The sequence below is a fragment of the Gnatocerus cornutus genome, unplaced genomic scaffold (genome assembly GCF_029298725.1).
Source record: "Gnatocerus cornutus isolate USDA-ARS CGAHR unplaced genomic scaffold, icGnaCorn1.1 ctg00000052.1, whole genome shotgun sequence".
Taxonomy (NCBI): domain Eukaryota; kingdom Metazoa; phylum Arthropoda; class Insecta; order Coleoptera; family Tenebrionidae; genus Gnatocerus; species Gnatocerus cornutus.
The window spans coordinates 947997-1236354 of NW_028275397.1; the positions used below are offsets into that span (position 1 = coordinate 947997).

The 288358-nt window shown below is 37.0% G+C and overlaps 1 protein-coding gene across 1 annotated transcript; it reads left to right on the top strand.

Moving 5' to 3' along the window:
- The first annotated feature begins 32784 nt into the window (after positions 1–32784).
- Positions 32785–34432, top strand: LOC148165987 (uncharacterized). The gene is made up of 4 exons (XM_088049533.1): positions 32785–33348; positions 33400–33714; positions 33770–33914; positions 34304–34432. The coding sequence occupies exons 1-4, from the start codon at positions 32935–32937 to the stop codon at positions 34399–34401; spliced, it is 972 nt and encodes a 323-aa protein (XP_087905659.1). The 5' UTR covers positions 32785–32934; the 3' UTR covers positions 34402–34432.
- The last annotated feature ends 253926 nt before the right edge of the window (positions 34433–288358 follow it).

The window sequence follows — 288358 nt, forward strand, 5'->3', positions numbered from 1 at the left end:
TTTCGTGCTCTTCTTTGCAAATTCATGCCAGAAAACAACGAAAATCGCCGAGAAATCGTCGTTTTGCATCGAAATATGCGGTTTTCTGTAAGAATTTTGATGATTTCGTGCAGAATTCTGCTGTTTTCTTGCAATTCAGCTGTTGAATCTTGGTAAAAAGTCATGATTTTGTAGATTTCGTGCTCTTCTTTGCGAATTCAAGCCAGAAAACAACGAAAATCGGCGAGAAATCGTCGTTTTGCATCGAAATATGCGGTTTTCTCTAAGAATTTTGACGATTTCGTGCAGAATTCTGCTGTTTACTTGCAATTCAGCCGTTGAATCTTGGTAAAAAGTCATGATTTTGTAGATTTTGTGCTCTTCTTTGCGAATTCAAGATAGAAAACAACGAAAATCAGCGAGAAATCGTCGTTATGCATCGAAATATGCGGTTTTCTCTAAGAATTTTGATGTTTTCGTGCAGAATTCTGCTGTTTTCTTGCAATTCAGCCGTTGAATCTTGGTAAAAAGTCATGATTTTGTAGATTTCGTGCTCTTCTTTGCGAATTCAAGCCAGAAAACAACGAAAATCGGCGAGGAATCGTCGTTTTGCATCGAAATATGCGGTTTTCTGTAAGAATTTTGATAATTTCGTGCAGAATTCCGCTGTTTTCTTGCAATTCAGCTGTTGAATCTTGGTAAAAAGTCATGATTTTGTAGATTTCGTGCTCTTCTTTGCGAATTCAAGCCAGAAAACAACGAAAATCGGCGAGAAATCGTCGTTATGCATCGAAATATGCGGTTTTCTGTAAGAATTTTGATGATTTCGTGCAGAATTCTGCTGTTTTCTTCCAATTCAGCCGTTGAATCTAGGTAAAAAGTCATGATTTTGTAGATTTCGTGCTCTTCTTGGCGAATTCAAGATAGAAAACAAAGAAAATCGGCGAGAAATCGTTGTTTTGCATCGAAATATGCAGTTTTCTCTAAGAATTTTGATGATTTCGTGCAGAATTCTGCTGTTTTCTTGCAATTCAGCCGTTGAATTTTGGTAAAAAGTCATGATTTTGTAGATTTCGTGCTCTTCTTTGCGAATGCAAGCCAGAAAACAACGAAAATCGGCGAGAAATCGTCGTTTTGCATCGAAATATGCGGTTTTCCTTAAGAATTTTGACGATTTCGTGCAGAATTCTGCTGTTTACTTGCAATTCAGCCGTTGAATCTTGGTAAAAAGTCATGATTTTGTAGATTTTGTGCTCTTCTTTGCGAATTCAAGATAGAAAACAACGAAAATCAGCGAGAAATCGTCGTTATGCATCGAAATATGCGGTTTTCTCTAAGAATTTTGATGATTTCGTGCAGAATTCTGCTGTTTTCTTGCAATTCAGCCGTTGAATCTTGGTAAAAAGTCATGATTTTGTAGATTTCGTGCTCTTCTTTGCGAATTCAAGCCAGAAAACAACGAAAATCGGCGAGGAATCGTCGTTTTGCATCGAAATATGCGGTTTTCTGTAAGAATTTTGATAATTTCGTGCAGAATTCCGCTGTTTTCTTGCAATTCAGCTGTTGAATCTTGGTAAAAAGTCATGATTTTGTAGATTTCGTGCTCTTCTTTGCGAATTCAAGCCAGAAAACAACGAAAATCGGCGAGAAATCGTCGTTATGCATCGAAATATGCGGTTTTCTGTAAGAATTTTGATGATTTCGTGCAGAATTCTGCTGTTTTCTTCCAATTCAGCCGTTGAATCTAGGTAAAAAGTCATGATTTTGTAGATTTCGTGCTCTTCTTGGCGAATTCAAGATAGAAAACAAAGAAAATCGGCGAGAAATCGTTGTTTTGCATCGAAATATGCAGTTTTCTCTAAGAATTTTGATGATTTCGTGCAGAATTCTGCTGTTTTCTTGCAATTCAGCCGTTGAATTTTGGTAAAAAGTCATGATTTTGTAGATTTCGTGCTCTTCTTTGCGAATGCAAGCCAGAAAACAACGAAAATCGGCGAGAAATCGTCGTTTTGCATCGAAATATGCGGTTTTCCTTAAGAATTTTGACGATTTCGTGCAGAATTCTGCTGTTTACTTGCAATTCAGCCGTTGAATCTTGGTAAAAAGTCATGATTTTGTAGATTTCGTGCTCTTCTTTGCGAATTTAAGACAGAAAACAACGAAAATCAGCGAGAAATCATTGTTTTGCATCGAAATATGCGGTTTTTTCTAAGAATTTTGATGATTTCGTGCAGAATTCTGCTGTTTTCTTGCAATTCAGCAGTTGAATCTTGGTAAAAAGTCATGATTTTGTAGATTTCGTGCTCTTCTTTGCGAATTTATGCCAGAAAACAACGAAAATCGCCGAGAAATCGTCGTTTTGCATCGAAATCTGCGGTTTTCTGTAAGAATTTTGATGATTTCGTGCAGAATTCTGCTGTTTTCTTGCAATTCAGCGGTTGAATCTTGGTAAAAAGTCATGATTTTGTAGATTTCGTGCTCTTCTTTGCGAATTCAAGCCAGAAAACAACGAAAATCGGAGAGAAATCGTCGATTTGCATCGAAAAATGCGGTTTTCTGTAAGAATTTTGATGATTTCGTGCAGAATTCTGCGGTTTTCCTGCAATTCAGCCGTTGAATCTTGGTAAAAAGTCATGATTTTGTAGATTTCGTGCTCTTCTTTGCGATTTCAAGCCAGAAAACAACGAAAATCGGCGAGAAATAATCGTTTTGCATCGAAATATGCGGTTTTCTGTAAGAATTTTGATGATTTCGTGCAAAATTCTGCTGTTTTCTTGCAATTCAGCCGTTGACTCTTGGAAAAAAGTAATGATTTTGTAGATTTCGTGCTCTTCTTTGCGAATTCAAGCCAGAAAACCACGAAAATCGGCGAGAAATCGTCGTTTTGCATCGAAATATGCGGTTTTCTCTAAGAATTTTGATGATTTCGTGCAGAATTCTGCTGTTTTCTTGCAATTCAGCCGTTGAATCTTGGTAAAAAGTGATGATTTTGTAGATTTCGTGCTCTTCTTTGCGAATTCAAGCCAGAAAACAACGAAAATCGGCGAGAAATCGTCGTTTTGCATCGAAATATGCGGTTTTCTCTAAGAATTTTGACGATTTCGTGCAGAATTCTGCTGTTTTCTTGCAATTCAGCCGTTGAATCTTGGTAAAAAGTCATGATTTTGTAGATTTCGTGCTCTTCTTGGCGAATTCAAGATAGAAAACAACGAAAATCGGCGAGAAATCGTTGTTTTGCATCAAAATATGCAGTTTTCTCTAAGAATTTTTATGATTTCGTGCAGTATTCTGCTGTTTTCTTGCAATTCAGCCGTTGAATCTTAGTAAAAAGTCATGATTTTGTAGATTTCGTGCTCTTCTTTGCGAATTCAAGCCAGAAAACAACGAAAATCGGCGAGAAATAATCGTTTTGCATCGAAATATGCGGTTTTCTGTAAGAATTTTGATGATTTCGTGCAGAATTTTGCTGTTTTCTTGCAATTCAGCCGTTGAATCTTGGTAAAAAGTCATGATTTTGTAGATTTCGTGCTCTATTTTGCGAATTCAAGCCAAAAAACCACAAAAATCGGCGAGAAATCGTCGTTTTGCATCGAAATATGCGGTTTTCTCTGAGAATTTTGATGATTTCGTGCAGAATTCTGCTGTTTTCTTGCAATTCAGCCGTTGAATCTTGGTAAAAAGTGATGATTTTGTAGATTTCGTGCTCTTCTTTGCGAATTCAAGCCAGAAAACAACGAAAATCGGCGAGAAATCGTCGTTTTGCATCGAAATATGCGGTTTTCTGTAAGAATTTTGATGATTTCGTGCAGAATTCTGCTGTTTTCTTGCAATTCAGCCGTAGAATCTTGGTAGAAAGTGATGATTTTGTAGATTTCGTGCTCTTCTTTGCGAATTCAAGCCAGAAAACAACGAAAATCGGCGAGAAATCGTCGTTTTGCATCGAAATATGCGGTTTTCTCTAAGAATTTTGACGATTTCGTGCAGAATTCTGCTGTTTACTTGCAATTCAGCCGTTGAATCTTGGTAAAAAGTCATGATTTTGTAGATTTCGTGCTCTTCTTTGCGAATTCAAGATAGAAAACAACGAAAATCAGCGAGAAATCGTCGTTATGCATCGAAATATGCGGTTTTCTCTAAGAATTTTGATGATTTCGTGCAGAATTCTGCTGTTTTCTTGCAATTCAGCCGTTGAATCTTGGTAAAAAGTCATGATTTTGTAGATTTCGTGCTCTTCTTTGCGAATTCAAGCCAGAAAACAACGAAAATCGGCGAGGAATCGTCGTTTTGCATCGAAATATGCGGTTTTCTGTAAGAATTTTGATAATTTCGTGCAGAATTCCGCTGTTTTCTTGCAATTCAGCTGTTAAATCTTGGTAAAAAGTCATGATTTTGTAGATTTCGTGCTCTTTTTTGCGAATTCAAGCCAGAAAACAACGAAAATCGGCGAGAAATCGTCGTTATGCATCGAAATATGCGGTTTTCTGTAAGAATTTTGATGATTTCGTGCAGAATTCTGCTGTTTTCTTCCAATTCAGCCGTTGAATCTAGGTAAAAAGTCATGATTTTGTAGATTTCGTGCTCTTCTTGGCGAATTCAAGATAGAAAACAAAGAAAATCGGCGAGAAATCGTTGTTTTGCATCGAAATATGCAGTTTTCTCTAAGAATTTTGATGATTTCGTGCAGAATTCTGCTGTTTTCTTGCAATTCAGCCGTTGAATTTTGGTAAAAAGTCATGATTTTGTAGATTTCGTGCTCTTCTTTGCGAATGCAAGCCAGAAAACAACGAAAATCGGCGAGAAATCGTCGTTTTGCATTGAAACATGCGGTTTTCCTTAAGAATTTTGACGATTTCGTGCAAAATTCTGCTGTTTACTTGCAATTCAGCCGTTGAATCTTGGTAAAAAGTCATGATTTTGTAGATTTCGTGCTCTTCTTTGCGAATTTAAGACAGAAAACAACGAAAATCAGCGAGAAATCATTGTTTTGCATCGAAATATGCGGTTTTCTCTAAGAATTTTGATGATTTCGTGCAGAATTCTGCTGCTTTTGCAATTCAGCAGTTGAATCTTGGTAAAAAGTCATGATTTTGTAGATTTCGTGCTCTTCTTTGCAAATTCATGCCAGAAAACAACGAAAATCGCCGAGAAATCGTCGTTTTGCATCGAAATATGCGGTTTTCTGTAAGAATTTTGATGATTTCGTGCAGAATTCTGCTGTTTTCTTGCAATTCAGCGGTTGAATCTTGGTAAAAAGTCATGATTTTGTAGATTTCGTGCTCTTCTTTGCGAATTCAAGCCAGAAAACAACGAAAATCGGAGAGAAATCGTCGATTTGCATCGAAAAATGCGGTTTTCTGTAAGAATTTTGATGATTTCGTGCAGAATTCTGCGGTTTTCCTGCAATTCAGCCGTTGAATCTTGGTAAAAAGTCATGATTTTGTAGATTTCGTGCTCTTCTTTGCGAATTCAAGCCAGAAAACAACGAAAATCAGCGAGAAATAATCGTTTTGCATCGAAATATGCGGTTTTCTGTAAGAATTTTGATGATTTCGTGCAAAATTCTGCTGTTTTCTTGCAATTCAGCCGTTGACTCTTGGAAAAAAGTCATGATTTTGTAGATTTCGTGCTCTTCTTTGCGAATTCAAGCCAGAAAACCACGAAAATCGGCGAGAAATCGTCGTTTTGCATCGAAATATGCGGTTTTCTCTAAGAATTTTGATGATTTCGTGCAGAATTCTGCTGTTTTCTTGCAATTCAGCCGTTGAATCTTGGTAAAAAGTGATGATTTTGTAGATTTCGTGCTCTTCTTTGCGAATTCAAGCCAGAAAACAACGAAAATCGGCGAGAAATCGTCGTTTTGCATCGAAATATGCGGTTTTCTCTAAGAATTTTGACGATTTCGTGCAGAATTCTGCTGTTTTCTTGCAATTCAGCCGTTGAATCTTGGTAAAAAGTCATGATTTTGTAGATTTCGTGCTCTTCTTGGCGAATTCAAGATAGAAAACAACGAAAATCGGCGAGAAATCGTTGTTTTGCATCGAAATATGCAGTTTTCTCTAAGAATTTTTATGATTTCGTGCAGAATTCTGCTGTTTTCTTGCAATTCAGCCGTTGAATCTTAGTAAAAAGTCATGATTTTGTAGATTTCGTGCTCTTCTTTGCGAATTCAAGCCAGAAAACAACGAAAATCGGCGAGAAATAATCGTTTTGCATCGAAATATGCGGTTTTCTGTAAGAATTTTGATGATTTCGTGCAGAATTTTGCTGTTTTCTTGCAATTCAGCCGTTGAATCTTGGTAAAAAGTCATGATTTTGTAGATTTCGTGCTCTATTTTGCGAATTCAAGCCAAAAAACCACAAAAATCGGCGAGAAATCGTCGTTTTGCATCGAAATATGCGGTTTTCTCTGAGAATTTTGATGATTTCGTGCAGAATTCTGCTGTTTTCTTGCAATTCAGCCGTTGAATCTTGGTAAATAGTGATGATTTTGTAGATTTCGTGCTCTTCTTTGCGAATTCAAGCCAGAAAACAACGAAAATCGGCGAGAAATCGTCGTTTTGCATCGAAATATGCGGTTTTCTGTAAGAATTTTGATGATTTCGTGCAGAATTCTGCTGTTTTCTTGCAATTCAGCCGTAGAATCTTGGTAGAAAGTGATGATTTTGTAGATTTCGTGCTCTTCTTTACGAATTCAAGCCAGAAAACAACGAAAATCGGCGAGAAATAATCGTTTTGCATCGAAATATGCGGTTTTCTGTAAGAATTTTGATGATTTCGTGCAGAATTTTGCTGTTTTCTTGCAATTCAGCCGTTGAATCTTGGTAAAAAGTCATGATTTTGTAGATTTCGTGCTCTATTTTGCGAATTCAAGCCAAAAAACGACAAAAATCGGCGAGAAATCGTCGTTTTGCATCGAAATATGCGGTTTTCTCTGAGAATTTTGATGATTTCGTGCAGAATTCTGCTGTTTTCTTGCAATTCAGCCGTTGAATCTTGGTAAAAAGTGATGATTTTGTAGATTTCGTGCTCTTCTTTGCGAATTCAAGCCAGAAAACAACGAAAATCGGCGAGAAATCGTCGTTTTGCATCGAAATATGCGGTTTTCTCTAAGAATTTTAACGACTTCGTGCAGAATTCTGCTGTTTTCTTGCAATTCAGCCGTTGAATCTTGGTAAAAAGTCATGATTTTGTAGATTTCGTGCTTTTCTTGGCGAATTCAAGATAGAAAACAACGAAAATCGGCGAGAAATCGTTGTTTTGCATCGAAATATGCAGTTTTCTCTAAGAATTTTGATGATTTCGTGCAGAATTCTGCTGTTTTCTTGCAATTCAGCCGCAGAATCTTGGTAAAAAGTGATGATTTTGTAGATTTCGTGCTCTTCTTTGCGAATTCAAGCCAGAAAACAACGAAAATCGGCGAGAAATCGTCGTTTTGCATCGAAATATGCGGTTTTCTGTAAGAATTTTGATGATTTCGTGCAGAATTCTGCTGTTTTCTTGCAATTCAGCCGTAGAATCTTGGTAGAAAGTGATGATTTTGTAGATTTCGTGCTCTTCTTTACGAATTCAAGCCAGAAAACAACGAAAATCGGCGAAAAATCGTTGTTTTGCATCGAAATATGCGGTTTTCTGTAAGAATTTTGATGATTTCGTGCAGAATTCTGCTGTTTTCTTGCAATTCAGCCGTAGAATCTTGGTAAAAAGTGATGATTTTGTTTATTTCGTGCTCTTCTTTGCGAATTCAAGCCAGATAACAACGAAAATCGGCGAGAAATCGTCGTTTTGCATCGAAATATGCGGTTTTCTGTAAGAATTTTGATGATTTCGTGCAGAATTCTGCTGTTTTCTTGCAATTCAGCCGTTAAATCTTGGTAAAAAGTCATGATTTTGTAGATTTCGTGCTCTATTTTGCGAATTCAAGCCAGAAAACCACAAAAATCGGCGAGAAATCGTCGTTTTGCATCGAAATATGCGGTTTTCTCTGAGAATTTTGATGATTTCGTGCAGAATTCTGCTGTTTTCTTGCAATTCAGCCGTTGAATCTTGGTAAAAAGTGATGATTTTGTAGATTTCGTGCGCTTCTTTGCGAATTCAAGCCAGAAAACAACGAAAATCGGCGAGAAATCGTCGTTTTGCATCGAAATATGCGGTTTTCTCCAAGAATTTTGACGATTTCGTGCAGAATTCTGCTGTTTTCTTGCAATTCAGCCGTTGAATCTTGGTAAAAAGTCATGATTTTGTAGATTTCGTGCTTTTCTTGGCGAATTCAAGATAGAAAACAACGAAAATCGGCGAGAAATCGTTGTTTTGCATCGAAATATGCAGTTTTCTCTAAGAATTTTGATGATTTCGTGCAGAATTCTGCTGTTTTCTTGCAATTCAGCCGTAGAATCTTGGTAAAATGTGATGATTTTGTAGATTTCGTGCTCTTCTTTGCGAATTCAAGCCAGAAAACAACGAAAATCGGCGAGAAATCGTCGTTTTGCATCGAAATATGCGGTTTTCTGTAAGAATTTTGATGATTTCGTGCAGAATTCTGCTGTTTTCTTGCAATTCAGCCGTAGAATCTTGGTAGAAAGTGATGATTTTGTAGATTTCGTGCTCTTCTTTACGAATTCAAGCCAGAAAACAACGAAAATCGGCGAGAAATCGTTGTTTTGCATCGAAATATGCGGTTTTCTGTTTGAATTTTGATGATTTCGTGCAGAATTCTGCTGTTTTCTTGCAATTCAGCCGTAGAATCTTGGTAAAAAGTGATGATTTTGTATATTTCGTGCTCTTCTTTGCGAATTCAAGCCAGATAACAACGAAAATCGGCGAGAAATCGTCGTTTTGCATCGAAATATGCGGTTTTCTGTAAGAATTTTGATGATTTCGTGCAGAATTCTGCTGTTTTCTTGCAATTCAGCCGTTGAATCTTGGTAAAAAGTCATGATTTTGTAGATTTCGTGCTCTATTTTGCGAATTTAAGCCAGAAAACCACAAAAATCGGCGAGAAATCGTCGTTTTGCATCGAAATATGCGGTTTTCTCTGAGAATTTTGATGATTTCGTGCAGAATTCTGCTGTTTTCTTGCAATTCAGCCGTAGAATCTTGGTAAAAAGTGATGATTTTGTAGATTTCGTGCTCTTCTTTGCGAATTCAAGCCAGAAAACAACGAAAATCGGCGAGAAATCGTCGTTTTGCATCGAAATATGCGGTTTTCTGTAAGAATTTTGATGATTTCGTGCAGAATTCTGCTGTTTTCTTGCAATTCAGCCGTAGAATCTTGGTAGAAAGTGATGATTTTGTAGATTTCGTGCTCTTCTATGCGAATTCAAGCCAGAAAACAACGAAAATCGGCGAGAAATCGTCGTTTTGCATCGAAATATGCGGTTTTCTCTAAGAATTTTGACGATTTCGTGCAGAATTCTGCTGTTTTCTTGCAATTCAGCCGTTGAATCTTGGTAAAAAGTCATGATTTTGTAGATTTCGTGCTTTTCTTGGCGAATTCAAGATAGAAAACAACGAAAATCGGCGAGAAATCGTTGTTTTGCATCGAAATATGCAGTTTTCTCTAAGAATTTTGATGATTTCGTGCAGAATTCTGCTGTTTTCTTGCAATTCAGCCGTAGAATCTTGGTAAAAAGTGATGATTTTGTAGATTTCGTGCTCTTCTTTGCGAATTCAAGCCAGAAAACAACAAAAATCGGCGAGAAATCGTCGTTTTGCATCGAAATATGCGGTTTTCTGTAAGAATTTTGATGATTTCGTGCAGAATTCTGCTGTTTTCTTGCAATTCAGCCGTAGAATCTTGGTAGAAAGTGATGATTTTGTAGATTTCGTGCTCTTCTTTGCGAATTCAAGCCAGAAAACAACGAAAATCGGCGAGAAATCGTTGTTTTGCAACGAAATATGCGGTTTTCTGTAAGAATTTTGATGATTTCGTGCAGAATTCTGCTGTTTTCTTGCAATTCAGCCGTAGAATCTTGGTAAAAAGTGATGATTTTGTAGATTTCGTGCTCTTCTTTGCGAATTCAAGCCAGAAAACAACGAAAATCGGCGAGAAATCGTCGTTTTGCATCGAAATATGCGGTTTTCTGTAAGAATTTTGATGATTTCGTGCAGAATTCTGCTGTTTTCTTGCAATTCAGCCGTAGAATCTTGGTAGAATGTGATGATTTTGTAGATTTCGTGCTCTTCTATGCGAATTCAAGCCAGAAAACAACGAAAATCGGCGAGAAATCGTCGTTTTGCATCGAAATATGCGGTTTTCTCTAAGAATTTTGACGATTTCGTGCAGAATTCTGCTGTTTTCTTGCAATTCAGCCGTTGAATCTTGGTAAAAAGTCATGATTTTGTAGATTTCGTGCTTTTCTTGGCGAATTCAAGATAGAAAACAACGAAAATCGGCGAGAAATCGTTGTTTTGCATCGAAATATGCAGTTTTCTCTAAGAATTTTGATGATTTCGTGCAGAATTCTGCTGTTTTCTTGCAATTCAGCCGTAGAATTTTGGTAAAAAGTGATGATTTTGTAGATTTCGTGCTCTTCTTTGCGAATTCAAGCCAGAAAACAACGAAAATCGGCGAGAAATCGTCGTTTTGCATCGAAATATGCGGTTTTCTGTAAGAATTTTGATGATTTCGTGCAGAATTCTGCTGTTTTCTTGCAATTCAGCCGTAGAATCTTGGTAAAAAGTGATGATTTTGTAGATTTCGTGCTCTTCTTTGCGAATTCAAGCCAGAAAACAACGAAAATCGGCGAGAAATCGTCGTTTTGCATCGAAATATGCGGTTTTCTGTGAGAATTTTGATGATTTCGTGCAGAATTCTGCTGTTTTCTTGCAATTCAGCCGTTGAATCTTGGTAAAAATTGATGATTTTGTAGATTTCGTGCTCTTCTTTGCGAATTCAAGCCAGAAAACAACGAAAATCAGCGAGAAATCGTCGTTATGCATCGAAATATGCGGTTTTCTGTAGGAATTTTGATCATTTCGTGCAGAATTCTGCTGTTTTCTTGCAATTCAGCTGTTGAATCTTGGTAAAAATCATGATTTTGTAGATTCCGTGCTCTTCTTTGCGAATTCAAGATAGAAAACAACGAAAATCGAGAAATCGTCGTTTTGCATCGAAATATGCGGTTTTCTCTAAGAATTTTGATGATTTCGTGCAGAATTCTGCTGTTTTCTTGCAATTCAGCCGTTGAATCTTGGTAAAAAGTGATGATTTTGTATATTTCGTGCTCTTCTTTGCGAATTCAAGCCAGAAAACAACGAAAATCGGCAAGAAATCGTGGTTTTGCATCGAAATATGCGGTTTTCTTTAAGAATTTTGATGATTTCGTGCAGAATTCTGCTGTTTTCTTGCAATTCAGCCGTAGAATCTTGGTAAAAAGTGATGATTTTGTAGATTTCGTGCTCTTCTATGCGAATTCAAGCCAGAAAACAACGAAAATCGGCGAGAAATCGTCGTTTTGCATCGAAATATGCGGTTTTCTCTAAGAATTTTGACGATTTCGTGCAGAATTCTGCTGTTTTCTTGCAATTCAGCCGTTGAATCTTGGTAAAAAGTCATGATTTTGTAGATTTCGTGCTTTTCTTGGCGAATTCAAGATAGAAAACAACGAAAATCGGCGAGAAATCGTTGTTTTGCATCGAAATATGCAGTTTTCTCTAAGAATTTTGATGATTTCGTGCAGAATTCTGCTGTTTTCTTGCAATTCAGCCGTAGAATCTTGGTAAAAAGTGATGATTTTGTAGATTTCGTGCTCTTCTTTGCGAATTCAAGCCAGAAAACAACGAAAATCGGCGAGAAATCGTCGTTTTGCATCGAAATATGCGGTTTTCTGTAAGAATTTTGATGATTTCGTGCAGAATTCTGCTGTTTTCTTGCAATTCAGCCGTAGAATCTTGGTAGAAAGTGATGATTTTGTAGATTTCGTGCTCTTCTTTGCGAATTCAAACCAGAAAACAACGAAAATCGGCGAGAAATCGTTGTTTTGCAACGAAATATGCGGTTTTCTGTAAGAATTTTGATGATTTCGTGCAGAATTCTGCTGTTTTCTTGCAATTCAGCCGTAGAATCTTGGTAAAAAGTGATGATTTTGTAGATTTCGTGCTCTTCTTTGCGAATTCAAGCCAGAAAACAACGAAAATCGGCGAGAAATCGTCGTTTTGCATCGAAATATGCGGTTTTCTGTAAGAATTTTGATGATTTCGTGCAGAATTCTGCTGTTTTCTTGCAATTCAGCCGTAGAATCTTGGTAGAAAGTGATGATTTTGTAGATTTCGTGCTCTTCTATGCGAATTCAAGCCAGAAAACAACGAAAATCGGCGAGAAATCGTCGTTTTGCATCGAAATATGCGGTTTTCTCTAAGAATTTTGACGATTTCGTGCAGAATTCTGCTGTTTTCTTGCAATTCAGCCGTTGAATCTTGGTAAAAAGTCATGATTTTGTAGATTTCGTGCTTTTCTTGGCGAATTCAAGATAGAAAACAACGAAAATCGGCGAGAAATCGTTGTTTTGCATCGAAATATGCAGTTTTCTCTAAGAATTTTGATGATTTCGTGCAGAATTCTGCTGTTTTCTTGCAATTCAGCCGTAGAATCTTGGTAGAAAGTGATGATTTTGTAGATTTCGTGCTCTTCTTTGCGAATTCAAGCCAGAAAACAACGAAAATCGGCGAGAAATCGTTGTTTTGCAACGAAATATGCGGTTTTCTGTAAGAATTTTGATGATTTCGTGCAGAATTCTGCTGTTTTCTTGCAATTCAGCCGTAGAATCTTGGTAAAAAGTGATGATTTTGTAGATTTCGTGCTCTTCTTTGCGAATTCAAGCCAGAAAACAACGAAAATCGGCGAGAAATCGTCGTTTTGCATCGAAATATGCGGTTTTCTGTAAGAATTTTGATGATTTCGTGCAGAATTCTGCTGTTTTCTTGCAATTCAGCCGTTGAATCTTGGCAAAAAGTGATGATTTTGTAGATTTCGTGCTCTTCTTTGCGAATTCAAGCCAGAAAACAACGAAAATCAGCGAGAAATCGTCGTTTTGCATCGAAATATGCGGTTTTCTGTAGGAATTTTGATCATTTCGTGCAGAATTCTGCTGTTTTCTTGCAATTCAGCTGTTGAATCTTGGTAAAAATCATGATTTTGTAGATTCCGTGCTCTTCTTTGCGAATTCAAGATAGAAAACAACGAAAATCAGCGAGAAATCGTCGTTTTGCATCGAAATATGCGGTTTTCTCTAAGAATTTTGATGATTTCGTGCAGAATTCTGCTGTTTTCTTGCAATTCAGCCGTTGAATCTTGGTAAAAAGTGATGATTTTGTATATTTCGTGCTCTTTTTTGCGAATTCAAGCCAGAAAACAACGAAAATCGGCAAGAAATCGTGGTTTTGCATCGAAATATGCGGTTTTCTTTAAGAATTTTGATGATTTCGTGCAGAATTCTGCTGTTTTCTTGAAATTCAGCCGTTGAATCTTGGTAAAAAGTGATGATTTTGTAGATTTCATGCTCTTCTTTGCGAATTCAAGCCAGAAAACAACGAAAATCGGCGAGAAATCGTCGTTTTGCATCGAAATATGCGGTTTTCTCGGAATTTTGACGATTTCGTGCAGAATTCTGCTGTTTACTTGCAATTCAGCCGTTGAATCTTGGTAAAAAGTCATGATTTTGTAGATTTCGTGCTCTTCTTTGCGAATTCAAGATAGAAAACAACGAAAATCAGCGAGAAATCGTCGTTTTGCATCTAAATATGCGGTTTTCTCTAAGAATTTTGATGATTTCGTGCAGAATTCTGCTGTTTTCTTGCAATTCAGCCGTTGAGTCTTGGTAAAAAGTCATGATTTTGTAGATTTCGTGCTATTCTTTGCGAATTCAAGCCAGAAAACAACGAAAATCGGCGAGGAATCGTCGTTTTGCATCGAAATATGCGGTTTTCTGTAAGAATTTTGATGATTTCGTGCAGAATTCTGCTGTTTTCTTGCAATTCAGCTGTTGAATCTTGGTAAAAAGTCATGATTTTGTAGATTTCGTGCTCTTCTTGGCGAATTCAAGATAGAAAACAACGAAAATCGGCGAGAAATCGTTGTTTTGCATCGAAATATGCAGTTTTCTCTAAGAATTTTGATGATTTCGTGCAGAATTCTGCTGTTTTCTTGCAATTCAGCCGTTGAATCTTGGTAAAAAGTCATGATTTTGTAGATTTCGTGCTCTTCTTTGCGAATTCAAGCCAAAAAACAACGAAAATCGGCGAGAAATCGTCGTTTTGCATCGAAATATGCGGTTTTCTGTAAGAATTTTGATGATTTCGTGCAGAATTCTGCTGTTTTCTTGCAATTCTGCCGTTGAATCTTGGTAAAAAGTCATGATTTTGTAGATTTCGTGCTCTTCTTTGCGAATTCAAGCCAGAAAACAACGAAAATCGGCGAGAAATCGTCGTTTTGCATCGAAATATGCGGTTTTCCTTAAGAATTTTGACGATTTCGTGCAGAATTCTGCTGTTTACTTGCAATTCAGCCGTTGAATCTTGGTAAAAAGTCATGATTTTGTAGATTTCGTGCTCTTCTTTGCGAATTTAAGACAGAAAACAACGAAAATCAGCGAGAAATCATTGTTTTGCATCGAAATATGCGGTTTTCTCTAAGAATTTTGATGATTTCGTGCAGAATTCAGCTGTTTTCTTGCAATTCAGCAGTTGAATCTTGGTAAAAAGTCATGATTTTGTAGATTTCGTGCTCTTCTTTGCAAATTCATGCCAGAAAACAACGAAAATCGCCGAGAAATCGTCGTTTTGCATCGAAATATGCGGTTTTCTGTAAGAATTTTGATGATTTCGTGCAGAATTCTGCTGTTTTCTTGCAATTCAGCCGTTGAATCTTGGTAAAAAGTCATGATTTTGTAGATTTCGTGCTCTTCTTTGCGAATTTAAGACAGAAAACAACGAAAATCAGCGAGAAATCATTGTTTTGCATCGAAATATGCGGTTTTCTCTAAGAATTTTGATGATTTCGTGCAGAATTCTGCTGTTTTCTTGCAATTCAGCAGTTGAATCTTGGTAAAAAGTCATGATATTGTAGATTTCGTGCTCTTCTTTGCAAATTCATGCCAGAAAACAACGAAAATCGCCGAGAAATCGTCGTTTTGCATCGAAATATGCGGTTTTCTGTAAGAATTTTGATGATTTCGTGCAGAATTCTGCTGTTTTCTTGCAATTCAGCCGTTGAATCTTGGGAAAAAGTCATGATTTTGTAGATTTCGTGCTCTTCTTTGCGAATTCAAGCCAGAAAACAACGAAAATCGGCGAGAAATCGTCGTTTTGCATCGAAATATGCGGTTTTCTGCAAGAATTTTGATGATTTCGTGCAGAATTCTGCTGTTTTCTTGCAATTCAGCCGTTGAATCTTGGTAAAAAGTGATGATTTTGTAGATTTCGTGCTCTTCTTTGCGAATTCAAGCCAGAAAACAACGAAAATCGGCGAAAAATCGTCGTTTTGCATCGAAATATGCGGTTTTCTGTAGGAATTTTGATCATTTCGTGCAGAATTCTGCTGTTTTCTTGCAATTCAGCTGTTGAATCTTGGTAAAAATCATGATTTTGTAGATTCCGTGCTCATCTTTGCGAATTCAAGATAGAAAACAACGAAAATCAGCGAGAAATCGTCGTTTTGCATCGAAATATGCGGTTTTCTCTAAGAATTTTGATGATTTCGTGCAGAATTCTGCTGTTTTCTTGCAATTCAGCCGTTGAATCTTGGTAAAAAGTGATGATTTTGTATATTTCGTGCTCTTCTTTGCGAATTCAAGCCAGAAAACAACGAAAATCGGCAAGAAATCGTCATTTTGCATCGAAATATGCGGTTTTCTTTAAGAATTTTGATGATTTCGTGCAGAATTCTGCTGTTTTCTTGCAATTCAGCCGTTGAATCTTGGTAAAAAGTGATGATTTTGTAGATTTCGTGCTCTTCTTTGCGAATTCAAGCCAGAAAACAACGAAACTCGGCGAGAAATCGTCGTTTTGCATCGAAATATGCGGTTTTCTCTAAGAATTTTGACGATTTCGTGCAGAATTCTGCTGTTTACTTGCAATTCAGCCGTTGAATCTTGGTAAAAAGTCATGATTTTGTAGATTTCGTGCTCTTCTTTGCGAATTCAAGATAGAAAACAACGAAAATCAGCGAGAAATCGTCGTTTTGCATCGAAATATGCGGTTTTCTCTAAGAATTTTGATGATTTCGTGCAGAATTCTGCTGTTTTCTTGCAATTCAGCCGTTGAATCTTGGTAAAAAGTCATGATTTTGTAGATTTCGTGCTCTTCTTTGCGAATTCAAGCCAGAAAACAACGAAAATCGGCGAGGAATCGTCGTTTTGCATCGAAATATGCGGTTTTCTGTAAGAATTTTGATGATTTCGTGCAGAATTCTGCTGTTTTCTTGCAATTCAGCTGTTGAATCTTGGTAAAAAGTCATGATTTTGTAGATTTCGTGCTCTTCTTTGCGAATTCAAGCCAGAAAACAACGAAAATCGGCGAGAAATCGTCGTTATGCATCGAAATATGCGGTTTTCTGTAAGAATTTTGATGATTTCGTGCAGAATTCTGCTGTTTTCTTGCAATTCAGCCGTTGAATCTAGGTAAAAAGTCATGATTTTGTAGATTTTGTGCTCTTCTTGGCGAATTCAAGATAGAAAACAACGAAAATCGGCGAGAAATCGTTGTTTTGCATCGAAATATGCAGTTTTCTCTAAGAATTTTGATGATTTCGTGCAGAATTCTGCTGTTTTCTTGCAATTCAGCCGTTGAATCTTGGTAAAAAGTCATGATTTTGTAGATTTCGTGCTCTTCTTTGCGAATTCAAGCCAGAAAACAACGAAAATCGGCGAGGAATCGTCGTTTTGCATCGAAATATGCGGTTTTCTGTAAGAATTTTGATGATTTCGTGCAGAATTCTGCTGTTTTCTTGCAATTCAGCCGTAGAATCTTGGTAGAAAGTGATGATTTTGTAGATTTCGTGCTCTTCTATGCAAATTCAAGCCAGAAAACAACGAAAATCGGCGAGAAATCGTCGTTTTGCATCGAAATATGCGGTTTTCTCTAAGAATTTTGACGATTTCGTGCAGAATTCTGCTGTTTTCTTGCAATTCAGCCGTTGAATCTTGGTAAAAAGTCATGATTTTGTAGATTTCGTGCTTTTCTTGGCGAATTCAAGATAGAAAACAACGAAAATCGGCGAGAAATCGTTGTTTTGCATCGAAATATGCAGTTTTCTCTAAGAATTTTGATGATTTCGTGCTGAATTCTGCTGTTTTCTTGCAATTCAGCCGTAGAATCTTGGTAAAAAGTGATGATTTTGTAGATTTCGTGCTCTTCTTTGCGAATTCAAGCCAGAAAACAACGAAAATCGGCGAGAAATCGTCGTTTTGCATCGAAATATGCGGTTTTCTGTAAGAATTTTGATGATTTCGTGCAGAATTCTGCTGTTTTCTTGCAATTCAGCCGTAGAATCTTGGTAGAAAGTGATGATTTTGTAGATTTCGTGCTCTTCTTTGCGAATTCAAGCCAGAAAACAAGGAAAATCGGCGAGAAATCGTTGTTTTGCAACGAAATATGCGGTTTTCTGTAAGAATTTTGATGATTTCGTGCAGAATTCTGCTGTTTTCTTGCAATTCAGCCGTAGAATCTTGGTAAAAAGTGATGATTTTGTAGATTTCGTGCTCTTCTTTGCGAATTCAAGCCAGAAAACAACGAAAATCGGCGAGAAATCGTCGTTTTGCATCGAAATATGCGGTTTTCTGTAAGAATTTTGATGATTTCGTGCAGAATTCTGCTGTTTTCTTGCAATTCAGCCGTAGAATCTTGGTAGAAAGTGATGATTTTGTAGATTTCGTGCTCTTCTTTGCGAATTCAAGCCAGAAAACAAGGAAAATCGGCGAGAAATCGTTGTTTTGCAACGAAATATGCGGTTTTCTGTAAGAATTTTGATGATTTCGTGCAGAATTCTGCTGTTTTCTTGCAATTCAGCCGTAGAATCTTGGTAAAAAGTGATGATTTTGTAGATTTCGTGCTCTTCTTTGCGAATTCAAGCCAGAAAACAACGAAAATCGGCGAGAAATCGTCGTTTTGCATCGAAATATGCGGTTTTCTCTAAGAATTTTGATGATTTCGTGCAGAATTCTGCTGTTTTCTTGCAATTCAGCCGTTGAATCTTGGTAAAAAGTCATGATTTTGTAGATTTCGTGCTCTTCTTTGCGAATTCAAGCCAGAAAACAACGAAAATCGGCGAGGAATCGTCGTTTTGCATCGAAATATGCGGTTTTCTGTAAGAATTTTGATGATTTCGTGCAGAATTCTGCTGTTTTCTTGCCATTCAGCCGTTGAATCTTGGTAAAAAGTGATGATTTTGTAGATTTCGTGCTCTTCTTTGCGAATTCAAGTCAGAAAACAACGAAAATCAGCGAGAAATCGTCGTTTTGCATCGAAATATGCGGTTTTCTGTAGGAATTTTGATCATTTCGTGCAGAATTCTGCTGTTTTCTTGCAATTCAGCTGTTGAATCTTGGTAAAAATCATGATTTTGTAGATTCCGTGCTCTTCTTTGCGAATTCAAGATAGAAAACAACGAAAATCAGCGAGAAATCGTCGTTTTGCATCGAAATATGCGGTTTTCTCTAAGAATTTTGATGATTTCGTGCAGAATTCTGCTGTTTTCTTGCAATTCAGCCGTTGAATCTTGGTAAAAAGTGATGATTTTGTATATTTCGTGCTCTTCTTTGCGAATTCAAGCCAGAAAACAACGAAAATCGGCAAGAAATCGTGGTTTTGCATCGAAATATGCGGTTTTCTTTAAGAATTTTGATGATTTCGTGCAGAATTCTGCTGTTTTCTTGAAATTCAGCCGTTGAATCTTGGTAAAAACTGATGATTTTGTAGATTTCGTGCTCTTCTTTGCGAATTCAAGCCAGAAAACAACGAAAATCGGCGAGAAATCGTCGTTTTGCATCGAAATATGCGGTTTTCTCGGAATTTTGACGATTTCGTGCAGAATTCTGCTGTTTACTTGCAATTCAGCCGTTGAATCTTGGTAAAAAGTCATGATTTTGTAGATTTCGTGCTCTTCTTTGCGAATTCAAGATAGAAAACAACGAAAATCAGCGAGAAATCGTCGTTTTGCATCGAAATATGCGGTTTTCTCTAAGAATTTTGATGATTTCGTGCAGAATTCTGCTGTTTTCTTGCAATTCAGCCGTTGAGTCTTGGTAAAAAGTCATGATTTTGTAGATTTCGTGCTCTTCTTTGCGAATTCAAGCCAGAAAACAACGAAAATCGGCGAGGAATCGTCGTTTTGCATCGAAATATGCGGTTTTCTGTAAGAATTTTGATGATTTCGTGCAGAATTCAGCTGTTTTCTTGCAATTCAGCTGTTGAATCTTGGTAAAAAGTCATGATTTTGTAGATTTCGTGCTCTTCTTGGCGAATTCAAGATAGAAAACAACGAAAATCGGCGAGAAATCGTTGTTTTGCATCGAAATATGCAGTTTTCTCTAAGAATTTTGATGATTTCGTGCAGAATTCTGCTGTTTTCTTGCAATTCAGCCGTTGAATCTTGGTAAAAAGTCATGATTTTGTAGATTTCGTGCTCTTCTTTGCGAATTCAAGCCAAAAAACAACGAAAATCGGCGAGAAATCGTCGTTTTGCATCGAAATATGCGGTTTTCTGTAAGAATTTTGATGATTTCGTGCAGAATTCTGCTGTTTTCTTGCAATTCTGCCGTTGAATCTTGGTAAAAAGTCATGATTTTGTAGATTTCGTGCTCTTCTTTGCGAATTCAAGCCAGAAAACAACGAAAATCGGCGAGAAATCGTCGTTTTGCATCGAAATATGCGGTTTTCCTTAAGAATTTTGACGATTTCGTGCAGAATTCTGCTGTTTACTTGCAATTCAGCCGTTGAATCTTGGTAAAAAGTCATGATTTTGTAGATTTCGTGCTCTTCTTTGCGAATTCAAGACAGAAAACAACGAAAATCAGCGAGAAATCATTGTTTTGCATCGAAATATGCGGTTTTCTCTAAGAATTTTGATGATTTCGTGCAGAATTCTGCTGTTTTCTTGCAATTCAGCAGTTGAATCTTGGTAAAAAGTCATGATTTTGTAGATTTCGTGCTCTTCTTTGCAAATTCATGCCAGAAAACAACGAAAATCGCCGAGAAATCGTCGTTTTGCATCGAAATATGCGGTTTTCTGTAAGAATTTTGATGATTTCGTGCAGAATTCTGCTGTTTTCTTGCAATTCAGCCGTTGAATCTTGGTAAAAAGTCATGATTTTGTAGATTTCGTGCTCTTCTTTGCGAATTTAAGACAGAAAACAACGAAAATCAGCGAGAAATCATTGTTTTGCATCGAAATATGCGGTTTTCTCTAAGAATTTTGATGATTTCGTGCAGAATTCTGCTGTTTTCTTGCAATTCAGCAGTTGAATCTTGGTAAAAAGTCATGATTTTGTAGATTTCGTGCTCTTCTTTGCAAATTCATGCCAGAAAACAACGAAAATCGCCGAGAAATCGTCGTTTTGCATCGAAATATGCGGTTTTCTGTAAGAATTTTGATGATTTCGTGCAGAATTCTTCTGTTTTCTTGCAATTCAGCCGTTGAATCTTGGTAAAAAGTCATGATTTTGTAGATTTCGTGCTCTTCTTTGCGAATTCAAGCCAGAAAACAACGAAAATCGGCGAGAAATCGTCGTTTTGCATCGAAATATGCGGTTTTCTGCAAGAATTTTGATGATTTCGTGCAGAATTCTGCTGTTTTCTTGCAATTCAGCCGTTGAATCTTGGTAAAAAGTGATGATTTTGTAGATTTCGTGCTCTTCTTTGCGAATTCAAGCCAGAAAACAACGAAAATCGGCGAGGAATCGTCGTTTTGCATCGAAATATGCGGTTTTCTGTAAGAATTTTGATGATTTCGTGCAGAATTCTGCTGTTTTCTTGCAATTCAGCTGTTGAATCTTGGTAAAAAGTCATGATTTTGTAGATTTCGTGCTCTTCTTGGCGAATTCAAGATAGAAAACAACGAAAATCGGCGAGAAATCGTTGTTTTGCATCGAAATATGCAGTTTTCTCTAAGAATTTTGATGATTTCGTGCAGAATTCTGCTGTTTTCTTGCAATTCAGCCGTTGAATCTTGGTAAAAAGTCATGATTTTGTAGATTTCGTGCTCTTCTTTGCGAATTCAAGCCAAAAAACAACGAAAATCGGCGAGAAATCGTCGTTTTGCATCGAAATATGCGGTTTTCTGTAAGAATTTTGATGATTTCGTGCAGAATTCTGCTGTTTTCTTGCAATTCTGCCGTTGAATCTTGGTAAAAAGTCATGATTTTGTAGATTTCGTGCTCTTCTTTGCGAATTCAAGCCAGAAAACAACGAAAATCGGCGAGAAATCGTCGTTTTGCATCGAAATATGCGGTTTTCCTTAAGAATTTTGACGATTTCGTGCAGAATTCTGCTGTTTACTTGCAATTCAGCCGTTGAATCTTGGTAAAAAGTCATGATTTTGTAGATTTCGTGCTCTTCTTTGCGAATTTGAGACAGAAAACAACGAAAATCAGCGAGAAATCATTGTTTTGCATCGAAATATGCGGTTTTCTCTAAGAATTTTGATGATTTCGTGCAGAATTCTGCTGTTTTCTTGCAATTCAGCAGTTGAATCTTGGTAAAAAGTCATGATTTTGTAGATTTCGTGCTCTTCTTTGCAAATTCATGCCAGAAAACAACGAAAATCGCCGAGAAATCGTCGTTTTGCATCGAAATATGCGGTTTTCTGTAAGAATTTTGATGATTTCGTGCAGAATTCTGCTGTTTTCTTGCAATTCAGCCGTTGAATCTTGGTAAAAAGTCATGATTTTGTAGATTTCGTGCTCTTCTTTGCGAATTTAAGACAGAAAACAACGAAAATCAGCGAGAAATCATTGTTTTGCATCGAAATATGCGGTTTTCTCTAAGAATTTTGATGATTTCGTGCAGAATTCTGCTGTTTTCTTGCAATTCAGCAGTTGAATCTTGGTAAAAAGTCATGATTTTGTAGATTTCGTGCTCTTCTTTGCAAATTCATGCCAGAAAACAACGAAAATCGCCGAGAAATCGTCGTTTTGCATCGAAATATGCGGTTTTCTGTAAGAATTTTGATGATTTCGTGCAGAATTCTGCTGTTTTCTTGCAATTCAGATGTTGAATCTTGGTAAAAAGTGATGATTTTGTAGATTTCGTGCTCTTCTTTGCGAATTGAAGCCAGAAAACAACGAAAATCGGCGAGAAATCGTCGTTTTGCATCGAAATATGCGGTTTTCTCTAAGAATTTTGATGATTTCGTGCAGAATTCTGCTGTTTTCTTGCAATTCAGCCGTTGAATTTTGGTAAAAAGTCATGATTTTGTAGATTTCGTGCTCTTCTTTGCGAATTCAAGCCAGAAAACAACGAAAATCGGCGAGAAATCGTCGTTTTGCATCGAAATATGCGGTTTTCTCTAAGAATTTTGATGATTTCGTGCAGAATTCTGCTGTTTTCTAGCAATTCAGCCGTTGAATCTTGGTAAAAAGTGATGATTTTGTAGATTTCGTTCTCTTCAACAACGAAAATCGGCGAGAAATAATCGTTTTGCATCGAAATATGCGGTTTTCTGTAAGAATTTTGATGATTTCGTGCAGAATTCTGCTGTTTTCTTGCAATTCAGCCGTTGAATCTTGGTAAAAAGTCATGATTTTGTAGATTTCGTGCTCTTCTTTGCGAATTCAAGCCAGAAAACAACGAAAATCGGCGAGAAATCGTCGTTTTGCATCGAAATATGCGGTTTTCTGTAAGAATTTGTTTGATTTCGTGCAGAATTCTGCTGTTTTCTTGCAATTCAGCCGTTGAATCTTGGTAAAAATCATGATTTTGTAGATTCCGTGCTCTTCTTTGCGAATTCAAGATAGAAAACAACGAAAATCAGCGAGAAATTGTCGTTTTGCATCGAAATATGCGGTTTTCTCTAAGAATTTTGATGATTTCGTGCAGAATTCTGCTGTTTTCTTGCAATTCAGCCGTTGAATCTTGGTAAAAAGTGATGATTTTGTAGATTTCGTGCTCTTCTTTGCGAATTCAAGCCAGAAAACAACGAAAATCGGCGAGAAATCGTCGTTTTGCATCGAAATATGCGGTTTTCTTTAAGAATTTTGATGATTTCGTGCAGAATTCTACTGTTTTCTTGCAATTCAGCCGTTGAATCTTGGTAAAAAGTGATGATTTTGTAGATTTCGTGCTTTTCTTTGCGAATTCAAGCCAGATAACAACGAAAATCGGCGAGAAATCGTCGTTTTGCATCGAAATATGCGGTTTTCTCTAAGAATTTTGACGATTTCGTGCAGAATTCTGCTGTTTACTTGCAATTCAGCCGTTGAATCTTGGTAAAAAGTCATGATTTTGTAGATTTCGTGCTCTTCTTTGCGAATTCAAGATAGAAAACAACGAAAATCAGCGAGAAATCGTCGTTTTGCATCGAAATATGCGGTTTTCTCTAAGAATTTTGATGAGAATTTTGACGATTTTGTCCAGAATTCTGCTGTTTACTTGCAATTCAGCCAATGAATCTTGGTAAAAAGTCATGATTTTGTAGATTTCGTGCTCTTCTTTGCGAGTTCAAGATAGAAAACAACGAAAATCAGCGAGAAATCGTCGTTTTGCATCGAAATATGCGGTTTTCTCTAAGAATTTTGATGATTTCGTGCAGAATTCTGCTGTTTTCTTGCAATTCAGCCGTTGAATCTTGGTAAAAAGTCATGATTTTGTAGATTTCGTGAGTAGTGATACAAAGCCGGTTCTGCAGCGGAAGTCGTAATCTCGAGCGCCCGTCCGGTGATGTATTGCTGGTCATCTACCAATCAGGCGCACAGATGGTGTCGGCGGCTCTTCCGGCGTATTGCTGGTCATCTGCCAATCAGGTGGCGGGTGATTTAAAAATTTGACAGATGGCGGTGGGAATTTGACAGCTGGTGGCGGGAAATTGAAATGTGTAGCCGGTTGGAGGCGCCGCGAGCCGATAAACAGTTCAATTTGCGCGTGCGCGGCTAAACGGCGGGAAATTTAAAAATTTGACAGATGGCGGTGGAAATTTGACAGCTGGCGGCGGGAAATTTGAATTGACAGATGGCTGTAAATTTGACATTTGATCGTTCAAGATGGCGTCTTTAATTGTGACAGCTGGTAGAGGATCAAGATGGCGGTGACGGTTTGGGTGACAATCATAGAGTACGCTAGAGAGAGAGCAAAAAATTCAAAAAAATTTGATGCGGTTCTCGGAAAAAATTGCAATTTCTCGGAAAAAAATATTATAATTTCTCGGAAAAAACATGTAAAATAGTTCGTTATTTGGGTGTGGTCATTTGGTCTGATTTCCGCGTTTCTCGGAATAACCGCAAACATTGATAACAGACCAAACTAGATGTTTTCAAACAAGACAAAAATTTAAAATAGTTCGCAGGGTATAAACAAGGTGTTTGAGATTTTCAGTCGCTGCTTGTATTTTTTATGAGACTTTTGGTGGGTCGTATGTACGATTTTCTGTAGCGGGATATTTAAAAATGGTGGAGTGCACGCCATCTATCCATCGTGGTGTGGTAGAAATCTGTATTATCGATTAAAAAATTTTCTGGAAATATGTAAAAAGTGTATGGGCAATGACACTATTATAGCGACCGAGTACCTATATAATAATAAATTAATGAAAAAAAAAATTCTGCAGGTCGTCTAATGTATGCAGGAATCTGGAATCAGGAATCAACATTAGTAGATGTCATATTTTTAGCGCAAATTTTAAATTCGATAAGAGGTGTGTGAGTGGGTGGTGCGTGCAAATATAAATCCAATTGAACTTCCGTAATTTACAAGTATTCAAAATGAATACGCAAACAAGAGAAGAAGTCAAATCAATTATTAGAAACCGATGGCCCAATCGTAAATTTGTAAGTTTATGATCTTTATATAATATATTTATGTTTTATTTTAACCTATCTTTATCAGTTTGTCTTGGTGTCTCTTGGAAAACTCCCTGAAGATGCTGAAATTCTCAACATATCAGAGTGTGAACTAGGCAGTGTAGGTTGTATAAACAATACATGGGGCCTACATATTTACCATAAGGTGAGTTCCTTTTTTCATATGTTTTCAATTCAAGGAATTTATTTTTGAATATCTTCACAGTATCCTGAGACAATTCGAAGGCGTGGAAGACCACGGAAAAGGAAGCCTTCTTTTCAATTTATTGCTTTGTAAATATATTATATACAAATAAAATTAAATAAAAGTATAAAGTTTTATTTATTATTCAAAATAAAGGGCGTGCAATATAAGCAATAAAGAATTACTTAACTAATTACATATATGAAAAGCGTGTTTGGCGTTTTTAGGTAAGGAGTCGTCGTAAATAGCCTGTTCAGAATACGATTTTTCAACATTTCATAATTTGAATTTAAATTCGAATCTAACGAATAAATTGTGTTAAATCAATCTTTATGCGGTAAATGATGTTAATATAGATGTTAGTGTTAAAATCAAGACATTGATATTATTACCTCTATTTTTGTGCTTCAACTTCCTCGACTGTGGCATGTATGAATTTGATCCTGCTGATATTTTAACGAATTTGTCGATTGAGAGAGTTAGAAATAAAATTGAATCAAGTTGCCATCCACTTCCAGACGATTCAAAATTGCATGTCTGCGAATGAAAAAATCGGGTTCGAGAGACCTCAATTTACCCTCAGAAAGGTAAAAGATACTTCGGGAATGCTTTTCCAACAAAAATCTTCACAAAATCACAATGCCAGTTGGCTATAACAGATGTCAGATTAATTACGACGTAATTTAAAATTTGTTTAAGAAACAACAAAAAGGGGACCAGAGGGTTAAAGGAGCTCTATGATTTGAATTCCAAGGTACAGAGTAGTTGTAGTAATTTAAATATTATTTTTAAAGTGCAATCAACCAAGTTAGTGACTTTCGAATCGATTCTTAAGGTTGATATTGAAGCCGCAAGTGGTTTTCCTGCAGATACGAAAGCATATTGCATTCACCGCAAACGTTGATATTTCTAATTTTATCATTTTAATTATGAATTTGTATTAATTAAGCTTGTAGAAGGTGACAAAAGTGTTCGAAACACAAATTTTATTTCTTATAAATTTTATTATTACATATCCAATTATATAAATAATGTGCATTATTGGCGCTACAAATACATAGTTTTTTATTTCCTGAAGCATATTCATGATACATGCAGAACGGAATGGCCTTTGGAAATTTCTCGATGCATTGAATTGTGGTGTTGACGTCTTTTTCTATATTAATAATTTCAGGAGACCATGTAATGGTGTCGGTGTGATATTTGAAGTAGTCTTTTAAGAAAATTACATTCATTCTTCCTTTAACGTAGATCACATCGACCCGCTCACCATGTTCGGAATCGAAATGATATCCTAAAATGTTGTCGATTTCTTGGTATGGAATTATTCCTGAAGTGTATCGTATCATGTGATGCGATTTTTCTAAATAGTTGACTTGTCGACGCGATTCTGGATCAAGTGATTGGTACGGTGTTGGAGACTTGAAAAAGTAATGGCTGATCTGTTTTCCGTCGAACAGTGTAAGCTCTTTCGGAATAAATTCAGGAATACAAAATCCTTGGATGTCACACACGATAATCTTCATTATTAATTATTTCGTAGAGAGCTGAGGAAATCACCAACACATCAATATTATCAGCTAGCTAGCTAGCTAACAACTAACTTCTTTTTCTTCTAGATGACAAATAAAGTACCTATTGATAATGATTATGATTGGTCTAAATTTATTCCTACTACATACCTAATAAGATCTAATTTAATCACCATCATTCTTACGGGAGTCGTCGCAGTAAATTGATGGTCTTCTTTTTCTTTTTACATTTTTTGCATTTGGTTTTAAATCTCCATTTGATGGGGGGAATAATCACTTTTAGTTTATTATACAAAAGATGTATTTTTTTTATTTCACTCATTACACTATAAAATGAAATTTTTTTATCGATGTATCTGTTGCACGTAAGAATAAGATCGATATAAAATTTATAGATGACACTTTTCTCGATGTTGGTGTTGATGGTGTTGTTGTTGTTGTTGTTGTTGTTATTGATGATGATGATGTTATCATTATTTTTTTGAAGAAAATCGGAAAACGAACAATACGCATCATTCTCAATGTTACTTATTGAAATTTTGATTGCATCTTCACAACAAAATTGATCCATTTTCAGAAACACTCTTCGACACTTTATTCATTCTATACGTAGAAACACTGACTGATTTTTGTCTTAATATGATCTTTCATATAGTTTCCTCTTTCGACAATGCTCTATCTCTTTTTCGCATACGTAATGAGACTGACCCAAAATTTATGATGAAAAATAGTGTGACAGCTCATATATTTGAGAGTTGCAACCTTTGAAATAAGATCAAGATTTCTTTTGTACCAAAATTTTTATTCAAATACATATTGTATAATATTTATTGTCATCAAAAATGGTAAAAATAATAATCTTTATATGAAAACTGATAGTAAAAAAGAGGGAGAAATGTTATATAAATGATCTTCCATAAATCAAATTAAATCAAATTATTTGTGTGTGTGTTGCTATGAACAATAACAGTAGTGATACTAGCAGTAGTAGCAATAACGGTAGCAGCAGCAGCAGCAGCAGCAGCAGCAGCAGTAATCGTTGTAGTGAAGTGATTAGACAGAAAAAGTTATTACAAGAAATTTTGTATTTTGAAGAAACCAAAATTTATCTACTGGATAAAATTAAATTTCAATTGATTAATTTATCTTCGATTGATTTATTTCAAATTTACAACCAGTTACCAGCAATTTTTAAAGAAGATTCCGATATCAAAAATCATTTACCCTGTTTGGAACATTACTATTGTGACAACGACTACAACGAGAACGTCGATGTAATTGACGGACCACCACCCTCTTTAGAAAATTGCCCCAGGTGTATTGACATCAAACGAAACCATCATCATCATCATCATCATCATCATCATCAACAACATCATAAAACACAATAAGAAGATGATGAATATATATGTATTATTTGTTGTATTAATTAACAACATTCTACATGTACAACGTACTTCGGATATAATTGAATGTTATATCTCCATTAGTGATAATTTTAACGATACATGGCCTGATAATTGGATGATGATGAAAAATATGGGGCGAGATTTTCAACTTTCAATTTTTCAAGATGAAGAAAATAATTTCGATTACGATTCATCGATATCGGCAACCGAGACGACGACGACGATGCCACCAACAATAACGAGTATGATGACATCATCAAATCGAACAATATTTTATAAATTAAGATTTGTTTTTCAAAATCGATCTTATTTCGATTCTGATTGGATTAAATTATCAAATTCGTTATTTATTCCACCAACACAATTATCACAGTCAGCGGAAGTACCAATAACTACGTCTTCAATTTCAATAATAAAACCATCAGAACCGTCAATGAATTTTTCATCTGTATGGAATAATGTTGTAAATAATATTTTTAATGAATTTGATGAAAAAGTAAAATTAGCAAAATGCAAACATTACAATGATTTCTTGTTAGTTATATCGATTATTGAAATGTCTCTAATCGTACTACTTTCAGGCTTACTTACATTTACATACAATAAATTAAATAGAAATCAAATTGTACAATATGAATTGTAGTAATACATAGGTGCCTACAGCTTCTATTGTAATGATAAATATGTTTGTACTATGTAATTATAAATACATATGTATTTGATTTCAATATAGATATATAAAGACGTAACTACGATTTTTTTCTTAGTTAAACACTTCATCTTTACGAATAAATAATGATGAAAACGACTTTGTTATTAGTTTTGTGGTTATGTTTAATTAAATCGCATGATAATTTATGGGAATTATCTCAACAGTAATAGTGAAGATGAAAAGAAAATTGTAGTTCATTATTTGTATAAATATGGGTATCTTTTCGGTGATAGTACTGACGAATCATCATCATCATTATCATCATCAGACTCCTTATCATTATTAGAAAATAATAACGAAAAAATAAGATCTGCTTTATTTGAATTTCAAGAATTCTACAGCTTAAATTCGACTGGAGAGATTGATAACGAAACATTAAAATTTATCGAACGTCCTCGTTGTGGTATACCGGATACCTTATCGGATTTTAATGTAAAGAAAGATAAAATATGGCATCACATGAACCTCACGTGGCGTGCATATATGAGAGATGAAAAAATTAAAAAAATTATTCGTGAAGCATTTCAAATTTGGGAGCAAAATACCAATTTTAAGTTTATCGAAGAGAATTTCAGCAGATTTCCAAATATTTTTATTACATTCGCCAACGGTGTGCATTCTTATTTCATACATCGAAGACCCTGCTCTAGTAAATTAGATGGAGAAGGAGGAGTTTTAGCACATGCTGATTATCCTAATCATTCAAATGTATCGGAAGTGCATATTGATTCAGCGGAAAGATGGAATTTTTACGATAACCCAAACGAAAATGATTTAGATTTTTTGTCTGTTATTCTTCACGAAATCGGACATACCTTAGGATTACAACATTCATATATAAATTCATCTATTATGTATGCTTATTATCAACATGGTAAAAAATCTTTAGATACTGATGATATACGAGCAATTGAAAATTTATATGGAACATATTTGCCTACTACCAAAAGCATTAACCAGAAGAATGAAAATACTTTTCCAACTACTGCTACAACAACAACCACAACTACTACTACTACAGCTACCACTAGTATCAGCTCATCTTCATCGAGTTCAGGACAAAATGAAACATATCCGGATTTGTGTAAATTAAATAAAAAAATCAGTACGTTTTTAATTGTAAAAAACCATTTTTATATTTTTTTTGGCCTCATGAATTGTAAACGTCAAATTAACATTCAATTGACAGCTTCGGAAACACTAGATTTACAAGCGCCCTGGACGTTTACACACGCCGTGCTGTAAAAATTGCCCAAATCGTCTGCTCTTCACATGCGTTTATAAATTAAAATCACCTTACCATAATGAAGATTGATCACCACAGTGGAATCTATCTAAATTATTATCTCAATTAAGACAATATTTCTATTTTTAAAGTAATATTAAAACGTTTTTTATACAGCGCCATCTTGTGTACTTTTTGTGCACCAACTACAAAATTGACAGAATTGACAGATGATGAAATTTACAAATGTCAGATGTGACAGTTCCCATAAATTTTGAAAAATCCAATTATTTAAATTAAAATTTTTCGGCCAAAAAGTTTAATACAACTCTTGTGCGTTAACCATTTTACATCGCTCAATCATTAAAGCACTCCGGCTACGCCGTCGTGCTTCAAACTGATTTCGCGCTGTAAAATGTAAGTTACCACACGCGACTGTAAATAACTATTACAAAAAATGGGTATGGTTAATCGAAATTGGAAAAAATTCATATACGAAACCAATGTTAATTACTGATTGGTTGAAATTTCTTCCATTGGATTTTAAGGAAATTTCTGTAATATTTCAATTGCCTTCAAATAATGAAGAAAAAGTAATGATTATTGTAAAAAATCAAATTTATATCGTAAAATTACCTCAATTAACATTATCAAGTAAAAATAATAACCCGATAACTGTAGAAAAAATGTTTAACATTTCATCACCAATTCGTTCAGCATTAATGACTTATTCTGGTGATGTGATATTATTTCTGGATCATAATAAATTTGTAAACATTAATCCGTGTTCTAATAAAATAAATAGTGTCGGCTTGATATCGGAACGATTTCCAGGCGTTCCTGCACATAAATTATTAGGTGCAATACGATGTGTTAACGGAAAAATGTACTTTTTTAATAAAATGAATTTCTTTGAGTTCGATGAATTTTTAAATGCGGTCACACGATCCGCTATCAAAGATTTGTCGATATTCGGAATAAATTGCCCCAATGAAAACATTTTGATTCAAATTAAGAATTTACTATCTCGGCTTGTAACATTCGAAAATAAAGAAGAAGAAGGAGAAGAAATAGAAGATGATAATGAGTAAATTAAAAATTTTAATTATACTTATATTATATTTTTTATAAGTTTTATAAATAAAATGCTAATAAAACTACCGTTTTTTAACAAATTAGTTTAAAGGATTTTGTAAAAATACGAAGTTGTGGTAAAAGTGGTTTCCGTGTTTTATAAAAAACATTCTGTTAGTGGTAATGTTTCCGTCTTATCTGTAGAAAATATTACATCACCAACTCGATCAGTGTTAACGGTTTTTAATAATATGAATTTAATTGTGTTCACCCGATCGAATATTAAAGATTTGTCGATATTCGAAATAAATTGTTCTAATGAAAAACAATTTGATTTAAATTATCCCAATTTGTCAGAATGATGAGTAAATCAGTTTTTAACTTTATTACTGATTAATGAAATATTAAGGAAAACTACAGCTTTTTATCAAATTAGTTCATTGGTTAGGTTTTCCGTTCAATTACGTAATTTATGGTAATCGTGGTTTCCCAGATTTATTAAAAAACGTTCCCTCAGTGGTAAAGTTCAGTGTTTTATATTCTTATATTTCCAGTCGCATCAATTGCAATAAGTCGTGCTGTCGTTTGCTAATCAATCAATCAATTACAGTAAAAATGAGTGGTTCAGCTCCAAAATCGTTGCAAAACTTAACGTTTATACAAATAATAAAATCTTTTCCATTTGGAAATAGCATTGTTAATTTATACAATATTTTACCGACAATTTTATGGTACGATTTTCTCAAATTTTATTGGACTGAAAGACTTGAGAATGATATTATAATCTCCGTTGAAAATGCTGAAAGTGGTACCGAATTTGCTAATTGTCAATGTGAAAATTGTCTTAATCAAAATTATACGTGGGGTGAAAGAGTGAAGTGTGAAAACTTTATGAAATTACTGATATACCAAAACCCTTATTATAATGAATACGGACTACATATTCGAAATATTCAAAGATACAAGTACATTTGCATAAATTTCGATTTTTATGATGTTACGTTTGGTGATGATGAATACCTCTGTATGTTTGGAGTATGTTTTAAATGTGTGGACCACATAATTTCATTAAACGTTACATCTTATTCAGATTTTAGTATTAAACTAAAAAAAGTTGTTTTACATTATGTCATAAAATCTACTAAATTGTACCAATACGTAGGTGATTCTGGGTCTTGGTGTGGATGGTGCATCAACAAACCATTATTTTCAATACAGTCATTTAAAAGGTGTTGTATTAAATTACATTCGAAAAAATATACATTAGCAAGTACTGTACATATTTCATCGTCTTCTTCCTCTTCTTCGGTGGTTTCGACCGATGATGAAATATTTTAATTTTAGAACCAATCAAATTTACGCTTTTGCTTATCATTTTTGTGTGACGTAATAAATTATTTCATACAAGGAGATCTATTATTCATTTCAGTTTCAGACACTTCATTCTAGTTTTACTGTCCGCGTGCATTACTTAAATCATTAAAATGAATTCCAATCATCATAATACTCTTCAGTCATTAAATGACACCGCTTCATGCACATTGCCCAATCGTGTTCGGGCAAATGAAGACTTAGTAGTTGATCATTCGTATAAAATTATTAATATAAAGTGTATTAAAACAAAATTTGGAAATTCGGTTGTTTGTTCTTTTGATGGAAAAGGTGATCTCTTTTTACCAAAACGTTTGGCGCAAAACTTTTTGGATAATTCCGAGCTTCGAAATTATTTGTTGAGCGGTAAAGGATCAAGTATCATCTTCAGAGGGCAGAAAGACGTTGGTAAGGCAGAAAAGGCCAACGTTTTTGAATTTGAGAAACATGAATAAATCAACGAAACTATCATCATCGTCGTCGTCATCGTCATCATCAGCATCTTCATCAACATCATCTACTAGCATGGATGAACAAATCAAGAACATAGAAAACATGTTGAACAATATTTCTTTGGATTCGAAAGAAAATGTGACCGAAATCAATGAAGAAATTGCAAAGTCAACAAAAGAATGTAAAAACCTATTGTTGAGTTCATCAAAATCTGTCTGGGAAAAACGCAAAAATCAAACAAAATTTATTCAACTTCAATGTTTAAAACATTTACTAGACGAAAAACTACAAGCATTTTCCCATCATCATCATCATCAACCTCAAGGAAGTGGACTGCAGCAGCACCAGCACCAGCAATCAACATCATCATTAACATCAGCTCCACTACGAAGGTTATCTCTAATCAAAGTAAGTAGTCTTTATTTTAACTAAATTTTGGTATTAATTTCTCCTTTACAGCCATTATTGGCGTTCAAATCGCGCGTTGAGACCTACATTCTCTACAACCATAACCATGTGGAACTTTTCGAGTTGTTGGTTGATTCGATGAATATGATTAAAGATTTGTTACATAAAAAAATTAAACAATTGGGTGCTCTCAAATTTAATTTGGAATTATGTAGCAAATATGTGTTAAGGCTGGCGGATGACGATGATAAAGTCAACGGAGAAAATAAATACTTTACTACTGAAAATAAAATATTTTTGAAAACAACAACGAATGAGAAACTACACGATATTTTGACGCTTTTATTTCGAAATCTCATTGCCCAAGTAAGTACTTACATGTCTTATTATTATTAGTATTAATTTAATTTTTCATTCGCAGACATGTAATTTTGAATCGTCTGGAAGTGGATGGCAACTTGATTCAATTTTATTTCTAACTCTCTCAATCGACAAATTCGTTAAAATATCAGCAGGATCAAATTCATACATGCCACAGTCGAGAAAGTTGAAGCACAAAAATAGAGGTAATAATATCAATGTCTTGATTTTAACACTAACATCTATATTAACATCACTTACCGCATAAAGATTGATTTAACACAATTTATTCGTTAGATTCGAATTTAAATTCAAGTTATGAAATGTAGGTATTGTGAAAAATCGTATTCTGAACAGGCTATTTATCGCTTTATCGTTTATTTCAGCTTTAAAAATGGGTACGACAGAATACATTTAATTCAAATACATCACTTTGCACATTTAAAATTAATAAAAGCTTTATCACCTTTTGACAATAAACGATTTATTACTTTAAATAAAATTAATTCATTTTCGTGGGGATCATTATTCAATTTATTCTAATCATCACATTGATGATCATTCTTATGAAATATTGATAATATTTTTCTCACAGATCACTGCAACGATGAGGACGACGACGACGACGACTATAATAAGAAAAAATATAAGCTCCTTACCAAAAAACGCCAAACACGCTTTTCATATATGTAATTAGTTAAGTAATTCTTTATTGCTTATATTGCACGCCCTTTATTTTGAATAATAAATAAAACTTTATACTTTTATTTAATTTTATTTGTATATAATATATTTACAAAGCAATAAATTGAAAAGAAGGCTTCCTTTTCCGTGGTCTTCCACGCCTTCGAATTGTCTCAGGATACTGTGAAGATATTCAAAAATAAATTCCTTGAATTGAAAACATATGAAAAAAGGAACTCACCTTATGGTAAATATGTAGGCCCCATGTATTGTTTATACAACCTACACTGCCTAGTTCACACCCTGATATGTTGAGAATTTCAGCATCTTCAGGGAGTTTTTCAAGAGACACCAAGACAAACTGATAAAGATAGGTTAAAATAAAACATAAATATATTATATAAAGATCATAAACTTACAAATTTACGATTGGGCCATCGGTTTCTAATAATTGATTTGACTTCTTCTCTTGTTTGCGTATTCATTTTGAATACTTGTAAATTACGGAAGTTCAATTGGATTTATATTTGCACGCACCACCCACTCACACACCTCTTATCGAATTTAAAATTTGCGCTAAAAATATGACATCTACTAATGTTGATTCCTGATTCCAGATTCCTGCATACATTAGACGACCTGCAGAATTTTTTTTTTTCATTAATTTATTATTATATAGGTACTCGATCGCTATAATAGTGTCATTGCCCATACACTTTTTACATATTTCCAGAAAATTTTTTAATCGATAATACAGATTTCTACCACACCACGATGGATAGATGGCGTGCACTCCACCATTTTTAAATATCCCGCTACAGAAAATCGTACATACGACCCACCAAAAGTCTCATAAAAAATACAAGCAGCGACTGAAAATCTCAAACACCTTGTTTATACCCTGCGAACTATTTTAAATTTTTGTCTTGTTTGAAAACATCTAGTTTGGTCTGTTATCAATGTTTGCGGTTATTCCGAGAAACGCGGAAATCAGACCAAATGACCACACCCAAATAACGAACTATTTTACATGTTTTTTCCGAGAAATTATAATATTTTTTTCCGAGAAATTGCAATTTTTTCCGAGAACCGCATCAAATTTTTTTGAATTTTTTGCTCTCTCTCTAGCGCCCTCTATGATTGTCACCCAAACCGTCACCGCCATCTTGATCCTCTACCAGCTGTCACAATTAAAGACGCCATCTTGAACGATCAAATGTCAAATTTACAGCCATCTGTCAATTCAAATTTCCCGCCGCCAGCTGTCAAATTTCCACCGCCATCTGTCAAATTTTTAAATTTCCCGCCGTTTAGCCGCGCACGCGCAAATTGAACTGTTTATCGGCTCGCAGCGCCTCCAACCGGTTACACATTTCAATTTCCCGCCACCAGCTGTCAAATTCCCACCGCCATCTGTCAAATTTTTAAATCACCCGCCACCTGATTGGCAGATGACCAGCAATACGCCGGAAGAGCCGCCGACACCATCTGTGCGCCTGATTGGTAGATGACCAGCAATACATCACCGGACGGGCGCTCGAGATTACGACTTCCGCTGCAGAACCGGCTTTGTATCACTACTTTCGTGCTCTTCTTTGCAAATTCATGCCAGAAAACAACGAAAATCGGCGAGAAATCGTCGTTTTGCATCTAAATATGCGGTTTTCTGTAAGAATTTTGATGATTTCGTGCAGAATTCTGCTGTTTTCTCGCAATTCAGCCGTAGAATCTTGGTAAAAAGTGATGATTTTGTACATTTCGTGCTCTTCTTTGCCAATTCAAGCCAGAAAACAACGAAAATCGGCGAGAAATCGTTGTTTTGCATCGAAATATGCGGTTTTCTGTAAGAATTTTGATGATTTCGTGCAGAATTCTGCTGTTTTCTTGCAATTCAGCCGTTGAATCTTGGTAAAAAGTCATGATTTTGTAGATTTCGTGCTCTTCTTTGCGAATTCAAGCCAGAAAACAACGAAAATCGGTGAGAAATCGTCGATTTGCATCGAAAAATGCGGTTTTCTGTAAGAATTTTGTTGATTTCGTGCAGAATTCTGCTGTTTTCTTGCAATTCAGCCGTTGAATCTTGGTAAAAAGTGATGATTTTGTAGATTTCGTGCTCTTCTTTGCGAATTCAAGCCAGAAAACAACGAAAATCGGCAAGAAATCGTCGTTTTGCATCGAAATATGCGGTTTTCTCTAAGAATTTTGATAATTTCGTGCAGAATTCTGCTGTTTTCTTGCAATTCAGCCGTTGAATCTTGGTAAAAAGTGATGATTTTGTAGATTTCGTGCTCTTCTGTGCGAATTCAAGCCAGAAAACAACGAAAATCGGCGAGAAATCGTCGTTTTGCATCGAAATATGCGGTTTTCTCTAAGAATTTTGACGATTTCGTGCAGAATTCTGCTGTTTACTTGCAATTCAGCCGTTGAATCTTGGTAAAAAGTCATGATATTGTAGATTTCGGGCTCTTCTTTGCGAATTCAAGATAGAAAACAACGAAAATCAGCGAGAAATCGTCGTTTTGCATCGAAATATGCGGTTTTCTCTAAGAATTTTGATGATTTCGTGCAGAATTCTGCTGTTTTCTTGCAATTCAGCCGTTGAATCTTGGTAAAAAGTGATGATTTTGTAGATTTCGTGCTCTTCTTTGCGAATTCAAGCCAGAAAACAACGAAAATCGGCAAGAAATCGTCGTTTTGCATCGAAATATGCGGTTTTCTCTAAGAATTTTGATAATTTCGTGCAGAATTCTGCTGTTTTCTTGCAATTCAGCCGTTGAATCTTGGTAAAAAGTGATGATTTTGTAGATTTCGTGCTCTTCTGTGCGAATTCAAGCCAGAAAACAACGAAAATCGGCGAGAAATCGTCGTTTTGCATCGAAATATGCGGTTTTCTCTAAGAATTTTGACGATTTCGTGCAGAATTCTGCTGTTTTCTTGCAATTCAGCCGTTGAATCTTGGTAAAAAGTCATGATTTTGTAGATTTCGTGCTCTTCTTTGCGAATTCAAGCCAGAAAACAACGAAAATCGGTGAGAAATCGTCGATTTGCATCGAAAAATGCGGTTTTCTGTAAGAATTTTGTTGATTTCGTGCAGAATTCTGCTGTTTTCTTGCAATTCAGCCGTTGAATCTTGGTAAAAAGTGATGATTTTGTAGATTTCGTGCTCTTCTTTGCGAATTCAAGCCAGAAAACAACGAAAATCGGCAAGAAATCGTCGTTTTGCATCGAAATATGCGGTTTTCTCTAAGAATTTTGATAATTTCGTGCAGAATTCTGCTGTTTTCTTGCAATTCAGCCGTTGAATCTTGGTAAAAAGTGATGATTTTGTAGATTTCGTGCTCTTCTGTGCGAATTCAAGCCAGAAAACAACGAAAATCGGCGAGAAATCGTCGTTTTGCATCGAAATATGCGGTTTTCTCTAAGAATTTTGACGATTTCGTGCAGAATTCTGCTGTTTACTTGCAATTCAGCCGTTGAATCTTGGTAAAAAGTCATGATATTGTAGATTTCGGGCTCTTCTTTGCGAATTCAAGATAGAAAACAACGAAAATCAGCGAGAAATCGTCGTTTTGCATCGAAATATGCGGTTTTCTCTAAGAATTTTGATGATTTCGTGCAGAATTCTGCTGTTTTCTTGCAATTCAGCCGTTGAATCTTGGTAAAAAGTTATGATTTTGTAGATTTCGTGCTCTTTTTTGCAAATTCATGCCAGAAAACAACGAAAATCGGCGAGAAATCGTCGTTTTGCATCGAAATATGCGGTTTTCTGTAAGAATTTTGATGATTTCGTGCAGATTTCTGCTGTTTTCTTGCAATTCAGCCGTTGAATCTTGGTAAAAAGTCATGATTTTGTAGATTTCGTGCTCTTCTTTGCGAATTCAAGCGAGAAAACAACGAAAATCGGCGAGAAATCGTCGTTTTGCATCGAAATATGCGGTTTTCTGTAAGAATTTTGATGATTTCGTGCAGAATTCTGCTGTTTTCTTGCAATTCAGCCGTTGAATCTAGGTAAAAAGTCATGATTTTATAGATTTCGTGCTCTTCTTGGCGAATTCAAGATAGAAAACAACGAAAATCGGCGAGAAATCGTTGTTTTGCATCGAAATATGCAGTTTTCTCTAAGAATTTTGATGATTTCGGGCAGAATTCTGCTGTTTTCTTGCAATTCAGCCGTTGAATCTTGGTAAAAAGTCATGATTTTGTAGATTTCGTGCTCTTCTTTGCGAATTCAAGATAGAAAACAACGAAAATCAGCGAGAAATCGTCGTTTTGCATCGAAATATGCGGTTTTCTCTAAGAATTTTGATGAGAATTTTGACGATTTCGTGCAGAATTCTGCTGTTTACTTGCAATTCAGCCGTTGAATCTTGGTAAAAAGTCATGATTTTGTAGATTTCGTGCTCTTCTTTGCGAATTCAAGATAGAAAACAACGAAAATCAGCGAGAAATCGTCGTTTTGCATCGAAATATGCGGTTTTCTCTAAGAATTTTGATGATTTCGTGCAGAATTCTGCTGTTTTCTTGCAATTCAGCCGTTGAATCTTGGTAAAAAGTCATGATTTTGTAGATTTCGTCCTCTTCTTTGCAAATTCATGCCAGAAAACAACGAAAATCGGCGAGAAATCGTCGTTTTGCATCTAAATATGCGGTTTTCTGTAAGAATTTTGATGATTTCGTGCAGAATTCTGCTGTTTTCTCGCAATTCAGCCGTAGAATCTTGGTAAAAAGTGATGATTTTGTACATTTCGTGCTCTTCTTTGCGAATTCAAGCCAGAAAACAACGAAAATCGGCGAGAAATCGTTGTTTTGCATCGAAATATGCGGTTTTCTGTAAGAATTTTGATGATTTCGGGCAGAATTCTGCTGTTTTCTTGCAATTCAGCCGTTGAATCTTGGTAAAAAGTCATGATTTTGTAGATTTCGTGCTCTTCTTTGCGAATTCAAGATAGAAAACAACGAAAATCAGCGAGAAATCGTCGTTTTGCATCGAAATATGCGGTTTTCTCTAAGAATTTTGATGAGAATTTTGACGATTTCGTGCAGAATTCTGCTGTTTACTTGCAATTCAGCCGTTGAATCTTGGTAAAAAGTCATGATTTTGTAGATTTCGTGCCCTTCTTTGCGAATTCAAGATAGAAAACAACGAAAATCAGCGAGAAATCGTCGTTTTGCATCGAAATATGCGGTTTTCTCTAAGAATTTTGATGATTTCGTGCAGAATTCTGCTGTTTTCTTGCAATTCAGCCGTTGAATCTTGGTAAAAAGTCATGATTTTGTAGATTTCGTGCTCTTCTTTGCAAATTCATGCCAGAAAACAACGAAAATCGGCGAGAAATCGTCGTTTTGCATCTAAATATGCGGTTTTCTGTAAGAATTTTGATGATTTCGTGCAGAATTCTGCTGTTTTCTCGCAATTCAGCCGTAGAATCTTGGTAAAAAGTGATGATTTTGTACATTTCGTGCTCTTCTTTGCGAATTCAAGCCAGAAAACAACGAAAATCGGCGAGAAATCGTTGTTTTGCATCGAAATATGCGGTTTTCTGTAAGAATTTTGATGATTTCGTGCAGAATTCTGCTGTTTTCTTGCAATTCAGCCGTTGAATCTTGGTAAAAAGTCATGATTTTGTAGATTTCGTGCTCTTCTTTGCGAATTCAAGCCAGAAAACAACGAAAATCGGTGAGAAATCGTCGATTTGCATCGAAAAATGCGGTTTTCTGTAAGAATTTTGATGATTTCGTGCAGAATTCTGCTGTTTTCTTGCAATTCAGCCGTAGAATCTTGGTAAAAAGTGATGATTTTGTAGATTTCGTGCTCTTCTTTGCGAATTCAAGGCAGAAAACAACGAAAATCGGCGAGAAATCGTCGTTTTGCATCGAAATATGAGGTTTTCTGTAAGAATTTTGATGATTTCGTGCAGAATTCTGCTGTTTTCTTGCAATTCAGCCGTTGAATCTTGGTAAAAAGTCATGATTTTGTAGATTTCGTGCTCTTCTTTGCGAATTCAAGCAAGAAAACAACGAAAATCGGCGAGAAATCGTCGTTTTGCATCAAAATATGCGGTTTTCTCTAAGAATTTTGATGATTTCGTGCAGAATTCTGCTGTTTTCTTGCAATTCAGCCGTTGAATCTTGGTAAAAAGTGATGATTTTGTAGATTTCGTGCTCTTCTTTGCGAATTCAAGCCAGAAAACAACGAAAATCGGCAAGAAATCGTCGTTTTGCATCGAAATATGCGGTTTTCTCTAAGAATTTTGATGATTTCGTGCAGAATTCTGCTGTTTTCTTGCAATTCAGCCGTTGAATCTTGGTAAAAAGTGATGATTTTGTAGATTTCGTGCTCTTCTGTGCGAATTCAAGCCAGAAAACAACGAAAATCGGCGAGAAATCGTCGTTTTGCATCGAAATATGCGGTTTTCTCTAAGAATTTTGACGATTTCGTGCAGAATTCTGCTGTTTACTTGCAATTCAGCCGTTGAATCTTGGTAAAAAGTCATGATATTGTAGATTTCGTGCTCTTCTTTGCGAATTCAAGATAGAAAACAACGAAAATCAGCGAGAAATCGTCGTTTTGCATCGAAATATGCGGTTTTCTCTAAGAATTTTGATGATTTCGTGCAGAATTCTGCTGTTTTCTTGCAATTCAGCCGTTGAATCTTGGTAAAAAGTCATGATTTTGTAGATTTCGTGCTCTTCTTTGCAAATTCATGCCAGAAAACAACGAAAATCGGCGAGAAATCGTCGTTTTGCATCGAAATATGCGGTTTTCTGTAAGAATTTTGATGATTTCGTGCAGAATTCTGCTGTTTTCTTGCAATTCAGCCGTTGAATCTTGGTAAAAAGTCATGATTTTGTAGATTTCGTGCTCTTCTTTGCGAATTCAAGCGAGAAAACAACGAAAATCGGCGAGAAATCGTCGTTTTGCATCGAAATATGCGGTTTTCTGTAAGAATTTTGATGATTTCGTGCAGAATTCTGCTGTTTTCTTGCAATTCAGCCGTTGAATCTAGGTAAAAAGTCATGATTTTATAGATTTCGTGCTCTTCTTGGCGAATTCAAGATAGAAAACAACGAAAATCGGCGAGAAATCGTTGTTTTGCATCGAAATATGCAGTTTTCTCTAAGAATTTTGATGATTTCGGGCAGAATTCTGCTGTTTTCTTGCAATTCAGCCGTTGAATCTTGGTAAAAAGTCATGATTTTGTAGATTTCGTGCTCTTCTTTGCGAATTCAAGCCAGAAAACAACGAAAATCGGCGAGAAATCGTCGTTTTGCATCGAAATATGCGGTTTTCTGTAAGAATATTGATGATTTCGTGCAGAATTCTGCTGTTTTCTTGCAATTCAGCCGTTGAATCTTGGTAAAAAGTCATGATTTTGTAGATTTCGTGCTCTTCTTTGCGAATTCAAGCGAGAAAACAACGAAAATCGGCGAGAAATCGTCGTTTTGCATCGAAATATGCGGTTTTCTGTAAGAATATTGATGATTTCGTGCAGAATTCTGCTGTTTTCTTGCAATTCAGCCGTAGAATCTTGTTAAAAAGTGATGATTTTGTAGATTTCGTGCTCTTCTTTGCGAATTCAAGCCAGAAAACAACGAAAATCGGCGAGAAATCGTTCTTTTGCATCGAAATATGCGGTTTTCTGTAAGAATTTTGATGATTTCGTGCAGAATTCTGCTGTTTTCTTGCAATTCAGCCGTTGAATCTAGGTAAAAAGTCATGATTTTATAGATTTCGTGCTCTTCTTGGCGAATTCAAGATAGAAAACAACGAAAATCGGCGAGAAATCGTTGTTTTGCATCGAAATATGCAGTTTTCTCTAAGAATTTTGATGATTTCGGGCAGAATTCTGCTGTTTTCTTGCAATTCAGCCGTTGAATCTTGGTAAAAAGTCATGATTTTGTAGATTTCGTGCTCTTCTTTGCGAATTCAAGATAGAAAACAACGAAAATCAGCGAGAAATCGTCGTTTTGCATCGAAATATGCGGTTTTCTCTAAGAATTTTGATGAGAATTTTGACGATTTCGTGCAGAATTCTGCTGTTTACTTGCAATTCAGCCGTTGAATCTTGGTAAAAAGTCATGATTTTGTAGATTTCGTGCTCTTCTTTGCGAATTCAAGATAGAAAACAACTCGTGCAGAATTCTGCTGTTTTCTTGCAATTCAGCCGTTGAATCTTGGTAAAAAGTCATGATTTTGTAGATTTCGTGCTCTTCTTTGCGAATTCAAGCCAGAAAACAACGAAAATCGGTGAGAAATCGTCGATTTGCATCGAAAAATGCGGTTTTCTGTAAGAATTTTGATGATTTCGTGCAGAATTCTGCTGTTTTCTTGCAATTCAGCCGTAGAATCTTGGTAAAAAGTGATGATTTTGTAGATTTCGTGCTCTTCTTTGCGAATTCAAGGCAGAAAACAACGAAAATCGGCGAGAAATCGTCGTTTTGCATCGAAATATGAGGTTTTCTGTAAAAATTTTGATGATTTCGTGCAGAATTCTGCTGTTTTCTTGCAATTCAGCCGTTGAATCTTGGTAAAAAGTCATGATTTTGTAGATTTCGTGCTCTTCTTTGCGAATTCAAGCAAGAAAACAACGAAAATCGGCGAGAAATCGTCGTTTTGCATCGAAATATGCGGTTTTCTCTAAGAATTTTGATGATTTCGTGCAGAATTCTGCTGATTTCTTGCAATTCAGCCGTTGAATCTTGGTAAAAAGTGATGATTTTGTAGATTTCGTGCTCTTCTTTGCGAATTCAAGCCAGAAAACAACGAAAATCGGCAAGAAATCGTCGTTTTGCATCGAAATATGCGGTTTTCTCTAAGAATTTTGATGATTTCGTGCAGAATTCTGCTGTTTTCTTGCAATTCAGCCGTTGAATCTTGGTAAAAAGTGATGATTTTGTAGATTTCGTGCTCTTCTGTGCGAATTCAAGCCAGAAAACAACGAAAATCGGCGAGAAATCGTCGTTTTGCATCGAAATATGCGGTTTTCTCTAAGAATTTTGACGATTTCGTGCAGAATTCTGCTGTTTACTTGCAATTCAGCCGTTGAATCTTGGTAAAAAGTCATGATATTGTAGATTTAGATAGAAAACAGCAGAATTCTGCACGAAATCATCAAAATTCTTAGAGAAAACCGCATATTTCGATGCAAAACGACGATTTCTCGCCGATTTTCGTTGTTTTCTTGCTTGAATTCGCAAAGAAGAGCACGAAATCTACAAAATCATGACTTTTTACCAAGATTCAACGGCTGAATTGCAAGAAAACAGCAGAATTCTGCACGAAATCATCAAAATTCTTACAGAAAACCTCATATTTCGATGCAAAACGACGATTTCTCGCCGATTTTCGTTGTTTTCTGCCTTGAATTCGCAAAGAAGAGCACGAAATCTACAAAATCATCACTTTTTACCAAGATTCTACGGCTGAATTGCAAGAAAACAGCAGAATTCTGCACGAAATCATCAAAATTCTTACAGAAAACCGCATTTTTCGATGCAAATCGACGATTTCTCACCGATTTTCGTTGTTTTCTGGCTTGAATTCGCAAAGAAGAGCACGAAATCTACAAAATCATGACTTTTTACCAAGATTCAACGGCTGAATTGCAAGAAAACAGCAGAATTCTGCACGAAATCATCAAAATTCTTACAGAAAACCGCATATTTCGATGCAAAACAACGATTTCTCGCCGATTTTCGTTGTTTTCTGGCTTGAATTGGCAAAGAAGAGCACGAAATGTACAAAATCATCACTTTTTACCAAGATTCTACGGCTGAATTGCGAGAAAACAGCAGAATTCTGCACGAAATCATCAAAATTCTTACAGAAAACCGCATATTTAGATGCAAAACGACGATTTCTCGCCGATTTTCGTTGTTTTCTGGCATGAATTTGCAAAGAAGAGCACGAAATCTACAAAATCATGACTTTTTACCAAGATTCAACGGCTGAATTGCAAGAAAACAGCAGAATTCTGCACGAAATCATCAAAATTCTTAGAGAAAACCGCATATTTCGATGCAAAACGACGATTTCTCGCTGATTTTCGTTGTTTTCTATCTTGAACTCGCAAAGAAGAGCACGAAATCTACAAAATCATGACTTTTTACCAAGATTCAACGGCTGAATTGCAAGTAAACAGCAGAATTCTGCACGAAATCGTCAAAAATCTCATCAAAATTCTTAGAGAAAACCGCATATTTCGATGCAAAACGACGATTTCTCGCTGATTTTCGTTGTTTTCTATCTTGTATTCGCAAAGAAGAGCACGAAATCTACAAAATCATGACTTTTTACCAAGATTCAACGGCTGAATTGCAAGTAAACAGCAGAATTCTGCACGAAATCGTCAAAATTCTTAGAGAAAACCGCATATTTCGATGCAAAACGACGATTTCTCGCCGATTTTCGTTGTTTTCTGGCTTGAATTCGCAAAGAAAAGCACGAAATCTACAAAATCATCACTTTTTACCAAGATTCAACGGCTGAATTGCAAGAAAACAGTAGAATTCTGCACGAAATCATCAAAATTCTTAAAGAAAACCGCATATTTCGATGCAAAACGACGATTTCTCGCCGATTTTCGTTGTTTTCTGGCTTGAATTCGCAAAGAAGAGCACGAAATCTACAAAATCATCACTTTTTACCAAGATTCAACGGCTGAATTGCAAGAAAACAGCAGAATTCTGCACGAAATCATCAAAATTCTTAGAGAAAACCGCATATTTCGATGCAAAACGACAATTTCTCGCTGATTTTCGTTGTTTTCTATCTTGAATTCGCAAAGAAGAGCACGGAATCTACAAAATCATGATTTTTACCAAGATTCAACGGCTGAATTGCAAGAAAACAGCAGAATTCTGCACGAAATCAAACAAATTCTTACAGAAAACCGCATATTTCGATGCAAAACGACGATTTCTCGCCGATTTTCGTTGTTTTCTGGCTTGAATTCGCAAAGAAGAGCACGAAATCTACAAAATCATCACTTTTTACCAAGATTCAACGGCTGAATTGCAAGAAAACAGCAGAATTCTGCACGAAATCATCAAAATTCTTACAGAAAACCGCATATTTCGATGCAAAACGATTATTTCTCGCCGATTTTCGTTGTTTTCTGGCTTGAATTCGCAAAGAAGAGCACGAAATCTACAAAATCATGACTTTTTACCAAGCTTCAACGGCTGAATTGCAAGATAACAGCAGAATTCTGCACGAAATCATCAAAATTCTGACAGAAAACCGCATATTTCGATGCAAAACGACGATTTCTCGCCGATTTTCGTTGTTTTCTGGCTTGAATTCGCAAAGAAGAGCACGAAATCTACAAAATCATGACTTTTTACCAAGATTCAACAGCTGAATTGCAAGAAAACAGCAGAATTCTGCACGAAATCATCAAAATTCTTAGAGAAAACTGCATATTTCGATGCAAAACAACGATTTCTCGACGATTTTCGTTGTTTTCTATCTTGAATGCGCCAAGAAGAACACGAAATCTACAAAATCAAGACTTTTTACCAAGATTCAACGGCTGAATTGCAAGAAAACAGCAGAATTCTGCACGAAATCGTCAAAATTCTTAGAGAAAACCGCATATTTCGATGCAAAACGACGATTTCTCGCCGATTTTCGTTGTTTTCTGGCTTGAATTCGCAAAGAAGAGCACGAAATCTACAAAATCATGACTTTTTACCAAGATTCAACGGCTGAATTGCAAGAAAACAGCAAAATTCTGCACGCAATCATCAAAATTCTTACAGAAAACCGCATATTTCGATGCAAAACAACGATTTCTTGCCGATTTTCGTTGTTTTCTGGCTTGAATTCGCAAAGAAGAGCACGAAATCTACAAAATCATCACTTTTTACCAAGATTCTACGGCTGAATTGCAAGAAAACAGCAGAATTCTGCTCGAAATCATCAAAATTCTTACAGAAAACCGCATATTTCGATGCAAAACGACGATTTCTCGCCGATTTTCGTTGTTTTCTGGCTTGAATTCGCAAAGAAGAGCACGAAATCTACAAAATCATCACTTTTTACCAAGATTCTACGGCTGAATTGCAAGAAAACAGCAGAATTCTGCACGAAATCATCAAAATTCTTACAGAAAACCGCATATTTCGATGCAAAACAACGATTTCTCGCCGATTTTCGTTGTTTTCTGGTTTGAATTCGCAAAGAAGAGCACGAAATCTACATAATCATCACTTTTTACCAAGATTCTACGGCTGAATTGCAAGAAAACAGCAGAATTCTGCACGAAATCATCAAAATTCTTACAGAAAACCGCATATTTCGATGCAAAACGACGATTTCTCGCCGATTTTCGTTGTTTTCTGGCTTGAATTCGCAAAAAAGAGCACGAAATCTACAAAATCATGACTTTTTACCAAGATTCAACGGCTGAATTGCAAGAAAACAGCAGAATTCTGCACGAAATCATCAAAATTCTTAGAGAAAACTGCATATTTCGATGCAAAACAACGATTTCTCGCCGATTTTCGTTGTTTTCTATCTTGAATTCGCCAAGAAGAGCACGAAATCTACAAAATCATGACTTTTTACCAAGATTCAACGGCTGAATTGCAAGAAAACAGCAGAATTCTGCACGAAATCGTCAAAATTCTTAGAGAAAACCGCATATTTCGATGCAAATCGACGATTTCTCGCCGATTTTCGTTGTTTTCTGGCTTGAATTCGCAAAGAAGAGCACGAAATCTACAAAATCATCACTTTTTACCAAGATTCAACGGCTGAATTGCAAGAAAACAGCAGAATTCTGCACGAAATCATCAAAATTCTTACAGAAAACCGCATATTTCGATGCAAAACGATTATTTCTCGCCGATTTTCGTTGTTTTCTGGCTTGAATTCGCAAAGAAGAGCCCGAAATCTACAAAATCATGACTTTTTACCAAGCTTCAACGGCTGAATTGCAAGATAACAGCAAAATTCTGCACGAAATCATCAAAATTCTTACAGAAAACCGTATATTTCGATGCAAAACAACGATTTCTCGCCGATTTTCGTTGTTTTCTGGCTTGAATTCGCAAAGAAGAGCACGAAATCTACAAAATCATGACTTTTTACCAAGATTCAACGGCTGAATTGCAAGAAAACAGCAGAATTCTGCACGAAATCATCAAAATTCTTACAGAAAACCGCATATTTCGATGCAAAACAACGATTTCTCGCCGATTTTCGTTGTTTTCTGGCTTGAATTCGCAAAGAAGAGCACGAAATGTACAAAATCATCACTTTTTACCAAGATTCTACGGCTGAATTGCAAGAAAACAGCAGAATTCTGCACGAAATCATCAAAATTCTTACAGAAAACCGCATATTTAGATGCAAAACGACGATTTCTCGCCGATTTTCGTTGTTTTCTGGCATGAATTTGCAAAGAAGAGCACGAAATCTACAAAATCATGACTTTTTACCAAGATTCAACGGCTGAATTGCAAGAAAACAGCAGAATTCTGCACGAAATCATCAAAATTCTTAGAGAAAACCGCATATTTCGATGCAAAACGACGATTTCTCGCTGATTTTCGTTGTTTTCTATCTTGAATTCGCAAAGAAGAGCACGAAATCTACAAAATCATGACTTTTTACCAAGATTCAACGGCTGAATTGCAAGTAAACAGCAGAATTCTGCACGAAATCGTCAAAATTCTCATCAAAATTCTTTGAGAAAACCGCATATTTCGATGCAAAACGACGATTTCTCGCTGATTTTCGTTGTTTTCTATCTTGAATTCGCAAAGAAGAGCACGAAATCTACAAAATCATGACTTTTTACCAAGATTCAACGGCTGAATTGCAAGTAAACAGCAGAATTCTGCACGAAATCGTCAAAATTCTCATCAAAATTCTTTGAGAAAACCGCATATTTCGATGCAAAACGACGATTTCTCGCTGATTTTCGTTGTTTTCTATCTTGAATTCGCAAAGAAGAGCACGGAATCTACAAAATCATGATTTTTACCAAGATTCAACGGCTGAATTACAAGAAAACAGCAGAATTCTGCACGAAATCCTCAAAATTCTTACAGAAAACCGCATATTTCGATGCAAAACGACGATTTCTCGCCGATTTTCGTTGTTTTCTGGCTTGAATTCGCAAAGAAGAGCACGAAATCTACAAAATCATGATTTTTACCAAGATTCAACGGCTGAATTGCAAGAAAACAGCAGAATTCTGCACGAAATGATCAAAATTCTTACAGAAAACCGCATATTTCGATGCAAAACGACGATTTCTCGCCGATTTTCGTTGTTTTCTGGCTTGAATTCGCAAAGAAGAGCACGAAATCTACAAAATCATCACTTTTTACCAAGATTCAACGGCTGAATTGCAAGAAAACAGCAGAATTCTGCACGAAATCATCAAAATTCTTACAGAAAACCGCATATTTCGATGCAAAACGATTATTTCTCGCCGATTTTCGTTGTTTTCTGGCTTGAATTCGCAAAGAAGAGCACGAAATCTACAAAATCATGACTTTTTACCAAGCTTCAACGGCTGAATTGCAAGATAACAGCAGAATTCTGCACGAAATCATCAAAATTCTTACAGAAAACCGCATATTTCGATGCAAAACGACGATTTCTCGCCGATTTTCGTTGTTTTCTGGCTTGAATTCGCAAAGAAGAGCACGAAATCTACAAAATCATGACTTTTTACCAAGATTCAACAGCTGAATTGCAAGAAAACAGCAGAATTCTGCACGAAATCATCAAAATTCTTAGAGAAAACTGCATATTTCGATGCAAAACAACGATTTCTCGACGATTTTCGTTGTTTTCTATCTTGAATTCGCCAAGAAGAACACGAAATCTACAAAATCATGACTTTTTACCAAGATTCAACGGCTGAATTGCAAGAAAACAGCAGAATTCTGCACGAAATCGTCAAAATTCTTAGAGAAAACCGCATATTTCGATGCAAAACGACGATTTCTCGCCGATTTTCGTTGTTTTCTGGCTTGAATTCGCAAAGAAGAGCACGAAATCTACAAAGTCATGACTTTTTACCAAGATTCAACGGCTGAATTGCAAGAAAACAGCAAAATTCTGCACGCAATCATCAAAATTCTTACAGAAAACCGCATATTTCGATGCAAAACAACGATTTCTTGCCGATTTTCGTTGTTTTCTGGCTTGAATTCGCAAAGAAGAGCACGAAATCTACAAAATCATCACTTATTACCAAGATTCTACGGCTGAATTGCAAGAAAACAGCAGAATTCTGCTCGAAATCATCAATTCAAGCCAGAAAACAACGAAAATCGGCGAGAAATCGTCGTTTTGCATCGAAATATGCGGTTTTCTGCAAGAATTTTGATGATTTCGTGCAGAATTCTGCTGTTTTCTTGCAATTCAGCCGTTGAATCTTGGTAAAAAGTGATGATTTTGTAGATTTCGTGCTCTTCTTTGCGAATTCAAGCCAGAAAACAACGAAAATCGGCGAGAAATCGTCGTTTTGCATCGAAATATGCGGTTTTCTGTAGGAATTTTGATCATTTCGTGCAGAATTCTGCTGTTTTCTTGCAATTCAGCTGTTGAATCTTGGTAAAAATCATGATTTTGTAGATTCCGTGCTCATCAACAACGAAAATCAGCGAGAAATCGTCGTTTTGCATCGAAATATGCGGTTTTCTCTAAGAATTTTGATGATTTCGTGCAGAATTCTGCTGTTTTCTTGCAATTCAGCCGTTGAATCTTGGTAAAAAGTGATGATTTTGTATATTTCGTGCTCTTCTTTGCGAATTCAAGCCAGAAAACAACGAAAATCGGCAAGAAATCGTCATTTTGCATCGAAATATGCGGTTTTCTTTAAGAATTTTGATGATTTCGTGCAGAATTCTGCTGTTTTCTTGCAATTCAGCCGTTGAATCTTGGTAAAAAGTGATGATTTTGTAGATTTCGTGCTCTTCTTTGCGAATTCAAGCCAGAAAACAACGAAACTCGGCGAGAAATCGTCGTTTTGCATCGAAATATGCGGTTTTCTCTAAGAATTTTGACGATTTCGTGCAGAATTCTGCTGTTTACTTGCAATTCAGCCGTTGAATCTTGGTAAAAAGTCATGATTTTGTAGATTTCGTGCTCTTCTTTGCGAATTCAAGATAGAAAACAACGAAAATCAGCGAGAAATCGTCGTTTTGCATCGAAATATGCGGTTTTCTCTAAGAATTTTAATGATTTCGTGCAGAATTCTGCTGTTTTCTTGCAATTCAGCCGTTGAATCTTGGTAAAAAGTCATGATTTTGTAGATTTCGTGCTCTTCTTTGCGAATTCAAGCCAGAAAACAACGAAAATCGGCGAGGAATCGTCGTTTTGCATCGAAATATGCGGTTTTCTGTAAGAATTTTGATGATTTCGTGCAGAATTCTGCTGTTTTCTTGCAATTCAGCTGTTGAATCTTGGTAAAAAGTCATGATTTTGTAGATTTCGTGCTCTTCTTTGCAAATTCATGCCAGAAAACAACGAAAATCGGCGAGAAATCGTCGTTTTGCATCGAAATATGAGGTTTTCTGTAAGAATTTTGATGATTTCGAGCAGAATTCTGCTGTTTTCTTGCAATTCAGCCGTAGAATCTTGGTAGAAAGTGATGATTTTGTAGATTTTGTGCTCTTCTTTGCGAATTCAAGCCAGAAAACAACGAAAATCGGCGAGAAATCGTTGTTTTGCAACGAAATATGCGGTTTTCTGTAAGAATTTTGATGATTTCGTGCAGAATTCTGCTGTTTTCTTGCAATTCAGCCGTAGAATCTTGGTAAAAAGTGATGATTTTGTAGATTTCGTGCTCTTCTTTGCGAATTCAAGGCAGAAAACAACGAAAATCGGCGAGAAATCGTCGTTTTGCATCGAAATATGAGGTTTTCTGTAAGAATTTTGATGATTTCGAGCAGAATTCTGCTGTTTTCTTGCAATTCAGCCGTTGAATCTTGGTAAAAAGTCATGATATTGTAGATTTCGTGCTCTTCTTTGCGAATTCAAGATAGAAAACAACGAAAATCAGCGAGAAATCGTCGTTTTGCATCGAAATATGCGGTTTTCTCTAAGAATTTTGATGATTTCGTGCAGAATTCTGCTGTTTTCTTGCAATTCAGCCGTTGAATCTTGGTAAAAAGTTATGATTTTGTAGATTTCGTGCTCTTCTTTGCAAATTCATGCCAGAAAACAACGAAAATCGGCGAGAAATCGTCGTTTTGCATCGAAATATGCGGTTTTCTGTAAGAATTTTGATGATTTCGTGCAGAATTCTGCTGTTTTCTTGCAATTCAGCCGTTGAATCTTGGTAAAAAGTCATGATTTTGTAGATTTCGTGCTCTTCTATGCGAATTCAAGCCAGAAAACAACGAAAATCGGCGAGAAATCGTCGTTTTGCATCGAAATATGCGGTTTTCTCTAAGAATTTTGACGGTTTCGTGCAGAATTCTGCTGTTTTCTTGCAATTCAGCCGTTGAATCTTGGTAAAAAGTCATGATTTTGTAGATTTCGTGCTTTTCTTGGCGAATTCAAGATAGAAAACAACGAAAATCGGCGAGAAATCGTTGTTTTGCATCGAAATATGCAGTTTTCTCTAAGAATTTTGATGATTTCGTGCAGAATTCTGCTGTTTTCTTGCAATTCAGCCGTAGAATCTTGGTAAAAAGTGATGATTTTGTAGATTTCGTGCTCTTCTTTGCGAATTCAAGCCAGAAAACAACGAAAATCGGCGAGAAATCGTCGTTTTGCATCGAAATATGCGGTTTTCTGTAAGAATTTTGATGATTTCGTGCAGAATTCTGCTGTTTTCTTGCAATTCAGCCGTAGAATCTTGGTAGAAAGTGATGATTTTGTAGATTTTGTGCTCTTCTTTGCGAATTCAAGCCAGAAAACAACGAAAATCGGCGAGAAATCGTTGTTTTGCAACGAAATATGCGGTTTTCTGTAAGAATTTTGATGATTTCGTGCAGAATTCTGCTGTTTTCTTGCAATTCAGCCGTAGAATCTTGGTAAAAAGTCATGATTTTGTAGATTTCGTGCTCTTCTTGGCGAATTCAAGATAGAAAACAACGAAAATCGGTGAGAAATCGTCGATTTGCATCGAAAAATGCGGTTTTCTGTAAGAATTTTGATGATTTCGTGCAGAATTCTGCTGTTTTCTTGCAATTCAGCCGTAGAATCTTGGTAAAAAGTGATGATTTTGTAGATTTCGTGCTCTTCTTTGCGAATTCAAGGCAGAAAACAACGAAAATCGGCGAGAAATCGTCGTTTTGCATCGAAATATGAGGTTTTCTGTAAGAATTTTGATGATTTCGAGCAGAATTCTGCTGTTTTCTTGCAATTCAGCCGTTGAATCTTGGTAAAAAGTCATGATTTTGTAGATTTCGTGCTCTTCTTTGAGAATTCAAGCAAGAAAACAACGAAAATCGGCGAGAAATCGTCGTTTTGCATCGAAATATGCGGTTTTCTCTAAGAATTTTGATGATTTCGTGCAGAATTCTGCTGTTTTCTTGCAATTCAGCCGTTGAATCTTGGTAAAAAGTGATGATTTTGTAGATTTCGTGCTCTTCTTTGCGAATTCAAGCCAGAAAACAACGAAAATCGGCAAGAAATCGTCGTTTTGCATCGAAATATGCGGTTTTCTCTAAGAAATTTGATGATTTCGTGCAGAATTCTGCTGTTTTCTTGCAATTCAGCCGTTGAATCTTGGTAAAAAGTGATGATTTTGTAGATTTCGTGCTCTTCTGTGCGAATTCAAGCCAGAAAACAACGAAAATCGGCGAGAAATCGTCGTTTTGCATCGAAATATGCGGTTTTCTCTAAGAATTTTGACGATTTCGTGCAGAATTCTGCTGTTTACTTGCAATTCAGCCGTTGAATCTTGGTAAAAAGTCATGATATTGTAGATTTCGTGCTCTTCTTTGCGAATTCAAGATAGAAAACAACGAAAATCAGCGAGAAATCGTCGTTTTGCATCGAAATATGCGGTTTTCTCTAAGAATTTTGATGATTTCGTGCAGAATTCTGCTGTTTTCTTGCAATTCAGCCGTTGAATCTTGGTAAAAAGTTATGATTTTGTAGATTTCGTGCTCTTCTTTGCAAATTCATGCCAGAAAACAACGAAAATCGGCGAGAAATCGTCGTTTTGCATCGAAATATGCGGTTTTCTGTAAGAATTTTGATGATTTCGTGCAGAATTCTGCTGTTTTCTTGCAATTCAGCCGTTGAATCTTGGTAAAAAGTCATGATTTTGTAGATTTCGTGCTCTTCTTTGCGAATTCAAGCGAGAAAACAACGAAAATCGGCGAGAAATCGTCGTTTTGCATCGAAATATGCGGTTTTCTGTAAGAATTTTGATGATTTCGTGCAGAATTCTGCTGTTTTCTTGCAATTCAGCCGTTGAATCTAGGTAAAAAGTCATGATTTTATAGATTTCGTGCTCTTCTTGGCGAATTCAAGATAGAAAACAACGAAAATCGGCGAGAAATCGTTGTTTTGCATCGAAATATGCAGTTTTCTCTAAGAATTTTGATGATTTCGGGCAGAATTCTGCTGTTTTCTTGCAATTCAGCCGTTGAATCTTTGTAAAAAGTCATGATTTTGTAGATTTCGTGCTCTTCTTTGCGAATTCAAGATAGAAAACAACGAAAATCAGCGAGAAATCGTCGTTTTGCATCGAAATATGCGGTTTTCTCTAAGAATTTTGATGAGAATTTTGACGATTTCGTGCAGTATTCTGCAGTTTACTTGCAATTCAGCCGTTGAATCTTGGTAAAAAGTCATGATTTTGTAGATTTCGTGCTCTTCTTTGCGAATTCAAGATAGAAAACAACGAAAATCAGCGAGAAATCGTCGTTTTGCATCGAAATATGCGGTTTTCTCTAAGAATTTTGATGATTTCGTGCAGAATTCTGCTGTTTTCTTGCAATTCAGCCGTTGAGTCTTGGTAAAAAGTCATGATTTTGTAGATTTCGTGCTCTTCTTTGCAAATTCATGCCAGAAAACAACGAAAATCGGCGAGAAATCGTCGTTTTGCATCTAAATATGCGGTTTTCTGTAAGAATTTTGATGATTTCGTGCAGAATTCTGCTGTTTTCTCGCAATTCAGCCGTAGAATCTTGGTAAAAAGTGATGATTTTGTACATTTCGTGCTCTTCTTTGCGAATTCAAGCCAGAAAACAACGAAAATCGGCGAGAAATCGTTGTTTTGCATCGAAATATGCGGTTTTCTGTAAGAATTTTGATGATTTCGTGCAGAATTCTGCTGTTTTCTTGCAATTCAGCCGTTGAATCTTGGTAAAAAGTCATGATTTTGTAGATTTCGTGCTCTTCTTTGCGAATTCAAGCCAGAAAACAACGAAAATCGGTGAGAAATCGTCGATTTGCATCGAAAAATGCGGTTTTCTGTAAGAATTTTGATGATTTCGTGCAGAATTCTGCTGTTTTCTTTCAATTCAGCCGTAGAATCTTGGTAAAAAGTGATGATTTTGTAGATTTCGTGCTCTTCTTTGCGAATTCAAGGCAGAAAACAACGAAAATCGGCGAGAAATCGTCGTTTTGCATCGAAATATGAGGTTTTCTGTAAGAATTTTGATGATTTCGTGCAGAATTCTGCTGTTTTCTTGCAATTCAGCCGTTGAATCTTGGTAAAAAGTCATGATTTTGTAGATTTCGTGCTCTTCTTTGCGAATTCAAGCAAGAAAACAACGAAAATCGGCGAGAAATCGTCGTTTTGCATCGAAATATGCGGTTTTCTCTAAGAATTTTGATGATTTCGTGCAGAATTCTGCTGTTTTCTTGCAATTCAGCCGTTGAATCTTGGTAAAAAGTGATGATTTTGTAGATTTCGTGCTCTTCTTTGCGAATTCAAGCCAGAAAACAACGAAAATCGGCAAGAAATCGTCGTTTTGCATCGAAATATGCGGTTTTCTCTAAGAATTTTGATGATTTCGTGCAGAATTCTGCTGTTTTCTTGCAATTCAGCCGTTGAATCTTGGTAAAAAGTGATGATTTTGTAGATTTCGTGCTCTTCTGTGCGAATTCAAGCCAGAAAACAACGAAAATCGGCGAGAAATCGTCGTTTTGCATCGAAATATGCGGTTTTCTCTAAGAATTTTGACGATTTCGTGCAGAATTCTGCTGTTTACTTGCAATTCAGCCGTTAAATCTTGGTAAAAAGTCATGATATTGTAGATTTCGTGCTCTTCTTTGCGAATTCAAGATAGAAAACAACGAAAATCAGCGAGAAATCGTCGTTTTGCATCGAAATATGCGGTTTTCTCTAAGAATTTTGATGATTTCGTGCAGAATTCTGCTGTTTTCTTGCAATTCAGCCGTTGAATCTTGGTAAAAAGTGATGATTTTGTAGATTTCGTGCTCTTCTTTGCGAATTCAAGCCAGAAAACAACGAAAATCGGTGAGAAATCGTCGATTTGCATCGAAAAATGCGGTTTTCTGTAAGAATTTTGATGATTTCGTGCAGAATTCTGCTGTTTTCTTTCAATTCAGCCGTAGAATCTTGGTAAAAAGTGATGATTTTGTAGATTTCGTGCTCTTCTTTGCGAATTCAAGGCAGAAAACAACGAAAATCGGCGAGAAATCGTCGTTTTGCATCGAAATATGAGGTTTTCTGTAAGAATTTTGATGATTTCGTGCAGAATTCTGCTGTTTTCTTGCAATTCAGCCGTTGAATCTTGGTAAAAAGTCATGATTTTGTAGATTTCGTGCTCTTCTTTGCGAATTCAAGCAAGAAAACAACGAAAATCGGCGAGAAATCGTCGTTTTGCATCGAAATATGCGGTTTTCTCTAAGAATTTTGATGATTTCGTGCAGAATTCTGCTGTTTTCTTGCAATTCAGCCGTTGAATCTTGGTAAAAAGTGATGATTTTGTAGATTTCGTGCTCTTCTTTGCGAATTCAAGCCAGAAAACAACGAAAATCGGCAAGAAATCGTCGTTTTGCATCGAAATATGCGGTTTTCTCTAAGAATTTTGATGATTTCGTGCAGAATTCTGCTGTTTTCTTGCAATTCAGCCGTTGAATCTTGGTAAAAAGTGATGATTTTGTAGATTTCGTGCTCTTCTGTGCGAATTCAAGCCAGAAAACAACGAAAATCGGCGAGAAATCGTCGTTTTGCATCGAAATATGCGGTTTTCTCTAAGAATTTTGACGATTTCGTGCAGAATTCTGCTGTTTACTTGCAATTCAGCCGTTAAATCTTGGTAAAAAGTCATGATATTGTAGATTTCGTGCTCTTCTTTGCGAATTCAAGATAGAAAACAACGAAAATCAGCGAGAAATCGTCGTTTTGCATCGAAATATGCGGTTTTCTCTAAGAATTTTGATGATTTCGTGCAGAATTCTGCTGTTTTCTTGCAATTCAGCCGTTGAATCTTGGTAAAAAGTGATGATTTTGTAGATTTCGTGCTCTTCTTTGCGAATTCAAGCCAGAAAACAACGAAAATCGGCGAGAAATCGTCGTTTTGCATCGAAATATGCGGTTTTCTGTAAGAATTTTGATGATTTCGTGCAGAATTCTGCTGTTTTCTTGCAATTCAGCCGTTGAATCTTGGTAAAAAGTCATGATTTTGTAGATTTCGTGCTCTTCTTTGCGAATTCAAGCGAGAAAACAACGAAAATCGGCGAGAAATCGTCGTTTTGCATCGAAATATGCGGTTTTCTGTAAGAATTTTGATGATTTCGTGCAGAATTCTGCTGTTTTCTTGCAATTCAGCCGTTGAATCTAGGTAAAAAGTCATGATTTTATAGATTTCGTGCTCTTCTTGGCGAATTCAAGATAGAAAACAACGAAAATCGGCGAGAAATCGTTGTTTTGCATCGAAATATGCAGTTTTCTCTAAGAATTTTGATGATTTCGGGCAGAATTCTGCTGTTTTCTTGCAATTCAGCCGTTGAATCTTGGTAAAAAGTCATGATTTTGTAGATTTCGTGCTCTTCTTTGCGAATTCAAGCCAGAAAACAACGAAAATCGGCGAGAAATCGTCGTTTTGCATCGAAATATGCGGTTTTCTGTAAGAATATTGATGATTTCGTGCAGAATTCTGCTGTTTTCTTGCAATTCAGCCGTTGAATCTTGGTAAAAAGTCATGATTTTGTAGATTTCGTGCTCTTCTTTGCGAATTCAAGCGAGGAAAACAACGAAAATCGGCGAGAAATCGTCGTTTTGCATCGAAATATGCGGTTTTCTGTAAGAATTTTGATGATTTCGTGCAGAATTCTGCTGTTTTCTTGCAATTCAGCCGTTGAATCTAGGTAAAAAGTCATGATTTTATAGATTTCGTGCTCTTCTTGGCGAATTCAAGATAGAAAACAACGAAAATCGGCGAGAAATCGTTGTTTTGCATCGAAATATGCAGTTTTCTCTAAGAATTTTGATGATTTCGGGCAGAATTCTGCTGTTTTCTTGCAATTCAGCCGTTGAATCTTGGTAAAAAGTCATGATTTTGTAGATTTCGTGCTCTTCTTTGCGAATTCAAGCCAGAAAACAACGAAAATCGGCGAGAAATCGTCGTTTTGCATCGAAATATGCGGTTTTCTGTTAGAATATTGATGATTTCGTGCAGAATTCTGCTGTTTTCTTGCAATTCAGCCGTAGAATCTTGTTAAAAAGTGATGATTTTGTAGATTTCGTGCTCTTCTTTGCGAATTCAAGCCAGAAAACAACGAAAATCGGCGAGAAATCGTTGTTTTGCATCGAAATATGCGGTTTTCTGTAAGAATTTTGATGATTTCGTGCAGAATTCTGCTGTTTTCTTGCAATTCAGCGGTTGAATCTTGGTAAAAAGTCATGATTATGTAGATTTCGTACTCTTCTTTGCGAATTCAAGCCAGAAAACAACGAAAATCGGCGAGAAATCGTCGTTTTGCATCGAAATATGCGGTTTTCTGTAAGAATTTTGATGATTTCGTGCAGAATTCTGCTGTTTTCTTGCAATTCAGCCGTTGAATCTTGGTAAAAAGTCATGATTTTGTAGATTTCGTGCTTTTCTTCGCAAATTCAAGCCAGAAAACAACGAAAATCGGCGAGAAATCGTCGTTTTGCATCGAAATATGCGGTTTTCTCTAAGAATTTTGATGATTTCGTGCAGAATTCTGCTGTTTTCTTGCAATTCAGCCGTTGAATCTTGGTAAAAAGTGATGATTTTGTAGATTTCGTGCTCTTCTTTGCGAATTCAAGCCAGAAAACAACGAAAATCGGCGAGAAATCGTTGTTTTGCATCGAAATATGCGGTTTTCTGTAAGAATTTTGATGATTTCGTGCAGAATTCTGCTGTTTTCTTGCAATTCAGCGGTTGAATCTTGGTAAAAAGTCATGATTATGTAGATTTCGTACTCTTCTTTGCGAATTCAAGCCAGAAAACAACGAAAATCGGCGAGAAATCGTCGTTTTGCATCGAAATATGCGGTTTTCTGTAAGAATTTTGATGATTTCGTGCAGAATTCTGCTGTTTTCTTGCAATTCAGCCGTTGAATCTTGGTAAAAAGTCATGATTTTGTAGATTTCGTGCTTTTCTTTGCAAATTCAAGCCAGAAAACAACGAAAATCGGCGAGAAATCTTTGTTTTGCATCGAAATATGCGGTTTTCTGTAAGAATTTTGATGATTTTGTGCAGAATTCTGCTGTTTTCTTGCAATTCAGCCGTTGAATCTTGGTAAAAAGTTATGATTTTGTAGATTTCGTGCTCTTCTTTGCGAATTCAAGCCAGAAAACAACGAAAATCGGTGAGAAATCGTCGATTTGCATCGAAAAATGCGGTTTTCTGTAAGAATTTTGATGATTTCGTGCAGAATTCTGCGGTTTTCTTGCAATTCAGCTGTTGAATCTTAGTAAAAAGTCATGATTTTGTAGATTTCGTGCTCTTCTTTGCGAATTCAAGCCAGAAAACAACGAAAATCGGCGAGAAATCGTCGTTTTGCATCGAAATATGCGGTTTTCTGTAAGAATTTTGATGATTTCGTGCAGAATTCTGCTGTTTTCTTGCAATTCAGCCGTTGAATCTTGGTAAAAAGTCATGATTTTGTAGATTTCGTGCTCTTCTTTGCAAATTCATGCCAGAAAACAACGAAAATCGGCGAGAAATCGTTGTTTTGCATCGAAATATGCGGTTTTCTGTAAGAATTTTGATGATTTCGTGCAGAATTCTGCTGTTTTCTTGCAATTCAGCCGTTGAATCTTGGTAAAAAGTCATGATTTTGTAGATTTCGTGCTCTTCTTTGCGAATTCAAGCGAGAAAACAACGAAAATCGGCGAGAAATCGTCGTTTTGCATCGAAATATGCGGTTTTCTGTAAGAATTTTGATGATTTCGTGCAGAATTCTGCTGTTTTCTTGCAATTCAGCCGTTGAATCTAGGTAAAAAGTCATGATTTTATAGATTTCGTGCTCTTCTTGGCGAATTCAAGATAGAAAACAACGAAAATCGGCGAGAAATCGTTGTTTTGCATCGAAATATGCAGTTTTCTCTAAGAATTTTGATGATTTCGGGCAGAATTCTGCTGTTTTCTTGCAATTCAGCCGTTGAATCTTGGTAAAAAGTCATGATTTTGTAGATTTCGTGCTCTTCTTTGCGAATTCAAGCCAGAAAACAACGAAAATCGGCGAGAAATCGTTGTTTTGCATCGAAATATGCGGTTTTCTGTAAGAATTTTGATGATTTCGTGCAGAATTCTGCTGTTTTCTTGCAATTCAGCGGTTGAATCTTGGTAAAAAGTCATGATTTTGTAGATTTCGTAGAATTAGATTTTGTAGAATTCTTACAGAAAACCGCATATTTCGATGCAAAACGACGATTTCTCGCCGATTTTCGTTGTTTTCTGGCTTGAATTCGCAAAGAAGAGCACGAAATCTACAAAATCATGACTTTTTACTAAGATTCAACGGCTGAATTGCAAGAAAACCGCAGAATTCTGCACGAAATCATCAAAATTCTTACAGAAAACCGCATTTTTCGATGCAAATCGACGATTTCTCACCGATTTTCGTTGTTTTCTGGCTTGAATTTGCAAAGAAGAGCACGAAATCTACAAAATCATAACTTTTTACCAAGATTCAACGGCTGAATTGCAAGAAAACAGCAGAATTCTGCACAAAATCATCAAAATTCTTACAGAAAACCGCATATTTCGATGCAAAACAACGATTTCTCGCCGATTTTCGTTGTTTTCTGGCTTGAATTCGCAAAGAAGAGCACGAAATCTACAAAATCATGACTTTTTACCAAGATTCAACGGCTGAATTGCAAGAAAACAGCAGAATTCTGCACGAAATCATCAAAATTCTTACAGAAAACCGCATATTTCGATGCAAAACGACGATTTCTCGCCGATTTTCGTTGTTTTCTGGCTTGAATTCGCAAAGAAGAGTACGAAATCTACAAAATCATGACTTTTTACCAAGATTCAACCGCTGAATTGCAAGAAAACAGCAGAATTCTGCACGAAATCATCAAAATTCTTACAGAAAACCGCATATTTCGATGCAAAACAACGATTTCTCGCCGATTTTCGTTGTTTTCTGGCTTGAATTCGCAAAGAAGAGCACGAAATCTACAAAATCATGACTTTTTACCAAGATTCAACGGCTGAATTGCAAGAAAACAGCAGAATTCTGCCCGAAATCATCAAAATTCTTAGAGAAAACTGCATATTTCGATGCAAAACAACGATTTCTCGCCGATTTTCGTTGTTTTCTATCTTGAATTCGCCAAGAAGAGCACGAAATCTATAAAATCATGACTTTTTACCTAGATTCAACGGCTGAATTGCAAGAAAACAGCAGAATTCTGCACGAAATCATCAAAATTCTTACAGAAAACCGCATATTTCGATGCAAAACGACGATTTCTCGCCGATTTTCGTTGTTTTCTCGCTTGAATTCGCAAAGAAGAGCACGAAATCTACAAAATCATGACTTTTTACCAAGATTCAACGGCTGAATTGCAAGAAAACAGCAGAATTCTGCACGAAATCATCAAAATTCTTACAGAAAACCGCATATTTCGATGCAAAACAACGATTTCTCGCCGATTTTCGTTGTTTTCTGGCATGAATTTGCAAAGAAGAGCACGAAATCTACAAAATCATGACTTTTTACCAAGATTCAACGGCTGAATTGCAAGAAAACAGCAGAATTCTGCACGAAATCATCAAAATTCTTACAGAAAACCGCATATTTCGATGCAAAACGACGATTTCTCGCCGATTTTCGTTGTTTTCTGGCTTGAATTCGCAAAGAAGAGCACGAAATCTACAAAATCATGACTTTTTACTAAGATTCAACAGCTGAATTGCAAGAAAACCGCAGAATTCTGCACGAAATCATCAAAATTCTTACAGAAAACCGCATTTTTCGATGCAAATCGACGATTTCTCACCGATTTTCGTTGTTTTCTGGCTTGAATTCGCAAAGAAGAGCACGAAATCTACAAAATCATAACTTTTTACCAAGATTCAACGGCTGAATTGCAAGAAAACAGCAGAATTCTGCACAAAATCATCAAAATTCTTACAGAAAACCGCATATTTCGATGCAAAACAACGATTTCTCGCCGATTTTCGTTGTTTTCTGGCTTAAATTTGCAAAGAAAAGCACGAAATCTACAAAATCATGACTTTTTACCAAGATTCAACGGCTGAATTGCAAGAAAACAGCAGAATTCTGCACGAAATCATCAAAATTCTTACAGAAAACCGCATATTTCGATGCAAAACGACGATTTCTCGCCGATTTTCGTTGTTTTCTGGCTTGAATTCGCAAAGAAGAGTACGAAATCTACAAAATCATGACTTTTTACCAAGATTCAACCGCTGAATTGCAAGAAAACAGCAGAATTCTGCACGAAATCATCAAAATTCTTACAGAAAACCGCATATTTCGATGCAAAACAACGATTTCTCGCCGATTTTCGTTGTTTTCTGGCTTGAATTCGCAAAGAAGAGCACGAAATCTACAAAATCATCACTTTTTAACAAGATTCTACGGCTGAATTGCAAGAAAACAGCAGAATTCTGCACGAAATCATCAATATTCTTACAGAAAACCGCATATTTCGATGCAAAACGACGATTTCTCGCCGATTTTCGTTGTTTTCTGGCTTGAATTCGCAAAGAAGAGCACGAAATCTACAAAATCATGACTTTTTACCAAGATTCAACGGCTGAATTGCAAGAAAACAGCAGAATTCTGCCCGAAATCATCAAAATTCTTAGAGAAAACCGCATATTTAGATGCAAAACGACGATTTCTCGCCGATTTTCGTTGTTTTCTGGCATGAATTTGCAAAGAAGAGCACGAAATCTACAAAATCATGACTTTTTACCAAGATTCAACGGCTGAATTGCAAGAAAACAGCAGAATTCTGCACGAAATCATCAAAATTCTTAGAGAAAACCGCATATTTCGATGCAAAACGACGATTTCTCGCTGATTTTCGTTGTTTTCTATCTTGAATTCGCAAAGAAGAGCACGAAATCTACAAAATCATGACTTTTTACCAAGATTCAACGGCTGAATTGCAAGTAAACAGCAGAATTCTGCACGAAATCGTCAAAATTCTCATCAAAATTCTTTGAGAAAACCGCATATTTCGATGCAAAACGACGATTTCTCGCTGATTTTCGTTGTTTTCTATCTTGAATTCGCAAAGAAGAGCACGAAATCTACAAAATCATGACTTTTTACCAAGATTCAACGGCTGAATTGCAAGTAAACAGCAGATTTCTGCACGAAATCGTCAAAATTCTTAGAGAAAACGGCATATTTCGATGCAAAACGACGATTTCTCGCCGATTTTCGTTGTTTTCTGGCTTGAATTCGCAAAGAAGAGCACGAAATCTACAAAATCATCACTTTTTACCAAGATTCAACACTGAATTGCAAGAAAACAGCAGAATTCTGCACGAAATCATCAAAATTCTTAGAGAAAACCGCATATTTCGATGCAAAACGACGATTTCTCGCTGATTTTCGTTGTTTTCTATCTTGAATTCGCAAAGAAGAGCACGGAATCTACAAAATCATGATTTTTACCAAGATTCAACGGCTGAATTACAAGAAAACAGCAGAATTCTGCACGAAATCATCAAAATTCTTACAGAAAACCGCATATTTCGATGCAAAACGACGATTTCTCGCCGATTTTCGTTGTTTTCTGGCTTGAATTCGCAAAGAAGAGCACGAAATCTACAAAATCATGATTTTTACCAAGATTCAACGGCTGAATTGCAAGAAAACAGCAGAATTCTGCACGAAATGATCAAAATTCTTACAGAAAACCGCATATTTCGATGCAAAACGACGATTTCTCGCCGATTTTCGTTGTTTTCTGGCTTGAATTCGCAAAGAAGAGCACGAAATCTACAAAATCATCACTTTTTACCAAGATTCAACGGCTGAATTGCAAGAAAACAGCAGAATTCTGCACGAAATCATCAAAATTCTTACAGAAAACCGCATATTTCGATGCAAAACGATTATTTCTCGCCGATTTTCGTTGTTTTCTGGCTTGAATTCGCAAAGAAGAGCACGAAATCTACAAAATCATGACTTTTTACCAAGCTTCAACGGCTGAATTGCAAGATAACAGCAGAATTCTGCACGAAATCATCAAAATTCTTACAGAAAACCGCATATTTCGATGCAAAACGACGATTTCTCGCCGATTTTCGTTGTTTTCTGGCTTGAATTCGCAAAGAAGAGCACGAAATCTACAAAATCATGACTTTTTACCAAGATTCAACAGCTGAATTGCAAGAAAACAGCAGAATTCTGCACGAAATCATCAAAATTCTTAGAGAAAACTGCATATTTCGATGCAAAACAACGATTTCTCGACGATTTTCGTTGTTTTCTATCTTGAATTCGCCAAGAAGAACACGAAATCTACAAAATCATGACTTTTTACCAAGATTCAACGGCTGAATTGCAAGAAAACAGCAGAATTCTGCACGAAATCGTCAAAATTCTTAGAGAAAACCGCATATTTCGATGCAAAACGACGATTTCTCGCCGATTTTCGTTGTTTTCTGGCTTGAATTCGCAAAGAAGAGCACGAAATCTACAAAATCATCACTTTTTACCAAGATTCAACGGCTGAATTGCAAGAAAACAGCAGAATTCTGCACGAAATCATCAAAATTCTTACAGAAAACCGCATATTTCGATGCAAAACGATTATTTCTCGCCGATTTTCGTTGTTTTCTGGCTTGAATTCGCAAAGAAGAGCACGAAATCTACAAAATCATGACTTTTTACCAAGCTTCAACGGCTGAATTGCAAGATAACAGCAGAATTCTGCACGAAATCATCAAAATTCTTACAGAAAACCGCATATTTCGATGCAAAACGACGATTTCTCGCCGATTTTCGTTGTTTTCTGGCTTGAATTCGCAAAGAAGAGCACGAAATCTACAAAATCATGACTTTTTACCAAGATTCAACAGCTGAATTGCAAGAAAACAGCAGAATTCTGCACGAAATCATCAAAATTCTTAGAGAAAACTGCATATTTCGATGCAAAACAACGATTTCTCGACGATTTTCGTTGTTTTCTATCTTGAATTCGCCAAGAAGAACACGAAATCTACAAAATCATGACTTTTTACCAAGATTCAACGGCTGAATTGCAAGAAAACAGCAGAATTCTGCACGAAATCGTCAAAATTCTTAGAGAAAACCGCATATTTCGATGCAAAACGACGATTTCTCGCCGATTTTCGTTGTTTTCTGGCTTGAATTCGCAAAGAAGAGCACGAAATCTACAAAGTCATGACTTTTTACCAAGATTCAACGGCTGAATTGCAAGAAAACAGCAAAATTCTGCACGCAATCATCAAAATTCTTACAGAAAACCGCATATTTCGATGCAAAACAACGATTTCTTGCCGATTTTCGTTGTTTTCTGGCTTGAATTCGCAAAGAAGAGCACGAAATTTACAAAATCATCACTTATTACCAAGATTCTACGGCTGAATTGCAAGAAAACAGCAGAATTCTGCTCGAAATCATCAATTCAAGCCAGAAAACAACGAAAATCGGCGAGAAATCGTCGTTTTGCATCGAAATATGCGGTTTTCTGCAAGAATTTTGATGATTTCGTGCAGAATTCTGCTGTTTTCTTGCAATTCAGCCGTTGAATCTTGGTAAAAAGTGATGATTTTGTAGATTTCGTGCTCTTCTTTGCGAATTCAAGCCAGAAAACAACGAAAATCGGCGAGAAATCGTCGTTTTGCATCGAAATATGCGGTTTTCTGTAGGAATTTTGATCATTTCGTGCAGAATTCTGCTGTTTTCTTGCAATTCAGCTGTTGAATCTTGGTAAAAATCATGATTTTGTAGATTCCGTGCTCATCAACAACGAAAATCAGCGAGAAATCGTCGTTTTGCATCGAAATATGCGGTTTTCTCTAAGAATTTTGATGATTTCGTGCAGAATTCTGCTGTTTTCTTGCAATTCAGCCGTTGAATCTTGGTAAAAAGTGATGATTTTGTATATTTCGTGCTCTTCTTTGCGAATTCAAGCCAGAAAACAACGAAAATCGGCAAGAAATCGTCATTTTGCATCGAAATATGCGGTTTTCTTTAAGAATTTTGATGATTTCGTGCAGAATTCTGCTGTTTTCTTGCAATTCAGCCGTTGAATCTTGGTAAAAAGTGATGATTTTGTAGATTTCGTGCTCTTCTTTGCGAATTCAAGCCAGAAAACAACGAAACTCGGCGAGAAATCGTCGTTTTGCATCGAAATATGCGGTTTTCTCTAAGAATTTTGACGATTTCGTGCAGAATTCTGCTGTTTACTTGCAATTCAGCCGTTGAATCTTGGTAAAAAGTCATGATTTTGTAGATTTCGTGCTCTTCTTTGCGAATTCAAGATAGAAAACAACGAAAATCAGCGAGAAATCGTCGTTTTGCATCGAAATATGCGGTTTTCTCTAAGAATTTTGATGATTTCGTGCAGAATTCTGCTGTTTTCTTGCAATTCAGCCGTTGAATCTTGGTAAAAAGTCATGATTTTGTAGATTTCGTGCTCTTCTTTGCGAATTCAAGCCAGAAAACAACGAAAATCGGCGAGGAATCGTCGTTTTGCATCGAAATATGCGGTTTTCTGTAAGAATTTTGATGATTTCGTGCAGAATTCTGCTGTTTTCTTGCAATTCAGCTGTTGAATCTTGGTAAAAAGTCATGATTTTGTAGATTTCGTGCTCTTCTTTGCGAATTCAAGCCAGAAAACAACGAAAATCGGCGAGAAATCGTCGTTATGCATCGAAATATGCGGTTTTCTGTAAGAATTTTGATGATTTCGTGCAGAATTCTGCTGTTTTCTTGCAATTCAGCCGTTGAATCTAGGTAAAAAGTCATGATTTTGTAGATTTTGTGCTCTTCTTGGCGAATTCAAGATAGAAAACAACGAAAATCGGCGAGAAATCGTTGTTTTGCATCGAAATATGCAGTTTTCTCTAAGAATTTTGATGATTTCGTGCAGAATTCTGCTGTTTTCTTGCAATTCAGCCGTTGAATCTTGGTAAAAAGTCATGATTTTGTAGATTTCGTGCTCTTCTTTGCGAATTCAAGCCAGAAAACAACGAAAATCGGCGAGGAATCGTCGTTTTGCATCGAAATATGCGGTTTTCTGTAAGAATTTTGATGATTTCGTGCAGAATTCTGCTGTTTTCTTGCAATTCAGCCGTAGAATCTTGGTAGAAAGTGATGATTTTGTAGATTTCGTGCTCTTCTATGCGAATTCAAGCCAGAAAACAACGAAAATCGGCGAGAAATCGTCGTTTTGCATCGAAATATGCGGTTTTCTCTAAGAATTTTGACGGTTTCGTGCAGAATTCTGCTGTTTTCTTGCAATTCAGCCGTTGAATCTTGGTAAAAAGTCATGATTTTGTAGATTTCGTGCTTTTCTTGGCGAATTCAAGATAGAAAACAACGAAAATCGGCGAGAAATCGTTGTTTTGCATCGAAATATGCAGTTTTCTCTAAGAATTTTGATGATTTCGTGCAGAATTCTGCTGTTTTCTTGCAATTCAGCCGTAGAATCTTGGTAAAAAGTGATGATTTTGTAGATTTCGTGCTCTTCTTTGCGAATTCAAGCCAGAAAACAACGAAAATCGGCGAGAAATCGTCGTTTTGCATCGAAATATGCGGTTTTCTGTAAGAATTTTGATGATTTCGTGCAGAATTCTGCTGTTTTCTTGCAATTCAGCCGTAGAATCTTGGTAGAAAGTGATGATTTTGTAGATTTTGTGCTCTTCTTTGCGAATTCAAGCCAGAAAACAACGAAAATCGGCGAGAAATCGTTGTTTTGCAACGAAATATGCGGTTTTCTGTAAGAATTTTGATGATTTCGTGCAGAATTCTGCTGTTTTCTTGCAATTCAGCCGTAGAATCTTGGTAAAAAGTCATGATTTTGTAGATTTCGTGCTCTTCTTGGCGAATTCAAGATAGAAAACAACGAAAATCGGTGAGAAATCGTCGATTTGCATCGAAAAATGCGGTTTTCTGTAAGAATTTTGATGATTTCGTGCAGAATTCTGCTGTTTTCTTGCAATTCAGCCGTAGAATCTTGGTAAAAAGTGATGATTTTGTAGATTTCGTGCTCTTCTTTGCGAATTCAAGGCAGAAAACAACGAAAATCGGCGAGAAATCGTCGTTTTGCATCGAAATATGAGGTTTTCTGTAAGAATTTTGATGATTTCGAGCAGAATTCTGCTGTTTTCTTGCAATTCAGCCGTTGAATCTTGGTAAAAAGTCATGATTTTGTAGATTTCGTGCTCTTCTTTGCGAATTCAAGCAAGAAAACAACGAAAATCGGCGAGAAATCGTCGTTTTGCATCGAAATATGCGGTTTTCTCTAAGAATTTTGATGATTTCGTGCAGAATTCTGCTGTTTTCTTGCAATTCAGCCGTTGAATCTTGGTAAAAAGTGATGATTTTGTAGATTTCGTGCTCTTCTTTGCGAATTCAAGCCAGAAAACAACGAAAATCGGCAAGAAATCGTCGTTTTGCATCGAAATATGCGGTTTTCTCTAAGAATTTTGATGATTTCGTGCAGAATTCTGCTGTTTTCTTGCAATTCAGCCGTTGAATCTTGGTAAAAAGTGATGATTTTGTAGATTTCGTGCTCTTCTGTGCGAATTCAAGCCAGAAAACAACGAAAATCGGCGAGAAATCGTCGTTTTGCATCGAAATATGCGGTTTTCTCTAAGAATTTTGACGATTTCGTGCAGAATTCTGCTGTTTACTTGCAATTCAGCCGTTGAATCTTGGTAAAAAGTCATGATATTGTAGATTTCGTGCTCTTCTTTGCGAATTCAAGATAGAAAACAACGAAAATCAGCGAGAAATCGTCGTTTTGCATCGAAATATGCGGTTTTCTCTAAGAATTTTGATGATTTCGTGCAGAATTCTGCTGTTTTCTTGCAATTCAGCCGTTGAATCTTGGTAAAAAGTTATGATTTTGTAGATTTCGTGCTCTTCTTTGCAAATTCATGCCAGAAAACAACGAAAATCGGCGAGAAATCGTCGTTTTGCATCGAAATATGCGGTTTTCTGTAAGAATTTTGATGATTTCGTGCAGAATTCTGCTGTTTTCTTGCAATTCAGCCGTTGAATCTTGGTAAAAAGTCATGATTTTGTAGATTTCGTGCTCTTCTTTGCGAATTCAAGCGAGAAAACAACGAAAATCGGCGAGAAATCGTCGTTTTGCATCGAAATATGCGGTTTTCTGTAAGAATTTTGATGATTTCGTGCAGAATTCTGCTGTTTTCTTGCAATTCAGCCGTTGAATCTAGGTAAAAAGTCATGATTTTATAGATTTCGTGCTCTTCTTGGCGAATTCAAGATAGAAAACAACGAAAATCGGCGAGAAATCGTTGTTTTGCATCGAAATATGCAGTTTTCTCTAAGAATTTTGATGATTTCGGGCAGAATTCTGCTGTTTTCTTGCAATTCAGCCGTTGAATCTTTGTAAAAAGTCATGATTTTGTAGATTTCGTGCTCTTCTTTGCGAATTCAAGATAGAAAACAACGAAAATCAGCGAGAAATCGTCGTTTTGCATCGAAATATGCGGTTTTCTCTAAGAATTTTGATGAGAATTTTGACGATTTCGTGCAGTATTCTGCAGTTTACTTGCAATTCAGCCGTTGAATCTTGGTAAAAAGTCATGATTTTGTAGATTTCGTGCTCTTCTTTGCGAATTCAAGATAGAAAACAACGAAAATCAGCGAGAAATCGTCGTTTTGCATCGAAATATGCGGTTTTCTCTAAGAATTTTGATGATTTCGTGCAGAATTCTGCTGTTTTCTTGCAATTCAGCCGTTGAATCTTGGTAAAAAGTCATGATTTTGTAGATTTCGTGCTCTTCTTTGCAAATTCATGCCAGAAAACAACGAAAATCGGCGAGAAATCGTCGTTTTGCATCTAAATATGCGGTTTTCTGTAAGAATTTTGATGATTTCGTGCAGAATTCTGCTGTTTTCTCGCAATTCAGCCGTAGAATCTTGGTAAAAAGTGATGATTTTGTACATTTCGTGCTCTTCTTTGCGAATTCAAGCCAGAAAACAACGAAAATCGGCGAGAAATCGTTGTTTTGCATCGAAATATGCGGTTTTCTGTAAGAATTTTGATGATTTCGTGCAGAATTCTGCTGTTTTCTTGCAATTCAGCCGTTGAATCTTGGTAAAAAGTCATGATTTTGTAGATTTCGTGCTCTTCTTTGCGAATTCAAGCCAGAAAACAACGAAAATCGGTGAGAAATCGTCGATTTGCATCGAAAAATGCGGTCTTCTGTAAGAATTTTGATGATTTCGTGCAGAATTCTGCTGTTTTCTTTCAATTCAGCCGTAGAATCTTGGTAAAAAGTGATGATTTTGTAGATTTCGTGCTCTTCTTTGCGAATTCAAGGCAGAAAACAACGAAAATCGGCGAGAAATCGTCGTTTTGCATCGAAATATGAGGTTTTCTGTAAGAATTTTGATGATTTCGTGCAGAATTCTGCTGTTTTCTTGCAATTCAGCCGTTGAATCTTGGTAAAAAGTCATGATTTTGTAGATTTCGTGCTCTTCTTTGCGAATTCAAGCAAGAAAACAACGAAAATCGGCGAGAAATCGTCGTTTTGCATCGAAATATGCGGTTTTCTCTAAGAATTTTGATGATTTCGTGCAGAATTCTGCTGTTTTCTTGCAATTCAGCCGTTGAATCTTGGTAAAAAGTGATGATTTTGTAGATTTCGTGCTCTTCTTTGCGAATTCAAGCCAGAAAACAACGAAAATCGGCAAGAAATCGTCGTTTTGCATCGAAATATGCGGTTTTCTCTAAGAATTTTGATGATTTCGTGCAGAATTCTGCTGTTTTCTTGCAATTCAGCCGTTGAATCTTGGTAAAAAGTGATGATTTTGTAGATTTCGTGCTCTTCTGTGCGAATTCAAGCCAGAAAACAACGAAAATCGGCGAGAAATCGTCGTTTTGCATCGAAATATGCGGTTTTCTCTAAGAATTTTGACGATTTCGTGCAGAATTCTGCTGTTTACTTGCAATTCAGCCGTTAAATCTTGGTAAAAAGTCATGATATTGTAGATTTCGTGCTCTTCTTTGCGAATTCAAGATAGAAAACAACGAAAATCAGCGAGAAATCGTCGTTTTGCATCGAAATATGCGGTTTTCTGTAAGAATTTTGATGATTTCGTGCAGAATTCTGCTGTTTTCTTGCAATTCAGCCGTTGAATCTTGGTAAAAAGTCATGATTTTGTAGATTTCGTGCTCTTCTTTGCGAATTCAAGCGAGAAAACAACGAAAATCGGCGAGAAATCGTCGTTTTGCATCGAAATATGCGGTTTTCTGTAAGAATTTTGATGATTTCGTGCAGAATTCTGCTGTTTTCTTGCAATTCAGCCGTTGAATCTAGGTAAAAAGTCATGATTTTATAGATTTCGTGCTCTTCTTGGCGAATTCAAGATAGAAAACAACGAAAATCGGCGAGAAATCGTTGTTTTGCATCGAAATATGCAGTTTTCTCTAAGAATTTTGATGATTTCGGGCAGAATTCTGCTGTTTTCTTGCAATTCAGCCGTTGAATCTTGGTAAAAAGTCATGATTTTGTAGATTTCGTGCTCTTCTTTGCGAATTCAAGCCAGAAAACAACGAAAATCGGCGAGAAATCGTCGTTTTGCATCGAAATATGCGGTTTTCTGTAAGAATATTGATGATTTCGTGCAGAATTCTGCTGTTTTCTTGCAATTCAGCCGTTGAATCTTGGTAAAAAGTCATGATTTTGTAGATTTCGTGCTCTTCTTTGCGAATTCAAGCGAGAAAACAACGAAAATCGGCGAGAAATCGTCGTTTTGCATCGAAATATGCGGTTTTCTGTAAGAATTTTGATGATTTCGTGCAGAATTCTGCTGTTTTCTTGCAATTCAGCCGTTGAATCTAGGTAAAAAGTCATGATTTTATAGATTTCGTGCTCTTCTTGGCGAATTCAAGATAGAAAACAACGAAAATCGGCGAGAAATCGTTGTTTTGCATCGAAATATGCAGTTTTCTCTAAGAATTTTGATGATTTCGGGCAGAATTCTGCTGTTTTCTTGCAATTCAGCCGTTGAATCTTGGTAAAAAGTCATGATTTTGTAGATTTCGTGCTCTTCTTTGCGAATTCAAGCCAGAAAACAACGAAAATCGGCGAGAAATCGTCGTTTTGCATCGAAATATGCGGTTTTCTGTTAGAATATTGATGATTTCGTGCAGAATTCTGCTGTTTTCTTGCAATTCAGCCGTAGAATCTTGTTAAAAAGTGATGATTTTGTAGATTTCGTGCTCTTCTTTGCGAATTCAAGCCAGAAAACAACGAAAATCGGCGAGAAATCGTTGTTTTGCATCGAAATATGCGGTTTTCTGTAAGAATTTTGATGATTTCGTGCAGAATTCTGCTGTTTTCTTGCAATTCAGCGGTTGAATCTTGGTAAAAAGTCATGATTATGTAGATTTCGTACTCTTCTTTGCGAATTCAAGCCAGAAAACAACGAAAATCGGCGAGAAATCGTCGTTTTGCATCGAAATATGAGGTTTTCTGTAAGAATTTTGATGATTTCGTGCAGAATTCTGCTGTTTTCTTGCAATTCAGCCGTTGAATCTTGGTAAAAAGTCATGATTTTGTAGATTTCGTGCTTTTCTTCGCAAATTCAAGCCAGAAAACAACGAAAATCGGCGAGAAATCGTCGTTTTGCATCGAAATATGCGGTTTTCTGTTAGAATATTGATGATTTCGTGCAGAATTCTGCTGTTTTCTTGCAATTCAGCCGTAGAATCTTGTTAAAAAGTGATGATTTTGTAGATTTCGTGCTCTTCTTTGCGAATTCAAGCCAGAAAACAACGAAAATCGGCGAGAAATCGTTGTTTTGCATCGAAATATGCGGTTTTCTGTAAGAATTTTGATGATTTCGTGCAGAATTCTGCTGTTTTCTTGCAATTCAGCGGTTGAATCTTGGTAAAAAGTCATGATTATGTAGATTTCGTACTCTTCTTTGCGAATTCAAGCCAGAAAACAACGAAAATCGGCGAGAAATCGTCGTTTTGCATCGAAATATGCGGTTTTCTGTAAGAATTTTGATGATTTCGTGCAGAATTCTGCTGTTTTCTTGCAATTCAGCCGTTGAATCTTGGTAAAAAGTCATGATTTTGTAGATTTCGTGCTTTTCTTTGCAAATTCAAGCCAGAAAACAACGAAAATCGGCGAGAAATCTTTGTTTTGCATCGAAATATGCGGTTTTCTGTAAGAATTTTGATGATTTTGTGCAGAATTCTGCTGTTTTCTTGCAATTCAGCCGTTGAATCTTGGTAAAAAGTTATGATTTTGTAGATTTCGTGCTCTTCTTTGCGAATTCAAGCCAGAAAACAACGAAAATCGGTGAGAAATCGTCGATTTGCATCGAAAAATGCGGTTTTCTGTAAGAATTTTGATGATTTCGTGCAGAATTCTGCGGTTTTCTTGCAATTCAGCTGTTGAATCTTAGTAAAAAGTCATGATTTTGTAGATTTCGTGCTCTTCTTTGCGAATTCAAGCCAGAAAACAACGAAAATCGGCGAGAAATCGTCGTTTTGCATCGAAATATGCGGTTTTCTGTAAGAATTTTGATGATTTCGTGCAGAATTCTGCTGTTTTCTTGCAATTCAGCCGTTGAATCTTGGTAAAAAGTCATGATTTTGTAGATTTCGTGCTCTTCTTTGCAAATTCATGCCAGAAAACAACGAAAATCGGCGAGAAATCGTTGTTTTGCATCGAAATATGCGGTTTTCTGTAAGAATTTTGATGATTTCGTGCAGAATTCTGCTGTTTTCTTGCAATTCAGCCGTTGAATCTTGGTAAAAAGTCATGATTTTGTAGATTTCGTGCTCTTCTTTGCGAATTCAAGCGAGAAAACAACGAAAATCGGCGAGAAATCGTCGTTTTGCATCGAAATATGCGGTTTTCTGTAAGAATTTTGATGATTTCGTGCAGAATTCTGCTGTTTTCTTGCAATTCAGCCGTTGAATCTAGGTAAAAAGTCATGATTTTATAGATTTCGTGCTCTTCTTGGCGAATTCAAGATAGAAAACAACGAAAATCGGCGAGAAATCGTTGTTTTGCATCGAAATATGCAGTTTTCTCTAAGAATTTTGATGAATTCGGGCAGAATTCTGCTGTTTTCTTGCAATTCAGCCGTTGAATCTTGGTAAAAAGTCATGATTTTGTAGATTTCGTGCTCTTCTTTGCGAATTCAAGCCAGAAAACAACGAAAATCGGCGAGAAATCGTTGTTTTGCATCGAAATATGCGGTTTTCTGTAAGAATTTTGATGATTTCGTGCAGAATTCTGCTGTTTTCTTGCAATTCAGCGGTTGAATCTTGGTAAAAAGTCATGATTTTGTAGATTTCGTAGAATTAGATTTTGTAGAATTCTTACAGAAAACCGCATATTTCGATGCAAAACGACGATTTCTCGCCGATTTTCGTTGTTTTCTGGCTTGAATTCGCAAAGAAGAGCACGAAATCTACAAAATCATGACTTTTTACTAAGATTCAACGGCTGAATTGCAAGAAAACCGCAGAATTCTGCACGAAATCATCAAAATTCTTACAGAAAACCGCATTTTTCGATGCAAATCGACGATTTCTCACCGATTTTCGTTGTTTTCTGGCTTGAATTTGCAAAGAAGAGCACGAAATCTACAAAATCATAACTTTTTACCAAGATTCAACGGCTGAATTGCAAGAAAACAGCAGAATTCTGCACAAAATCATCAAAATTCTTACAGAAAACCGCATATTTCGATGCAAAACAACGATTTCTCGCCGATTTTCGTTGTTTTCTGGCTTGAATTCGCAAAGAAGAGCACGAAATCTACAAAATCATGACTTTTTACCAAGATTCAACGGCTGAATTGCAAGAAAACAGCAGAATTCTGCACGAAATCATCAAAATTCTTACAGAAAACCGCATATTTCGATGCAAAACGACGATTTCTCGCCGATTTTCGTTGTTTTCTGGCTTGAATTCGCAAAGAAGAGTACGAAATCTACAAAATCATGACTTTTTACCAAGATTCAACCGCTGAATTGCAAGAAAACAGCAGAATTCTGCACGAAATCATCAAAATTCTTACAGAAAACCGCATATTTCGATGCAAAACAACGATTTCTCGCCGATTTTCGTTGTTTTCTGGCTTGAATTCGCAAAGAAGAGCACGAAATCTACAAAATCATGACTTTTTACCAAGATTCAACGGCTGAATTGCAAGAAAACAGCAGAATTCTGCCCGAAATCATCAAAATTCTTAGAGAAAACTGCATATTTCGATGCAAAACAACGATTTCTCGCCGATTTTCGTTGTTTTCTATCTTGAATTCGCCAAGAAGAGCACGAAATCTATAAAATCATGACTTTTTACCTAGATTCAACGGCTGAATTGCAAGAAAACAGCAGAATTCTGCACGAAATCATCAAAATTCTTACAGAAAACCGCATATTTCGATGCAAAACGACGATTTCTCGCCGATTTTCGTTGTTTTCTCGCTTGAATTCGCAAAGAAGAGCACGAAATCTACAAAATCATGACTTTTTACCAAGATTCAACGGCTGAATTGCAAGAAAACAGCAGAATTCTGCACGAAATCATCAAAATTCTTACAGAAAACCGCATATTTCGATGCAAAACAACGATTTCTCGCCGATTTTCGTTGTTTTCTGGCATGAATTTGCAAAGAAGAGCACGAAATCTACAAAATCATGACTTTTTACCAAGATTCAACGGCTGAATTGCAAGAAAACAGCAGAATTCTGCCCGAAATCATCAAAATTCTTAGAGAAAACTGCATATTTCGATGCAAAACAACGATTTCTCGCCGATTTTCGTTGTTTTCTATCTTGAATTCGCCAAGAAGAGCACGAAATCTATAAAATCATGACTTTTTACCTAGATTCAACGGCTGAATTGCAAGAAAACAGCAGAATTCTGCACGAAATCATCAAAATTCTTACAGAAAACCGCATATTTCGATGCAAAACGACGATTTCTCGCCGATTTTCGTTGTTTTCCTCGCTTGAATTCGCAAAGAAGAGCACGAAATCTACAAAATCATGACTTTTTACTAAGATTCAACAGCTGAATTGCAAGAAAACCGCAGAATTCTGCACGAAATCATCAAAATTCTTACAGAAAACCGCATTTTTCGATGCAAATCGACGATTTCTCACCGATTTTCGTTGTTTTCTGGCTTGAATTCGCAAAGAAGAGCACGAAATCTACAAAATCATAACTTTTTACCAAGATTCAACGGCTGAATTGCAAGAAAACAGCAGAATTCTGCACAAAATCATCAAAATTCTTACAGAAAACCGCATATTTCGATGCAAAACAACGATTTCTCGCCGATTTTCGTTGTTTTCTGGCTTGAATTTGCAAAGAAAAGCACGAAATCTACAAAATCATGACTTTTTACCAAGATTCAACGGCTGAATTGCAAGAAAACAGCAGAATTCTGCACGAAATCATCAAAATTCTTACAGAAAACCGCATATTTCGATGCAAAACGACGATTTCTCGCCGATTTTCGTTGTTTTCTGGCTTGAATTCGCAAAGAAGAGTACGAAATCTACAAAATCATGACTTTTTACCAAGATTCAACCGCTGAATTGCAAGAAAACAGCAGAATTCTGCACGAAATCATCAAAATTCTTACAGAAAACCGCATATTTCGATGCAAAACAACGATTTCTCGCCGATTTTCGTTGTTTTCTGGCTTGAATTCGCAAAGAAGAGCACGAAATCTACAAAATCATCACTTTTTAACAAGATTCTACGGCTGAATTGCAAGAAAACAGCAGAATTCTGCACGAAATCATCAATATTCTTACAGAAAACCGCATATTTCGATGCAAAACGACGATTTCTCGCCGATTTTCGTTGTTTTCTGGCTTGAATTCGCAAAGAAGAGCACGAAATCTACAAAATCATGACTTTTTACCAAGATTCAACGGCTGAATTGCAAGAAAACAGCAGAATTCTGCCCGAAATCATCAAAATTCTTAGAGAAAACTGCATATTTCGATGCAAAACAACGATTTCTCGCCGATTTTCGTTGTTTTCTATCTTGAATTCGCCAAGAAGAGCACGAAATCTATAAAATCATGACTTTTTACCTAGATTCAACGGCTGAATTGCAAGAAAACAGCAGAATTCTGCACGAAATCATCAAAATTCTTACAGAAAACCGCATATTTCGATGCAAAACGACGATTTCTCGCCGATTTTCGTTGTTTTCTCGCTTGAATTCGCAAAGAAGAGCACGAAATCTACAAAATCATGACTTTTTACCAAGATTCAACGGCTGAATTGCAAGAAAACAGCAGAATTCTGCACGAAATCATCAATATTCTTACAGAAAACCGCATATTTCGATGCAAAACGACGATTTCTCGCCGATTTTCGTTGTTTTCTGGCTTGAATTCGCAAAGAAGAGCACGAAATCTACAAAATCATGACTTTTTACCAAGATTCAACGGCTGAATTGCAAGAAAACAGCAGAATTCTGCCCGAAATCATCAAAATTCTTAGAGAAAACTGCATATTTCGATGCAAAACAACGATTTCTCGCCGATTTTTGTTGTTTTCTATCTTGAATTCGCCAAGAAGAGCACGAAATCTATAAAATCATGACTTTTTACCTAGATTCAACGGCTGAATTGCAAGAAAACAGCAGAATTCTGCACGAAATCATCAAAATTCTTACAGAAAACCGCATATTTCGATGCAAAACGACGATTTCTCGCCGATTTTCGTTGTTTTCTCGCTTGAATTCGCAAAGAAGAGCACGAAATCTACAAAATCATGACTTTTTACCAAGATTCAACGGCTGAATTGCAAGAAAACAGCAGAATTCTGCACGAAATCATCAAAATTCTTAGAGAAAACCGCATATTTCGATGCAAAACGACGATTTCTCGCTGATTTTCGTTGTTTTCTATCTTGAATTCGCAAAGAAGAGCACGAAATCTACAATATCATGACTTTTTACCAAGATTCAACGGCTGAATTGCAAGTAAACAGCAGAAGTCTGCACGAAATCGTCAAAATTCTTAGAGAAAACCGCATATTTCGATGCAAAACGACGATTTCTCGCCGATTTTCGTTGTTTTCTGGCTTGAATTCGCACAGAAGAGCACGAAATCTACAAAATCATCACTTTTTACCAAGATTCAACGGCTGAATTGCAAGAAAACAGCAGAATTCTGCACGAAATCATCAAAATTCTTAGAGAAAACCGCATATTTCGATGCAAAACGACGATTTCTTGCCGATTTTCGTTGTTTTCTGGCTTGAATTCGCAAAGAAGAGCACGAAATCTACAAAATCATCACTTTTTACCAAGATTCAACGGCTGAATTGCAAGAAAACAGCAGAATTCTGCACGAAATCATCAAAATTCTTAGAGAAAACCGCATATTTCGATGCAAAACGACGATTTCTCGCCGATTTTCGTTGTTTTCTTGCTTGAATTCGCAAAGAAGAGCACGAAATCTACAAAATCATGACTTTTTACCAAGATTCAACGGCTGAATTGCAAGAAAACAGCAGAATTCTGCACGAAATCATCAAAATTCTTACAGAAAACCTCATATTTCGATGCAAAACGACGATTTCTCGCCGATTTTCGTTGTTTTCTGCCTTGAATTCGCAAAGAAGAGCACGAAATCTACAAAATCATCACTTTTTACCAAGATTCTACGGCTGAATTGCAAGAAAACAGCAGAATTCTGCACGAAATCATCAAAATTCTTACAGAAAACCGCATTTTTCGATGCAAATCGACGATTTCTCACCGATTTTCGTTGTTTTCTGGCTTGAATTCGCCAAGAAGAGCACGAAATCTACAAAATCATGACTTTTTACCAAGATTCAACGGCTGAATTGCAAGAAAACAGCAGAATTCTGCACGAAATCATCAAAATTCTTACAGAAAACCGCATATTTCGATGCAAAACAACGATTTCTCGCCGATTTTCGTTGTTTTCTGGCTTGAATTCGCAAAGAAGAGCACGAAATGTACAAAATCATTACTTTTTACCAAGATTCTACGGCTGAATTGCGAGAAAACAGCAGAATTCTGCACGAAATCATCAAAATTCTTACAGAAAACCGCATATTTAGATGCAAAACGACGATTTCTCGCCGATTTTCGTTGTTTTCTGGCATGAATTTGCAAAGAAGAGCACGAAATCTACAAAATCATGACTTTTTACCAAGATTCAACGGCTGAATTGCAAGAAAACAGCAGAATTCTGCACGAAATCATCAAAATTCTTAGAGAAAACCGCATATTTCGATGCAAAACGACGATTTCTCGCTGATTTTCGTTGTTTTCTATCTTGAATTCGCAAAGAAGAGCACGAAATCTACAAAATCATGACTTTTTACCAAGATTCAACGGCTGAATTGCAAGTAAACAGCAGAATTCTGCACGAAATCGTCAAAATTCTCATCAAAATTCTTAGAGAAAACCGCATATTTCGATGCAAAACGATTATTTCTCGCCGATTTTCGTTGTTTTCTGGCATGAATTCGCAAAGAAGAGCACGAAATCTACAAAATCATGACTTTTTACCAAGATTCAACGGCTGAATTGCAAGAAAACAGCAGAATTCTGCCCGAAATCATCAAAATTCTTACAGAAAACCGCATATTTCGATGCAAAACAACGATTTCTCGCCGATTTTCGTTGTTTTCTGGCTTGAATTCGCAAAGAAGAGCACGAAATGTACAAAATCATCACTTTTTACCAAGATTCTACGGCTGAATTGCGAGAAAACAGCAGAATTCTGCACGAAATCATCAAAATTCTTACAGAAAACCGCATATTTAGATGCAAAACGACGATTTCTCGCCGATTTTCGTTGTTTTCTGGCATGAATTTGCAAAGAAGAGCACGAAATCTACAAAATCATGACTTTTTACCAAGATTCAACGGCTGAATTGCAAGAAAACAGCAGAATTCTGCACGAAATCATCAAAATTCTTAGAGAAAACCGCATATTTCGATGCAAAACGACGATTTCTCGCTGATTTTCGTTGTTTTCTATCTTGAATTCGCAAAGAAGAGCACGAAATCTACAAAATCATGACTTTTTACCAAGATTCAACGGCTGAATTGCAAGTAAACAGCAGAATTCTGCACGAAATCGTCAAAATTCTCATCAAAATTCTTAGAGAAAACCGCATATTTCGATGCAAAACGACGATTTCTCGCTGATTTTCGTTGTTTTCTATCTTGAATTCGCAAAGAAGAGCACGAAATCTACAAAATCATTACTTTTTACCAAGATTCAACGGCTGAATTGCAAGAAAACAGCAGAATTCTGCCCGAAATCATCAAAATTCTTAGAGAAAACTGCATATTTCGATGCAAAACAACGATTTCTCGCCGATTTTCGTTGTTTTCTATCTTGAATTCGCCAAGAAGAGCACGAAATCTATAAAATCATGACTTTTTACCTAGATTCAACGGCTGAATTGCAAGAAAACAGCAGAATTCTGCACGAAATCATCAAAATTCTTACAGAAAACCGCATATTTCGATGCAAAACGACGATTTCTCGCCGATTTTCGTTGTTTTCTCGCTTGAATTCGCAAAGAAGAGCACGAAATCTACAAAATCATGACTTTTTACCAAGATTCAACGGCTGAATTGCAAGAAAACAGCAGAATTCTGCACGAAATCATCAAAATTCTTACAGAAAACCGCATATTTCGATGCAAAACGACGATTTCTCGCCGATTTTCGTTGTTTTCTGGCATGAATTTGCAAAGAAGAGCACGAAATCTACAAAATCATAACTTTTTACCAAGATTCAACGGCTGAATTGCAAGAAAACAGCAGAATTCTGCACGAAATCATCAAAATTCTTAGAGAAAACCGCATATTTCGATGCAAAACGACGATTTCTCGCTGATTTTCGTTGTTTTCTATCTTGAATTCGCAAAGAAGAGCACGAAATCTACAATATCATGACTTTTTACCAAGATTCAACGGCTGAATTGCAAGTAAACAGCAGAATTCTGCACGAAATCGTCAAAATTCTTAGAGAAAACCGCATATTTCGATGCAAAACGACGATTTCTCGCCGATTTTCGTTGTTTTCTGGCTTGAATTCGCACAGAAGAGCACGAAATCTACAAAATCATCACTTTTTACCAAGATTCAACGGCTGAATTGCAAGAAAACAGCAGAATTCTGCACGAAATCATCAAAGTTCTTAGAGAAAACCGCATATTTCGATGCAAAACGACGATTTCTTGCCGATTTTCGTTGTTTTCTGGCTTGAATTCGCAAAGAAGAGCACGAAATCTACAAAATCATCACTTTTTACCAAGATTCAACGGCTGAATTGCAAGAAAACAGCAGAATTCTGCACGAAATCATCAAAATTCTTAGAGAAAACCGCATATTTCGTTGCAAAACGACGATTTCTCGCCGATTTTCGTTGTTTTCTTGCTTGAATTCGCAAAGAAGAGCACGAAATCTACAAAATCATGACTTTTTACCAAGATTCAACGGCTGAATTGCAAGAAAACAGCAGAATTCTGCACGAAATCATCAAAATTCTTACAGAAAACCTCATATTTCGATGCAAAACGACGATTTCTCGCCGATTTTCGTTGTTTTCTGCCTTGAATTCGCAAAGAAGAGCACGAAATCTACAAAATCATGACTTTTTACCAAGATTCAACGGCTGAATTGCAAGAAAACAGCAGAATTCTGCACGAAATCATCAAAACTCTTACAGAAAACCGCATATTTCGATGCAAAACAACGATTTCTCGCCGATTTTCGTTGTTTTCTGGCTTGAATTGGCAAAGAAGAGCACGAAATGTACAAAATCATCACTTTTTACCAAGATTCTACGGCTGAATTGCGAGAAAACAGCAGAATTCTGCACGAAATCATCAAAATTCTTACAGAAAACCGCATATTTAGATGCAAAACGACGATTTCTCGCCGATTTTCGTTGTTTTCTGGCATGAATTTGCAAAGAAGAGCACGAAATCTACAAAATCATGACTTTTTACCAAGATTCAACGGCTGAATTGCAAGAAAACAGCAGAATTCTGCACGAAATCATCAAAATTCTTAGAGAAAACCGCATATTTCGATGCAAAACGACGATTTCTCGCTGATTTTCGTTGTTTTCTATCTTGAACTCGCAAAGAAGAGCACGAAATCTACAAAATCATGACTTTTTACCAAGATTCAACGGCTGAATTGCAAGTAAACAGCAGAATTCTGCACGAAATCGTCAAAATTCTCATCAAAATTGTTGGAGAAAACCGCATATTTCGATGCAAAACGACGATTTCTCGCTGATTTTCGTTGTTTTCTATCTTGAATTCGCAAAGAAGAGCACGAAATCTACAAAATCATGACTTTTTACCAAGATTCAACGGCTGAATTGCAAGTAAACAGCAGAATTCTGCACGAAATCGTCAAAATTCTTAGAGAAAACCGCATATTTCGATGCAAAACGACGATTTCTCGCCGATTTTCGTTGTTTTCTGGCTTGAATTCGCAAAGAAAAGCACGAAATCTACAAAATCATCACTTTTTACCAAGATTCAACGGCTGAATTGCAAGAAAACAGTAGAATTCTGCACGAAATCATCAAAATTCTTAAAGAAAACCGCATATTTCGATGCAAAACGACGATTTCTCGCCGATTTTCGTTGTTTTCTGGCTTGCATTCGCAAAGAAGAGCACGAAATCTACAAAATCATCACTTTTTACCAAGATTCAACGGCTGAATTGCAAGAAAACAGCAGAATTCTGCACGAAATCATCAAAATTCTTAGAGAAAACCGCATATTTCGATGCAAAACGACAATTTCTCGCTGATTTTCGTTGTTTTCTATCTTGAATTCGCAAAGAAGAGCACGGAATCTACAAAATCATGATTTTTACCAAGATTCAACGGCTGAATTGCAAGAAAACAGCAGAATTCTGCACGAAATCAAACAAATTCTTACAGAAAACCGCATATTTCGATGCAAAACGACGATTTCTCGCCGATTTTCGTTGTTTTCTGGCTTGAATTCGCAAAGAAGAGCACGAAATCTACAAAATAATGACTTTTTACCAAGATTCAACGGCTGAATTGCAAGAAAACAGCAGAATTCTGCACGAAATCATCAAAATTCTTACAGAAAACCGCATATTTCGATGCAAAACGATTATTTCTCGCCGATTTTCGTTGTTTTCTGGCTTGAATTCGCAAAGAAGAGCACGAAATCTACAAAATCATGACTTTTTACCAAGCTTCAACGGCTGAATTGCAAGATAACAGCAGAATTCTGCACGAAATCATCAAAATTCTTACAGAAAACCGCATATTTCGATGCAAAACGACGATTTCTCGCCGATTTTCGTTGTTTTCTGGCTTGAATTCGCAAAGAAGAGCACGAAATCTACAAAATCATGACTTTTTACCAAGATTCAACAGCTGAATTGCAAGAAAACAGCAGAATTCTGCACGAAATCATCAAAATTCTTAGAGAAAACTGCATATTTCGATGCAAAACAACGATTTCTCGACGATTTTCGTTGTTTTCTATCTTGAATTCGCCAAGAAGAACACGAAATCTACAAAATCAAGACTTTTTACCAAGATTCAACGGCTGAATTGCAAGAAAACAGCAGAATTCTGCACGAAATCGTCAAAATTCTTAGAGAAAACCGCATATTTCGATGCAAAACGACGATTTCTCGCCGATTTTCGTTGTTTTCTGGCTTGAATTCGCAAAGAAGAGCACGAAATCTACAAAATCATGACTTTTTACCAAGATTCAACGGCTGAATTGCAAGAAAACAGCAAAATTCTGCACGCAATCATCAAAATTCATACAGAAAACCGCATATTTCGATGCAAAACAACGATTTCTTGCCGATTTTCGTTGTTTTCTGGCTTGAATTCGCAAAGAAGAGCACGAAATCTACAAAATCATCACTTTTTACCAAGATTCTACGGCTGAATTGCAAGAAAACAGCAGAATTCTGCTCGAAATCATCAAAATTCTTACAGAAAACCGCATATTTCGATGCAAAACGACGATTTCTCGCCGATTTTCGTTGTTTTCTGGCTTGAATTCGCAAAGAAGAGCACGAAATCTACAAAATCATCACTTTTTACCAAGATTCTACGGCTGAATTGCAAGAAAACAGCAGAATTCTGCACGAAATCATCAAAATTCTTACAGAAAACCGCATATTTCGATGCAAAACAACGATTTCTCGCCGATTTTCGTTGTTTTCTGGTTTGAATTCGCAAAGAAGAGCACGAAATCTACATAATCATCACTTTTTACCAAGATTCTACGGCTGAATTGCAAGAAAACAGCAGAATTCTGCACGAAATCATCAAAATTCTTACAGAAAACCGCATATTTCGATGCAAAACGACGATTTCTCGCCGATTTTTGTTGTTTTCTGGCTTGAATTCGCAAAGAAGAGCACGAAATCTACAAAATCATGACTTTTTACCAAGATTCAACGGCTGAATTGCAAGAAAACAGCAGAATTCTGCACGAAATCATCAAAATTCTTAGAGAAAACTGCATATTTCGATGCAAAACAACGATTTCTCGCCGATTTTCGTTGTTTTCTATCTTGAATTCGCCAAGAAGAGCACGAAATCTACAAAATCATGACTTTTTACCAAGATTCAACGGCTGAATTGCAAGAAAACAGCAGAATTCTGCACGAAATCGTCAAAATTCTTAGAGAAAACCGCATATTTCGATGCAAAACGACGATTTCTCGCCGATTTTCATTGTTTTCTGGCTTGAATTCGCAAAGAAGAGCACGAAATCTACAAAATCATCACTTTTTACCAAGATTCAACGGCTGAATTGCAAGAAAACAGCAGAATTCTGCACGAAATCATCAAAATTCTTACAGAAAACCGCATATTTCGATGCAAAACGATTATTTCTCGCCGATTTTCGTTGTTTTCTGGCTTGAATTCGCAAAGAAGAGCCCGAAATCTACAAAATCATGACTTTTTACCAAGCTTCAACGGCTGAATTGCAAGATAACAGCAAAATTCTGCACGAAATCATCAAAATTCTTACAGAAAACCGTATATTTCGATGCAAAACAACGATTTCTCGCCGATTTTCGTTGTTTTCTGGCTTGAATTCGCAAAGAAGAGCACGAAATCTACAAAATCATGACTTTTTACCAAGATTCAACGGCTGAATTGCAAGAAAACAGCAGAATTCTGCACGAAATCATCAAAATTCTTACAGAAAACCGCATATTTCGATGCAAAACAACGATTTCTCGCCGATTTTCGTTGTTTTCTGGCTTGAATTCGCAAAGAAGAGCACGAAATGTACAAAATCATCACTTTTTACCAAGATTCTACGGCTGAATTGCAAGAAAACAGCAGAATTCTGCACGAAATCATCAAAATTCTTACAGAAAACCGCATATTTAGATGCAAAACGACGATTTCTCGCCGATTTTCGTTGTTTTCTGGCATGAATTTGCAAAGAAGAGCACGAAATCTACAAAATCATGACTTTTTACCAAGATTCAACGGCTGAATTGCAAGAAAACAGCAGAATTCTGCACGAAATCATCAAAATTCTTAGAGAAAACCGCATATTTCGATGCAAAACGACGATTTCTCGCTGATTTTCGTTGTTTTCTATCTTGAATTCGCAAAGAAGAGCACGAAATCTACAAAATCATGACTTTTTACCAAGATTCAACGGCTGAATTGCAAGTAAACAGCAGAATTCTGCACGAAATCGTCAAAATTCTCATCAAAATTCTTAGAGAAAACCGTATATTTCGATGCAAAACGACGATTTCTCGCTGATTTTCGTTGTTTTCTATCTTGAATTCGCAAAGAAGAGCACGAAATCTACAAAATCATGACTTTTTACCAAGATTCAACGGCTGAATTGCAAGTAAACAGCAGAATTCTGCACGAAATCGTCAAAATTCTTAGAGAAAACGGCATATTTCGATGCAAAACGACGATTTCTCGCCGATTTTCGTTGTTTTCTGGCTTGAATTCGCAAAGAAGAGCACGAAATCTACAAAATCATCACTTTTTACCAAGATTCAACGGCTGAATTGCAAGAAAACAGCAGAATTCTGCACGAAATCATCAAAATTCTTAGAGAAAACCGCATATTTCGATGCAAAACGACGATTTCTCGCTGATTTTCGTTGTTTTCTATCTTGAATTCGCAAAGAAGAGCACGGAATCTACAAAATCATGATTTTTACCAAGATTCAACGGCTGAATTGCAAGAAAACAGCAGAATTCTGCACGAAATCATCAAAATTCTTACAGAAAACCGCATATTTCGATGCAAAGCGACGATTTCTCGCCGATTTTCGTTGTTTTCTGGCTTGAATTCGCAAAGAAGAGTACGAAATCTACAAAATCATGATTTTTACCAAGATTCAACGGCTGAATTGCAAGAAAACAGCAGAATTCTGCACGAAATGATCAAAATTCTTACAGAAAACCGCATATTTCGATGCAAAACGACGATTTCTCGCCGATTTTCGTTGTTTTCTGGCTTGAATTCGCAAAGAAGAGCACGAAATCTACAAAATCATCACTTTTTACCAAGATTCAACGGCTGAATTGCAAGAAAACAGCAGAATTCTGCACGAAATCATCAAAATTCTTACAGAAAACCGCATATTTCGATGCAAAAGGATTATTTCTCGCCGATTTTCGTTGTTTTCTGGCTTGAATTCGCAAAGAAGAGCACGAAATCTACAAAATCATGACTTTTTACCAAGCTTCAACGGCTGAATAGCAAGATAACAGCAGAATTCTGCACGAAATCATCAAAATTCTTACAGAAAACCGCATATTTCGATGCAAAACGACGATTTCTCGCCGATTTTCGTTGTTTTCTGGCTTGAATTCGCAAAGAAGAGCACGAAATCTACAAAATCATGACTTTTTACCAAGATTCAACAGCTGAATTGCAAGAAAACAGCAGAATTCTGCACGAAATCATCAAAATTCTTAGAGAAAACTGCATATTTCGATGCAAAACAACGATTTCTCGACGATTTTCGTTGTTTTCTATCTTGAATTTGCCAAGAAGAACACGAAATCTACAAAATCATGACTTTTTACCAAGATTCAACGGCTGAATTGCAAGAAAACAGCAGAATTCTGCACGAAATCGTCAAAATTCTTAGAGAAAACCGCATATTTCGATGCAAAACGACGATTTCTCGCCGATTTTCGTTGTTTTCTGGCTTGAATTCGCAAAGAAGAGCACGAAATCTACAAAATCATGACTTTTTACCAAGATTCAACGGCTGAATTGCAAGAAAACAGCAAAATTCTGCACGCAATCATCCAAATTCTTACAGAAAACCGCATATTTCGATGCAAAACAACGATTTCTTGCCCATTTTCGTTGTTTTCTGGCTTGAATTCGCAAAGAAGAGCACGAAATCTACAAAATCATCACTTTTTACCAAGATTCTACGGCTGAATTGCAAGAAAACAGCAGAATTCTGCTCGAAATCATCAAAATTCTTACAGAAAACCGCATATTTCGATGCAAAACAACGATTTCTCGCCGATTTTCGTTGTTTTCTGGTTTGAATTCGCAAAGAAGAGCACGAAATCTACAAAATCATCACTTTTTACCAAGATTCTACGGCTGAATTGCAAGCAAACAGCAGAATTCTGCACGAAATCATCAAAATTCTTACAGAAAACCGCATATTTCGATGCAAAACGACGATTTCTCGCCGATTTTCGTTGTTTTCTGGCTTGAATTCGCAAAGAAGAGCACGAAATCTACAAAATCATGACTTTTTACCAAGATTCAACGGCTGAATTGCAAGAAAACAGCAGAATTCTGCACGAAATCATCAAAATTCTTAGAGAAAACTGCATATTTCGATGCAAAACAACGATTTCTCGCCGATTTTCGTTGTTTTCTATCTTGAATTCGCCAAGAAGAGCACGAAATCTACAAAATCATAAATTTTTACCAAGATTCAACGGCTGAATTGCAAGAGAACAGCAGAATTCTGCACGAAATCGTCAAAATTCTTAGAGAAAACCGCATATTTCGATGCAAAACGACGATTTCTCGCCGATTTTCGTTGTTTTCTGGCTTGAATTCGCAAAGAAGAGCACGAAATCTACAAAATTATCACTTTTTACCAAGATTCAACGGCTGAATTGCATGAAAACAGCAGAATTCTGCACGAAATCATCAAAATTCTTACAGAAAACCGCATATTTCGATGCAAAACGATTATTTCTCGCCGATTTTCGTTGTTTTCTGGCTTGAATTCGCAAAGAAGAGCCCGAAATCTACAAAATCATGACTTTTTACCAAGCTTCAACGGCTGAATTGCAAGATAACAGCAGAATTCTGCACGAAATCATCAAAATTCTTACAGAAAACCGCATATTTCGATGCAAAACGACGATTTCTCGCCGATTTTGGTTGTTTTCTGGCTTGAATTCCCAAAGAAGAGCACGAAATCTACAAAATCATGACTTTTTACCAAGATTCAACGGCTGAATTGCAAGAAAACAGCAGAATTCTGCACGAAATCATCAAAATTCTTACAGAAAACCGCATATTTCGATGCAAAACGATTATTTCTCGCCGATTTTCGTTGTTTTCTGGCTTGAATTCGCAAAGAAGAGCACGAAATCTACAAAATCATGACTTTTTACCAAGATTCAACGGCTGAATTGCAAGATAACAGCAGAATTCTGCACGAAATTATCAAAATTCTTACAGAAAACCGCATATTTCGATGCAAAACGACGATTTCTCGCCGATTTTCGTTGTTTTCTGGCTTGAATTCGCAAAGAAGAGCACAAAATCTACAAAATCATCACTTTTTACCAAGATTCTACAGCTGAATTGCAAGAAAACAGCAGAATTCTTACAGAAAACCGCATATTTCGATGCAAAACGACGATTTCTCGCCGATTTTCGTTGTTTTCTGGCTTGAATTCGCAAAGAAGAGCACGAAATCTACAAAATCATGACTTTTTACCAAGATTCAACGGCTGAATTGCAAGAAAACAGCAGAATTCTGCACGAAATCATAAAAATTCTTACAGAAAACCGCATTTTTCGATGCAAAACGACGATTTCTCGCCGATTTTCGTTGTTTTCTGGCTTGAATTCGCAAAGAAGAGCACGAAATCTACAAAATCATGACTTTTTACCAAGATTCAACGGCTGAATTGCAAGAAAACAGCAAAATTCTGCACGAAATCATCAAAATTCTTACAGAAAACCGCATATTTCGATGCAAAACAACGATTTCTTGCCGATTTTCGTTGTTTTCTGGCTTGAATTCGCAAAGAAGAGCACGAAATCTACAAAATCATGACATTTTACCAAGATTCAACGGCTGAATTGCAAGAAAACAGCAGAATTCTGCACGAAATCATCAAAATTCTTACAGAAAACCGCATATTTCGATGCAAAACGACGATTTCTCGCCGATTTTCGTTGTTTTCAGGCTTTAATTCGCAAAGAAGAGCACGAAATCTACAAAATCATGACTTTTTACCAAGATTCAACGGCTGAATTGCAAGAAAACAGCAAAATTCTGCACGAAATCGTCAAAATTCTTAGAGAAAACCGCATATTTCGATGCAAAACGACGATTTCTCGCCGATTTTCGTTGTTTTCTGGCTTGAATTCGCAAAGAAGAGCACGAAATCTACAAAATCATGACTTTTTACCAAGCTTCAACGGCTGAATTGCAAGATAACAGCAGAATTCTGCACGAAATCATCAAAATTCTTACAGAAAACCGCATATTTCGATGCAAAACGACGATTTCTCGCCGATTTTCGTTGTTTTCTGGCTTGAATTCGCAAAGAAGAGCCCGAAATCTACAAAATCATGACTTTTTACCAAGCTTCAACGGCTGAATTGCAAGATAACAGCAGAATTCTGCACGAAATCATCAAAATTCTTACAGAAAACCGCATATTTCGATGCAAAACGACGATTTCTCGCCGATTTTGGTTGTTTTCTGGCTTGAATTCCTAAAGAAGAGCACGAAATCTACAAAATCATGACTTTTTACCAAGATTCAACGGCTGAATTGCTAGAAAACAGCAGAATTCTGCACGAAATCATCAAAATTCTTACAGAAAACCGCATATTTCGATGCAAAACGATTATTTCTCGCCGATTTTCGTTGTTTTCTGGCTTGAATTCGCTAAGAAGAGCACGAAATCTACAAAATCATGACTTTTTACCAAGATTCAACGGCTGAATTGCAAGATAACAGCAGAATTCTGCACGAAATCATCAAAATTCTTACAGAAAACCGCATATTTCGATGCAAAACGACGATTTCTCGCCGATTTTCGTTGTTTTCTGGCTTGAATTCGCAAAGAAGAGCACAAAATCTACAAAATCATCACTTTTTACCAAGATTCTACAGCTGAATTGCAAGAAAACAGCAGAATTCTTACAGAAAACCGCATATTTCGATGCAAAACGACGATTTCTCGCCGATTTTCGTTGTTTTCTGGCTTGAATTCGCAAAGAAGAGCACGAAATCTACAAAATCATGACTTTTTACCAAGATTCAACGGCTGAATTGCAAGAAAACAGCAGAATTCTGCACGAAATCATAAAAATTCTTACAGAAAACCGCATTTTTCGATGCAAAACGACGATTTCTCGCCGATTTTCGTTGTTTTCTGGCTTGAATTCGCAAAGAAGAGCACGAAATCTACAAAATCATGACATTTTACCAAGATTCAACGGCTGAATTGCAAGAAAACAGCAAAATTCTGCACGAAATCATCAAAATTCTTACAGAAAACCGCATATTTCGATGCAAAACAACGATTTCTTGCCGATTTTCGTTGTTTTCTGGCTTGAATTCGCAAAGAAGAGCACGAAATCTACAAAATCATGACATTTTACCAAGATTCAACGGCTGAATTGCAAGAAAACAGCAGAATTCTGCACGAAATCATCAAAATTCTTACAGAAAACCGCATATTTCGATGCAAAACGACGATTTCTCGCCGATTTTCGTTGTTTTCAGGCTTTAATTCGCAAAGAAGAGCACGAAATCTACAAAATCATGACTTTTTACCAAGATTCAACGGCTGAATTGCAAGAAAACAGCAAAATTCTGCACGAAATCGTCAAAATTCTTAGAGAAAACCGCATATTTCGATGCAAAACGACGATTTCTCGCCGATTTTCGTTGTTTTCTGGCTTGAATTCGCAAAGAAGAGCACGAAATCTACAAAATCATGACTTTTTACCAAGCTTCAACGGCTGAATTGCAAGATAACAGCAGAATTCTGCACGAAATCATCAAAATTCTTACAGAAAACCGCATATTTCGATGCAAAACGACGATTTCTCGCCGATTTTCGTTGTTTTCTGGCTTGAATTCGCAAAGAAGAGCACGAAATCTACAAAATCATGACTTTTTACCAAGATTCAACAGCTGAATTGCAAGAAAACAGCAGAATTCTGCACGAAATCATCAAAATTCTTAGAGAAAACTGCATATTTCGATGCAAAACAACGATTTCTCGACGATTTTCGTTGTTTTCTATCTTGAATTCGCCAAGAAGAACACGAAATCTACAAAATCATGACTTTTTACCAAGATTCAACGGCTGAATTGCAAGAAAACAGCAGAATTCTGCACGAAATCGTCAAAATTCTTAGAGAAAACCGCATATTTCGATGCAAAACGACGATTTCTCGCCGATTTTCGTTGTTTTCTGGCTTGAATTCGCAAAGAAGAGCACGAAATCTACAAAATCATGACTTTTTACCAAGATTCAACGGCTGAATTGCAAGAAAACAGCAGAATTCTGCACGAAATCATCAAAATTCTTACAGAAAACCGCATATTTCGATGCAAATCGATTATTTCTCGCCGATTTTCGTTGTTTTCTGGCTTGAATTCGCAAAGAAGAGCACGAAATCTACAAAATCATGACTTTTTACCAAGATTCAACGGCTGAATTGCAAGATAACAGCAGAATTCTGCACGAAATCATCAAAATTCTTACAGAAAACCGCATATTTCGATGCAAAACGACGATTTCTCGCCGATTTTCGTTGTTTTCTGGCTTGAATTCGCAAAGAGGAGCACGAAATCTACAAAATCATGACTCTTTACCAAGATTCAACGGCTGAATTGCAAGAAAACAGCAGAATTCTGCACGAAATCATCAAAATTCTTACAGAAAACCGCATATTTCGATGAAAAAACGACGATTTCTCGCCGATTTTCGTTGTTTTCTGGCTTGAATTCGCAAAGAAGAGCACGAAATCTACAAAATCATCACTTTTTACCAAGATTCTACAGCTGAATTGCAAGAAAACAGCAGAATTCTGCACGAAATCATCAAAATTCTTAGAGAAAACTGCATATTTCGATGCAAAACAACGATTTCACGACGATTTTCGTTGTTTTCTATCTTGAATTCGCCAAGATGAACACGAAATCTACAAAATCATGACTTTTTACCAAGATTCAACGGCTGAATTGCAAGAAAACAGCAGAATTCTGCACGAAATCGTCAAAATTCTTAGAGAAAACCGCATATTTCGATGCAAAACGACGATTTCTCGCCGATTTTCGTTGTTTTCTGGCTTGAATTCGCAAAGAAGAGCACGAAATCTACAAAATCATGACTTTTTACCAAGCTTCAACGGCTGAATTGCAAGATAACAGCAGAATTCTGCACGAAATCATCAAAATTCTTACAGAAAACCGCATATTTCGATGCAAAACGACGATTTCTCGCCGATTTTGGTTGTTTTCTGGCTTGAATTCCCAAAGAAGAGCACGAAATCTACAAAATCATGACTTTTTACCAAGATTCAACGGCTGAATTGCAAGAAAACAGCAGAATTCTGCACGAAATCATCAAAATTCTTACAGAAAACCGCATTTTTCGATGCAAAACGACGATTTCTCGCCGATTTTCGTTGTTTTCTGGCTTGAATTCGCAAAGAAGAGCACGAAATCTACAAAATCATGACTTTTTACCAAGATTCAACGGCTGAATTGCAAGAAAACAGCAAAATTCTGCACGAAATCATCAAAATTCTTACAGAAAACCGCATATTTCGATGCAAAACAACGATTTCTTGCCGATTTTCGTTGTTTTCTGGCTTGAATTCGCAAAGAAGAGCACGAAATCTACAAAATCATGACATTTTACCAAGATTCAACGGCTGAATTGCAAGAAAACAGCAGAATTCTGCACGAAATCATCAAAATTCTTACAGAAAACCGCATATTTCGATGCAAAACGACGATTTCTCGCCGATTTTCGTTGTTTTCAGGCTTTAATTCGCAAAGAAGAGCACGAAATCTACAAAATCATGACTTTTTACCAAGATTCAACGGCTGAATTGCAAGAAAACAGCAAAATTCTGCACGAAATCGTCAAAATTCTTAGAGAAAACCGCATATTTCGATGCAAAACGACGATTTCTCGCCGATTTTCGTTGTTTTCTGGCTTGAATTCGCAAAGAAGAGCACGAAATCTACAAAATCATGACTTTTTACCAAGCTTCAACGGCTGAATTGCAAGATAACAGCAGAATTCTGCACGAAATCATCAAAATTCTTAGAGAAAACCGCATATTTCGATGCAAAACGACGATTTCTCGCCGATTTTCGTTGTTTTCTGGCTTGAATTCGCAAAGAAGAGCACGAAATCTACAAAATCATGACTTTTTACCAAGCTTCAACGGCTGAATTGCAAGATAACAGCAGAATTCTGCACGAAATCATCAAAATTCTTACAGAAAACCGCATATTTCGATGCAAAACGACGATTTCTCGCCGATTTTGGTTGTTTTCTGGCTTGAATTCCCAAAGAAGAGCACGAAATCTACAAAATCATGACTTTTTACCAAGATTCAACGGCTGAATTGCAAGAAAACAGCAGAATTCTGCACGAAATCATCAAAATTCTTACAGAAAACCGCATTTTTCGATGCAAAACGACGATTTCTCGCCGATTTTCGTTGTTTTCTGGCTTGAATTCGCAAAGAAGAGCACGAAATCTACAAAATCATGACTTTTTACCAAGATTCAACGGCTGAATTGCAAGAAAACAGCAAAATTCTGCACGAAATCATCAAAATTCTTACAGAAAACCGCATATTTCGATGCAAAACAACGATTTCTTGCCGATTTTCGTTGTTTTCTGGCTTGAATTCGCAAAGAAGAGCACGAAATCTACAAAATCATGACATTTTACCAAGATTCAACGGCTGAATTGCAAGAAAACAGCAGAATTCTGCACGAAATCATCAAAATTCTTACAGAAAACCGCATATTTCGATGCAAAACGACGATTTCTCGCCGATTTTCGTTGTTTTCAGGCTTTAATTCGCAAAGAAGAGCACGAAATCTACAAAATCATGACTTTTTACCAAGATTCAACGGCTGAATTGCAAGAAAACAGCAAAATTCTGCACGAAATCGTCAAAATTCTTAGAGAAAACCGCATATTTCGATGCAAAACGACGATTTCTCGCCGATTTTCGTTGTTTTCTGGCTTGAATTCGCAAAGAAGAGCACGAAATCTACAAAATCATGACTTTTTACCAAGCTTCAACGGCTGAATTGCAAGATAACAGCAGAATTCTGCACGAAATCATCAAAATTCTTACAGAAAACCGCATATTTCGATGCAAAACGACGATTTCTCGCCGATTTTCGTTGTTTTCTGGCTTGAATTCGCAAAGAAGAGCCCGAAATCTACAAAATCATGACTTTTTACCAAGCTTCAACGGCTGAATTGCAAGATAACAGCAGAATTCTGCACGAAATCATCAAAATTCTTACAGAAAACCGCATATTTCGATGCAAAACGACGATTTCTCGCCGATTTTGGTTGTTTTCTGGCTTGAATTCCTAAAGAAGAGCACGAAATCTACAAAATCATGACTTTTTACCAAGATTCAACGGCTGAATTGCTAGAAAACAGCAGAATTCTGCACGAAATCATCAAAATTCTTACAGAAAACCGCATATTTCGATGCAAAACGATTATTTCTCGCCGATTTTCGTTGTTTTCTGGCTTGAATTCGCAAAGAAGAGCACGAAATCTACAAAATCATGACTTTTTACCAAGATTCAACGGCTGAATTGCAAGATAACAGCAGAATTCTGCACGAAATCATCAAAATTCTTACAGAAAACCGCATATTTCGATGCAAAACGACGATTTCTCGCCGATTTTCGTTGTTTTCTGGCTTGAATTCGCAAAGAAGAGCACAAAATCTACAAAATCATCACTTTTTACCAAGATTCTACAGCTGAATTGCAAGAAAACAGCAGAATTCTTACAGAAAACCGCATATTTCGATGCAAAACGACGATTTCTCGCCGATTTTCGTTGTTTTCTGGCTTGAATTCGCAAAGAAGAGCACGAAATCTACAAAATCATGACTTTTTACCAAGATTCAACGGCTGAATTGCAAGAAAACAGCAGAATTCTGCACGAAATCATAAAAATTCTTACAGAAAACCGCATTTTTCGATGCAAAACGACGATTTCTCGCCGATTTTCGTTGTTTTCTGGCTTGAATTCGCAAAGAAGAGCACGAAATCTACAAAATCATGACATTTTACCAAGATTCAACGGCTGAATTGCAAGAAAACAGCAAAATTCTGCACGAAATCATCAAAATTCTTACAGAAAACCGCATATTTCGATGCAAAACAACGATTTCTTGCCGATTTTCGTTGTTTTCTGGCTTGAATTCGCAAAGAAGAGCACGAAATCTACAAAATCATGACATTTTACCAAGATTCAACGGCTGAATTGCAAGAAAACAGCAGAATTCTGCACGAAATCATCAAAATTCTTACAGAAAACCGCATATTTCGATGCAAAACGACGATTTCTCGCCGATTTTCGTTGTTTTCAGGCTTTAATTCGCAAAGAAGAGCACGAAATCTACAAAATCATGACTTTTTACCAAGATTCAACGGCTGAATTGCAAGAAAACAGCAAAATTCTGCACGAAATCGTCAAAATTCTTAGAGAAAACCGCATATTTCGATGCAAAACGACGATTTCTCGCCGATTTTCGTTGTTTTCTGGCTTGAATTCGCAAAGAAGAGCACGAAATCTACAAAATCATGACTTTTTACCAAGCTTCAACGGCTGAATTGCAAGATAACAGCAGAATTCTGCACGAAATCATCAAAATTCTTACAGAAAACCGCATATTTCGATGCAAAACGACGATTTCTCGCCGATTTTCGTTGTTTTCTGGCTTGAATTCGCAAAGAAGAGCACGAAATCTACAAAATCATGACTTTTTACCAAGATTCAACAGCTGAATTGCAAGAAAACAGCAGAATTCTGCACGAAATCATCAAAATTCTTAGAGAAAACTGCATATTTCGATGCAAAACAACGATTTCTCGACGATTTTCGTTGTTTTCTATCTTGAATTCGCCAAGAAGAACACGAAATCTACAAAATCATGACTTTTTACCAAGATTCAACGGCTGAATTGCAAGAAAACAGCAGAATTCTGCACGAAATCGTCAAAATTCTTAGAGAAAACCGCATATTTCGATGCAAAACGACGATTTCTCGCCGATTTTCGTTGTTTTCTGGCTTGAATTCGCAAAGAAGAGCACGAAATCTACAAAATCATGACTTTTTACCAAGATTCAACGGCTGAATTGCAAGATAACAGCAGAATTCTGCACGAAATCATCAAAATTCTTACAGAAAACCGCATATTTCGATGCAAAACGACGATTTCTCGCCGATTTTCGTTGTTTTCTGGCTTGAATTCGCAAAGAGGAGCACGAAATCTACAAAATCATGACTCTTTACCAAGATTCAACGGCTGAATTGCAAGAAAACAGCAGAATTCTGCACGAAATCATCAAAATTCTTACAGAAAACCGCATATTTCGATGAAAAAAACGACGATTTCTCGCCGATTTTCGTTGTTTTCTGGCTTGAATTCGCAAAGAAGAGCACGAAATCTACAAAATCATCACTTTTTACCAAGATTCTACAGCTGAATTGCAAGAAAACAGCAGAATTCTGCACGAAATCATCAAAATTCTTAGAGAAAACTGCATATTTCGATGCAAAACAACGATTTCTCGACGATTTTCGTTGTTTTCTATCTTGAATTCGCCAAGAAGAACACGAAATCTACAAAATCATGACTTTTTACCAAGATTCAACGGCTGAATTGCAAGAAAACAGCAGAATTCTGCACGAAATCGTCAAAATTCTTAGAGAAAACCGCATATTTCGATGCAAAACGACGATTTCTCGCCGATTTTCGTTGTTTTCTGGCTTGAATTCGCAAAGAAGAGCACGAAATCTACAAAATCTTCACTTTTTACCAAGATTCTACGGCTGAATTGCAAGAAAACAGCAGAATTCTGCACGAAATCATCAAAATTCTTACAGAAAACCGCATATTTCGATGCAAAACGACGATTTCTCGCCGATTTTCGTTGTTTTCTGGCTTGAATTCGCAAAGAAGAGCACGAAATCTACAAAATCATCACTTTTTACCAAGATTCTACAGCTGAATTGCAAGAAAACAGCAGAATTCTGCACGAAATCATCAAAATTCTTACAGAAAACCGCATATTTCGATGCAAAACAACGATTTCTCGCCGATTTTCGTTGTTTTCTGGCTTGAATTCGCAAAGAAGAGCACGAAATCTACAAAATCATTACTTTTTACCAAGATTCTACGGCTGAATTGCAAGAAAACAGCAGAATTCTGCACGAAATCATCAAAATTCTTACAGAAAACCGCATATTTCGATGCAAAACGACGATTTCTCGCCGATTTTCGTTGTTTTCTGGCTTGAATTCGCAAAGAAGAGCACGAAATCTACAAAATCATGACATTTTACCAAGATTCAACGGCTGAATTGCAAGAAAACGGCAGAATTCTGCACGAAATCATCAAAATTCTTACAGAAAACCGCATATTTCGATGCAAAACGACGATTTCTCGCCGATTTTCGTTGTTTTCAGGCTTTAATTCGCAAAGAAGAGCACGAAATCTACAAAATCATGACTTTTTACCAAGATTCAACGGCTGAATTTCAAGAAAACAGCAAAATTCTGCACGAAATCGTCAAAATTCTTAGAGAAAACCGCATATTTCGATGCAAAACGACGATTTCTCGCCGATTTTCGTTGTTTTCTGGCTTGAATTCGCAAAGAAGAGCACGAAATCTACAAAATCATCACTTTTTACCAAGATTCAACGGCTGAATTGCAAGAAAACAGCAGAATTCTGCACGAAATCATCAAAATTCTTACAGAAAACCGCATATTTCGATGCAAAACGACGATTTCTCGCCGATTTTCGTTGTTTTCTGGCTTGAATTCGCAAAGAAGAGCACGAAATCTAAAAAATCATGACTTTTTACCAAGATTCAACGGCTGAATTGCAAGAAAACAGCAGAATTCTGCACGAAATCATCAAAATTCTTACAGAAAACCGCATATTTCGATGCAAAACGATTATTTCTCGCCGATTTTCGTTGTTTTCTGGCTTGAATTCGCAAAGAAGAGCACGAAATCTACAAAATCATGACTTTTTACCAAGATTCAACGGCTGAATTGCAAGATAACAGCAGAATTCTGCACGAAATCATCAAAATTCTTACAGAAAACCGCATATTTCGATGCAAAACGACGATTTCTCGCCGATTTTCGTTGTTTTCTGGCTTGAATTTGCAAAGAGGAGCACGAAATCTACAAAATCATGACTCTTTACCAAGATTCAACGGCTGAATGCAAGAAAACAGCAGAATTCTGCACGAAATCATCAAAATTCTTACAGAAAACCGCATATTTCGATGCAAAACGACGATTTCTCGCCGATTTTCGTTGTTTTCTGGCTTGAATTCGCAAAGAAGAGCACGAAATCTACAAAATCATGACTTTTTACCAAGATTCAACGGCTGAATTGCAAGAAAACAGCAGAATTCTGCACGAAATCATAAAAATTCTTACAGAAAACCGCATTTTTCGATGCAAAACGACGATTTCTCGCCGATTTTCGTTGTTTTCTGGCTTGAATTCGCAAAGAAGAGCACGAAATCTACAAAATCATGACTTTTTACCAAGATTCAACGGCTGAATTGCAAGAAAACAGCAAAATTCTGCACGAAATCATCAAAATTCTTACAGAAAACCGCATATTTCGATGCAAAACAACGATTTCTTGCCGATTTTCGTTGTTTTCTGGCTTGAATTCGCAAAGAAGAGCACGAAATCTACAAAATCATCACTTTTTACCAAGATTCTACGGCTGAATTGCAAGAAAACAGCAGAATTCTGCACGAAATCATCAAAATTGTTACAGAAAACCGCATATTTCGATGCAAAACAACGATTTCTCGCCGATTTTCGTTGTTTTCTGGCTTGAATTCGCAAAGAAGAGCACGAAATCTACAAAATCATTACTTTTTACCAAGATTCTATGGCTGAATTGCAAGAAAACAGCAGAATTCTGCACGAAATCATCAAAATTCTTACAGAAAACCGCATATTTCGATGCAAAACGACGATTTCTCGCCGATTTTCGTTGTTTTCTGGCTTGAATTCGCAAAGAAGAGCACGAAATCTACAAAATCATGACATTTTACCAAGATTCAACGGCTGAATTGCAAGAAAACAGCAGAACTCTGCACGAAATCATCAAAATTCTTACAGAAAACCGCATATTTCGATGCAAAACGACGATTTCTCGCCGATTTTCGTTGTTTTCAGGCTTTAATTCGCAAAGAAGAGCACGAAATCTACAAAATCATGACTTTTTACCAAGATTCAACGGCTGAATTGCAAGAAAACAGCAAAATTTTGCACGAAATCGTCAAAATTCTTAGAGAAAACCGCATAATTCGATGCAAAACGACGATTTCTCGCCGATTTTCGTTGTTTTCTGGCTTGAATTCGCAAAGAAGGGCACGAAATCTACAAAATCATCACTTTTTACCAAGATTCAACGGCTGAATTGGAAGAAAACAGCAGAATTCTGCACGAAATCATCAAAATTCTTAGAGAAAACCGCATATTTCGATGCAAAACGACGATTTCTCGCCGATTTTTGTGGTTTTCTGGCTTGAATTCGCAGAAAAGTACACGAAATCTACAAAATCATGACTTTTTACCAAGATTCAACGGCTGAATTGCAAGAAAACAGCAGAATTCTGCACGAAATCATCAAAATTCTTACAGAAAACCGCATATTTCGATGCAAAACGATTATTTCTCGCCGATTTTCGTTGTTTTCTGGCTTGAATTCGCAAAGAAGAGCACGAAATCTACAAAATCATGACTTTTTACCAAAATTCAACGGCTGAATTGCAAGATAACAGCAGAATTCTGCACGAAATCATCAAAATTCTTACAGAAAACCGCATATTTCGATGCAAAACGACGATTTCTCGCCGATTTTCGTTGTTTTCTGGCTTGAATTCGCAAAGAAGAGCACGAAATCTACAAAATCATGACTTTTTACGAAGATTCAACTGCTGAATTGCAAGAAAACAGCAGAATTCTGCACGAAATCATCAAAATTCTTAGAGAAAACCGCATATTTCGATGCAAAACGACGATTTCTCGCTGATTTTCGTTGTTTTCTATCTTGAATTCGCAAAGAAGAGCACGAAATCTACAAAATCATGACTTTTTACCAAGATTCAACGGCTGAATTGCAAGTAAACAGCAGAATTCTGCACGAAATCGTCAAAATTCTTAGAGAAAATCGCATATTCCGATGCAAAACGACGATTTCTCGCCGATTTTCGTTGTTTTCTGGCTTGAATTCGCAAAGAAGAGCACGAAATCTACAAAATCATCACTTTTTACCAAGATTCAACGGCTGAATTGCAAGAAAACAGCAGAATTCTGCACGAAATCATCAAAATTCTTAGAGAAAACCGCATATTTCGATGCAAAACGACGATTTCTCGCCGATTTTTGTGGTTTTCTGGCTTGAATTCGCAAAAAAGAGCACGAAATCTACAAAATCATGACTTTTTACCAAGATTCAACAGCTGAATTGCAAGAAAACAGCAGAATTCTGCACGAAATCATCAAAATTCTTAGAGAAAACCGCATATTTCGATGCAAAACGACGATTTCTCGCCGATTTTCGTTGTTTTCTGGCTTGAATTCGCAAAGAAGGGGCACGAAATCTACAAAATCATCACTTTTTACCAAGATTCTACAGCTGAATTGCAAGAAAACAGCAGAATTCTGCACGAAATCATCAAAATTCTTAGAGAAAACTGCATATTTCGATGCAAAACAACGATTTCTCGACGATTTTCGTTGTTTTCTATCTTGAATTCGCCAAGAAGAACACGAAATCTACAAAATCATGACTTTTTACCAAGATTCAACGGCTGAATTGCAAGAAAACAGCAGAATTCTGCACGAAATCGTCAAAATTCTTAGAGAAAACCGCATATTTCGATGCAAAACGACGATTTCTCGCCGATTTTCGTTGTTTTCTGGCTTGAATTCGCAAAGAAGAGCACGAAATCTACAAAATCATCACTTTTTACCAAGATTCTACGGCTGAATTGCAAGAAAACAGCAGAATTCTGCACGAAATCATCAAAATTCTTACAGAAAACCGCATATTTCGATGCAAAACGACGATTTCTCGCCGATTTTCGTTGTTTTCTGGCTTGAATTCGCAAAGAAGAGCACGAAATCTACAAAATCATCACTTTTTACCAAGATTCTACAGCTGAATTGCAAGAAAACAGCAGAATTCTGCACGAAATCATCAAAATTCTTACAGAAAACCGCATATTTCGATGCAAAACGACGATTTCTCGCCGATTTTCGTTGTTTTCTGGCTTGAATTCGCAAAGAAGAGCACGAAATCTACAAAATCATCACTTTTTACCAAGATTCTACAGCTGAATTGCAAGAAAACAGCAGAATTCTGCACGAAATCATCAAAATTCTTACAGAAAACCGCATATTTCGATGCAAAACAACGATTTCTCGCCGATTTTCGTTGTTTTCTGGCTTGAATTCGCAAAGAAGAGCACGAAATCTACAAAATCATTACTTTTTACCAAGATTCTACGGCTGAATTGCAAGAAAACAGCAGAATTCTGCACGAAATCATCAAAATTCTTACAGAAAACCGCATATTTGGATGCAAAACGACGATTTCTCGCCGATTTTCGTTGTTTTCTGGCTTGAATTCGCAAAGAAGAGCACGAAATCTACAAAATCATGACATTTTACCAAGATTCAACGGCTGAATTGCAAGAAAACGGCAGAATTCTGCACGAAATCATCAAAATTCTTACAGAAAACCGCATATTTCGATGCAAAACGACGATTTCTCGCCGATTTTCGTTGTTTTCAGGCTTTAATTCGCAAAGAAGAGCACGAAATCTACAAAATCATGACTTTTTACCAAGATTCAGCGGCTGAATTTCAAGAAAACAGCAAAATTCTGCACGAAATCGTCAAAATTCTTAGAGAAAACCGCATATTTCGATGCAAAACGACGATTTCTCGCCGATTTTCGTTGTTTTCTGGCTTGAATTCGCAAAGAAGAGCACGAAATCTACAAAATCATCACTTTTTACCAAGATTCAACGGCTGAATTGCAAGAAAACAGCAGAATTCTGCACGAAATCATCAAAATTCTTACAGAAAACCGCATATTTCGATGCAAAACGACGATTTCTCGCCGATTTTCGTTGTTTTCTGGCTTGAATTCGCAAAGAAGAGCACGAAATCTAAAAAATCATGACTTTTTACCAAGATTCAACGGCTGAATTGCAAGAAAACAGCAGAATTCTGCACGAAATCATCAAAATTCTTACAGAAAACCGCATATTTCGATGCAAAACGATTATTTCTCGCCGATTTTCGTTGTTTTCTGGCTTGAATTCGCAAAGAAGAGCACGAAATCTACAAAATCATGACTTTTTACCAAGATTCAACGGCTGAATTGCAAGATAACAGCAGAATTCTGCACGAAATCATCAAAATTCTTACAGAAAACCGCATATTTCGATGCAAAACGACGATTTCTCGCCGATTTTCGTTGTTTTCTGGCTTGAATTTGCAAAGAGGAGCACGAAATCTACAAAATCATGACTCTTTACCAAGATTCAACGGCTGAATGCAAGAAAACAGCAGAATTCTGCACGAAATCATCAAAATTCTTACAGAAAACCGCATATTTCGATGCAAAACGACGATTTCTCGCCGATTTTCGTTGTTTTCTGGCTTGAATTCGCAAAGAAGAGCACGAAATCTACAAAATCATGACTTTTTACCAAGATTCAACGGCTGAATTGCAAGAAAACAGCAGAATTCTGCACGAAATCATAAAAATTCTTACAGAAAACCGCATTTTTCGATGCAAAACGACGATTTCTCGCCGATTTTCGTTGTTTTCTGGCTTGAATTCGCAAAGAAGAGCACGAAATCTACAAAATCATGATTTTTACCAAGATTCAACGGCTGAATTGCAAGAAAACAGCAAAATTCTGCACGAAATCATCAAAATTCTTACAGAAAACCGCATATTTCGATGCAAAACAACGATTTCTTGCCGATTTTCGTTGTTTTCTGGCTTGAATTCGCAAAGAAGAGCACGAAATCTACAAAATCATCACTTTTTACCAAGATTCTACGGCTGAATTGCAAGAAAACAGCAGAATTCTGCACGAAATCATCAAAATTCTTAGAGAAAACCGCATATTTCGATGCAAAACGACGATTTCTCGCCGATTTTTGTGGTTTTCTGGCTTGAATTCGCAAAAAAGAGCACGAAATCTACAAAATCATGACTTTTTACCAAGATTCAACAGCTGAATTGCAAGAAAACAGCAGAATTCTGCACGAAATCATCAAAATTCTTAGAGAAAACCGCATATTTCGATGCAAAACGACGATTTCTCGCCGATTTTCGTTGTTTTCTGGCTTGAATTCGCAAAGAAGAGCACGAAATCTACAAAATCATCACTTTTTAACAAGATTCAACGGCCGAATTGCAAGAAAACAGCAGAATTCTGCACGAAATCATCAAAGTTCTTAGAGAAAACCGCATATTTCGATGCAAAACGACGATTTCTCGCCGATTTTCGTTGTTTTCTGGCTTGAATTCGCAAAGAAGAGCACGAAATCTACAAAATCATGACTTTTTACCAAGATTCAACGGCTGAATTGCAAGAAAACAGCAGAATTCTGCACGAAACCATCAAAATTCTTACAGAAAACCGCATATTTCGATGCAAAACGACGATTTCTCGCCGATTTTCGTTGTTTTCTGTCTTGAATTCGCAAAGAAGAGCACGAAATCTACAAAATCATGACTTTTTACCAAGATTCAACGGCTGAATTGCAAGAAAACAGCAGAATTCTGCACGAAATCATCAAAATTCTTACAGAAAACCGCATATTTCGATGCAAAACGACGGTTTCTCGCCGATTTTCGTTGTTTTCTGGCTTGAGTTCGCAAAGAAGAGCACGAAATCTACAAAATCATGACTTTTTACCAAGATTCAACGGCTGAATTGCAAGATAACAGCAGAATTCTGCACGAAATCATCAAAATTCTTACAGAAAACCGCATATTTCGATGCAAAACGACGATTTCTCGCCGATTTTCGTTGTTTTCTGGCTTGAATTTGCAAAGAGGAGCACGAAATCTACAAAATCATGACTCTTTACCAAGATTCAACGGCTGAATGCAAGAAAACAGCAGAATTCTGCACGAAATCATCAAAATTCTTACAGAAAACCGCATATTTCGAAGCAAAACGACGATTTCTCGCCGATTTTCGTTGTTTTCTGGCTTGAATTCGCAAAGAAGAGCACGAAATCTACAAAATCATGACTTTTTACCAAGATTCAACGGCTGAATTGCAAGAAAACAGCAGAATTCTGCACGAAATCATAAAAATTCTTACAGAAAACCGCATTTTTCGATGCAAAACGACGATTTCTCGCCGATTTTCGTTGTTTTCTGGCTTGAATTCGCAAAGAAGAGCACGAGATCTACAAAATCATGACATTTTACCAAGATTCAACGGCTGAATTGCAAGAAAACAGCAAAATTCTGCACGAAATCATCAAAATTCTTACAGAAAACCGCATATTTCGATGCAAAACAACGATTTCTTGCCGATTTTCGTTGTTTTCTGGCTTGAATTCGCAAAGAAGAGCACAAAATCTACAAAATCATCACTTTTTACCAAGATTCTACGGCTGAATTGCAAGAAAACAGCAGAATTCTGCACGAAATCATCAAAATTCTTAGAGAAAACCGCATATTTCGATGCAAAACGACGATTTCTCGCCGATTTTCGTTGTTTTCTGGCTTGAATTCGCAAAGAAGAGCACGAAATCTACAAAATCATCACTTTTTAACAAGATTCAACGGCCGAATTGCAAGAAAACAGCAGAATTCTGCACGAAATCATCAAAGTTCTTAGAGAAAACCGCATATTTCGATGCAAAACGACGATTTCTCGCCGATTTTCGTTGTTTTCTGGCTTGAATTCGCAAAGAAGAGCACGAAATCTACAAAATCATCACTTTTTAACAAGATTCAACGGCCGAATTGCAAGAAAACAGCAGAATTCTGCACGAAATCATCAAAGTTCTTAGAGAAAACCGCATATTTCGATGCAAAACGACGATTTCTCGCCGATTTTCGTTGTTTTCTGGCTTGAATTCGCAAAGAAGAGCACGAAATCTACAAAATCATGATTTTTACCAAGATTCAACGGCTGAATTGCAAGAAAACAGCAAAATTCTGCACGAAATCATCAAAATTCTTACAGAAAACCGTATATTTCGATGCAAAACGATTATTTCTCGCCGATTTTCGTTGTTTTCTGGCTTGAATTCGCAAAGAAGAGCACGAAATCTACAAAATCATGACTTTTTACCAAGATTCAACGGCTGAATTGCAAGAAAACAGCAGAATTCTGCACGAAATCATCAAAATTCTTAGAGAAAACCGCATATTTCGATGCAAAACGACGATTTCTCGCCGATTTTTGTGGTTTTCTGGCTTGAATTCGCAAAAAAGAGCACGAAATCTACAAAATCATGACTTTTTACCAAGATTCAACAGCTGAATTGCAAGAAAACAGCAGAATTCTGCACGAAATCATCAAAATTCTTAGAGAAAACCGCATATTTCGATGCAAAACGACGATTTCTCGCCGATTTTCGTTGTTTTCTGGCTTGAATTCGCAAAGAAGAGCACGAAATCTACAAAATCATCACTTTTTAACAAGATTCAACGGCCGAATTGCAAGAAAACAGCAGAATTCTGCACGAAATCATCAAAGTTCTTAGAGAAAACCGCATATTTCGATGCAAAACGACGATTTCTCGCCGATTTTCGTTGTTTTCTGGCTTGAATTCGCAAAGAAGAGCACGAAATCTACAAAATCATGTCTTTTTACCAAGATTCAACGGCTGAATTGCAAGAAAACAGCAGAATTCTGCACGAAACCATCAAAATTCTTACAGAAAACCGCATATTTCGATGCAAAACGACGATTTCTCGCCGATTTTCGTTGTTTTCTGGCTTGAATTCGCAAAGAAGAGCACGAAATCTACAAAATCATGACTTTTTACCAAGATTCAACGGCTGAATTGCAAGAAAACAGCAGAATTCTGCACGAAATCATAAAAATTCTTACAGAAAACCGCATTTTTCGATGCAAAACGACGATTTCTCGCCGATTTTCGTTGTTTTCTGGCTTGAATTCGCAAAGAAGAGCACGAAATCTACAAAATCATGATTTTTACCAAGATTCAACGGCTGAATTGCAAGAAAACAGCAAAATTCTGCACGAAATCATCAAAATTCTTACAGAAAACCGCATATTTCGATGCAAAACAACGATTTCTTGCCGATTTTCGTTGTTTTCTGGCTTGAATTCGCAAAGAAGAGCACGAAATCTACAAAATCATCACTTTTTACCAAGATTCTACGGCTGAATTGCAAGAAAACAGCAGAATTCTGCACGAAATCATCAAAATTCTTAGAGAAAACCGCATATTTCGATGCAAAACGACGATTTCTCGCCGATTTTTGTGGTTTTCTGGCTTGAATTCGCAAAAAAGAGCACGAAATCTACAAAATCATGACTTTTTACCAAGATTCAACAGCTGAATTGCAAGAAAACAGCAGAATTCTGCACGAAATCATCAAAATTCTTAGAGAAAACCGCATATTTCGATGCAAAACGACGATTTCTCGCCGATTTTCGTTGTTTTCTGGCTTGAATTCGCAAAGAAGAGCACGAAATCTACAAAATCATCACTTTTTAACAAGATTCAACGGCCGAATTGCAAGAAAACAACAGAATTCTGCACGAAATCATCAAAGTTCTTAGAGAAAACCGCATATTTCGATGCAAAACGACGATTTCTCGCCGATTTTCGTTGTTTTCTGGCTTGAATTCGCAAAGAAGAGCACGAAATCTACAAAATCATGACTTTTTACCAAGATTCAACGGCTGAATTGCAAGAAAACAGCAGAATTCTGCACGAAACCATCAAAATTCTTACAGAAAACCGCATATTTCGATGCAAAACGACGATTTCTCGCCGATTTTCGTTGTTTTCTGTCTTGAATTCGCAAAGAAGAGCACGAAATCTACAAAATCATGACTTTTTACCAAGATTCAACGGCTGAATTGCAAGAAAACAGCAGAATTCTGCACGAAATCATCAAAATTCTTACAGAAAACCGCATATTTCGATGCAAAACGACGGTTTCTCGCCGATTTTCGTTGTTTTCTGGCTTGAGTTCGCAAAGAAGAGCACGAAATCTACAAAATCATGACTTTTTACCAAGATTCAACGGCTGAATTGCAAGATAACAGCAGAATTCTGCACGAAATCATCAAAATTCTTACAGAAAACCGCATATTTCGATGCAAAACGACGATTTCTCGCCGATTTTCGTTGTTTTCTGGCTTGAATTTGCAAAGAGGAGCACGAAATCTACAAAATCATGACTCTTTACCAAGATTCAACGGCTGAATGCAAGAAAACAGCAGAATTCTGCACGAAATCATCAAAATTCTTACAGAAAACCGCATATTTCGAAGCAAAACGACGATTTCTCGCCGATTTTCGTTGTTTTCTGGCTTGAATTCGCAAAGAAGAGCACGAAATCTACAAAATCATGACTTTTTACCAAGATTCAACGGCTGAATTGCAAGAAAACAGCAGAATTCTGCACGAAATCATAAAAATTCTTACAGAAAACCGCATTTTTCGATGCAAAACGACGATTTCTCGCCGATTTTCGTTGTTTTCTGGCTTGAATTCGCAAAGAAGAGCACGAGATCTACAAAATCATGACATTTTACCAAGATTCAACGGCTGAATTGCAAGAAAACAGCAAAATTCTGCACGAAATCATCAAAATTCTTACAGAAAACCGCATATTTCGATGCAAAACAACGATTTCTTGCCGATTTTCGTTGTTTTCTGGCTTGAATTCGCAAAGAAGAGCACAAAATCTACAAAATCATCACTTTTTACCAAGATTCTACGGCTGAATTGCAAGAAAACAGCAGAATTCTGCACGAAATCATCAAAATTCTTAGAGAAAACCGCATATTTCGATGCAAAACGACGATTTCTCGCCGATTTTCGTTGTTTTCTGGCTTGAATTCGCAAAGAAGAGCACGAAATCTACAAAATCATCACTTTTTAACAAGATTCAACGGCCGAATTGCAAGAAAACAGCAGAATTCTGCACGAAATCATCAAAGTTCTTAGAGAAAACCGCATATTTCGATGCAAAACGACGATTTCTCGCCGATTTTCGTTGTTTTCTGGCTTGAATTCGCAAAGAAGAGCACGAAATCTACAAAATCATCACTTTTTAACAAGATTCAACGGCCGAATTGCAAGAAAACAGCAGAATTCTGCACGAAATCATCAAAGTTCTTAGAGAAAACCGCATATTTCGATGCAAAACGACGATTTCTCGCCGATTTTCGTTGTTTTCTGGCTTGAATTCGCAAAGAAGAGCACGAAATCTACAAAATCATGATTTTTACCAAGATTCAACGGCTGAATTGCAAGAAAACAGCAAAATTCTGCACGAAATCATCAAAATTCTTACAGAAAACCGTATATTTCGATGCAAAACGATTATTTCTCGCCGATTTTCGTTGTTTTCTGGCTTGAATTCGCAAAGAAGAGCACGAAATCTACAAAATCATGACTTTTTACCAAGATTCAACGGCTGAATTGCAAGAAAACAGCAGAATTCTGCACGAAATCATCAAAATTCTTAGAGAAAACCGCATATTTCGATGCAAAACGACGATTTCTCGCCGATTTTTGTGGTTTTCTGGCTTGAATTCGCAAAAAAGAGCACGAAATCTACAAAATCATGACTTTTTACCAAGATTCAACAGCTGAATTGCAAGAAAACAGCAGAATTCTGCACGAAATCATCAAAATTCTTAGAGAAAACCGCATATTTCGATGCAAAACGACGATTTCTCGCCGATTTTCGTTGTTTTCTGGCTTGAATTCGCAAAGAAGAGCACGAAATCTACAAAATCATCACTTTTTAACAAGATTCAACGGCCGAATTGCAAGAAAACAGCAGAATTCTGCACGAAATCATCAAAGTTCTTAGAGAAAACCGCATATTTCGATGCAAAACGACGATTTCTCGCCGATTTTCGTTGTTTTCTGGCTTGAATTCGCAAAGAAGAGCACGAAATCTACAAAATCATGTCTTTTTACCAAGATTCAACGGCTGAATTGCAAGAAAACAGCAGAATTCTGCACGAAACCATCAAAATTCTTACAGAAAACCGCATATTTCGATGCAAAACGACGATTTCTCGCCGATTTTCGTTGTTTTCTGTCTTGAATTCGCAAAGAAGAGCACGAAATCTACAAAATCATGACTTTTTACCAAGATTCAACGGCTGAATTGCAAGAAAACAGCAGAATTCTGCACGAAATCATCAAAATTCTTACAGAAAACCGCATATTTCGATGCAAAACGACGGTTTCTCGCCGATTTTCGTTGTTTTCTGGCTTGAGTTCGCAAAGAAGAGCACGAAATCTACAAAATCATGACTTTTTACCAAGATTCAACGGCTGAATTGCAAGATAACAGCAGAATTCTGCACGAAATCATCAAAATTCTTACAGAAAACCGCATATTTCGATGCAAAACGACGATTTCTCGCCGATTTTCGTTGTTTTCTGGCTTGAATTTGCAAAGAGGAGCACGAAATCTACAAAATCATGACTCTTTACCAAGATTCAACGGCTGAATGCAAGAAAACAGCAGAATTCTGCACGAAATCATCAAAATTCTTACAGAAAACCGCATATTTCGAAGCAAAACGACGATTTCTCGCCGATTTTCGTTGTTTTCTGGCTTGAATTCGCAAAGAAGAGCACGAAATCTACAAAATCATGACTTTTTACCAAGATTCAACGGCTGAATTGCAAGAAAACAGCAGAATTCTGCACGAAATCATAAAAATTCTTACAGAAAACCGCATTTTTCGATGCAAAACGACGATTTCTCGCCGATTTTCGTTGTTTTCTGGCTTGAATTCGCAAAGAAGAGCACGAGATCTACAAAATCATGACATTTTACCAAGATTCAACGGCTGAATTGCAAGAAAACAGCAAAATTCTGCACGAAATCATCAAAATTCTTACAGAAAACCGCATATTTCGATGCAAAACAACGATTTCTTGCCGATTTTCGTTGTTTTCTGGCTTGAATTCGCAAAGAAGAGCACAAAATCTACAAAATCATCACTTTTTACCAAGATTCTACGGCTGAATTGCAAGAAAACAGCAGAATTCTGCACGAAATCATCAAAATTCTTACAGAAAACCGCATATTTCGATGCAAAACGACGATTTCTCGCCGATTTTCGTTGTTTTCTGGCTTGAATTCGCAAAGAAGAGCACGAAATCTACAAAATCATGACATTTTACCTAGATTCAACGGCTGAATTGCAAGAAAACAGCAGAACTCTGCACGAAATCATCAAAATTCTTACAGAAAACCGCATATTTCGATGCAAAACGACGATTTCTCGCCGATTTTTGTTGTTTTCTGGCTTGAATTCGCAAAGAAGAGCACGAAATCTACAAAATCATCACTTTTTAACAAGATTCAACGGCTGAATTGCAAGAAAACAGCAGAATTCTGCACGAAATCATCAAAGTTCTTAGAGAAAACCGCATATTTCGATGCAAAACGACGATTTCTCGCCGATTTTCGTTGTTTTCTGGCTTGAATTCGCAAAGAAGAGCACGAAATCTACAAAATCATGACTTTTTACCAAGATTCAACGGCTGAATTGCAAGAAAACAGCAGAATTCTGCACGAAACCATCAAAATTCTTACAGAAAACCGCATATTTCGATGCAAAACGACGATTTCTCGCCGATTTTCGTTGTTTTCTGGCTTGAATTCGCAAAGAAGAGCACGAAATCTACAAAATCATGACTTTTTACCAAGATTCAACGGCTGAATTGCAAGAAAACAGCAGAATTCTGCACGAAATCATCAAAATTCTTACAGAAAACCGCATATTTCGATGCAAAACGACGGTTTCTCGCCGATTTTAGTTGTTTTCTGGCTTGAATTCGCAAAGAAGAGCACGAAATCTACAAACTCATCACTTTTTACCAAGATTCTACGGCTGAATTGCAAGAAAACAGCAGAATTCTGCACGAAATCATCAAAATTCTTACAGAAAACCGCATATTTTGATGGAAAACAACGATTTCTCGCCGATTTTCGTTGTTTTCTGGCTTGAATTCGCAAAGAAGAGCACGAAATCTACAAAATCATCACTTTTTACCAAGATTCTACGGCTGAATTGCCAGAAAACAGCAGAATTCTGCACGAAATCATCAAAATTCTTACAGAAAACCGCATATTTCGATGCAAAACGACGATTTCTCGCCGATTTTCGTTGTTTTCTGGCTTGAATTCGCAAAGAAGAGCACGAAATCTACAAAATCGTGAGTTTTTACCAGGATTCAACGGCTGAATTGCAAGAGAACAGCAGAATTCTGCACGAAATCATCAAAACTCTTAGAGAAAACTGCATATTTCGATGCAAAACAACGATTTCTCGCCGATTTTCGTTGTTTTCTATCTTGAATTCGCCAAGAAGAGCACGAAATCTACAAAATCATGACTTTTTACCAAGATTCAACGGCTGAATTGCAAGTAAACAGCAGAATTCTGCACGAAATCGTCAAAATTCTTAGAGAAAACCGCATATTTCGATGCAAAACGATGATTTCTCGCCGATTTTCGTTGTTTTCTGGCTTGAATTCGCAAAGAAGAGCACGAAATCTACAAAATCATCACTTTTTACCAAGATTCAACGGCTGAATTGCAAGAAAACAGCAGAATTCTGCACGAAGTCATCAAAATTCGAAGAGAAAACCGTATATTTCGATGCAAAACGACGATTTCTCGCCGATTTTCGTTGTTTTCTGGCTTGAATTCGCAAAGAAGAGCACGAAATCTACAAAATCATCACTTTTTACCAAGATTCAACGGCTGAATTGCAAGAAAACAGCAGAATTCTGCACGAAATCATCAAAATTCTTAGAGAAAACCGCATATTTCGATGCAAAACGACGATTTCTCACCGATTTTCGTTGTTTTCTGGCTTGAATTCGCAAAGAAGAGCACGAAATCTACAAAATCATCACTTTTTACCAAGATTCAACGGCTGAATGCAAGGAAACAGCAGAATTCTGCACGAAATCATCAAAATTCTTAGAGAAAACCGCATATTTCGATGCAAAACGACGATTTCTCGCCGATTTTCGTTGTATTCTGGCTTGAATTCGCAAAGAAGAGCACAAAATCTACAAAATCATCACTTTTTACCAAGATTCAACATCTGAATTGCAAGAAAACAGCAGAATTCTGCACGAAATCATCAAAATTCTTACAGAAAACCGCATATTTCGATGCAAAACGACGATTTCTCGCCGATTTTCGTTGTTTTCTCGCTTGAATTCGCAAAGAAGAGCACGAAATCTACAAAATCATGACTTTTTACCAAGATTCAACGGCTGAATTGCAAGAAAACAGCAGAATTCTGCACGAAATCATCAAAATTCTTAGAGAAAACTGCATATTTCGATGCAAAACAACGATTTCTCGCCGATTTTCGTTGTTTTCTATCTTGAATTCGCCAAGAAGAGCACGAAATCTACAAAATCATGACTTTTTACCAAGATTCAACGGCTGAATTGCAAGAAAACAGCAGAATTCTGCACGAAATCGTCAAAATTCTTAGAGAAAACCGCATATTTCGATGCAAAACAACGATTTCTCGCCGATTTTCGTTGTTTTCTGGCTTGAATTCGCAAAGAAGAGCACAAAATCTACAAAATCATCACTTTTTACCAAGATTCAACGGCTGAATTGCAAGAAAACAGCAGAATTCTGCACGAAATCATCAAAATTCTTAGAGAAAACCAAAACCCCATATTTCGATGCAAAACGACGATTTCTCGCCGATTTTCGTGGTTTTCTGGCTTGAATTCGCAAAGAAGAGCACGAAATCTACAAAATCATGACTTTTTACCAAGATTCAACGGCTGAATTGCAAGAAAACAGCAGAATTCTGCACAAAATCATCAAAATTCTTACAGAAAACCGCATATTTCGATGCAAAACGATTATTTCTCGCCGATTTTCGTTGTTTTCTGGCTTGAATTCGCAAAGAAGAGCACGAAATCTACAAAATCATGACTTTTTACCAAGATTCAACGGCTGAATTGCAAGAAAACAGCAGAATTCTGCACGAAATTATCAAAATTCTTACAGAAAACCGCATATTTCGATGCAAAACGACGATTTCTCGCCGATTTTCGTTGTTTTCTGGCTTGAATTCGCAAAGAAGAGCACGAAATCTACAAAATCATGACTTTTTACTAAGATTCAACGGCTGAATTGCAAGAAAACCGCAGAATTCTGCACGAAATCATCAAAATTCTTACAGAAAACCGCATATTTCAATGCAAAACGACGATTTCTCGCCGATTTTCGTTGTTTTCTGGCTTGAATTCGCAAAGAAGAGCACGAAATCTACAAAATCATGACTTTTTACCAAGATTCAACGGCTGAATTGCAAGAAAACAGCAGAATTCTGCACGAAATCATCAAAATTCTTAGAGAAAACTGCATATTTCGATGCAAAACAACGATTTCTCGCCGATTTTCGTTGTTTTCAATCTTGAATTCGCCAAGAAGAGCACGAACTCTACAAAATCATGACTTTTTACCAAGATTCAACGGCTGAATTGCAAGAAAACAGCAGAATTCTGCACGAAATCGTCAAAATTCTTAGAGAAAACCGCATATTTCGATGCAAAACGACGATTTCTCGCCGATTTTCGTTGTTTTCTGGCTTGAATTCGCAAAGAAGAGCACGAAGTCTACAAAATCATCACTTTTTACCAAGATTCAACGGCTGAATTGCAAGAAAACAGCAGAATTCTGCACGAAATCATCAAAATTCTTAGAGAAAACCGCATATTTCGATGCAAAACGACGATTTCTCGCCGATTTTCGTGGTTTTCTGGCTTGAATTCGCAAAGAAGAGCACGAAATCTACAAAATCATGACTTTTTACCAAGATTCAACGGCTGAATTGCAAGAAAACAGCAGAATTCTGCACAAAATCATCAAAATTCTTACAGAAAACCGCATATTTCGATGCAAAACGATTATTTCTCGCCGATTTTCGTTGTTTTCTGGCTTGAGTTCGCAAAGAAGAGCACGAAATCTACAAAATCATGACTTTTTACCAAGATTCAACGGCTGAATTGCAAGAAAACAGCAGAATTCTGCACGAAATCATCAAAATTCTTACAGAAAACCGCATTTTTCGATGCAAATCGACGATTTCTCACCGATTTTCGTTGTTTTCTGGCTTGAATTCGCAAAGAAGAGCACGAAATCTACAAAATCATGACTTTTTACCAAGATTCAACGGCTGAATTGCAAGAAAACAGCAGAATTCTGCACGAAATCATCAAAATTTTTACAGAAAACCGCATATTTCGATGCAAAACGACGATTTCTCGCCGATTTTCGTTGTTTTCTGGCTTGAATTCGCAAAGAAGAGCACGAAATCTACAAAATCATCACTTTTTACCAAGATTCAACGGCTGAATTGCAAGAAAACAGCAGAATTCTGCACGAAATCATCAAAATTCTTAGAGAAAACCGCATATTTCGATGCAAAACGACGATTTCTCACCGATTTTCGTTGTTTTCTGGCTTGAATTCGCAAAGAAGAGCACGAAATCTACAAAATCATCACTTTTTACCAAGATTCAACGGCTGAATGCAAGAAAACAGCAGAATTCTGCACGAAATCATCAACATTCTTAGAGAAAACTGCATATTTCGATGCAAAACAACGATTTCTCGCCGATTTTCGTTGTTTTCTATCTTGAATTCGCCAAGAAGAGCACGAAATCTACAAAATCATGACTTTTTACCAAGATTCAACGGCTGAATTGCAAGAAAACAGCAGAATTCTGCACGAAATCGTCAAAATTCTTAGAGAAAACCGCATATTTCGATGCAAAACGACGATTAATCGCCGATTTTCGTTGTTTTCTGGCTTGAATTCGCAAAGAAGAGCACGAAATCTACAAAATCATCACTTTTTACCAAGATTCAACGGCTGAATTGCAAGAAAACAGCAGAATTCTGCACGAAATCATCAAAATTCTTAGAGAAAACCGCATATTTCGATGCAAAACGACGATTTCTCGCCGATTTGCGTGGTTTTCTGGCTTGAATTCGCAAAGAAGAGCACGAAATCTACAAAATCATCACTTTTTACCAAGATTCAACGGCTGAATTGCAAGAAAACAGCAGAATTCTGCACAAAATCATCAAAATTCTTACAGAAAACCGCATATTTCGATGCAAAACGATTATTTCTCGCCGATTTTCGTTGTTTTCTGGCTTGAATTCGCAAAGAAGAGCACGAAATCTACAAAATCATGACTTTTTACCAAGATTCATCGGCTGAATTGCAAGAAAACAGCAGAATTCTGCACGAAATCATCAAAATTCTTACAGAAAACCGCATATTTCGATGCAAAACGATTATTTCTCGCCGATTTTCGTTGTTTTCTGGCTTGAATTCGCAAAGAAGAGCACGAAATCTACAAAATCATGACTTTTTACCAAGATTCAACGGCTGAATTGCAAGAAAACAGCAGAATTCTGCACAAAATCATCAAAATTCTTACAGAAAACCGCATATTTCGATGCAAAACGATTATTTCTCGCCGATTTTCGTTGTTTTCTGGCTTGAATTCGCAAAGAAGAGCACGAAATCTACAAAATCATGACTTTTTACCAAGATTCAACGGCTGAATTGCAAGAAAACAGCAGAATTCTGCACGAAATTATCAAAATTCTTACAGAAAACCGCATATTTCGATGCAAAACGACGATTTCTCGCCGATTTTCGTTGTTTTCTGGCTTGAATTCGCAAAGAAGAGCACGAAATCTACAAAATCATGACTTTTTACTAAGATTCAACGGCTGAATTGCAAGAAAACCGCAGAATTCTGCACGAAATCATCAAAATTCTTACAGAAAACCGCATATTTCAATGCAAAACGACGATTTCTCGCCGATTTTCGTTGTTTTCTGGCTTGAATTCGCAAAGAAGAGCACGAAATCTACAAAATCATGACTTTTTACCAAGATTCAACGGCTGAATTGCAAGAAAACAGCAGAATTCTGCACGAAATCATCAAAATTCTTAGAGAAAACTGCATATTTCGATGCAAAACAACGATTTCTCGCCGATTTTCGTTGTTTTCAATCTTGAATTCGCCAAGAAGAGCACGAACTCTACAAAATCATGACTTTTTACCAAGATTCAACGGCTGAATTGCAAGAAAACAGCAGAATTCTGCACGAAATCGTCAAAATTCTTAGAGAAAACCGCATATTTCGATGCAAAACGACGATTTCTCGCCGATTTTCGTTGTTTTCTGGCTTGAATTCGCAAAGAAGAGCACGAAGTCTACAAAATCATCACTTTTTACCAAGATTCAACGGCTGAATTGCAAGAAAACAGCAGAATTCTGCACGAAATCATCTAAATTCTTAGAGAAAACCGCATATTTCGATGCAAAACGACGATTTCTCGCCGATTTTCGTGGTTTTCTGGCTTGAATTCGCAAAGAAGAGCACGAAATCTACAAAATCATGACTTTTTACCAAGATTCAACGGCTGAATTGCAAGAAAACAGCAGAATTCTGCACAAAATCATCAAAATTCTTACAGAAAACCGCATATTTCGATGCAAAACGATTATTTCTCGCCGATTTTCGTTGTTTTCTGGCTTGAGTTCGCAAAGAAGAGCACGAAATCTACAAAATCATGACTTTTTACCAAGATTCAACGGCTGAATTGCAAGAAAACAGCAGAATTCTGCACGAAATCATCAAAATTCTTACAGAAAACCGCATTTTTCGATGCAAATCGACGATTTCTCACCGATTTTCGTTGTTTTCTGGCTTGAATTCGCAAAGAAGAGCACGAAATCTACAAAATCATGACTTTTTACCAAGATTCAACGGCTGAATTGCAAGAAAACAGCAGAATTCTGCACGAAATCATCAAAATTTTTACAGAAAACCGCATATTTCGATGCAAAACGACGATTTCTCGCCGATTTTCGTTGTTTTCTGGCTTGAATTCGCAAAGAAGAGCACGAAATCTACAAAATCATCACTTTTTACCAAGATTCAACGGCTGAATTGCAAGAAAACAGCAGAATTCTGCACGAAATCATCAAAATTCTTAGAGAAAACCGCATATTTCGATGCAAAACGACGATTTCTCACCGATTTTCGTTGTTTTCTGGCTTGAATTCGCAAAGAAGAGCACGAAATCTACAAAATCATCACTTTTTACCAAGATTCAACGGCTGAATGCAAGAAAACAGCAGAATTCTGCACGAAATCATCAACATTCTTAGAGAAAACTGCATATTTCGATGCAAAACAACGATTTCTCGCCGATTTTCGTTGTTTTCTATCTTGAATTCGCCAAGAAGAGCACGAAATCAACAAAATCATGACTTTTTACCAAGATTCAACGGCTGAATTGCAAGAAAACAGCAGAATTCTGCACGAAATCGTCAAAATTCTTAGAGAAAACCGCATATTTCGATGCAAAACGACGATTAATCGCCGATTTTCGTTGTTTTCTGGCTTGAATTCGCAAAGAAGAGCACGAAATCTACAAAATCATCACTTTTTACCAAGATTCAACGGCTGAATTGCAAGAAAACAGCAGAATTCTGCACGAAATCATCAAAATTCTTAGAGAAAACCGCATATTTCGATGCAAAACGACGATTTCTCGCCGATTTGCGTGGTTTTCTGGCTTGAATTCGCAAAGAAGAGCACGAAATCTACAAAATCATCACTTTTTACCAAGATTCAACGGCTGAATTGCAAGAAAACAGCAGAATTCTGCACAAAATCATCAAAATTCTTACAGAAAACCGCATATTTCGATGCAAAACGATTATTTCTCGCCGATTTTCGTTGTTTTCTGGCTTGAATTCGCAAAGAAGAGCACGAAATCTACAAAATCATGACTTTTTACCAAGATTCAACGGCTGAATTGCAAGAAAACAGCAGAATTCTGCACAAAATCATCAAAATTCTTACAGAAAACCGCATATTTCGATGCAAAACAACGATTTCTCGCCGATTTTCGTTGTTTTCTGGCTTGAATTCGCAAAGAAGAGCAAGAAATCTACAAAATCATGACTTTTTACCAAGATTCAACGGCTGAATTGCAAGAAAACAGCAGAATTCTGCACGAAATCATCAAAATTCTTAGAGAAAACCGCATATTTCGATGCAAAACGACGATTTCTCGCCGATTTTCGTTGTTTTCTGGCTTGAATTCGCAAAGAAGAGCACGAAATCTACAAAATCATCACTTTTTACCAAGATTCAACATCTGAATTGCAAGAAAACAGCAGAATTCTGCACGAAATCATCAAAATTCTTACAGAAAACCGCATATTTCGATGCAAAACGACGATTTCTCGCCGATTTTCGTTGTTTTCTCGCTTGAATTCGCAAAGAAGAGCACGAAATCTACAAAATCATGACTTTTTACCAAGATTCAACAGCTGAATTGCAAGAAAACAGCAGAATTCTGCACAAAATCATCAAAATTCTTAGAGAAATCTGCATATTTCGATGCAAAACAACGATTTCTCGCCGATTTTCGTTGTTTTCTATCTTGAATTCGCCAAGAAGAGCACAAAATCTACAAAATCATGCCTTTTTTCCAAGATTCAACGGCTGAATTGCAAGAAAACAGCAGAATTCTGCACGAAATCGTCAAAATTCTTAGAGAAAACCGCATATTTCGATGCAAAACGACGATTTCTCGACGATTTTCGTTGTTTTCAGGCTTGAATTCGCAAAGAAGAGCACGAAATCTACAAAATCATCACTTTTTACCAAGATTCAACGGCTGAATTGCAAGAAAACAGCAGAATTCTGCACGAAATCATCAAAATTCTTAGAGAAAACCGCATATTTCGATGCAAAACGACGATTTCTCGCCGATTTTCGTTGTTTTCTGGCTTGAATTCGCAAAGAAGAGCACGAAATCTACAAAATCATCACTTTTTACCAAGATTCAACATCTGAATTGCAAGAAAACAGCAGAATTCTGCACGAAATCATCAAAATTCTTACAGAAAACCGCATATTTCGATGCAAAACGACGATTTCTCGCCGATTTTCGTTATTTTCTCGCTTGAATTCGCAAAGAAGAGCACGAAATCTACAAAATCATGACTTTTTACCAAGATTCAACGGCTGAATTGCAAGAAAACAGCAGAATTCTGCACAAAATCATCAAAATTCTTAGAGAAAACTGCATATTTCGATGCAAAACAACGATTTCTCGCCGATTTTCGTTGTTTTCTATCTTGAATTCGCCAAGAAGAGCACAAAATCTACAAAATCATGCCTTTTTTCCAAGATTCAACGGCTGAATTGCAAGAAAACAGCAGAATTCTGCACGAAATCGTCAAAATTCTTAGAGAAAACCGCATATTTCGATGCAAAACGACGATTTCTCGCCGATTTTCGTTGTTTTCAGGCTTGAATTCGCAAAGAAGAGCACGAAATCTACAAAATCATCACTTTTTACCAAGATTCAACGGCTGAATTGCAAGAAAACAGCAGAATTCTGCACGAAATCATCAAAAATTCTTAGAGAAAACCGCATATTTCGATGCAAAACGACGATTTCTCGCCGATTTTCGTGGTTTTCTGGCTTGAATTCGCAAAGAAGAACACGAAATCTACAAAATCATCACTTTTTACCAAGATTCTACGGCTGAATTGCAAGAAAACAACAGAAATCTGCACGAAATCATCAAAATTCTTACAGAAAACCGCATATTTCGATGTAAAACAACGATTTCTCGCCGATTTTCGTTGTTTTCTGGCTTGAATGCGCAAAGAAGAGCACGAAATCTACAAAATCATGACTTTTTACCAAGATTGAACGGCTGAATTGCAAGAAAACAGCAGAATTCTGCACGAAATCATCCAAATTCTTACAGAAAACCGCATAGTTCGACGCAAAACGACGATTTCTCGCCGATTTTCGTTGTTTTCTGGCTTGAATTCGCAAAGAAGAGCACGAAATCTACAAAATCATGACTTTTTACTAAGATTCAACGGCTGAATTGCAAGAAAACCGCAGAATTCTGCACGAAATCATCAAAATTCTTACAGAAAACCGCATTTTTCGATGCAAATCGACGATTTCTCACCGATTTTCGTTGTTTTCTGACTTGAATTCGCAAAGAAGAGCACGAAATCTACAAAATCATGACTTTTTACCAAGATTCAACGGCTGAATTGCAAGAAAACAGCAGAATTCTGCACAAAATCATCAAAATTCTTACAGAAAACCGCATATTTCGATGCAAAACAACGATTTTTCGCCGATTTTCGTTGTTTTCTGGCTTGAATTCGCAAAGAAGAGCACGAAATCTACAAAATCATGTCTTTTTACTAAGATTCAACGGCTGAATTACAAGAAAACAGCAGAATTCTGCACGAAATCATCAAAATTCTTACAGAAAACCGCATATTTCGATGCAAAACGACGATTTCTCGACGATTTTCGTTGTTTTCTGGCTTGAATTCGCAAAGAAGAGCACGAAATCTACAAAATCATGACTTTTTACTAAGATTCAACGGCTGAATTGCAAGAAAACCGCAGAATTCTGCACGAAATCATCAAAATTCTTACAGAAAACCGCATTTTTCGATGCAAATCGACGATTTCTCACCGATTTTCGTTGTTTTCTGGCTTGAATTCGCAAAGAAGAGCACGAAATCTACAAAATCATGTCCTTTTACCAAGATTCAACGGCTGAATTGCAAGAAAACAGCAGAATTCTGCACAAAATCATCAAAATTCTTACAGAAAACCGCATATTTCGATGCAAAACAACGATTTCTCGCCGATTTTCGTTGTTTTCTGGCTTGAATTCGCAAAGAAGAGCACGAAATCTACAAAATCATGTCTTTTTACCAAGATTCAACGGCTGAATTGCAAGAAAACAGCAGAATTCTGCACGAAATCATCAAAATTCTTACAGAAAACCGCATATTTCGATGCAAAACGACGATTTCTCGCCGATTTTCGTTGTTTTCTGGCTTGAATTCGCAAAGAAGAGCACGAAATCTACAAAATCATGACTTTTTACTAAGATTCAACGGCTGAATTGCAAGAAAACCGCAGAATTCTGCACGAAATCATCAAAATTCTTACAGAAAACCACATTTTTCGATGCAAATCGACGATTTCTCACCGATTTTCGTTGTTTTCTGGCTTGAATTCGCAAAGAAGAGCACGAAATCTACAAAATCATGACTTTTTACCAAGATTCAACGGCTGAATTGCAAGAAAACAGCAGAATTCTGCACGAAATCATCAAAATTCTTACAGAAAACCGCATATTTCGATGCAAAACAACGATTTCTCGCCGATTTTCGTTGTTTTCTGGCTTGAATTCGCAAAGAAGAGCACGAAATCTACAAAATCATCACTTTTTACCAAGATTCTACGGCTGAATTGCAAGAAAACAGCAGAAATCTGCACGAAATCATCAAAATTCTTACAGAAAACCGCATATTTCGATGCAAAACGACGATTTCTCGCCGATTTTCGTTGTTTTCTGGCTTGAATTCGCAAAGAAGAGCACGAAATCTACAAAATCATCACTTTTTACCAAGATTCAACGCTGAATTGCAAGAAAACAGCAGAATTCTGCACGAAATCATCAAAATTCAAAGAGAAAACCGCATATTTCGATGCAAATCGACGATTTCTCGCCGATTTTCGTGGTTTTCTGGCTTGAATTCGCAAAGAAGAGCACGAAATCTACAAAATCATGACTTTTTACCAAGATTCAACGGCTGAATTGCAAGAAAACAGCAGAATTCTGCACAAAATCATCAAAATTCTTACAGAAAACCGCATATTTCGTTGCAAAACGATTATTTTTCGCCGATTTTCGTTGTTTTCTGGCTTGAATTCGCAAAGAAGAGCACGAAATCTACAAAATCATGACTTTTCACCAAGATTCAACGGCTGAAATGCAAGAAAACAGCAGAACTCTGCACGAAATCATCAAAATTCTTACAGAAAACCGCATAGTTCGATGCAAAACGACGATTTCTCGCCGATTTTCGTTGTTTTCTGGCTTGAATTCGCAAAGAAGAGCACGAAATCTACAAAATCATGACTTTTTACTAAAATTCAACGGCTGAATTGCAAGAAAACCGCAGAATTCTGCACGAAATCATCAAAATTCTTACAGAAAACCGCATTTTTCGATGCAAATCGACGATTTCTCACCGATTTTCGTTGTTTTCTGGCTTGAATTCGCAAAGAAAAGCACGAAATCTACAAAATCATGACTTTTTACCAAGATTCAACGGCTGAATTGCAAGAAAACAGCAGAATTCTGCACAAAATCATCAAAATTCTTACAGAAAACCGCATATTTCGATGCAAAACAACGATTTCTCGCCGATTTTCGTTGTTTTCTGGCTTGAATTCGCAAAGAAGAGCACGAAATCTACAAAATCATGACTTTTTACCAAGATTCAACGGCTGAATTGCAAGAAAACAGCAGAATTCTGCACGAAATCATCAAAATTCTTACAGAAAACCCCATATTTCGATGCAAAACAACGATTTCTCGCCGATTTTCGTTGTTTTCTATCTTGAATTCGCCAAGAAGAGCACGAAATCTACAAAATCATGAATTTTTACCTAGATTCAACGGCTGCATTGCAAGAAAACAGCAGAATTCTGCACGAAATCATCAAAATTCTTAGAGAAAACCGCATATTTCGATGCAAAACAACGATTTCTCGCCGATTTTCGTTGTTTTCTATCTTGAATTCGCCAAGAAGAGCACGAAATCTATAAAATCACGACTTTTTACCTAGATTCAACGGCTGAATTGCAAGAAAACAGCAGAATTCTGCACGAAATCATCAAAATTCTTACAGAAAACCGCATATTTCGATGCAAAACGACGATTTCTCGCCGATTTTCGTTGTTTTCTCGATTGAATTCGCAAAGAAGAGCACAAAATCTACAAAATCATGACTTTTTACCAAGATTCAACGGCTGAATTGCAAGAAAACAGCAGAATTCTGCACGAAATCATCAAAATTCTAAGAGAAAACCGCATATTTCGATGCAAAACGACGATTTCTCGCTGATTTTCGTTGTTTTCTATCTTGAATTCGCAAAGAAGAGCACGAAATCTACAAAATCATGACTTTTTACCAAGATTCAACGGCTGAATTGCAAGTAAACAGCAGAATTCTGCACGAAATCGTCAAAATTCTCAGAGAAAACCGCATATTTCGATGCAAAACGACGATTTCTCGCCGATTTTCGTTGTTTTCTGGCTTGAATTCGCACAGAAGAGCACGAAATGTACAAAATCATCACTTTTTACCAAGATTCAACGGCTGAATTGCAAGAAAACAGCAGAATTCTGCACGAAATCATCAAAATTCTTATAGAAAACCGCATATTTCGATGCAAAACGACGATTTCTCGCCGATTTTCGTTGTTTTCTGGCTTGAATTCGCAAAGAAGAGCACGAAATCTACAAAATCATCACTTTTTACCAAGATTCAACATCTGAATTGCAAGAAAACAGCAGAATTCTGCACGAAATCATCAAAATTCTTACAGAAAACCGCATATTTCGATGCAAAACGACGATTTCTCGCCGATTTTCGTTGTTTTCTCGCTTGAATTCGCAAAGAAGAGCACAAAATCTACAAAATCATCACTTTTTACCATGATTCAACATCTGAATTGCAAGAAAACAGCAGAATTCTGCACGAAATCGTCAAAATTCTTAGAGAAAACCGCATATTTCGATGCAAAACGACGATTTCTCGCCGATTTTCGTTGTTTTCTGGCTTGAATTCGCAAAGAAGAGCACGAAATCTACAAAATCATCACTTTTTACCAAGATTCAACGGCTGAATTGCAAGAAAACAGCAGAATTCTGCACGAAATCATCAAAATTCTTAGAGAAAACCGCATATTTCGATGCAAAACGACGATTATTCGCCGATTTTCGTTGTTTTCTGGCTTGAATTCGCAAAGAAGAGCACAAAATCTACAAAATCATCACTATTTACCAAGATTCAACGGCTGAATTGCAAGAAAACAGCAGAATTCTGCACGAAATCATCAAAATTCTTACAGAAAACCGCATATTTCGATGCAAAACGACGATTTCTCGCCGATTTTCGTTGTTTTCTGGCTTGAATTCGCAAAGAAGAGCACGAAATCTACAAAATCATCACTTTTTACCAAGATTCTACGGCTGAATTGCAAGAAAACAGCAGAATTCTGCACGAAATCATCAAAATTCTTACAGAAAACCGCATATTTCGATGCAAAACGACGATTTCTCGCCGATTTTCGTTGTTTTCTGGCTTGAATTCGCAAAGAAGAGCACGAAATCTACAAAATCATCACTTTTTACCAAGATTCTACGGCTGAATTGCAAGAAAACAGCAGAATTCTGCACGAAATCATCAAAATTCTTACAGAAAACCGCATATTTCGACGCATAACAACGATTTCTCGCCGATTTTCGTTGTTTTCTGGCTTGAATTCGCAAAGAAGAGCACGAAATCTACAAAATCATCACTTTTTACCAAGATTCTACGGCTGAATTGCAAGAAAACAGCAGAATTCTACACGAAATCATCAAAATTCTTACAGAAAACCGCATATTTCGATGCAAAACGACGATTTCTCGCCGATTTTCGTTGTTTTCTGGCTTGAATTTGCAAAGAAGAGCACGAAATCTACAAAATCATGACTTTTTACCAAGATTCAACGGCTGAATTGCAAGAAAACAGCAGAATTCTGCACGAAATCATAAAAATTCTTAGAGAAAACTGCATATTTCGATGCAAAACGACGATTTCTCGCCGATTTTCGTTGTTTTCTGGCATGAATTTGCAAAGAAGAGCACGAAATCTACAAAATCATGACTTTTTACCAAGATTCAACGGCTGAATTGCAAGAAAACAGCAGAATTCTGCACGAAATCATCAAAATTCTTAGAGAAATCCGCATATTTCGATGCAAAACGACGATTTCTCGCCGATTTTCGTTGTTTTCTGGCTTGAATTCGCAAAGAAGAGCACGAAATCTACAAAATCATGACTTTTTACCAAGATTCAACAACTGAATTCCAAGAAAACAGCAGAATTCTGCACGAAATCATCAAAATTCTTACAGAAAACCGCATATTTCGATGCAAAACAACGATTTCTCGCCGATTTTCGTTGTTTTCTGGCTTGAATTCGCAAAGAAGAGCACGAAAACTACAAAATCATCACTTTTTACCAAGATTCTACAGCTGAATTGCAAGAAAACAGCAGAATTCTGCACGAAATCATCAAAATTCTTACAGAAAACCGCATATTTCGATGCAAAACAACGATTTCTCGCCGATTTTCGTTGTTTTCTGGCTTGAATTCGCAAAGAAGAGCACGAAATCTACAAAATCATCACTTTTTACCAAGATTCTACGGCTGAATTGCAAGAAAACAGCAGAAATCTGCACGAAATCATCAAAATTCTTACAGAAAACCGCATATTTCGATGCAAAACGACGATTTCTCGCCGATTTTCGTTGTTTTCTGGCTTGAATTCGCAAAGAAGAGCACGAAATCTACAAAATCATCACTTTTTACCAAGATTCAACGCTGAATTGCAAGAAAACAGCAGAATTCTGCCCGAAATCATCAAAATTCTTAGAAAAAACCGCATATTTCGATGCAAAACGACGATTTCTCGCCGATTTTCGTGGTTTTCTGGCTTGAATTCGCAAAGAAGAGCACGAAATCTACAAAATCATGACTTTTTACCAAGATTCAACGGCTGAATTGCAAGAAAACAGCAGAATTCTGCACAAAATCATCAAAATTCTTACAGAAAACCGCATATTTCGATGCAAAACGATTATTTCTCGCCGATTTTCGTTGTTTTCTGGCTTGAATTCGCAAAGAAGAGCACGAAATCTACAAAATCATGACTTTTTACCAAGATTCAACGGCTGAAATGCAAGAAAACAGCAGAACTCTGCACGAAATCATCAAAATTCTTACAGAAAACCGCATAGTTCGATGCAAAACGACGATTTCTCGCCGATTTTCGTTGTTTTCTGGCTTGAATTCGCAAAGAAGAGCACGAAATCTACAAAATCATGACTTTTTACTAAAATTCAACGGCTGAATTGCAAGAAAACCGCAGAATTCTGCACGAAATCATCAAAATTCTTACAGAAAACCGCATTTTTCGATGCAAATCGACGATTTCTCACCGATTTTCGTTGTTTTCTGGCTTGAATTCGCAAAGAAAAGCACGAAATCTACAAAATCATGACTTTTTACCAAGATTCAACGGCTGAATTGCAAGAAAACAGCAGAATTCTGCACAAAATCTTCAAAATTCTTACAGAAAACCGCATATTTCGATGCAAAACAACGATTTCTCGCCGATTTTCGTTGTTTTCTGGCTTGAATTCGCAAAGAAAAGCACGAAATCTACAAAATCATGACTTTTTACCAAGATTCAACGGCTGAATTGCAAGAAAACAGCAGAACTCTGCACGAAATCATCAAAATTCTTACAGAAAACCGCATAGTTCGATGCAAAACGACGATTTCTCGCCGATTTTCGTTGTTTTCTGGCTTGAATTCGCAAAGAAGAGCACGAAATCTACAAAATCATGACTTTTTACTAAAATTCAACGGCTGAATTGCAAGAAAACCGCAGAATTCTGCACGAAATCATCAAAATTCTTACAGAAAACCGCATTTTTCGATGCAAATCGACGATTTCTCACCGATTTTCGTTGTTTTCTGGCTTGAATTCGCAAAGAAAAGCACGAAATCTACAAAATCATGACTTTTTACCAAGATTCAACGGCTGAATTGCAAGAAAACAGCAGAATTCTGCACAAAATCTTCAAAATTCTTACAGAAAACCGCATATTTCGATGCAAAACAACGATTTCTCGCCGATTTTCGTTGTTTTCTGGCTTGAATTCGCAAAGAAAAGCACGAAATCTACAAAATCATGACTTTTTACCAAGATTCAACGGCTGAATTGCAAGAAAACAGCAGAATTCTGCACGAAATCATCAAAATTCTTACAGAAAACCGCATATTTCGATGCAAAACGACGATTTCTCGCCGATTTTCGTTGTTTTCTCGATTGAATTCGCAAAGAAGAGCACAAAATCTACAAAATCATGACTTTTTACCAAGATTCAACGGCTGAATTGCAAGAAAACAGCAGAATTCTGCACGAAATCATCAAAATTCTAAGAGAAAACCGCATATTTCGATGCAAAACGACGATTTCTCGCTGATTTTCGTTGTTTTCTATCTTGAATTCGCAAAGAAGAGCACGAAATCTACAAAATCATGACTTTTTACCAAGATTCAACGGCTGAATTGCAAGTAAACAGCAGAATCCTGCACGAAATCGTCAAAATTCTCAGAGAAAACCGCATATTTCGATGCAAAACGACGATTTCTCGCCGATTTTCGTTGTTTTCTGGCTTGAATTCGCACAGAAGAGCACGAAATGTACAAAATCATCACTTTTTACCAAGATTCAACGGCTGAATTGCAAGAAAACAGCAGAATTCTGCACGAAACCATCAAAATTCTTAGAGAAAACCGCATATTTCGATGCAAAACGACGATTTCTCGCCGATTTTCGTTGATTTCTGGCTTAAATTCGCAAAGAAGAGCACAAAATCTACAAAATCATCACTTTTTACCAAGATTCAACGGCTGAATTGAAAGAAAACAGCAGAATTCTGCACGAAATCATCAAAATTCTTAGAGAAAACCGCATATTTCGATGCAAAACGACGATTTCTCGCCGATTTTCGTTGTTTTCTGGCTTGAATTCGCAAAGAAGAGCACGAAATCTACAAAATCATCACTTTTTACCAAGATTCTACGGCTGAATTGCAAGAAAACAGCAGAATTCTGCACGAAATCATCAAAATTCTTACAGAAAACCGCATATTTCGATGCAAAACGACGATTTCTCGCCGATTTTCGTTGTTTTCTGGCTTGAATTCGCAAAGAAGAGCACAAAATCTACAAAATCATGACTTTTTACCAAGATTCAACAACTGAATTGCAAGAAAACAACAGAATTCTGCACGAAATCATCAAAATTCTTAGAGAAAACTGCATATTTCGATGCAAAACAACGATTTCTCGCCGATTTTCGTTGTTTTCTATCTTGAATTTGCAAAGAAGAGCACGGAATCTACAAAATCATCACTTTTTACCAAGATTCTACGGCTGAATTGCAAGAAAACAGCAGAATTCTGCACGAAATCATCAAAATTCTTACAGAAAACCGCATATTTCGATGCAAAACGACGATTTCTCGCCGATTTTCGTTGTTTTCTGGCTTGAATTCGCAAAGAAGAGCACAAAATCTACAAAATCATGACTTTTTACCAAGATTCAACAACTGAATTGCAAGAAAACAGCAGAATTCTGCACGAAATCATCAAAATTCTTAGAGAAAACTGCATATTTCGATGCAAAACAACGATTTCTCGCCGATTTTCGTTGTTTTCTGGCTTGAATTCGCAAAAAAGAGCACGAAATCTACAAAATCATCACTTTTTACCAAGATTCTACGGCTGAATTGCAAGAAAACAGCAGAATTCTGCACGAAATCATCAAAATTCTTACAGAAAACCGCATATTTCGATGCAAAACGACGATTTCTCGCCGATTTTCGTTGTTTTCTGGCTTGAATTCGCAAAGAAGAGCACAAAATCTACAAAATCATGACTTTTTACCAAGATTCAACAACTGAATTGCAAGAAAACAGCAGAATTCTGCACGAAATCATCAAAATTCTTAGAGAAAACTGCATATTTCGATGCAAAACGACGATTTCTCGCTGATTTTCGTTGTTTTCTATCTTGAATTTGCAAAGAAGAGCACGGAATCTACAAAATCATGATTTTTACCAAGATTCAACGGCTGAATTGCAAGAAAACAGCAGAATTCTGCACAAAATCATCAAAATTCTTACAGAAAACCGCATATTTCGATGCAAAACGATTATTTCTCGCCGATTTTCGTTGTTTTCTGGCTTGAATTCGCAAAGAAGAGCACGAAATCTACAAAATCATGACTTTTTACCAAGATTCAACGGCTGAAATGCAAGAAAACAGCAGAACTCTGCACGAAATCATCAAAATTCTTACAGAAAACCGCATAGTTCGATGCAAAACGACGATTTCTCGCCGATTTTCGTTGTTTTCTGGCTTGAATTCGCAAAGAAGAGCACGAAATCTACAAAATCATGACTTTTTACTAAAATTCAACGGCTGAATTGCAAGAAAACCGCAGAATTCTGCACGAAATCATCAAAATTCTTACAGAAAACCGCATTTTTCGATGCAAATCGACGATTTCTCACCGATTTTCGTTGTTTTCTGGCTTGAATTCGCAAAGAAAAGCACGAAATCTACAAAATCATGACTTTTTACCAAGATTCAACGGCTGAATTGCAAGAAAACAGCAGAATTCTGCACAAAATCTTCAAAATTCTTACAGAAAACCGCATATTTCGATGCAAAACAACGATTTCTCGCCGATTTTCGTTGTTTTCTGGCTTGAATTCGCAAAGAAAAGCACGAAATCTACAAAATCATGACTTTTTACCAAGATTCAACGGCTGAATTGCAAGAAAACAGCAGAATTCTGCACGAAATCATCAAAATTCTTACAGAAAACCGCATATTTCGATGCAAAACGACGATTTCTCGCCGATTTTCGTTGTTTTCTCGATTGAATTCGCAAAGAAGAGCACAAAATCTACAAAATCATGACTTTTTACCAAGATTCAACGGCTGAATTGCAAGAAAACAGCAGAATTCTGCACGAAATCATCAAAATTCTAAGAGAAAACCGCATATTTCGATGCAAAACGACGATTTCTCGCTGATTTTCGTTGTTTTCTATCTTGAATTCGCAAAGAAGAGCACGAAATCTACAAAATCATGACTTTTTACCAAGATTCAACGGCTGAATTGCAAGTAAACAGCAGAATCCTGCACGAAATCGTCAAAATTCTCAGAGAAAACCGCATATTTCGATGCAAAACGACGATTTCTCGCCGATTTTCGTTGTTTTCTGGCTTGAATTCGCACAGAAGAGCACGAAATGTACAAAATCATCACTTTTTACCAAGATTCAACGGCTGAATTGCAAGAAAACAGCAGAATTCTGCACGAAACCATCAAAATTCTTAGAGAAAACCGCATATTTCGATGCAAAACGACGATTTCTCGCCGATTTTCGTTGATTTCTGGCTTAAATTCGCAAAGAAGAGCACAAAATCTACAAAATCATCACTTTTTACCAAGATTCAACGGCTGAATTGAAAGAAAACAGCAGAATTCTGCACGAAATCATCAAAATTCTTAGAGAAAACCGCATATTTCGATGCAAAACGACGATTTCTCGCCGATTTTCGTTGTTTTCTGGCTTGAATTCGCAAAGAAGAGCACGAAATCTACAAAATCATCACTTTTTACCAAGATTCTACGGCTGAATTGCAAGAAAACAGCAGAATTCTGCACGAAATCATCAAAATTCTTACAGAAAACCGCATATTTCGATGCAAAACGACGATTTCTCGCCGATTTTCGTTGTTTTCTGGCTTGAATTCGCAAAGAAGAGCACAAAATCTACAAAATCATGACTTTTTACCAAGATTCAACAACTGAATTGCAAGAAAACAACAGAATTCTGCACGAAATCATCAAAATTCTTAGAGAAAACTGCATATTTCGATGCAAAACAACGATTTCTCGCCGATTTTCGTTGTTTTCTATCTTGAATTTGCAAAGAAGAGCACGGAATCTACAAAATCATCACTTTTTACCAAGATTCTACGGCTGAATTGCAAGAAAACAGCAGAATTCTGCACGAAATCATCAAAATTCTTACAGAAAACCGCATATTTCGATGCAAAACGACGATTTCTCGCCGATTTTCGTTGTTTTCTGGCTTGAATTCGCAAAGAAGAGCACAAAATCTACAAAATCATGACTTTTTACCAAGATTCAACAACTGAATTGCAAGAAAACAGCAGAATTCTGCACGAAATCATCAAAATTCTTAGAGAAAACTGCATATTTCGATGCAAAACAACGATTTCTCGCCGATTTTCGTTGTTTTCTGGCTTGAATTCGCAAAAAAGAGCACGAAATCTACAAAATCATCACTTTTTACCAAGATTCTACGGCTGAATTGCAAGAAAACAGCAGAATTCTGCACGAAATCATCAAAATTCTTACAGAAAACCGCATATTTCGATGCAAAACGACGATTTCTCGCCGATTTTCGTTGTTTTCTGGCTTGAATTCGCAAAGAAGAGCACAAAATCTACAAAATCATGACTTTTTACCAAGATTCAACAACTGAATTGCAAGAAAACAGCAGAATTCTGCACGAAATCATCAAAATTCTTAGAGAAAACTGCATATTTCGATGCAAAACGACGATTTCTCGCTGATTTTCGTTGTTTTCTATCTTGAATTTGCAAAGAAGAGCACGGAATCTACAAAATCATGATTTTTACCAAGATTCAACGGCTGAATTGCAAGAAAACAGCAGAATTCTGCACGAAATCATCAAAATTCTTACAGAAAACTGCATATTTCGATGCAAAACGACGATTTCTCGCCGATTTTCGTTGTTTTCTGGCTTGAATTCGCAAAGAAGAGCACGAAATCTACAAAATCATGACTTTTTACCAAGATTCAACAGCTGAATTGCAAGAAAACAGCAGAATTCTGCACGAAATCATCAAAATTCTTACAGAAAACCGCATTTTTCGATGCAAAACGACGATTTCTCGCCGATTTTCGTTGTTTTCTGGCTTGAATTCGCAAAGAGGAGCACGAAATCTACAAAATCATGACTTTTTACCAAGATTCAACGGCTGAATTGCAAGAAAACAGCAAAATTCTGCACGAAATCATCAAAATTCTTACAGAAAACCGCATATTTCGATGCAAAACAACGATTTCTCGCCGATTTTCGTTGTTTTCTGGCTTGAATTCGCAAAGAAGAGCACGAATTCTACAAAATCATCACTTTTTACCAAGATTCTACGGCTGAATTGCAAGAAAACAGCAGAATTCTGCACGAAATCATCAAAATTCTTACAGAAAACCGCATATTTCGATGCAAAACGACGATTTCTCGCCGATTTTCGTTGTTTTCTGGCTTGAATTCGCAAAGAAGAGCACGAAATCTACAAAATCATCACTTTTTACCAAGATTCAACGCTGAATTGCAAGAAAACAGCAGAATTCTGCACGAAATCATCAAAATTCTTACAGAAAACTGCATATTTCGATGCAAAACGACGATTTCTCGCCGATTTTCGTTGTTTTCTGGCTTGAATTCGCAAAGAAGAGCACGAAATCTACAAAATCATGACTTTTTACCAAGATTCAACAGCTGAATTGCAAGAAAACAGCAGAATTCTGCACGAAATCATCAAAATTCTTACAGAAAACCGCATATTTCGATGCAAAACAACGATTTCTCGCCGATTTTCGTGGTTTTCTGGCTTGAATTCGCAAAGAAGAGCACGAAATCTACAAAATCATGACTTTTTACCAAGATTCAACGGCTGAATTGCAAGAAAACAGCAGAACTCTGCACGAAATCATCAAAATTCTTACAGAAAACCGCATAGTTCGATGCAAAACGACGATTTCTCGCCGATTTTCGTTGTTTTCTGGCTTGAATTCGCAAAGAAGAGCACGAAATCTACAAAATCATGACTTTTTACTAAAATTCAACGGCTGAATTGCAAGAAAACCGCAGAATTCTGCACGAAATCATCAAAATTCTTACAGAAAACCGCATTTTTCGATGCAAATCGACGATTTCTCACCGATTTTCGTTGTTTTCTGGCTTGAATTCGCAAAGAAAAGCACGAAATCTACAAAATCATGACTTTTTACCAAGATTCAACGGCTGAATTGCAAGAAAACCGCATATTTCGATGCAAAACAACGATTTCTCGCCGATTTTCGTTGTTTTCTGGCTTGAATTCGCAAAGAAGAGCACAAAATCTACAAAATCATGACTTTTTACCAAGATTCAACAACTGAATTGCAAGAAAACAGCAGAATTCTGCACGAAATCATCAAAATTCTTAGAGAAAACTGCATATTTCGATGCAAAACAACGATTTCTCGCCGATTTTCGTTGTTTTCTATCTTGAAATTGCAAAGAAGAGCACGGAATCTACAAGATCATCACTTTTTACCAAGATTCTACGGCTGAATTGCAAGAAAACAGCAGAATTCTGCACGAAATCATCAAAATTCTTACAGAAAACCGCATATTTCGATGCAAAACAACGATTTCTCGCCGATTTTCGTTGTTTTCTGGCTTGAATTCGCAAAGAAGAGCACAAAATCTACAAAATCATGACTTTTTACCAAGATTCAACAACTGAATTGCAAGAAAACAGCAGAATTCTGCACGAAATCATCAAAATTCTTAGAGAAAACTGCATATTTCGATGCAAAACAACGATTTCTCGCCGATTTTCGTTGTTTTCTATCTTGAATTTGCAAAGAAGAGCACGGAATCTACAAAATCATCACTTTTTACCAAGATTCTACGGCTGAATTGCAAGAAAACAGCAGAATTCTGCACGAAATCATCAAAATTCTTACAGAAAACCGCATATTTCGATGCAAAACGACGATTTCTCGCCGATTTTCGTTGTTTTCTGGCTTGAATTCGCAAAGAAGAGCACAAAATCTACAAAATCATGACTTTTTACCAAGATTCAACAACTGAATTGCAAGAAAACAGCAGAATTCTGCACGAAATCATCAAAATTCTTAGAGAAAACTGCATATTTCGATGCAAAACAACGATTTCTCGCCGATTTTCGTTGTTTTCTATCTTGAATTTGCAAAGAAGAGTACGAAATCTACAAAATCATCACTTTTTACCAAGATTCTACGGCTGAATTGCAAGAAAACAGCAGAATTCTGCACGAAATCATCAAAATTCTTACAGAAAACCGCATATTTCGATGCAAAACGACGATTTCTCGCCGATTTTCGTTGTTTTCTGGCTTGAATTCGCAAAGAAGAGCACAAAATCTACAAAATCATGACTTTTTACCAAGATTCAACAACTGAATTGCAAGAAAACAGCAGAATTCTGCACGAAATCATCAAAATTCTTAGAGAAAACTGCATATTTCGATGCAAAACGACGATTTCTCGCTGATTTTCGTTGTTTTCTATCTTGAATTTGCAAAGAAGAGCACGGAATCTACAAAATCATGATTTTTACCAAGATTCAACGGCTGAATTGCAAGAAAACAGCAGAATTCTGCACGAAATCATCAAAATTCTTACAGAAAACTGCATATTTCGATGCAAAACGACGATTTCTCGCCGATTTTCGTTGTTTTCTGGCTTGAATTCGCAAAGAAGAGCACGAAATCTACAAAATCATGACTTTTTACCAAGATTCAACAGCTGAATTGCAAGAAAACAGCAGAATTCTGCACGAAATCATCAAAATTCTTACAGAAAACCGCATTTTTCGATGCAAAACGACGATTTCTCGCCGATTTTCGTTGTTTTCTGGCTTGAATTCGCAAAGAGGAGCACCAAATCTACAAAATCATGACTTTTTACCAAGATTCAACGGCTGAATTGCAAGAAAACAGCAATATTCTGCACGAAATCATCAAAATTCTTACAGAAAACCGCATATTTCGATGCAAAACAACGATTTCTCGCCGATTTTCGTTGTTTTCTGGCTTGAATTCGCAAAGAAGAGCACGAAATCTACAAAATCATCACTTTTTACCAAGATTCTACGGCTGAATTGCAAGAAAACAGCAGAATTCTGCACGAAATCATCAAAATTCTAAGAGAAAACCGCATATTTCGATGCAAAACGACGATTTCTCGCTGATTTTCGTTGTTTTCTATCTTGAATTCGCAAAGAAGAGCACGAAATCTACAAAATCATGACTTTTTACCAAGATTCAACGGCTGAATTGCAAGTAAACAGCAGAATCCTGCACGAAATCGTCAAAATTCTCAGAGAAAACCGCATATTTCGATGCAAAACGACGATTTCTCGCCGATTTTCGTTGTTTTCTGGCTTGAATTCGCACAGAAGAGCACGAAATGTACAAAATCATCACTTTTTACCAAGATTCAACGGCTGAATTGCAAGAAAACAGCAGAATTCTGCACGAAACCATCAAAATTCTTAGAGAAAACCGCATATTTCGATGCAAAACGACGATTTCTCGCCGATTTTCGTTGATTTCTGGCTTAAATTCGCAAAGAAGAGCACAAAATCTACAAAATCATCACTTTTTACCAAGATTCAACGGCTGAATTGAAAGAAAACAGCAGAATTCTGCACGAAATCATCAAAATTCTTAGAGAAAACCGCATATTTCGATGCAAAACGACGATTTCTCGCCGATTTTCGTTGTTTTCTGGCTTGAATTCGCAAAGAAGAGCACGAAATCTACAAAATCATCACTTTTTACCAAGATTCAACATCTGAATTGCAAGAAAACAGCAGAATTCTGCACGAAATCATCAAAATTCTTACAGAAAACCGCATATTTCGATGCAAAACGACGATTTCTCGCCGATTTTCGTTGTTTTCTGGCTTGAATTCGCAAAGAAGAGCACGAAATCTACAAAATCATCACTTTTTACCAAGATTCTACGGCTGAATTGCAAGAAAACAGCAGAATTCTGCACGAAATCATCAAAATTCTTACAGAAAACCGCATATTTCGATGCAAAACGACGATTTCTCGCCGATTTTCGTTGTTTTCTGGCTTGAATTCGCAAAGAAGAGCACAAAATCTACAAAATCATGACTTTTTACCAAGATTCAACAACTGAATTGCAAGAAAACAGCAGAATTCTGCACGAAATCATCAAAATTCTTAGAGAAAACTGCATATTTCGATGCAAAACAACGATTTCTCGCCGATTTTCGTTGTTTTCTATCTTGAATTTGCAAAGAAGAGCACGGAATCTACAAAATCATCACTTTTTACCAAGATTCTACGGCTGAATTGCAAGAAAACAGCAGAATTCAGCACGAAATCATCAAAATTCTTACAGAAAACCGCATATTTCGATGCAAAACGACGATTTCTCGCCGATTTTCGTTGTTTTCTGGCTTGAATTCGCAAAGAAGAGCACAAAATCTACAAAATCATGACTTTTTACCAAGATTCAACAACTGAATTGCAAGAAAACAGCAGAATTCTGCACGAAATCATCAAAATTCTTAGAGAAAACTGCATATTTCGATGCAAAACAACGATTTCTCGCCGATTTTCGTTGTTTTCTGGCTTGAATTCGCAAAAAAGAGCACGAAATCTACAAAATCATCACTTTTTACCAAGATTCTACGGCTGAATTGCAAGAAAACAGCAGAATTCTGCACGAAATCATCAAAATTCTTACAGAAAACCGCATATTTCGATGCAAAACGACGATTTCTCGCCGATTTTCGTTGTTTTCTGGCTTGAATTCGCAAAGAAGAGCACAAAATCTACAAAATCATGACTTTTTACCAAGATTCAACAACTGAATTGCAAGAAAACAGCAGAATTCTGCACGAAATCATCAAAATTCTTAGAGAAAACTGCATATTTCGATGCAAAACGACGATTTCTCGCTGATTTTCGTTGTTTTCTATCTTGAATTTGCAAAGAAGAGCACGGAATCTACAAAATCATGATTTTTACCAAGATTCAACGGCTGAATTGCAAGAAAACAGCAGAATTCTGCACGAAATCATCAAAATTCTTACAGAAAACTGCATATTTCGATGCAAAACGACGATTTCTCGCCGATTTTCGTTGTTTTCTGGCTTGAATTCGCAAAGAAGAGCACGAAATCTACAAAATCATGACTTTTTACCAAGATTCAACAGCTGAATTGCAAGAAAACAGCAGAATTCTGCACGAAATCATCAAAATTCTTACAGAAAACCGCATTTTTCGATGCAAAACGACGATTTCTCGCCGATTTTCGTTGTTTTCTGGCTTGAATTCGCAAAGAGGAGCACGAAATCTACAAAATCATGACTTTTTACCAAGATTCAACGGCTGAATTGCAAGAAAACAGCAAAATTCTGCACGAAATCATCAAAATTCTTACAGAAAACCGCATATTTCGATGCAAAACAACGATTTCTCGCCGATTTTCGTTGTTTTCTGGCTTGAATTCGCAAAGAAGAGCACGAATTCTACAAAATCATCACTTTTTACCAAGATTCTACGGCTGAATTGCAAGAAAACAGCAGAATTCTGCACGAAATCATCAAAATTCTTACAGAAAACCGCATATTTCGATGCAAAACGACGATTTCTCGCCGATTTTCGTTGTTTTCTGGCTTGAATTCGCAAAGAAGAGCACGAAATCTACAAAATCATCACTTTTTACCAAGATTCAACGGCTGAATTGCAAGAAAACAGCAGAACTCTGCACGAAATCATCAAAATTCTTACAGAAAACCGCATAGTTCGATGCAAAACGACGATTTCTCGCCGATTTTCGTTGTTTTCTGGCTTGAATTCGCAAAGAAGAGCACGAAATCTACAAAATCATGACTTTTTACTAAAATTCAACGGCTGAATTGCAAGAAAACCGCAGAATTCTGCACGAAATCATCAAAATTCTTACAGAAAACCGCATTTTTCGATGCAAATCGACGATTTCTCACCGATTTTCGTTGTTTTCTGGCTTGAATTCGCAAAGAAAAGCACGAAATCTACAAAATCATGACTTTTTACCAAGATTCAACGGCTGAATTGCAAGAAAACCGCATATTTCGATGCAAAACAACGATTTCTCGCCGATTTTCGTTGTTTTCTGGCTTGAATTCGCAAAGAAGAGCACAAAATCTACAAAATCATGACTTTTTACCAAGATTCAACAACTGAATTGCAAGAAAACAGCAGAATTCTGCACGAAATCATCAAAATTCTTAGAGAAAACTGCATATTTCGATGCAAAACAACGATTTCTCGCCGATTTTCGTTGTTTTCTATCTTGAATTTGCAAAGAAGAGCACGGAATCTACAAAATCATCACTTTTTACCAAGATTCTACGGCTGAATTAGAAGAAAACAGCAGAATTCTGCACGAAATCATCAAAATTCTTACAGAAAACCGCATATTTCGATGCAAAACAACGATTTCTCGCCGATTTTCGTTGTTTTCTGGCTTGAATTCGCAAAGAAGAGCACAAAATCTACAAAATCATGACTTTTTACCAAGATTCAACAACTGAATTGCAAGAAAACAGCAGAATTCTGCACGAAATCATCAAAATTCTTAGAGAAAACTGCATATTTCGATGCAAAACAACGATTTCTCGCCGATTTTCGTTGTTTTCTATCTTGAATTTGCAAAGAAGAGCACGGAATCTACAAAATCATCACTTTTTACCAAGATTCTACGGCTGAATTGCAAGAAAACAGCAGAATTCTGCACGAAATCATCAAAATTCTTACAGAAAACCGCATATTTCGATGCAAAACGACGATTTCTCGCCGATTTTCGTTGTTTTCTGGCTTGAATTCGCAAAGAAGAGCACAAAATCAACAAAATCATGACTTTTTACCAAGATTCAACAACTGAATTGCAAGAAAACAGCAGAATTCTGCACGAAATCATCAAAATTCTTAGAGAAAACTGCATATTTCGATGCAAAACAACGATTTCTCGCCGATTTTCGTTGTTTTCTATCTTGAATTTGCAAAGAAGAGTACGAAATCTACAAAATCATCACTTTTTACCAAGATTCTACGGCTGAATTGCAAGAAAACAGCAGAATTCTGCACGAAATCATCAAAATTCTTACAGAAAACCGCATATTTCGATGCAAAACGACGATTTCTCGCCGATTTTCGTTGTTTTCTGGCTTGAATTCGCAAAGAAGAGCACAAAATCTACAAAATCATGACTTTTTACCAAGATTCAACAACTGAATTGCAAGAAAACAGCAGAATTCTGCACGAAATCATCAAAATTCTTAGAGAAAACTGCATATTTCGATGCAAAACGACGATTTCTCGCTGATTTTCGTTGTTTTCTATCTTGAATTTGCAAAGAAGAGCACGGAATCTACAAAATCATGACTTTTACCAAGATTCAACGGCTGAATTGCAAGAAAACAGCAGAATTCTGCACGAAATCATCAAAATTCTTACAGAAAACTGCATATTTCGATGCAAAACGACGATTTCTCGCCGATTTTCGTTGTTTTCTGGCTTGAATTCGCAAAGAAGAGCACGAAATCTACAAAATCATGACTTTTTACCAAGATTCAACAGCTGAATTGCAAGAAAACAGCAGAATTCTGCACGAAATCATCAAAATTCTTACAGAAAACCGCATTTTTCGATGCAAAACGACGATTTCTCGCCGATTTTCGTTGTTTTCTGGCTTGAATTCGCAAAGAGGAGCACCAAATCTACAAAATCATGACTTTTTACCAAGATTCAACGGCTGAATTGCAAGAAAACAGCAATAACAACGAAAATCGCCGAGAAATCGTCGTTTTGCATCGAAATATGCGGTTTTCTCTAAGAATTTTGATGATTTCGTGCAGAATTCTGCTGTTTTCTTGCAATTCAGCCGTTGAATCTTGGTAAAAAGTCATGATTTTGTAGATTTCGTGCTCTTCTTTGCAAATTCATGCCAGAAAACAACGAAAATCGGCGAGAAATCGTCGTTTTGCATCGAAAAATGCGGTTTTCTGTAAGAATTTTGATGATTTCGTGCAGAATTCTGCTGTTTTCTTGCAATTCAGCCGTAGAATCTTGGTAAAAAGTGATGATTTTGTAGATTTCGTGCTCTTCTTTGCGAATTCAAGCCAGAAAACAACGAAAATCGGCGAGAAATCGTTGTTATGCGTCGAAATATGCGGTTTTCTGTAAGAATTTTGATGATTTCGTGCAGAATTCTGCTGTTTTCTTGCAATTCAGCCGTAGAATCTTGGTAAAAAGTGATGATTTTGTAGATTTCGTGCTCTTCTTTGCGAATTCAAGCCAGAAAACAACGAAAATCGTCGAGAAATTGTCGTTTTGCATCGAAATATGCGGTTTTCTGTAAGAATTTTGATGATTTCGTGCAGAATTCTGCTGTTTTCTTGCAATTCAGCCGTAGAATCTTGGTAAAAAGTGATGATTTTGTAGATTTCGTGCTCTTCTTTGCGAATTCAAGCCAGAAAACAACGAAAATCGGCGAGAAATCGTTGTTTTGCATCGAAATATGCGGTTTTCTGAGAGAATTTTGATGATTTCGTGCAGAATTCTGCTGTTTTCTTGCAATTCAGCCGTTGAATCTTGGTAAAAAGTGATGATTTTGTAGATTTCGTGCTCTTCTTTGCGAATTCAAGCCAGAAAACAACGAAAATCGCCGAGAAATCGTCGTTTTGCATCGAAATATGCGGTTTTCTCTAAGAATTTTGATGATTTCGTGCAGAATTCTGCTGTTTTCTTGCAATTCAGCCGTTGAATCTTGGTAAAAAGTCATTATTTTGTAGATTTCGTGCTCTTCTTTGCAAATTCATGCCAGAAAACAACGAAAATCGGCGAGAAATCGTTGTTATGCGTCGAAATATGCGGTTTTCTGTAAGAATTTTGATGATTTCGTGCAGAATTCTGCTGTTTTCTTGCAATTCAGCCGTAGAATCTTGGTAAAAAGTGATGATTTTGTAGATTTCGTGCTCTTCTTTGCGAATTCAAGCCAGAAAACAACGAAAATCGTCGAGAAATTGTCGTTTTGCATCGAAATATGCGGTTTTCTGTAAGAATTTTGATGATTTCGTGCAGAATTCTGCTGTTTTCTTGCAATTCAGCCGTAGAATCTTGGTAAAAAGTGATGATTTTGTAGATTTCGTGCTCTTCTTTGCGAATTCAAGCCAGAAAACAACGAAAATCGGCGAGAAATCGTTGTTTTGCATCGAAATATGCGGTTTTCTGTAAGAATTTTGATGATTTCGTGCAGAATTCTGCTGTTTTCTTGCAATTCAGCCGTTGAATCTTGGTAAAAAGTTATGATTTTGTAGATTTCGTGCTCTTCTTTGCGAATTCAAGCCAGAAAACAACGAAAATCGGCGAGAAATCGTCGTTTTGCATCGAAATATGCGGTTTTCTCTAAGAATTTTGACGATTTCGTGCAGAATTCTGCTGTTTACTTGCAATTCAGCCGTAGAATCTTGGTAAAAAGTGATGATTTTGTAGATTTCGTGCTCTTCTTTGCGAATTCAAGCCAGAAAACAACGAAAATCGGCGAGAAATCGTTGTTATGCGTCGAAATATGCGGTTTTCTGTAAGAATTTTGATGATTTCGTGCAGAATTCTGCTGTTTTCTTGCAATTCAGCCGTAGAATCTTGGTAAAAAGTGATGATTTTGTAGATTTCGTGCTCTTCTTTGCGAATTCAAGCCAGAAAACAACGAAAATCGTCGAGAAATTGTCGTTTTGCATCGAAATATGCGGTTTTCTGTAAGAATTTTGATGATTTCGTGCAGAATTCTGCTGTTTTCTTGCAATTCAGCCGTAGAATCTTGGTAAAAAGTGATGATTTTGTAGATTTCGTGCTCTTCTTTGCGAATTCAAGCCAGAAAACAACGAAAATCGGCGAGAAATCGTTGTTTTGCATCGAAATATGCGGTTTTCTGTAAGAATTTTGATGATTTCGTGCAGAATTCTGCTGTTTTCTTGCAATTCAGCCGTTGAATCTTGGTAAAAAGTTATGATTTTGTAGATTTCGTGCTCTTCTTTGCGAATTCAAGCCAGAAAACAACGAAAATCGGCGAGAAATCGTCGTTTTGCATCGAAATATGCGGTTTTCTCTAAGAATTTTGACGATTTCGTGCAGAATTCTGCTGTTTACTTGCAATTCAGCCGTTGAATCTTGGTAAAAAGTCATGATTTTGTAGATTTCGTGCTCTTCTTTGCAAATTCATGCTAGAAAACAACGAAAATCGGCGAGAAATCGTCGTTTTGCATCGAAATATGCGGTTTTCTCTAAGAATTTTGATGATTTCGTGCAGAATTCTGCTGTTTTCTTGCATTCAGCCGTTGAATCTTGGTAAAAAGTCATGATTTTGTAGATTTCGTGCTCTTCTTTGCAAATTCATGCCAGAAAACAACGAAAATCGGCGAGAAATCGTCGTTTTGCATCGAAATATGCGGTTTTCTGTAAGAATTTTGATGATTTCGAGCAGAATTCTGCTGTTTTCTTGCAATTCAGCAGTTGAATCTTGGTAAAAAGTCATGATTTTGTACATTTCGTGCTCTTCTTTGCGAATTCAAGCGAGAAAACAACGAAAATCAGCGAGAAATCGTCGTTTTGCATCGAAATATGCGGTTTTCTCTAAGAATTTTGATGATTTTGTGCAGAATTCTGCTGTTTTCTTGCAATTCAGCCGTTGAATCTTGGTAAAAAGTCATGATTTTGTAGATTTCGTGCTTTTCTTTGCAAATTCATGCCAGAAAACAACGAAAATCGGCGAGAAATCGTCGTTTTGCATCGAAATATGCGGTTTTCTGTAAGAATTTTGATGATTTCGTGCAGAATTCTGCTGTTTTCTTGCAATTCAGCCGTTGAATCTTGGTAAAAAGTCATGATTTTGTAGATTTCGTGCTCTTCTTTGCGAATTCAAGCGAGAAAACAACTAAAATCGGCGAGAAATCGTTGTTTTGCATCGAAATATGCGGTTTTCTGTAAGAATTTTGATGATTTCGTGCAGAATTCTGCTGTTTTCTTGCAATTCAGCCGTTGAATCTAGGTAAAAAGTCATGATTTTGTAGATTTCGTGCTCTTCTTGGCGAATTCAAGATAGAAAACAACGAAAATCGGCGAGAAATCGTTGTTTTGCATCGAAATATGCGGTTTTCTGTAAGAATTTTGATGATTTCGTGCAGAATTCTGCTGTTTTCTTGCAATTCAGCCGTTGAATCTTGGTAAAAAGTCATGATTTTGTAGATTTCGTGCTCTTCTTTGCGAATTCAAGCCAGAAAACAACGAAAATCGGCGAGAAATCGTCGTTTTGCATCGAAATATGCGGTTTTCTGTAAGAATTTTGATGATTTCGTGCAGAATTCTGCTGTTCAGCCGTAGACTCTTGGTAAAAAGTGATGATTTTGTAGATTTCGTGCTTTTCTTTGCGAATTCAAGCCAGAAAACAACGAAAATCGGCGAGAAATCGTTGTTTTGCACCGAAATATGCGGTTTTCTGTAAGAATTTTGATGATTTCGTGCAGAATTCTGCTGTTTTCTTGCAATTCAGCGGTTGAATCTTGGTAAAAAGTCATGATTTTGTAGATTTCGTGCTCTTCTTTACGAATTCAAGCCAGAAAACAACGAAAATCGGTGAGAAATCGTCGATTTGCATCGAAAAATGCGGTTTTCTGTAAGAATTTTGATGATTTCGTGCAGAATTCTGCTGTTTTCTTGCAATTCAGCCGTTGAATCTTGGTAAAAAGTGATGATTTTGTAGATTTCGTGCTCTTCTTTGCGAATTCAAGCCAGAAAACAACGAAAATCGGCGAGAAATCGTCGTTTTGCATCGAAATATGCGGTTTTCTCTAAGAATTTTGATGATTTCGTGCAGAATTCTGCTGTTTTCTTGCAATTCAGCCGTTGAATCTTGGTAAAAAGTGATGATTTTGTAGATTTCGTGCTCTTCTTTGCGAATTCAAGCCAGAAAACAACGAAAATCGGCGAGAAATCGTCGTTTTGCATCGAAATATGCGGTTTTCTCTAAGAATTTTTATGATTTCGTGCAGAATTCTGCTGTTTTCTTGCAATTCAGCCGTTGAATCTTGGTAAAAAGTGATGATTTTGTAGATTTCGTGCTCTTCTGTGCGAATTCAAGCCAGAAAACAACGAAAATCGGCGAGAAATCGTCGTTTTGCATCGAAATATGCGGTTTTCTCTAAGAATTTTGATGATTTCGTGCAGAATTCTGCTGTTTTCTTGCAATTCAGCCGTTGAATCTTGGTAAAAAGTCATGATTTTGTAGATTTCGTGCTCTTCTTTGCAAATTCATGCCAGAAAACAACGAAAATCGGCGAGAAATCGTCGTTTTGCATCGAAATATGCGGTTTTCTGTAAGAATTTTGATGATTTCGAGCAGAATTCTGCTGTTTTCTTGCAATTCAGCAGTTGAATCTTGGTAAAAAGTCATGATTTTGTACATTTCGTGCTCTTCTTTGCGAATTCAAGCGAGAAAACAACGAAAATCAGCGAGAAATCGTCGTTTTGCATCGAAATATGCGGTTTTCTCTAAGAATTTTGATGATTTTGTGCCGAATTCTGCTGTTTTCTTGCAATTCAGCCGTTGAATCTTGGTAAAAAGTCATGATTTTGTAGATTTCGTGCTCTTCTTTGCAAATTCATGCCAGAAAACAACGAAAATCGGCGAGAAATCGTCGTTTTGCATCGAAATATGCGGTTTTCTGTAAGAATTTTGATGATTTCGTGCAGAATTCTGCTGTTTTCTTGCAATTCAGCCGTTGAATCTAGGTAAAAAGTCATGATTTTGTAGATTTCGTGCTCTTCTTGGCGAATTCAAGATAGAAAACAACGAAAATCGGCGAGAAATCGTTGTTTTGCATCGAAATATGCAGTGTTCTCTAAGAATTTTGACCATTTCGGGCAGAATTCTGCTGTTTTCTTGCAATTCAGCCGTTGAATCTTGGTAAAAAGTCATGATTTTGTAGATTTCGTGCTCTTCTTTGCGAACTCAAGCCAGAAAACAACGAAAATCGTCGAGAAATCGTCGTTTTGCATCGAAATATGCGGTTTTCTGTAAGAATTTTGATGATTTCGTGCAGAATTCTGCTGTTCAGCCGTGGACTCTTGGTAAAAAGTGATGATTTTGTAGATTTCGTGCTTTTCTTTGCGAATTCAAGCCAGAAAACAACGAAAATCGGCGAGAAATTGTTGTTTTGCACCGAAATATGCGGTTTTCTGTAAGAATTTTGATGATTTCGTGCAGAATTCTGCTGTTTTCTTGCAATTCAGCGGTTGAATCTTGGTAAAAAGTCATGATTTTGTAGATTTCGTGCTCTTCTTTACTAATTCAAGCCAGAAAACAACGAAAATCGGTGAGAAATCGTCGATTTGCATCGAAAAATGCGGTTTTCTGTAAGAATTTTGATGATTTCGTGCAGAATTCTGCTGTTTTCTTGCAATTCAGCCGTTGAATCTTGGTAAAAAGTGATGATTTTGTAGATTTCGTGCTCTTCTTTGCGAATTCAAGCCAGAAAACAACGAAAATCGGCGAGAAATCGTCGTTTTGCATCGAAATATGCGGTTTTCTGTAAGAATTTTGATGATTTCGTGCAGAATTCTGCTGTTTTCTTGCAATTCAGCCGTTGAATCTTGGTAAAAAGTCATGATTTTGTAGATTTCGTGCTCTTCTTTGCGAATTCAAGCGAGAAAACAACGAAAATCGGCGAGAAATCGTTGTTTTGCATCGAAATATGCGGTTTTCTGTAAGAATTTTGATGATTTCGTGCAAAATTCTGCTGTTTTCTTGCAATTCAGCCGTTGAATCTAGGTAAAAAGTCATGATTTTGTAGATTTCGTGCTCTTCTTGGCGAATTCAAGATAGAAAACAACGAAAATCAGCGAGAAATCGTCGTTTTGCATCGAAATATGCGGTTTTCTCTAAGAATTTTGATGATTTTGTGCCGAATTCTGCTGTTTTCTTGCAATTCAGCCGTTGAATCTTGGTAAAAAGTCATGATTTTGTAGATTTCGTGCTCTTCTTTGCAAATTCATGCCAGAAAACAACGAAAATCGGCGAGAAATCGTCGTTTTGCATCGAAATATGCGGTTTTCTGTAAGAATTTTGATGATTTCGTGCAGAATTCTGCTGTTTTCTTGCAATTCAGCCGTTGAATCTAGGTAAAAAGTCATGATTTTGTAGATTTCGTGCTCTTCTTTGCGAATTCAAGCCAGAAAACAACGAAAATCGGCGAGAAATCGTCGTTTTGCATCGAAATATGCGGTTTTCTGTAAGAATTTTGATGATTTCGTGCAGAATTCTGCTGTTTTCTTGCAATTCAGCCGTTGAATCTTGGTAAAAAGTCATGATTTTGTAGATTTCGTGCTCTTCTTTGCGAACTCAAGCCAGAAAACAACGAAAATCGGCGAGAAATCGTCGTTTTGCATCGAAATATGCGGTTTTCTGTAAGAATTTTGATGATTTCGTGCAGAATTCTGCTGTTCAGCCGTGGACTCTTGGTAAAAAGTGATGATTTTGTAGATTTCGTGCTTTTCTTTGCGAATTCAAGCCAGAAAACAACGAAAATCGGCGAGAAATTGTTGTTTTGCACCGAAATATGCGGTTTTCTGTAAGAATTTTGATGATTTCGTGCAGAATTCTGCTGTTTTCTTGCAATTCAGCGGTTGAATCTTGGTAAAAAGTCATGATTTTGTAGATTTCGTGCTCTTCTTTACTAATTCAAGCCAGAAAACAACGAAAATCGGTGAGAAATCGTCGATTTGCATCGAAAAATGCGGTTTTCTGTAAGAATTTTGATGATTTCGTGCAGAATTCTGCTGTTTTCTTGCAATTCAGCCGTTGAATCTTGGTAAAAAGTGATGATTTTGTAGATTTCGTGCTCTTCTTTGCGAATTCAAGCCAGAAAACAACGAAAATCGGCGAGAAATCGTTGTTTTGCATCGAAATATGCGGTTTTCTGTAAGAATTTTGATGATTTCGTGCAGAATTCTGCTGTTTTCTTGCAATTCAGCCGTTGAATCTTGGTAAAAAGTTATGATTTTGTAGATTTCGTGCTCTTCTTTGCGAATTCAAGCCAGAAAACAACGAAAATCGGCGAGAAATCGTCGTTTTGCATCGAAATATGCGGTTTTCTCTAAGAATTTTGACGATTTCGTGCAGAATTCTGCTGTTTACTTGCAATTCAGCCGTTGAATCTTGGTAAAAAGTCATGATTTTGTAGATTTCGTGCTCTTCTTTGCGAATTCAAGCCAGAAAACAACGAAAATCGGCGAGAAATCGTCGTTTTGCATCGAAATATGCGGTTTTCTCTAAGAATTTTGATGATTTCGTGCAGAATTCTGCTGTTTTCTTGCAATTCAGCCGTTGAATCTTGGTAAAAAGTCATGATTTTGTAGATTTCGTGCTCTTCTTTGCAAATTCATGCCCGAAAACAACGAAAATCGGCGAGAAATCGTCGTTTTGCATCGAAATATGCGGTTTTCTGTAAGAATTTTGATGATTTCGAGCAGAATTCTGCTGTTTTCTTGCAATTCAGCCGTTGAATCTTGGTAAAAAGTCATGGTTTTGTACATTTCGTGCTCTTCTTTGCGAATTCAAGCGAGAAAACAACGAAAATCAGCGAGAAATCGTCGTTTTGCATCGAAATATGCGGTTTTCTCTAAGAATTTTGATGATTTCGTGCAGAATTCTGCTGTTTTCTTGAAATTCAGCCGTTGAATCTTGGTAAAAAGTCATGATTTTGTAGATTTCGTGCTCTTCTTTGCAAATTCATGCCAGAAAACAACGAAAATCGGCGAGAAATCGTCGTTTTGCATCGAAATATGCGGTTTTCTGTAAGAATTTTGATGATTTCGTGCAGAATTCTGCTGTTTTCTTGCAATTCAGCCGTTGAATCTTGGTAAAAAGTCATGATTTTGTAGATTTCGTGCTCTTCTTTGCGAATTCAAGCGAGAAAACAACGAAAATCGGCGAGAAATCGTTGTTTTGCATCGAAATATGCGGTTTTCTGTAAGAATTTTGATGATTTCGTGCAGAATTCTGCTGTTTTCTTGCAATTCAGCCGTTGAATCTAGGTAAAAAGTCATGATTTTGTAGATTTCGTGCTCTTCTTGGCGAATTCAAGATAGAAAACAACGAAAATCGGCGAGAAATCGTTGTTTTGCATCGAAATATGCAGTGTTCTCTAAGAATTTTGACCATTTCGGGCAGAATTCTGCTGTTTTTTTTGCAATTCAGCCGTTGAATCTTGGTAAAAAGTCATGATTTTGTAGATTTCGTGCTCTTCTTTGCGAACTCAAGCCAGAAAACAACGAAAATCGGCGAGAAATCGTCGTTTTGCATCGAAATATGCGGTTTTCTGTAAGAATTTTGATGATTTCGTGCAGAATTCTGCTGTTCAGCCGTGGACTCTTGGTAAAAAGTGATGATTTTGTAGATTTCGTGCTTTTCTTTGCGAATTCAAGCCAGAAAACAACGAAAATCGGCGAGAAATTGTTGTTTTGCACCGAAATATGCGGTTTTCTGTAAGATTTTTGATGATTTCGTGCAGAATTCTGCTGTTTTCTTGCAATTCAGCGGTTGAATCTTGGTAAAAAGTCATGATTTTGTAGATTTCGTGCTCTTCTTTACTAATTCAAGCCAGAAAACAACGAAAATCGGTGAGAAATCGTCGATTTGCATCGAAAAATGCGGTTTTCTGTAAGAATTTTGATGATTTCGTGCAGAATTCTGCTGTTTTCTTGCAATTCAGCCGTTGAATCTTGGTAAAAAGTGATGATTTTGTAGATTTCGTGCTCTTCTTTGCGAATTCAAGCCAGAAAACAACGAAAATCGGCGAGAAATCGTTGTTTTGCATCGAAATATGCGGTTTTCTGTAAGAATTTTGATGATTTCGTGCAGAATTCTGCTGTTTTCTTGCAATTCAGCCGTTGAATCTTGGTAAAAAGTTATGATTTTGTAGATTTCGTGCTCTTCTTTGCGAATTCAAGCCAGAAAACAACGAAAATCGGCGAGAAATCGTCGTTTTGCATCGAAATATGCGGTTTTCTCTAAGAATTTTGACGATTTCGTGCAGAATTCTGCTGTTTACTTGCAATTCAGCCGTTGAATCTTGGTAAAAAGTCATGATTTTGTAGATTTCGTGCTCTTCTTTGCGAATTCAAGATAGAAAACAACGAAAATCAGCGACAAATCGTCGTTTTGCATCGAAATATGCGGTTTTCTCTAAGAATTTTGATGATTTCGTGCAGAATTCTGCTGTTTTCTTGCAATTCAGCCGTTGAATCTTGGTAAAAAGTCATGATTTTGTAGATTTCGTGCTCTTCTTTGCAAATTCATGCCAGAAAACAACGAAAATCGGCGAGAAATCGTCGTTTTGCATCGAAATATGCGGTTTTCTGTAAGAATTTTGATGATTTCGAGCAGAATTCTGCTGTTTTCTTGCAATTCAGCCGTTGAATCTTGGTAAAAAGTCATGGTTTTGTACATTTCGTGCTCTTCTTTGCGAATTCAAGCGAGAAAACAACGAAAATCAGCGAGAAATCGTCGTTTTGCATCGAAATATGCGGTTTTCTCTAAGAATTTTGATGATTTCGTGCAGAATTCTGCTGTTTTCTTGAAATTCAGCCGTTGAATCTTGGTAAAAAGTCATGATTTTGTAGATTTCGTGCTCTTCTTTGCAAATTCATGCCAGAAAACAACGAAAATCGGCGAGAAATCGTCGTTTTGCATCGAAATATGCGGTTTTCTGTAAGAATTTTGATGATTTCGTGCAGAATTCTGCTGTTTTCTTGCAATTCAGCCGTTGAATCTTGGTAAAAAGTCATGATTTTGTAGATTTCGTGCTCTTCTTTGCGAATTCAAGCGAGAAAACAACGAAAATCGGCGAGAAATCGTTGTTTTGCATCGAAATATGCGGTTTTCTGTAAGAATTTTGATGATTTCGTGCAGAATTCTCGCCGATTTTCGTTGTTTTCCTCGCTTGAATTCGCAAAGAAGAGCACGAAATCTACAAAATCATGACTTTTTACCAAGATTCAACGGCTGAATTGCAAGAAAACAGCAGAATTCTGCACGAAATCATCAAAATTCTTACAGAAAACCGCATATTTCGATGCAAAACAACGATTTCTCGCCGATTTCCGTTGTTTTCTGGCTTGAATTCGCAAAGAAGAGCACGAAATCTACAAAATCATCACTTTTTACCAAGATTCAACGGCTGAATTGCAAGAAAACAGCAGAATTCTGCACGAAATCATCAAAATTCTTACAGAAAACCGCATTTTTCGATGCAAATCGACGATTTCTCACCGATTTTCGTTGTTTTCTGGCTTGAATTAGTAAAGAAGAGCACGAAATCTACAAAATCATGACTTTTTACCAAGATTCAACCGCTGAATTGCAAGAAAACAGCAGAATTCTGCACGAAATCATCAAAAATCTTACAGAAAACCGCATATTTCGGTGCAAAACAACAATTTCTCGCCGATTTTCGTTGTTTTCTGGCTTGAATTCGCAAAGAAAAGCACGAAATCTACAAAATCATCACTTTTTACCAAGAGTCCACGGCTGAACAGCAGAATTCTGCACGAAATCATCAAAATTCTTACAGAAAACCGCATATTTCGATGCAAAACGACGATTTCTCGCCGATTTTCGTTGTTTTCTGGCTTGAGTTCGCAAAGAAGAGCACGAAATCTACAAAATCATGACTTTTTACCAAGATTCAACGGCTGAATTGCAAGAAAACAGCAGAATTCTGCCCGAAATGGTCAAAATTCTTAGAGAACACTGCATATTTCGATGCAAAACAACGATTTCTCGCCGATTTTCGTTGTTTTCTATCTTGAATTCGCCAAGAAGAGCACGAAATCTACAAAATCATGACTTTTTACCTAGATTCAACGGCTGAATTGCAAGAAAACAGCAGAATTCTGCACGAAATCATCAAAATTCTTACAGAAAACCGCATATTTCGATGCAAAACAACGATTTCTCGCCGATTTTCGTTGTTTTCTCGCTTGAATTCGCAAAGAAGAGCACGAAATCTACAAAATCATGACTTTTTACCAAGATTCAACGGCTGAATTGCAAGAAAACAGCAGAATTCTGCACGAAATCATCAAAATTCTTACAGAAAACCGCATATTTCGATGCAAAACGACGATTTCTCGCCGATTTTCGTTGTTTTCTGGCATGAATTTGCAAAGAAGAGCACGAAATCTACAAAATCATGACTTTTTACCAAGATTCAACGGCTGAATTTCAAGAAAACAGCAGAATTCTGCACGAAATCATCAAAATTCTTAGAGAAAACCGCATATTTCGATGCAAAACGACGATTTCTCGCTGATTTTCGTTGTTTTCTCGCTTGAATTCGCAAAGAAGAGCACGAAATGTACAAAACCATGACTTTTTACCAAGATTCAACGGCTGAATTGCAAGAAAACAGCAGAATTCTGCTCGAAATCATCAAAATTCTTACAGAAAACCGCATATTTCGATGCAAAACGACGATTTCTCGCCGATTTTCGTTGTTTTCTGGCATGAATTTGCAAAGAAGAGCACGAAATCTACAAAATCATGACTTTTTACCAAGATTCAACGGCTGAATTGCAAGAAAACAGCAGAATTCTGCACGAAATCATCAAAATTCTTAGAGAAAACCGCATATTTCGATGCAAAACGACGATTTCTCGCTGATTTTCGTTGTTTTCTATCTTGAATTCGCAAAGAAGAGCACGAAATCTACAAAATCATGACTTTTTACCAAGATTCAACGGCTGAATTGCAAGTAAACAGCAGAATTCTGCACGAAATCGTCAAAATTCTTAGAGAAAACCGCATATTTCGATGCAAAACGACGATTTCTCGCCGATTTTCGTTGTTTTCTGGCTTGAATTCGCAAAGAAGAGCACGAAATCTACAAAATCATAACTTTTTACCAAGATTCAACGGCTGAATTGCAAGAAAACAGCAGAATTCTGCACGAAATCATCAAAATTCTTACAGAAAACCGCATATTTCGATGCAAAACAACGATTTCTCGCCGATTTTCGTTGTTTTCTGGCTTGAATTCGCAAAGAAGAGCACGAAATCTACAAAATCATCACTTTTTACCAAGATTCAACGGCTGAATTGCAAGAAAACAGCAGAATTCTGCACGAAATCATCAAAATTCTTACAGAAAACCGCATTTTTCGATGCAAATCGACGATTTCTCACCGATTTTCGTTGTTTTCTGGCTTGAATTAGTAAAGAAGAGCACGAAATCTACAAAATCATGACTTTTTTACCAAGATTCAACCGCTGAATTGCAAGAAAACAGCAGAATTCTGCACGAAATCATCAAAATTCTTACAGAAAACCGCATATTTCGGTGCAAAACAACAATTTCTCGCCGATTTTCGTTGTTTTCTGGCTTGAATTCGCAAAGAAAAGCACGAAATCTACAAAATCATCACTTTTTACCAAGAGTCCACGGCTGAACAGCAGAATTCTGCACGAAATCATCAAAATTCTTACAGAAAACCGCATATTTCGATGCAAAACGACGATTTCTCGCCGATTTTCGTTGTTTTCTCGCTTGAATTCGCAAAGAAGAGCACGAAATGTACAAAACCATGACTTTTTACCAAGATTCAACGGCTGAATTGCAAGAAAACAGCAGAATTCTGCTCGAAATCATCAAAATTCTTACAGAAAACCGCATATTTCGATGCAAAACGACGATTTCTCGCCGATTTTCGTTGTTTTCTGGCATGAATTTGCAAAGAAGAGCACGAAATCTACAAAATCATGACTTTTTTACCAAGATTCAACGGCTGAATTGCAAGAAAACAGCAGAATTCTGCACGAAATCATCAAAATTCTTAGAGAAAACCGCATATTTCGATGCAAAACGACGATTTCTCGCTGATTTTCGTTGTTTTCTATCTTGAATTCGCAAAGAAGAGCACGAAATCTACAAAATCATGACTTTTTACCAAGATTCAACGGCTGAATTGCAAGTAAACAGCAGAATTCTGCACGAAATCGTCAAAATTCTTAGAGAAAACCGCATATTTCGATGCAAAACGACGATTTCTCGCCGATTTTCGTTGTTTTCTGGCTTGAATTCGCAAAGAAGAGCACGAAATCTACAAAATCATAACTTTTTACCAAGATTCAACGGCTGAATTGCAAGAAAACAGCAGAATTCTGCACGAAATCATCAAAATTCTTACAGAAAACCGCATATTTCGATGCAAAACAACGATTTCTCGCCGATTTTCGTTGTTTTCTGGCTTGAATTCGCAAAGAAGAGCACGAAATCTACAAAATCATCACTTTTTACCAAGATTCAACGGCTGAATTGCAAGAAAACAGCAGAATTCTGCACGAAATCATCAAAATTCTTACAGAAAACCGCATTTTTCGATGCAAATCGACGATTTCTCACCGATTTTCGTTGTTTTCTGGCTTGAATTAGTAAAGAAGAGCACGAAATCTACAAAATCATGACTTTTTACCAAGATTCAACCGCTGAATTGCAAGAAAACAGCAGAATTCTGCACGAAATCATCAAAATTCTTACAGAAAACCGCATATTTCGGTGCAAAACAACAATTTCTCGCCGATTTTCGTTGTTTTCTGGCTTGAATTCGCAAAGAAAAGCACGAAATCTACAAAATCATCACTTTTTACCAAGAGTCCACGGCTGAACAGCAGAATTCTGCACGAAATCATCAAAATTCTTACAGAAAACCGCATATTTCGATGCAAAACGACGATTTCTCGCCGATTTTCGTTGTTTTCTGGCTTGAGTTCGCAAAGAAGAGCACGAAATCTACAAAATCATGACTTTTTACCAAGATTCAACGGCTGAATTGCAAGAAAACAGCAGAATTCTGCCCGAAATGGTCAAAATTCTTAGAGAACACTGCATATTTCGATGCAAAACAACGATTTCTCGCCGATTTTCGTTGTTTTCTATCTTGAATTCGCCAAGAAGAGCACGAAATCTACAAAATCATGACTTTTTACCTAGATTCAACGGCTGAATTGCAAGAAAACAGCAGAATTTTGCACGAAATCATCAAAATTCTTACAGAAAACCGCATATTTCGATGCAAAACAACGATTTCTCGCCGATTTTCGTTGTTTTCTCGCTTGAATTCGCAAAGAAGAGCACGAAATCTACAAAATCATGACTTTTTACCAAGATTCAACGGCTGAATTGCAAGAAAACAGCAGAATTCTGCACGAAATCATCAAAATTCTTACAGAAAACCGCATATTTCGATGCAAAACGACGATTTCTCGCCGATTTTCGTTGTTTTCTGGCTTGAATTCGCAAAGAAGAGCACAAAATCTACAAAATCATCACTTTTTACCAAGATTCAACGGCTGAATTGCAAGAAAACAGCAGAATTCTGCACGAAATCATCAAAATTCTTACAGAAAACCGCATTTTTCGATGCAAATCGACGATTTCTCACCGATTTTCGTTGTTTTCTGGCTTGAATTAGTAAAGAAGAGCACGAAATCTACAAAATCATGACTTTTTACCAAGATTCAACCGCTGAATTGCAAGAAAACAGCAGAATTCTGCACGAAATCATCAAAATTCTTACAGAAAACCGCATATTTCGGTGCAAAACAACAATTTCTCGCCGATTTTCGTTGTTTTCTGGCTTGAATTCGCAAAGAAAAGCACGAAATCTACAAAATCATCACTTTTTACCAAGAGTCCACGGCTGAACAGCAGAATTCTGCACGAAATCATCAAAATTCTTACAGAAAACCGCATATTTCGATGCAAAACGACGATTTCTCGACGATTTTCGTTGTTTTCTGGCTTGAATTCGCAAAGAAGAGCACGAAATCTACAAAATCATGACTTTTTACCAAGATTCAACGGCTGAATTGCAAGAAAACAGCAGAATTCTGCCCGAAATGGTCAAAATTCTTAGAGAACACTGCATATTTCGATGCAAAACAACGATTTCTCGCCGATTTTCGTTGTTTTCTATCTTGAATTCGCCAAGAAGAGCACGAAATCTACAAAATCATGACTTTTTACCTAGATTCAACGGCTGAATTGCAAGAAAACAGCAGAATTCTGCACGAAATCATCAAAATTCTTACAGAAAACCGCATATTTCGATGCAAAACGACGATTTCTCGCCGATTTTCGTTGTTTTCTGGCATGAATTTGCAAAGGAGAGCACGAAATCTACAAAATCATGACTTTTTACCAAGATTCAACGGCTGAATTGCAAGAAAACAGCAGAATTCTGCACAAAATCATCAAAATTCTTAGAGAAAACCGCATATTTCGATGCAAAACGACGATTTCTCGCTGATTTTCGTTGTTTTCTCGCTTGAATTCGCAAAGAAGAGCACGAAATGTACAAAATCATGACTTTTTACCAAGATTCAACTGCTGAATTGCAAGAAAACAGCAGAATTCTGCTCGAAATCATCAAAATTCTTACAGAAAACCGCATATTTCGATGCAAAACGACGATTTCTCGCCGATTTTCGTTGTTTTCTGGCATGAATTTGCAAAGAAGAGCACGAAATCTACAAAATCATGACTTTTTACCAAGATTCAACGGCTGAATTGCAAGAAAACAGCAGAATTCTGCACGAAATCATCAAAATTCTTAGAGAAAACCGCATATTTCGATGCAAAACGACGATTTCTCGCCGATTTTCGTTGTTTTCTGGCTTGAATTCGCACAGAAGAGCACGAAATCTACAAAATCATCACTTTTTACCAAGATTCAACGGCTGAATTGCAAGAAAACAGCAGAATTCTGCACGAAATCATAAAAATTCTTAGAGAAAACCGCATATTTCGATGCAAAACGACGATTTCTCGCCGATTTTCGTTGTTTTCTAGCTTGAATTCGCAAAGAAGAGCACGAAATCTACAAAATCATCACTTTTTACCAAGATTCAACGGCTGAATTGCAAGAAAACAGCAGAATTCTGCACGAAATCATCAAAATTCTTAGAGAAAACCGCATATTTCGATGCAAAACGACGATTTCTCGCCGATTTTCGTTGTTTTCTGGCTTGAATTCGCAAAGAAGAGCACGAAATCTACAAAATCATCACTTTTTACCAAGATTCAACGGCTGAATTGCAAGAAAACAGCAGAATTCTGCACGAAATCATCAAAATTCTAACAGAAAACCGCATTTTTCGATGCAAATCGACGATTTCTCACCGATTTTCGTTGTTTTCTGGCTTGAATTCGTAAAGAAGAGCACGAAATCTACAAAATCATGACTTTTTACCAAGATTCAACCGCTGAATTGCAAGAAAACAGCAGAATTCTGCACGAAATCATCAAAATTCTTACAGAAAACCGCATATTTCGGTGCAAAACAACGATTTCTCGCCGATTTTCGTTGTTTTCTGGCTTGAATTCGCAAAGAAAAGCACGAAATCTACAAAATCATCACTTTTTACCAAGAGTCTACGGCTGAACAGCAGAATTCTGCACGAAATCATCAAAATTCTTACAGAAAACCGCATATTTCGATGCAAAACGACGATTTCTCGCCGATTTTCGTTGTTTTCTGGCTTGAATTCGCAAAGAAGAGCACGAAATCTACAAAATCATGACTTTTTACCAAGATTCAACGGCTGAATTGCAAGAAAACAGCAGAATTCTGCACGAAATCATCAAAATTCTTACAGAAAACCGCATATTTCGATGCAAAACGACGATTTCTCGCCGATTTTAGTTGTTTTCTGGCATGAATTTGCAAAGAAGAGCACGAGATCTACAAAATCATGACTTTTTACCAAGATTCAACGGCTGAATTGCAAGAAAACAGCAGAATTCTGCACGAAATCATCAAAATTCTTAGAGAAAACCGCATATTTCGATGCAAAACGACGATTTCTCGCCGATTTTCGTTGTTTTCTCGCTTGAATTCGCAAAGAAGAGCACGAAATGTACAAAACCATGACTTTTTACCAAGATTCAACGGCTGAATTGCAAGAAAACAGCAGAATTCTGCTCGAAATCATCAAAATTCTTACAGAAAACCGCATATTTCGATGCAAAACGACGATTTTTCGCCGATTTTCGTTGTTTTCTGGCATGAATTTGCAAAGAAGAGCACGAAATCTACAAAATCATGACTTTTTACCAAGATTCAACGGCTGACTTGCAAGAAAACAGCAGAATTCTGCACGAAATCATCAAAATTCTTAGAGAAAACCGCATATTTCGATGCAAAACGACGATTTCTCGCTGATTTTCGTTGTTTTCTATCTTGAATTCGCAAAGAAGAGCACGAAATCTACAAAATCATGACTTTTTACCAAGATTCAACGGCTGAATTGCAAGTAAACAGCAGAATTCTGCACGAAATCGTCAAAATTCTTAGAGAAAACCGCATATTTCGATGCAAAACGACGATTTCTCGCCGATTTTCGTTGTTTTCTGGCTTGAATTCGCAAAGAAGAGCACGAAATCTACAAAATCATAACTTTTTACCACGATTCAACGGCTGAATTGCAAGAAAACAGCAGAATTCTGCACGAAATCATCAAAATTCTTACAGAAAACCGCATATTTCGATGCAAAACAACGATTTCTCGCCGATTTTCGTTGTTTTCTGGCTTGAATTCGCAAAGAAGAGCACGAAATCTACAAAATCATCACTTTTTACCAAGATTCAACGGCTGAATTGCAAGAAAACAGCAGAATTCTGCACGAAATCATCAAAATTCTTACAGAAAACCGCATTTTTCGATGCAAATCGACGATTTCTCACCGATTTTCGTTGTTTTCTGGCTTGAATTCGTAAAGAAGAGCACGAAATCTACAAAATCATGACTTTTTACCAAGATTCAACCGCTGAATTGCAAGAAAACAGCAGAATTCTGCACGAAATCATCAAAATTCTTACAGAAAACCGCATATTTCGGTGCAAAACAACAATTTCTCGCCGATTTTCGTTGTTTTCTGGCTTGAATTCGCAAAGAAAAGCACGAAATCTACAAAATCATCACTTTTTACCAAGAGTCCACGGCTGAACAGCAGAATTCTGCACGAAATCATCAAAATTCTTACAGAAAACCGCATATTTCGATGCAAAACGACGATTTCTCGCCGATTTTCGTTGTTTTCTGGCTTGAATTCGCAAAGAAGAGCACGAAATCTACAAAATCATGACTTTTTACCAAGATTCAACGGCTGAATTGCAAGAAAACAGCAGAATTCTGCCCGAAATGGTCAAAATTCTAAGAGAACACTGCATATTTCGATGCAAAACAACGATTTCTCGCCGATTTTCGTTGTTTTCTATCTTGAATTCGCCAAGAAGAGCACGAAATCTACAAAATCATGACTTTTTACCTAGATTCAACGGCTGAATTGCAAGAAAACAGCAGAATTCTGCACGAAATCATCAAAATTCTTACAGAAAACCGCATATTTCGATGCAAAACAACGATTTCTCGCCGATTTTAGTTGTTTTCTCGCTTGAATTCGCAAAGAAGAGCACGAAATCTACAAAATCATGACTTTTTACCAAGATTCAACGGCTGAATTGCAAGAAAACAGCAGAATTCTGCACGAAATCATCAAAATTCTTACAGAAAACCGCATATTTCGATGCAAAACGACGATTTCTCGCCGATTTTCGTTGTTTTCTGGCATGAATTTGCAAAGAAAAGCACGAAATCTACAAAATCATGACTTTTTACCAAGATTCAACGGCTGAATTGCAAGAAAACAGCAGAATTCTGCACAAAATCATCAAAATTCTTAGAGAAAACCGCATATTTCGATGCAAAACGACGATTTCTCGCTGATTTTCGTTGTTTTCTCGCTTGAATTCGCAAAGAAGAGCACGAAATGTACAAAATCATGACTTTTTACCAAGATTCAACTGCTGAATTGCAAGAAAACAGCAGAATTCTGCTCGAAATCATCAAAATTCTTACAGAAAACCGCATATTTCGATGCAAAACGACGATTTCTCGCCGATTTTCGTTGTTTTCTGGCATGAATTTGCAAAGAAGAGCACGAAATCTACAAAATCATGACTTTTTACCAAGATTCAACGGCTGAATTGCAAGAAAACAGCAGAATTCTGCACGAAATCATCAAAATTCTTAGAGAAAACCGCATATTTCGATGCAAAACGACGATTTCTCGCCGATTTTCGTTGTTTTCTAGCATGAATTTGCAAAGAAGAGCACGAAATCTACAAAATCATGACTTTTTACCAAGATTCAACGGCTGAATTGCAAGTAAACAGCAGAATTCTGCACGAAATCGTCAAAATTCTTAGAGAAAACCGCATATTTCGATGCAAAACGACGATTTCTCGCCGATTTTCGTTGTTTTCTGGCTTGAATTCGCAAAGAAGAGCACGAAATCTACAAAATCATAACTTTTTACCAAGATTCAACGGCTGAATTGCAAGAAAACAGCAGAATTCTGCACGAAATCATCAAAATTCTTACAGAAAACCGCATATTTCGATGCAAAACAACGATTTCTCGCCGATTTTCGTTGTTTTCTGGCTTGAATTCGCAAAGAAGAGCACGAAATCTACAAAATCATCACTTTTTACCAAGATTCTACGGCTGAATTGCAAGAAAACAGCAGAATTCTGCACGAAATCATCAAAATTCTTACAGAAAACCGCATATTTCGATGCAAAACGACAATTTCTCGACGATTTTCGTTGTTTTCTGGCTTGAATTCGCAAAGAAGAGCACGAAATCTACAAAATCATCACTTTTTACCAAGATTCTACGGCTGAATTGCAAGAAAACAGCAGAATTCTGCACGAAATCATCAAAATTCTTACAGAAAACCGCATATTTCGACGCATAACAACGATTTCTCGCCGATTTTCGTTGTTTTCTGGCTTGAATTCGCAAAGAAGAGCACGAAATCTACAAAATCATCACTTTTTACCAAGATTCTACGGCTGAATTGCAAGTAAACAGCAGAATTCTGCACGAAATCGTCAAAATTCTTAGAGAAAACCGCATATTTCGATGCAAAACGACGATTTCTCGCCGATTTTCGTTGTTTTCTGGCTTGAATTCGCAAAGAAGAGCACGAAATCTACAAAATCATAACTTTTTACCAAGATTCAACGGCTGAATTGCAAGAAAACAGCAGAATTCTGCACGAAATCATCAAAATTCTTACAGAAAACCGCATATTTCGATGCAAAACAACGATTTCTCGCCGATTTTCGTTGTTTTCTGGCTTGAATTCGCAAAGAAGAGCACGAAATCTACAAAATCATCACTTTTTACCAAGATTCTACGGCTGAATTGCAAGAAAACAGCAGAATTCTGCACGAAATCATCAAAATTCTTACAGAAAACCGCATATTTCGATGCAAAACGACAATTTCTCGACGATTTTCGTTGTTTTCTGGCTTGAATTCGCAAAGAAGAGCACGAAATCTACAAAATCATCACTTTTTACCAAGATTCTACGGCTGAATTGCAAGAAAACAGCAGAATTCTGCACGAAATCATCAAAATTCTTACAGAAAACCGCATATTTCGACGCATAACAACGATTCCTCGCCGATTTTCGTTGTTTTCTGGCATGAATTTGCAAAGAAGAGCACGAAATCTACAAAATCATGACTTTTTACCAAGATTCAACGGCTGAATTGCAAGAAAACAGCAGAATTCTGCACGAAATCATCAAAATTCTTAGAGAAAACCGCATATTTCGATGCAAAACGACGATTTCTCGGCGATTTTCGTTGTTTTCTGGCTTGAATTCGCAAAGAAGAGCACGAAATCTACAAAATCATCACTTTTTACCAAGATTCAACGGCTGAATTGCAAGAAAACAGCAGAATTCTGCACGAAATCATCAAAATTCTTACAGAAAACCGCATATTTCGATGCAAAACAACGATTTCTCGCCGATTTTCGTTGTTTTCTGGCTTGAATTCGCAAAGAAGAGCACGAAATCTACAAAATCATCACTTTTTACCAAGATTCTACGGCTGAATTGCAAGAAAACAGCAGAATTCTGCACGAAATCATCAAAATTCTTACAGAAAACCGCATATTTCGATGCAAAACGACAATTTCTCGACGATTTTCGTTGTTTTCTGGCTTGAATTCGCAAAGAAGAGCACGAAATCTACAAAATCATCACTTTTTACCAAGATTCTACGGCTGAATTGCAAGAAAACAGCAGAATTCTGCACGAAATCATCAAAATTCTTACAGAAAACCGCATATTTCGACGCATAACAACGATTTCTCGCCGATTTTCGTTGTTTTCTGGCTTGAATTCGCAAAGAAGAGCACGAAATCTACAAAATCATCACTTTTTACCAAGATTCTACGGCTGAATTGCAAGAAAACAGCAGAATTCTGCACGAAATCATCAAAATTCTTACAGAAAACCGCATTTTTCGATGCAAAACGACGATTTCTCGCCGATTTTCGTTGTTTTCTGGCATGAATTTGCAAAGAAGAGCACGAAATCTACAAAATCATGACTTTTTACCAAGATTCAACGGCTGAATTGCAAGAAAACAGCAGAATTCTGCACGAAATCATCAAAATTCTTAGAGAAAACCGCATATTTCGATGCAAAACGACGATTTCTCGGCGATTTTCGTTGTTTTCTGGCTTGAATTCGCAAAGAAGAGCACGAAATCTACAAAATCATCACTTTTTACCAAGATTCAACGGCTGAATTTCAAGAAAACAGCAGAATTCTGCACGAAATTATCAAAATTCTTAGAGAAAACCGCATATTTCGATGCAAAACGACGATTTCTCGCCGATTTTCGTTGTTTTCTGGCTTGAATTCGCAAAGAAAAGCACGAAATCTACAAAATCATCACTTTTTACCAAGATTCAACGGCTGAATTGCAAGAAAACAGCAGAATTCTGCCCGAAATGGTCAAAATTCTTAGAGAAAACTGCATATTTCGATGCAAAACAACAATTTCTCGCCGATTTTCGTTGTTTTCTATCTTGAATTCGCCAAGAAGAGCACGAAATCTACAAAATCATGACTTTTTACCTAGATTCAACGGCTGAATTGCAAGAAAACAGCAGAATTCTGCACGAAATCATCAAAATTCTTACAGAAAACCGCATATTTCGATGCAAAACAACGATTTCTCGCCGATTTTCGTTGTTTTCTCGCTTGAATTCGCAAAGAAGAGCACGAAATCTACAAAATCATGACTTTTTACCAAGATTCAACGGCTGAATTGCAAGAAAACAGCAGAATTCTGCACGAAATCATCAAAATTCTTACAGAAAACCGCATATTTCGATGCAAAACAACGATTTCTCGCCGATTTTCGTTGTTTTCTGGCTTGAATTCGCAAAGAAGAGCACGAAATCTACAAAATCATCACTTTTTACCAAGATTCTACGGCTGAATTGCAAGAAAACAGCAGAATTCTGCACGAAATCATCAAAATTCTTACAGAAAACCGCATATTTCGATGCAAAACGACAATTTCTCGACGATTTTCGTTGTTTTCTGGCTTGAATTCGCAAAGAAGAGCACGAAATCTACAAAATCATCACTTTTTACCAAGATTCTACGGCTGAATTGCAAGAAAACAGCAGAATTCTGCACGAAATCATCAAAATTCTTACAGAAAACCGCATATTTCGACGCATAACAACGATTTCTCGCCGATTTTCGTTGTTTTCTGGCTTGAATTCGCAAAGAAGAGCACGAAATCTACAAAATCATCACTTTTTACCAAGATTCTACGGCTGAATTGCAAGTAAACAGCAGAATTCTGCACGAAATCGTCAAAATTCTTAGAGAAAACCGCATATTTCGATGCAAAACGACGATTTCTCGCCGATTTTCGTTGTTTTCTGGCTTGAATTCGCAAAGAAGAGCACGAAATCTACAAAATCATAACTTTTTACCAAGATTCAACGGCTGAATTGCAAGAAAACAGCAGAATTCTGCACGAAATCATCAAAATTCTTACAGAAAACCGCATATTTCGATGCAAAACAACGATTTCTCGCCGATTTTCGTTGTTTTCTGGCTTGAATTCGCAAAGAAGAGCACGAAATCTACAAAATAATCACTTTTTACCAAGATTCTACGGCTGAATTGCAAGAAAACAGCAGAATTCTGCACGAAATCATCAAAATTCTTACAGAAAACCGCATATTTCGATGCAAAACGACAATTTCTCGACGATTTTCGTTGTTTTCTGGCTTGAATTCGCAAAGAAGAGCACGAAATCTACAAAATCATCACTTTTTACCAAGATTCTACGGCTGAATTGCAAGAAAACAGCAGAATTCTGCACGAAATCATCAAAATTCTTACAGAAAACCGCATATTTCGACGCATAACAACGATTTCTCGCCGATTTTCGTTGTTTTCTGGCATGAATTTGCAAAGAAGAGCACGAAATCTACAAAATCATGACTTTTTACCAAGATTCAACGGCTGAATTGCAAGAAAACAGCAGAATTCTGCACGAAATCATCAAAATTCTTAGAGAAAACCGCATATTTCGATGCAAAACGACGATTTCTCGGCGATTTTCGTTGTTTTCTGGCTTGAATTCGCAAAGAAGAGCACGAAATCTACAAAATCATCACTTTTTACCAAGATTCAACGGCTGAATTGCAAGAAAACAGCAGAATTCTGCACGAAATCATCAAAATTCTTACAGAAAACCGCATATTTCGATGCAAAACAACGATTTCTCGCCGATTTTCGTTGTTTTCTGGCTTGAATTCGCAAAGAAGAGCACGAAATCTACAAAATCATCACTTTTTACCAAGATTCTACGGCTGAATTGCAAGAAAACAGCAGAATTCTGCACGAAATCATCAAAATTCTTACAGAAAACCGCATATTTCGATGCAAAACGACAATTTCTCGACGATTTTCGTTGTTTTCTGGCTTGAATTCGCAAAGAAGAGCACGAAATCTACAAAATCATCACTTTTTACCAAGATTCTACGGCTGAATTGCAAGAAAACAGCAGAATTCTGCACGAAATCATCAAAATTCTTACAGAAAACCGCATATTTCGACGCATAACAACGATTTCTCGCCGATTTTCGTTGTTTTCTGGCTTGAATTCGCAAAGAAGAGCACGAAATCTACAAAATCATCACTTTTTACCAAGATTCTACGGCTGAATTGCAAGAAAACAGCAGAATTCTGCACGAAATCATCAAAATTCTTACAGAAAACCGCATTTTTCGATGCAAAACGACGATTTCTCGCCGATTTTCGTTGTTTTCTGGCATGAATTTGCAAAGAAGAGCACGAAATCTACAAAATCATGACTTTTTACCAAGATTCAACGGCTGAATTGCAAGAAAACAGCAGAATTCTGCACGAAATCATCAAAATTCTTAGAGAAAACCGCATATTTCGATGCAAAACGACGATTTCTCGCTGATTTTCGTTGTTTTCTATCTTGAATTCGCAAAGAAGAGCACGAAATCTACAAAATCATGACTTTTTACCAAGATTCAACGGCTGAATTGCAAGTAAACAGCAGAATTCTGCACGAAATCGTCAAAATTCTTAGAGAAAACCGCATATTTCGATGCAAAACGACGATTTCTCGCCGATTTTCGTTGTTTTCTGGCTTGAATTCGCAAAGAAGAGCACGAAATCTACAAAATCATAACTTTTTACCACGATTCAACGGCTGAATTGCAAGAAAACAGCAGAATTCTGCACGAAATCATCAAAATTCTTACAGAAAACCGCATATTTCGATGCAAAACAACGATTTCTCGCCGATTTTCGTTGTTTTCTGGCTTGAATTCGCAAAGAAGAGCACGAAATCTACAAAATCATCACTTTTTACCAAGATTCAACGGCTGAATTGCAAGAAAACAGCAGAATTCTGCACGAAATCATCAAAATTCTTACAGAAAACCGCATTTTTCGATGCAAATCGACGATTTCTCACCGATTTTCGTTGTTTTCTGGCTTGAATTCGTAAAGAAGAGCACGAAATCTACAAAATCATGACTTTTTACCAAGATTCAACCGCTGAATTGCAAGAAAACAGCAGAATTCTGCACGAAATCATCAAAATTCTTACAGAAAACCGCATATTTCGGTGCAAAACAACAATTTCTCGCCGATTTTCGTTGTTTTCTGGCTTGAATTCGCAAAGAAAAGCACGAAATCTACAAAATCATCACTTTTTACCAAGAGTCCACGGCTGAACAGCAGAATTCTGCACGAAATCATCAAAATTCTTACAGAAAACCGCATATTTCGATGCAAAACGACGATTTCTCGCCGATTTTCGTTGTTTTCTGGCTTGAATTCGCAAAGAAGAGCACGAAATCTACAAAATCATGACTTTTTACCAAGATTCAACGGCTGAATTGCAAGAAAACAGCAGAATTCTGCCCGAAATGGTCAAAATTCTAAGAGAACACTGCATATTTCGATGCAAAACAACGATTTCTCGCCGATTTTCGTTGTTTTCTATCTTGAATTCGCCAAGAAGAGCACGAAATCTACAAAATCATGACTTTTTACCTAGATTCAACGGCTGAATTGCAAGAAAACAGCAGAATTCTGCACGAAATCATCAAAATTCTTACAGAAAACCGCATATTTCGATGCAAAACAACGATTTCTCGCCGATTTTAGTTGTTTTCTCGCTTGAATTCGCAAAGAAGAGCACGAAATCTACAAAATCATGACTTTTTACCAAGATTCAACGGCTGAATTGCAAGAAAACAGCAGAATTCTGCACGAAATCATCAAAATTCTTACAGAAAACCGCATATTTCGATGCAAAACGACGATTTCTCGCCGATTTTCGTTGTTTTCTGGCATGAATTTGCAAAGAAAAGCACGAAATCTACAAAATCATGACTTTTTACCAAGATTCAACGGCTGAATTGCAAGAAAACAGCAGAATTCTGCACAAAATCATCAAAATTCTTAGAGAAAACCGCATATTTCGATGCAAAACGACGATTTCTCGCTGATTTTCGTTGTTTTCTCGCTTGAATTCGCAAAGAAGAGCACGAAATGTACAAAATCATGACTTTTTACCAAGATTCAACTGCTGAATTGCAAGAAAACAGCAGAATTCTGCTCGAAATCATCAAAATTCTTACAGAAAACCGCATATTTCGATGCAAAACGACGATTTCTCGCCGATTTTCGTTGTTTTCTGGCATGAATTTGCAAAGAAGAGCACGAAATCTACAAAATCATGACTTTTTACCAAGATTCAACGGCTGAATTGCAAGAAAACAGCAGAATTCTGCACGAAATCATCAAAATTCTTAGAGAAAACCGCATATTTCGATGCAAAACGACGATTTCTCGCCGATTTTCGTTGTTTTCTAGCATGAATTTGCAAAGAAGAGCACGAAATCTACAAAATCATGACTTTTTACCAAGATTCAACGGCTGAATTGCAAGTAAACAGCAGAATTCTGCACGAAATCGTCAAAATTCTTAGAGAAAACCGCATATTTCGATGCAAAACGACGATTTCTCGCCGATTTTCGTTGTTTTCTGGCTTGAATTCGCAAAGAAGAGCACGAAATCTACAAAATCATAACTTTTTACCAAGATTCAACGGCTGAATTGCAAGAAAACAGCAGAATTCTGCACGAAATCATCAAAATTCTTACAGAAAACCGCATATTTCGATGCAAAACAACGATTTCTCGCCGATTTTCGTTGTTTTCTGGCTTGAATTCGCAAAGAAGAGCACGAAATCTACAAAATCATCACTTTTTACCAAGATTCTACGGCTGAATTGCAAGAAAACAGCAGAATTCTGCACGAAATCATCAAAATTCTTACAGAAAACCGCATATTTCGATGCAAAACGACAATTTCTCGACGATTTTCGTTGTTTTCTGGCTTGAATTCGCAAAGAAGAGCACGAAATCTACAAAATCATCACTTTTTACCAAGATTCTACGGCTGAATTGCAAGAAAACAGCAGAATTCTGCACGAAATCATCAAAATTCTTACAGAAAACCGCATATTTCGACGCATAACAACGATTTCTCGCCGATTTTCGTTGTTTTCTGGCTTGAATTCGCAAAGAAGAGCACGAAATCTACAAAATCATCACTTTTTACCAAGATTCTACGGCTGAATTGCAAGTAAACAGCAGAATTCTGCACGAAATCGTCAAAATTCTTAGAGAAAACCGCATATTTCGATGCAAAACGACGATTTCTCGCCGATTTTCGTTGTTTTCTGGCTTGAATTCGCAAAGAAGAGCACGAAATCTACAAAATCATAACTTTTTACCAAGATTCAACGGCTGAATTGCAAGAAAACAGCAGAATTCTGCACGAAATCATCAAAATTCTTACAGAAAACCGCATATTTCGATGCAAAACAACGATTTCTCGCCGATTTTCGTTGTTTTCTGGCTTGAATTCGCAAAGAAGAGCACGAAATCTACAAAATCATCACTTTTTACCAAGATTCTACGGCTGAATTGCAAGAAAACAGCAGAATTCTGCACGAAATCATCAAAATTCTTACAGAAAACCGCATATTTCGATGCAAAACGACAATTTCTCGACGATTTTCGTTGTTTTCTGGCTTGAATTCGCAAAGAAGAGCACGAAATCTACAAAATCATCACTTTTTACCAAGATTCTACGGCTGAATTGCAAGAAAACAGCAGAATTCTGCACGAAATCATCAAAATTCTTACAGAAAACCGCATATTTCGACGCATAACAACGATTCCTCGCCGATTTTCGTTGTTTTCTGGCATGAATTTGCAAAGAAGAGCACGAAATCTACAAAATCATGACTTTTTACCAAGATTCAACGGCTGAATTGCAAGAAAACAGCAGAATTCTGCACGAAATCATCAAAATTCTTAGAGAAAACCGCATATTTCGATGCAAAACGACGATTTCTCGGCGATTTTCGTTGTTTTCTGGCTTGAATTCGCAAAGAAGAGCACGAAATCTACAAAATCATCACTTTTTACCAAGATTCAACGGCTGAATTGCAAGAAAACAGCAGAATTCTGCACGAAATCATCAAAATTCTTACAGAAAACCGCATATTTCGATGCAAAACAACGATTTCTCGCCGATTTTCGTTGTTTTCTGGCTTGAATTCGCAAAGAAGAGCACGAAATCTACAAAATCATCACTTTTTACCAAGATTCTACGGCTGAATTGCAAGAAAACAGCAGAATTCTGCACGAAATCATCAAAATTCTTACAGAAAACCGCATATTTCGATGCAAAACGACAATTTCTCGACGATTTTCGTTGTTTTCTGGCTTGAATTCGCAAAGAAGAGCACGAAATCTACAAAATCATCACTTTTTACCAAGATTCTACGGCTGAATTGCAAGAAAACAGCAGAATTCTGCACGAAATCATCAAAATTCTTACAGAAAACCGCATATTTCGACGCATAACAACGATTTCTCGCCGATTTTCGTTGTTTTCTGGCTTGAATTCGCAAAGAAGAGCACGAAATCTACAAAATCATCACTTTTTACCAAGATTCTACGGCTGAATTGCAAGAAAACAGCAGAATTCTGCACGAAATCATCAAAATTCTTACAGAAAACCGCATTTTTCGATGCAAAACGACGATTTCTCGCCGATTTTCGTTGTTTTCTGGCATGAATTTGCAAAGAAGAGCACGAAATCTACAAAATCATGACTTTTTACCAAGATTCAACGGCTGAATTGCAAGAAAACAGCAGAATTCTGCACGAAATCATCAAAATTCTTAGAGAAAACCGCATATTTCGATGCAAAACGACGATTTCTCGGCGATTTTCGTTGTTTTCTGGCTTGAATTCGCAAAGAAGAGCACGAAATCTACAAAATCATCACTTTTTACCAAGATTCAACGGCTGAATTTCAAGAAAACAGCAGAATTCTGCACGAAATTATCAAAATTCTTAGAGAAAACCGCATATTTCGATGCAAAACGACGATTTCTCGCCGATTTTCGTTGTTTTCTGGCTTGAATTCGCAAAGAAAAGCACGAAATCTACAAAATCATCACTTTTTACCAAGATTCAACGGCTGAATTGCAAGAAAACAGCAGAATTCTGCCCGAAATGGTCAAAATTCTTAGAGAAAACTGCATATTTCGATGCAAAACAACAATTTCTCGCCGATTTTCGTTGTTTTCTATCTTGAATTCGCCAAGAAGAGCACGAAATCTACAAAATCATGACTTTTTACCTAGATTCAACGGCTGAATTGCAAGAAAACAGCAGAATTCTGCACGAAATCATCAAAATTCTTACAGAAAACCGCATATTTCGATGCAAAACAACGATTTCTCGCCGATTTTCGTTGTTTTCTCGCTTGAATTCGCAAAGAAGAGCACGAAATCTACAAAATCATGACTTTTTACCAAGATTCAACGGCTGAATTGCAAGAAAACAGCAGAATTCTGCACGAAATCATCAAAATTCTTACAGAAAACCGCATATTTCGATGCAAAACAACGATTTCTCGCCGATTTTCGTTGTTTTCTGGCTTGAATTCGCAAAGAAGAGCACGAAATCTACAAAATCATCACTTTTTACCAAGATTCTACGGCTGAATTGCAAGAAAACAGCAGAATTCTGCACGAAATCATCAAAATTCTTACAGAAAACCGCATATTTCGATGCAAAACGACAATTTCTCGACGATTTTCGTTGTTTTCTGGCTTGAATTCGCAAAGAAGAGCACGAAATCTACAAAATCATCACTTTTTACCAAGATTCTACGGCTGAATTGCAAGAAAACAGCAGAATTCTGCACGAAATCATCAAAATTCTTACAGAAAACCGCATATTTCGACGCATAACAACGATTTCTCGCCGATTTTCGTTGTTTTCTGGCTTGAATTCGCAAAGAAGAGCACGAAATCTACAAAATCATCACTTTTTACCAAGATTCTACGGCTGAATTGCAAGTAAACAGCAGAATTCTGCACGAAATCGTCAAAATTCTTAGAGAAAACCGCATATTTCGATGCAAAACGACGATTTCTCGCCGATTTTCGTTGTTTTCTGGCTTGAATTCGCAAAGAAGAGCACGAAATCTACAAAATCATAACTTTTTACCAAGATTCAACGGCTGAATTGCAAGAAAACAGCAGAATTCTGCACGAAATCATCAAAATTCTTACAGAAAACCGCATATTTCGATGCAAAACAACGATTTCTCGCCGATTTTCGTTGTTTTCTGGCTTGAATTCGCAAAGAAGAGCACGAAATCTACAAAATAATCACTTTTTACCAAGATTCTACGGCTGAATTGCAAGAAAACAGCAGAATTCTGCACGAAATCATCAAAATTCTTACAGAAAACCGCATATTTCGATGCAAAACGACAATTTCTCGACGATTTTCGTTGTTTTCTGGCTTGAATTCGCAAAGAAGAGCACGAAATCTACAAAATCATCACTTTTTACCAAGATTCTACGGCTGAATTGCAAGAAAACAGCAGAATTCTGCACGAAATCATCAAAATTCTTACAGAAAACCGCATATTTCGACGCATAACAACGATTTCTCGCCGATTTTCGTTGTTTTCTGGCATGAATTTGCAAAGAAGAGCACGAAATCTACAAAATCATGACTTTTTACCAAGATTCAACGGCTGAATTGCAAGAAAACAGCAGAATTCTGCACGAAATCATCAAAATTCTTAGAGAAAACCGCATATTTCGATGCAAAACGACGATTTCTCGGCGATTTTCGTTGTTTTCTGGCTTGAATTCGCAAAGAAGAGCACGAAATCTACAAAATCATCACTTTTTACCAAGATTCAACGGCTGAATTGCAAGAAAACAGCAGAATTCTGCACGAAATCATCAAAATTCTTACAGAAAACCGCATATTTCGATGCAAAACAACGATTTCTCGCCGATTTTCGTTGTTTTCTGGCTTGAATTCGCAAAGAAGAGCACGAAATCTACAAAATCATCACTTTTTACCAAGATTCTACGGCTGAATTGCAAGAAAACAGCAGAATTCTGCACGAAATCATCAAAATTCTTACAGAAAACCGCATATTTCGATGCAAAACGACAATTTCTCGACGATTTTCGTTGTTTTCTGGCTTGAATTCGCAAAGAAGAGCACGAAATCTACAAAATCATCACTTTTTACCAAGATTCTACGGCTGAATTGCAAGAAAACAGCAGAATTCTGCACGAAATCATCAAAATTCTTACAGAAAACCGCATATTTCGACGCATAACAACGATTTCTCGCCGATTTTCGTTGTTTTCTGGCTTGAATTCGCAAAGAAGAGCACGAAATCTACAAAATCATCACTTTTTACCAAGATTCTACGGCTGAATTGCAAGAAAACAGCAGAATTCTGCACGAAATCATCAAAATTCTTACAGAAAACCGCATTTTTCGATGCAAAACGACGATTTCTCGCCGATTTTCGTTGTTTTCTGGCATGAATTTGCAAAGAAGAGCACGAAATCTACAAAATCATGACTTTTTACCAAGATTCAACGGCTGAATTGCAAGAAAACAGCAGAATTCTGCACGAAATCATCAAAATTCTTAGAGAAAACCGCATATTTCGATGCAAAACGACGATTTCTCGGCGATTTTCGTTGTTTTCTGGCTTGAATTCGCAAAGAAGAGCACGAAATCTACAAAATCATCACTTTTTACCAAGATTCAACGGCTGAATTTCAAGAAAACAGCAGAATTCTGCACGAAATTATCAAAATTCTTAGAGAAAACCGCATATTTCGATGCAAAACGACGATTTCTCGCCGATTTTCGTTGTTTTCTGGCTTGAATTCGCAAAGAAAAGCACGAAATCTACAAAATCATCACTTTTTACCAAGATTCAACGGCTGAATTGCAAGAAAACAGCAGAATTCTGCCCGAAATGGTCAAAATTCTTAGAGAAAACTGCATATTTCGATGCAAAACAACAATTTCTCGCCGATTTTCGTTGTTTTCTATCTTGAATTCGCCAAGAAGAGCACGAAATCTACAAAATCATGACTTTTTACCTAGATTCAACGGCTGAATTGCAAGAAAACAGCAGAATTCTGCACGAAATCATCAAAATTCTTACAGAAAACCGCATATTTCGATGCAAAACAACGATTTCTCGCCGATTTTCGTTGTTTTCCTCGCTTGAATTCGCAAAGAAGAGCACGAAATCTACAAAATCATGACTTTTTACCAAGATTCAACGGCTGAATTGCAAGAAAACAGCAGAATTCTGCACGAAATCATCAAAATTCTTACAGAAAACCGCATATTTCGATGCAAAACGACGATTTCTCGCCGATTTTCGTTGTTTTCTGGCATGAAAAATGTTTCGTTTTGCATCGAAAAATGCGGTTTTCTGTAAGAATTTTGATGATTTCGTGCAGAATTCTGCTGTTTTCTTGCAATTCAGCTGTTGAATCTTGGTAAAAAGTCATGATTTTGTAGATTTCGTGCTCTTCTTTGCGAATTCAAGCCAGAAAACAACGAAAATCGGCGAGAAATCGTCGTTTTGCATCGAAATATGCAGTTTTCTGTAAGAATTTTGATGATTTCGTGCAGAATTCTGCTGTTTTCTTGCAATTCAGCCGTTGAATCTTGGTAAAAATCATGATTTTGTAGATTCCGTGCTCTTCTTTGCAAATTCAAGATAGAAAACAACGAAAATCAGCGAGAAATCGTCGTTTTGCATCGAAATATGCAGTTTTCTCTAAGAATTTTGATGATTTCGTGCAGAATTCTGCTGTTTTCTTGCAATTCAGTTGTTGAATCTTGGTAAAAAGTCATGATTTTGTAGATTTTGTGCTCTTCTTTGCGAATTCAAGCCAGAAAACAACGAAAATCGGCGAGAAATCGTCGTTTTGCATCGAAATATGCGGTTTTCTGTAAGAATTTTGATGATTTCGTGCAGAATTCTGCTGTTTTCTTGCAATTCAGCCGTAGAATCTTGGTAAAAAGTGATGATTTTGTAGATTTCGTGCTCTTTTTTGCGAATTCAAGCCAGAAAACAACGAAAATCGGCGAGAAATCGTTGTTTTGCATCGAAATATGCAGTTTTCTCTAAGAATTTTGATGATTTCGTGCAGAATTCTGCTGTTTTCTTGCAATTCAGTTGTTGAATCTTGGTAAAAAGTCATGATTTTGTAGATTTTGTGCTCTTCTTTGCGAATTCAAGCCAGAAAACAACGAAAATCGGCGAGAAATCGTCGTTTTGCATCGAAATATGCGGTTTTCTGTAAGAATTTTGATGATTTCGTGCAGAATTCTGCTGTTTTCTTGCAATTCAGCCGTAGAATCTTGGTAAAAAGTGATGATTTTGTAGATTCCGTGCTCTTCTTTGCAAATTCAAGATAGAAAACAACGAAAATCGGCGAGAAATCGTTGTTTTGCATCGAAATATGCAGTTTTCTCTAAGAATTTTGATGATTTCGTGCAGAATTCTGCTGTTTTCTTGCAATTCAGTTGTTGAATCTTGGTAAAAAGTCATGATTTTGTAGATTTTGTGCTCTTCTTTGCGAATTCAAGCCAGAAAACAACGAAAATCGGCGAGAAATCGTCGTTTTGCATCGAAATATGCGGTTTTCTGTAAGAATTTTGATGATTTCGTGCAGAATTCTGCTGTTTTCTTGCAATTCAGCCGTAGAATCTTGGTAAAAAGTGATGATTTTGTAGATTTCGTGCTCTTCTTTGCGAATTCAAGCCAGAAAACAACGAAAATCGGCGAGAAATCGTCGTTTTGCATCGAAATATGCGGTTTTCTGTAAGAATTTTGATGATTTCGTGCAGAATTCTGCTGTTTTCTTGCAATTCAGATGTTGAATCTTGGTAAAAAGTGATGATTTTGTAGATTTCGTGCTCTTCTTTGCGAATTCAAGCCAGAAAACAACGAAAATCGGCGAGAAATCGTCGTTTTGCATCGAAATATGCGGTTTTCTCTAAGAATTTTGATGATTTCGTGCAGAATTCTGCTGTTTTCTTTCAATTCAGCCGTTGAATCTTGGTAAAAAGTGATGATTTTGTAGATTTTGTGCTCTTCTTTGCGAATTTAAGCCAGAAATCAACGAAAATCGGCGAGAAATCGTCGTTTTGCATCGAAATATGCGGTTTTCTCTAAGAATTTTGATGGTTTCGTGCAGAATTCTGCTGTTTTCTTGCAATTCAGCCGTTGAATCTTGGTAAAAAGTGATGATTTTGTACATTTCGTGCTCTTCTGTGCGAATTCAAGCCAGAAAACAACGAAAATCGGCGAGAAATCGTCGTTTTGCATCGAAATATGCGGTTTTCTCTGAGAATTTTGACGATTTCGTGCAGGATTCTGCTGTTTACTTGCAATTCAGCCGTTGAATCTTGGTAAAAAGTCATGATTTTGTAGATTTCGTGCTCTTCTTTGCGAATTCAAGATAGAAAACAACGAAAATCAGCGAGAAATCGTCGTTTTGCATCGAAATATGCGGTTTTCTCTTAGAATTTTGATGATTTCGTGCAGAATTCTGCTGTTTTCTTGCAATTCAGCCGTAGAATCTTGGTAAAAAGTGATGATTTTGTAGATTTCGTGCTCTTCTTTGCGAATTCAAGCCAGAAAACAACGAAAATCGGCGAGAAATCGTTGTTTTGCATCGAAATATGCGGTTTTCTGTAAGAATTTTGATGATTTCGTGCAGAATATTGCTGTTTTCTTGCAATTCAGCCGTTGAATCTTGGTAAAAAGTCATGATTTTGTAGATTTGGTGCTCCTCTTTGCGAATTCAAGCCAGAAAACAACGAAAATCGGCGAGAAATCGTCGTTTTGCATCGAAAAATGCGGTTTTCTGTAAGAATTTTGATGATTTCGTGCAGAATTCTGCTGTTTTCTTGCAATTCAGCTGTTGAATCTTGGTAAAAAGTCATGATTTTGTAGATTTCGTGCTCTTCTTTGCGAATTCAAGCCAGAAAACAACGAAAATCGGCGAGAAATCGTCGTTTTGCATCGAAATATGCAGTTTTCTGTAAGAATTTTGATGATTTCGTGCAGAATTCTGCTGTTTTCTTGCAATTCAGCCGTTGAATCTTGGTAAAAATCATGATTTTGTAGATTCCGTGCTCTTCTTTGCAAATTCAAGATAGAAAACAACGAAAATCAGCGAGAAATCGTCGTTTTGCATCGAAATATGCAGTTTTCTCTAAGAATTTTGATGATTTCGTGCAGAATTCTGCTGTTTTCTTGCAATTCAGTTGTTGAATCTTGGTAAAAAGTCATGATTTTGTAGATTTTGTGCTCTTCTTTGCGAATTCAAGCCAGAAAACAACGAAAATCGGCGAGAAATCGTCGTTTTGCATCGAAATATGCGGTTTTCTGTAAGAATTTTGATGATTTCGTGCAGAATTCTGCTGTTTTCTTGCAATTCAGCCGTAGAATCTTGGTAAAAAGTGATGATTTTGTAGATTTCGTACTCTTCTTTGCAAATTCAAGATAGAAAACAACGAAAATCGGCGAGAAATCGTTGTTTTGCATCGAAATATGCAGTTTTCTCTAAGAATTTTGATGATTTCGTGCAGAATTCTGCTGTTTTCTTGCAATTCAGTTGTTGAATCTTGGTAAAAAGTCATGATTTTGTAGATTTTGTGCTCTTCTTTGCGAATTCAAGCCAGAAAACAACGAAAATCGGCGAGAAATCGTCGTTTTGCATCGAAATATGCGGTTTTCTGTAAGAATTTTGATGATTTCGTGCAGAATTCTGCTGTTTTCTTGCAATTCAGCCGTAGAATCTTGGTAAAAAGTGATGATTTTGTAGATTCCGTGCTCTTCTTTGCAAATTCAAGATAGAAAACAACGAAAATCGGCGAGAAATCGTTGTTTTGCATCGAAATATGCAGTTTTCTCTAAGAATTTTGATGATTTCGTGCAGAATTCTGCTGTTTTCTTGCAATTCAGTTGTTGAATCTTGGTAAAAAGTCATGATTTTGTAGATTTTGTGCTCTTCTTTGCGAATTCAAGCCAGAAAACAACGAAAATCGGCGAGAAATCGTTGTTTTGCATCGAAATATGCGGTTTTCTGTAAGAATTTTGATGATTTCGTGCAGAATTCTGCTGTTTTCTTGCAATTCAGCCGTAGAATCTTGGTAAAAAGTGATGATTTTGTAGATTCCGTGCTCTTCTTTGCAAATTCAAGATAGAAAACAACGAAAATCGGCGAGAAATCGTTGTTTTGCATCGAAATATGCAGTTTTCTCTAAGAATTTTGATGATTTCGTGCAGAATTCTGCTGTTTTCTTGCAATTCAGTTGTTGAATCTTGGTAAAAAGTCATGATTTTGTAGATTTTGTGCTCTTCTTTGCGAATTAAAGCCAGAAAACAACGAAAATCGGCGAGAAATCGTTGTTTTGCATCGAAATATGCGGTTTTCTTGCAATTCAGCCGTTGAATCTTGGTAAAAAGTCATGATTTTGTAGATTTCGTGCTTTTCTTTGCGAATTCAAGCCAGAAAACAACGAAAATCGGTGAGAAATCGTCGATTTGCATCGAAAAATGCGGTTTTCTGTAAGAATTTTGATGATTTCGTGCAGAATTCTGCGGTTTTCTTGCAATTCAGCCGTTGAATTTTAGTAAAAAGTCATGATTTTGTAGATTTCGTGCTCTTCTTTGCGAATTCAAGCCAGAAAACAACGAAAATCGGCGAGAAATCGTCGTTTTGCATCGAACTATGCGGTTTTCTGTAAGAATTTTGATTATTTCGTGCAGAGTTCTGCTGTTTTCTTGCAATTCAGCCGTTGAATCTTGGTAAAAAGTCATGATTTTGTAGATTTCGTGCTCTTCTTTGCGAATTCAAGCCAGAAAACCACGAAAATCGGCGAGAAATCGTTGTTTTGCATCGAAATATGCGGTTTTCTGTAAGAATTTTGATGATTTCGTGCAGAATTCTGCTGTTTTCTTGCAATTCAGCTGTTGAATCTTGGTAAAAAGTCATGATTTTGTAGATTTCGTGCTCTTCTTTGCGAATTCAAGCCAGAAAACAACGAAAATCGGCGAGAAATCGTCGTTTTGCATCGAAATATGCAGTTTTCTGTAAGAATTTTGATGATTTCGTGCAGAATTCTGCTGTTTTCTTGCAATTCAGCGTTGAATCTTGGTAAAAAGTGATGATTTTGTAGATTTCGTGCTCTTCTTTGCGAATTCAAGCCAGAAAACAACGAAAATCGGCGAGAAATCGTCGTTTTGCATCGAAATATGCGGTTTTCTGTAAGAATTTTGATGATTTCGTGCAGAATTCTGCTGTTTTCTTGCAATTCAGCCGTAGAATCTTGGTAAAAAGTGATGATTTTGTAGAATTCGTGCTCTTCTTTGCGAATTCAAGCCAGAAAACAACGAAAATCGGCGAGAAATCGTTGTTTTGCATCGAAATATGCGGTTTTCTGTAAGAATTTTGATGATTTCGTGCAGAATTTTGCTGTTTTCTTGCAATTCAGCCGTTGAATCTTGGTAAAAAGTCATGATTTTGTAGATTTCGTGCTCCTCTTTGCGAATTCAAGCCAGAAAACAACGAAAATCGGCGAGAAATCGTCATTGTGCATCGAAAAATGCGGTTTTCTGTAAGAATTTTGATGATTTCGTGCAGAATTCTGCTGTTTTCTTGCAATTCAGCTGTTGAATCTTGGTAAAAAGTCATGATTTTGTAGATTTCGTGCTCTTCTTTGCGAATTCAAGCCAGAAAACAACGAAAATCGGCGAGAAATCGTCGTTTTGCATCGAAATATGCAGTTTTCTGTAAGAATTTTGATGATTTCGTGCAGAATTCTGCTGTTTTCTTGCAATTCAGCGTTGAATCTTGGTAAAAAGTGATGATTTTGTAGATTTCGTGCTCTTCTTTGCGAATTCAAGCCAGAAAACAACGAAAATCGGCGAGAAATCGTCGTTTTGCATCGAAATATGCGGTTTTCTGTAAGAATTTTGATGATTTCGTGCAGAATTCTGCTGTTTTCTTGCAATTCAGCCGTAGAATCTTGGTAAAAAGTGATGATTTTGTAGAATTCGTGCTCTTCTTTGCGAATTCAAGCCAGAAAACAACGAAAATCGGCGAGAAATCGTTGTTTTGCATCGAAATATGCGGTTTTCTGTAAGAATTTTGATGATTTCGTGCAGAATTTTGCTGTTTTCTTGCAATTCAGCCGTTGAATCTTGGTAAAAAGTCATGATTTTGTAGATTTCGTGCTCCTCTTTGCGAATTCAAGCCAGAAAACAACGAAAATCGGCGAGAAATCGTCGTTGTGCATCGAAAAATGCGGTTTTCTGTAAGAATTTTGATGATTTCGTGCAGAATTCTGCTGTTTTCTTGCAATTCAGCTGTTGAATCTTGGTAAAAAGTCATGATTTTGTAGATTTCGTGCTCTTCTTTGCGAATTCAAGCCAGAAAACAACGAAAATCGGCGAGAAATCGTCGTTTTGCATCGAAATATGCAGTTTTCTGTAAGAATTTTGATGATTTCGTGCAGAATTCTGCTGTTTTCTTGCAATTCAGCCGTTGAATCTTGGTAAAAATCATGATTTTGTAGATTCCGTGCTCTTCTTTGCAAATTCAAGATAGAAAACAACGAAAATCAGCGAGAAATCGTCGTTTTGCATCGAAATATGCAGTTTTCTCTAAGAATTTTGATGATTTCGTGCAGAATTCTGCTGTTTTCTTGCAATTCAGTTGTTGAATCTTGGTAAAAAGTCATGATTTTGTAGATTTTGTGCTCTTCTTTGCGAATTCAAGCCAGAAAACAACGAAAATCGGCGAGAAATCGTCGTTTTGCATCGAAATATGCGGTTTTCTGTAAGAATTTTGATGATTTCGTGCAGAATTCTGCTGTTTTCTTGCAATTCAGCCGTAGAATCTTGGTAAAAAGTGATGATTTTGTAGATTTCGTGCTCTTTTTTGCGAATTCAAGCCAGAAAACAACGAAAATCGGCGAGAAATCGTTGTTTTGCATCGAAATATGCAGTTTTCTCTAAGAATTTTGATGATTTCGTGCAGAATTCTGCTGTTTTCTTGCAATTCAGTTGTTGAATCTTGGTAAAAAGTCATGATTTTGTAGATTTTGTGCTCTTCTTTGCGAATTCAAGCCAGAAAACAACGAAAATCGGCGAGAAATCGTCGTTTTGCATCGAAATATGCGGTTTTCTGTAAGAATTTTGATGATTTCGTGCAGAATTCTGCTGTTTTCTTGCAATTCAGCCGTAGAATCTTGGTAAAAAGTGATGATTTTGTAGATTCCGTGCTCTTCTTTGCAAATTCAAGATAGAAAACAACGAAAATCGGCGAGAAATCGTTGTTTTGCATCGAAATATGCAGTTTTCTCTAAGAATTTTGATGATTTCGTGCAGAATTCTGTTGTTTTCTTGCAATTCAGTTGTTGAATCTTGGTAAAAAGTCATGATTTTGTAGATTTTGTGCTCTTCTTTGCGAATTCAAGCCAGAAAACAACGAAAATCGGCGAGAAATCGTCGTTTTGCATCGAAATATGCGGTTTTCTGTAAGAATTTTGATGATTTCGTGCAGAATTCTGCTGTTTTCTTGCAATTCAGCCGTAGAATCTTGGTAAAAAGTGATGATTTTGTAGATTTCGTGCTCTTCTTTGCGAATTCAAGCCAGAAAACAACGAAAATCGGCGAGAAATCGTCGTTTTGCATCGAAATATGCGGTTTTCTGTAAGAATTTTGATGATTTCGTGCAGAATTCTGCTGTTTTCTTGCAATTCAGATGTTGAATCTTGGTAAAAAGTGATGATTTTGTAGATTTCGTGCTCTTCTTTGCGAATTCAAGCCAGAAAACAACGAAAATCGGCGAGAAATCGTCGTTTTGCATCGAAATATGCGGTTTTCTCTAAGAATTTTGATGATTTCGTGCAGAATTCTGCTGTTTTCTTTCAATTCAGCCGTTGAATCTTGGTAAAAAGTGATGATTTTGTAGATTTTGTGCTCTTCTTTGCGAATTTAAGCCAGAAATCAACGAAAATCGGCGAGAAATCGTCGTTTTGCATCGAAATATGCGGTTTTCTCTAAGAATTTTGATGGTTTCGTGCAGAATTCTGCTGTTTTCTTGCAATTCAGCCGTTGAATCTTGGTAAAAAGTGATGATTTTGTACATTTCGTGCTCTTCTGTGCGAATTCAAGCCAGAAAACAACGAAAATCGGCGAGAAATCGTCGTTTTGCATCGAAATATGCGGTTTTCTCTGAGAATTTTGACGATTTCGTGCAGGATTCTGCTGTTTACTTGCAATTCAGCCGTTGAATCTTGGTAAAAAGTCATGATTTTGTAGATTTCGTGCTCTTCTTTGCGAATTCAAGATAGAAAACAACGAAAATCAGCGAGAAATCGTCGTTTTGCATCGAAATATGCGGTTTTCTCTTAGAATTTTGATGATTTCGTGCAGAATTCTGCTGTTTTCTTGCAATTCAGCCGTTGAATCTTGGTAAAAAGTCATGATTTTGTAGATTTTGTGCTCTTCTTTGCGAATTCAATCGAGAAAACAACGAAAATCGGCGAGAAATCGTCGTTTTGCATCGAAATATGCGGTTTTCTGTAAGAATTTTGATGATTTCGTGCAGAATTCTGCTGTTTTCTTGCAATTCAGCCGTTGAATCTAGGTAAAAAGTCGTGATTTTATAGATTTCGTGCTCTTCTTGGCGAATTCAAGATAGAAAACAACGAAAATCGGCGAGAAATCGTTGTTTTGCATCGAAATATGCGGTTTTCTCTAAGAATTTTGATGATTTCGTGCAGAATTCTGCTGTTTTCTTGCAATGCAGCCGTTGAATCTAGGTAAAAAGTCATGATTTTGTAGATTTCGTGCTCTTCTTGGCGAATTCAAGATAGAAAACAACGAAAATCGGCGAGAAATCGTTGTTTTGCATCGAAATATGGGGTTTTCTGTAAGAATTTTGATGATTTCGTGCAGAATTCTGCTGTTTTCTTGCAATTCAGCCGTTGAATCTTGGTAAAAAGTCATGATTTTGTAGATTTCGTGCTTTTCTTTGCGAATTCAAGCCAGAAAACAACGAAAATCGGCGAGAAATCGTTGTTTTGCATCGAAATATGCGGTTTTCTGTAAGAATTTTGAAGATTTTGTGCAGAATTCTGCTGTTTTCTTGCAATTCAGCCGTTGAATCTTGGTAAAAAGTCATGATTTTGTAGATTTCGTGCTTTTCTTTGCGAATTCAAGCCAGAAAACAACGAAAATCGGTGAGAAATCGTCGATTTGCATCGAAAAATGCGGTTTTCTGTAAGAATTTTGATGATTTCGTGCAGAATTCTGCGGTTTTCTTGCAATTCAGCCGTTGAATTTTAGTAAAAAGTCATGATTTTGTAGATTTCGTGCTCTTCTTTGCGAATTCAAGCCAGAAAACAACGAAAATCGGCGAGAAATCGTCGTTTTGCATCGAACTATGCGGTTTTCTGTAAGAATTTTGATGATTTCGTGCAGAGTTCTGCTGTTTTCTTGCATTTCAGCCGTTGAATCTTGGTAAAAAGTCATGATTTTGTAGATTTCGTGCTCTTCTTTGCGAATTCAAGCCAGAAAACAACGAAAATCGGCGAGAAATAATCGTTTTGCATCGAAATATGCGGTTTTCTGTAAGAATTTTGATGATTTTGTGCAGAATTCTGCTGTTTTCTTGCAATTCAGCCGTTGAATCTTGGTAAAAAGTCATGATTTTGTAGATTTCGTGCTCTTCTTTGCGAATTCAAGCCAGAAAACCACGAAAATCGGCGAGAAATCGTCGTTTTGCATCGAAATATGCGGTTTTTTCTAAGAATTTTGATGATTTCGGGCAGAATTCTGCTGTTTTCTTGCAATTCAGCGTTGAATCTTGGTAAAAAGTGATGATTTTGTAGATTTCGTGCTCTTCTTTGCGAATTCAAGCCAGAAAACAACGAAAATCGGCGAGAAATCGTCGTTTTGCATCGAAATATGCGGTTTTCTGTAAGAATTTTGATGATTTCGTGCAGATTTCTGCTGTTTTCTTGCAATTCAGCCGTAGAATCTTGGTAAAAAGTGATGATTTTGTAGATTTCGTGCTCTTCTTTGCGAATTCAAGCCAGAAAACAACGAAAATCGGCGAGAAATCGTTGTTTTGCATCGAAATATGCGGTTTTCTGTAAGAATTTTGATGATTTCGTGCAGAATTCTGCTGTTTTCTTGCAATTCAGCTGTAGAATCTTGGTAAAAAGTGATGATTTTGTAGTTTTCGTGCTCTTCTTTGCGAATTCAAGCCAGAAAACAACGAAAATCGGCGAGAAATCGTTGTTTTGCATCGAAATATGCGGTTTTCTGTAAGAATTTTGATGATTTCGTGCAGAATTCTGCTGTTTTCTTGGAATTCAGTTGTTGAATCTTGGTAAAAAGTCATGATTTTGTAGATTTCGTGCTCTTCTTTGCGAATTCAAGCCAGAAAACAACGAAAATCGGCGAGAAATCGTCGTTTTGCATCGAAATATGCGGATTTCTCTAAGAATTTTGATGATTTCGTGCAGAATTCTGCTGTTTTCTTGCAATTCAGCCGTTGAATCTTGGTAAAAAGTCATGATTTTGTAGATTTCGTGCTCTTCTTTGCAAATTCATGCCAGAAAACAACGAAAATCGGCGAGAAATCGTCGTTTTGCATCGAAATATGCAGTTTTCTCTAAGAATTTTTATGATTTCGTGCAGAATTCTGCTGTTTTCTTGCAATTCAGCCGTTGAATCTTGGTAAAAAGTCATGATTTTGTAGATTTCGTGCTCTTCTTTGCAAATTCAAGCCAGAAAACAACGAAAATCGGCGAGAAATCGTCGTTTTGCATCGAAATATGCGGTTTTCTGTAAGAATTTTGATGATTTCGTGTAGAATTCTGCTGTTTTCTTGCAATTCAGCCGTAGAATCTTGGTAAAAAGTGATGATTTTGTAGATTTCGTGCTCTTCTTTGCGAATTCAAGCCAGAAAACAACGAAAATCGGCGAGAAATCGTTGTTATGCGTCGAAATATGCGGTTTTCTGTAAGAATTTTGATGATTTCGTGCAGAATTCTGCTGTTTTCTTGCAATTCAGCCGTAGAATCTTGGTAAAAAGTGATGATTTTGTAGATTTCGTGCTCTTCTTTGCGAATTCAAGCCAGAAAACAACGAAAATCGGCGAGAAATCGTCGTTTTGCATCGAAATATGCGGTTTTCTGTAAGAATTTTGATGATTTCGTGCAGAATTCTGCTGTTTTCTTGCAATTCAGCCGTAGAATCTTGGTAAAAAGTGATGATTTTGTAGATTTCGTGCTCTTCTTTGCGAATTCAAGCCAGAAAACAACGAAAATCGGCGAGAAATCGTCGTTTTGCATCGAAATATGCGGTTTTCTGTAAGAATTTTGATGATTTCGTGCAGAATTCTGCTGTTTTCTTGCAATTCAGCCGTTGAATCTTGGTAAATAGTGATGATTTTGTAGATTTTGTGCTCTTCTTTGCGAATTCAAGCCAGAAAACAACGAAAATCGGCGAATAATCGTCGTTTTGCATCGAAATATGCGGTTTTCTCTAAGAATTTTGATGATTTCGTGCAGAATTCTGCTGTTTTCTTGCAATTCAGCAGTTGAATCTTGGTAAAAAGTGATGATTTTGTAGATTTCGTGCTCTTCTTTGCGAATTCAAGCCAGAAAACAACGAAAATCGGCGAGAAATCGTCGTTTTGCATCGAAATATGCGGTTTTCTCTAAGAATTTTGACGATTTCGTGCAGAATTCTGCTGTTTTCTTGCAATTCAGATGTTGAATCTTGGTAAAAAGTGATGATTTTGTAGATTTTGTGCTCTTCTTTGCGAATTCAAGCGAGAAAACAACGAAAATCGGCGAGAAATCGTCGTTTTGCATCGAAATATGCGGTTCTCTGTAAGAATTTTGATGATTTCGTGCAGAATTCTGCTGTTTTCTTGCAATTCAGATGTTGAATCTTGGTAAAAAGTGATGATTTTGTAGATTTCGTGCTCTTCTTTGCGAATTCAAGCCAGAAAACAACGAAAATCGGCGAGAAATCGTCGTTTTGCATCGAAATATGCGGTTTTCTGTAAGAATTTTGATGATTTCGTGCAGAATTCTGCTGTTTTCTTGCAATTCAGCTGTTGAATCTTGGTAAAAAGTGATGATTTTGTACATTTCGTGCTCTTCTGTGCGAATTCAAGCCAGAAAACAACGAAAATCGGCGAGAAATCGTCGTTTTGCATCGAAATATGCGGTTTTCTCTGAGAATTTTGACGATTTCGTGCAGAATTCTGCTGTTTACTTGCAATTCAGCCGTTGAATCTTGGTAAAAAGTCATGATTTTGTAGATTTCGTGCTCTTCTTTGCGAATTCAAGATAGAAAACAACGAAAATCAGCGAGAAATCGTCGTTTTGCATCGAAATATGCGGTTTTCTCTTAGAATTTTGATGATTTCGTGCAGAATTCTGCTGTTTTCTTGCAATTCAGCCGTTGAATCTTGGTAAAAAGTCATGATTTTGTAGATTTTGTGCTCTTCTTTGCGAATTCAATCGAGAAAACAACGAAAATCGGCGAGAAATCGTCGTTTTGCATCGAAATATGCGGTTTTCTGTAAGAATTTTGATGATTTCGTGCAGAATTCTGCTGTTTTCTTGCAATTCAGCCGTTGAATCTAGGTAAAAAGTCGTGATTTTATAGATTTCGTGCTCTTCTTGGCGAATTCAAGATAGAAAACAACGAAAATCGGCGAGAAATCGTTGTTTTGCATCGAAATATGCGGTTTTCTCTAAGAATTTTGATGATTTCGTGCAGAATTCTGCTGTTTTCTTGCAATTCAGCCGTTGAATCTTGGTAAAAAGTCATGATTTTGTAGATTTTGTGCTCTTCTTTGCGAATTCAATCGAGAAAACAACGAAAATCGGCGAGAAATCGTCGTTTTGCATCGAAATATGCGGTTTTCTGTAAGAATTTTGATGATTTCGTGCAGAATTCTGCTGTTTTCTTGCAATTCAGCCGTTGAATCTAGGTAAAAAGTCGTGATTTTATAGATTTCGTGCTCTTCTTGGCGAATTCAAGATAGAAAACAACGAAAATCGGCGAGAAATCGTTGTTTTGCATCGAAATATGCGGTTTTCTCTAAGAATTTTGACGATTTCGTGCAGAATTCTGCTGTTTACTTGCAATTCAGCCGTTGAATCTTGGTAAAAAGTCATGATTTTGTAGATTTCGTGCTCTTCTTTGCGAATTCAAGATAGAAAACAACGAAAATCAGCGAGAAATCGTCGTTTTGCATCGAAATATGCGGTTTTCTCTTAGAATTTTGATGATTTCGTGCAGAATTCTGCTGTTTTCTTGCAATTCAGCCGTTGAATCTTGGTAAAAAGTCATGATTTTGTAGATTTTGTGCTCTTCTTTGCGAATTCAATCGAGAAAACAACGAAAATCGGCGAGAAATCGTCGTTTTGCATCGAAATATGGGGTTTTCTGTAAGAATTTTGATGATTTCGTGCAGAATTCTGCTGTTTTCTTGCAATTCAGCCGTTGAATCTTGGTAAAAAGTCATGATTTTGTAGATTTCGTGCTCTTCTTTGCGAATTCAAGCCAGAAAACAACGAAAATCGGCGAGAAATCGTTGTTTTGCATCGAAATATGCGGTTTTCTGTAAGAATTTTGATGATTTTGTGCAGAATTCTGCTGTTTTCTTGCAATTCAGCCGTTGAATCTTGGTAAAAAGTCATGATTTTGTAGATTTCGTGCTTTTCTTTGCGAATTCAAGCCAGAAAACAACGAAAATCGGTGAGAAATCGTCGATTTGCATCGAAAAATGCGGTTTTCTGTAAGAATTTTGATGATTTCGTGCAGAATTCTGCGGTTTTCTTGCAATTCAGCCGTTGAATTTTAGTAAAAAGTCATGATTTTGTAGATTTCGTGCTCTTCTTTGCGAATTCAAGCCAGAAAACAACGAAAATCGGCGAGAAATCGTCGTTTTGCATCGAACTATGCGGTTTTCTGTAAGAATTTTGATGATTTCGTGCAGAGTTCTGCTGTTTTCTTGCATTTCAGCCGTTGAATCTTGGTCAAAAGTCATGATTTTGTAGATTTCGTGCTCTTCTTTGCGAATTCAAGCCAGAAAACAACGAAAATCGGCGAAAAATAATCGTTTTGCAACGAAATATGCGGTTTTCTGTAAGAATTTTGATGATTTTGTGCAGAATTCTGCTGTTTTCTTGCAATTCAGCCGTTGAATCTTGGTAAAAAGTCATGATTTTGTAGATTTCGTGCTCTTCTTTGCGAATTCAAGCCAGAAAACCACGAAAATCGGCGAGAAATCGTCGATTTGCATCGAAATATGCGGTTTTCTCTTTGAATTTTGATGATTTCGTGCAGAATTCTGCTGTTTTCTTGCAATTCAGCGTTGAATCTTGGTAAAAAGTGATGATTTTGTAGATTTCGTGCTCTTCTTTGCGAATTCAAGCCAGAAAACAACGAAAATCGGCGAGAAATCGTCGTTTTGCATCGAAATATGCGGTTTTCTGTAAGAATTTTGATGATTTCGTGCAGATTTCTGCTGTTTTCTTGCAATTCAGCCGTAGAATCTTGGTAAAAAGTGATGATTTTGTAGATTTCGTGCTCTTCTTTGCGAATTCAAGCCAGAAAACAACGAAAATCGGCGAGAAATCGTTGTTTTGCATCGAAATATGCGGTTTTCTGTAAGAATTTTGATGATTTCGTGCAGAATTCTGCTGTTTTCTTGCAATTCAGCCGTTGAATCTTGGTAAAAAGTCATGATTTTGTAGATTTCGTGCTCTTCTTTGCGAATTCACGCCAGAAAACAACGAAAATCGGTGAGAAATCGTCGATTTGCATCGAAAAATGTGGTTTTCTGTAAGAATTTTGATGATTTCGTGCAGAATTCTGCGGTTTTCTTGCAATTCAGCCGTTGAATCTTAGTAAAAAGTCATGATTTTGTAGATTTCGTGCTCTTCTTTGCGAATTCAAGCCAGAAAACAACGAAAATCGGCGAGAAATCGTCGTTTTGCATCGAAATATGCGGTTTTCTGTAAGAATTTTGATGATTTCGTGCAGAATTCTGCTGTTTTCTTGCAATTCAGCCGTTGAATCTTGGTAAAAAGACATGATTTTGTAGATTTCGTGCTCTTCTTTGCGAATTCAAGCCAGAAAACAACGAAAATCGGCGAGAAATCGTTGTTTTGCATCGAAATATGCGGTTTTCTGTAAGAATTTTGATGATTTTGTGCAGAATTCTGCTGTTTTCTTGCAATTCAGCCGTTGAATCTTGGTAAAAGGACATGATTTTGTAGATTTCGTGCTCTTCTTTGCGAATTCAAGCCAGAAAACAACGAAAATCGGTGAGAAATCGTCGATTTGCATCGAAAAATGCGGTTTTCTGTAAGAATTTTGATGATTTCGTGCAGAATTCTGCGGTTTTCTTGCAATTCAGCCGTTGAATCTTAGTAAAAAGTCATGATTTTGTAGATTTCGTGCTCTTCTTTGCGAATTCAAGCCAGAAAACAACGAAAATCGTCGAGAAATCGTCGTTTTGCATCGAAATATGCGGTTTTCTGTAAGAATTTTGATGATTTCGTGCAGAATTCTGCTGTTTTCTTGTAATTCAGCCGTTGAATCTTAGTAAAAAGACATGATTTTGTAGATTTCGTGCTCTTCTTTGCGAATTCAAGCCAGAAAACAACGAAAATCGGCGAAAAATCGTTGTTTTGCATCGAAATATGCGGTTTTCTGTAAGAATTTTGATGATTTTGTGCAGAATTCTGCTGTTTTCTTGCAATTCAGCCGTTGAATCTTGGTAAAAAGTCATGATTTTGTAGATTTCGTGCTCTTCTTTGCGAATTCAAGTCAGAAAACAACGAAAATCGGTGAGAAATCGTCGATTTGCATCGAAAAATGCGGTTTTCTGTAAGAATTTTGATGATTTCGTGCAGAATTCTGCGGTTTTCTTGCAATTCAGCCGTTGAATCTTAGTAAAAAGTCATGATTTTGTAGATTTCGTGCTCTTCTTTGCGAATTCAAGCCAGAAAACAACGAAAATCGGCGAGAAATCGTCGTTTTGCGTCGAACTATGCGGTTTTCTGTAAGAATTTGGATGATTTCGTGCAGAATTCTGCTGTTTTCTTGCAATTCAGCCGTTCAATCTTGGTAAAAAGTCATGATTTTGTAGATTTCGTGCTCTTCTTTGCGCATTCAAGCCAGAAAACAACGAAAATCGGCGAGAAATCGTTGTTTTACATCGAAATATGCGGTTTTCTGTAAGAATTTTGATGATTTCGTGCAGATTTCTGTTGTTTTCTTGCAATTCAGCCGTAGAATCTTGGTAAAAAGTGATGATTTTGTAGATTTCGTGTTCTTCTTTGCGAATTCAAGCCAGAAAACCACGAAAATCGGCGAGAAATCGTCGTTTTGCATCGAAATATGCGGTTTTCTCTAAGAATTTTTGATGATTTCGTGCAGAATTCTGCTGTTTTCTTGCAATTCAGCCGTTGAATCTTGGTAAAAAGTGATGATTTTGTAGATTTCGTGCTCTTCTTTGCGAATTCAAGCCTGAAAACAACGAAAATCGGCGAGAAATCGTCGTTTTGCATCGAAATATGCGGTTTTCTCTAAGAATTTTGACGATTTCGTGCAGAATTCTGCTGTTTTCTTGCAATTCAGCCGTTGAATCTTGGAAAAAAGGCATGATTTTGTAGATTTTGTGCTCTTCTTGGCGAATTCAAGATAGAAAACAACGAAAATCGGCGAGAAATCGTTGTTTTGCATCGAAATATGCAGTTTTCTCTAAGAATTTTGATGATTTTGTGCAGAATTCTGCTGTTTTCTTGCAATTCAGCCGTTGAATCTTGGTAAAAAGTCATGATTTTGTAGATTTCGTGCTCTTCTTTGCGAATTCAAGCGAGAAAATAACGAAAATCGGCGAGAAATCGTCGTTTTGCATCGAAATATGCGGTTTTCTGTAAGAATTTTGATGATTTCGTGCAGAATTCTGCTGTTTTCTTGCAATTCAGATGTTGAATCTTGGTAAAAAGTGATGATTTTGTAGATTTCGTGCTCTTCTTTGCGAATTCAAGCCAGAAAACAACGAAAATCGGCGAGAAATCGTCGTTTTGCATCGAAATATGCGGTTTTCTCTAAGAATTTTGATGATTTCGTGCAGAATTCTGCTGTTTTCTTGCAATTCAGCCGTTGAATCTTGGTAAAAAGTGATGATTTTGTAGATTTCGTGCTCTTCTTTGCGAATTCAAGCCTGAAAACAACGAAAATCGGCGAGAAATCGTCGTTTTGCATCGAAATATGCGGTTTTCTCTAAGAATTTTGACGATTTCGTGCAGAATTCTGCTGTTTTCTTGCAATTCAGCCGTTGAATCTTGGAAAAAAGGCATGATTTTGTAGATTTTGTGCTCTTCTTGGCGAATTCAAGATAGAAAACAACGAAAATCGGCGAGAAATCGTTGTTTTGCATCGAAATATGCAGTTTTCTCTAAGAATTTTGATGATTTTGTGCAGAATTCTGCTGTTTTCTTGCAATTCAGCTGTTGAATCTTGGTAAAAAGTCATGATTTTGTAGATTTCGTGCTCTTCTTTGCGAATTCAAGCGAGAAAACAACGAAAATCGGCGAGAAATCGTCGTTTTGCATCGAAATATGCGGTTTTCTGTAAGAATTTTGATGATTTCGTGCAGAATTCTGCTGTTTTCTTGCAATTCAGATGTTGAATCTTGGTAAAAAGTGATGATTTTGTAGATTTCGTGCTCTTCTTTGCGAATTCAAGCCAGAAAACAACGAAAATCGGCGAGAAATCGTCGTTTTGCATCGAAATATGCGGTTTTCTCTAAGAATTTTGATGATTTCGTGCAGAATTCTGCTGTTTTCTTGCAATTCAGCCGTTGAATCTTGGTAAAAAGTCATGATTTTGTAGATTTCTTGCTCTTCTTTGCGAATTCAAGCCAGAAAACAACGAAAATCGGCGAGAAATCGTTGTTTTGCATCGAAATATGCGGTTTTCTGTAAGAATTTTGATGATTTTGTGCAGAATTCTGCTGTTTTCTTGCAATTCAGCCGTTGAATCTTGGTAAAAAGTCATGATTTTGTAGATTTCGTGCTCTTCTTTGCGAATTCAAGCCAGAAAACAACGAAAATCGGCGAGAAATAATCGTTTTGCATCGAAATATGCGGTTTTCTGTAAGAATTTTGATGATTTTGTGCAGAATTCTGCTGTTTTCTTGCAATTCAGCCGTTGAATCTTGGTAAAAAGTGATGATTTTGTAGATTTCGTGCTCTTCTTTGCGAATTCAAGCCAGAAAACCACGCAAATCGGCGAGAAATCGTCGTTTTGCATCGAAATATGCGGTTTTCTCTAAGAATTTTGATGATTTCGTGCAGAATTCTGCTGTTTTCTTGCAATTCAGCCGTTGAATCTTGGTAAAAAGTGATGATTTTGTAGATTTCGTGCTCTTCTTTGCGAATTCAAGCCAGAAAACAACGAAAATCGGCGATTAATCGTCGTTTTGCATCGAAATATGCGGTTTTCTCTAAGAATTTTGACGATTTCGTGCAGAATTCTGCTGTTTTCTTGCAATTCAGCCGTTGAATCTTGGTAAAAAGTCATGATTTTGTAGATTTCGTGCTCTTCTTGGCGAATTCAAGATAGAAAACAACGAAAATCGGCGAGAAATCGTTGTTTTGCATCGAAATATGCAGTTTTCTCTAAGAATGTTGATGATTTCGTGCAGAATTCTGCTGTTTTCTTGCATTCAGCCGTTGAATCTTGGTAAAAAGTGATGATTTTGTAGATTTCGTGCTCTTCTTTGCGAATTCAAGCCAGAAAACAACGAAAATCGGTGAGAAATCGTCGTTTTGCATCGAAATATGCGGTTTTCTCTAAGAATTTTGATGATTTCGTGCAGAATTCTGCTGTTTTCTTGCAATTCAGCCGTTGAATCTTGGTAAAAAGTGATGATTTTGTAGATTTCGTGCTCTTCTTTGCGAATTCAAGCCAGAAAACAACGAAAATCGGCGAGAAATCGTCGTTTTGCATCGAAATATGCGGTTTTCTGTAAAAATTTTGATGATTTCGTGCAGAATTCTGCTGTTTTCTTGCAATTCAGCCGTTGAATCTTGGTAAAAAGTCATGATTTTGTAGATTTCGTGCTCTTCTTTGCGAATTCAAGCCAGAAAACAACGAAAATCGGTGAGAAATCGTCGATTTGCATCGAAAAATGCGGTTTTCTGTAAGAATTTTGATGATTTCGTGCAGAATTCTGCTGTTTTCTTGCAATTCAGCCGTTGAATCTTGGTAAAAAGTCATGATTTTGTAGATTTCGTGCTCTTCTTTGCGAACTCAAGCCAGAAAACAACGAAAATCGGCGAGAAATAATCGTTTTGCATCGAAATATGCGGTTTTCTGTAAGAATTTTGATGATTTTGTGCAGAATTCTGCTGTTTTCTTGCAATTCAGCCGTTGAATCTTGGTAAAAAGTCATGATTTTGTAGATTTCGTGCTCTTCTTTGCGAATTCAAGCCAGAAAACCACGAAAATCGGCGAGAAATCGTCGTTTTGCATCGAAATATGCGGTTTTCTCTAAGAATTTTGATGATTTCGTGCAGAATTCTGCTGTTTTCTTGCAATTCAGCCGTTGAATCTTGGTAAAAAGTGATGATTTTGTAGACTTCGTGCTCTTCTTTGCGAATTCAAGCCAGAAAACAACGAAAATCGGCGAGAAATCGTCGTTTTGCATCGAAATATGCGGTTTTCTCTAAGAATTTTGACGATTTCGTGCAGAATTCTGCTGTTTTCTTGCAATTCAGCCGTTGAATCTTGGTAAAAAGTCATGATTTTGTAGAGTTCGTGCTCTTCTTGGCGAATTCAAGATTGAAAACAACGAAAATCGGCGAGAAATCGTTGTTTTGCATCGAAATATGCAGTTTTCTCTAAGAATTTTGATGATTTCGTGCAGAATTCTGCTGTTTTCTTGCAATTCAGCCGTTGAATCTTGGTAAAAAGTCATGATTTTGTAGATTTCGTGCTCTTCTTTGCGAATTCAAGCCAGAAAACAACGAAAATCGGCGAGAAATCGTCGTTTTGCATTGAAATATGCGGTTTTCTGTAAGAATTTTGATGATTTCGTGCAGAATTCTGCGGTTTTCTTGCAATTCAGCCGTTGAATCTTAGTAAAAAGTCATGATTTTGTAGATTTCGTGCTCTTCTTTGCGAATTCAAGCCAGAAAACAACGAAAATCGGCGAGAAATCGTCGTTTTGCATCGAAATATGCGGTTTTCTGTAAGAATTTTGATAATTTCGTGCAGAATTCTGCTGTTTTCTTGCAATTCAGCCGTTGAATCTTGGTAAAAAGTCATGATTTTGTAGATTTCGTGCTCTTCTTTGCGAATTCAAGCCAGAAAACAACGAAAATCGGCGAGAAATAATCGTTTTGCATCGAAATATGCGGTTTTCTGTAAGAATTTTGATGATTTTGTGCAGAATTCTGCTGTTTTCTTGCAATTCAGCCGTTGAATCTTGGTAAAAAGTCATGATTTTGTAGATTTCGTGCTCTTCTTTGCGAATTCAAGCCAGAAAACAACGAAAATCGGCGAGAAATAATCGTTTTGCATCGAAATATGCGGTTTTCTGTAAGAATTTTGATGATTTCGTGCAGAATTCTGCTGTTTTCTTGCAATTCAGCCGATGAATCTTGGTAAAAAGTCATGATTTTGTAGATTTCGTGCTCTTCTTTGCGAATTCAAGCCAGAAAACAACGAAAATCGGCGAGAAATAATCGTTTTGCATCGAAATATGCGGTTTTCTGTAAGAATTTTGATGATTTTGTGCAGAATTCTGCTGTTTTCTTGCAATTCAGCCGTTGAATCTTGGTAAAAAGTGATGATTTTGTAGATTTCGTGCTCTTCTTTGCGAATTCAAGCCAGAAAACCACGCAAATCGGCGAGAAATCGTCGTTTTGCATCGAAATATGCGGTTTTCTCTAAGAATTTTGATGATTTCGTGCAGAATTCTGCTGTTTTCTTGCAATTCAGCCGTTGAATCTTGGTAAAAAGTGATGATTTTGTAGATTTCGTGCTCTTCTTTGCGAATTCAAGCCAGAAAACAACGAAAATCGGCGATTAATCGTCGTTTTGCATCGAAATATGCGGTTTTCTCTAAGAATTTTGACGATTTCGTGCAGAATTCTGCTGTTTTCTTGCAATTCAGCCGTTGAATCTTGGTAAAAAGTCATGATTTTGTAGATTTCGTGCTCTTCTTGGCGAATTCAAGATAGAAAACAACGAAAATCGGCGAGAAATCGTTGTTTTGCATCGAAATATGCAGTTTTCTCTAAGAATGTTGATGATTTCGTGCAGAATTCTGCTGTTTTCTTGCATTCAGCCGTTGAATCTTGGTAAAAAGTGATGATTTTGTAGATTTCGTGCTCTTCTTTGCGAATTCAAGCCAGAAAACAACGAAAATCGGTGAGAAATCGTCGTTTTGCATCGAAATATGCGGTTTTCTCTAAGAATTTTGATGATTTCGTGCAGAATTCTGCTGTTTTCTTGCAATTCAGCCGTTGAATCTTGGTAAAAAGTGATGATTTTGTAGATTTCGTGCTCTTCTTTGCGAATTCAAGCCAGAAAACAACGAAAATCGGCGAGAAATCGTCGTTTTGCATCGAAATATGCGGTTTTCTGTAAAAATTTTGATGATTTCGTGCAGAATTCTGCTGTTTTCTTGCAATTCAGCCGTTGAATCTTGGTAAAAAGTCATGATTTTGTAGATTTCGTGCTCTTCTTTGCGAATTCAAGCCAGAAAACAACGAAAATCGGTGAGAAATCGTCGATTTGCATCGAAAAATGCGGTTTTCTGTAAGAATTTTGATGATTTCGTGCAGAATTCTGCTGTTTTCTTGCAATTCAGCCGTTGAATCTTGGTAAAAAGTCATGATTTTGTAGATTTCGTGCTCTTCTTTGCGAACTCAAGCCAGAAAACAACGAAAATCGGCGAGAAATAATCGTTTTGCATCGAAATATGCGGTTTTCTGTAAGAATTTTGATGATTTTGTGCAGAATTCTGCTGTTTTCTTGCAATTCAGCCGTTGAATCTTGGTAAAAAGTCATGATTTTGTAGATTTCGTGCTCTTCTTTGCGAATTCAAGCCAGAAAACCACGAAAATCGGCGAGAAATCGTCGTTTTGCATCGAAATATGCGGTTTTCTCTAAGAATTTTGATGATTTCGTGCAGAATTCTGCTGTTTTCTTGCAATTCAGCCGTTGAATCTTGGTAAAAAGTGATGATTTTGTAGACTTCGTGCTCTTCTTTGCGAATTCAAGCCAGAAAACAACGAAAATCGGCGAGAAATCGTCGTTTTGCATCGAAATATGCGGTTTTCTCTAAGAATTTTGACGATTTCGTGCAGAATTCTGCTGTTTTCTTGCAATTCAGCCGTTGAATCTTGGTAAAAAGTCATGATTTTGTAGAGTTCGTGCTCTTCTTGGCGAATTCAAGATTGAAAACAACGAAAATCGGCGAGAAATCGTTGTTTTGCATCGAAATATGCAGTTTTCTCTAAGAATTTTGATGATTTCGTGCAGAATTCTGCTGTTTTCTTGCAATTCAGCCGTTGAATCTTGGTAAAAAGTCATGATTTTGTAGATTTCGTGCTCTTCTTTGCGAATTCAAGCCAGAAAACAACGAAAATCGGCGAGAAATCGTCGTTTTGCATTGAAATATGCGGTTTTCTGTAAGAATTTTGATGATTTCGTGCAGAATTCTGCGGTTTTCTTGCAATTCAGCCGTTGAATCTTAGTAAAAAGTCATGATTTTGTAGATTTCGTGCTCTTCTTTGCGAATTCAAGCCAGAAAACAACGAAAATCGGCGAGAAATCGTCGTTTTGCATCGAAATATGCGGTTTTCTGTAAGAATTTTGATAATTTCGTGCAGAATTCTGCTGTTTTCTTGCAATTCAGCCGTTGAATCTTGGTAAAAAGTCATGATTTTGTAGATTTCGTGCTCTTCTTTGCGAATTCAAGCCAGAAAACAACGAAAATCGGCGAGAAATAATCGTTTTGCATCGAAATATGCGGTTTTCTGTAAGAATTTTGATGATTTTGTGCAGAATTCTGCTGTTTTCTTGCAATTCAGCCGTTGAATCTTGGTAAAAAGTCATGATTTTGTAGATTTCGTGCTCTTCTTTGCGAATTCAAGCCAGAAAACCACGAAAATCGGCGAGAAATCGTCGTTTTGCATCGAAATATGGGGTTTTGGTTTTCTCTAAGAATTTTGATGATTTCGTGCAGAATTCTGCTGTTTTCTTGCAATTCAGCCGTTGAATCTTGGTAAAAAGTGATGATTTTGTAGATTTTGTGCTCTTCTTTGCGAATTCAAGCCAGAAAACAACGAAAATCGGCGAGAAATCGTTGTTTTGCATCGAAATATGCGGTTTTCTCTAAGAATTTTGACGATTTCGTGCAGAATTCTGCTGTTTTCTTGCAATTCAGCCGTTGAATCTTGGTAAAAAGTCATGATTTTGTAGATTTCGTGCTCTTCTTGGCGAATTCAAGATAGAAAACAACGAAAATCGGCGAGAAATCGTTGTTTTGCATCGAAATATGCAGTTTTCTCTAAGAATTTTGATGATTTCGTGCAGAATTCTGCTGTTTTCTTGCAATTCAGCCGTTGAATCTTGGTAAAAAGTCATGATTTTGTAGATTTCGTGCTCTTCTTTGCGAATTCAAGCGAGAAAACAACGAAAATCGGCGAGAAATCGTCGTTTTGCATCGAAATATGCGGTTTTCTGTAAGAATTTTGATGATTTCGTGCAGAATTCTGCTGTTTTCTTGCAATTCAGATGTTGAATCTTGGTAAAAAGTGATGATTTTGTAGATTTTGTGCTCTTCTTTGCGAATTCAAGCCAGAATACAACGAAAATCGGCGAGAAATCGTCGTTTTGCATCGAAATATGCGGTTTTCTCTAAGAATTTTGATGATTTCGTGCAGAATTCTGCTGTTTCCTTGCATTCAGCCGTTGAATCTTGGTAAAAAGTGATGATTTTGTAGATTTCGTGCTCTTCTTTGCGAATTCAAGCCAGAAAACAACGAAAATCGGTGAGAAATCGTCGTTTTGCATCGAAATATGCGGTTTTCTCTAAGAATTTTGATGATTTCGTGCAGAATTCTGCTGTTTTCTTGCAATTCAGCCGTTGAATCTTGGTAAAAAGTGATGATTTTGTAGATTTCGTGCTCTTCTTTGCGAATTCAAGCCAGAAAACAACGAAAATCGGCGAGAAATCGTCGTTTTGCATCGAAATATACGGTTTTCTCTTCGAATTTTGATGACTTCGTGCAGAATTCTGCTGTTTTCTTGCAATTCAGCCGTTGAATCTTGGTAAAAAGTGATGATTTTGTAGATTTCGTGCTCTTCTTTGCGAATTCAAGCCAGAAAACAACGAAAATCGGCGAGAAATCATCGTTTTGCATCGAAATATGCGGTTTTCTCTAAGAATTTTGACGATTTCGTGCAGAATTCTGCTGTTTACTTGCAATTCAGCCGTTGAATCTTGGTAAAAAGTCATGATTTTGTAGATTTCGTGCTCTTCTTGGCGAATTCAAGATAGAAAACAACGAAAATCGGCGAGAAATCGTTGTTTTGCATCGAAATATGCAGTTTTCTCTAAGAGTTTTGATGATTTCGTGCAGAATTCTGCTGTTCTCTTGCAATTCAGCCGTTGAATCCTGGTAAAAACTCACGATTTTGTAGATTTCGTGCTCTTCTTTGCGAATTCAAGCCAGAAAACAACGAAAATCGGCGAGAAATCGTCGTTTTGCATCGAAATATGCGGTTTTCTGTAAGAATTTTGATGATTTCGTGCAGAATTCTGCTGTTTTCTGGCAATTCAGCCGTAGAATCTTGGTAAAAAGTGATGATTTTGTAGATTTCGTGCTCTTCTTTGCGAATTCAAGCCAGAAAACAACGAAAATCGGCGAGAAATCGTTGTTTTCCATCAAAATATGCGGTTTTCTGTAAGAATTTTGATGATTTCGTGCAGAATTCTGCTGTTTTCTTGCAATTCAGCCGTAGAATCTTGGTAAAAAGTGATGAGTTTGTAGATTTCGTGCTCTTCTTTGCGAATTCAAGCCAGAAAACAACGAAAATCGGCGAGAAACCGTCGTTTTGCATCGAAATATGCGGTTTTCTGTAAGAATTTTGATGATTTCGTGCAGAATTCTGCTGTTTTCTTGCAATTCAGCCGTTGAATCTTGGTAAAAAGTCATGATTTTGTAGATTTCGTGCTCTTCTTTGCGAATTCAAGCCAGAAAACAACGAAAATCGGCGAGAAATCGTCGTTTTGCATCGAAATATGCGGTTTTCTGTAAGAATTTTGATGGTTTCGTGCAGAGTTCTGCTGTTTTCTTGCAATTCAGCCGTTGAATCTTGGTAAAATGTCATGATTTTGTAGATTTCGTGCTCTTCTTTGCGAATTCAAGCCAGAAAACAACGAAAATCGGCGAGAAATCGTCGTTTTGCATCGAAATATGCGGTTTTCTGTAAGAATTTTGATGATTTCGTGCAGAATTCTGCTGTTTTCTTGCAATTCAGCCGTAGAATCTTGGTAAAAAGTGATGATTTTGTAGATTTTGTGCTCTTCTTTGCGAATTCAAGCCAGAAAACAACGAAAATCGGCAAGAAATCGTTGTTTTGCATCGAAATATGCGGTTTTCTGTAAGAATTTTGATGATTTCGTGCAGAATTTTGCTGTTTTCTTGCAATTCAGCCGTTGAATCTTGGTAAAATGTCATGATTTTGTAGATCTCGTGCTCTTCTTTGCGAATTCAAGCCAGAAAACAACGAAAATCGGCGAGAAATCGTCGTTTTGCATCGAAAAATGCGGTTTTCTGTAAGAATTTTTATGATTTCGTGCAGAATTCTGCTGTTTTCTTGCAATTCAGCCGTTGAATCTTGGTAAAAAGTCATGATTTTGTAGATTTCGTGCTCTTCTTTGCGAATTCAAGCCAGAAAACAACGAAAATCGGCGAGAAATCGTCGTTTTGCTTCGAAATATGCGGTTTTCTGTAAGAATTTTGATGATTTCGTGCAGAATTCTGCTGTTTTCTTGCATTCAGCCGTTGAATCTTGGTAAAGAGTCATGATTTTGTAGATTTCGTGCTCCTCTTTGCAAATTCAAGCCAGAAAACAACGAAAATCGGCGAGAAATCGTCGTTTTGCATCGAAATATGCGGTTTTCTGTAAGAATTTTGATGATTTCGTGCAGAATTCTGCTGTTATCTTGCAATTCAGCCGTTGAATCTTGGTAAAAAGTCATGATTTTGTAGATTTCGTGCTCTTCTTTGCGAACTCAAGCCAGAAAACAACGAAAATCGGCGAGAAACCGTCGTTTTGCATCGAAATATGCGGTTTTCTGTAAGAATTTTGATGATTTCGTGCAGAATTCTGCTGTTTTCTTGCAATTCAGCCGTTGAATCTTGGTAAAAAGTCATGATTTTGTAGATTTCGTGCTCTTCTTTGCGAATTCAAGACAGAAAACAACGAAAATCGGCGAGAAATCGTCGTTTTGCATCGAAATATGCGGTTTTCTGTAAGAATTTTGATGGTTTCGTGCAGAATTCTGCTGTTTTCTTGCAATTCAGCCGTTGAATCTTGGTAAAAAGTCATGATTTTGTAGATTTCGTGCTCTTCTTTGCGAATTCAAGCCAGAAAACAACGAAAATCGGCGAGAAATCGTCGTTTTGCATCGAAATATGCGGTTTTCTCTAAGAACTTTGATGATTTCGTGCAGAATTCTGCTGTTTTCTTGCAATTCAGCCGTTGAATCTTGTTAAAAAGTGATGATTTTGTAGATTTCGTGCTCTTCTTTGCGAATTCAAGCCAGAAAACAACGAAAATCGGCGAGAAATCGTCGTTTTGCATCGAAATATGCGGTTTTCTCTAAGAATTTTGATGATTTCGTGCAGAATTCTGCTGTTTTCTTGCAATTCAGCTGTTGAATCTTGGTAAAAAGTCATGATTTTGTAGATTTCGTGCTCTTTTTTGCGAATTCAAGCCAGAAAACCACAAAAATCGGCGAGAAATCGTCGTTTTGCATCGAAATATGCGGTTTTCTCTAAGAATTTTGATGATTTCGTGCAGAATTCTGCTGTTTTCTTGCAATTCAGCCGTTGAATCTTGGTAAAAAGTCATGATTTTGTAGATTTCGTGCTCTTCTTTGCGAATTCAAGCCAGAAAACAACGAAAATCGGCGAGAAATAATCGTTTTGCATCGAAATATACGGTTTTCTGTAAGAATTTTGATGATTTCGTGCAGAATTTTGCTGTTTTCTTGCAATTCAGCCGTTGAATCTTGGTAAAAAGTCATGATTTTGTAGATTTCGTGTACTTTTCTGCGAATTCAAGCCAGAAAACCACAAAAATCGGCGAGAAATCGTCGTTTTGCATCGAAATATGCGGTTTTCTCTAAGAATTTTGATGATTTCGTGCAGAATTCTGCTGTTTTCTTCCAATTCAGCCGTTGAATCTTGGTAAAAAGTGATGATTTTGTAGATTTCGTGCCCTTCTTTGCGAATTCAAGCCAGAAAACAACGAAAATCGGCGAGAAATCGTCGTTTTGCATCGAATTATACGGTTTTCTCTAAGAATTTTGACGATTTCGTGCAAAATTTTGCTGTTTTCTTGCAATTCAGCCGTTGAATCTTGGTAAAAAGTCATGATTTTGTAGATTTCGTGTACTTTTCTGCGAATTCAAGCCAGAAAACCACAAAAATCGGCGAGAAATCGTCGTTTTGCATCGAAATATGCGGTTTTCTCTAAGAATTTTGATGATTTCGTGCAGAATTCTGCTGTTTTCTTGCAATTCAGCCGTTGAATCTTGGTAAAAAGTCATGATTTTGTAGATTTCGTGCTCTTCTTTGCGAATTCAAGACAGAAAACAACGAAAATCGGCGAGAAATCGTCGTTTTGCATCGAAATATGCGGTTTTCTGTAAGAATTTTGATGATTTCGTGCAGAGTTCTGCTGTTTTCTTGCAATTCAGCCGTTGAATCTTGGTAAAATGTCATGATTTTGTAGATTTCGTGCTCTTCTTTGCGAATTCAAGCCAGAAAACAACGAAAATCGGCGAGAAATCGTCGTTTTGCATCGAAATATGCGGTTTTCTGTAAGAATTTTGATGATTTCGTGCAGAATTCTGCTGTTTTCTTGCAATTCAGCCGTAGAATCTTGGTAAAAAGTAATGATTTTGTAGATTTCGTGCTCTTCTTTGCGAATTCAAGCCAGAAAACAACGAAAATCGGCGAGAAATCGTTGTTTTGCATCGAAATATGCGGTTTTCTGTAAGAATTTTGATGATTTCGTGCAGAATTCTGCTGTTTTCTTGCAATTCAGCTGTAGAATCTTGGTAAAAAGTGATGATTTTGTAGATTTCGTGCTCTTCTTTGCGAATTCAAGCCAGAAAACAACGAAAATCGGCAAGAAATCGTTGTTTTGCATCGAAATATGCGGTTTTCTGTAAGAATTTTGATGATTTCGTGCAGAATTTTGCTGTTTTCTTGCAATTCAGCCGTTGAATCTTGGTAAAAATCATGATTTTGTAGATTTCGTGCTCTTCTTTGCGAATTCAAGCCAGAAAACAACGAAAATCGGCGAGAAATCGTCGTTTTGCATCGAAAAATGCGGTTTTCTGTAAGAATTTTTATGATTTCGTGCAGAATTCTGCTGTTTTCTTGCAATTCAGCCGTTGAATCTTGGTAAAAAGTCATGATTTTGTAGATTTCGTGCTCTTCTTTGCGAATTCAAGCCAGAAAACAACGAAAATCGGCGAGAAATCGTCGTTTTGCATCGAAATATGCGGTTTTCTGTAAGAATTTTGATGATTTCGTGCAGAATTCTGCTGTTTTCTTGCATTCAGCCGTTGAATCTTGGTAAAGAGTCATGATTTTGTAGATTTCGTGCTCCTCTTTGCAAATTCAAGCCAGAAAACAACGAAAATCGGCGAGAAATCGTCGTTTTGCATCGAAATATGCGGTTTTCTGTAAGAATTTTGATGATTTCGTGCAGAATTCTGCTGTTATCTTGCAATTCAGCCGTTGAATCTTGGTAAAAAGTCATGATTTTGTAGATTTCGTGCTCTTCTTTGCGAATTCAAGCCAGAAAACAACGAAAATCGGCGAGAAATAATCGTTTTGCATCGAAATATGCGGTTTTCTGTAAGAATTTTGATGATTTCGTGCAGAATTCTGCTGTTTTCTTGCAATTCAGCCGTTGAATCTTGGTAAAAAGTCATGATTTTTTAGATTTCGTGCTCTTCTTTGCGAATTCAAGCCAGAAAACAACGAAAATCGGCGAGAAATCGTCGTTTTGCATCGAAATATGCGGTTTTCTGTAAGAATTTTGATGATTTCGTGCAGAATTCTGCTGTTTTCTTGCAATTCAGCCGTTGAATCTTGGTAAAAAGTGATGATTTTGTAGATTTCGTGCTCTTCTTTGCGAATTCAAGCCAGAAAACAACGAAAATCGGCGAGAAATCGTCGTTTTGCATCGAAATATGCGGTTTTCTCTAAGAATTTTGACGATTTCGTGCAGAATTTTGCTGTTTTCTTGAAATTCAGCCGTTGAATCTTGGTAAAAAGTCATGATTTTGTAGATTTCGTGCTCTTCTTTGCGAATTAAAGCCTGAAAACAACGAAAATCGGCGAGAAATCGTCGTTTTGCATCGAAATATGCGGTTTTCTGTAAGAATTTTGATGATTTCGTGCAGAATTCTGCCGTTTTCTTGCAATTCAGCCGTTGAATCTTGGTAAAATGTCATGATTTTGTAGATTTCGTGCTCTTCTTTGCGAATTCAAGCCAGAAAACAACGAAAATCGGCGAGAAATCGTCGTTTTGCATCGAAATATGCGGTTTTCTGTAAGAATTTTGATGATTTCGTGCAGAATTCTGCTGTTTTCTTGCAATTCAGCCGTAGAATCTTGGTAAAAAGTAATGATTTTGTAGATTTCGTGCTCTTCTTTGCGAATTCAAGCCAGAAAACAACGAAAATCGGCGAGAAATCGTTGTTTTGCATCGAAATATGCGGTTTTCTGTAAGAATTTTGATGATTTCGTGCAGAATTCTGCTGTTTTCTTGCAATTCAGCTGTAGAATCTTGGTAAAAAGTGATGATTTTGTAGATTTCGTGCTCTTCTTTGCGAATTCAAGCCAGAAAACAACGAAAATCGGCGAGAAATCGTCGTTTTGCATCGAAATATGCGGTTTTCTGTAAGAATTTTGATGATTTCGTGCAGAATTCTGCTGTTTTCTTGCAATTCAGCCGTAGAATCTTGGTAAAAAGTGATGATTTTGTAGATTTCGTGCTCTTCTTTGCGAATTCAAGCCAGAAAACAACGAAAATCGGCGAGAAATCGTCGTTTTGCATCGAAATATGCGGTTTTCTCTAAGAATTTTGACGATTTCGTGCAGAATTCTGCTGTTTTCTTGCAATTCAGCCGTTGAATCTTGGTAAAAAGTCATGATTTTGTAGAATTCGTGTTCTTCTTGGCGAATTCAAGATAGAAAACAACGAAAATCGTCGAGAAATCGTTGTTTTGCATCGAAATATGCAGTTTTCTCTAAGAATTTTGATGATTTCGTGCAGAATTCTGCTGTTTTCTTGCAATTCAGCTGTAGAATCTTGGTAAAAAGTGATGATTTTGTAGATTTCGTGCTCTTCTTTGCGAATTCAAGCCAGAAAACAACGAAAATCGGCGAGAAATCGTCGTTTTGCATCGAAATATGCGGTTTTCTGTAAGAATTTTGATGATTTCGTGCAGAATTCTGCTGTTTTCTTGCAATTCAGCCGTTGAATCTTGGTAAAGAGTCATGATTTTGTAGATTTCGTGCTCCTCTTTGCGAATTCAAGCCAGAAAACAACGAAAATCGGCGAGAAATCGTCGTTTTGCATCGAAATATGCGGTTTTCTGTAAGAATTTTGATGATTTCGTGCAGAATTCTGCTGTTATCTTGCAATTCAGCCGTTGAATCTTGGTAAAAAGTCATGATTTTGTAGATTTCGTGCTCTTCTTTGCGAATTCAAGCCAGAAAACAACGAAAATCGGCGAGAAATAATCGTTTTGCATCGAAATATGCGGTTTTCTGTAAGAATTTTGATGATTTCGTGCAGAATTCTGCTGTTTTCTTGCAATTCAGCCGTTGAATCTTGGTAAAAAGTCATGATTTTGTAGATTTCGTGCTCTTCTTTGCGAATTCAAGCCAGAAAACAACGAAAATCGGCGAGAAATCGTCGTTTTGCATCGAAATATGCGGTTTTCTCTAAGAATTTTGACGATTTCGTGCAGAATTCTGCTGTTTTCTTGCAATTCAGCCGTTGAATCTTGGTAAAAAGTGATGATTTTGTAGATTTCGTGCTCTTCTTTGCGAATTCAAGCCAGAAAACAACGAAAATCGGCGAGAAATCGTCGTTTTGCATCGAATTATACGGTTTTCTCTAAGAATTTTGACGATTTCGTGCAAAATTTTGCTGTTTTCTTGCAATTCAGCCGTTGAATCTTGGTAAAAAGTCATGATTTTGTAGATTTCGTGCTCTTCTTTGCGAATTAAAGCCTGAAAACAACGAAAATCGGCGAGAAATCGTCGTTTTGCATCGAAATATGCGGTTTTCTGTAAGAATTTTGATGATTTCGTGCAGAATTCTGCTGTTTTCTTGCAATTCAGCCGTAGAATCTTGGTAAAAAGTGATGATTTTGTAGATTTTGTGCTCTTCTTTGCGAATTCAAGCCAGAAAACAACGAAAATCGGCAAGAAATCGTTGTTTTGCATCGAAATATGCGGTTTTCTGTAAGAATTTTGATGATTTCGTGCAGAATTTTGCTGTTTTCTTGCAATTCAGCAGTTGAATCTTGGTAAAATGTCATGATTTTGTAGATCTCGTGCTCTTCTTTGCGAATTCAAGCCAGAAAACAACGAAAATCGGCGAGAAATCGTCGTTTTGCATCGAAAAATGCGGTTTTCTGTAAGAATTTTTATGATTTCGTGCAGAATTCTGCTGTTTTCTTGCAATTCAGCCGTTGAATCTTGGTAAAAAGTCATGATTTTGTAGATTTCGTGCTCTTCTTTGCGAATTCAAGCCAGAAAACAACGAAAATCGGCGAGAAATCGTCGTTTTGCTTCGAAATATGCGGTTTTCTGTAAGAATTTTGATGATTTCGTGCAGAATTCTGCTGTTTTCTTGCAATTCAGCCGTTGAATCTTGGTAAAGAGTCATGATTTTGTAGATTTCGTGCTCCTCTTTGCGAATTCAAGCCAGAAAACAACGAAAATCGGCGAGAAATCGTCGTTTTGCATCGAAATATGCGGTTTTCTGTAAGAATTTTGATGATTTCGTGCAGAATTCTGCTGTTATCTTGCAATTCAGCCGTTGAATCTTGGTAAAAAGTCATGATTTTGTAGATTTCGTGCTCTTCTTTGCGAATTCAAGCCAGAAAACAACGAAAATCGGCGAGAAATAATCGTTTTGCATCGAAATATGCGGTTTTCTGTAAGAATTTTGATGATTTCGTGCAGAATTCTGCTGTTTTCTTGCAATTCAGCCGTTGAATCTTGGTAAAAAGTCATGATTTTGTAGATTTCGTGCTCTTCTTTGCGAATTCAAGCCAGAAAACAACGAAAATCGGCGAGAAATCGTCGTTTTGCATCGAAATATGCGGTTTTCTCTAAGAATTTTGACGATTTCGTGCAGAATTCTGCTGTTTTCTTGCAATTCAGCCGTTGAATCTTGGTAAAAAGTGATGATTTTGTAGATTTCGTGCTCTTCTTTGCGAATTCAAGCCAGAAAACAACGAAAATCGGCGAGAAATCGTCGTTTTGCATCGAATTATACGGTTTTCTCTAAGAATTTTGACGATTTCGTGCAAAATTTTGCTGTTTTCTTGCAATTCAGCCGTTGAATCTTGGTAAAAAGTCATGATTTTGTAGATTTCGTGCTCTTCTTTGCGAATTAAAGCCTGAAAACAACGAAAATCGGCGAGAAATCGTCGTTTTGCATCGAAATATGCGGTTTTCTGTAAGAATTTTGATGATTTCGTGCAGAATTCTGCTGTTTTCTTGCAATTCAGCCGTAGAATCTTGGTAAAAAGTGATGATTTTGTAGATTTTGTGCTCTTCTTTGCGAATTCAAGCCAGAAAACAACGAAAATCGGCAAGAAATCGTTGTTTTGCATCGAAATATGCGGTTTTCTGTAAGAATTTTGATGATTTCGTGCAGAATTTTGCTGTTTTCTTGCAATTCAGCAGTTGAATCTTGGTAAAATGTCATGATTTTGTAGATCTCGTGCTCTTCTTTGCGAATTCAAGCCAGAAAACAACGAAAATCGGCGAGAAATCGTCGTTTTGCATCGAAAAATGCGGTTTTCTGTAAGAATTTTTATGATTTCGTGCAGAATTCTGCTGTTTTCTTGCAATTCAGCCGTTGAATCTTGGTAAAAAGTCATGATTTTGTAGATTTCGTGCTCTTCTTTGCGAATTCAAGCCAGAAAACAACGAAAATCGGCGAGAAATCGTCGTTTTGCTTCGAAATATGCGGTTTTCTGTAAGAATTTTGATGATTTCGTGCAGAATTCTGCTGTTTTCTTGCATTCAGCCGTTGAATCTTGGTAAAGAGTCATGATTTTGTAGATTTCGTGCTCCTCTTTGCAAATTCAAGCCAGAAAACAACGAAAATCGGCGAGAAATCGTCGTTTTGCATCGAAATATGCGGTTTTCTGTAAGAATTTTGATGATTTCGTGCAGAATTCTGCTGTTATCTTGCAATTCAGCCGTTGAATCTTGGTAAAAAGTCATGATTTTGTAGATTTCGTGCTCTTCTTTGCGAACTCAAGCCAGAAAACAACGAAAATCGGCGAGAAACCGTCGTTTTGCATCGAAATATGCGGTTTTCTGTAAGAATTTTGATGATTTCGTGCAGAATTCTGCTGTTTTCTTGCAATTCAGCCGTTGAATCTTGGTAAAAAGTCATGATTTTGTAGATTTCGTGCTCTTCTTTGCGAATTCAAGACAGAAAACAACGAAAATCGGCGAGAAATCGTCGTTTTGCATCGAAATATGCGGTTTTCTGTAAGAATTTTGATGGTTTCGTGCAGAATTCTGCTGTTTTCTTGCAATTCAGCCGTTGAATCTTGGTAAAAAGTCATGATTTTGTAGATTTCGTGCTCTTCTTTGCGAATTCAAGCCAGAAAACAACGAAAATCGGCGAGAAATCGTCGTTTTGCATCGAAATATGCGGTTTTCTCTAAGAACTTTGATGATTTCGTGCAGAATTCTGCTGTTTTCTTGCAATTCAGCCGTTGAATCTTGTTAAAAAGTGATGATTTTGTAGATTTCGTGCTCTTCTTTGCGAATTCAAGCCAGAAAACAACGAAAATCGGCGAGAAATCGTCGTTTTGCATCGAAATATGCGGTTTTCTCTAAGAATTTTGATGATTTCGTGCAGAATTCTGCTGTTTTCTTGCAATTCAGCTGTTGAATCTTGGTAAAAAGTCATGATTTTGTAGATTTCGTGCTCTTTTTTGCGAATTCAAGCCAGAAAACCACAAAAATCGGCGAGAAATCGTCGTTTTGCATCGAAATATGCGGTTTTCTCTAAGAATTTTGATGATTTCGTGCAGAATTCTGCTGTTTTCTTGCAATTCAGCCGTTGAATCTTGGTAAAAAGTCATGATTTTGTAGATTTCGTGCTCTTCTTTGCGAATTCAAGCCAGAAAACAACGAAAATCGGCGAGAAATAATCGTTTTGCATCGAAATATACGGTTTTCTGTAAGAATTTTGATGATTTCGTGCAGAATTCTGCTGTTTTCTTGCAATTCAGCCGTTGAATCTTGGTAAAAAGTCATGATTTTGTAGATTTCGTGTACTTTTCTGCGAATTCAAGCCAGAAAACCACAAAAATCGGCGAGAAATCGTCGTTTTGCATCGAAATATGCGGTTTTCTCTAAGAATTTTGATGATTTCGTGCAGAATTCTGCTGTTTTCTTCCAATTCAGCCGTTGAATCTTGGTAAAAAGTGATGATTTTGTAGATTTCGTGCCCTTCTTTGCGAATTCAAGCCAGAAAACAACGAAAATCGGCGAGAAATCGTCGTTTTGCATCGAATTATACGGTTTTCTCTAAGAATTTTGACGATTTCGTGCAAAATTTTGCTGTTTTCTTGCAATTCAGCCGTTGAATCTTGGTAAAAAGTCATGATTTTGTAGATTTCGTGCTCTTCTTTGCGAATTAAAGCCTGAAAACAACGAAAATCGGCGAGAAATCGTCGTTTTGCATCGAAATATGCGGTTTTCTGTAAGAATTTTGATGATTTCGTGCAGAGTTCTGCTGTTTTCTTGCAATTCAGCCGTTGAATCTTGGTAAAATGTCATGATTTTGTAGATTTCGTGCTCTTCTTTGCGAATTCAAGCCAGAAAACAACGAAAATCGGCGAGAAATCGTCGTTTTGCATCGAAATATGCGGTTTTCTGTAAGAATTTTGATGATTTCGTGCAGAATTCTGCTGTTTTCTTGCAATTCAGCCGTAGAATCTTGGTAAAAAGTAATGATTTTGTAGATTTCGTGCTCTTCTTTGCGAATTCAAGCCAGAAAACAACGAAAATCGGCGAGAAATCGTTGTTTTGCATCGAAATATGCGGTTTTCTGTAAGAATTTTGATGATTTCGTGCAGAATTCTGCTGTTTTCTTGCAATTCAGCTGTAGAATCTTGGTAAAAAGTGATGATTTTGTAGATTTCGTGCTCTTCTTTGCGAATTCAAGCCAGAAAACAACGAAAATCGGCGAGAAATCGTCGTTTTGCATCGAAATATGCGGTTTTCTGTAAGAATTTTGATGATTTCGTGCAGAATTCTGCTGTTTTCTTGCAATTCAGCCGTAGAATCTTGGTAAAAAGTGATGATTTTGTAGATTTCGTGCTCTTCTTTGCGAATTCAAGCCAGAAAACAACGAAAATCGGCAAGAAATCGTTGTTTTGCATCGAAATATGCGGTTTTCTGTAAGAATTTTGATGATTTCGTGCAGAATTTTGCTGTTTTCTTGCAATTCAGCCGTTGAATCTTGGTAAAAATCATGATTTTGTAGATTTCGTGCTCTTCTTTGCGAATTCAAGCCAGAAAACAACGAAAATCGGCGAGAAATCGTCGTTTTGCATCGAAAAATGCGGTTTTCTGTAAGAATTTTTATGATTTCGTGCAGAATTCTGCTGTTTTCTTGCAATTCAGCCGTTGAATCTTGGTAAAAAGTCATGATTTTGTAGATTTCGTGCTCTTCTTTGCGAATTCAAGCCAGAAAACAACGAAAATCGGCGAGAAATCGTCGTTTTGCATCGAAATATGCGGTTTTCTGTAAGAATTTTGATGATTTCGTGCAGAATTCTGCTGTTTTCTTGCATTCAGCCGTTGAATCTTGGTAAAGAGTCATGATTTTGTAGATTTCGTGCTCCTCTTTGCAAATTCAAGCCAGAAAACAACGAAAATCGGCGAGAAATCGTCGTTTTGCATCGAAATATGCGGTTTTCTGTAAGAATTTTGATGATTTCGTGCAGAATTCTGCTGTTATCTTGCAATTCAGCCGTTGAATCTTGGTAAAAAGTCATGATTTTGTAGATTTCGTGCTCTTCTTTGCGAATTCAAGCCAGAAAACAACGAAAATCGGCGAGAAATAATCGTTTTGCATCGAAATATGCGGTTTTCTGTAAGAATTTTGATGATTTCGTGCAGAATTCTGCTGTTTTCTTGCAATTCAGCCGTTGAATCTTGGTAAAAAGTCATGATTTTTTAGATTTCGTGCTCTTCTTTGCGAATTCAAGCCAGAAAACAACGAAAATCGGCGAGAAATCGTCGTTTTGCATCGAAATATGCGGTTTTCTGTAAGAATTTTGATGATTTCGTGCAGAATTCTGCTGTTTTCTTGCAATTCAGCCGTTGAATCTTGGTAAAAAGTGATGATTTTGTAGATTTCGTGCTCTTCTTTGCGAATTCAAGCCAGAAAACAACGAAAATCGGCGAGAAATCGTCGTTTTGCATCGAAATATGCGGTTTTCTCTAAGAATTTTGACGATTTCGTGCAGAATTTTGCTGTTTTCTTGAAATTCAGCCGTTGAATCTTGGTAAAAAGTCATGATTTTGTAGATTTCGTGCTCTTCTTTGCGAATTAAAGCCTGAAAACAACGAAAATCGGCGAGAAATCGTCGTTTTGCATCGAAATATGCGGTTTTCTGTAAGAATTTTGATGATTTCGTGCAGAATTCTGCCGTTTTCTTGCAATTCAGCCGTTGAATCTTGGTAAAATGTCATGATTTTGTAGATTTCGTGCTCTTCTTTGCGAATTCAAGCCAGAAAACAACGAAAATCGGCGAGAAATCGTCGTTTTGCATCGAAATATGCGGTTTTCTGTAAGAATTTTGATGATTTCGTGCAGAATTCTGCTGTTTTCTTGCAATTCAGCCGTAGAATCTTGGTAAAAAGTAATGATTTTGTAGATTTCGTGCTCTTCTTTGCGAATTCAAGCCAGAAAACAACGAAAATCGGCGAGAAATCGTTGTTTTGCATCGAAATATGCGGTTTTCTGTAAGAATTTTGATGATTTCGTGCAGAATTCTGCTGTTTTCTTGCAATTCAGCTGTAGAATCTTGGTAAAAAGTGATGATTTTGTAGATTTCGTGCTCTTCTTTGCGAATTCAAGCCAGAAAACAACGAAAATCGGCGAGAAATCGTCGTTTTGCATCGAAATATGCGGTTTTCTGTAAGAATTTTGATGATTTCGTGCAGAATTCTGCTGTTTTCTTGCAATTCAGCCGTAGAATCTTGGTAAAAAGTGATGATTTTGTAGATTTCGTGCTCTTCTTTGCGAATTCAAGCCAGAAAACAACGAAAATCGGCGAGAAATCGTCGTTTTGCATCGAAATATGCGGTTTTCTCTAAGAATTTTGACGATTTCGTGCAGAATTCTGCTGTTTTCTTGCAATTCAGCCGTTGAATCTTGGTAAAAAGTCATGATTTTGTAGAATTCGTGTTCTTCTTGGCGAATTCAAGATAGAAAACAACGAAAATCGTCGAGAAATCGTTGTTTTGCATCGAAATATGCAGTTTTCTCTAAGAATTTTGATGATTTCGTGCAGAATTCTGCTGTTTTCTTGCAATTCAGCTGTAGAATCTTGGTAAAAAGTGATGATTTTGTAGATTTCGTGCTCTTCTTTGCGAATTCAAGCCAGAAAACAACGAAAATCGGCGAGAAATCGTCGTTTTGCATCGAAATATGCGGTTTTCTGTAAGAATTTTGATGATTTCGTGCAGAATTCTGCTGTTTTCTTGCAATTCAGCCGTTGAATCTTGGTAAAGAGTCATGATTTTGTAGATTTCGTGCTCCTCTTTGCGAATTCAAGCCAGAAAACAACGAAAATCGGCGAGAAATCGTCGTTTTGCATCGAAATATGCGGTTTTCTGTAAGAATTTTGATGATTTCGTGCAGAATTCTGCTGTTATCTTGCAATTCAGCCGTTGAATCTTGGTAAAAAGTCATGATTTTGTAGATTTCGTGCTCTTCTTTGCGAATTCAAGCCAGAAAACAACGAAAATCGGCGAGAAATAATCGTTTTGCATCGAAATATGCGGTTTTCTGTAAGAATTTTGATGATTTCGTGCAGAATTCTGCTGTTTTCTTGCAATTCAGCCGTTGAATCTTGGTAAAAAGTCATGATTTTGTAGATTTCGTGCTCTTCTTTGCGAATTCAAGCCAGAAAACAACGAAAATCGGCGAGAAATCGTCGTTTTGCATCGAAATATGCGGTTTTCTCTAAGAATTTTGACGATTTCGTGCAGAATTCTGCTGTTTTCTTGCAATTCAGCCGTTGAATCTTGGTAAAAAGTCATGATTTTGTAGATTTCGTGTTCTTCTTGGCGAATTCAAGATAGAAAACAACGAAAATCGTCGAGAAATCGTTGTTTTGCATCGAAATATGCAGTTTTCTCTAAGAATTTTGATGATTTCGTGCAGAATTCTGCTGTTTTCTTGCAATTCAGCTGTTGAATCTTGGTAAAAAGTCATGATTTTGTAGATTTCGTGCTCTTCTTTGCGAATTCAAGCCAGAAAACAACGAAAATCGGCGAGAAATCGTCGTTTTGCATCGAAATATGCGGTTTTCTGTAAGAATTTTGATGATTTCGTGCAGAATTCTGCTGTTATCTTGCAATTCAGCCGTTGAAGCTTGGTAAAAAGTCATGATTTTGTAGATTTCGTGCTCTTCTTTGCGAATTCAAGCCAGAAAACAACGAAAATCGGCGAGAAATCGTCGTTTTGCATCGAAATATGCGGTTTTCTCTAAGAATTTTGACGATTTCGTGCAGAATTTTGCTGTTTTCTTGCAATTCAGCCGTTGAATCTTGGTAAATAGTCATGATTTTGTAGATTTCGTGCTCTTCTTTGCGAATTAAAGCCTGAAAACAACGAAAATCGGCGAGAAATCGTCGTTTTGCATCGAAATATGCGGTTTTCTGTAAGAATTTTGATGATTTCGTGCAGAATTCTGCTGTTTTCTTGCAATTCAGCCGTTGAATCTTGGTAAAATGTCATGATTTTGTAGATTTCGTGCTCTTCTTTGCGAATTCAAGCCAGAAAACAACGAAAATCGGCAAGAAATCGTTGTTTTGCATCGAAATATGCGGTTTTCTGTAAGAATTTTGATGATTTCGTGCAGAATTTTGCTGTTTTCTTGCAATTCAGCCGTTGAATCTTGGTAAAAAGTCATGATTTTGTAGATTTCGTGCTCTTCTTTGCGAATTCAAGCCAGAAAACAACGAAAATCGGCGAGAAATCGTCGTTTTGCATCGAAAAATGCGGTTTTCTGTAAGAATTTTTATGATTTCGTGCAGAATTCTGCTGTTTTCTTGCAATTCAGCCGTTGAATCTTGGTAAAAAGTCATGATTTTGTAGATTTCGTGCTCTTCTTTGCGAATTCAAGCCAGAAAACAACGAAAATCGGCGAGAAATCGTCGTTTTGCATCGAAATATGCGGTTTTCTGTAAGAATTCTGCTGTTTTCTTGCAATTCAGCTGTAGAATCTTGGTAAAAAGTGATGATTTTGTAGATTTTGTGCTCTTCTTTGCGAATTCAAGCCAGAAAACAACGAAAATCGGCGAGAAATCGTCGTTTTGCATCGAAATATGCGGTTTTCTGTAAGAATTTTTATGATTTCGTGCAGAATTCTGCTGTTTTCTTGCAATTCAGCCGTTGAATCTTGGTAAAAAGTCATGATTTTGTAGATTTCGTGCTCTTCTTTGCGAATTCAAGCCAGAAAACAACGAAAATCGGCGAGAAATCGTCGTTTTGCATCGAAATATGCGGTTTTCTGTAAGAATTCTGCTGTTTTCTTGCAATTCAGCTGTAGAATCTTGGTAAAAAGTGATGATTTTGTAGATTTTGTGCTCTTCTTTGCGAATTCAAGCCAGAAAACAACGAAAATCGGCGAGAAATCGTCGTTTTGCATCGAAATATGCGGTTTTCTGTAAGAATTTTGATGATTTCGTGCAGAATTCTGCTGTTATCTTGCAATTCAGCCGTTGAATCTTGGTAAAAAGTCATGATTTTGTAGATTTCGTGCTCTTCTTTGCGAATTCAAGCCAGAAAACAACGAAAATCGGCGAGAAATAATCGTTTTGCATCGAAATATGCGGTTTTCTGTAAGAATTTTGATGATTTCGTGCAGAATTCTGCTGTTTTCTTGCAATTCAGCCGTTGAATCTTGGTAAAAAGTCATGATTTTGTAGATTTCGTGCTCTTCTTTGGGAATTCAAGCCAGAAAACAACCAAAATCGGCGAGAAATCGTCGTTTTGCATCGAAATATGCGGTTTTCTGTAAGAATTTTGATGATTTCGTGCAGAATTCTGCTGTTATCTTGCAATTCAGCCGTTGAAGCTTGGTAAAAAGTCATGATTTTGTAGATTTCGGGCTCTTCTTTGCGAATTCAAGCCAGAAAACAACGAAAATCGGCGAGAAATAATCGTTTTGCATCGAAATATGCGGTTTTCTGTAAGAATTTTGATGATTTCGTGCAGAATTCTGCTGTTTTCTTGCAATTCAGCCGTTGAATCTTCCGCATATTTCGATGCAAAACGACGATTTCTCGCCGATTTTCGTTGTTTTCTGGCTTGAATTCGCAAAGAAGAGCACGAAATCTACAAAATCATCACTTTTTACCAAGATTCAACGGCTGAATTGCAAGAAAACAGCAGAATTCTGCACGAAATCATCAAAATTCTTACAGAAAACCGCATATTTCGATGCAAAACGATTATTTCTCGCCGATTTTCGTTGTTTTCTGGCTTGAATTCGCAAAGAAGAGCACGAAATCTACAAAATCATGACTTTTTACCAAGCTTCAACGGCTGAATTGCAAGATAACAGCATAATTCTGCACGAAATCATCAAAATTCTTACAGAAAACCGCATATTTCGATGCAAAACGACGATTTCTCGCCGATTTTCGTTGTTTTCTGGCTTGAATTCGCAAAGAAGAGCACGAAATCTACAAAATCATGACTTTTTACCAAGATTCAACAGCTGAATTGCAAGAAAACAGCAGAATTCTGCACGAAATCATCAAAATTCTTAGAGAAAACTGCATATTTCGATGCAAAACAACGATTTCTCGACGATTTTCGTTGTTTTCTATCTTGAATTCGCCAAGAAGAACACGAAATCTACAAAATCATGACTTTTTACCAAGATTCAACGGCTGAATGCAAGAAAACAGCAGAATTCTGCACGAAATCGTCAAAATTCTTAGAGAAAACCGCATATTTCGATGCAAAACGACGATTTCTCGCCGATTTTCGTTGTTTTCTGGCTTGAATTCGCAAAGAAGAGCACGAAATCTACAAAATCATGACTTTTTACCAAGATTCAACGGCTGAATTGCAAGAAAACAGCAAAATTCTGCACGCAATCATCAAAATTCTTACAGAAAACCGCATATTTCGATGCAAAACAACGATTTCTTGCCGATTTTCGTTGTTTTCTGGCTTGAATTCGCAAAGAAGAGCACGAAATCTACAAAATCATCACTTTTTACCAAGATTCTACGGCTGAATTGCAAGAAAACAGCAGAATTCTGCTCGAAATCATCAAAATTCTTACAGAAAACCGCATATTTCGATGCAAAACGACGATTTCTCGCCGATTTTCGTTGTTTTCTGGCTTGAATTCGCAAAGAAGAGCACGAAATCTACAAAATCATCACTTTTTACCAAAATTCTACGGCTGAATTGCAAGAAAACAGCAGAATTCTGCACGAAATCATCAAAATTCTTACAGAAAACCGCATATTTCGATGCAAAACGACGATTTCTCGCTGATTTTCGTTGTTTTCTCGCTTGAATTCGCAAAGAAGAGCACGAAATGTACAAAATCATGACCTTTTACCAAGATTCAACGGCTGAATTGCAAGAAAACAGCAGAATTCTGCTCGAAATCATCAAAATTCTTACAGAAAACCGCATATTTCGATGCAAAACGACGATTTCTCGCCGATTTTCGTTGTTTTCTGGCATGAATTTGCAAAGAAGAGCACGAAATCTACAAAATCATGACTTTTTACCAAGATTCAACGGCTGAATTTCAAGAAAACAGCAGAATTCTGCACGAAATCATCAAAATTCTTAGAGAAAACCGCATATTTCGATGAAAAACGACGATTTCTCGCTGATTTTCGTTGTTTTCTCGCTTGAATTCGCAAAGAAGAGCACGAAATGTACAAAATCATGACTTTTTACCAAGATTCAACGGCTGAATTGCAAGAAAACAGCAGAATTCTGCACGAAATCATCAAAATTCTTACAGAAAACCGCATATTTCGATGCAAAACAACGATTTCTCGCCGATTTTCGTTGTTTTCTCGCTTGAATTCGCAAAGAAGAGCACGAAATCTACAAAATCATGACATTTTACCAAGATTCAACGGCTGAATTGCAAGAAAACAGCAGAATTCTGCACGAAATCATCAAAATTCTTACAGAAAACCGCATATTTCGATGCAAAACGACGATTTCTCGCCGATTTTCGTTGTTTTCTGGCATGAATTTGCAAAGAAGAGCACGAAATTTACAAAATCATGACTTTTTACCAAGATTCAACGGCTGAATTGCAAGAATACAGCAGAATTCTGCACGAAATCATCAAAATTCTTAGAGAAAACCGCATATTTCGATGCAAAACGACGATTTCTCGCTGATTTTCGTTGTTTTCTCGCTTGAATTCGCAAAGAAGAGCACGAAATGTACAAAATCATGACTTTTTACCAAGATTCAACGGCTGAATTGCAAGAAAACAGCAGAATTCTGCTCGAAATCATCAAAATTCTTACAGAAAACCGCATATTTCGATGCAAAACGACGATTTCTCGCCGATTTTCGTTGTTTTCTGGCATGAATTTGCAAAGAAGAGCACGAAATCTACAAAATCATGACTTTTTACCAAGATTCAACGGCTGAATTGCAAGAAAACAGCAGAATTCTGCACGAAATCATCAAAATTCTTAGAGAAAACCGCATATTTCGATGCAAAACGACGATTTCTCGCTGATTTTCGTTGTTTTCTATCTTGAATTCGCAAAGAAGAGCACGAAATCTACAAAATCATGACTTTTTACCAAGATTCAACGGCTGAATTGCAAGTAAACAGCAGAATTCTGCACGAAATCGTCAAAATTCTTAGAGAAAACCGCATATTTCGATGCAAAACGACGATTTCTCGCCGATTTTCGTTGTTTTCTGGCTTGAATTCGCAAAGAAGAGCACGAAATCTACAAAATCATAACTTTTTACCAAGATTCAACGGCTGAATTGCAAGAAAACAGCAGAATTCTGCACGAAATCATCAAAATTCTTACAGAAAACCGCATATTTCGATGCAAAACAACGATTTCTCGCCGATTTTCGTTGTTTTCTGGCTTGAATTCGCAAAGAAGAGCACGAAATCTACAAAATCATGACTTTTTACCAAGATTCAACGGCTGAATTGCAAGTAAACAGCAGAATTCTGCACGAAATCGTCAAAATTCTTAGAGAAAACCGCATATTTCGATGCAAAACGACGATTTCTCGCCGATTTTCGTTGTTTTCTGGCTTGAATTCGCACAGAAGAGCACGAAATCTACAAAATCATCACTTTTTACCAAGATTCAACGGCTGAATTGCAAGAAAACAGCAGAATTCTGCACGAAATCATAAAAATTCTTAGAGAAAACCGCATATTTCGATGCAAAACGACGATTTCTCGCCGATTTTCGTTGTTTTCTGGCTTGAATTCGTAAAGAAGAGCACGAAATCTACAAAATCATCACTTTTTACCAAGATTCAACGGCTGAATTGCAAGAAAACAGCAGAATTCTGCACGAAATCATCAAAATTCTTAGAGAAAACCGCATATTTCGATGCAAAACGACGATTTCTCGCCGATTTTCGTTGTTTTCTGGCTTGAATTCGCAAAGAAGAGCACGAAATCTACAAAATCATCACTTTTTACCAAGATTCAACGGCTGAATTGCAAGAAAACAGCAGAATTCTGCACGAAATCATCAAAATTCTTACAGAAAACCGCATTTTTCGATGCAAATCGACGATTTATCACCGATTTTCGTTGTTTTCTGGCTTGAATTCGTAAAGAAGAGCACGAAGTCTACAAAATCATGACTTTTTACCAAGATTCAACCGCTGAATTGCAAGAAAACAGCAGAATTCTGCACGAAATCATCAAAATTCTTACAGAAAACCGCATATTTCGGTGCAAAACAACGATTTCTCGCCGATTTTCGTTGTTTTCTGGCTTGAATTCGCAAAGAAAAGCACGAAATCTACAAAATCATCACTTTTTACCAAGAGTCTACGGCTGAACAGCAGAATTCTGCACGAAATCATCAAAACTCTTACAGAAAACCGCATATTTCGATGCAAAACGACGATTTCTCGCCGATTTTCGTTGTTTTCTGGCATGAATTTGCAAAGAAGAGCACGAAATCTACAAAATCATGACTTTTTACCAAGATTCAACGGCTGAATTGCAAGAAAACAGCTGAGTTCTGCACGAAATCATCAAAATTCTTACAGAAAACCGCATATTTCGATGCAAAACGACGATTTCTCGCCGATTTTCGTTGTTTTCTGGCTTGAATTCGCAAAGAAGAGCACGAAATCTACAAAATCATGACTTTTTACCAAGATTCAACGGCTGAATTGCAAGAAAACAGCAGAATTCTGCCCGAAATGGTCAAAATTCTTAGAGAAAACTGCATATTTCGATGCAAAACAACGATTTCTCGCCGATTTTCGTTGTTTTCTATCTTGAATTCGCCAAGAAGAGCACGAAATCTACAAAATCATGACTTTTTACCTAGATTCAACGGCTGAATTGCAAGAAAACAGCAGAATTCTGCACGAAATCATCAAAATTCTTACAGAAAACCGCATATTTCGATGCAAAACAACGATTTCTCGCCGATTTTCGTTGTTTTCTCGCTTGAATTCGCAAAGAAGAGCACGAAATCTACAAAATCATGACTTTTTACCAAGATTCAACGGCCGAATTGCAAGAAAACAGCAGAATTCTGCACGAAATCATCAAAATTCTTACAGAAAACCGCATATTTCGATGCAAAACGACGATTTCTCGCCGATTTTCGTTGTTTTCTGGCATGAATTTGCAAAGAAGAGCACGAAATCTACAAAATCATGACTTTTTACCAAGATTCAACGGCTGAATTGCAAGAAAACAGCAGAATTCTACACGAAATCATCAAAATTCTTAGAGAAAACCGCATATTTCGATGCAAAACGACGATTTCTCGCTGATTTTCGTTGTTTTCTCGCTTGAATTCGCAAAGAAGAGCACCAAATGTACAAAATCATGACTTTTTACCAAGATTCAACGGCTGAATTGCAAGAAAACAGCAGAATTCTGCTCGAAATCATCAAAATTCTTACAGAAAACCGCATATTTCGATGCAAAACGACGATTTCTCGCCGATTTTCGTTGTTTTCTGGCATGAATTTGCAAAGAAGAGCACGAAATCTACAAAATCATGACTTTTTACCAAGATTCAACGGCTGAATTGCAAGAAAACAGCAGAATTCTGCACGAAATCATCAAAATTCTTAGAGAAAACCGCATATTTCGATGCAAAACGACGATTTCTCGCTGATTTTCGTTGTTTTCCTCGCTTGAATTCGCAAAGAAGAGCACGAAATGTACAAAATCATGACTTTTTACCAAGATTCAACGGCTGAATTGCAAGAAAACAGCAGAATTCTGCACGAAATCATCAAAATTCTTACAGAAAACCGCATATTTCGATGCAAAACGACGATTTCTCGCCGATTTTCGTTGTTTTCTGGCATGAATTTGCAAAGAAGAGCACGAAATTTACAAAATCATGACTTTTTACCAAGATTCAACGGCTGAATTGCAAGAAAACAGCAGAATTCTGCACGAAATCATCAAAATTCTTAGAGAAAACCGCATATTTCGATGCAAAACGACGATTTCTCGCTGATTTTCGTTGTTTTCTCGCTTGAATTCGCAAAGAAGAGCACGAAATGTACAAAATCATGACTTTTTACCAAGATTCAACGGCTGAATTGCAAGAAAACAGCAGAATTCTGCTCGAAATCATCAAAATTCTTACAGAAAACCGCATATTTCGATGCAAAACGACGATTTCTCGCCGATTTTCGTTGTTTTCTGGCATGAATTTGCAAAGAAGAGCACGAAATCTACAAAATCATGACTTTTTACCAAGATTCAACGGCTGAATTGCAAGAAAACAGCAGAATTCTGCACGAAATCATCAAAATTCTTAGAGAAAACCGCATATTTCGATGCAAAACGACGATTTCTCGCTGATTTTCGTTGTTTTCTATCTTGAATTCGCAAAGAAGAGCACGAAATCTACAAAATCATGACTTTTTACCAAGATTCAACGGCTGAATTGCAAGTAAACAGCAGAATTCTGCACGAAATCGTCAAAATTCTTAGAGAAAACCGCATATTTCGATGCAAAACGACGATTTCTCGCCGATTTTCGTTGTTTTCTGGCTTGAATTCGCAAAGAAGAGCACGAAATCTACAAAATCATAACTTTTTACCAAGATTCAACGGCTGAATTGCAAGAAAACAGCAGAATTCTGCACGAAATCATCAAAATTCTTACAGAAAACCGCATATTTCGATGCAAAACAACGATTTCTCGCCGATTTTCGTTGTTTTCTGGCTTGAATTCGCAAAGAAGAGCACGAAATCTACAAAATCATGACTTTTTACCAAGATTCAACGGCTGAATTGCAAGTAAACAGCAGAATTCTGCACGAAATCGTCAAAATTCTTAGAGAAAACCGCATATTTCGATGCAAAACGACGATTTCTCGCCGATTTTCGTTGTTTTCTGGCTTGAATTCGCACAGAAGAGCACGAAATCTACAAAATCATCACTTTTTACCAAGATTCAACGGCTGAATTGCAAGAAAACAGCAGAATTCTGCACGAAATCATAAAAATTCTTAGAGAAAACCGCATATTTCGATGCAAAACGACGATTTCTCGCCGATTTTCGTTGTTTTCTGGCTTGAATTCGCAAAGAAGAGCACGAAATCTACAAAATCATCACTTTTTACCAAGATTCAACGGCTGAATTGCAAGAAAACAGCAGAATTCTGCACGAAATCATCAAAATTCTTAGAGAAAACCGCATATTTCGATGCAAAACGACGATTTCTCGCCGATTTTCGTTGTTTTCTGGCTTGAATTCGCAAAGAAGAGCACGAAATCTACAAAATCATCACTTTTTACCAAGATTCAACGGCTGAATTGCAAGAAAACAGCAGAATTCTGCACGAAATCATCAAAATTCTTACAGAAAACCGCATTTTTCGATGCAAATCGACGATTTATCACCGATTTTCGTTGTTTTCTGGCTTGAATTCGTAAAGAAGAGCACGAAGTCTACAAAATCATGACTTTTTACCAAGATTCAACCGCTGAATTGCAAGAAAACAGCAGAATTCTGCACGAAATCATCAAAATTCTTACAGAAAACCGCATATTTCGGTGCAAAACAACGATTTCTCGCCGATTTTCGTTGTTTTCTGGCTTGAATTCGCAAAGAAAAGCACGAAATCTACAAAATCATCACTTTTTACCAAGAGTCTACGGCTGAACAGCAGAATTCTGCACGAAATCATCAAAACTCTTACAGAAAACCGCATATTTCGATGCAAAACGACGATTTCTCGCCGATTTTCGTTGTTTTCTGGCATGAATTTGCAAAGAAGAGCACGAAATCTACAAAATCATGACTTTTTACCAAGATTCAACGGCTGAATTGCAAGAAAACAGCTGAGTTCTGCACGAAATCATCAAAATTCTTACAGAAAACCGCATATTTCGATGCAAAACGACGATTTCTCGCCGATTTTCGTTGTTTTCTGGCTTGAATTCGCAAAGAAGAGCACGAAATCTACAAAATCATGACTTTTTACCAAGATTCAACGGCTGAATTGCAAGAAAACAGCAGAATTCTGCCCGAAATGGTCAAAATTCTTAGAGAAAACTGCATATTTCGATGCAAAACAACGATTTCTCGCCGATTTTCGTTGTTTTCTATCTTGAATTCGCCAAGAAGAGCACGAAATCTACAAAATCATGACTTTTTACCTAGATTCAACGGCTGAATTGCAAGAAAACAGCAGAATTCTGCACGAAATCATCAAAATTCTTACAGAAAACCGCATATTTCGATGCAAAACAACGATTTCTCGCCGATTTTCGTTGTTTTCCTCGCTTGAATTCGCAAAGAAGAGCACGAAATCTACAAAATCATGACTTTTTACCAAGATTCAACGGCCGAATTGCAAGAAAACAGCAGAATTCTGCACGAAATCATCAAAATTCTTACAGAAAACCGCATATTTCGATGCAAAACGACGATTTCTCGCCGATTTTCGTTGTTTTCTGGCATGAATTTGCAAAGAAGAGCACGAAATCTACAAAATCATGACTTTTTACCAAGATTCAACGGCTGAATTGCAAGAAAACAGCAGAATTCTACACGAAATCATCAAAATTCTTAGAGAAAACCGCATATTTCGATGCAAAACGACGATTTCTCGCTGATTTTCGTTGTTTTCTCGCTTGAATTCGCAAAGAAGAGCACCAAATGTACAAAATCATGACTTTTTACCAAGATTCAACGGCTGAATTGCAAGAAAACAGCAGAATTCTGCTCGAAATCATCAAAATTCTTACAGAAAACCGCATATTTCGATGCAAAACGACGATTTCTCGCCGATTTTCGTTGTTTTCTGGCATGAATTTGCAAAGAAGAGCACGAAATCTACAAAATCATGACTTTTTACCAAGATTCAACGGCTGAATTGCAAGAAAACAGCAGAATTCTGCACGAAATCATCAAAATTCTTAGAGAAAACCGCATATTTCGATGCAAAACGACGATTTCTCGCTGATTTTCGTTGTTTTCTCGCTTGAATTCGCAAAGAAGAGCACGAAATGTACAAAATCATGACTTTTTACCAAGATTCAACGGCTGAATTGCAAGAAAACAGCAGAATTCTGCTCGAAATCATCAAAATTCTTACAGAAAACCGCATATTTCGATGCAAAACGACGATTTCTCGCCGATTTTCGTTGTTTTCTGGCATGAATTTGCAAAGAAGAGCACGAAATCTACAAAATCATGACTTTTTACCAAGATTCAACGGCTGAATTGCAAGAAAACAGCAGAATTCTGCACGAAATCATCAAAATTCTTAGAGAAAACCGCATATTTCGATGCAAAAAGACGATTTCTCGCTGATTTTCGTTGTTTTCTATCTTGAATTCGCAAAGAAGAGCACGAAATCTACAAAATCATGACTTTTTACCAAGATTCAACGGCTGAATTGCAAGTAAACAGCAGAATTCTGCACGAAATCGTCAAAATTCTTAGAGAAAACCGCATATTTCGATGCAAAACGACGATTTCTCGCCGATTTTCGTTGTTTTCTGGCTTGAATTCGCAAAGAAGAGCACGAAATCTACAAAATCATAACTTTTTACCAAGATTCAACGGCTGAATTGCAAGAAAACAGCAGAATTCTGCACGAAATCATCAAAATTCTTACAGAAAACCGCATATTTCGATGCAAAACAACGATTTCTCGCCGATTTTCGTTGTTTTCTGGCTTGAATTCGCAAAGAAGAGCACGAAATCTACAAAATCATCACTTTTTACCAAGAGTCTACGGCTGAACAGCAGAATTCTGCACGAAATCATCAAAATTCTTACAGAAAACCGCATTTTTCGATGCAAAACGACGATTTCTCGCCGATTTTCGTTGTTTTCTGGCATGAATTTGCAAAGAAGAGCACGAAATCTACAAAATCATGACTTTTTACCAAGATTCAACGGCTGAATTGCAAGAAAACAGCAGAATTCTGCACGAAATCATCAAAATTCTTACAGAAAACCGCATATTTCGATGCAAAACGACGATTTCTCGCCGATTTTCGTTGTTTTCTGGCTTGAATTCGCAAAGAAGAGCACGAAATCTACAAAATCATGACTTTTTACCAAGATTCAACGGCTGAATTGCAAGAAAACAGCAGAATTCTGCCCGAAATGGTCAAAATTCTTAGAGAAAACTGCATATTTCGATGCAAAACAACGATTTCTCGCCGATTTTCGTTGTTTTCTATCTTGAATTCGCCAAGAAGAGCACGAAATCTACAAAATCATGACTTTTTACCTAGATTCAACGGCTGAATTGCAAGAAAACAGCAGAATTCTGCTCGAAATCATCAAAATTCTTACAGAAAACCGCATTTTTCGATGCAAAACGACGATTTCTCGCCGATTTTCGTTGTTTTCTGGCTTGAATTCGCAAAGAAGAGCACGAAATCTACAAAATCATCACTTTTTACCTAGATTCAACGGCTGAATTGCAAGAAAACAGCAGAATTCTGCACGAAATCATCAAAATTCTTACAGAAAACCGCATATTTCGATGCAAAACAACGATTTCTCGCCGATTTTCGTTGTTTTCTCGCTTGAATTCGCAAAGAAGAGCACGAAATCTACAAAATCATGACTTTTTACCAAGATTCAACGGCCGAATTGCAAGAAAACAGCAGAATTCTGCACGAAATCATCAAAATTCTTACAGAAAACCGCATATTTCGATGCAAAACGACGATTTCTCGCCGATTTTCGTTGTTTTCTGGCATGAATTTGCAAAGAAGAGCACGAAATCTACAAAATCATGACTTTTTACCAAGATTCAACGGCTGAATTGCAAGAAAACAGCAGAATTCTGCACGAAATCATCAAAATTCTTAGAGAAAACCGCATATTTCGATGCAAAACGACGATTTCTCGCTGATTTTCGTTGTTTTCTCGCTTGAATTCGCAAAGAAGAGCACGAAATGTACAAAATCATGACTTTTTACCAAGATTCAACGGCTGAATTGCAAGAAAACAGCAGAATTCTGCTCGAAATCATCAAAATTCTTACAGAAAACCGCATATTTCGATGCAAAACGACGATTTCTCGCCGATTTTCGTTGTTTTCTGGCATGAATTTGCAAAGAAGAGCACGAAATCTACAAAATCATGACTTTTTACCAAGATTCAACGGCTGAATTGCAAGAAAACAGCAGAATTCTGCACGAAATCATCAAAATTCTTAGAGAAAACCGCATATTTCGATGCAAAACGACGATTTCTCGCTGATTTTCGTTGTTTTCTCGCTTGAATTCGCAAAGAAGAGCACGAAATGTACAAAATCATGACTTTTTACCAAGATTCAACGGCTGAATTGCAAGAAAACAGCAGAATTCTGCTCGAAATCATCAAAATTCTTACAGAAAACCGCATATTTCGATGCAAAGCAACGATTTCTCGCCGATTTTCGTTGTTTTCTGGCTTGAATTCGCAAAGAAGAGCACGAAATCTACAAAATCATCACTTTTTACCAAGAGTCTACGGCTGAACAGCAGAATTCTGCACGAAATCATCAAAATTCTTACAGAAAACCGCATTTTTCGATGCAAAACGACGATTTCTCGCCGATTTTCGTTGTTTTCTGGCATGAATTTGCAAAGAAGAGCACGAAATCTACAAAATCATGACTTTTTACCAAGATTCAACGGCTGAATTGCAAGAAAACAGCAGAATTCTGCACGAAATCATCAAAATTCTTACAGAAAACCGCATATTTCGATGCAAAACGACGATTTCTCGCCGATTTTCGTTGTTTTCTGGCTTGAATTCGCAAAGAAGAGCACGAAATCTACAAAATCATGACTTTTTACCAAGATTCAACGGCTGAATTGCAAGAAAACAGCAGAATTCTGCCCGAAATGGTCAAAATTCTTAGAGAAAACTGCATATTTCGATGCAAAACAACGATTTCTCGCCGATTTTCGTTGTTTTCTATCTTGAATTCGCCAAGAAGAGCACGAAATCTACAAAATCATGACTTTTTACCTAGATTCAACGGCTGAATTGCAAGAAAACAGCAGAATTCTGCTCGAAATCATCAAAATTCTTACAGAAAACCGCATTTTTCGATGCAAAACGACGATTTCTCGCCGATTTTCGTTGTTTTCTGGCTTGAATTCGCAAAGAAGAGCACGAAATCTACAAAATCATCACTTTTTACCTAGATTCAACGGCTGAATTGCAAGAAAACAGCAGAATTCTGCACGAAATCATCAAAATTCTTAGAGAAAACTGCATATTTCGATGCAAAACAACGATTTCTCGCCGATTTTCGTTGTTTTCTATCTTGAATTCGCCAAGAAGAGCACGAAATCTACAAAATCATGACTTTTTACCTAGATTCAACGGCTGAATTGCAAGAAAACAGCAGAATTCTGCACGAAATCATCAAAATTCTTACAGAAAACCGCATATTTCGATGCAAAACAACGATTTCTCGCCGATTTTCGTTGTTTTCTCGCTTGAATTCGCAAAGAAGAGCTCGAAATCTACAAAATCATGACTTTTTACCAAGATTCAACGGCCGAATTGCAAGAAAACAGCAGAATTCTGCACGAAATCATCAAAATTCTTACAGAAAACCGCATATTTCGATGCAAAACGACGATTTCTCGCCGATTTTCGTTGTTTTCTGGCATGAATTTGCAAAGAAGAGCACGAAATCTACAAAATCATGACTTTTTACCAAGATTCAACGGCTGAATTGCAAGAAAACAGCAGAATTCTGCACGAAATCATCAAAATTCTTAGAGAAAACCGCATATTTCGATGCAAAACGACGATTTCTCGCTGATTTTCGTTGTTTTCTCGCTTGAATTCGCAAAGAAGAGCACCAAATGTACAAAATCATGACTTTTTACCAAGATTCAACGGCTGAATTGCAAGAAAACAGCAGAATTCTGCTCGAAATCATCAAAATTCTTACAGAAAACCGCATATTTCGATGCAAAACGACGATTTCTCGCCGATTTTCGTTGTTTTCTGGCATGAATTTGCAAAGAAGAGCACGAAATCTACAAAATCATGACTTTTTACCAAGATTCAACGGCTGAATTGCAAGAAAACAGCAGAATTCTGCACGAAATCATCAAAATTCTTAGAGAAAACCGCATATTTCGATGCAAAACGACGATTTCTCGCTGATTTTCGTTGTTTTCTCGCTTGAATTCGCAAAGAAGAGCACGAAATGTACAAAATCATGACTTTTTACCAAGATTCAACGGCTGAATTGCAAGAAAACAGCAGAATTCTGCTCGAAATCATCAAAATTCTTACAGAAAACCGCATATTTCGATGCAAAACGACGATTTCTCGCCGATTTTCGTTGTTTTCTGGCATGAATTTGCAAAGAAGAGCACGAAATCTACAAAATCATGACTTTTTACCAAGATTCAACGGCTGAATTGCAAGAAAACAGCAGAATTCTGCACGAAATCATCAAAATTCTTAGAGAAAACCGCATATTTCGATGCAAAAAGACGATTTCTCGCTGATTTTCGTTGTTTTCTATCTTGAATTCGCAAAGAAGAGCACGAAATCTACAAAATCATGACTTTTTACCAAGATTCAACGGCTGAATTGCAAGTAAACAGCAGAATTCTGCACGAAATCGTCAAAATTCTTAGAGAAAACCGCATATTTCGATGCAAAACGACGATTTCTCGCCGATTTTCGTTGTTTTCTGGCTTGAATTCGCAAAGAAGAGCACGAAATCTACAAAATCATAACTTTTTACCAAGATTCAACGGCTGAATTGCAAGAAAACAGCAGAATTCTGCACGAAATCATCAAAATTCTTACAGAAAACCGCATATTTCGATGCAAAACAACGATTTCTCGCCGATTTTCGTTGTTTTCTGGCTTGAATTCGCAAAGAAGAGCACGAAATCTACAAAATCATCACTTTTTACCAAGAGTCTACGGCTGAACAGCAGAATTCTGCACGAAATCATCAAAATTCTTACAGAAAACCGCATTTTTCGATGCAAAACGACGATTTCTCGCCGATTTTCGTTGTTTTCTGGCATGAATTTGCAAAGAAGAGCACGAAATCTACAAAATCATGACTTTTTACCAAGATTCAACGGCTGAATTGCAAGAAAACAGCAGAATTCTGCACGAAATCATCAAAATTCTTACAGAAAACCGCATATTTCGATGCAAAACGACGATTTCTCGCCGATTTTCGTTGTTTTCTGGCTTGAATTCGCAAAGAAGAGCACGAAATCTACAAAATCATGACTTTTTACCAAGATTCAACGGCTGAATTGCAAGAAAACAGCAGAATTCTGCCCGAAATGGTCAAAATTCTTAGAGAAAACTGCATATTTCGATGCAAAACAACGATTTCTCGCCGATTTTCGTTGTTTTCTATCTTGAATTCGCCAAGAAGAGCACGAAATCTACAAAATCATGACTTTTTACCTAGATTCAACGGCTGAATTGCAAGAAAACAGCAGAATTCTGCTCGAAATCATCAAAATTCTTACAGAAAACCGCATTTTTCGATGCAAAACGACGATTTCTCGCCGATTTTCGTTGTTTTCTGGCTTGAATTCGCAAAGAAGAGCACGAAATCTACAAAATCATCACTTTTTACCTAGATTCAACGGCTGAATTGCAAGAAAACAGCAGAATTCTGCACGAAATCATCAAAATTCTTACAGAAAACCGCATATTTCGATGCAAAACAACGATTTCTCGCCGATTTTCGTTGTTTTCTCGCTTGAATTCGCAAAGAAGAGCACGAAATCTACAAAATCATGACTTTTTACCAAGATTCAACGGCCGAATTGCAAGAAAACAGCAGAATTCTGCACGAAATCATCAAAATTCTTACAGAAAACCGCATATTTCGATGCAAAACGACGATTTCTCGCCGATTTTCGTTGTTTTCTGGCATGAATTTGCAAAGAAGAGCACGAAATCTACAAAATCATGACTTTTTACCAAGATTCAACGGCTGAATTGCAAGAAAACAGCAGAATTCTGCACGAAATCATCAAAATTCTTAGAGAAAACCGCATATTTCGATGCAAAACGACGATTTCTCGCTGATTTTCGTTGTTTTCTCGCTTGAATTCGCAAAGAAGAGCACGAAATGTACAAAATCATGACTTTTTACCAAGATTCAACGGCTGAATTGCAAGAAAACAGCAGAATTCTGCTCGAAATCATCAAAATTCTTACAGAAAACCGCATATTTCGATGCAAAACGACGATTTCTCGCCGATTTTCGTTGTTTTCTGGCATGAATTTGCAAAGAAAAGCACGAAATCTACAAAATCATGACTTTTTACCAAGATTCAACGGCTGAATTGCAAGAAAACAGCAGAATTCTGCACGAAATCATCAAAATTCTTAGAGAAAACCGCATATTTCGATGCAAAACGACGATTTCTCGCTGATTTTCGTTGTTTTCTCGCTTGAATTCGCAAAGAAGAGCACGAAATGTACAAAATCATGACTTTTTACCAAGATTCAACGGCTGAATTGCAAGAAAACAGCAGAATTCTGCTCGAAATCATCAAAATTCTTACAGAAAACCGCATATTTCGATGCAAAACAACGATTTCTCGCCGATTTTCGTTGTTTTCTGGCTTGAATTCGCAAAGAAGAGCACGAAATCTACAAAATCATCACTTTTTACCAAGAGTCTACGGCTGAACAGCAGAATTCTGCACGAAATCATCAAAATTCTTACAGAAAACCGCATTTTTCGATGCAAAACGACGATTTCTCGCCGATTTTCGTTGTTTTCTGGCATGAATTTGCAAAGAAGAGCACGAAATCTACAAAATCATGACTTTTTACCAAGATTCAACGGCTGAATTGCAAGAAAACAGCAGAATTCTGCACGAAATCATCAAAATTCTTACAGAAAACCGCATATTTCGATGCAAAACGACGATTTCTCGCCGATTTTCGTTGTTTTCTGGCTTGAATTCGCAAAGAAGAGCACGAAATCTACAAAATCATGACTTTTTACCAAGATTCAACTGCTGAATTGCAAGAAAACAGCAGAATTCTGCCCGAAATGGTCAAAATTCTTAGAGAAAACTGCATATTTCGATGCAAAACAACGATTTCTCGCCGATTTTCGTTGTTTTCTATCTTGAATTCGCCAAGAAGAGCACGAAATCTACAAAATCATGACTTTTTACCTAGATTCAACGGCTGAATTGCAAGAAAACAGCAGAATTCTGCTCGAAATCATCAAAATTCTTACAGAAAACCGCATTTTTCGATGCAAAACGACGATTTCTCGCCGATTTTCGTTGTTTTCTGGCTTGAATTCGCAAAGAAGAGCACGAAATCTACAAAATCATCACTTTTTACCTAGATTCAACGGCTGAATTGCAAGAAAACAGCAGAATTCTGCACGAAATCATCAAAATTCTTACAGAAAACCGCATATTTCGATGCAAAACAACGATTTCTCGCCGATTTTCGTTGTTTTCTCGCTTGAATTCGCAAAGAAGAGCACGAAATCTACAAAATCATGACTTTTTACCAAGATTCAACGGCCGAATTGCAAGAAAACAGCAGAATTCTGCACGAAATCATCAAAATTCTTACAGAAAACCGCATATTTCGATGCAAAACGACGATTTCTCGCCGATTTTCGTTGTTTTCTGGCATGAATTTGCAAAGAAGAGCACGAAATCTACAAAATCATGACTTTTTACCAAGATTCAACGGCTGAATTGCAAGAAAACAGCAGAATTCTGCACGAAATCATCAAAATTCTTAGAGAAAACCGCATATTTCGATGCAAAACGACGATTTCTCGCTGATTTTCGTTGTTTTCTCGCTTGAATTCGCAAAGAAGAGCACGAAATGTACAAAATCATGACTTTTTACCAAGATTCAACGGCTGAATTGCAAGAAAACAGCAGAATTCTGCTCGAAATCATCAAAATTCTTACAGAAAACCGCATATTTCGATGCAAAACGACGATTTCTCGCCGATTTTCGTTGCTTTCTGGCATGAATTTGCAAAGAAGAGCACGAAATCTACAAAATCATGACTTTTTACCAAGATTCAACGGCTGAATTGCAAGAAAACAGCAGAATTCTGCACGAAATCATCAAAATTCTTAGAGAAAACCGCATATTTCGATGCAAAACGACGATTTCTCGCTGATTTTCGTTGTTTTCTCGCTTGAATTCGCAAAGAAGAGCACGAAATGTACAAAATCATGACTTTTTACCAAGATTCAACGGCTGAATTGCAAGAAAACAGCAGAATTCTGCTCGAAATCATCAAAATTCTTACAGAAAACCGCATATTTCGATGCAAAACGACGATTTCTCGCCGATTTTCGTTGTTTTCTTTCATGAATTTGCAAAGAAGAGCACGAAATCTACAAAATCATGACTTTTTACCAAGATTCAACGGCTGAATTGCAAGAAAACAGCAGAATTCTGCACGAAATCATCAAAATTCTTAGAGAAAACCGCATATTTCGATGCAAAAAGACGATTTCTCGCTGATTTTCGTTGTTTTCTATCATGAATTCGCAAAGAAGAGCACGAAATCTACAAAATCATGACTTTTTACCAAGATTCAACGGCTGAATTGCAAGTAAACAGCAGAATTCTGCACGAAATCGTCAAAATTCTTAGAGAAAACCGCATATTTCGATGCAAAACGACGATTTCTCGCCGATTTTCGTTGTTTTCTGGCTTGAAATCGCAAAGAAGAGCACGAAATCTACAAAATCATAACTTTTTACCAAGATTCAACGGCTGAATTGCAAGAAAACAGCAGAATTCTGCACGAAGTCATCAAAATTCTTACAGAAAACCGCATATTTCGATGCAAAACAACGATTTCTCGCCGATTTTCGTTGTTTTCTTGGTTGAATTCGCAAAGAAGAGCACGAAATCTACAAAATCATCACTTTTTACCAAGATTCAACGGCTGAATTGCAAGAAAACAGCAGAATTCTGCACGAAATCATCAAAATTCTTACAGAAAACCGCATTTTTCGATGCAAATCGACGATTTCTCACCGATTTTCGTTGTTTTCTGGCTTGAATTCGTAAAGAAGAGCACGAAATCTACAAAATCATGACTTTTTACCAAGATTCAACCGCTGAATTGCAAGAAAACAGCAGAATTCTGCACGAAATCATCTAAATTCTTACAGAAAACCGCATATTTCGATGCAAAACGACGATTTCTCGCCGATTTTCGTTGTTTTCTGGCATGAATTTGCAAAGAAGAGCACGAAATCTACAAAATCATGACTTTTTACCAAGATTCAACGGCTGAATTGCAAGAAAACAGCAGAATTCTGCACGAAATCATCAAAATTCTTAGAAAAAACCGCATATTTCGATGCAAAACGACGATTTCTCGCTGATTTTCGTTGTTTTCTTGCTTGAATTCGCAAAGAAGAGCACGAAATGTACAAAATCATGACTTTTTACCAAGATTCAACGGCTGAATTGCAAGAAAACAGCAGAATTCTGCACGAAATCATCAAAATTCTTAGAGAAAACCGCATATTTCGATGCAAAACGACGATTTCTCGCTGATTTTCGTTGTTTTCTATCTTGAATTCGCAAAGAAGAGCACGAAATTTACAAAATCATGACTTTTTACCAAGGTTCAACGGCTGAATTGCAAGTAAACAGCAGAATTCTGCACGAAATCGTCAAAATTCTTAGAGAAAACCGCATATTTCGATGCAAAACGACGATTTCTCGCCGATTTTCGTTGTTTTCTGGCATGAATTTGCAAAGAAGAGCACGAAATCTACAAAATCATGACTTTTTACCAAGATTCAACGGCTGAATTGCAAGAAAACAGCAGAATTCTGCACGAAATCATCAAAATTCTTAGAGAAAACCGCATATTTCGATGCAAAACGACGATTTCTCGCTGATTTTCGTTGTTTTCTCGCTTGAATTCGCAAAGAAGAGCACGAAATGTACAAAATCATGACTTTTTACCAAGATTCAACGGCTGAATTGCAAGAAAACAGCAGAATTCTGCTCGAAATCATCAAAATTCTTACAGAAAACCGCATATTTCGATGCAAAACGACGATTTCTCGCCGATTTTCGTTGTTTTCTGGCATGAATTTGCAAAGAAGAGCACGAAATCTACAAAATCATGACTTTTTACCAAGATTCAACGGCTGAATTGCAAGAAAACAGCAGAATTCTGCACGAAATCATCAAAATTCTTAGAGAAAACCGCATATTTCGATGCAAAACGACGATTTCTCGCTGATTTTCGTTGTTTTCTCGCTTGAATTCGCAAAGAAGAGCACGAAATGTACAAAATCATGACTTTTTACCAAGATTCAACGGCTGAATTGCAAGAAAACAGCAGAATTCTGCTCGAAATCATCAAAATTCTTACAGAAAACCGCATATTTCGATGCAAAACAACGATTTCTCGCCGATTTTCGTTGTTTTCTGGCTTGAATTCGCAAAGAAGAGCACGAAATCTACAAAATCATCACTTTTTACCAAGAGTCTACGGCTGAACAGCAGAATTCTGCACGAAATCATCAAAATTCTTACAGAAAACCGCATTTTTCGATGCAAAACGACGATTTCTCGCCGATTTTCGTTGTTTTCTGGCATGAATTTGCAAAGAAGAGCACGAAATCTACAAAATCATGACTTTTTACCAAGATTCAACGGCTGAATTGCAAGAAAACAGCAGAATTCTGCACGAAATCATCAAAATTCTTACAGAAAACCGCATATTTCGATGCAAAACGACGATTTCTCGCCGATTTTCGTTGTTTTCTGGCTTGAATTCGCAAAGAAGAGCACGAAATCTACAAAATCATGACTTTTTACCAAGATTCAACGGCTGAATTGCAAGAAAACAGCAGAATTCTGCCCGAAATGGTCAAAATTCTTAGAGAAAACTGCATATTTCGATGCAAAACAACGATTTCTCGCCGATTTTCGTTGTTTTCTATCTTGAATTCGCCAAGAAGAGCACGAAATCTACAAAATCATGACTTTTTACCTAGATTCAACGGCTGAATTGCAAGAAAACAGCAGAATTCTGCTCGAAATCATCAAAATTCTTACAGAAAACCGCATTTTTCGATGCAAAACGACGATTTCTCGCCGATTTTCGTTGTTTTCTGGCTTGAATTCGCAAAGAAGAGCACGAAATCTACAAAATCATCACTTTTTACCTAGATTCAACGGCTGAATTGCAAGAAAACAGCAGAATTCTGCACGAAATCATCAAAATTCTTACAGAAAACCGCATATTTCGATGCAAAACAACGATTTCTCGCCGATTTTCGTTGTTTTCTCGCTTGAATTCGCAAAGAAGAGCACGAAATCTACAAAATCATGACTTTTTACCAAGATTCAACGGCCGAATTGCAAGAAAACAGCAGAATTCTGCACGAAATCATCAAAATTCTTACAGAAAACCGCATATTTCGATGCAAAACGACGATTTCTCGCCGATTTTCGTTGTTTTCTGGCATGAATTTGCAAAGAAGAGCACGAAATCTACAAAATCATGACTTTTTACCAAGATTCAACGGCTGAATTGCAAGAAAACAGCAGAATTCTGCACGAAATCATCAAAATTCTTAGAGAAAACCGCATATTTCGATGCAAAACGACGATTTCTCGCTGATTTTCGTTGTTTTCTCGCTTGAATTCGCAAAGAAGAGCACGAAATGTACAAAATCATGACTTTTTACCAAGATTCAACGGCTGAATTGCAAGAAAACAGCAGAATTCTGCTCGAAATCATCAAAATTCTTACAGAAAACCGCATATTTCGATGCAAAACGACGATTTCTCGCCGATTTTCGTTGCTTTCTGGCATGAATTTGCAAAGAAGAGCACGAAATCTACAAAATCATGACTTTTTACCAAGATTCAACGGCTGAATTGCAAGAAAACAGCAGAATTCTGCACGAAATCATCAAAATTCTTAGAGAAAACCGCATATTTCGATGCAAAACGACGATTTCTCGCTGATTTTCGTTGTTTTCTCGCTTGAATTCGCAAAGAAGAGCACGAAATGTACAAAATCATGACTTTTTACCAAGATTCAACGGCTGAATTGCAAGAAAACAGCAGAATTCTGCTCGAAATCATCAAAATTCTTACAGAAAACCGCATATTTCGATGCAAAACGACGATTTCTCGCCGATTTTCGTTGTTTTCTTTCATGAATTTGCAAAGAAGAGCACGAAATCTACAAAATCATGACTTTTTACCAAGATTCAACGGCTGAATTGCAAGAAAACAGCAGAATTCTGCACGAAATCATCAAAATTCTTACAGAAAACCGCATATTTCGATGCAAAACAACGATTTCTCGCCGATTTTCGTTGTTTTCTCGCTTGAATTCGCAAAGAAGAGCACGAAATCTACAAAATCATGACTTTTTACCAAGATTCAACGGCCGAATTGCAAGAAAACAGCAGAATTCTGCACGAAATCATCAAAATTCTTACAGAAAACCGCATATTTCGATGCAAAACGACGATTTCTCGCCGATTTTCGTTGTTTTCTGGCATGAATTTGCAAAGAAGAGCACGAAATCTACAAAATCATGACTTTTTACCAAGATTCAACGGCTGAATTGCAAGAAAACAGCAGAATTCTGCACGAAATCATCAAAATTCTTAGAGAAAACCGCATATTTCGATGCAAAACGACGATTTCTCGCTGATTTTCGTTGTTTTCTCGCTTGAATTCGCAAAGAAGAGCACGAAATGTACAAAATCATGACTTTTTACCAAGATTCAACGGCTGAATTGCAAGAAAACAGCAGAATTCTGCTCGAAATCATCAAAATTCTTACAGAAAACCGCATATTTCGATGCAAAACGACGATTTCTCGCCGATTTTCGTTGCTTTCTGGCATGAATTTGCAAAGAAGAGCACGAAATCTACAAAATCATGACTTTTTACCAAGATTCAACGGCTGAATTGCAAGAAAACAGCAGAATTCTGCACGAAATCATCAAAATTCTTAGAGAAAACCGCATATTTCGATGCAAAACGACGATTTCTCGCTGATTTTCGTTGTTTTCTCGCTTGAATTCGCAAAGAAGAGCACGAAATGTACAAAATCATGACTTTTTACCAAGATTCAACGGCTGAATTGCAAGAAAACAGCAGAATTCTGCTCGAAATCATCAAAATTCTTACAGAAAACCGCATATTTCGATGCAAAACGACGATTTCTCGCCGATTTTCGTTGTTTTCTTTCATGAATTTGCAAAGAAGAGCACGAAATCTACAAAATCATGACTTTTTACCAAGATTCAACGGCTGAATTGCAAGAAAACAGCAGAATTCTGCACGAAATCATCAAAATTCTTAGAGAAAACCGCATATTTCGATGCAAAAAGACGATTTCTCGCTGATTTTCGTTGTTTTCTATCTTGAATTCGCAAAGAAGAGCACGAAATCTACAAAATCATGACTTTTTACCAAGATTCAACGGCTGAATTGCAAGTAAACAGCAGAATTCTGCACGAAATCGTCAAAATTCTTAGAGAAAACCGCATATTTCGATGCAAAACGACGATTTCTCGCCGATTTTCGTTGTTTTCTGGCTTGAATTCGCAAAGAAGAGCACGAAATCTACAAAATCATAACTTTTTACCAAGATTCAACGGCTGAATTGCAAGAAAACAGCAGAATTCTGCACGAAGTCATCAAAATTCTTACAGAAAACCGCATATTTCGATGCAAAACAACGATTTCTCGCCGATTTTCGTTGTTTTCTTGGTTGAATTCGCAAAGAAGAGCACGAAATCTACAAAATCATCACTTTTTACCAAGATTCAACGGCTGAATTGCAAGAAAACAGCAGAATTCTGCACGAAATCATCAAAATTCTTACAGAAAACCGCATTTTTCGATGCAAATCGACGATTTCTCACCGATTTTCGTTGTTTTCTGGCTTGAATTCGTAAAGAAGAGCACGAAATCTACAAAATCATGACTTTTTACCAAGATTCAACCGCTGAATTGCAAGAAAACAGCAGAATTCTGCACGAAATCATCTAAATTCTTACAGAAAACCGCATATTTCGATGCAAAACGACGATTTCTCGCCGATTTTCGTTGTTTTCTGGCATGAATTTGCAAAGAAGAGCACGAAATCTACAAAATCATGACTTTTTACCAAGATTCAACGGCTGAATTGCAAGAAAACAGCAGAATTCTGCACGAAATCATCAAAATTCTTAGAAAAAACCGCATATTTCGATGCAAAACGACGATTTCTCGCTGATTTTCGTTGTTTTCTTGCTTGAATTCGCAAAGAAGAGCACGAAATGTACAAAATCATGACTTTTTACCAAGATTCAACGGCTGAATTGCAAGAAAACAGCAGAATTCTGCACGAAATCATCAAAATTCTTAGAGAAAACCGCATATTTCGATGCAAAACGACGATTTCTCGCTGATTTTCGTTGTTTTCTATCTTGAATTCGCAAAGAAGAGCACGAAATTTACAAAATCATGACTTTTTACCAAGATTCAACGGCTGAATTGCAAGAAAACAGCAGAATTCTGCACGAAATCATCAAAATTCTTACAGAAAACCGCATTTTTCGATGCAAATCGACGATTTCTCACCGATTTTCGTTGTTTTCTGGCTTGAATTCGTAAAGAAGAGCACGAAATCTACAAAATCATGACTTTTTACCAAGATTCAACCGCTGAATTGCAAGAAAACAGCAGAATTCTGCACGAAATCATCTAAATTCTTACAGAAAACCGCATATTTCGATGCAAAACGACGATTTCTCGCCGATTTTCGTTGTTTTCTGGCATGAATTTGCAAAGAAGAGCACGAAATCTACAAAATCATGACTTTTTACCAAGATTCAACGGCTGAATTGCAAGAAAACAGCAGAATTCTGCACGAAATCATCAAAATTCTTAGAAAAAACCGCATATTTCGATGCAAAACGACGATTTCTCGCTGATTTTCGTTGTTTTCTTGCTTGAATTCGCAAAGAAGAGCACGAAATGTACAAAATCATGACTTTTTACCAAGATTCAACGGCTGAATTGCAAGAAAACAGCAGAATTCTGCACGAAATCATCAAAATTCTTAGAGAAAACCGCATATTTCGATGCAAAACGACGATTTCTCGCTGATTTTCGTTGTTTTCTATCTTGAATTCGCAAAGAAGAGCACGAAATTTACAAAATCATGACTTTTTACCAAGGTTCAACGGCTGAATTGCAAGTAAACAGCAGAATTCTGCACGAAATCGTCAAAATTCTTAGAGAAAACCGCATATTTCGATGCAAAACGACGATTTCTCGCCGATTTTCGTTGTTTCCTGGCTTGAATTCGCAAAGAAGAGCACGAAATCTACAAAATCATAACTTTTTACCAAGATTCAACGGCTCAATTGCAAGAAAACAGCAGAATTCTGCACGAAATCATCAAAATTCTTACAGAAAACCGCATATTTCGATGCAAAACAACGATTTCTCGCCGATTTTCGTTGTTTTCTCGCTTGAATTCGCAAAGAAGAGCACGAAATCTACAAAATCATGACATTTTACCAAGATTCAACGGCTGAATTGCAAGAAAACAGCAGAATTCTGCACGAAATCATCAAAATTCTTACAGAAAACCGCATATTTCGATGCAAAACGACGATTTCTCGCCGATTTTCGTTGTTTTCTGGCATGAATTTGCAAAGAAGAGCACGAAATTTACAAAATCATGACTTTTTACCAAGATTCAACGGCTGAATTGCAAGAAAACAGCAGAATTCTGCACGAAATCATCAAAATTCTTAGAGAAAACCGCATATTTCGATGCAAAACGACGATTTCTCGCTGATTTTCGTTGTTTTCTCGCTTGAATTCGCAAAGAAGAGCACGAAATGTACAAAATCATGACTTTTTACCAAGATTCAACGGCTGAATTGCAAGAAAACAGCAGAATTCTGCTCGAAATCATCAAAATTCTTACAGAAAACCGCATATTTCGATGCAAAACGACGATTTCTCGCCGATTTTCGTTGTTTTCTGGCATGAATTTGCAAAGAAGAGCACGAAATCTACAAAATCATGACTTTTTACCAAGATTCAACGGCTGAATTGCAAGAAAACAGCAGAATTCTGCACGAAACCATCAAAATTCTTAGAGAAAACCGCATATTTCGATGCAAAACGACGATTTCTCGCTGATTTTCGTTGTTTTCTATCTTGAATTCGCAAAGAAGAGCACGAAATCTACAAAATCATGACTTTTTACCAAGATTCAACGGCTGAATTGCAAGTAAACAGCAGAATTCTGCACGAAATCGTCAAAATTCTTAGAGAAAACCGCATATTTCGATGCAAAACGACGATTTCTCGCCGATTTTCGTTGTTTTCTGGCTTGAATTCGCAAAGAAGAGCACGAAATCTACAAAATCATAACTTTTTACCAAGATTCAACGGCTGAATTGCAAGAAAACAGCAGAATTCTGCACGAAATCATCAAAATTCTTACAGAAAACCGCATTTTTCGATGCAAAACAACGATTTCTCGCCGATTTTCGTTGTTTTCTGGCTTGAATTCGCAAAGAAGAGCACGAAATCTACAAAATCATGACTTTTTACCAAGATTCAACGGCTGAATTGCAAGTAAACAGCAGAATTCTGCACGAAATCGTCAAAATTCTTAGAGAAAACCGCATATTTCGATGCAAAACGACGATTTCTCGCCGATTTTCGTTGTTTTCTGGCTTGAATTCGCACAGAAGAGCACGAAATCTACAAAATCATCACTTTTTACCAAGATTCAACGGCTGAATTGCAAGAAAACAGCAGAATTCTGCACGAAATCATAAAAATTCTTAGAGAAAACCGCATATTTCGATGCAAAACGACGATTTCTCGCCGATTTTCGTTGTTTTCTGGCTTGAATTCGCAAAGAAGAGCACTAAATCTACAAAATCATCACTTTTTACCAAGATTCAACGGCTGAATTGCAAGAAAACAGCAGAATTCTGCACGAAATCATCAAAATTCTTAGAGAAAACCGCATATTTCGATGCAAAACGACGATTTCTCGCCGATTTTCGTTGTTTTCTGGCTTGAATTCGCAAAGAAGAGCACGAAATCTACAAAATCATCACTTTTTACCAAGATTCAACGGCTGAATTGCAAGAAAACAGCAGAATTCTGCACGAAATCATCAAAATTCTTACAGAAAACCGCATTTTTCGATGCAAATCGACGATTTCTCACCGATTTTCGTTGTTTTCTGGCTTGAATTCGTAAAGAAGAGCACGAAGTCTACAAAATCATGACTTTTTACCAAGATTCAACCGCTGAATTGCAAGAAAACAGCAGAATTCTGCACGAAATCATCAAAATTCTTACAGAAAACCGCATATTTCGGTGCAAAACAACGATTTCTCGCCGATTTTCGTTGTTTTCTGGCTTGAATTCGCAAAGAAAAGCACGAAATCTACAAAATCATCACTTTTTACCAAGAGTCTACGGCTGAACAGCAGAATTCTGCACGAAATCATCAAAATTCTTACAGAAAACCGCATATTTCGATGCAAAACGACGATTTCTCGCCGATTTTCGTTGTTTTCTGGCATGAATTTGCAAAGAAGAGCACGAAATCTACAAAATCATGACTTTTTACCAAGATTCAACGGCTGAATTGCAAGAAAACAGCAGAATTCTGCACGAAATCATCAAAATTCTTACAGAAAACCGCATATTTCGATGCAAAACGACGATTTCTCGCCGATTTTCGTTGTTTTCTGGCTTGAATTCGCAAAGAAGAGCACGAAATCTACAAAATCATGACTTTTTACCAAGATTCAACAGCTGAATTGCAAGAAAACAGCAGAATTCTGCCCGAAATGGTCAAAATTCTTAGAGAAAACTGCATATTTCGATGCAAAACAACGATTTCTCGCCGATTTTCGTTGTTTTCTATCTTGAATTCGCCAAGAAGAGCACGAAATCTACAAAATCATGACTTTTTACCTAGATTCAACGGCTGAATTGCAAGAAAACAGCAGAATTCTGCACGAAATCATCAAAATTCTTACAGAAAACCGCAAATTTCGATGCAAAACAACGATTTCTCGCCGATTTTCGTTGTTTTCTCGCTTGAATTCGCAAAGAAGAGCACGAAATCTACAAAATCATGACTTTTTACCAAGATTCAACGGCCGAATTGCAAGAAAACAGCAGAATTCTGCACGAAATCATCAAAATTCTTACAGAAAACCGCATATTTCGATGCAAAACGACGATTTCTCGCCGATTTTCGTTGTTTTCTGGCATGAATTTGCAAAGAAGAGCACGAAATCTACAAAATCATGACTTTTTACCAAGATTCAACGGCTGAATTGCAAGAAAACAGCAGAATTCTGCACGAAATCATCAAAATTCTTAGAGAAAACCGCATATTTCGATGCAAAACGACGATTTCTCGCTGATTTTCGTTGTTTTCTATCTTGAATTCGCAAAGAAGAGCACGAAATTTACAAAATCATGACTTTTTACCAAGATTCAACGGCTGAATTGCAAGTAAACAGCAGAATTCTGCACGAAATCGTCAAAATTCTTAGAGAAAACCGCATATTTCGATGCAAAACGACGATTTCTCGCCGATTTTCGTTGTTTTCTGGCTTGAATTCGCAAAGAAGAGCACGAAATCTACAAAATCATAACTTTTTACCAAGATTCAACGGCTCAATTGCAAGAAAACAGCAGAATTCTGCACGAAATCATCAAAATTCTTACAGAAAACCGCATATTTCGATGCAAAACAACGATTTCTCGCCGATTTTCGTTGTTTTTTCGCTTGAATTCGCAAAGAAGAGCACGAAATCTACAAAATCATGACTTTTTACCAAGATTCAACGGCTGAATTGCAAGAAAACAGCAGAATTCTGCACGAAATCATCAAAATTCTTACAGAAAACCGCATATTTCGATGCAAAACGACGATTTCTCGCCGATTTTCGTTGTTTTCTGGCATGAATTTGCAAAGAAGAGCACGAAATCTACAAAATCATGACTTTTTACCAAGATTCAACGGCTGAATTGCAAGAAAACAGCAGAATTCTGCACGAAATCATCAAAATTCTTAGAGAAAACCGCATATTTCGATGCAAAACGACGATTTCTCGCTGATTTTCGTTGTTTTCTCGCTTGAATTCGCAAAGAAGAGCACGAAATGTACAAAATCATGACCTTTTACCAAGATTCAACGGCTGAATTGCAAGAAAACAGCAGAATTCTGCTCGAAATCATCAAAATTCTTACAGAAAACCGCATATTTCGATGCAAAACGACGATTTCTCGCCGATTTTCGTTGTTTTCTGGCATGAATTTGCAAAGAAGAGCACGAAATCTACAAAATCATGACTTTTTACCAAGATTCAACGGCTGAATTGCAAGAAAACAGCAGAATTCTGCACGAAATCATCAAAATTCTTAGAGAAATCCGCATATTTCGATGCAAAACGACGATTTCTCGCTGATTTTCGTTGTTTTCTCGCTTGAATTCGCAAAGAAGAGCACGAAATGTACAAAATCATGACTTTTTACCAAGATTCAACGGCTGAATTGCAAGAAAACAGCAGAATTCTGCACGAAATCATCAAAATTCTTACAGAAAACCGCATATTTCGATGCAAAACAACGATTTCTCGCCGATTTTCGTTGTTTTCTTGCTTGAATTCGCAAAGAAGAACACGAAATCTACAAAATCATGACTTTTTACCAAGATTCAACGGCTGAATTGCAAGAAAACAGCAGAATTCTGCTCGAAATCATCAAAATTCTTACAGAAAACCGCATATTTCGATGCAAAACGACGATTTCTCGCCGATTTTCGTTGTTTTCTGGCTTGAATTCGCAAAGAAGAGCACGAAATCTACAAAATCATCACTTTTTACCAAGATTCTACGGCTGAATTGCAAGAAAACAGCAGAATTCTGCACGAAATCATCAAAATTCTTACAGAAAACCGCATATTTCGATGCAAAACAACGATTTCTCGCCGATTTTCGTTGTTTTCTGGTTTGAATTCGCAAAGAAGAGCACGAAATCTACAAAATCATCACTTTTTACCAAGATTCTACGGCTGAATTGCAAGCAAACAGCAGAATTCTGCACGAAATCATCAAAATTCTTAGAGAAAACTGCATATTTCGATGCAAAACAACGATTTCTCGCCGATTTTCGTTGTTTTCTATCTTGAATTCGCCAAGAAGAGCACGAAATCTACAAAATCATGACTTTTTACCAAGATTCAACGGCTGAATTGCAAGAAAACAGCAGAATTCTGCACGAAATCGTCAAAATTCTTAGAGAAAACCGCATATTTCGATGCAAAACGACGATTTCTCGCCGATTTTCGTTGTTTTCTGGCTTGAATTCGCAAAGAAGAGCACGAAATCTACAAAATCATCACTTTTTACCAAGATTCAACGGCTGAATTGCAAGAAAACAGCAGAATTCTGCACGAAATCATCAAAATTCTTACAGAAAACCGCATATTTCGATGCAAAACGATTATTTCTCGCCGATTTTCGTTGTTTTCTGGCTTGAATTCGCAAAGAAGAGCCCGAAATCTACAAAATCATGACTTTTTACCAAGCTTCAACGGCTGAATTGCAAGATAACAGCAGAATTCTGCACGAAATCATCAAAATTCTTACAGAAAACCGCATATTTCGATGCAAAACGACGATTTCTCGCCGATTTTCGTTGTTTTCTGGCTTGAAGTCCCAAAGAAGAGCACGAAATCTACAAAATCATGACTTTTTACCAAGATTCAACGGCTGAATTGCAAGAAAACAGCAGAATTCTGCACGAAATCATCAAAATTCTTACAGAAAACCGCATATTTCGATGCAAAACGATTATTTCTCGCCGATTTTCGTTGTTTTCTGGCTTGAATTCGCAAAGAAGAGCCCGAAATCTACAAAATCATGACTTTTTACCAAGCTTCAACGGCTGAATTGCAAGATAACAGCAGAATTCTGCACGAAATCATCAAAATTCTTACAGAAAACCGCATATTTCGATGCAAAACGACGATTTCTCGCCGATTTTCGTTGTTTTCTGGCTTGAATTTGTAACGGTATAAATTTGTGTTAGGGATTTGTAACGTGACAATTTCGAGTTAAACGGGAAGGTGTTAGAAAGGGTTGATTTTCGAGACCTTTTGACTCCTGTAATTTATTGGTTGCCTATTTTAGTGTAACCGCATGGCGAGTTACATTGTCCGTTACGAATTCTGCTCAATTATGTTTATAGTTACCAGTTTGTTAGGTACCAGTTCGGAGGTGACTGGAGGAATACGTTTGAGCCTCAGAATTTTAGCTGGAGGACTGCTACAAGTTCCTCAGGGTTGTCTAGGTTGCAACTCTTTAGTTTTCATCTTTGCTTCAACTTTTCTAACTTCTATTTTCTTCCTTTTCACAACCACGTTAGCCTGCTTGGTGTTGATCGTGTCGTGGGTCGTTCTTCTTTTTGACCGCAACATCAACGGTGCTACTCTTGCTATTTTTGTCTTCTGGCGATTGTTTATTTTGTTCATAGTGTGCGTTGAGGTCTACGATTGGTTGATGAATAATTTTCCAGCTGTTTACTTACCGTTGGCTTCGTTTTGCTACTCTTTACGATCACTTTCATTCTTTGTTTTGATTCGAATAACCCCAAATTTTCACCTGTCAAGGGGTCACCTTCTCAATGACGAAATGTGACGTAGAGCCGAAGAAGCGATAGCAGCCATTCTGGTTCCGTGGTTCTCTTGCGTTTTAGATCTCGTGGCGTACGGTGCTCCAGAGTGTTTCGGTATTTTGGAATTTGGAGTGTGACTTAGTGGCCTTTTTGGTTTGATTGGTACATTGGTATCTGGATTGGGTCACTAAGGTTCCTGGAGGCAACCGGAATTTGTCGGGTCTCGAGATCGAGTAAAGCCACCACGACGTGAACCACGTGGAAAACTTTAAGGCCGCTTTCCATCGTAGTAAGTAAAGTATTCCAGTGTATTCATCTTCCTAAGGGTATTTTCCACCCTAGGGCCTTCTATTTTGGGTTCTAGCCTGTTCTATTCTGGGCTATTCTCTGTTTCATTTTTTTCCCCTTTTGGTTGGGGGTGCGAACTGGAAGTTCGAAACTGGATTGCGGCTGACCGTTTTGACCGAGCCGTACAACCTCTTCCCTGTTGGATTCGGGAAGGCTCACCAGTCGGGAGCACCTAGAGGAGAGTCGGTAGGAGGAGCTGTAGGAGTCAAGGTCAGATCGTTTTATCCACGTTTTTGTTCGAGTCATCGTGTCACCGTTTTGTTAACTTGTTCCTGTAGGAGTTTACGGCTTCACCGTAACCGTCCTTGTTAATTGTTACTTGTAATTAGTAGTTGGGAGATTACAGCTTCACTGTAATCAACCGTTTCACACTTGGTCATTTCTTTTTCTGTTTTTTTGTTGTACAGACGTCCTTGTAAGTCGGGACCCGGTAATTGCAAGTTTGTACGATCGAATTGTTGCGCGGATTTTCGGTGTGCCGTCGGCTTGCGCAAGCGTTCGGTCTACAGCGAATCGTCGTAAATCTAACAGCAACGATTGCCGGTGTAAAGACGACGTCTTTGTTTTCCTGTATTTTTTTGTTTAGGTTTTATTAGTGTGTTTTTTTTAATATATTCGTTCCTGGTTAGAATTCTTTTCGTTTTCTTTTTTTTTCTCTCGTTCGGGTAAGCCACACCGAGTACTTTGGATCCGGGTACTCGCAAGTCGTAGCCGGAGGATCCTGACGCCCTCAAGATTGTCGGGTCGGTGAGTTTTAACGAACCCACCCAGACTGAGCTACCGGCGTAATTTTGTCACCAGCCGGCCCGAGCGACTTTAGTCGGTCAGTTTGTTTTTTTATTGCGTGACATTTTTGGCGCCCAACGTGGGGCCCAAGTAGAGACAGCTCATTTAACTCAATTTTTTATTTATTTTTTTTTCTGCTCTTTTGGAAATTATTTTTTTTGCGGCCGTGGTGATGGAGGCAAGGCACCTAAGACGCGACGAGCTCGAATTTGAACTGCGGGTTAGGGGAGTAGACCCCAGCGGGAGGTCGGTGGAGGTGTTACGAGAGGAATTGGGGGTATTTCTCAAAGCGGAAGCGGACGGTACCTCTCACCCTACCGACGCACAGTTTGTGTATGAGTATGAGGTCGAGGTGCCGAGGATAAAGGCCAAGTATAAGGAACTGCTGACGGCGATCAACGTGTATCAGGAACCTTCGACGCGTGATAATAGGCTCAAACGCATTTATAGTCGGTTGCTTCACCTCCTCCACAGGGTTAACCGCGCACCGTTGGAAGATGCTGCGGCGGAACATCTAGCGTCCCGGGCTTCCTTGGTTTCCCAGGTGTCGGAGCTGTTTGAAACTCTGGATAAAGCAACCAAGGCCCGTCGCAGCCTTGGCAACTTCAACCTTAGCGCCATTATGGGAGTGGTTCCACCTTCGGGAGACGAATCCGTGGAGTCGGAGGATGAGGAGTCTGGTGATTTAGACGACACGGAGGGCAGCCCGCAGGGTAACTCCAGTCGCGTCGTGAGAGGCCCGACGGAGCATCGCGATATGCCCGTACACAAATGGGGTGTCAAATTTTCGGGAGAGCCATCAGGATTATCGGTGCCCGAATTTTTAGATAGGGTTTCCGAGTTGAGGGTAGCACGAAGGTTCTCCGAACGCGATTTATTCATTGCGGCCATCGATTTGTTTGAGGGAAAGGCCCTAACGTGGTTCCGTTCGGTACGGCCTCGAGTACACAATTGGGGAGAGTTGGTGGATCTGCTACGGTACCACTATTTGCCGCCGGACTACAGCCACCGGTTATTTGGAGAGATCTTGGCACGGAAGCAGGGCGAGCAAGAGAAGTTTATCGAGTACCTCGCGTGTATGACGTCACTGTTTGATCGACATGGAGCCATTCCGAGGGAGCTGAGATTGGACATCCTTACCCGTAACCTCGCTCCGTTCTACGTCCAACAATTACCAGTTGTGGAAAGCTTAGAGGAATTGGAGAGACAATGTCTTAGATTAGAGGTAACCAAGTATCGAGTAGACAGCTACCAGCCGCCACCGCGAAGAAGTCGCGATCTCGTGGAACCCTCGCTAGCGTACGTGGCTCCCACCGAAATTTCGGCTGTCCAACGATCAACTCCAGACAACGATCGTCGTTGTTACAACTGCCAACGAACAGGCCACTTCTCCAGAGAATGTCGACAACCTCGGAGACTACGTTGCTTTCGATGCCAGCGCGAAGGCGTCACTACGAGGAACTGCCCGGATTGTAACCGCGATAGACCGTCGACGTCGGGAAACGACGCACGAAACCAACAGTAGGGCGGCTGGCTGGTTTCAAGAAGTTCAACCGCTCCGTGGGTTCTGGATCTAACGGTGATCGGGTTAGGCTAGCGACCTCGCTGAGAGCTCGGCTGGATTTTATTTTGGAAGGTGCGGTCGGAGACGAACGACCTTATTTGAGTGTTGTTGTTTTAGGTCATAGGGTGTTAGGTTTATTGGATTCAGGAGCCAGTAGGACTTGCGTTGGGCAACCCGGTATTTCCATCTTTGAATCGTTAGGGTTAAGGCTGGACCACCCCGCCAATGTATCGTCGTGCGTGGTGGCTAATGGGGATAGATGTCAGGTTAAGGGTATCTTTCACGTACCGTTTAGGGTAAAGGATCGTGTGCATGTTTTGGAGGTTCTAGCAATACCGTCTCTCCCACATGTCCTGATTTTGGGGATAGATTTTTGGACAAACGTTGGATTAGTTCCAGATGTCAGACGTGGGGAATGGGTGTACAGTAAGGGTCAGCCAACGCAAATCAACGCCATCGAAAGCTCTCACAGCTTAACAGCGGAGCAGACCAGACGCCTGGAAGAATTGAGGTTAACCATTCCATTCGCGGACCATGGCATAGGTGTCACACATCAAGTGGAACACAAGATCAGGACGGAGGCTGAGCCTATACGGCAAAGAACATACCCCATTTCACCGGCGTTGTGGAAGCACGTAAACAAAGAACTTGACACCATGATACGAGAGGGTGTTGTGGAACCGAGTTCATCCCCGTGGAGCTCGCCGATAGTGCTGGTCAAGAAGAAGGACAATAGCTACAGGTTTTGCGTGGATTACCGCAAACTCAATGCGGTTACTCAGCGAGACTCTTACCCATTGCCACGGGTGAGCACAATTTTAGATCGTCTCCGTGACGCTACCTTCCTCTCCTCGATAGACATCAAATCGGCCTACTGGCACATTCCTGTGGAGGAAATAAGTCGTCCAAAAACCGCCTTTGCTGTTCCCGGACGCGGACTCTTTCAGTTCCGAAGAATGCCATTCGGCCTCCATAATGCCCCAGCGACTTGGCAACGATTTATAGACCACGTTTTAGGTTTTGACTTGGCACCGTCGGTTTTCGTTTACCTGGATGACATTATCGTGGTTTCTAGTGACTTCGAGTCGCATATGCGGATTCTGGGCGAAGTCTTCCGTCGTCTCAGGGAAGCTGGGTTGACGGTCAGTCGTGATAAGTGTTGTCTATGTCGGTCGGAGCTGATGATTTTGTAGATTTCGTGCTCTTCTTTGCGAATTCAAGCCAGAAAACAACGAAAATCGGCGAGAAATCGTCGTTTTGCATCGAAATATGCGGTTTTCTCTAAGAATTTTGACGATTTCGTGCAGAATTCTGCTGTTTTCTTGCAATTCAGCCGTTGAATCTTGGTAAAAAGTCATGATTTTGTAGATTTCGTGCTCTTCTTGGCGAATTCAAGATAGAAAACAACGAAAATCGGCGAGAAATCGTTGTTTTGCATCGAAATATGCAGTTTTCTCTAAGAATTTTGATGATTTCGTGCAGAATTCTGCTGTTTTCTTGCAATTCAGCCGTTGAATCTTGGTAAAAAGTCATGATTTTGTAGATTTCGTGCTCTTCTTTGCGAATTCAAGCCAGAAAACAACGAAAATCGGCGAGAAATCGTCGTTTTGCATCGAAATATGCGGTTTTCTGTAAGAATTTTGATGATTTCGTGCAGAATTCTGCTGTTTGCTTGCAATTCAGCCGTAGAATCTTGGTAAAAAGTGATGATTTTGTAGATTTCGTGCTCTTCTTTGCGAATTCAAACCAGAAAACAACGAAAATCGGCGAGAAATCGTTGTTTTGCATCGAAATATGCGGTTTTCTGTAAGAATTTTGATGATTTCGTGCAGAATTCTGCTGTTTTCTTGCAATTCAGCCGTAGAATCTTGGTAAAAAGTGATGATTTTGTAGATTTCGTGCTCTTCTTTGCGAATTCAAGCCAGAAAACAACGAAAATCGGCGAGAAATCGTCGTTTTGCATCGAAATATGCGGTTTTCTGTAAGAATTTTGATGATTTCGAGCAGAATTCTGCTGTTTTCTTGCAATTCAGCCGTTGAATCTTGGTAAAAAGTCATGATTTTGTAGATTTCGTGTTCTTCTTGGCGAATTCAAGATAGAAAACAACGAAAATCGTCGAGAAATCGTTGTTTTGCATCGAAATATGCAGTTTTCTCTAAGAATTTTGATGATTTCGTGCAGAATTCTGCTGTTTTCTTGCAATTCAGCTGTAGAATCTTGGTAAAAAGTGATGATTTTGTAGATTTCGTGCTCTTCTTTGCGAATTCAAGCCAGAAAACAACGAAAATCGGCGAGAAATCGTCGTTTTGCATCGAAATATGCGGTTTTCTCTAAGAATTTTGACGATTTCGTGCAGAATTCTGCTGTTTTCTTGCAATTCAGCTGTTGAATCTTGGTAAAAAGTCATGATTTTGTAGATTTCGTGTTCTTCTTGGCGAATTCAAGATAGAAAACAACGAAAATCGTCGAGAAATCGTTGTTTTGCATCGAAATATGCAGTTTTCTCTAAGAATTTTGATGATTTCGTGCAGAATTCTGCTGTTTTCTTGCAATTCAGCTGTTGAATCTTGATAAAAAGTCATGATTTTGTAGATTTCGTGCTCTTCTTTGCGAATTCAAGCCAGAAAACAACGAAAATCGGCGAGAAATCGTCGTTTTGCATCGAAATATGCGGTTTTCTGTAAGAATTTTGATGATTTCGTGCAGAATTCTGCTGTTATCTTGCAATTCAGCCGTTGAAGCTTGGTAAAAAGTCATGATTTTGTAGATTTCGTGCTCTTCTTTGCGAATTCAAGCCAGAAAACAACGAAAATCGGCGAGAAATCGTCGTTTTGCATCGAAATATGCGGTTTTCTCTAAGAATTTTGACGATTTCGTGCAGAATTTTGCTGTTTTCTTGCAATTCAGCCGTTGAATCTTGGTAAAAAGTCATGATTTTGTAGATTTCGTGCTCTTCTTTGCGAATTAAAGCCTGAAAACAACGAAAATCGGCGAGAAATCGTCGTTTTGCATCGAAATATGCGGTTTTCTGTAAGAATTTTGATGATTTCGTGCAGAATTCTGCTGTTTTCTTGCAATTCAGCCGTTGAATCTTGGTAAAATGTCATGATTTTGTAGATTTCGTGCTCTTCTTTGCGAATTCAAGCCAGAAAACAACGAAAATCGGCGAGAAATCGTCGTTTTGCATCGAAATATGCGGTTTTCTGTAAGAATTTTGATGATTTCGTGCAGAATTCTGCTGTTTTCTTGCAATTCAGCCGTAGAATCTTGGTAAAATGTGATGATTTTGTAGATTTCGTGCTCTTCTTTGCGAATTCTAGCCAGAAAACAACGAAAATCGGCAAGAAATCGTTGTTTTGCATCGAAATATGCGGTTTTCTGTAAGAATTTTGATGATTTCGGGCAGAATTTTGCTGTTTTCTTGCAATTCAGCCGTTGAATCTTGGTAAAAAGTCATGATTTTGTAGATTTCGTGCTCTTCTTTGCGAATTCAAGCCAGAAAACAACGAAAATCGGCGAGAAATCGTCGTTTTGCATCGAAAAATGCGGTTTTCTGTAAGAATTTTTATGATTTCGTGCAAAATTCTGCTGTTTTCTTGCAATTCAGCCGTTGAATCTTGATAAAAAGTCATGATTTTGTAGATTTCGTGCTCTTCTTTGCGAATTCAAGCCAGAAAACAACGAAAATCGGCGAGAAATCGTCGTTTTGCATCGAAATATGCGGTTTTCTGTAAGAATTTTGATGATTTCGTGCATAATTCTGCTGTCTTCTTGCAATTCAGCCGTAGAATCTTGGTAAAAAGTGATGATTTTGTAGATTTCGTGCTCTTCTTTGCGAATTCAAGCCAGAAAACAACGAAAATCGGCGAGAAATCGTTGTTTTGCATCGAAATATGCGGTTTTCTGTAAGAATTTTGATGATTTCGTGCAGAATTCTGCTGTTTTCTTGCATTCAGCCGTTGAATCTTGGTAAAGAGTCATGATTTTGTAGATTTCGTGCTCCTCTTTGCGAATTCAAGCCAGAAAACAACGAAAATCGGCGAGAAATCGTCGTTTTGCATCGAAATATGCGGTTTTCTGTAAGAATTTTGATGATTTCGTGCAGAATTCTGCTGTTATCTTGCAATTCAGCTGTTGAATCTTGGTAAAAAGTCATGATTTTGTAGATTTCGTGCTCTTCTTTGCGAATTCAAGCCAGAAAACAACGAAAATCGGCGAGAAATAATCGTTTTGCATCGAAATATGCGGTTTTCTGTAAGAATTTTGATGATTTCGTGCAGAATTCTGCTGTTTTCTTGCAATTCAGCCGTTGAATCTTGGTAAAAAGTCATGATTTTGTAGATTTCGTGCTCTTCTTTGGGAATTCAAGCCAGAAAACAACGAAAATTGGCGAGAAATCGTCGTTTTGCATCGAAATATGCGGTTTTCTGTAAGAATTTTGATGATTTCGTGCAGAATTCTGCTGTTATCTTGCAATTCAGCCGTTGAAGCTTGGTAAAAAGTCATGATTTTGTAGATTTCGGGCTCTTCTTTGCGAATTCAAGCCAGAAAACAACGAAAATCGGCGAGAAATAATCGTTTTGCATCGAAATATGCGGTTTTCTGTAAGAATTTTGATGATTTCGTGCAGAATTCTGCTGTTTTCTTGCAATTCAGCCGTTGAATCTTGGTAAAAAGTGATGATTTTGTAGATTTCGTGCTCTTCTTTGCGAATTCAAGCCAGAAAACAACGAAAATCGGCGAGAAATCGTCGTTTTGCATCGAAATATGCGGTTTTCTCTAAGAATTTTGACGATTTCGTGCAGAATTCTGCTGTTTTCTTGCAATTCAGCCGTTGAATCTTGGTAAAAAGTCATGATTTTGTAGATTTCGTGCTCTTCTTGGCGAATTCAAGATAGAAAACAACGAAAATCGGCGAGAAATCGTTGTTTTGCATCGAAATATGCAGTTTTCTCTAAGAATTTTGATGATTTCGTGCAGAATTCTGCTGTTTTCTTGCAATTCAGCCGTTGAATCTTGGTAAAAAGTCATGATTTTGTAGATTTCGTGCTCTTCTTTTCGAATTCAAGCCAGAAAACAACGAAAATCGGCGAGAAATCGTCGTTTTGCATCGAAATATGCGGTTTTCTGTAAGAATTTTGATGATTTCGTGCAGAATTCTGCTGTTTGCTTGCAATTCAGCCGTAGAATCTTGGTAAAAAGTGATGATTTTGTAGATTTCGTGCTCTTCTTTGCGAATTCAAACCAGAAAACAACGAAAATCGGCGAGAAATCGTTGTTTTGCATCGAAATATGCGGTTTTCTGTAAGAATTTTGATGATTTCGTGCAGAATTCTGCTGTTTTCTTGCAATTCAGCCGTAGAATTTTGGTAAAAAGTGATGATTTTGTAGATTTCGTGCTCTTCTTTGCGAATTCAAGCCAGAAAACAACGAAAATCGGCGAGAAATCGTCGTTTTGCATCGAAATATGCGGTTTTCTGTAAGAATTTTGATGATTTCGAGCAGAATTCTGCTGTTTTCTTGCAATTCAGCCGTAGAATCTTGGTAAAAAGTGATGATTTTGTAGATTTCGTGCTCTTCTTTGCGAATTCAAGCCAGAAAACAACGAAAATCGGCAAGAAATCGTTGTTTTGCATCGAAATATGCGGTTTTCTGTAAGAATTTTGATGATTGCGTGCAGAATTTTGCTGTTTTCTTGCAATTCAGCCGTTGAATCTTGGTAAAAAGTCATGATTTTGTAGATTTCGTGCTCTTCTTTGCGAATTCAAGCCAGAAAACAACGAAAATCGGCGAGAAATCGTCGTTTTGCATCGAAATATGCGGTTTTCTCTAAGAATTTTGACGATTTCGTGCAGAATTCTGCTGTTTTCTTGCAATTCAGCCGTTGAATCTTGGTAAAAAGTCATGATTTTGTAGATTTCGTGTTCTTCTTGGCGAATTCAAGATAGAAAACAACGAAAATCGTCGAGAAATCGTTGTTTTGCATCGAAATATGCAGTTTTCTCTAAGAATTTTGATGATTTCGTGCAGAATTCTGCTGTTTTCTTGCAATTCAGCTGTTGAATCTTGGTAAAAAGTCATGATTTTGTAGATTTCGTGCTCTTCTTTGCGAATTCAAGCCAGAAAACAACGAAAATCGGCGAGAAATCGTCGTTTTGCATCGAAATATGCGGTTTTCTGTAAGAATTTTGATGATTTCGTGCAGAATTCTGCTGTTATCTTGCAATTCAGCCGTTGAAGCTTGGTAAAAAGTCATGATTTTGTAGATTTCGTGCTCTTCTTTGCGAATTCAAGCCAGAAAACAACGAAAATCGGCGAGAAATAATCGTTTCGCATCGAAATATGCGGTTTTCTGTAAGAATTTTGATGATTTCGAGCAGAATTCTGCTGTTATCTTGCAATTCAGCCGTTGAAGCTTGGTAAAAAGTCATGATTTTGTAGATTTCGTGCTCTTCTTTGCGAATTCAAGCCAGAAAACAACGAAAATCGGCGAGAAATAATCGTTTTGCATCGAAATATGCGGTTTTCTGTAAGAATTTTGATGATTTCGTGCAGAATTCTGTTGTTTTCTTGCAATTCAGCCGTTGAATCTTGGTAAAAAGTCATGATTTTGTAGATTTCGTGCTCTTCTTGGCGAATTCAAGATAGAAAACATCGAAAATCGGCGAGAAATCGTTGTTTTGCATCGAAATATGCAGTTTTCTCTAAGAATTTTGATGATTTCGTGCAGAATTCTGCTGTTTTCTTGCAATTCAGCCGTTGAATCTTGGTAAAAAGTCATGATTTTGTAGATTTCGTGCTCTTCTTTGCGAATTCAAGCCAGAAAACAACGAAAATCGGCGAGAAATCGTCGTTTTGCATCTAAATATGCGGTTTTCTGTAAGAATTTTGATGATTTCGTGCAGAATTCTGCTGTTTTCTTGCAATTCAGCCGTAGAATCTTGGTAAAAAGTGATGATTTTGTACATTTCGTGCTCTTCTTTGCGAATTCAAGCCAGAAAACAACGAAAATCGGCGAGAAATCGTTGTTTTGCATCGAAATATGCGGTTTTCTGTAAGAATTTTGATGATTTCGAGCAGAATTCTGCTGTTTTCTTGCAATTCAGCCGTAGAATCTTGGTAAAAGTCATGATTTTGTAGATTTCGTGCTCTTCTTTGCGAATTCAAGCCAGAAAACAACGAAAATCGGCGAGAAATCGTCGTTTTGCATCGAAATATGCGGTTTTCTGTAAGAATTTTGATGATTTCGTGCAGAATTCTGCTGTTATCTTGCAATTCAGCCGTTGAAGCTTAGTAAAAAGTCATGATTTTGTAGATTTCGTGCTCTTCGTTGCGAATTCAAGCCAGAAAACAACGAAAATCGGCGAGAAATAATCGTTTTGCATCGAAATATGCGGTTTTCTGTAAGAATTTTGATGATTTCGTGCAGAATTCTGCTGTTTTCTTGCAATTCAGCCGTTGAATCTTGGTAAAAAGTGATGATTTTGTAGATTTCGTGCTCTTCTTTGCGAATTCAAGCCAGAAAACAACGAAAATCGGCGAGAAATCGTCGTTTTGCATCGAAATATGCGGTTTTCTGTAAGAATTTTGATCATTTCGTGCAGAATTCTGCTGTTTTCTTGCAATTCAGCCGTTGAATCTTGGTAAAAAGTCATGATTTTGTAGATTTCGTGCTCTTCTTTGCGAATTCAAGCCAGAAAACAACGAAAATCGGCGAGAAATCGTCGTTTTGCATCGAAATATGCGGTTTTCTGTAAGAATTTTGATGATTTCGTGCAGAATTCTGCTGTTTTCTTGCAATTCAGCCGTTGAATCTTGGTAAAAATCATGATTTTGTAGATTCCGTGCTCTTCTTTGCGAATTCAAGATAGAAAACAACGAAAATCAGCGAGAAATTGTCGTTTTGCATCGAAATATGCGGTTTTCTCTAAGAATTTTGATGATTTCGTGCAGAATTCTGCTGTTTTCTTGCAATTCAGCCGTTGAATCTTGGTAAAAAGTGATGATTTTGTAGATTTCGTGCTCTTCTTTGCAAATTCAAGCCAGAAAACAACGAAAATCGGCGAGAAATCGTCGTTTTGCATCGAAATATGCGGTTTTCTCTAAGAATTTTGACGATTTCGTGCAGAATTCTGCTGTTTACTTGCAATTCAGCCGTTGAATCTTGGTAAAAAGTCATGATTTTGTAGATTTCGTGCTCTTCTTTGCGAATTCAAGATAGAAAACAACGAAAATCAGCGAGAAATCGTCGTTTTGCATCGAAATATGCGGTTTTCTCTAAGAATTTTGATGAGAATTTTGACGATTTCGTGCAGAATTCTGCTGTTTACTTGCAATTCAGCCGTTGAATCTTGGTAAAAAGTCATGATTTTGTAGATTTCGTGCTCTTCTTTGCGAATTCAAGATAGAAAACTACGAAAATCAGCGAGAAATCGTCGTTTTGCATCGAAATATGCGGTTTTCTCTAAGAATTTTGATGATTTCGTGCAGAATTCTGCTGTTTTCTTGCAATTCAGCCGTTGAATCTTGGTAAAAAGTCATGATTTTGTAGATTTCGTGCTCTTCTTTGCAAATTCATGCCAGAAAACAACGAAAATCGGCGAGAAATCGTCGTTTTGCATCTAAATTTGCGGTTTTCTGTAAGAATTTTGATGATTTCGTGCAGAATTCTGCTGTTTTCTCGCAATTCAGCCGTAGAATCTTGGTAAAAAGTGATGATTTTGTACATTTCGTGCTCTTCTTTGCGAATTCAAGCCAGAAAACAACGAAAATCGGCGAGAAATCGTTGTTTTGCATCGAAATATGCGGTTTTCTGTAAGAATTTTGATGATTTCGTGCAGAATTCTGCTGTTTTCTTGCAATTCAGCCGTTGAATCTTGGTAAAAAGTCATGATTTTGTAGATTTCGTGCTCTTCTTTGCGAATTCAAGCCAGAAAACAACGAAAATCGGTGAGAAATCGTCGATTTGCATCGAAAAATGCGGTTTTCTGTAAGAATTTTGATGATTTCGTGCAGAATTCTGCTGTTTTCTTGCAATTCAGCCGTAGAATCTTGGTAAAAAGTGATGATTTTGTAGATTTCGTGCTCTTCTTTGCGAATTCAAGGCAGAAAACAACGAAAATCGGCGAGAAATCGTCGTTTTGCATCGAAATATGAGGTTTTCTGTAAGAATTTTGATGATTTCGTGCAGAATTCTGCTGTTTTCTTGCAATTCAGCCGTTGAATCTTGGTAAAAAGTCATGATTTTGTAGATTTCGTGCTCTTCTTTGCGAATTCAAGCCAGAAAACAACGAAAATCGGCAAGAAATCGTCGTTTTGCATCGAAATATGCGGTTTTCTCTAAGAATTTTGATGATTTCGTGCAGAATTCTGCTGTTTTCTTGCAATTCAGCCGTTGAATCTTGGTAAAAAGTGATGATTTTGTAGATTTCGTGCTCTTCTGTGCGAATTCAAGCCAGAAAACAACGAAAATCGGCGAGAAATCGTCGTCTTGCATCGAAATATGCGGTTTTCTCTAAGAATTTTGACGATTTCGTGCAGAATTCTGCTGTTTACTTGCAATTCAGCCGTTGAATCTTGGTAAAAAGTCATGATTTTGTAGATTTCGTGCTCTTCTTTGCGAATTCAAGCGAGAAAACAACGAAAATCGGCGAGAAATCGTCGTTTTGCATCGAAATATGCGGTTTTCTGTAAGAATTTTGATGATTTCGTGCAGAATTCTGCTGTTTTCTTGCAATTCAGCCGTTGAATCTTGGTAAAAAGTCACGATTTTATAGATTTCGTGCTCTTCTTGGCGAATTCAAGATAGAAAACAACGAAAATCGGCGAGAAATCGTTGTTTTGCATCGAAATATGCAGTTTTCTCTAAGAATTTTGATGATTTCGGGCAGAATTCTGCTGTTTTCTTGCAATTCAGCCGTTGAATCTTGGTAAAAAGTCATGATTTTGTAGATTTCGTGCTCTTCTTTGCGAATTCAAGCCAGAATACAACGAAAATCGGCGAGAAATCGTCGTTTTGCATCGAAATATGCGGTTTTCTGTAAGAATATTGATGATTTCGTGCAGAATTCTGCTGTTTTCTTGCAATTCAGCCGTTGAATCTTGGTAAAAAGTGATGATTTTGTAGATTTCGTGCTCTTCTGTGCGAATTCAAGCCAGAAAACAACGAAAATCGGCGAGAAATCGTCGTTTTGCATCGAAATATGCGGTTTTCTCTAAGAATTTTGACGATTTCGTGCAGAATTCTGCTGTTTACTTGCAATTCAGCCGTTGAATCTTGGTAAAAAGTCATGATTTTGTAGATTTCGTGCTCTTCTTTGCGAATTCAAGCGAGAAAACAACGAAAATCGGCGAGAAATCGTCGTTTTGCATCGAAATATGCGGTTTTCTGTAAGAATTTTGATGATTTCGTGCAGAATTCTGCTGTTTTCTTGCAATTCAGCCGTAGAATCTTGTTAAAAAGTGATGATTTTGTAGATTTCGTGCTCTTCTTTGCGAATTCAAGCCAGAAAACAACGAAAATCGGCGAGAAATCGTTGTTTTGCATCGAAATATGCGGTTTTCTGTAAGAATTTTGATGATTTCGTGCAGAATTCTGCTGTTTTCTTGCAATTCAGCGGTTGAATCTTGGTAAAAAGTCATGATTTTGTAGATTTCGTACTCTTCTTTGCGAATTCAAGCCAGAAAACAACGAAAATCGGCGAGAAATCGTCGTTTTGCATCGAAATATGCGGTTTTCTGTAAGAATTTTGATGATTTCGTGCAGAATTCTGCTGTTTTCTTGCAATTCAGCCGTTGAATCTTGGTAAAAAGTCATGATTTTGTAGATTTCGTGCTTTTCTTTGCAAATTCAAGCCAGAAAACAACGAAAATCGGCGAGAAATCGTTGTTTTGCATCGAAATATGCGGTTTTCTGTAAGAATTTTGATGATTTTGTGCAGAATTCTGCTGTTTTCTTGCAATTCAGCCGTTGAATCTTGGTAAAAAGTTATGATTTTGTAGATTTCGTGCTCTTCTTTGCGAATTCAAGCCAAAAAACAACGAAAATCGGTGAGAAATCGTCGATTTGCATCGAAAAATGCGGTTCTCTGTAAGAATTTTGATGATTTCGTGCAGAATTCTGCGGTTTTCTTGCAATTCAGCTGTTGAATCTTAGTAAAAAGTCATGATTTTGTAGATTTCGTGCTCTTCTTTGCGAATTCAAGCCAGAAAACAACGAAAATCGGCGAGAAATCGTCGTTTTGCATCGAAATATGCGGTTTTCTGTAAGAATTTTGATGATTTCGTGCAGAATTCTGCTGTTTTCTTGCAATTCAGCCGTTGAATCTTGGTAAAAAGTCATGATTTTGTAGATTTCGTGCTCTTCTTTGCGAATTCAAGCGAGAAAACAACGAAAATCGGCGAGAAATCGTCGTTTTGCATCGAAATATGCGGTTTTCTGTAAGAATTTTGATGATTTCGTGCAGAATTCTGCTGTTTTCTTGCAATTCAGCCGTTGAATCTAGGTAAAAAGTCATGATTTTATAGATTTCGTGCTCTTCTTGGCGAACTCAAGATAGAAAACAACGAAAATCGGCGAGAAATCGTTGTTTTGCATCGAAATATGCAGTTTTCTCTAAGAATTTTGATGATTTCGGGCAGAATTCTGCTGTTTTCTTGCAATTCAGCCGTTGAATCTTGGTAAAAAGTCATGATTTTGTAGATTTCGTGCTATTCTTTGCGAATTCAAGCCAGAAAACAACGAAAATCGGCGAGAAATCGTCGTTTTGCATCGAAATATGCGGTTTTCTGTAAGAATATTGATGATTTCGTGCAGAATTCTGCTGTTTTCTTGCAATTCAGCCGTAGAATCTTGTTAAAAAGTGATGATTTTGTAGATTTCGTGCTCTTCTTTGCGAATTCAAGCCAGAAAACAACGAAAATCGGCGAGAAATCGTTGTTTTGCATCGAAATATGCGGTTTTCTGTAAGAATTTTGATGATTTCGTGCAGAATTCTGCTGTTTTCTTGCAATTCAGCGGTTGAATCTTGGTAAAAAGGCATGATTTTGTAGATTTCGTACTCTTCTTTGCGAATTCAAGCCAGAAAACAACGAAAATCGGCGAGAAATCGTCGTTTTGCATCGAAATATGCGGTTTTCTGTAAGAATTTTGATGATTTCGTGCAGAATTCTGCTGTTTTCTTGCAATTCAGCCGTTGAATCTTGGTAAAAAGTCATGATTTTGTAGATTTCGTGCTCTTCTTTGCGAATTCAAGCCAGAAAACAACGAAAATCGGCGAGAAATCGTTGTTTTGCATCGAAATATGCGGTTTTCTGTAAGAATTTTGATGATTTTGTGCAGAATTCTGCTGTTTTCTTGCAATTCAGCCGTTGAATCTTGGTAAAAAGTTATGATTTTGTAGATTTCGTGCTCTTCTGTGCGAATTCATGCCAGAAAACAACGAAAATCGGTGAGAAATCGTCGATTTGCATCGAAAAATGCGGTTTTCTGTAAGAATTTTGATGATTTCGTGCAGAATTCTGCGGTTTTCTTGCAATTCAGCCGTTGAATCTTAGTAAAAAGTCATGATTTTGTAGATTTCGTGCTCTTCTTTGCGAATTCAAGCCAGAAAACAACGAAAATCGGCGAGAAATCGTCGTTTTGCATCGAAATATGCGGTTTTCTGTAAGAATTTTGATGATTTCGTGCAGAATTCTGCTGTTTTCTTGCAATTCAGCCGTAGAATCTTGGTAAAAAGTGATGATTTTGTAGATTTCGTGCTCTTCTTTGCGAATTCAAGCCAGAAAACAACGAAAATCGGCGAGAAATCGTTGTTTTGCATCGAAATATTCGGTTTTCTGTAAGAATTTTGATGATTTCGTGCAGAATTCTGCTGTTTTCTTGCAATTCAGCGGTTGAATCTTGGTAAAAAGTCATGATTTTGTAGATTTCGTGCTCTTCTTTGCGAATTCAAGCCAGAAAACAACGAAAATCGGTGAGAAATCGTCGATTTGCATCGAAAAATGCGGTTTTCTGTAAGAATTTTGATGATTTCGTGCAGAATTCTGCGGTTTTCTTGCAATTCAGCCGTTGAATCTTAGTAAAAAGTCATGATTTTGTAGATTTCGTGCTCTTCTATGCGAAATCAAGCCAGAAAACAACGAAAATCGGCGAGAAATCGTCGTTTTGCATCGAAATATACGGTTTTCTGTAAGAATTTTGATGATTTTGTGCAGAATTCTGCTGTTTTCTTGCAATTCAGCCGTTGAATCTTGGTAAAAAGTCATGATTTTGTAGATTTCGTGCTCTTCTTTGCGAATTCAAGCCAGAAAACAACGAAAATCGGTGAGAAATCGTCGATTTGCATCGAAAAATGCGGTTTTCTGTAAGAATTTTGATGATTTCGTGCAGAATTCTGCGATTTTCTTGCAATTCAGCCGTTGAATCTTAGTAAAAAGTCATGATTTTGTAGATTTCGTGCTCTTCTTTGCGAATTCAAGCCAGAAAACAACGAAAATCGGCGAGAAATCGTCGTTTTGCATCGAAATATGCGGTTTTCTGTAAGAATTTTGATGATTTCGTGCAGAATTCTGCTGTTTTCTTGCAATTCAGCCGTTGAATCTTGGTAAAAAGTCATGATTTTGTAGATTTCGTGCTCTTCTTTGCGAATTCAAGCCAGAAAACAACGAAAATCGGTGAGAAATCGTCGATTTGCATCGAAAAATGCGGTTTTATGTAAGAATTTTGATGATTTCGTGCAGAATTCTGCTGTTTTCTTGCAATTCAGCCGTTGAATCTAGGTAAAAAGTCATGATTTTATAGATTTCGTGCTCTTCTTGGCGAATTCAAGATAGAAAACAACGAAAATCGGCGAGAAATCGTTGTTTTGCATCGAAATATGCGGTTTTCTGTAAGAATTTTGATGATTTCGTGCAGAATTCTGCTGTTTTCTTGCAATTCAGCCGTTGAATCTAGGTAAAAAGTCATGATTTTGTAGATTTCGTGCTCTTCTTGGCGAATTCAAGATAGAGAACAACGAAAATCGGCGAGAAATCATTGTTTTGCATCGAAATATGCAGTTTTCTCTAAGAATTTTGATGATTTCGGGAAGAATTCTGCTGTTTTCTTGCAATTCAGCCGTTGAATCTTGGTAAAAAGTCATGATTTTGTAGATTTCGTGCTCTTCTTTGCGAATTCAAGCCAGAAAACAACGAAAATCGGCGAGAAATCGTCGTTTTGCATCGAAATATGCGGTTTTCTGTAAGAATATTGATGATTTCGTGCAGAATTCTGCTGTTTTCTTGCAATTCAGCCGTAGAATCTTGTTAAAAAGTGATGATTTTGTAGATTTCGTGCTCTTCTTTGCGAATTCAAGCCAGAAAACAACGAAAATCGGCGAGAAATCGTTGTTTTGCATCGAAATATGCGGTTTTCTGTAAGAATTTTGATGATTTCGTGCAGAATTCTGCTGTTTTCTTGCAATTCAGCGGTTGAATCTTGGTAAAAAGTCATGATTTTGTAGATTTCGTACTCTTCTTTGCGAATTCAAGCCAGAAAACAACGAAAATCGGCGAGAAATCGTCGTTTAGCATCGAAATATGCGGTTTTCTGTAAGAATTTTGATGATTTCGTGCAGAATTCTGCTGTTTTCTTGCAATTCAGCCGTTGAATCTTGGTAAAAAGTCATGATTTTGTAGATTTCGTGCTCTTCTTTGCGAATTCAAGCCAGAAAACAACGAAAATCGGGGAGAAATCGTCGTTTTGCATCGAAATATGCGGTTTTCTCTAAGAATTTTGACGATTTCGTGCAGAATTCTGCTGTTTACTTGCAATTCAGCCGTTGAATCTTGGTAAAAAGTCATGATTTTTTGTAGATTTCGTGCTCTTCTTTGCGAATTCAAGATCGAAAACAACGAAAATCAGCGAGAAATCGTCGTTTTGCATCGAAATATGCGGTTTTCTCTAAGAATTTTGATGAGAATTTTGACGATTTCGTGCAGAATTCTGCTGTTTACTTGCAATTCAGCCGTTGAATCTTGGTAAAAAGTCATGATTTTGTAGATTTTGTGCTCTTCTTTGCGAATTCAAGATAGAAAACAACGAAAATCAGCGAGAAATCGTCGTTTTGCATCGAAATATGCGGTTTTCTCTAAGAATTTTGATGATTTCGTGCAGAATTCTGCTGTTTACTTGCAATTCAGCCGTTGAATCTTGGTAAAAAGTCATGATTTTGTAGATTTTGTGCTCTTCTTTGCGAATTCAAGATAGAAAACAACGAAAATCAGCGAGAAATCGTCGTTTTGCATCGAAATATGCGGTTTTCTGTAAGAATTTTGATGATTTCGTGCAGAATTCTGCTGTTTTCTTGCAATTCAGCCGTTGAATCTTGGTAAAAAGTCATGATTTTGTAGATTTCGTGCTCTTCTTTGCGAATTCAAGCGAGAAAACAACGAAAATCGGCGAGAAATCGTCGTTTTGCATCGAAATATGCGGTTTTCTGTAAGAATTTTGATGATTTCGTGCATAATTCTGCTGTTTTCTTGCAATTCAGCCGTTGAATCTAGGTAAAAAGTCATGATTTTATAGATTCCGTGCTCTTCTTGGCGAATTCAAGATAGAAAACAACGAAAATCGGCGAGAAATCGTTGTTTTGCATCGAAATATGCGGTTTTCTGTAAGAATTTTGATGATTTCGTGCAGAATTCTGCTGTTTTCTTGCAATTCAGCCGTTGAATCTTGGTAAAAAGTCATGATTTTGTAGATTTCGTGCTCTTCTTTGCGAATTCAAGCCAGAAAACAACGAAAATCGGCGAGAAATCGTCGTTTTGCATCGAAATATGCGGTTTTCTGTAAGAATATTGATGATTTCGTGCAGAATTCTGCTGTTTTCTTGCAATTCAGCCGTAGAATCTTGTTAAAAAGTGATGATTTTGTAGATTTCGTGCTCTTCTTTGCGAATTCAAGCCAGAAAACAACGAAAATCGGCGAGAAATCGTTGTTTTGCATCGAAATATGCGGTTTTCTGTAAGAATTTTGATGATTTCGTGCAGAATTCTGCTGTTTTCTTGCAATTCAGCGGTTGAATCTTGGTAAAAAGTCATGATTTTGTAGATTTCGTACTCTTCTTTGCGAATTCAAGCCAGAAAACAACGAAAATCGGCGAGAAATCGTCGTTTAGCATCGAAATATGCGGTTTTCTGTAAGAATTTTGATGATTTCGTGCAGAATTCTGCTGTTTTCTTGCAATTCAGCCGTTGAATCTTGGTAAAAAGTCATGATTTTGTAGATTTCGTGCTCTTCTTTGCGAATTCAAGCCAGAAAACAACGAAAATCGGGGAGAAATCGTCGTTTTGCATCGAAATATGCGGTTTTCTCTAAGAATTTTGACGATTTCGTGCAGAATTCTGCTGTTTACTTGCAATTCAGCCGTTGAATCTTGGTAAAAAGTCATGATTTTGTAGATTTTGTGCTCTTCTTTGCGAATTCAAGATAGAAAACAACGAAAATCAGCGAGAAATCGTCGTTTTGCATCGAAATATGCGGTTTTCTCTAAGAATTTTGACGATTTCGTGCAGAATTCTGCTGTTTACTTGCAATTCAGCCGTTGAATCTTGGTAAAAAGTCATGATTTTTTGTAGATTTCGTGCTCTTCTTTGCGAATTCAAGATCGAAAACAACGAAAATCAGCGAGAAATCGTCGTTTTGCATCGAAATATGCGGTTTTCTCTAAGAATTTTGATGAGAATTTTGACGATTTCGTGCAGAATTCTGCTGTTTACTTGCAATTCAGCCGTTGAATCTTGGTAAAAAGTCATGATTTTGTAGATTTTGTGCTCTTCTTTGCGAATTCAAGATAGAAAACAACGAAAATCAGCGAGAAATCGTCGTTTTGCATCGAAATATGCGGTTTTCTCTAAGAATTTTGATGATTTCGTGCAGAATTCTGCTGTTTACTTGCAATTCAGCCGTTGAATCTTGGTAAAAAGTCATGATTTTGTAGATTTTGTGCTCTTCTTTGCGAATTCAAGATAGAAAACAACGAAAATCAGCGAGAAATCGTCGTTTTGCATCGAAATATGCGGTTTTCTGTAAGAATTTTGATGATTTCGTGCAGAATTCTGCTGTTTTCTTGCAATTCAGCCGTTGAATCTTGGTAAAAAGTCATGATTTTGTAGATTTCGTGCTCTTCTTTGCGAATTCAAGCGAGAAAACAACGAAAATCGGCGAGAAATCGTCGTTTTGCATCGAAATATGCGGTTTTCTGTAAGAATTTTGATGATTTCGTGCATAATTCTGCTGTTTTCTTGCAATTCAGCCGTTGAATCTAGGTAAAAAGTCATGATTTTATAGATTCCGTGCTCTTCTTGGCGAATTCAAGATAGAAAACAACGAAAATCGGCGAGAAATCGTTGTTTTGCATCGAAATATGCGGTTTTCTGTAAGAATTTTGATGATTTCGTGCAGAATTCTGCTGTTTTCTTGCAATTCAGCCGTTGAATCTTGGTAAAAAGTCATGATTTTGTAGATTTCGTGCTCTTCTTTGCGAATTCAAGCCAGAAAACAACGAAAATCGGCGAGAAATCGTCGTTTTGCATCGAAATATGCGGTTTTCTGTAAGAATATTGATGATTTCGTGCAGAATTCTGCTGTTTTCTTGCAATTCAGCCGTAGAATCTTGTTAAAAAGTGATGATTTTGTAGATTTCGTGCTCTTCTTTGCGAATTCAAGCCAGAAAACAACGAAAATCGGCGAGAAATCGTTGTTTTGCATCGAAATATGCGGTTTTCTGTAAGAATTTTGATGATTTCGTGCAGAATTCTGCTGTTTTCTTGCAATTCAGCGGTTGAATCTTGGTAAAAAGTCATGATTTTGTAGATTTCGTACTCTTCTTTGCGAATTCAAGCCAGAAAACAACGAAAATCGGCGAGAAATCGTCGTTTAGCATCGAAATATGCGGTTTTCTGTAAGAATTTTGATGATTTCGTGCAGAATTCTGCTGTTTTCTTGCAATTCAGCCGTTGAATCTTGGTAAAAAGTCATGATTTTGTAGATTTCGTGCTCTTCTTTGCGAATTCAAGCCAGAAAACAACGAAAATCGGGGAGAAATCGTCGTTTTGCATCGAAATATGCGGTTTTCTCTAAGAATTTTGACGATTTCGTGCAGAATTCTGCTGTTTACTTGCAATTCAGCCGTTGAATCTTGGTAAAAAGTCATGATTTTGTAGATTTCGTGCTCTTCTTTGCGAATTCAAGATCGAAAACAACGAAAATCAGCGAGAAATCGTCGTTTTGCATCGAAATATGCGGTTTTCTCTAAGAATTTTGATGAGAATTTTGACGATTTCGTGCAGAATTCTGCTGTTTACTTGCAATTCAGCCGTTGAATCTTGGTAAAAAGTCATGATTTTGTAGATTTTGTGCTCTTCTTTGCGAATTCAAGATAGAAAACAACGAAAATCAGCGAGAAATCGTCGTTTTGCATCGAAATATGCGGTTTTCTCTAAGAATTTTGATGATTTCGTGCAGAATTCTGCTGTTTTCTTGCAATTCAGCCGTTGAATCTTGGTAAAAAGTCATGATTTTGTAAATTTCGTGCTCTTCTTTGCAAATTCATGCCAGAAAACAACGAAAATCGGCGAGAAATCGTCGTTTTGCATCTAAATATGCGGTTTTCTGTAAGAATTTTGATGATTTCGTGCAGAATTCTGCTGTTTTCTTGCAATTCAGCCGTAGAATCTTGGTAAAAAGTGATGATTTTGTACATTTCGTGCTCTTCTTTGCGAATTTAAGCCAGAAAACAACGAAAATCGGCGAGAAATCGTTGTTTTGCATCGAAATATGCGGTTTTCTGTAAGAATTTTGATGATTTCGTGCAGAATTCTGCTGTTTTCTTGCAATTCAGCCGTTGAATCTTGATAAAAAGTCATGATTTTGTAGATTTCGTGCTCTTCTTTGCGAATTCAAGCCAGAAAACAACGAAAATCGGTGAGAAATCGTCGATTTGCATCGAAAAATGCGGTTTTCTGTAAGAATTTTGATAATTTCGTGCAGAATTCTGCTGTTTTCTTGCAATTCAGCCGTAGAATCTTGGTAAAAAGTGACGATTTTGTAGATTTCGTGCTCTTCTTTGCGAATTCAAGCCAGAAAACAACGAAAATCGGCGAGAAATCGTCGTTTTGCATCGAAATATGCGGTTTTCTCTAAGAATTTTGATGATTTCGTGCAGAATTCTGCTGTTTTCTTGCAATTCAGCCGTTGAATCTTGGTAAAAAGTGATGATTTTGTAGATTTCGTGCTCTTCTTTGCGAATTCAAGCCAGAAATCAACGAAAATCGGCAAGAAATCGTCGTTTTGCATTGAAATATGCGGTTTTCTCTAAGAATTTTGATGATTTCGTGCAGAATTCTGCTGTTTTCTTGCAATTCAGCCGTTGAATCTTGGTAAAAAGTGATGATTTTGTAGAGTTCGTGCTCTTCTGTGCGAATTCAAGCCAGAAAACAACGAAAATCGGCGAGAAATCGTCGTTTTGCATCGAAATATGCGGTTTTCTCTAAGAATTTTGACGATTTCGTGCAGAATTCTGCTGTTTACTTGCAATTCAGCCGTTGAATCTTGGTAAAAAGTCATGATATTGTAGATTTCGTGCTCTTCTTTGCGAATTCAAGATAGAAAACAACGAAAATCAGCGAGAAATCGTCGTTTTGCATCGAAATATGCGGTTTTCTCTAAGAATTTTGATGATTTCGTGCAGAATTCTGCTGTTTTCTTGCAATTCAGCCGTTGAATCTTGGTAAAAAATCATGATTTTGTAGATTTCGTGCTCTTCTTTGCAAATTCATGCCAGAAAACAACGAAAATCGGCGAGAAATCGTCGTTTTGCATCGAAATATGCGGTTTTCTGTAAGAATTTTGATGATTTCGTGCAGAATTCTGCTGTTTTCTTGCAATTCAGCCGTTGAATCTTGGTAAAAAGTCATGATTTTGTAGATTTCGTGCTCTTCTTTGCGAATTCAAGCGAGAAAACAACTAAAATCGGCGAGAAATCGTCGTTTTGCATCGAAATATGCGGTTTTCTGTAAGAATTTTGATGATTTCGTGCAGAATTCTGCTGTTTTCTTGCAATTCAGCCGTTGAATCTAGGTAAAAAGTCATGATTTTATAGATTTCGTGCTCTTCTTGGCGAATTCAAGATAGAAAACAACGAAAATCGGCGAGAAATCGTTGTTTTGCATCGAAATATGCAGTTTTCTCTAAGAATTTTGATGATTTCGGGCAGAATTCTGCTGTTTTCTTGCAATTCAGCCGTTGAATCTTGGTAAAAAGTCATGATTTTGTAGATTTCGTGCTCTTCTTTGCGAATTCAAGCCAGAAAACAACGAAAATCGGCGAGAAATCGTCGTTTTGCATCGAAATATGCGGTTTTCTGTAAGAATATTGATGATTTCGTGCAGAATTCTGCTGTTTTCTTGTAATTCAGCCGTAGAATCTTGTTAAAAAGTGATGATTTTGTAGATTTCGTGCTCTTCTTTGCGAATTCAAGCCAGAAAACAACGAAAATCGGCGAGAAATCGTTGTTTTGCATCGAAATATGCGGTTTTCTGTAAGAATTTTGATGATTTCGTGCAGAATTCTGCTGTTTTCTTGCAATTCAGCGGTTGAATCTTGGTAAAAAGTCATGATTTTGTAGATTTCGTACTCTTCTTTGCGAATTCAAGCCAGAAAACAACGAAAATCGGCGAGAAATCGTCGTTTAGCATCGAAATATGCGGTTTTCTGTAAGAATTTTGATGATTTCGTGCAGAATTCTGCTGTTTTCTTGCAATTCAGCCGTTGAATCTTGGTAAAAAGTCATGATTTTGTAGATTTCGTGCTCTTCTTTGCGAATTCAAGCCAGAAAACAACGAAAATCGGGGAGAAATCGTCGTTTTGCATCGAAATATGCGGTTTTCTCTAAGAATTTTGACGATTTCGTGCAGAATTCTGCTGTTTACTTGCAATTCAGCCGTTGAATCTTGGTAAAAAGTCATGATTTTGTAGATTTCGTGCTCTTCTTTGCGAATTCAAGATCGAAAACAACGAAAATCAGCGAGAAATCGTCGTTTTGCATCGAAATATGCGGTTTTCTCTAAGAATTTTGATGAGAATTTTGACGATTTCGTGCAGAATTCTGCTGTTTACTTGCAATTCAGCCGTTGAATCTTGGTAAAAAGTCATGATTTTGTAGATTTTGTGCTCTTCTTTGCGAATTCAAGATAGAAAACAACGAAAATCAGCGAGAAATCGTCGTTTTGCATCGAAATATGCGGTTTTCTCTAAGAATTTTGATGATTTCGTGCAGAATTCTGCTGTTTTCTTGCAATTCAGCCGTTGAATCTTGGTAAAAAGTCATGATTTTGTAAATTTCGTGCTCTTCTTTGCAAATTCATGCCAGAAAACAACGAAAATCGGCGAGAAATCGTCGTTTTGCATCTAAATATGCGGTTTTCTGTAAGAATTTTGATGATTTCGTGCAGAATTCTGCTGTTTTCTTGCAATTCAGCCGTAGAATCTTGGTAAAAAGTGATGATTTTGTACATTTCGTGCTCTTCTTTGCGAATTTAAGCCAGAAAACAACGAAAATCGGCGAGAAATCGTTGTTTTGCATCGAAATATGCGGTTTTCTGTAAGAATTTTGATGATTTCGTGCAGAATTCTGCTGTTTTCTTGCAATTCAGCCGTTGAATCTTGATAAAAAGTCATGATTTTGTAGATTTCGTGCTCTTCTTTGCGAATTCAAGCCAGAAAACAACGAAAATCGGTGAGAAATCGTCGATTTGCATCGAAAAATGCGGTTTTCTGTAAGAATTTTGATAATTTCGTGCAGAATTCTGCTGTTTTCTTGCAATTCAGCCGTAGAATCTTGGTAAAAAGTGACGATTTTGTAGATTTCGTGCTCTTCTTTGCGAATTCAAGCCAGAAAACAACGAAAATCGGCGAGAAATCGTCGTTTTGCATCGAAATATGCGGTTTTCTCTAAGAATTTTGATGATTTCGTGCAGAATTCTGCTGTTTTCTTGCAATTCAGCCGTTGAATCTTGGTAAAAAGTGATGATTTTGTAGATTTCGTGCTCTTCTTTGCGAATTCAAGCCAGAAATCAACGAAAATCGGCAAGAAATCGTCGTTTTGCATTGAAATATGCGGTTTTCTCTAAGAATTTTGATGATTTCGTGCAGAATTCTGCTGTTTTCTTGCAATTCAGCCGTTGAATCTTGGTAAAAAGTGATGATTTTGTAGAGTTCGTGCTCTTCTGTGCGAATTCAAGCCAGAAAACAACGAAAATCGGCGAGAAATCGTCGTTTTGCATCGAAATATGCGGTTTTCTCTAAGAATTTTGACGATTTCGTGCAGAATTCTGCTGTTTACTTGCAATTCAGCCGTTGAATCTTGGTAAAAAGTCATGATATTGTAGATTTCGTGCTCTTCTTTGCGAATTCAAGATAGAAAACAACGAAAATCAGCGAGAAATCGTCGTTTTGCATCGAAATATGCGGTTTTCTCTAAGAATTGTGATGATTTCGTGCAGAATTCTGCTGTTTTCTTGCAATTCAGCCGTTGAATCTTGGTAAAAAATCATGATTTTGTAGATTTCGTGCTCTTCTTTGCAAATTCATGCCAGAAAACAACGAAAATCGGCGAGAAATCGTCGTTTTGCATCGAAATATGCGGTTTTCTGTAAGAATTTTGATGATTTCGTGCAGAATTCTGCTGTTTTCTTGCAATTCAGCCGTTGAATCTTGGTAAAAAGTCATGATTTTGTAGATTTCGTGCTCTTCTTTGCGAATTCAAGCGAGAAAACAACTAAAATCGGCGAGAAATCGTCGTTTTGCATCGAAATATGCGGTTTTCTGTAAGAATTTTGATGATTTCGTGCAGAATTCTGCTGTTTTCTTGCAATTCAGCCGTTGAATCTAGGTAAAAAGTCATGATTTTATAGATTTCGTGCTCTTCTTGGCGAATTCAAGATAGAAAACAACGAAAATCGGCGAGAAATCGTTGTTTTGCATCGAAATATGCAGTTTTCTCTAAGAATTTTGATGATTTCGGGCAGAATTCTGCTGTTTTCTTGCAATTCAGCCGTTGAATCTTGGTAAAAAGTCATGATTTTGTAGATTTCGTGCTCTTCTTTGCGAATTCAAGCCAGAAAACAACGAAAATCGGCGAGAAATCGTCGTTTTGCATCGAAATATGCGGTTTTCTGTAAGAATATTGATGATTTCGTGCAGAATTCTGCTGTTTTCTTGTAATTCAGCCGTAGAATCTTGTTAAAAAGTGATGATTTTGTAGATTTCGTGCTCTTCTTTGCGAATTCAAGCCAGAAAACAACGAAAATCGGCGAGAAATCGTTGTTTTGCATCGAAATATGCGGTTTTCTGTAAGAATTTTGATGATTTCGTGCAGAATTCTGCTGTTTTCTTGCAATTCAGCGGTTGAATCTTGGTAAAAAGTCATGATTTTGTAGATTTCGTACTCTTCTTTGCGAATTCAAGCCAGAAAACAACGAAAATCGGCGAGAAATCGTCGTTTTGCATCGAAATATGCGGTTTTCTCTAAGAATTTTGATGATTTCGTGCAGAATTCTGCTGTTTTCTTGCAATTCAGCCGTTGAATCTTGGTAAAAAGTGATGATTTTGTAGATTTCGTGCTCTTCTTTGCGAATTCAAGCCAGAAATCAACGAAAATCGGCAAGAAATCGTCGTTTTGCATTGAAATATGCGGTTTTCTCTAAGAATTTTGATGATTTCGTGCAGAATTCTGCTGTTTTCTTGCAATTCAGCCGTTGAATCTTGGTAAAAAGTGATGATTTTGTAGAGTTCGTGCTCTTCTGTGCGAATTCAAGCCAGAAAACAACGAAAATCGGCGAGAAATCGTCGTTTTGCATCGAAATATGCGGTTTTCTCTAAGAATTTTGACGATTTCGTGCAGAATTCTGCTGTTTACTTGCAATTCAGCCGTTGAATCTTGGTAAAAAGTCATGATATTGTAGATTTCGTGCTCTTCTTTGCGAATTCAAGATAGAAAACAACGAAAATCAGCGAGAAATCGTCGTTTTGCATCGAAATATGCGGTTTTCTCCAAGAATTTTGATGATTTCGTGCAGAATTCTGCTGTTTTCTTGCAATTCAGCAGTTGAATCTTGGTTAAAAGTCATGATTTTGTAGATTTCGTGCTCTTCTTTGCAAATTCATGCCAGAAAACAACGAAAATCGGCGAGAAATCGTCGTTTTGCATCGAAATATGCGGTTTTCTGTAAGAATTTTGATGATTTCGTGCAGAATTCTGCTGTTTTCTTGCAATTCAGCCGTTGAATCTTGGTAAAAAGTCATGATTTTGTAGATTTCGTGCTCTTCTTTGCGAATTCAAGCGAGAAAACAACTAAAATCGGCGAGAAATCGTCGTTTTGCATCGAAATATGCGGTTTTCTGTAAGAATTTTGATGATTTCGTGCAGAATTCTGCTGTTTTCTTGCAATTCAGCCGTTGAATCTAGGTAAAAAGTCATGATTTTATAGATTTCGTGCTCTTCTTGGCGAATTCAAGATAGAAAACAACGAAAATCGGCGAGAAATCGTTGTTTTGCATCGAAATATGCAGTTTTCTCTAAGAATTTTGATGATTTCGGGCAGAATTCTGCTGTTTTCTTGCAATTCAGCCGTTGAATCTTGGTAAAAAGTCATGATTTTGTAGATTTCGTGCTCTTCTTTGCGAATTCATGCCAGAAAACAACGAAAATCGGCGAGAAATCGTCGTTTTGCATCGAAATATGCGGTTTTCTGTAAGAATATTGATGATTTCGTGCAGAATTCTGCTGTTTTCTTGTAATTCAGCCGTAGAATCTTGTTAAAAAGTGATGATTTTGTAGATTTCGTGCTCTTCTTTGCGAATTCAAGCCAGAAAACAACGAAAATCGGCGAGAAATCGTTGTTTTGCATCGAAATATGCGGTTTTCTGTAAGAATTTTGATGATTTCGTGCAGAATTCTGCTGTTTTCTTGCAATTCAGCGGTTGAATCTTGGTAAAAAGTCATGATTTTGTAGATTTCGTACTCTTCTTTGCGAATTCAAGCCAGAAAACAACGAAAATCGGCGAGAAATCGTCGTTTTGCATCGAAATATGCGGTTTTCTGTAAGAATTTTGATGATTTCGTGCAGAATTCTGCTGTTTTCTTGCAAGTCAGCCGTTGAATCTTGGTAAAAAGTCATGATTTTGTAGATTTCGTGCTCTTCTTTGCGAATTCAAGCCAGAAAACAACGAAAATCGGCGAGAAATCGTTGTTTTGCATCGAAATATGCGGTTTTCTGTAAGAATTTTGATGATTTTGTGCAGAATTCTGCTGTTTCCTTGCAATTCAGCCGTTGAATCTTGGTAAAAAGTCATGATTTTGTAGATTTCGTGCTTTCCTTTGCGAATTCAAGCCAGAAAACAACGAAAATCGGTGAGAAATCGTCGATTCGCATCGAAAAATGCGGTTTTCTGTAAGAATTTTGATGATTTCGTGCAGAATTCTGCGGTTTTCTTGCAATTCAGCCGTTGAATCTTAGTAAAAAGTCATGATTTTGTAGATTTCGTGCTCTTCTTTGCAAATTCAAGCCAGAAAACAACGAAAATCGGCAAGAAATCGTCGTTTTGCATCGAAATATGTGGTTTTCTGTAAGAATTTTGATGATTTCGTGCAGAATTCTGCTGTTTTCTTGCAATTCAGCCGTAGAATCTTGGTAAAAAGTGATGATTTTGTAGATTTCGTGCTCTTCTTTGCGAATTCAAGCCAGAAAACAACGAAAATCGGTGAGAAATCGTCGATTCGCATCGAAAAATGCGGTTTTCTGTAAGAATTTTGATGATTTCGTGCAGAATTCTGCGGTTTTCTTGCAATTCAGCCGTTGAATCTTAGTAAAAAGTCATGATTTTGTAGATTTCGTGCTCTTCTTTGCAAATTCAAGCCAGAAAACAACGAAAATCGGCGAGAAATCGTCGTTTTGCATCGAAATATGTGGTTTTCTGTAAGAATTTTGATGATTTCGTGCAGAATTCTGCTGTTTTCTTGCAATTCAGCCGTAGAATCTTGGTAAAAAGTGATGATTTTGTAGATTTCGTGCTCTTCTTTGCGAATTCAAGCCAGAAAACAACGAAAATCGGCGAGAAATCGTCGTTTTGCATCGAAATATGCGGTTTTCTCTAAGAATTTTGACGATTTCGTGCAGAATTCTGCTGTTTACTTGCAATTCAGCCGTTGAATCTTGGTAAAAAGTCATGATATTGTAGATTTCGTGCTATTCTTTGCGAATTCAAGATAGAAAACAACGAAAATCAGCGAGAAATCGTCGTTTTGCATCGAAATATGCGGTTTTCTCTAAGAATTTTGATAATTTCGTGCAGAATTCTGCTGTTTTCTTGCAATTCAGCCGTTGAATCTTGGTAAAAAATCATGATTTTGTAGATTTCGTGCTCTTCTTTGCAAATTCATGCCAGAAAACAACGAAAATCGGCGAGAAATCGTCGTTTTGCATCGAAATATGCGGTTTTCTGTAAGAATTTTGATGATTTCGTGCAGAATTCTGCTGTTTTCTTGCAATTCAGCCGTTGAATCTTGGTAAAAAGTCATGATTTTGTAGATTTCGTGCTCTTCTTTGCGAATTCAAGCGAGAAAACAACTAAAATCGGCGAGAAATCGTCGTTTTGCATCGAAATATGCGGGTTTCTGTAAGAATTTTGATGATTTCGTGCAGAATTCTGCTGTTTTCTTGCAATTCAGCCGTTGAATCTAGGTAAAAAGTCATGATTTTATAGATTTCGTGCTCTTCTTGGCGAATTCAAGATAGAAAACAACGAAAATCGGCGAGAAATCGTTGTTTTGCATCGAAATATGCAGTTTTCTCTAAGAATTTTGATGATTTCGGGCAGAATTCTGCTGTTTTCTTGCAATTCAGCCGTTGAATCTTGGTAAAAAGTCATGATTTTGTAGATTTCGTGCTCTTCTTTGCGAATTCAAGCCAGAAAACAACGAAAATCGGCGAGAAATCGTCGTTTTGCATCGAAATATGCGGTTTTCTGTAAGAATATTGATGATTTCGTGCAGAATTCTGCTGTTTTCTTGTAATTCAGCCGTAGAATCTTGTTAAAAAGTGATGATTTTGTTGATTTCGTGCTCTTCTTTGCGAATTCAAGCCAGAAAACAACGAAAATCGGCGAGAAATCGTTGTTTTGCATCGAAATATGCGGTTTTCTGTAAGAATTTTGATGATTTCGTGCAGAATTCTGCTGTTTTCTTGCAATTCAGCGGTTGAATCTTGGTAAAAAGTCATGATTTTGTAGATTTCGTACTCTTCTTTGCGAATTCAAGCCAGAAAACAACGAAAATCGGCGAGAAATCGTCGTTTTGCATCGAAATATGCGGTTTTCTCTAAGAATTTTGATGATTTCGTGCAGAATTCTGCTGTTTTCTTGCAATTCAGCCGTTGAATCTTGGTAAAAAGTGATGATTTTGTAGATTTCGTGCTCTTCTTTGCGAATTCAAGCCAGAAATCAACGAAAATCGGCAAGAAATCGTCGTTTTGCATTGAAATATGCGGTTTTCTCTAAGAATTTTGATGATTTCGTGCAGAATTCTGCTGTTTTCTTGCAATTCAGCCGTTGAATCTTGGTAAAAAGTGATGATTTTGTAGAGTTCGTGCTCTTCTGTGCGAATTCAAGCCAGAAAACAACGAAAATCGGCGAGAAATCGTCGTTTTGCATCGAAATATGCGGTTTTCTCTAAGAATTTTGACGATTTCGTGCAGAATTCTGCTGCTTACTTGCAATTCAGCCGTTGAATCTTGGTAAAAAGTCATGATATTGTAGATTTCGTGCTCTTCTTTGCGAATTCAAGATAGAAAACAACGAAAATCAGCGAGAAATCGTCGTTTTGCATCGAAATATGCGGTTTTCTCTAAGAATTTTGATGATTTCGTGCAGAATTCTGCTGTTTTCTTGCAATTCAGCAGTTGAATCTTGGTTAAAAGTCATGATTTTGTAGATTTCGTGCTCTTCTTTGCAAATTCATGCCAGAAAACAACGAAAATCGGCGAGAAATCGTCGTTTTGCATCGAAATATGCGGTTTTCTGTAAGAATTTTGATGATTTCGTGCAGAATTCTGCTGTTTTCTTGCAATTCAGCCGTTGAATCTTGGTAAAAAGTCATGATTTTGTAGATTTCGTGCTCTTCTTTGCGAATTCAAGCGAGAAAACAACTAAAATCGGCGAGAAATCGTCGTTTTGCATCGAAATATGCGGTTTTCTGTAAGAATTTTGATGATTTCGTGCAGAATTCTGCTGTTTTCTTGCAATTCAGCCGTTGAATCTAGGTAAAAAGTCATGATTTTATAGATTTCGTGCTCTTCTTGGCGAATTCAAGATAGAAAACAACGAAAATCGGCGAGAAATCGTTGTTTTGCATCGAAATATGCAGTTTTCTCTAAGAATTTTGATGATTTCGGGCAGAATTCTGCTGTTTTCTTGCAATTCAGCCGTTGAATCTTGGTAAAAAGTCATGATTTTGTAGATTTCGTGCTCTTCTTTGCGAATTCATGCCAGAAAACAACGAAAATCGGCGAGAAATCGTCGTTTTGCATCGAAATATGCGGTTTTCTGTAAGAATATTGATGATTTCGTGCAGAATTCTGCTGTTTTCTTGTAATTCAGCCGTAGAATCTTGTTAAAAAGTGATGATTTTGTAGATTTCGTGCTCTTCTTTGCGAATTCAAGCCAGAAAACAACGAAAATCGGCGAGAAATCGTTGTTTTGCATCGAAATATGCGGTTTTCTGTAAGAATTTTGATGATTTCGTGCAGAATTCTGCTGTTTTCTTGCAATTCAGCGGTTGAATCTTGGTAAAAAGACATGATTTTGTAGATTTCGTACTCTTCTTTGCGAATTCAAGCCAGAAAACAACGAAAATCGGCGAGAAATCGTCGTTTTGCATCGAAATATGCGGTTTTCTGTAAGAATTTTGATGATTTCGTGCAGAATTCTGCTGTTTTCTTGCAAGTCAGCCGTTGAATCTTGGTAAAAAGTCATGATTTTGTAGATTTCGTGCTCTTCTTTGCGAATTCAAGCCAGAAAACAACGAAAATCGGCGAGAAATCGTTGTTTTGCATCGAAATATGCGGTTTTCTGTAAGAATTTTGATGATTTTGTGCAGAATTCTGCTGTTTCCTTGCAATTCAGCCGTTGAATCTTGGTAAAAAGTCATGATTTTGTAGATTTCGTGCTTTTCTTTGCGAATTCAAGCCAGAAAACAACGAAAATCGGTGAGAAATCGTCGATTCGCATCGAAAAATGCGGTTTTCTGTAAGAATTTTGATGATTTCGTGCAGAATTCTGCGGTTTTCTTGCAATTCAGCCGTTGAATCTTAGTAAAAAGTCATGATTTTGTAGATTTCGTGCTCTTCTTTGCAAATTCAAGCCAGAAAACAACGAAAATCGGCGAGAAATCGTCGTTTTGCATCGAAATATGTGGTTTTCTGTAAGAATTTTGATGATTTCGTGCAGAATTCTGCTGTTTTCTTGCAATTCAGCCGTAGAATCTTGGTAAAAAGTGATGATTTTGTAGATTTCGTGCTCTTCTTTGCGAATTCAAGCCAGAAAACAACGAAAATCGGCGAGAAATCGTTGTTTTGCATCGAAATATGCGGTTTTCTGTAAGAATTTTGATGATTTCGTGCAGAATTCTGCTGTTCTCTTGCAATTCAGCGGTTGAATCTTGGTAAAAAGTCATGATTTTGTAGATTTCGTGCTCTTCTTTGCGAATTCAAGCCAGAAAACAACTAAAATCGATGAGAAATCGTCGATTTGCATCGAAAAATGCGGTTTTCTGTAAGAATTTTGATGATTTCGTGCAGAATTCTGCGGTTTTCTTGCAATTCAGCAGTTGAATCTTAGTAAAAAGTCATGATTTTGTAGATTTCGTGCTCTTCCTTGCGAAATCAAGCCAGAAAACAACGAAAATCGGCGAAAAATCGTCGTTTTGCATCGAAATATACGGTTTTCTGTAAGAATTTTGATGATTTTGTGCAGAACTCTGCTGTTTTCTTGCAATTCAGCCGTTGAATCTTGGTAAAAAGTCATGATTTTGTAGATTTCGTGCTCTTCTTTGCGAATTCAAGCCAGAAAACAACGAAAGTCGGTGAGAAATCGTCGATTTGCATCGAAAAATGCGGTTTTCTGTAAGAATTTTGATGATTTCGTGCAGAATTCTGCTGTTTTCTTGCAATTCAGCCGTTGAATCTAGGTAAAAAGTCATGATTTTATAGATTTCGTGCTCTTCTTGGCGAATTCAAGATAGAAAACAACGAAAATCGGCGAGAAATCGTTGTTTTGCATCGAAATATGCGGTTTTCTGTAAGAATTTTGATGATTTCGTGCAGAATTCTGCTGTTTTCTTGCAATTCAGCCGTTGAATCTAGGTAAAAAGTCATGATTTTGTAGATTTCGTGCTCTTCTTGGCGAATTCAAGATAGAAAACAACGAAAATCGGCGAGAAATCGTTGTTTTGCATCGAAATATGCAGTTTTCTCTAAGAATTTTGATGATTTCGGGCAGAATTCTGCTGTTTTCTTGCAATTCAGCCGTTGAATCTTGGTATAAAGTCATGATTTTGTAGATCTCGTGCTCTTCTTTGCGAATTCAAGCCAGAAAACAACGAAAATCGGCGAGAAATCGTCGCTTTGCATCGAAATATGCGGTTTTCTGTAAGAATATTGATGATTTCGTGCAGAATTCTGCTGTTTTCTTGCAATTCAGCCGTAGAATCTTGTTAAAAAGTGATGATTTTGTAGATTTCGTGCTCTTCTTTGCGAATTCAAGCTAGAAAACAACGAAAATCGGCGAGAAATCGTCGTCTTGCATCGAAATATGCGGTTTTCTCTAAGAATTTTGATGATTTCGTGCAGAATTCTGCTGTTTTCTTGCAATTCAGCCGTTGAATCTTGGTAAAAAGTCATGATTTTGTAGATTTCGTGCTCTTCTTTGCAAATTCATGCCAGAAAACAACGAAAATCGGCGAGAAATCGTCGTTTTGCATCGAAATATGCGGTTTTCTGTAAGAATTTTGATGATTTCGTGCAGAATTCTGCTGTTTTCTTGCAATTCAGCCGTTGAATCTTGGTAAAAAGTCATGATATTGTAGATTTCGTGCTCTTCTTTGCGAATTCAAGATAGAAAACAACGAAAATCAGCGAGAAATCGTCGACTTGCATCGAAATATGCGGTTTTCTCTAAGAATTTTGATGATTTCGTGCAGAATTCTGCTGTTTTCTTGCAATTCAGCCGTTGAATCTTGGTAAAAAGTGATGATTTTGTAGATTTCGTGCTCCTCTGTGCGAATTCAAGCCAGAAAACAACGAAAATCGGCGAGAAATCGTCGTTTTGCATCGAAATATGCGGTTTTCTCTAAGAATTTTGACGATTTCGTGCAGAATTCTGCTGTTTACTTGCAATTCAGCCGTTGAATCTTGGTAAAAAGTCATGATATTGTAGATTTCGTGCTCTTCTTTGCGAATTCAAGATAGAAAACAACGAAAATCAGCGAGAAATCGTCGTCTTGCATCGAAATATGCGGTTTTCTCTAAGAATTTTGATGATTTCGTGCAGAATTCTGCTGTTTTCTTGCAATTCAGCCGTTGAATCTTGGTAAAAAGTCATGATTTTGTAGATTTCGTGCTCTTCTTTGCAAATTCATGCCAGAAAAAAACGAAAATCGGCGAGAAATCGTCGTTTTGCATCGAAATATGCGGTTTTCTGTAAGAATTTTGATGATTTCGTGCAGAATTCTGCTGTTTTCTTGCAATTCAGCCGTTGAATCTTGGTAAAAAGTCATGATTTTGTAGATTTCGTGCTCTTCTTTGCGAATTCAAGCGAGAAAACAACGAAAATCGGCGAGAAATCGTCGTTTTGCATCGAAATATGCGGTTTTCTGTAAGAATTTTGATGATTTCGTGCAGAATTCTGCTGTTTTCTTGCAATTCAGCCGTTGAATCTAGGTAAAAAGTCATGATTTTATGGATTTCGTGCTCTTCTTGGCGAATTCAAGATAGAAAACAACGAAAATCGGCGAGAAATCGTTGTTTTGCATCGAAATATGCGGTTTTCTGTAGGAATTTTGATGATTTCGTGCAGAATTCTGCTGTTTTCTTGGAATTCAGCCGTTGAATCTAGGTAAAAAGTCATGATTTTGTAGATTTCGTGCTCTTCTTGGCGAATTCAAGATAGAAAACAACGAAAATCGGCGAGAAATCGTTGTTTTGCATCGAAATATGCAGTTTTCTCTAAGAATTTTGATGATTTGGGGCAGAATTCTGCTGTTTTCTTGCAATTCAGCCGTTGAATCTTGGTAAAAAGTCATGATTTTGTAGATCTCGTGCTCTTCTTTGCGAATTCAAGCCAGAAAACAACGAAAATCGGCGAGAAATCGTCGTTTTGCATCGAAATATGCGGTTTTCTGTAAGAATATTGATGATTTCGTGCAGAATTCTGCTGTTTTCTTGCAATTCAGCCGTAGAATCTTGTTAAAAAGTGATGATTTTGTAGATTTCGTGCTCTTCTTTGCGAATTCAAGCTAGAAAACAACGAAAATCGGCGAGAAATCGTTGTTTTGCATCGAAATATGCGGTTTTCTGTAAGAATTTTGATGTTTTCGTGCAGAATTCTGCTGTTTTCTTGCAATTCAGCCGTTGAATCTTGGTAAAAAGTCATGATTTTGTAGATTTCGTGCTCTTCTTTGCGAATTCAAGCCAGAAAACAACGAAAATCGGCGAGAAATCGTTGTTTTGCATCGAAATATGCGGTTTTCTGTAAGAATTTTGATGATTTTGTGCAGAATTCTGCTGTTTTCTTGCAATTCAGCCGTTGAATCTTGGTAAAAAGTCATGATTTTGTAGATTTCGTGCTCTTCTTTGCGAATTCAAGCCAGAAAACAACGAAAATCGGTGAGAAATCGTCGATTTGCATCGAAAAATGCGGTTTTCTGTAAGAATTTTGATGATTTCGTGCAGAATTCTGCGGTTTTCTTGCAATTCAGCCGTTGAATCTTAGTAAAAAGTCATGATTTTGTAGATTTCGTGCTCTTCTTTGCGAATTCAAGCCAGAAAACAACGAAAATCGGCGAGAAATCGTCGTTTTGCATCGAAATATGCGGTTTTCTGTAAGAATTTTGATGATTTCGTGCAGAATTCTGCTGTTTTCTTGCAATTCAGCCGTAGAATCTTGGTAAAAAGTGATGATTTTGTAGATTTCGTGCTCTTCTTTGCGAATTAAAATCGGCGAGAAATCGTTGTTATGCATCGAAATATGCGGTTTTCTGTAAGAATTTTGATGATTTCGTGCAGAATTCTGCTGTTTTCTTGCAATTCAGCGGTTGAATCTTGGTAAAAAGTCATGATTTTGTAGATTTCGTGCTCTTCTTTGCGAATTCAAGCCAGAAAACAACGAAAATCGGTGAGAAATCGTCGATTTGCATCGAAAAATGCGGTTTTCTGTAAGAATTTTGATGATTTCGTGCAGAATTCTGCGGTTTTCTTGCAATTCAGCCGTTGAATCTTAGTAAAAAGTCATGATTTTGTAGATTTCGTGCTCTTCTTTGCGAAATCAAGCCAGAAAACAACGAAAATCGGCGAGAAATCGTCGTTTTGCATCGAAATATACGGTTTTCTGTAAGAATTTTGATGATTTTGTGCAGAATTCTGCTGTTTTCTTGCAATTCAGCCGTTGAATCTTGGTAAAAAGTCATGATTTTGTAGATTTCGTGCTCTTCTTTGCGAATTCAAGCCAGAAAACAACGAAAATCAGTGAGAAATCGTCGATTTGCATCGAAAAATGCGGTTTTCTGTAAGAATTTTGATGATTTCGTGCAGAATTCTGCGGTTTTCTTGCAATTCAGCCGATGAATCTTAGTAAAAAGTCATGATTTTGTAGATTTCGTGCTCTTCTTTGCGAATTCAAGCCAGAAAACAACGAAAATCGGCGAGAAATCGTCGTTTTGCATCGAAATATGCGGTTTTCTGTAAGAATTTTGATGATTTCGTGCAGAATTCTGCTGTTTTCTTGCAATTCAGCCGTTGAATCTTGGTAAAAAGTCATGATTTTGTAGATTTCGTGCTCTTCTTTGCGAATTCAAGTCAGAAAACAACGAAAATCGGTGAGAAATCGTCGATTTGCATCGAAAAATGCGGTTTTCTGTAAGAATTTTGATGATTTCGTGCAGAATTCTGCGGTTTTCTTGCAATTCAGCCGTTGAATCTTAGTAAAAAGTCATGATTTTGTAGATTTCGTGCTCTTCTTTGCGAATTCAAGCCAGAAAACAACGAAAATCGGCGAGAAATCGTCGTTTTGCATCGAAATATGCGGTTTTCTCTAAGAATTTTGTTTTGCATCGAAATATGCGGTTTTCTGTAAGAATTTTGATGATTTCGTGCAGAATTCTGCTGTTTTCTTGCAATTCAGCCGTTTATTCTTATAAAAAAGTCATGATTTTGTAGATTTCGTGCTCTTCTTTGCAAATTCAAGCGAGAAAACAACGAAAATCGGCGAGAAATCGTCGTTTTGCATCGAAATAAGCGGTTTTCTGTAAGAATTTTGATGATTTCGTGCAGAATTCTGCTGTTTTCTTGCAATTCAGCCGTTGAATATAGGTAAAAAGTCATGATTTTATAGATTTCGTGCTCTTCTTGGCGAATTCAAGATAGAAAACAACGAAAATCGGCGAGAAATCGTTGTTTTGCATCGAAATATGCGGTTTTCTGTAAGAATTTTGATGATTTCGTGCAGAATTCTGCTGTTTTCTTGCAATTCAGCCGTTGAATCTAGGTAAAAAGTCATGATTTTGTAGATTTCGTGCTCTTCTTGGCGAATTCAAGATAGAAAACAACGAAAATCGGCGAGAAATCGTTGTTTTGCATCGAAATATGCAGTTTTCTCTAAGAATTTTGATGATTTCGGGCAGAATTCTGCTGTTTTCTTGCAATTCAGCCGTTGAATCTTGGTAAAAAGTCATGATTTTGTAGATTTCGTGCTCTTCTTTGCGAATTCAAGCCAGAAAACCTCGAAAATTTGCGAGAAATCGTCGTTTTGCATCGAAATATGCGGTTTTCTCTAAGAATTTTGACGATTTCGTGCAGAATTCTGCTGTTTTCTTGCAATTCAGTCGTTGAATCTTGGTAAAAAGTCATGATTTTGTAGATTTTGTGCTCATCTTTGCGAATTCAAGATAGAAAACAACGAAAATCAGCGAGAAATCGTCGTTTTGCATCGAAATATGCGGTTTTCTCTAAGAATTTTGATGATTTCGTGCAGAATTCTGCTGTTTTCTTGCAATTCAGCCGTTGAATCTTGGTAAAAAGTCATGATTTTGTGGATTTCGTGCTCTTCTTTGCAAATTCATGCCAGAAAACAACGAAAATCGGCGAGAAAACGTCGTTTTGCATCAAAATATGCGGTTTTCTGTAAGAATTTTGATGATTTCGTGCAGAATTCTGCTGTTTTCTTGCAATTCAGCCGTTGAATCTTGGTAAAAAGTCATGATTTTGTAGATTTCGTGCTCTTCTTTGCGAATTCAAGCCAGAAAACAACGAAAATCGGCGAAAAATCGTCGTTTTGCATCGAAATATGCGGTTTTCTGTAAGAATTTTGATGATTTCGTGGAAAATTCTGCTGTTTTCCTGCAATTCAGCCGCTGAATCTAGGTAAAAAGTCATGATTTTGTAGATTTCGTGCTCTTCTTGGCGAATTCAAGATAGAAAACAACGAAAATCGGCGAGAAATCGTTGTTTTGCATCGAAATATGCGGTTCTCTGTAAGAATTTTGATGATTTCGTGCAGAATTCTGCTGTTTTCTTGCAATTCAGCCGTTGAATCTAGGTAAAAAGTCATGATTTTGTAGATTTCGTGCTCTTCTTTGCGAATTCAAGCCAGAAAACAAAGAAAATCGGCGAGAAATCGTCGTTTTGCATCGAAATATGCGGTTTTCTGTAAGAATTTTGATGATTTCGTGCAGAATTCTGCTGTTTTCTTGCAATTCAGCCGTAGAATCTTGGTAGAAAGTGATGATTTTGTAGATTTCGTGCTCTTCTATGCGAATTCAAGCCAGAAAACAACGAAAATCGGCGAGAAATCGTCGTTTTGCATCGAAATATGCGGTTTTCTCTAAGAATTTTGACGATTTCGTGCAGAATTCTGCTGTTTTCTTGCAATTCAGCCGTTGAATCTTGGTAAAAAGTTATGATTTTGTAGATTTCGTGCTTTTCTTGGCGAATTCAAGATAGAAAACAACGAAAATCGGCGAGAAATCGTTGTTTTGCATCGAAATATGCAGTTTTCTCTAAGAATTTTGATGATTTCGTGCAGAATTCTGCTGTTTTCTTGCAATTCAGCCGTAGAATCTTGGTAAAAAGTGATGATTTTGTAGATTTCGTGCTCTTCTTTGCGAATTCAAGCCAGAAAACAACGAAAATCGGCGAGAAATCGTCGTTTTGCATCGAAATATGCGGTTTTCTGTAAGAATTTTGATGATTTCGTGCAGAATTCTGCTGTTTTCTTGCAATTCAGCCGTAGAATCTTGGTAGAAAGTGATGATTTTGTAGATTTCGTGCTCTTCTTTGCGAATTCAAGCCAGAAAACAACGAAAATCGGCGAGAAATCGTTGTTTTGCAACGAAATATGCGGTTTTCTGTAAGAATTTTGATGATTTCGTGCAGAATTCTGCTGTTTTCTTGCAATTCAGCCGTAGAATCTTGGTAAAAAGTCATGATTTTGTAGATTTCGTGCTCTTCTTGGCGAATTCAAGATAGAAAACAACGAAAATCGGTGAGAAATCGTCGATTTGCATCGAAAAATGCGGTTTTCTGTAAGAATTTTGATGATTTCGTGCAGAATTCTGCTGTTTTCTTGCAATTCAGCCGTAGAATCTTGGTAAAAAGTGATGATTTTGTAGATTTCGTGCTCTTCTTTGCGAATTCAAGGCAGAAAACAACGAAAATCGGCGAGAAATCGTCGTTTTGCATCGAAATATGAGGTTTTCTGTAAGAATTTTGATGATTTCGTGCAGAATTCTGCTGTTTTCTTGCAATTCAGCCGTTATATCTTGGTAAAAAGTCATGATTTTGTAGATTTCGTGCTCTTCTTTGCGAATTCAAGCAAGAAAACAACGAAAATCGGCGAGAAATCGTCGTTTTGCATCGAAATATGCGGTTTTCTCTAAGAATTTTGATGATTTCGTGCAGAATTCTGCTGTTTTCTTGCAATTCAGCCGTTGAATCTTGGTAAAAAGTGATGATTTTGTAGATTTCGTGCTCTTCTTTGCGAATTCAAGCCAGAAAACAACGAAAATCGGCGAGAAATCGTCGTTTTGCATCGAAATATGCGGTTTTCTCTAAGAATTTTGTTTTGCATCGAAATATGCGGTTTTCTGTAAGAATTTTGATGATTTCGTGCAGAATTCTGCTGTTTTCTTGCAATTCAGCCGTTTATTCTTATAAATAAGTCATGATTTTGTAGATTTCGTGCTCTTCTTTGCAAATTCAAGCGAGAAAACAACGAAAATCGGCGAGAAATCGTCGTTTTGCATCGAAATATGCGGTTTTCTGTAAGAATTTTGATGATTTCGTGCAGAATTCTGCTGTTTTCTTGCAATTCAGCCGTTGAATCTTGGTAAAAAGTGATGATTTTGTAGATTTCGTGCTCTTCTTTGCGAATTCAAGCCAGAAAACAACGAAAATCGGCGAGAAATCGTCGTTTTGCATCGAAATATGCGGTTTTCTCTAAGAATTTTGTTTTGCATCGAAATATGCGGTTTTCTGTAAGAATTTTGATGATTTCGTGCAGAATTCTGCTGTTTTCTTGCAATTCAGCCGTTTATTCTTATAAAAAAGTCATGATTTTGTAGATTTCGTGCTCTTCTTTGCAAATTCAAGCGAGAAAACAACGAAAATCGGCGAGAAATCGTCGTTTTGCATCGAAATAAGCGGTTTTCTGTAAGAATTTTGATGATTTCGTGCAGAATTCTGCTGTTTTCTTGCAATTCAGCCGTTGAATATAGGTAAAAAGTCATGATTTTATAGATTTCGTGCTCTTCTTGGCGAATTCAAGATAGAAAACAACGAAAATCGGCGAGAAATCGTTGTTTTGCATCGAAATATGCGGTTTTCTGTAAGAATTTTGATGATTTCGTGCAGAATTCTGCTGTTTTCTTGCAATTCAGCCGTTGAATCTAGGTAAAAAGTCATGATTTTGTAGATTTCGTGCTCTTCTTGGCGAATTCAAGATAGAAAACAACGAAAATCGGCGAGAAATCGTTGTTTTGCATCGAAATATGCAGTTTTCTCTAAGAATTTTGATGATTTCGGGCAGAATTCTGCTGTTTTCTTGCAATTCAGCCGTTGAATCTTGGTAAAAAGTCATGATTTTGTAGATTTCGTGCTCTTCTTTGCGAATTCAAGCCAGAAAACCTCGAAAATTTGCGAGAAATCGTCGTTTTGCATCGAAATATGCGGTTTTCTCTAAGAATTTTGACGATTTCGTGCAGAATTCTGCTGTTTTCTTGCAATTCAGTCGTTGAATCTTGGTAAAAAGTCATGATTTTGTAGATTTTGTGCTCATCTTTGCGAATTCAAGATAGAAAACAACGAAAATCAGCGAGAAATCGTCGTTTTGCATCGAAATATGCGGTTTTCTCTAAGAATTTTGATGATTTCGTGCAGAATTCTGCTGTTTTCTTGCAATTCAGCCGTTGAATCTTGGTAAAAAGTCATGATTTTGTGGATTTCGTGCTCTTCTTTGCAAATTCATGCCAGAAAACAACGAAAATCGGCGAGAAAACGTCGTTTTGCATCAAAATATGCGGTTTTCTGTAAGAATTTTGATGATTTCGTGCAGAATTCTGCTGTTTTCTTGCAATTCAGCCGTTGAATCTTGGTAAAAAGTCATGATTTTGTAGATTTCGTGCTCTTCTTTGCGAATTCAAGCCAGAAAACAACGAAAATCGGCGAAAAATCGTCGTTTTGCATCGAAATATGCGGTTTTCTGTAAGAATTTTGATGATTTCGTGGAAAATTCTGCTGTTTTCCTGCAATTCAGCCGCTGAATCTAGGTAAAAAGTCATGATTTTGTAGATTTCGTGCTCTTCTTGGCGAATTCAAGATAGAAAACAACGAAAATCGGCGAGAAATCGTTGTTTTGCATCGAAATATGCGGTTCTCTGTAAGAATTTTGATGATTTCGTGCAGAATTCTGCTGTTTTCTTGCAATTCAGCCGTTGAATCTAGGTAAAAAGTCATGATTTTGTAGATTTCGTGCTCTTCTTTGCGAATTCAAGCCAGAAAACAAAGAAAATCGGCGAGAAATCGTCGTTTTGCATCGAAATATGCGGTTTTCTGTAAGAATTTTGATGATTTCGTGCAGAATTCTGCTGTTTTCTTGCAATTCAGCCGTAGAATCTTGGTAGAAAGTGATGATTTTGTAGATTTCGTGCTCTTCTATGCGAATTCAAGCCAGAAAACAACGAAAATCGGCGAGAAATCGTCGTTTTGCATCGAAATATGCGGTTTTCTCTAAGAATTTTGACGATTTCGTGCAGAATTCTGCTGTTTTCTTGCAATTCAGCCGTTGAATCTTGGTAAAAAGTTATGATTTTGTAGATTTCGTGCTTTTCTTGGCGAATTCAAGATAGAAAACAACGAAAATCGGCGAGAAATCGTTGTTTTGCATCGAAATATGCAGTTTTCTCTAAGAATTTTGATGATTTCGTGCAGAATTCTGCTGTTTTCTTGCAATTCAGCCGTAGAATCTTGGTAAAAAGTGATGATTTTGTAGATTTCGTGCTCTTCTTTGCGAATTCAAGCCAGAAAACAACGAAAATCGGCGAGAAATCGTCGTTTTGCATCGAAATATGCGGTTTTCTGTAAGAATTTTGATGATTTCGTGCAGAATTCTGCTGTTTTCTTGCAATTCAGCCGTAGAATCTTGGTAGAAAGTGATGATTTTGTAGATTTCGTGCTCTTCTTTGCGAATTCAAGCCAGAAAACAACGAAAATCGGCGAGAAATCGTTGTTTTGCAACGAAATATGCGGTTTTCTGTAAGAATTTTGATGATTTCGTGCAGAATTCTGCTGTTTTCTTGCAATTCAGCCGTAGAATCTTGGTAAAAAGTCATGATTTTGTAGATTTCGTGCTCTTCTTGGCGAATTCAAGATAGAAAACAACGAAAATCGGTGAGAAATCGTCGATTTGCATCGAAAAATGCGGTTTTCTGTAAGAATTTTGATGATTTCGTGCAGAATTCTGCTGTTTTCTTGCAATTCAGCCGTAGAATCTTGGTAAAAAGTGATGATTTTGTAGATTTCGTGCTCTTCTTTGCGAATTCAAGGCAGAAAACAACGAAAATCGGCGAGAAATCGTCGTTTTGCATCGAAATATGAGGTTTTCTGTAAGAATTTTGATGATTTCGTGCAGAATTCTGCTGTTTTCTTGCAATTCAGCCGTTGAATCTTGGTAAAAACTCATGATTTTGTAGATTTCGTGCTCTTCTTTGCGAATTCAAGCAAGAAAACAACGAAAATCGGCGAGAAATCGTCGTTTTGCATCGAAATATGCGGTTTTCTCTAAGAATTTTGATGATTTCGTGCAGAATTCTGCTGTTTTCTTGCAATTCAGCCGTTGAATCTTGGTAAAAAGTGATGATTTTGTAGATTTCGTGCTCTTCTTTGCGAATTCAAGCCAGAAAACAACGAAAATCGGCAAAAAATCGTCGTTTTGCATCGAAATATGCGGTTTTCTCTAAGAATTTTGATGATTTCGTGCAGAATTCTGCTGTTTTCTTGCAATTCAGCCGTTGAATCTTGGTAAAAAGTGATGATTTTGTAGATTTCGTGCTCTTCTGTGCGAATTCAAGCCAGAAAACAACGAAAATCGGCGAGAAATCGTCGTTTTGCATCGAAATATGCGGTTTTCTCTAAGAATTTTGACGATTTCGTGCAGAATTCTGCTGTTTACTTGCAATTCAGCCGTTGAATCTTGGTAAAAAGTCATGATATTGTAGATTTCGTGCTCTTCTTTGCGAATTCAAGATAGAAAACAATGAAAATCAGCGAGAAATCGTCGTTTTGCATCGAAATATGCGGTTTTCTCTAAGAATTTTGATGATTTCGTGCAGAATTCTGCTGTTTTCTTGCAATTCAGCCGTTGAATCTTGGTAAAAAGTTATGATTTTGTAGATTTCGTGCTCTTCTTTGCAAATTCATGCCAGAAAACAACGAAAATCGGCGAGAAATCGTCGTTTTGCATCGAAATATGCGGTTTTCTGTAAGAATTTTGATGATTTCGTGCAGAATTCTGCTGTTTTCTTGCAATTCAGCCGTTGAATCTTGGTAAAAAGTCATGATTTTGTAGATTTCGTGCTCTTCTTTGCGAATTCAAGCGAGAAAACAACGAAAATCGGCGAGAAATCGTCGTTTTGCATCGAAATATGCGGTTTTCTGTAAGAATTTTGATGATTTCGTGCAGAATTCTGCTGTTTTCTTGCAATTCAGCCGTTGAATCTAGGTAAAAAGTCATGATTTTATAGATTTCGTGCTCTTCCTGGCGAATTCAAGATAGAAAACAACGAAAATCGGCGAGAAATCCGCATATTTCGATGCAAAACGACGATTTCTCGCCGATTTTCGTTGTTTTCTGGCTTGAATTCGCAAAGAAGAGCACGAAATCTACAAAATCATAACTTTTTACCAAGATTCAACGGCTGAATTGCAAGAAAACAGCAGAATTCTGCACAAAATCA

Excerpts from the sequence above, each read along its gene's own strand:
- LOC148165987 (XM_088049533.1), top strand. The coding sequence starts at position 32,935 with ATGAATAAATCAACGAAACTATCATCATCGTCGTCGTCATCGTCATCA. Across the intron at positions 33,715-33,769 it reads TTCGAAATCTCATTGCCCAA|ACATGTAATTTTGAATCGTC; the intron begins GTAAGTACTTAC and ends TTTCATTCGCAG. Across the intron at positions 33,915-34,303 it reads GTTGAAGCACAAAAATAGAG|ATCACTGCAACGATGAGGAC; the intron begins GTAATAATATCA and ends TTTTTCTCACAG.